At 42.1% G+C, this 242,829-nt stretch overlaps 5 protein-coding genes, 3 non-coding genes and 3 pseudogenes across 12 annotated transcripts; 2 read left to right on the top strand and 9 right to left on the bottom strand.

Moving 5' to 3' along the window:
- Positions 1–4,665: 4,665 nt before the first annotated feature.
- Positions 4,666–4,863, bottom strand: LOC114081121 (small nucleolar RNA U3; annotated as a pseudogene).
- A 9,432-nt stretch (positions 4,864–14,295) lies between these two features.
- Positions 14,296–40,813, bottom strand: LOC114080649 (oxytocin-neurophysin 1-like). Its single transcript, XM_071607427.1, has 5 exons — positions 40,694–40,813; positions 40,219–40,420; positions 15,123–15,184; positions 14,393–14,574; positions 14,296–14,311 (listed from the first exon to the last, which is right to left on the bottom strand). Exons 1-5 carry the CDS (start codon positions 40,811–40,813, stop codon positions 14,296–14,298), a joined length of 582 nt encoding a protein of 193 aa, XP_071463528.1.
- Positions 40,814–44,872: 4,059 nt separating this feature from the next.
- Positions 44,873–45,091, bottom strand: LOC114081114 (small nucleolar RNA U3). Its single transcript, XR_003580729.1, has one exon. It is a non-coding gene; the product is annotated as a small nucleolar RNA U3 (small nucleolar RNA).
- Positions 45,092–65,005: 19,914 nt separating this feature from the next.
- Positions 65,006–65,224, top strand: LOC114081145 (small nucleolar RNA U3). The gene has a single exon (XR_003580732.2). It is a non-coding gene; the product is annotated as a small nucleolar RNA U3 (small nucleolar RNA).
- Positions 65,225–78,756: 13,532 nt separating this feature from the next.
- Positions 78,757–78,976, bottom strand: LOC114081106 (small nucleolar RNA U3). The gene has a single exon (XR_003580723.2). It is a non-coding gene; the product is annotated as a small nucleolar RNA U3 (small nucleolar RNA).
- A 9,617-nt stretch (positions 78,977–88,593) lies between these two features.
- On the bottom strand, positions 88,594–89,620 carry LOC114080555 (oxytocin-neurophysin 1). Its single transcript, XM_027922171.3, has 3 exons — positions 89,454–89,620; positions 88,959–89,160; positions 88,594–88,876 (listed from the first exon to the last, which is right to left on the bottom strand). The coding sequence occupies exons 1-3, from the start codon at positions 89,571–89,573 to the stop codon at positions 88,824–88,826; spliced, it is 375 nt and encodes a 124-aa protein (XP_027777972.1). The 5' UTR covers positions 89,574–89,620; the 3' UTR covers positions 88,594–88,823.
- Positions 89,621–96,300: 6,680 nt separating this feature from the next.
- Positions 96,301–97,096, bottom strand: LOC114079903 (small ribosomal subunit protein eS4, X isoform-like; annotated as a pseudogene).
- A 6,961-nt stretch (positions 97,097–104,057) lies between these two features.
- Mrps26 (mitochondrial ribosomal protein S26) lies at positions 104,058–105,884 on the bottom strand. The gene is made up of 4 exons (XM_027955557.2): positions 105,635–105,884; positions 105,385–105,531; positions 105,188–105,311; positions 104,058–104,567 (listed from the first exon to the last, which is right to left on the bottom strand). The coding sequence occupies exons 1-4, from the start codon at positions 105,844–105,846 to the stop codon at positions 104,433–104,435; spliced, it is 618 nt and encodes a 205-aa protein (XP_027811358.1). The 5' UTR covers positions 105,847–105,884; the 3' UTR covers positions 104,058–104,432.
- Positions 105,885–106,247: 363 nt separating this feature from the next.
- On the bottom strand, positions 106,248–109,867 carry LOC114107433 (progonadoliberin-2). Its single transcript, XM_071607428.1, is given in 3 exon segments — positions 106,248–106,319; positions 106,829–106,965; positions 107,082–109,867. Coding segments are annotated over 3 exon segments (369 nt in total). The 5' UTR covers positions 107,242–109,867.
- Positions 109,868–114,256: 4,389 nt separating this feature from the next.
- Ptpra (protein tyrosine phosphatase receptor type A) lies at positions 114,257–236,305 on the bottom strand. Of its 5 annotated transcripts, XM_071608802.1 has the most exons (24): positions 236,032–236,305; positions 202,018–202,149; positions 197,865–197,938; positions 170,407–170,485; positions 169,621–169,962; positions 162,255–162,281; positions 153,292–153,376; positions 152,121–152,194; positions 151,811–151,947; positions 139,764–139,854; positions 138,567–138,643; positions 137,242–137,278; positions 133,681–133,778; positions 132,406–132,525; positions 131,528–131,694; positions 130,913–131,048; positions 129,608–129,757; positions 128,108–128,201; positions 127,744–127,820; positions 127,124–127,258; positions 118,115–118,240; positions 117,883–118,034; positions 115,253–115,388; positions 114,257–114,555 (listed from the first exon to the last, which is right to left on the bottom strand). In XM_071608802.1, exons 3-24 carry the CDS (start codon positions 197,889–197,891, stop codon positions 114,481–114,483), a joined length of 2,442 nt encoding a protein of 813 aa, XP_071464903.1. In that variant the 5' UTR covers positions 197,892–197,938; positions 202,018–202,149; positions 236,032–236,305; the 3' UTR covers positions 114,257–114,480. The 5 variants fall into 5 exon arrangements, with proteins under 5 accessions (XP_071464903.1, XP_027810248.2, XP_027810269.2 ...); XM_027954447.2 differs by lacking the exon at positions 202,018–202,149; XM_027954468.2 differs by lacking the exons at positions 197,865–197,938; positions 202,018–202,149.
- LOC139704637 (small nuclear ribonucleoprotein F pseudogene) lies at positions 210,524–211,386 on the top strand (annotated as a pseudogene).
- Positions 236,306–242,829: the final 6,524 nt, after the last annotated feature.

Below are 242,829 nucleotides of genomic sequence, written 5' to 3' on the forward strand. Positions count from 1 at the left end.
AATAGGCATCTAATAGGCAGATGACAGAGGAGGGCATACCAGTGATGTCCCAGAGTTGGAGAGAAGGTCTCCTGCAGTATCCCATGGGAGACCTGTCCCACAAGTGAAGGTGAGGATGCTGAGGGCTGTTACTGAGAACTGGTCATCTGTCGCCTGAAAATGGAAGTGTTTTGTCCATTTTGCACCCACCCTTGACCTCTCTCCAGATCCGTCTCCCCCCCAGGACCTCAGTCCCATGATTATCACTTGCACTCTGGCACCCTGAAGCCCAGCATGTACTCCTTGCACCTGCCTGGCCTGGTGCATGCCCCTACTTTTCCCACCGCCTCCCTGATCCCACTCACCTGCATCCATCCCTGCAGTACCAGAGCCACAAGATAAGGTGCTGACTGAGAATTTTAATGAACTGCCAGGAGAAGACAATGAGGTTCAGGAGGAACATGGAAATGCTGCACTGCTTCCACAAGAAACTTCCAACGTGGCCAGGCAAGCACATCCTGAAGCTGTGCTGGAAGAAGAGCAGCAACAGCCCCCCAGGCTGAGGTTGAAACGCAGGTGAGCTACTGGGGAGGGTTGGCGGGGCGGGTGCCTGCAGGGGACACAGGGGTGGAGGTTCCGGAGCTCTGCACACCCCCAGGATGCCCACGCTGTTATGGTCCTTCCCACAGATAAGTGCACCAGTGACCCCACCCTGCGTGCCGCCCCGCCTTTGACCGAAGCAGGGGAGCCCGTGACAGGAGCAATGCCACCCAGCTGGAGGAGCACACCTGCTGCAGATAGCTGGGACACTGAGGCCCGCCCAGCCCAGAAGGCCAGTCAGGGTTTGAGCTGCCTTCAGCCGCCACTCTGAACATCTCTTCCCACCCCTGTCCCAAAGAAAATAAACCTTTATAGATGCACCTCAGTGTTCCTCTCAATCTCTCGGGTAGGGAGGGGAGACCGTACCAGGTGGAGCACAGACCACCGAACACTCCAGCCAGTTCATATACCAAACGTAATGGAGGCATTTTAATATATCTCAAATGAACACAGATTCTAAAGCCAGATGGGCTCCTTGGAAGGGGTGCTGCTCAATCCCGAGAACAGGAAAGGACAGGCACTCCCAAGACTCCCCTTTCCCAAAGTGCTTGACAACCAGCAGCTAGGAATGAGGTCAGCAGGTGACCTAAGGGCACAGAGCAACCTGGCCCAGGGTCACACCCTTCCTGGGGACCACACCCAGTGGCTGGTCCATTTGGGCCCAAATGTAAGACACCTCTGCACTGAAGGAGCATTTCAGCTCCCTGTGGGGTCAGCTGAGGTCTGTAAGGCAGTGGCCCATCTGCCTATACCTCTCCCTGCCCCTCCCCATGCCCACTGCTGCAGACACTCTGTCTCTAAAGTCCCTCTCAGGCTGCTCCCTGGGGCACCCACATGCAGTAATGAGGAAGAGATAAGAGCCAGTGTCAGAGAGACCAGCCCCCTCTTCTCTTGGAGAGGAGAATGGGACAGACCTGGGCTCTCCTACCTTCCTGTCCCTCTCCTCAAGGAGGTTCTGAGGCCAACATGGTCAAGCAGGTGCCAGAGCCTTCTGTCCTGGAGTCACTGACCCTGAGTCATTAGTGTGAGCTCCAGCCCTGAGGAGCTGGCCAGGCTGACCTGGGTTGCACATGCAGGTCATTAGCCTTCCTGGCTTAGAAAGCCAAGGGCTTGAGCCCAGCAATGGCCCCAGAGAGGCCTCCCACATACCCTGTGGCCACAGTGACCTCATTCAAGCTGACCTGTGCACATAAATTACCATAGTATAATGTCCCAGTGTGACTGACCTAATTCCTCTGTTCACCACTTCCCCATCTGCTGGTACGCCCCATTACAGATGCTCAGAAACACCAGTGTCCAAAGCAGACAGAAATCCTGTCCTCAGGCTGGGGGTGCAGCTCAGTGCTGCAGTGCTTGCCTGGCATGCAGGAGTCTCTGGGCTCATGCTCCAGGAGGTGGGCCTAGGGTAGGTGGGGAGGGCCTCCTGCCTTCATGGGGCTTATATTCAGATAGAGGAGGGGAGGTGGGAACCGTGAACATGTTCCAGAGGGCTGTGCTACAGTGTAGATATTGAGTGTCCCCAAGCCCTCTGTGCTAAAGCCTTGATCCACAGAGAGGTGTGTTTAGGATGTGCTTCAATCTTGAAGAGGTGCTGCCTAGTGGGAGGACATGTGGTTGTGGAGAGCATGTCCTTGAAGGGGACAATGGTACCCTGGCCTGTCCTTGCTCTGTCTTGTGCTTCCCAGCCATGAGATATGTGGTTTTGCTCCATTCTGTGATACCCTCAGTATATGCTGCCTCTTAGTGAACCCAGAAACAACAAGGCCAATTGATGATGATCTGGAACCTCTGAAACCATTGTCAAAATCAAAGATAAACCGTAGTAGATTTTAGAGGCAAAGGCACCTTGTGTTATAGGAACTGGGGTATGTATGGCTCAGTGGTTGAACAGGTTCTCAGCATGTATAAGGCTCTGGGATGGATCCCCAGCACAGCCCCTCAAAAAGAAAAAAAGAAAATTTTTGTACATTGGTAAGTGGTATGGAGATTGGAGAAAGGGCCTGTTCTCACATTTCTAAGGGTTGTTGGTGTCAACTTCCTCCTGGCCATGACCTCAGAGTCCTGGGCAATGGTGAGGAGAGATGCCACATGCATCAAGGCAGGAGCAGTGGGTTTTTTGCAGTGCTGGGGATCCACTCCAGGGCCCCCAACCTGCTGGGCAAGGGCTCTACCATTGAACTGAATCTTCAGAACTTTCATTTTTCTTTGAGTCTGGGTCTTGCTAAGTTGCCAAGGCTGGCCTGGAAGTTGAGATCCTCCTGCCTCAGCCTTCCAGGAGCTGGGTGACAGGTAGCGCCAGGGTGCTGACTCTTTGCTTAGTCATGGTGGGATCCACCTCAGTTCCACACCTGTCTGACTCAGGACCAGCATGTTCCTCAAATGTTTCCATCGCACACGAGGTGCCCTCTTGTGCTCCTATAATTTTGGTCCCTGCTGTTTACCTCTTCACAGTTACAGACCATTCCTGTGTCTTCATGGTGGAGAGTCCTCAGGTGAGACAAATGGAAAAGGGGGAAGAGAGAAAGCTGTGCTGCTGCTAGCAGCAGAGTCCATCTGAAAATGAGGCCCAGCCCCTAGATGGTGCACATGAGAGGAGAGAAAGACACAGGAGGGTGGGGAGGGGCAGATGGTCTGCTGAAATGAGTGAACTGTTGTTACCTGTTCTCACACAACCTAGACCAAAGTGTAGGGGAGTACTTTAAAGAAAGTTAAGAGATGGGGGTTTTAATCTGGAGATTTGAAACATTTAGTTAGGAAAGCATCTTAGAAAAACTTAAACTTTTATAGCAACATTATATGATTCCCTTAAGATGTCAGTGAGCTAGGAAGAGGGTTTGCACATCCAACTAGTAACCATAGAAATAAGTGTGACTTACCCTAGGTCACACAGCAACTCCCTGGAGAGCTGAGGAAGGTACCCAGGGCTTCCCTCCCTCCCTTCCTTCTTGCCACAATGCATTGGAAATCCTCCATGTGGCAAAACCTTACCAATAGAGGGGCCACAGTACTAAACATAAGAGATAGAGACATTTATTACTTAGGGCTTTCATTTTATAGGGACACACACACACACAGAGAGAGAGAGAGAGAGAGAGAGAGAGAGAGAGAGAGAGAGAAAGAAACTAAACTGTCAGCTATAGTAAGTTCCATGTGACATAATAATGTAGATCAAGATACAAAATCAGCCGGGCAGCAGTGGAGGGGACAGTGGAGGCTGGAGCTACAGTTGAAAGCACTGCATGTTGAGAGGGAACAGAACCTTCCTCCCAAGAGAGTGTTTTTGTATATAATGTATTTTTTTCACTTTTGGGGATTCTTTTTGTATAACTTCAATAAAGATTGTAAGCAAAGGTTGAGGCTTTGATGGATTGTTTCTTAAATATTTGCTGAATCCATGCCTTGGAGCACTCTAGGTTTTCTATTATAGTGGCCAAAGGTACTTTTTCTCCCCACTTCTGTATTGATCTCTGTTGGAAGTTCTAATGCCAACTCCTGTCTGATGTGGAAGTGACAAATTGTGATTATAGGCTTTTTTCCCCCCCATCGGTGCTTTATTTTTATCAAGTTACTCAACTAAACTCAGTTGTCTTGCAGACTTTGTGGTGCTGGGGGCTGTGGATGGGGGCTACAAAAACAAGACTTGGTGAAGATCTTGCTGTTTGGTGCTGAAAATGGATGATGGACTTTGTCAATCAGTCAGGCCTTTGTTGGTACCTGTCTTCAGTTTACCTCATCTCCATCTAGGGTTATATCCTATCCTGGAAAAAGAATTATGCAGAAGACTTGGGGGAGGAAAGTGATCCCTGTGGATCTATAGAGAACGGAGTTCTCTGGAAAAGGGGCTGTGACTGATGTAATGGACATGTGGTTGGAAAAATGTGTGTGTGTGGGGGAAAGGCTGGCTGGTTTTGATATTTACTGTATAGAAAGGTTGAAAAACATCTAAAGTTGGAATTGTTACACTGTCTGCAGTTTTGAATTTTCAAAATAAAGATGCGAATAAAAAAAAAGATACAAAATCATAGGGGTGGGAGTGAGGGATGTTCTAACCTGACATCCTCCACTCTTTTTATTTTAAGTGGGAAGCCCACAGACTGCATTGCCCCCACTCACACAAATGAGGGGAGAGAAGAACAGTCATCAACTGCAAAGGCAGTTGCAAGAGCTGCCTTCACCCTCAGGAGGGAAGTCTGGGCCCCTTCCTCATGGTTTCCAGTACTCTTCAAGATCAGAGAAACTTCTCTTGGAATGAACTCTAGAAATGATCCCCTAAGGCATAGTCTCAGGACACGTACCTCTTAATAGGATCCATATGAGCCAGTCAAGTTGATCTTGAGGAGGGGTGAGGGGAGCAGAGCCTTCTGGGACAAAGAAATGGCAGATTCTGCGATCCCAAAGCAGGAGTGGGAAGAAGCAGACAGAGTTGTGATGCACGTGAGAGGTAGGACTGACAAGGGTGAGGGAAGAGAAGGAGCAGGGTGTGTAGGGTGAGAGTCAGGTGTGGGAGGAGCAGCTGGTGGGATGGTGGTTGATGGCAGAGTTGGGGAAGCTTGGGAGATGCAGGGGGCAACAGAGAATCCAGAGTCCAGTTTGACTATGTTAAGTCTCAGAGGCCCATTGGGTATCCTTAGGGAGGTGTCATTGAGCAGTTGAGTGACTGCAAGTCTGACACTAGGGGGAGAGGCCCATGATGGAGATAAGGATTTGGAAGTCCTTAGCCTATAGAAAGTGTATAAAATTACATCAAAGAAGAAAAATGAAGGGATGGAGGACTTGTTCCTGGACGCTCCAACATTTAGAAATGGGAGGCAGAAAAGGACACTGGAAGAAGTATTTCAGTGGGAGGGAAGAAAAACCAAGAAAGTGTAATGTCACTGGAGCCACACAAAGTGTGTTTTAAGAAAAGGACCAGGACACCCATGTTGAATGCTGCTCAGGGAATATAGATAATGAGGACCTACATATGCCCAACAAGTTTGGCAATACAGAGGTAGGTTTTGACTTTACTAAAAGGAGTTTCAGTGGGATGGTCTGTGTTAGAGTCTGTAAACAAGTCAAAATAACACCTGGCATTTTGCCAGGGGAATGTTAAGCGTTCATAAACAAGTCTGGATGGTGCCTGGCAAAATGCCAGAGGGAGTGGTTTGAGAAGTAACAAAAGCGAGCCATTAAGTGTGGAGATTCCTGATTGGTTGACTGATGTATCTAGTTTATGCTAATTAGATAAGCTGTGTGGAATGTATAAATACTGCTCCTGTCCTGCAATAAACAGCTCCCACTCCTGCTGTATCAACGTACACAAGTTGTTCGTAACCACCACCCCCCCCCTCCCACCCCCCCCCACCCCCCCCCGGTTATTTTGCTGCAGCTGGACTGCGGCAGGTCTGGGCAGAAGCCTGAGTGGAAGGAGTTGAAGAACTAATTAGCTTCTGGATTAGAATGGCAGATAAAACACACATGAAAAACAAAGACAATACTAACTTCAGGTAACACAAATAGCTGTTTTGAGATTAAACACTCATTGTTTAAACCTGATAGCTTATTTCAGAAGGGTGTAATATCAAACAAACTGGTAATGTTGCTGTAACCTTCATGACATTATTGTATGAAGGAGACGGTAAATGGAGGGTATATGTGATGGGGAAGGGTTAAAGAGCTAAGTCTTCCCTTCTTAAAAGATGTTTGAATCAATATCAGGAGTTGAGGCACAGGCAATATACATTTTCAGAAAGTGTGGAAAAATTATTTTGGAAGGGATAATTACAAAGGAAGTGTGGAAGGAATGTGAGTTGTCTGGGGATCCATGTGACATGTGAGGTGCTGCATTTGAAATGGAAACAGTCAACAGTAAAGAGACTTTTCTGAGCCACCAAAAGCTCTGAATAGTGGGTATTTGGAGAAGAAGGCTCTCTGGTATCTGTGCCCAGGTGGAATTTGGGGTCTTCAAAGGGGTCTGGTGTGATAGGTCAGTCTTAGAATGATGACCCTGGCAGGTGTGGCTGATAGAGACAGGGACCTAGAGCTTGTGCCCCTCAATTATTCTGGCTCCAAGTGTTTTCAGATGGTAATTGGGACTGACATTGCAAAGAGGGTAAGGTGTGGGCAATGCACATTTTCTTGGCCTGTCTTACAATGCACAGAGTCTTGGACAGTGGCTTGCAACCCAGCCTGTTTCCAGACACAGGGGGACGAAAGGGTTTTCCTTGCCTGACTCAGGCAGCTGCTCTCTCTAGAAAATTTTCTTCAGCATTTAGGATTGACATGAATAATGCAACATTACCCTTAATAAACCGCACAATGGCACCAGCATTTTCCTCCAACTTTTGCATATTAAATATTCAGTGCCCACAACAACACTGTGCAGTGGCTGCTGCTCTTCCTTACTTACACTGGAAGAAAGTGAGGCACAGAGAGGTCAGTGGCTGAACAATCAAGAAGCTCCAAGCAGTACAGTCAGGGGTACCCTGACCACTGGTCTCCAGTGTCCCTCATATGAACTGCCCATGACTTCTTTTTGAAGGTTCTTTTGTCCCTACGAGTTCATTCCTGAATGGCTCATTGTCAGATCTGTTAGCACAATTGCAGCCATCTTCCTTTTCCCCAACCCCACTTTATGAACACTGTTCTTATTCCCAAGAAATAGAAAGTAGCCCGAGATAGAAACCTACCGGCCTGGAGATGTGCTGGTCTCTCCCTGTTCTCTCACTGAGAGACAGGAGACAACTTACTGGTCCCTGAGATGGGGACGTTCTAGTTTTCCTGTTCTCTCCTTGAGAAGATAAAGGGACATGCCGGTTTCCCTGTTCCCCCTTTGACAGATAGAAAAAGTGCCTGTCTTTGTTCCCCAAAACAAACTTGCCTTCCACAAGATCTGGGGATGCTTACTATGTCAGTCAGACTAAACTCGCCCCTACACGTGGCCATGATTCTAGCCTATAAAAGGGTAACACTCAAGGGCGAGTTGCTGCTGCTGTCCCTCCTTGCTGCTGCTGTCCCTCTCTTTGTGCAGAGCAGCCTCTTCAGGCTCCTGACAATAAACCCCCTTCTTATCCCAGGTTTGTGTGCAATCAGTCCTGTGCCACTTTTCTTTTAAGGTCCTCAGCGTGGCAGTCTCCCTCCTTGTCTGCCCCATCTCTCAATGTCCTTGGTAGGGTGACTCCACCTATCCCCTGGAGTTTCCTTAAAGCGCCCTCATGCCTGGAGAGGCAGCCAAGCACCTGCAGGGTCTGGGAGAACTGGAGAGTGTGCACAGCTTGTGAAGCATGGATTCCCAGCCTGGGTCCAGGACAAGAGTGGCACTCTGGTGGCCTGGGTGAGGGAGGCTGTGACCCTTTAGACCTGCCGGCCTGAGGTCAGGAACACAGCAGCTTTCCTGGGCTGGGTCCATTCACTGGAAACTCCTCCCACCCATGGCCCAGAGATCCCATGGACCGACTCCACCCTGGCCTGACATTGCATTTGCCTGGGGTCCAGGAGGGGGTTCAGGTGGCTGTCGGGACCCATGAATCTCTCCTTGCACCTGTGAACTTACTGGCCCTGGAGTTCTTGCACCTCCCAGTATCTCTCCATCCTATGTTTCTGACTGACAGTGCTGTGATGAAGGACATGCCACAAAATTGTCCCCAAGGCCCCCAGACTCAGGGCCTAAGTCCCTGAACCCTGCCTGCCATGTAGTGGCCTGGGAGAGGTGTAAGCAACTTCAGTTTCTCCTTGAAGTCAGCCACTACCCAAGCCCCTATGCTTCTGTGAGTTTCCTTTGACTCCATGACAGTGGCTACCTTGTCCATGAGGCTACAGACAGGGATTTCTTTTCCAAAGCCTTTGAACTGGCCACTGGTTACTTGTCCTGCTACAGGGCTAACTGGATGGGACCCCACAAGCCTGGGTGTTCCCTGCATCATCACTCCTGGATGGAGTCTGACGCTGCTTGTAACACAGCAGACCCTAGAATCCCTGCCTGTTCTAGGGGCTGTGTCAGGGGAAGAATCCTTGGACTCTCAGCAGCCTCGAGACAGCCACAATGTTCAGAGATGGTCTCCAGGTGACACCCAGTCTGTCCCTCTTCCCGAATTGGAGTCACAACTACAATTTTTTGTCACGCTGTGGTCAATGACACTTTGGTCACCTGAGGCTTTCTGTTTCCATATTTGTCACAGACAGACTCATGTGTGTCCCCAGATGCCTGAAACATTGCAGATGGCTTGAAACCTGGTAGCTGTGCAAGCCTTGGAGAAAGGAGCTGGTTATGTCCCAGCCAGTTGTGCTGGGGCAGTGGATACTCAGACCCCAAGGAACACGCCCTGAGATGGAGTGTGATGCACAGGATGTTGGAAACCTCTTTCAGGAGAGGTCCCTTGGCGACAGGCAAGACTCATAGCACCTCTGTCTTTCACAGTGCATTGTCCAGCAATGGTGGCCTGGAAGACCACGGTGCTGGATTCCACACCAGGCAGGGAGAGGGGGTTATAGATTAGGTCAGAACCAGTGATGTCATAGCATACTTTGTCCCATCACAGGGACAGCATCCCAAGCAGCTTTATAAATGTCCATGAAAGCAGGCTCTATGGATAGCACTACTTTGCTTTAGTTCCTAGTGTGGGTGAGAGATGGAGAGACAGATAGAAAGAGAGAGGGAGAGAAAGAAAGAGATATCGTGAAGATAATAGATATATGGACATTCATGTCTGAGCTGCTTTTATTGTTTCATTGACTTGGCTAGGTTCTTGGGAATGGAAAAGTGTGTTTCAGGGACATGATGTTTTACTGTCATTATTATTATTATTATTATTATTTTAAAGGATGACACGGGTGGCCACCACATTGCCTCTGAAGGAACACATGGGATATAAATACACAGCCCACCAAGGCAGCAGCACCCAGCCAGCCCAGGAGCACTGTTCCCTGGCCTCACCCAGAGCTACAGGATGCCCAGCATTCTGCTCCTACCTGCTTCCTTGGCCTGCTGGCCTTCGCATCTGCATGCTTCATCCAGAACTGCCCAAAGGGTGACAAAAAGGCCATGACTGAGAATGCATGTGGCCCATCTAGGGGCTGCCTGTAGTGATCAGGGCTCGAGCACTGGCAGAGGCTAAGATGAGGGAATCCTTAGGAGAAGCCAGTCTTGAGGGGCATGAGGGGCTGTGGACACTGACCCCATCCACACAGGGGATGCAAGAAATTGAGAGATGCTTCCCCAGTAACTGGGCTTGGGTCTGGATTCAGGAGAATGCAGTGGGGAGGCCTCTGCTGGGCCTGTGGGGTCCTCTCATCTGGACTAGCTGGAGGCTCTGTCTTATCTGCAATCCCAGGCCTTCCCCATCCCACACCATCTGCTCTCAGCCACAGGTGGCTGACCCCACACATAGACTGAAACTGAAATTGATCTGAAACTTTCCTGAGCAGGAGGACCATGCAAGCATCCTGGAAGGAAGTTCTGCTGGGTATCTAGCCATATTCATTATGCTGTATGTCCAGCTCATTTCTTTTTATGTCAGCTGTGGCAGAGCTGAAGAAAATCTGATCACCATGCTCAGCTCTGTCTAGGTCACAGGTGGCTCCGTGTGAGGTTGTTGTGTGGGAGACCATCCTTGCACGTGACTGGGTTGCATTCCCCGGCTGGGTGCTGAGGCGCTCAGTCGCAGAAATGTGGCAGAGCTTTCCCCACCCTTCTTGGGTCCGAGGGTCAGTGTCTTGTGCATGGAGTGTTTTTTGCTACAGCCCCATGGGTGAAGCTATGCTCACCTGTTCCTTTGTAATATAACGCCTTGCCCTGTTTAGGATAGAATCTTCCATGGAAGTGCCTTGTGTGTGTCCCCTTCTCTTACTGTGTCCTTGGGTGTGGCCTACCCAGGTGTCAGTCAACCTGCTGACAGTGGACATCATGAAGATAGACTCAGCCCCCTGAAACCTGACCCCTTGCCTCATTTGAGTAGCTTCTCCTCAATAAAAGGGGTCAGTGCGTGCTCTCTCTCTCTCTCTTTCTGCGGACCCTTAAGGTCAGAGGAGCCGTCACAGCAACCCCAAAGAAAAAGTATTATGTCTCTTGTGTGGTTATTTCGTGCAGCCCAGTCAGCCCAGTTTAACTGGAGTGACCCCTGAGCCTTTTAGTCGTGAGAACAGAAACACGGCACTATTGAATAAATGAAACTGTGCAGGTGGACAACCCCACAGCCTCCCTACTGTGTGCTTGGGCTCCTTTGAAGTTCTGAGGCAACAGGTGTGGTGTGTCCTCCTCATGGTCTTGAAAGCCACATGGGCAGCTATAGTGGGGAGAGCAAGGGATCATGGACCCAAGTTGGCCTTCCAGGTTCATGGTAGGTCAAAAGGGCAAAGTCAGAAATGGGAGGAAGGACTTGTGTGTGCTCTGCATATGGTCCAGGGCTCCTCTGCCATGGGCCAAAGATCAAGCTGGAATAATGTGGCAGAGAGAAATTCTGGATTAGGATGGAATGGGCTGGCGACAGAAGGGGACACACCAGTAATGTCCCCTTAGTTGAAGAGGAAGATCTTTGCCTCCTGTAATCCAGGGGATACCCAGTCTGAGACTGAAGTTGAAGATGCTGAGAGATATTTTTGAGAGGTGGTTGTTGGTCACCTGGAAACCAGTTACATGGTCCATTTTGCACCTGCCCTTTATTGCTGTCCAGATCTTCTCACCCAAGGACCTCAGTCCCCTGGATGTCACCTGCACTCCTGAGCCCTGAAACCCACTCTGTGCCCCTCACACCCACCTGGTCTTGTGGGTATCCCTACTTTCCTTACCACCTCCCACTGGTGCTCACCCCCATCTAAACCAGCAGTGTGTCTCCTCCAGCTGGCAGAAGATGGGGCACTGTTTGGGGACCAATCTCAGGGAAGGTGGACTGCTCCCTGCACACAGTGGATATGCTGAATTGCCTGAAGGTTCACTCTTGGTGGGTTATCTGTACAGTGTTGGTTCTGTAACAACTGCCTTCTTTGGTGGCAACTCTGTGTTGGATTTTTGTGAGGGTTTCATGAGTCCCCCCCAAATCACACATTCTCTGGCTGTTGGGTATAATGCTTTCTGCTGAGGCTCTTCTGGAAATTGCACTCCTCCTGCCTCAGCCTCACCAGTACCTGGGATTACGAGTGTGTGTTACCAGGCCCAATGGTTTAATTAGTTTTATAAACTGAACACATCTGTTTCACCAGTTTCCAGTCCAAGAAAGGTAATGTGACCAGCAATCCAGAAGCCCCCCAACATCCCTTCGTATCACTGTGCCATCCTAGAACTTCAGCACCATACATTAGTTTTATCATTTTATATTTAATAGAGACAATCTTCAGTTCCCATCACCAAAAAATTGATTAATTTCAAAACTTATAGTATCACAATCTATTTTTTGTGTTGTCCACCCTGTGATTGAGCCTCACTCATTATTGATAGGGCTTTGGGGTTCATTCTTGATGAACTCACTCTGGTATGGGAGAAAACTACAGAAATGGGATGTTTTGTTGGATTTATATACTTACTATTTATTTACTTATACTTTATTAGTTTATTTATTTATATGCTTATTTAATTCACAGTGTTGGGGATGGACCCAGAACTTTTCACACATTAGATAATCTCTCTGTCAGTGAGTTACACTCACATAGCATATATAATTTTTAACAGACAATGAATGATCTACTCCTCTTGTTTTGGAGTAGGGTGTGAGCAGGGCCTTCTGAGGTTGTGGCTAGACTCATGGGCATGTGAATGAAGCATGTTCTGGGAAAGAGGAATGGGCTTTTGTCTGATCCCACAAAAGATCCTTGACCTGGGTGTTGTAGGGGACAGATGAGGCAGGGCACCAAAGATAGCAGGAAATACTTTTATTTGGCTGCAGCCAGGTTCAGAGGGTACAGCTTTCACTGTAATCAATTAATCCCATGAACCCCAAGTTCAGGTAGTTTCAGAACTTTATACCCAGCATGTAAGGGGAGGGTCTCAGAAGTTCACAGTCTTAAGAAGTTCATATAAAAGCAGCTTTTTCTTTCACTGTTCTGGGCAAGTTAACCCTTCAAGGACAACACGTGAAAAGGGGGAGCTTCTTCTCCCCTTTTTTTTCCTTCTCCTGCCAGCTGTTACCATGGATCCCAATTGGTAACTTCTCTTATTTTAGAAGTGTAGATATCTTTGTGAAGCTCCGTCTCAAAGCCAGAGGCTTGTTAACAGATTTGTCTTTTCTTTTTAAATCACATTTTGCATTTGCAAACACATTTTTACAAACCACTGTACTGGATAAATGTTTGTGAAAAACTAGTAAAGGGGCATTCAGCACCTGGAGTGCTGATTTCTTCCAGGCCAGTCAGTGGCCAAGTAAAATAGAGCAACAGGAAAAGAGGAAGTTTACCTACATTGAACTCTTTTGTACAGACTCTTTTGCTGATAGTCCTAAAACCAATTATGGTGAAGATTTCTGGAGAAGCTTAGTTAAGATTTTCTGTGGAGGAGGGGGTGTCACTACGTGGGGATAGGTGGGCAGTATGGATGAAAGGTCCTGTAAGTTTGCTCCTCCCCTCTGTGCTTGGTGGTCATTTCTGTGGCTGTGGGTGCTAAGGACTGCAGGTCCGCTGGGTGGTGACCATCTCTGACAAGTTCTGATACTACACAGGCAGGAGTCAGGCCACTGGGTTGAGACCCAGCTGTGGGGAGAGCAGGGGAGTGTCATGTGGGTGCCCCAGTCCAGCCTCCCCAACTCAGCACAGCAGTGGCCTCCTTGGGGTGTGACAGTCCAGCTCTTTGAAACATTGTGGTGGTCCTTCAGCTGTCCCCACAGAGCTGTCCACTTGGCCAGCTCTACCCCTTCAATCTGCAAGCAGGAGTACGTAGGTAGCCTCTCTCCAGGAGTCAGGGAGTCATTGGATCCCTACTGTCCCTTCCCCTTCCCCTGTTCCCCTCTCAGACACTGTCTCTGTGTGCAGATGACTAGATGCTGCCTTTTGGACTTCCTCTAGTGTGCCCTGCTCCAGGTCCCAGCCCCTGCTGGGAGTGGGCTGCTGGATTGTTTCCATCTCTCTGGAGCTGGCCCTGTGGGGTCCTCCCTGCTCCAGTCTCCTCAGGAGGGTGACAACTGTTTGAGACCCTTATGGTCTCAGTTGGACCAGCACAGCTGAAATGCAGTCCCAGTAGGGAGCAGTCATTCATTCCCCAATACCTCCCCTTATTTCTGACCCCCTAGACTAGAGAAAGAATAGGAAAGAAATGCTTTGGTTTATTTCGTTTTCTTTATTTTTGCAGTAAAGGGATTTAAACAGAGCTGCTCTACCTCTGAGCTACATCCTCAGCCCCATTTAATTTTCACTTTGACACAGGGTCTCACCTTGTTGTTAATAACGTCCTCAAACTTAGGCTCCTCCTGCTCAGACACCACAGTCACTGGTTATACACCAAGCATCACTGTGGTGGTTTTGCTTGATTTTCATTACATTTAGAGGTGCCTTCATGGAGCAAGGGCTGCCATGGAAATATGTCCATAGGCATCAAGGTCATCATTCAGAAAATATTTTCTTGGGTGGAGGTAGGATCCATTGGGCAGCAGTCTAGGTGCCTAGGGTAGCTGAGATTATGAGCATGTGCAACCACGCTGGGTTTTCAGGATTTTCATTCCTTCTTGGGATGGCTATGGGGAGCTGGGGTGAGGTCAGAAAGTGTCTGGAGAGGGCAGGACTCAGCACTCGGAGAAGGCGACCTGGGGGTCTTATGTGGGGTCATTGCAGCAACCATCTGCAATGAGAGTTGGTGTCAGTGGCGGATTCTCCGCATCCCACTCAGCTTGGGGCCCTGTGCTGGCCCCTCCCAGCTCACCTGAGCTGTAGCAGATGCCCACAGCCATGCACTGGCCCCTGCTCCTGCACGGCTTTTGGCTCCACTGGCAGGGTGGTGGCAGATAGTTCTTCTACTGACAGCACAGTGACTTGGGGGTGCCCATGAAGCAGCCCAGCTTGTCCCTGCAGCAGGTGCTGGGCCAGAAGCAGTGCTCTTTGTCCCTGCAGCCAAGGGGAGGCACCGTGGGACCGAAAGAGTAAGTGGGGTAGAGAGAGGCAACAGGGAAGGGGAACCCCTGGAGGTTCGCGGGGTAAATGGTTTTGGAACACTAGGACTGGAGTTCCTGGGGAGTCCAGGGATCCTCCATGCTGGCCTGATTTAAGGGGATACAAGTACTGGGGCACCAACTAGGCTCTAAGAACAGGAGTGGAAACCTGCCCAACGCCTTGGGGTCCCAGGTAAGAAAGGGATGGGATCCAGGGAAAGGAGTGGCATGGTGGTGGTCCCTGTGGGCTCATCTCGCACATGTCCAGCTCCATCAGGGCCCTCTTGCTACTCAGGAGTTAGTTTTGAATGTAGCAGGCAAGGCTGTGGCTGGCCATGGTGTTGGCACACTGGGTGGGGGATCCACAGCTGTGGCTGTCCCTCAGGCCTGGCTTTCTTATTCCCTGGCTCTGGGTCTGCCTAGCACTAAAAAGCAGGTTGCATTACTGGTCACAGCAGGTCGCTGTGTGTCAGACCGTGTGCACAGGACGAGGCCACTCATTACCAGTGCCATGCCAGGGTCAATGTCACTGTCCTGATTAATGGATGAGACTTGGAAGTTCAGTGCTGCCAAAGGAGGAAGCAGCCTGAGGTGGCCAGGGCCACACAGAAGGGAAAAGGAGAAGTGGGTGATGGGGGACAGTGAAGTGCACTTTACTAAGGGCTATTTTTCCAGACTTCCAATACTGGAAGGATGCTGTGAGGGTCGTGATGTGGATCCTGGGGCCTCTCCAGGCAGGAACAGCCTCCGGCAGACCCCCACCTGTACTCCCTGGCCCACACACATTCAGTCCTTGACCCCCTAGTAACAAGGTCTCCTCTTCCTAAGCCTAAATAACCAGAAAACCTCCCCACCCCAGCACACAGCCACAGCCACTTCCCTGCCCCCAGCACTTGCATGGATGAGATCCCAGCTTTCTCCCACCTCTAACTGCAAGTCAACTTTTCCTCTAGCTAGGAGCTGGGCTATAGTCCACCTGTATTGGAATTGACAATAACTGTGGCTATGTCACCAACACAGGTGACAGGCAACCTCCCATCATATAAAGTTACTTCAAATGTCTCTAAGGATTGTTTACAATCATTGTCATTTGGAGATCATTGCAGTCATTGGGTTGCCCCAGGAGTTGACTATCTCATGGTTTATTAAAGAATCACATTTAAGACAATATCAAAATGCATTTTGATTTTGACACTCACTTGATTTTGAATATAATTGATTCCTTTGTAACTTCTTGTCCTTTTTGTTTTGAACTGTGGATCAAAGATGGCTTTTGTTTCATGCCTTTGAAAACTTTGTGGGGCTGTTGGGGAAGATGAAATGTAATCCCAGCAGGTGAGGAAACTGGGCAGGAGTTTCTAAGTCTGGGCAACTTACTGAGACCTTATTTCAAAATAAAAAATAAAAAGTACTTGGCAACATATCTTAGTAATAAAGCACACCAGATTCCAATCTGAAGTAAAAAAAGAAAAAAGAAAAAAATAATTGTAGAAAGAAAAAAAAAAAACTACAGAAGAATCAAAAACCTCTTAGTCCAAAGATTAGTAATAGAACGTCCCTGACATGGGACAGGCTCCCCAGAACAAAACAAAACAACAACAAAAGAAGTCCAAAAATTCTAGAGACATTTTGATATATTTGAAAATGAAAACAAAATCTTATATCCAGATGGGCTCCCTGGAAGGGGTGCTGCTCAATCCTGAGAACAGGAAAGGACAGGCGCTCCCAAGACTCCCCTTTCCCAAAGTGCTTGCCAACCAGCAGCTAGGAATGAGGTCAGCAGGTGACCTAAGGACACAGATCAACCTGGCCCAGGGTCACACCCTTCCTGGTGACCACACCCAGTGGCTGGTCCATTTGGGCCCAAATGCAAGACACCTCTGCACTGAAGGAGCATTTCTGCTCCAGAGCTCCCTGTGGGGTCAGCTGAGGTCTGCAAGGCAGGGGCCCCTCTGCCTGGGCCTCTCCCTGCCCCTCCCCAGGCCCACTGCAGCAGACACCCTGTCTCTAAAGTCCCTCTCAGGCTGCTCCCTGGGGCACCCACATGCAGTAATGAGGAAGAGATAAGAGCCAGTGTCAGAGAGACCAGCCCCCTCTTCTCTTAGAGAGGTGAATGGGACAGACCTGGGCTCTCCTACTTTCCTGTCCCTCTCCTCAAGGAGGGGCTGAGGCCAACATGGTCAAGCAGGTGCCAGAGCCTTCTGTCCTGGAGTCGCTGACCCTGAGTCATTAGTGTGAGCTCCAGCCCAAGGAGCTGGCCAGGCTGACCTGGGTTGCACATGCAGGTCATTGGCCAAGGACTTGAGCCCAGCCATGGCCCCAGGGAGGCCTCCCACCGGTCTGTGTGGCCAAAATGACCTCACTCAACCTACCATAGTATAATGTCCCATTGTGACTGACCTAATTCCTCTGTTCACCCCCTCCCCATCTGCTGATGGTCCCCATTACAGATGCTCAGAAACACCAGTGTCCAAAGCAGACAGAAATCCCGTCCTCAGGCTGGGGGTGCAGCTCAGTGCTGCAGTGCTTGCCTGGCATGCAGGAGTCTCTGGGCTCATGCTCCAGGAGGTGGACCTAGGGTAGGTGGGGAGGGCCTCCTGCCTTCATGGGGCTTATATTCAAGTGGAGGAGGGGAGGTGGGAACCGTGAACATGTTCCAGAGGGCTGTGCTACAGTGTAGATATTGAGTGTCCCCAAGCCCTCTGTGCTAAAGCCTTGATCCACAGAGAGGTGTTTTTAGGATGTGCTTCAACATTGAAGAGGTGGAGCCTGGCTGGTGGACTTGTGGCTGTGGTGAGCTTATCCTTTAAGGGGACAATGGTACCCTGGCCCGTTCTTGCTCTGTCTTGTGCTTCCCAGCAATGTGGTGAGTTGTTTTGCTCCACATGTGATCCCCTCAGTATACGCTGCCTTGATGTGGACCCAGAAACAACAAGGCCAACTGGTGATGATCTGGAACCTCTGAAACCATTGTCAAAATCAACTTGAATTCTCCACAAGCTAGTTATCTCAGGTATGCTGCTGTAGAGTGGAAACCCAACAATGGGAAACAAAGATAAATCATAGTAGGTTTTAGTGGCAAAGGTACCTTGTGTTATAAAGGTGGGTGTGGCTCAGTGATGGAGCAGGTGCTGAGCTCTGGGCTCAATCCCCAGCACAGCCCCTCAAAAAAAAAAAACAAAAAACAAACAAAAAAACACACACACACACACACACATACACACACACAGAAAAACAAAACCTTTTGTAGATTAGTAAACGCTATGGAGAATGAAAGAGGGGCCTGTTTGCACATTTTTTAATGGTGGTCATTGTTAACTTCTCTTGACCTTGACTCAGAGCACTGGGCAATGGTGAGGAGAGATGCCACCATGCATCAAGGCAGGAGTGGTGGTTTTCTTTGCCTTTTTTTTTTCTTCAGTGCTGGGGATCCACTCCAGGGCCACCAACCTACAGGGCAAAGGTTTTGCCATAGAAGTGAGTCATCAGAACTTTTATTTTTCTTTGAGTCTGGGTCTTGGTAAATTGCCAAGGCTGGCCTGGAAGTTGTGATCCTCCTGCCTCAGTTTCCAGTAGTTGGATGACAGGCAGCATTGGAGCACCTTGCTCCTCACTTAGTAACAATGTGGATCCACTTCAGTTTTGTATCTGTCCGACTCAGGACCAGAATGTTCCTGAAATGTTTCCATCCCACACAAGGCATCCTCTGGGCTTCTATAATTTTGGTCCCTGCTGTTCACCTCTTCACAGTTACAGATCATTCCTGTGTCTTCATGGTGGAGAGTCCTCAGGTGAGACAAATAGAAAAATGGGGAAAGAGAGAAAGCTGTGCTGCTACTAACAACAGAGTCCATCTGAAAATGAGGCGCAGCTCCTGGGACACTGGCAAGGCCACTAGATGGTGCACATGAGAGGAGAGAAACACAGGAGGGTGGGGAGGGGCTGATGGTCTGCTGAAATGAGTGAACTGATTGATACCTGTTCTCAGATAACCTGGTCTCAGGGTAAGGGAGTACTTTAAGGAAAGTAAGAGACCTGGGGTTTAGTATTTACAACATTTAGGCAGAAAAGTATTCTAGAAAACTATGGGAACTATAGAACTGATGCTTGAAGGCATAGCCTTTTAATAGGAGCCATTTAACCTTTTATAGCAACATCATCTGATTTTATTAAGATGTCAGTGAGCTAAGAAGAGGGGTTGGTACATCCAACAAATAACCACGAAAACAAGTATGACTTGTCCTAGGTCACAACTCCCTGGAGAGCTGAAGCAGGTATCCAGCGCTCCCCTCCCTCCCTTCTTATTTGCCATAACACATTGACAATCATCCCATGTGCCAAACCGGCTACCAGGATAGGGGCCACAGTACTGAACATGAGAGATGGAGACATTTCTTCCATGGGGCTCTCATTATACGGTTAGAAACACACACACACACACACATACACACACACACAGACACGCACACACTAAACTGCAAGTTGTAGTAGGTATCGTGTGACATAATCATATGCGTAAGCAAAAATAATCCTAATGGGGACAGACCTCTCCTATCAGTGATGCTTTTTCAGCACTGGAAGGGCATATCTTCAGGGGGAAAATGGCAGCAGGCCACCATGAGGGTCTAAGTTTTATGGGGCTTTCACAGGTCATGGGGAGGAGTTAGTTACTTTTGGTGGGCTCACTTGGGGTGGGGCAGGTAAGGAAGTTCCTGGGGTCAGCTGATTCAGCCAGGAGGGTGTCAGGTGTTAGTCAGGTGGAAGTTCCTTGGTGTTCTCCCCTTCCTGCCTTCCCTCAGGCTGAGACCTGGGCTTCTAAATGACAAAAGCTCCAATTTATCATCAACATCTCCCTGCACACAGGGAGGGGGGTGGGGGAACAGCTGCAGACAGGGGAAGTGCTTATTCTCCTTGTCCTTCATTTTGACTCTGAAAGGGGTACAGTAAGTTGGGTGGAGTAAGTAATCATATCTGGCTACTTCTTGCAGAGAAGGGACAAAGTGGGGGTGGGAATCCCCTTTCAGGATCCTGAACAGATACAGAGACTCTGGCAGTTGGGGCTGACATGGTGTGTATGGAAGAGGCTTCTGAGTTGCTGCAAATAATCTTTTCCCATGATGGTTTCTGGGAATCCTTTTGTGAACACAGGAGGAGAATGGCTTTGATGTGTCCCTGGTACACAGTTTGAGCCAAAAGGATCACTTCCCTAAGAAGTTTCCTCTGTCTGAATTTAAGGATACAGAGTAGAAAGGTTATTATGAGGAAGATGAATATTCAAAGGGGATAAGTAACTAGGCAGTCCACCTGTTTAGATTCCCCCAATGAGACCATCGGGAATCAGCCAGTTCTTGCCTCTGTTGTTCCAATTAGTCCTGTAGTTATTTAACCTTATCCCTTTCCAGTCCTGACTGATTCACATGGAAGCATCATTATTCCCCAAGAAAGAGGCAGAATCAACATTCTCCCCTGAGGAAAATGTAGAAGCTACCTCATTCGGCAGTGGGGAGGTCTAGGTCCCAGCAATTTTGCAGTATGACAGATGGCAGGGAATCCAATTGATTTTGTAAAGTAACTACTGAATTGGCGACTTGTTGGATATCTTCAATAACCAGGTATAGCAGTGAGGAGGGGTTCCTAATCCTGTTGCTCCTGTGCCAATCCCAGAGGATATCTCTAGTGATAGACCCAACCTGATCTTTTCTTAAAATTGGGAGCCATCTTGCCACAAAGCCATGAAAAGATAATTTCGGCTTTACTATAAATTACTGCAAATTCTGAACCTGCTTGGAATGCCTGCCCGTGCCTTGAACTCACCCATGCCTGGCTCTCTGACCAGATAGCAGCCCTCTCTGAAACTTAGTGACACCTCATAAATATTGGCCTTCCCTGGCCAGACAATGACCCTCTCTGAGACTATAATGGTCCTCATAAATTCTGATGTTGGGGCCAGCAAAAAATGTAAACTACCATTCGTGTGATGCTTGTCAGAGTTCTGTTATCTGTAACCCCCCTTTGTGTAACTTTCTGGGCTATAAAGCTGGGCTGCAGGAAAGCTGGGGTGCTGTCTTGTTCCCACCGTTTTGGGAGGGAGAGGCAGCCCGGCCGGTCGAAATAATAAGCTTGCTTAATTTGATTTTAATTGGACTCAGTGATCTTTTCTTGCATCCTGGTCTAACACTAGCTCTATGAGTGAGGGAATAAACTGAAAGGCTCTCTTGTGTCTGGTGTGTGCCATTATCAGGAAAGACAAACTCTGTTTGTTAGGTAAAACATATATTTGAGGAGTAGGGAAGACCAAGGTATATAGATCCATCCAATTATTGGTAAGCAGGGATGAATATGAGCCTCACAAAGGAAAAAAAATGCCTAAGAATTTGGAGGGCACCAGGGCTGTGAGGCTGACACAAGTGTATGTCTTAACTTCTATCAAAAGAACTATTGCCCTTTCTTCTAAATACCCAGTATGGCTATACTTTGATTATACTTTTTTTACTATGTGTTGGAGATCAGGCTGGTCAGATTGACCTTGTTCTTATCTATTGTTAAGAGTCATGTACAACTAAGTAGAACAAATTAAAAAAGAGAGTTAGCTGAGTCCCCTCAAGGGGTCACTCTTGGGGAACTTGAGAGCAGCCTCTTAGCTCTTTCAGTGCCATCTGCTAGGATGGGTTAGGGTCTCCTTTATGTTGTAGCTTCCCTTGGAAGCATCAGGGATGTCTCCCTTCTCCAATGGTCCTCCTCTTTTGCAGCATGTGCACTGGTCAGTTATCTGTTCTCTAGGGTTCATAGATCCCCCTGATTAGGTTATGTGGCCCAGAGTTGCAAAGCCTTTTAAAAAGTCCCCTTATCCTGGGTTCAACTTATTCAGAGGGCAAGAGCCAAATATTGACTATTTTCCTTCTTGGCTCTTTTACTTCCTTAACTTTAATCTCCAAACCTTTTTCTTAAATATACAGCAAGCCAGTTTCATCAGCCTTCAAGTAAGAGTACTGGGTTTTAATTTTAATGTCTGTAACTTTACAGTCATCCATCCCTTTTATGTAATTGGAATCAGTATTAGTACTGGAAGTTAGCCTTATATCATGTCTGTCTATAGATGACGGCTTACTATCTCAAATTAACTCAGGTTGATATATTGAAAGTTGTACTTCTGTAAGGCACTAACATTTAAAGTGTATAAGGAAAATACAAAATGAAATTAACAAGAGTGAAAAACATATGGAGTTTGTATAATACCTATGAACTAAGAAACACAATCTTAAGCCTCACTTAGTGTTTTGGTCAGCTTTTTCACTGCTGTGACTAAAACAAGCACAATTGCACAGAAGGGAAAGTTTGAGGGCTTATGGTTACAGAGGTCTTAGTCCATAGAAGGCTGGCTGCATTCCTCGGAGCATCATGGAGGAAGAGTGTGGCAGAGGGAAGCAGCTCACCTGGTGATCAGGAAGCAGTGAGAGAGAGACTTCACTCTCCAGATACAAAATATATATACCATGTATATAGTAGCCAAGCCCCCAATGAGCTACTTCCTCCACCCACACCCCACCTGTCTCCAGTTATCACTCAGTTAATCCCTATCAGGGGATTAATTTACTGATTGGGTTAAGACGCTCACAACCCAATCATTTCTCCTCTGAACCTTCTTGCATTGTCTCACACATGAGCTTTTGGGGGACACCTCACATCCAAACCATAACATTTAGTTTATATTATATCTCCTGATTATTTTGAGATTACAGTAATCAAAAACTTATCCTTTGAACATAACCTTAAATGAGCTTAACTCTAACCTACTTTGAAATTATCTTAATATGGAGTAAGGTGAGAAGCAGAGTCTTAACTCAGGTGAGGTGGGGCTCTTGGCAAATGTTAGGTAAAGTTTTATTTCTGAAGCTGATCTTTTATAAAGTTTATATGGTTTCTGAGTCTATATGAATGTTAGTTAATACAATACAACATTAAATCTAAAACATGAATCAAACAACAGCTAAGAGAGCTTTTAACCCCCTTTTGTGGGAAAATGGCAAAATGTTTTTATTTTTCACAATTTTAACCTTTAAACAGATCAGGCTCTCATTATGTTTTAAAAATACAGTTAATTTCTACTCCAGTGCAAAAAAATAAAATACAATTTTACATATATATTATTGATAATAAGTTCAGTTTCAGAACATTAAATTATATCAGTAAATCCCCAATTAAATTTGCTATTTTAGAAGTCAAAAATTACCATTACAGACAACTTTAGTTTGGAGAACACCAGCTTGATAAACCTCATCTTTTAAACCTCATATTTTAAAAACTTGTATACCTGGATGCCGCAGTCTGGCTGGGCACAAATCACGAGCCACTGAAGCAGGAACAAACTTTATTTTTGAACTGCAGGAAAACACTTCACACAGCTCCTGGGGAATCCTCCTGAAGGCCACGCGGCTAGTCCAGGAACCCCCAGCCGGAAATATCTCTCCCGGAAATCCCTCCTCCTGCACTTCCCCAACCAATGGGAACTCTTGGGGAATCCCCGGAAATCCCCAGGAGAACTCCAAAATAGTGCAAGAACTCAAAAGTTGCGGCAGAGGCGGATAGTAATGCCTCGCCTGTCAATCAATACTGTTGGCAAAATGCCAGGGGCCATACAGACTCAGCCGTGGCTCTCAGCACCTGGAAGATATGAATATACTTATTATACTAAGTCATCAGTAATAGCACCACAATTATGTTGATGTTTTACATTAAACAAGTTTCACTTTTAAAGAAAAATCTAGACTCTGTAATATAGTGTAATACTCTAAAATAACAGTTGTTTAACCAGAGTTGTATAAACCCTAATTGCTTTAAAATCAGTTGCTCTAACATATATTAAACTTTGGTTTATAACAGTACATTAATATTTGACCTGAGGAAAAAGCCTTGAATAGCTTTAATTGATTATGCTAATTATATATGTAACCAATTTAGTTACACACAAACTTTCTGAAGTGTACCCTTCACAGACTTTCTGCAGCTTAATTAGATATTCTACTTTACCACACAAAATACTTTCTTATTCAGAAACATTTCTTTTTCCTTCTCCTTTTTATATTAAAATACATCTCCATACCTAGAACCTTCTTATTTCTCTTTCTTAGTTGTTGACCTGGGAGATGCAGGGGGCAGCAGAGAATCTAGAGCCCAGCTTGACTATGTTAAGTCTCAGAGGCCCATTGGATATCCACAGGGAGGTGTCATTAGGCAGTTGAGTGACTGCAAGTCTGACAGTTGGGAGAGAAGCCCAGGATGGAGGTAAGGATTTGGGAATCATCAGCTTATAGAAAGGCTGTAAAATCAACTCAAAGAAGGGAATGGAGGGGATGAAGAAATAAATTCTGAAATGTTCCAATGTTTGGAAAGAGATAGCAGAAAATGACACTGGGAAGACGTGTTCAGTGTGAGGGAAGTAAAATCAGGCAAGGGTAGTTTCACTGGAACCAAGAAATGTGTTTTAGAAATGGGCCAGGGAGGGGCTGGGGTTGTGGCTCAGAGGTAGAGTGCTCACCTTGCATGTGCGAGGTCCTGGGTTTGATCCTCAGCACCACATAAAAATAAATAAATAAAATAAATGTACTGTGTCTAACTACCACTAAAAAAGAAATATTAAAAAAAAGAAATGGGCCAGGATAACCATGTTGAACGCTTCTTGTGGAGTATGTACAATGAGGACCTATTCACGTCCAGTAAATCTGACAAGTTAATGACATTGCTAACAGGAGTTTCCGTGGGTTGGTGTGGGCGGAAACCTCAATGGAGGGAGTTGAAGAATATGTTGATTTGTGGGTTAGCATGGCAGACGGCCACAGATGAAAAACAAATCCCGTCACTAGCTCCAGGGAACACAAAATCTGTTCTGAGATAGAAGTTATCATATTAACCACATGGCTTAACCCAGAAGGGTATGATTGTGACCAAACTGGTGATGCTGCTCTAACCTTCATGACATCATTGTATGTAGGACACAGTGGGTGGAGGGTACATGTGACAGGGATGAGTTAAAGAGCTAAGTTTTCCCTTCTTAAAAGATGTATGAATCAACATCAGGAGTTGAGGCGTAGGGAATATAAGGTTGCAGAAAGAGTGGAAAAGTCGTTTTGGAAGGTGTAATTACAAGGGAAGTGTGGCAGGAATGTGGGTTGTCTGGAGGTCCATGTGACATGGAAGATGCTGTATTTGAAATGGAACCAGTCAACACAGTGAAGATACTTTTTCCAGCCACTGAAGGCTCTGAGCAGTGGATATTAGGGGGGAGGCAAGCTCTCTGATCTCCACTGAGAGGAATTTGGGATCTTAATGAGGCCTGTGTGGGAGGCAGATGTTAGAATGATGACCTTGGCAGGTGTGGCTGATGGAGACAGGATGTCCTGACCAGTCCCAACACTTAGGCCCCTCAATCAATCTGGCTTCAAGTGTTTTCAGATGGTAACTGTGACTGACAGTGCAGAGAGGGTAAGGTGTGGACAATGTACATCTGCTCTTTTTCTGTCTTGTAGTGCACATAGCTGTGGACAATGGATTGCAACCCAGCCTGTTTCCAGACAGGTGCATTAAAGGGTTTTCCTCACCTGACTCAGAAAGCTGCTACATCTGGAAAATTTTCTTCAACCTTTAGGATTGACATGAACAATACGATCTACTCTCTCAGTCAACTTGGAAATTCACCCCGAGCGGTCCCTTTTTGGGCACCACCTGCTGCCCCCGACCCTCGTGGGCAACTGAACTTAAGATCGCTTGTGTGAAGAACTCAAAAAATTAAACAATAAGAAAACAAATAACCCAATCAACAAATGGGCCAAGGACCTGAACAGACACTTCTCAGAGGAGGACATACAATCAATCAACAAGTACATGAAAAAATGCTCACCATCTCTAGCAGTCAGAGAAATGCAAATCAAAACCACCCTAAGATACCATCTCACTCCAGTAAGATTGGCAGCCATTAGGAAGTCAAACAACAACAAGTGCTGACGAGGATGTGGGGAAAAGGGTACACTTGTACATTGCTGGTGAGACTGCAAATTGGTGCGGCCAATTTGTAAAGCAGTATGGAGATTCCTGGGAAAGCTGGGAATGGAACCACCATTTGACCCAGCTATTGCCCTTCTCAGACTATTCCCTGAAGACCTTAAAAGAGCGTACTATAGGGATACTGCCGCATCGATGTTCATAGCAGCACAATTCACAATAGCTAGACTGTGGAACCAACCTAGATGCCCTTCAATAGATGAATGGATAAAAAAAAATGTGGCATTTATACACAATGAAGTATTATTCAGCACTAAAAAAATGACAAAATCATGGAATTTGCAGGGAAATGGATGGCATTAGAGCAGATTATGCTAAGTGAAGCTAGCCAATCCCTAAAAAACAAATGCCGAATGTCTTCTTTGATATAAGGAGAACAACTAAGAACAGAGCAGGGAGGAAGAGCATGAGAAAAAGATTAACATTAAACAGGGATGAGAGGTGGGAGGGAAAGGGAGAGAGAAGGAAAATTGCATGGAAATGGAAGGAGACCCTCATTGTTATACAAAAATACATATAAGAGGATGTGAGGGGAAAGGGAAAAAAAACAAGGGAGAGAAATGAATTACAGTAGATGGGGTAGAGAGAGAAGATGGGAGGGGAGGGGAGGGGGAATAGTAGAGGATAGGAAAGGCAGCAGAATACAACAGTCAGTAGTATGGCAATATGTAAAAACGTGGATGTGTAACCGATGTGATTCTGCAATCTGTATTTGGGGTAAAAATGGGAGTTCAAAACCCACTTGAATCAAACGTATGAAATATGATATGTCAAGAGCTTTGTAATGTTTTGAACAACCAATAAAAAAATAAAATAAAAAAAAGATCGCTTGTGTGAATTTTTAGGGACACCAAATAAAACATAGTTTTACCTTTAAATAAGCTTCAGGACGGCTTCTCTGCTCTCGGCCTCAGGCTCCCCAAATGGGAGAGCAAGAGAAAGTCAGGAGAGGCTGGCGAGAGAGAACAAGCACATTCAGAAATGGGCTTTTATTGGGGGTACCCTTATTCTTAGAAAGTTCCATCCAAAAAAGCCAGAAGGGACAGGGTTACAAAGGTCAGGTGAGTCTAATTCGACCCAAAGAGCCATGGGGCGACACGCCTACGTCTGAAGACGTGCCCTCAATCTTCTGGGACCAAAGCAATGTTCAAGTCACTATGAGATGTAGTGATGGTCAAAGCCTCTCTGCTCCAAGATGGAAGGCATGAATCATTCAGAGGGGCTGTCTACATCTCCCCATCCCATGTTTCTGACTGACAGTGTTGTGATGATGGACATGCCACAAAATTTTCCCAAAGACCCCCAGCCTCAGGGCCTGCGTCTCTGAATTGTGCCCTGTAGTGGCATTGGGGTGGTGGAAGCATCCTCCATTTCCCCCTGAAGTCAGCCACAACCCCCCAGTGCCAACAAGCCTCTGTGCTTCTGTGACTTTCCTGTGACTTCATGACATCGGCTACCTTGTTCATGAGGCTGCAGACACGGATTTCTTTCCCAAAGCCTTTGAACTGGCTACTCTTTCTTGGTTGTCTGTCCTGCTATAGTGCTAATTGGGTAGGACCTCACATGCCTGGCTGTCTCTTTTGTCACCACTCCTTGGTTGGAGCCAGACCCTGCTAGTAACACTGTAGACCCTAGAGCCTCTGCCTGTATTCTAGAGGCTGTGCTAAGGGAAAAGAGTCCTTTGACTCTCAGCAGCCTTGGGACAGCCAGAATGCTCAGAGATGGTCTCCAGGTGACAACTCTTTCCTAATCCTAAGTTTCAATCACAGCAGTTTTTTTTTTTAATACTGGGGAATGGACCAGGAGTACTTAACCACTGAGCCACATCCCCAGGCTGGTACCTTGGGGGTACCCTCTCCCCAGGCCTGTTTTGAATTTTATTTAGAGACAGGGTGTCACTGAGTTATTTAGGGCCTCACTAAGTTGGTGAGGCTGGCTTTGAACTTGTGATCCTCCTGCCTCAGTCTCCTGAGTTGCTGGGATTACAGCATGCACTGCCATGCCCGGTCACAGCAGTTTTTGTCATAATGTAGTCAATAATACTCTGGTTACCTGAGCCCTTCTGTTACCATATTTGTCTCAGACAGACCCATGTTTATCCCCAGACACCTGCAGATGGCTTGGGACTCCGTGGCTGTGCAAGCCCTAGGGAAAGAGGTTGGTTACGTCCCAGCCAGTTGCGCTGGGGCAGTGCATACTTTTCTGAGACCTCAAGGAATATACCCTGAGATGGACTGCAATGCACAGGTTGTTGGAATCTTTTGGGAAAGGTCCCTTGATGACAGGCAGGGCTCATAACACCTCCATTTTTCATAGTGCATTGCCCAGTGATGGCGGCCTGGAAGAGCACAGTGCTGGATTCTACACCAGGCCTTGAGGTTAAGTCAGAAGCAGTGACAGCATAGCTTACCTTGTTCTGTCATAGGGCCAGCATCCCAAGCAGCTTATTGAATGTTCAAGAAAGAAGTTTCTACAGATAGCACTAGTTTGTTATAGGAGAGAGAGAGAGAGAGAGAGAGAGAGAGAGAGAGAGAGAGAGAGAAGAGAAGAGAAGAGAAGAGAGAGAGCACGAGAAAGATTTTTTTAAGAGAATATATTTATGACGACTGGTGCTGCTTTTATTGTTTCATTGACTTGGCTATTGGGAATTATTGGGAATGGAAAAGGGTGTTCCTGGGACATGGTGTTCTACTGTCCTCCTCCTTTTTTAAAGGATCACACAGTTGGCCACCATGTTGTCTCTAAAGGAACACATGGTATATAAATAGACAGCCCACCAAGGCAGAGCACATAGCCAGCCCAGGAGCACTGTTCCCTGGCCTCAGTGGGAGCAACAAGATGCCCAACACTCTGCTACCCACCTGCTTCCCTGGCCTGCTGGCCTTCACCTCTGCATGCTTCATTCAGAACTGCCCAAAGGGTAACAAAAGGGCCATGACTGAGAGTGCAGAGGAGTCAGGTACCATTGTGGCCCATCTTGGTGCTGCTTGTAGTGATCAGTACTGCTCAACCACTGGGAGAGACTAGCAAAGAGAGAATGCTTGAGAGAAGCCAGTCTTGAGGGGCAGAAGGGACTATTGGACACTGATCCCATCCACACAGGGGATGCAAGAAATTGAGAGATGCTTCCCCAGTAACTGGGCTTGGGTCTGGATCCAGGAGAATGCAGTGGGGAGGCCTCTGCTGGGCCTGTGGGGTCCTCTCATCTGCACTAGCTAGAGGCTGTGTCTTACCTGCAATCCCAGGCCTTCCCCATCCCTCACCAGCTGCTCTCAGCCACAGGTGGCTGACCCCACACATAGAAGACTACTGATCTAAGCTTGCCTGAGCAGGATGACCATACAGGAATCCCATAAGGAAGTTCTGCTGGGTACGTAGACAATTCTCTTGTGCTGTGTGTCCAGCTGATTCCTTTTTATTTCAGCTGCGGCAGAGCTGAAGGAAATCTGATCACCATGCTCAGTTCTGTCTAGGCCACAGGTGGCTCCATGTAGAGCTGTTGAATAAGTGAGACTGTGCAGGTGGACAACCCTACTGCCTACCTACTGTGCGCTTGGGCTCCTTTAAAGTTCTGAGGCAACAAATGTGAGTGCCTCCCCAGGGACCAGGGTTCTGAAAGCCATGTGTGCGGCTATAGTAGGGTGAGCATTGGATCATGAACCCAAGTGAGGCCCACTAGGTTGGTGTTGGGTTGCAAAGGCAAGGTCAGAAATGGGAGGAAGGACCTGTGTGTGTTTTGTGTATAGTCCATGGCCTTTTGCCAGGTGCCACCCTTGTCCACCACTCTGAGCTTCTCTGCCCTCCCCTCTGGCAAGGAAAAATAAACTTTGCAAATGCACCCCAGGGTCCGTCTCAGTCTCTTAGGGAGGGGAGATGGTACTCAGTGGTGCACAGACCTCTGAAGTTCCCTGTTATGGAAAATTATGTCAATGGAAAGAGACAAATTGTACTTGGAGATGCAGAAAAGCAAGGTTTATTCAGCACCAGTGAGAGTTCAGCTGAGTCTTCTCCAAAGACTGAGCACAGCCCTTTGTTCTCACTATCTTTTATACAGTACACACTTCTGCGTCTTAAGACGTTCTCATGCAAATAGCCTTGATCCCTCCTCCTTTCTCCAAGCAGATCTGGTTTCTGCCACAGCTGCAGAGCAAGCATATTACAGAAGCAGAAACTAGCAGGTTGCAACTATTAAGAGATAAAAAGAAATATCTTAGGAAGGAGTTGCTGCTTCATTCCCACCTCTTGATTCTCAGGATGCATCTGCATCCTTCAGAGAGCATCATTTTTACCACTTGTTGGTATCCTCTCATGAGTAATAGATGAGAGAATTGTCTCTTCTTTTTTAAACAATTGTTTTTATGAAACTTCTTTTAATGCTGATTAGGAGAGGCAGGAGGCAATGAGTATGTAGGCACAGCAAATGTAGCCATAATCACCCCGATCATTGTCTTAATTCTTCCTATGAATTCTTCCCAGAACCATCCTCTGAAGAGGTTGTCTGTGTCCCATTCTTTCCAAGTCTGTACGGCACATGGGCAATTTTTACCACATGATCTGTGATCTCTTCTATAACTTTCCCTGTGTCATCTATTGGTAAACAACAGTTACTCAAATTGAATTTTCCACACTCCTCCTTCAGAGGCAAGTAAATAATCCAAGGTTAAATGATTCTAGTAAATGGCATTTTGCATCTTGGTTTGCTATTAAGCCAATATATTGGGGACCTCTGCAGATACATTTGTTATAATCTCCATAACTGCCTGTAGCCTGATAACGTGATTCAGCATACAGATAGGGTTATGATATCCCCAAGACCCATCTTCTGCCCAAGTGACAGATCCACAGTACTGAATAATACATTCTAGGGGCCACTCATCATCCTTCCAATAAGCAGTCTGCAGGGCCCTTTGGTTTCTCTGGGTGCCTCATGTTTCCTATATTGGGATACATAATTTCATTGTGAATATAACCCTCCTTAATTTCTCCTGGGTAGGAGAAATGAGTGGAATAGAGCAAGGTCCATTTAACTCCCTGGTCTGATCACCTTACTTGGATTCATGGGTCACATGAGGGGGTGGCATCTGGCAGGACTGTTGGGCACCAGATTCATAACAGCAAGCAGTAAGCACATATACTGAGAAAAGGAAGGTAGTGTATAACAGTAGGGAAATATTGGCAGAGAATAAAACTTGTTTTCACCAGGCAGTCGACTCCTCAGCCTTCAGCCATGTGTTGACTGACCAGTTTCTGGTGTGGCCAGAGCCAGGCTTTGGGGTTGTTGTCTCTTTTTTTTGTACCAGGTGACTCTCTGGATTGAGGATTGTTCTCTGTTCCCTTTGATCCTCATTTGGGCCAGCAGGTTTGGCTCTGGAGTGGTGGATCCAGGTGTCTATTCCTGTTACTTCGAAAGCAGTAGGGGTGGTTAAGATTAAATTGGTTTTGAGGGCTCCTTTTTCCAGTCTTTTATCCATACTTGGTCCCCAGGTTTGTGGGGGTGAACAGTATGCCCAAGGATATGGGCATTCTATCTGTGACCCATTTTTATATTTGTGAGATGGTGAGCCCCCCGATCCTTGTAGCTGCTTATGTAAATCTAAGTCTTCTAATTCTCTGGAGTCACCCCTGAAGCTGACCAGTAGGGGTGGTCACCAAAACAGGATTTCAAATGGTGAAAACGCTATGCTTGCCCAGGGTGAACATCTCACTTTTTTTTCATGTATTTTTATTTTTTTAATTTATTTTATTATTATTATTTTTTTTAGTATAGGCTGGTCTCCTGAAATAATGGAGCTGGTGTTTGTTTATGGCTTTGGTTCATTATCACCATCTATCCTAGCTGGCGACCTAATGCTGGGTTCACAAAATCTGACCATTCCAATGACTTAAGAAAACGGCAAAGAAAGCACTCAAACACACAGCAGTACCTTTTCAAAACCTGAGATGGCTCTCCAACCTTAGGGGTCCGTGGAAAGAGAACGAGCCACTGGAATTCTTTAATCTTATATAGAGGACATACAAGGGGAGGTGCCATGGAACATTCTATCCCCAAAAGGGCAAAGGGTAGGATTACAAAGGAACAGGTAAGTGTAATTCAACCCCTGCGGGTGACACCTACACCTGGAGCCACACCTTATTATCCGAGCTGGGGTAATGCCCAAGTTACTGAGACCTGGCACTACTGTGCCAGATTGAATGCAGTAATTGACCAGAACCCTGTGCATCAGGACTTAAAGGTGTCTGCATCCAGGGCAGCTCTTGACAGTCATATGTTCTACTTTCCCCAAGCTCTGTGGGCAATACACAGTAAGTACTTTCCACCACATTTTTAAAGGTCTTGCCACTTGTTGTACTGCCTCAGTCACAAACGCTGGTCCATTGTCTGACCCTATGGCTGGAGACACCCCATATCTGGGAATAATGTCTCTTAGGAGAGGCTTTGTTACTTTTCTTGTCTTTTCAGTTTGGGTTGGAAAGGCTTCCATCCATCCTGAGAAGGTGCAGACAAAAACTAATAAGTATTTATATCCACTGTTCAGGGTGACTTTTTTGAAGTCATTTCCCCCTTTGATGCTCAGATCCTTTCAGGGTCAAAGAGCATCATCCTGATTTAATGGTTTGTATTTTCATAACATCATGACATGAGTGGCTGTTTTCCTTTCAACTGGGGATTATTTTCCTTTATAAAAATACATCTTATAACCACGCAACAGGTAATGCAGGAGAAGGCAGAGCCCTAACATAAAAACCCCATAGTTATGAGACTATTGAATTCCCCCCAAATGTTGAAAGCCATCTTCCAAATAATTCCCTGGGTTTCCAACCCTTTCAGGTCTGGAGCTTTTTACACAACCGGTAGGTTCCTGAGATAGTTTCCTAGTAGGAGAATTGAGTATGGTAAAGTAGGGTTGTGGCAATACCTTGGCCTGATGGAGTCATGTGAATACTTGCAGCACAAGGTGAGAGGCTCAAGACCACAAACCGGAGCCAGATCAAACCCAACCGATAGTAGCAAAGCATCGTCAAAAGGAGGAAAAGACTGGAAGCTTTCAGCCCAAGTCAACTGGCTGGAGGAGCTGCTGTTAATCTTACAGTGAAAACTAAGGCTAAGACTGTGGCAACTGAGAGGGGTAAAGGATGGCAGTGCCAAACCATCACAGTACATATACCAATAGAAAATAAGAGCGGCCCATTGATCCCAGCCGGCGGGTGATTCCTTAGGCTTGTTTCTGGAGTGACTAAAGCAGGGCTGTTGTCCTTGGGCCTCTGGGAGGGGGTCTATCCAGTAGGGCTAGACCTAACCCTTAACAAAGCAATTGGCAACACCTGACCCAGTGTTGGTGGGTTTCCTGACAATGTTTGCTGAGTTGTAACTTCCAGGTGATCTTCAACCCCTTTGTCACCAATTGTACCACCTTAACAAGAACACTGGCCCATGTATGGCTGTGCCTTTGTTATAACTCTCCTGCCAAGTGTTTAAGACCAAGATGGTCAGAATTGACCTTGCTCCTGTCTACGGTTAAGAGTCAGCTGAGATTCCTCAGGGGCTTACTCTTAGGGACTAGTGAGAACCCCTCAGCTCCTTTAATTTCCTTTACTAGTTGTGTCATCTACCAGGATGTCAGTCTTGTTGTCCATGTGTAGCTTCCCTTGGAAACATTAGGGACATTTCCTTTTTTATTTGCCAATTTTTAAAAACATATAATACTCAAATAATATTATTTTATAGAAATTCCAGAAGTCAGGAGTACTTGAACTTATACTTAGCCATTGATATTTTAGTATTTTGACTTTGTAACTTAACTAAATGCCTCCTCTAACAAACACATTTATGAAAATGAATCCCACTTATGTTTAATCTAATTTACTCAGTTTTAATTGTTAAGTTTAGGTTACCCATAAAAACCAAGATATCAGACAGTACAAGCCATCTGTTCCTGCTAAAGAAAAATTCTGGAAGCAGTGGCTATTACACTTCAAACATTTTATGGAAACTAAAACTCTACTGATGGCTTGACCACCTAGAAAAATGTGTGGGTTAGTAATTGTAAAGTCATCTTTATTCTTATCTGTTTAACCAATTTAAATTGGAATTTTTCTTAAATGTTTAAGTCATGTAAACTAAAAAATATTTGGATCCTCTTATTAAATTTATGAGTACCCAATTATCTACAAGTCAGTTTTGATACCATGTACATAATAAATATATATGGACATAGCATATAATATACTGATGTACACAAATATATACAAACCATCGGGAACGAAGGTTTAAGAGCTTTTCCTGGAATAACTGACTTCTGAACAAAGACAGTAGGGAAAACAGAGAACTAAAAACTCCAGTTGGCAAAACAAGACTAATTGGACCAAAACCTGGACCAACCTGGCAGGGAGGGACTTTTGATCCCCCAGGGATTGGCACTGCCTTAATTAATTCAGGCATGCAGGACCAAATGCGAGTTTAACACAGAAACCACGCACTTCAACAAGACAGAGATTTTGAAGAAAACTTGACATGGCCATAATTACTCCCAAGCTGCTATTGTTTTTCCCTGAATCATTCCTTGTTCTTGCCCAGAAAATAAAATCTGACTATCCTTTTTGGCATTGCTCTGATTCCTTCCTTAGCTTGGATAGTGAGGGATGTAGGGCAGGGGGAGGAGTGGGGGCCACTGCCGTTGGCTCAGACCTCCCTCCCCCACTGTTGGCATCATTCCCAGAGGCAGAAGTCAGGGAGTTTGGCCTTGAGGAGGCCTCGAGCTGGAGTCGGAACACTGAAGGCTTTAGAATACCTTCCTGAGCTCAAATCAAACAACAGCATCTTACCATCTCTTGGGTTATTTTTTTCCTTTCATCCTGGGAATTAAAACATTTTTTTTTTTTACTATAAGGCTCATAGGGCCATCTGGGGGAATTTCGGTGTCTTTTCCCCTGTTGGCATCTTTCTTTAGATTAGAAGTTTTTTTTTTCCTTAATTTAATAGCTCAACCCCTTATGCCAACTGGAACAAAGAGGAAAAAAATCGCAGGAAGTAGGGCATCCCCAGATATTCCTGGGTACAGGCTGTCTATCAGGCATTTGTAGAAAATTACAGTTAACACCTGCAGCTTGAGGCAATGCTTGGATTTTCCCAGGGCAGAATGAAGCCCTCCCAAGTGTTCTTAAAAGGTCCGGGACCTGGCCCAGCTGGCTTTTCCAGATCCCCTCCATTAGTCTCTCCTGTTATTACTTTATACCCTGCTCAAACGATGGCCACATCTAAGGTCCCATCTGAGAGCCATCGGATCCCAAAAGAGGGCCACTCTAGAGTACAAAGAGTGTGCAGTTTCCCAGAGCTCAATTTTACACCAAAGAATAATCTCCAAAGAATCTTAAAGTTCTTAACCCCATGTTCCAAGACAGTGGGCTTTAAAGATGAACTGCCTGTCATGTGAGCGTTCCCCCTGGAGAGGGTGTTGCACAATGAGAAGGGAACACACACCTTCATCTACCTGGCTGCTCTCTTTACATCAATGGCAGGTCAGTATAAGCCCCTGACCTGGACCAACCCGGCAGGGAGGGACTTTTGATCCCCCAGGGATTGGCACTGCCTTAAGTCTTCTGAAGTCACCATGGAACTGCAGGTTAGGACTCACTCCGGCTCTGAGATGGTGGAGCACAGACTTCCCTTCTCTCCAGTCTCTCTCTCTCTCTCTCTGTCTTTCAAACACACACACACACACACACACATCAGAACTGACAGACTTTCCGAAGGAGCAGATCCTGTACTGAGCGACACTCCAGTCACTAGGAAGTGATCAGTTTCCCCTTCCACCGTATGGCAGGACCTGACTCAGGAGATGCCCCCCAGAGAACTTACCAGTTTGACATCCCATCCTGAAACCTGCTTTGGTTCTGCTCTTGGGAAGCAGTGAGAGTCAGGACACAGCATATAATATACTGATAAATATATACAAACCATCAGGAACAAACACTCTCATTCATGGCTTGAATGAGAGTGGAGGTCTGGCAAATGGACAGGTGGTGCTTATCCATCTGTCATCAGGCTGGTGGCCCAGGTTTCTCCTGTTTCCCAACAATGGTGGCACAAAGGCCAACTTGGTTGTCAGTTTCCTGGCCAACACATGAAAATATGTTATAGAAAAATATGGAAAATGTTGTCAATGGAAAGAAACAAATGGTACTTAGAGATGAGGAAGGACAAGGTTTATTCAGCACTGATGTGGGCTCAGCGGAGTCTCTCCAACGGCTGAGCATAGCCCTTTGTTCTCAGCATCTTGTATACAGTATACACTTTGGGGTCTCAAGACTTTCTCAGCCTCTTCAGGGACAAAGGGGCTGCCTCAAGTAGGTAATAAGAGTCAAGGAGAAGTGTGCAGGCCTCCACACCTGTGGGTTATAAATAGAAACATAAGCAACATCTCTTAAAAAAGTTTCGTGGCTGGGTGAGGTGATACTGGCTCTAATTCCAGCTACCGAGGAGGTTGAGGAAGGAGGATGGAGAGGTCCAGACCAGCCTAGACAATTTAGCAAGACACTGTGTTAAAAAGAATCCTGATGAGCCTAAAAAAGACTGTTTATTGTTTTTATGATTTTATATAAATAGCTTTTCATTTTATCAGCCTTCACTTTTTTGGTGTGTGTGGTTTTTTTTTTTTTTTTTAAACCTGTTTTGTTTTTGCAGTGCCAGGGATGGAACCCCCGGCCTCACACTGGTGAGGCCTGTGCTCTACCACTGAACTCCATCTCCAGCCCTTGTTTGTGTTTTCTGTCCTTTGTTATTTTGGGTTTCTCCTTCATGAACGTTTGGGCTTTCTCTGTTGATTGCTCACAGTTCTCAAGTTCAATGTACAGGTTATTAAGAAACAGCAGAGTCTCAAGGTGGAGCTCGGTGGGGGAGGGCCTGCATGCAAAGGCCCTGGTCCCCTCCCCAGCACGGAAGAGAACAAAGAAGCACTTCTGGCTTTCCCTTACTTACCTAAAGCTGCATGCTTTCCCCTGTGTCCTGCTTTCCTCCTTCTCCCCTGGTTCCAAGTTCTCAGTGTTTGGTGATATCCTGATGATTACTGTGCTCACCCAAGGGCTCTTTGTAGTAGGTGTTCAGAGTGCGGACACTGAGCCTTTTCTTTAGCCATCTTTTGTTGTCTTTCATTTTATGCGTTAAAGTCAAAGAGCCATCTGTACAGTGTTGGTTCTGTAACAACTGCCTTCTTTGATGGCAAGTCTGTGGTTGGATTTTAGTGTTTCATGAGTTCCCCCCAAATCACACATTCTCTGGCTGTTGGGTATAATGCTTTCTGCTGAAGCTCTAATGGAAATTCCTCCTGCCTCAGCCTCACCAGTACCTGGAATTATAGGTGTGTGTCCCCATGCCCAACAGCTTAATTAATTTTACAAACCAAACACATCTGTTTCACCAGCTTCCAGTCCAGAAACAGGATATGAGCAGCAATCCAGAAGCCCCCCAACATCCTTGTGCCATCCTAGAACTTTAGCACCATACATTAGTTTTGCCATTTTATTATTGATAGAGACAATCTTCAGTTCCCATCACCAAAAAAATCGATTAATTAATTTCAAACCTTGTAGTATCACAATATATTTTTTATGTCATCCACCCTGTGATTGAGCCTCACCCATTATTGGTGGAGCTTTGGAGTTCATTCTTTTTTTTTTAATGTTGACAGATCTCTATTTTGTTCATTTATTTATATGTGGTGCTGAGAATCGAACCCAGTGCCTTGCACATGCTAAGCAAGCACTCTACCACTGAGCCACAACCCCAGCCCTGGGGTTCATTCTTTGTGATCTCCCCACTCACTCTGGTATGGGATAAAACTACAAAAATGGGATATTTTATTCAATTTATTATTTTTTATTTATTTACTTATGGTTTATTATTTTATTTATTTGTATTTTTAATCATTTTTACAGTTTGGGGGACAAAATCCAGGGCTTCCCACACAGTAGGAACGCTCTTTCCAGTGAGCTACACTCACATAGCATGTTTATTTTTTAATTAATTTTAATTAGGTATATATAACAGCAGAATGCATTTTGATTCATTGTACAAAATTGCAGCTCAACTTTTCATTTCTCTGGATGTATATGATGTAGCATCACACCATATGTGCAGTCATACATGTACCTAGGGTAATGATGTCTGTCTCATTCCACCATCTTCCTGCTCTCATGCCCCCTCCCCATTCCTCCCTTCCCTTTGCCTCATCAAAGTTCTTCCATTTTTCCCATGCCCCCCCCCACATTATGGAACAGCATCCACTTATCAGAGAGAACATTCCACCTTTGTTTTTTTGGGGATTGGCTAACTTTGCTTAGCATGATATTCTCCAACTCTATCCATTTACCTGCAAAATGCCATAATCTTATTCTCTTTTAATGTTGAGTAATATTCCATTGTGTATGTATGTATGTGTGTACGTGTGTGTGTGTGTGTGTATGTGTGTGTGTGTGTGTGTGTGTGTGTATATATATATATATATATATATATATATATATATATATATATATATCACAGTTTCTTTATCCATTCATCTATGGAAGGGCATCCAGGTTGCTTCCACAGTTTAGCTATTGTGAATTGAGCTGCTATAAACATTGATGTGGCTGTGTTACTATAGGATGCTGATTTTAAGTCCTTTGGACTGAGGAGTGAAATAGCTGGGTCAAGCATGTCAAATAGAGCACTAATCTCCAGAATATATAAAGAACTCAAAAAACTTCACACCAAAAACAAACAAACAAACAAACCAATCCATAAATGGGCTAAGGAGCTGAACAGACACTTCTCAGAAGAAGATGTTCAACATCTCTAGTAATTTGAAAAATGCAAATCAAAACTACTCTAAGATTTCATCTCACACAGGTCAGAATGGCAGTAATCGAGAATATAGACAACAATAAATGTTGGCGAGGATGTGGGGAAAAGGCACACTCATACATTTCTGGTGGGACTGCAAACTGGTGCAACCAATCTGGAAAGCAGTATGGAGATTCCTTAGAAAACTTAGAATGGAGCCAGCATATTTAATTCTTAACAGGCAATGAATGGTCTGCTTGTTGGGAGTCTCCCTGAGAACTCCCCGGGCCTTTCAAACATGGCGGCAGGCAAATTGCCAGTGGGCGGATAACAAGTTGTTTTGAAAATTCACTAATTGGTCCTCCAGTCTTCCACGCACTTGAACAGTTCGTGATCTCCATGAATCTTATGCAGGGCGGACATGCGTGCACCATAGATAATGACCTGACCTTTACTATGATTGGCCCCAGGAGCTTCCTGGTCTAAGATAACTGACTTTCACTTTCTATATAAGCTAGCAGCAGTTTGCAATAAAGCGCTTCATCTTTGTCACTGTGTGTTTTGCTCTCCGACGATGAGCCTTGGCCTTTCACTGCTCCTCTTATTTTGGAGTAGGTTGTGAGCAGGGCCTTCTGAGGTGTGGTCAGCCTCATAGGCAGGTGAATGAGATGTGTTCTGGGGAGAGGGATGGGCTTTTATATGATCCCACTACACAGGCAGGAGTCAGGCCATTGGGTTGAGCCCCAGCTATAGGGAGAGCAGGGGAGTGTCTTGTGGGTGCCCCAGTCCAGCCTCCCCAATTCAGCACAGCAGTGGCCTCCTTGGGGTGTGACAGTCCAGCTCTTTGAAACATGGTGGTGGTCCTTCAGCTGTCCCCCCAGAGCTGTCCACTTGGCCAGCTCTACCCCTTCAATCTGCAAGCAGGAGTACGTAGGTAGCCTCTCTCCTGGAGTCAGGAAGTCATTGGATGCCCACTGTCCCTTCCCCTTCCTCTGATCCCCTCTCAGACACTGTCTCTATGTGCAGATGACTAGATCCTGTCCTTTTGGACTTCCTCTAGTGTGCCCTGATCCAGGTTCCAGCTCCCGCTGGGAGTGGGATGCTGTTTTTTTCCATCTCTGGAGCTGGCCCTGTTGGGGTCCTCCCTGCTCCAGTCTCCTCAGGAGGGTGGCAGCTGTTTGAGACCCTCATGATCTCAGTTGGATCAACACAGCTGAAATGCAGACCCAGGTAGGGAGCAGTCATTCATTCCCCAATGCCTCCCCTTATTTCTGACACTTAGACCAGAGAAGAATAGGAGAGGAAAGATCTGTTCTGTTTTATTTTGTTTTCATTATTTTTGCAGTAGAGGGGATTGAAGCCAGGGCTGCTCTGCCTCTGAGCTACATCCTCAGCCCCATTCATTTTTTACTTTGACACAGGGTCTTGCCATGTTGTGGATAATGTTCTCAAACTTGGGATCCCAAAGGCAAGCTGACAAGGAAGCATACAGGCAAGCACCACTGCGGTGGTTTTGCTCAATTTTCATTACTTTTAAGGGTGCCTTTGGGGAGCAATGGCTGCAGTGGGAATATGTCAGGAGGCATCCAAACTCATCATTCAGAAAAGGTGGTCTTGGGGTGGCAGGCAGGGTCAGTGTGGCAGCCATTTGCAAAGAGAGCTGGTGTCTGTCTCTGTCTTGCCGGTTCCCACCCTGCCCATGTCCCTGCGCTGGCCTCTCCTGCTCACCCGGGCTGCAGCAGATGCTGGCAGCCGCACATGAGCCCCCTCTCCCGCAGGGCCTCTGGCCTGAACCAGAAGGTGATGGCAGGTAGTTCTCCTCCTGGCAGCGCAGCGCCTCGGCTGTGCCCACGAAGCAGTCCAGCTCGTCCCCACAGCAGATGCTGGACCCAAAGCAGTGACCTTGGCCCCTGGGCCCACAGGGGAGGCACTGTGGGGAACCAAGAGAGTAGCTGGTAAGGGGAGGTGGTGGAGAAGGTGGAGGCTGCCTGAAGGTCCTGCAGGGTACACGGAATTGGGATGCTGGGACCGGAGCCCAGGAGTTGGGCTCCTCAGTGCTGCTAAGATGCAAGGGGCTACAGGTTCTGGAGCACCAGTATCTGGTACTAGAGTGGAAATCTACAAAACTCCTTGGTTTTCCAAATGAGGAAACAATGGGAAGTTGGTGGTGGTTCCTGCAGGGCCCTAGGGTCAGGTGGCTCACCTTGCACACCTCCAGCTCTAGGGCAGCCCTCTTGCCTCCCAGGGGACAGTTTTGGATGTAGCAGGTAGAGGTCAGGGCCAGGAGGCCCAGCAGGCTGCAGGTAAGACTGTGGCTGGCCATGGTGTTAGCCCACTGGGTCAGGGAGCCACAGCTGTGGCCATCCCTCAGGCCTGGCCTTCTTACTCCCTGGCTCTGGGTCTGCCTAGCACTAAAAAGCAGGTTGCATTACTGGGCACAGCAGGTCGCTGTGTGTCAGACCGTGTGCACAGGCCAAGGCCACTCATTACCAGTGCCATGCCAGAGTCAATGTCACTGTCTTGATTAATGGATGAGACTTGGAAGTTCACTGCTGCCAGGGGAGGAAGCAGGCTGAGGTGGCCAGGGCCACACAGAAGGGAAAAGGAGAAGTGGGTGATGGGGGACAGTGGAGTGCACTCCACCAAGGGCTATTTTTCCAGACTTCCAGGACTGGAAGGAGGCTGTGAGGGTTGTGATGGTGGACCCTGGAGCCTCTCCAGGCAGGAACAGCCTCTGTTTGGAACCCCCACCCCTACTCCCTGGCCCACACACATTCAGTCCTTGACCCCCTAGTAACAAGGTCTCCTCTTCCTAAGCCTAAATAACCAGAAAACCTCCCCACCCCAGCACACAGCCACAGCCACTTCCCTGCCCCCAGCACTTGCATGGATGAGATCCCAGCTTTTTCCCACCTCTAACTGCAAGTCAACTTTTCCTCCAGCTAGGAGCTGGGCTACAGTCCACCTGTATTGGAATTGACAATATCTGTGGCTATGTCACCAACACAGGTGACAGGCAACCTCCCATCATGTACAGTTACTGCAAATGTCTCTAAGGATTGTTTAGAATCATTGTCATTTGGAGATCATGGCAGTCATGAGATAGCCAACACAGGCGTTGGTTATCTCATGGTTTATTAAAGAATCACATTTAAGACAATATCAAAATCCATTTTTAACTTTGACACTTGAAATGCTTCTCCCATGGGAACACCCGCCTCTACTAGAGCAAACACCTTCTCTCTAAAGTTCCTCTCAGTCATTAGTGTGAGCCGTCCAGTCCTGAGGAGCTGGTCAGGCTGACCTGGGCTGCACATGCAGTCATCAGCCTTCCTGGCCTAGAAAGCCAAGGGCTTGAGCCCAGCAATGGCCCCAGGGAGGCCTCCCACACACCCTGTGGCCAAAATTACCTTACTCGATTACCATAGTATAATATCCTCGTGTGACCTGCCTAACTTCTTCTGTTCACCCCATCTGCTGATGCACCCTATTACAGATGCTCAGAAACACCAGTGTCCAAAGCAGACAGAAATCCTGTCCTCAGGCTGGGGGTGCAGCTCAGTGCTGCAGTGCTTGCCTGGCATGCAGGAGTCTCTGGGCTCATGCTCCAGGGGTTGGGCCTAGGGAAGGTGGGGAGGGCCTCCTGCCTTCATGGGGCTTATACTCAAGTGGAGGAGGGGAGGTGGGAACCGTGAACATGTGCTAAGGACTATGCTATAGTGTGGATACTGAGTGTCACCAAAGCCCCCATATTAAAGCCTTGATCCTCAGAGAGGTGTTTTTAGGATGTGCTTCAACATGAGAGGTGGCGCCTTGTGGGAAGACTTATGGTTGTGGGGAGAATGTCCTTGAAGGAGACAATGGTCCCCTGGCCCATCTTTGCTCTCTCTTTGCTTCCCAGCCATGAGGTGAGTGGTTTTGCTCCACATTGTGATCATGTCAGTATTTGCTGTCTGTCTCTCCATGAACCCAGAAGCAATAAGGCCAACTGATGATGGTCTGGAACCTCTGAAAACGTGTCAACATAAACCCAAATTCTTAAAAAGCCAGTAATCTCAGGGATATTGCTATAATGGGGAAATCAAGAAATGGGAAACAAAGATAAACCTTAGTAGATATTAGTGGCAATAACACATTATGTAGAGAAGCTTGGGTGTGGCTCAGTGGCTGAGCAGGTGCTGAAACTATGCAAGGCTCTTTGCTGGATCTCCAGAAGTCTCCCAAAGGAAAAAAACAACTTCTGTAGGTTAGTAAATGCTCTGGAGATTAAGGGAGGGATCCGTTTAATATTTATAGGAACAATCGGTATAGATTCCTTCCTGAGGATAACCTCAGAGCCCTGGACAATGTTGAGTGATGATATATTCATCCAAACATCAAAAAAGGACCCGATTTCAGTGGTGCATGCCTGCAATCCCAGCAGCTTGGAAGGCTGAGGCAGGAGGTTCAAGATTTCAAAACCAGTGTCATCATCTTTGTGAGGCCCTAAGTAACTTAGCAAGACCCTGTCTCTAAATAAAATACAAAAAAAAAAAGGGTTGGGAATGTGGCTCAGTGGTTAAATGCCTCTGAGTTCAAGCCCCAGTACAATGGCCAAGCATGGTGGCAGATGTCTGTAATCTCCAGTGACCTGGGAGGCTGAGGGACAAGTAATGCAAATTCAAGGCCAGTCTCAACAATTTAGGGAGGTCCTAAACAACTTATGGAGACTTGCCTCAAAATAAAAATAAACCAGAAGGCTTGGGATGTGACTTAGTGTTTAAGTGTTCCTGGGATCACTGATCAGAACCTCCCTCTGTCCCCCCAAAAAAGAAGCAAGAAGTTGCCAGGTGCAGTGGCGCACACCTGTAATCCCAGCAGCTCAGGAGGGTGAGGCAGGAGGATTGCGAGTTCAAAGCCAGCCTCAGCAACTGCGAGGTGCTAAGCAACTCAGCGAGACCCTGTTTCTAAATAAAACAAAAATACGGCTGGGGATGTGGCTCAGTGGTCCAGTGCCCCTGAGTTCAATCCCTGGTGCTCCCCCTGCCCCCGCCAAAAAAGAAGCAAGTAGTTGGTTTTCCATTTTTTCTTTTCTTGCAGTAGAGGGGATCAGCACGATAAGGAAGGGCTCTGCCATTGAGAGAAATCCCCAGGCCAGATCTTTTATATTTTCATTGAGTCTGAGTCTTGCTAAGTTGTCAAGGTTGGCCTAGAAGTTGCAATCCTGCTGTATCAGCAGGATCACTGATCACCAGGGCACCTAGGCTTGGTGTGGAGCCACTTCAGTTCCACATCTGACTGACTCAGGACCAGCATGTTCCTCAAATGTTTTCACCAGGTGCCCTCCTGGGATCCTGCAATTTTGGTCCCTGCTGTTCACCTCGTCACAGTTACAGACCATTCCTGTGTCTTCATGGTGGAGAGTCCTCAGGTGAGACAAATGGAAAAGGGGGAAGAGAGAAAGTGCTGCTGCTACCAGCAGAGTCCATCTGAAAATGAGGCCCAGTCCCTGGGACACTAGCAGGGCCACTAGATGGTGAGAGGAGAGAAAGACACAGGATGGGTGGGGAGGGGCAGATGATCTGTTGAAATGAATGAACTGTTACCTGTTCTCCGATAACCTGATTTAAGGGTAGGGGAATCCTTCAAATAAAGTTAAGAGATGGGGGTTTAATCTGGAGATTTGCAACATTTCATTGCGGTAACATCCTAGAAAAACTTAACCTTTTATAGCAACATCATCCAAATACCTTAAAATGTCAGTGAGCTGGGAAGAGGGTTGTTACATCCAACAAGTAACCATGGAAATAAGTGTGGCTTGCCCTAGGTCACACAACAACTCCCTGGTGAGTCTAGGGTGGGTCCCAGGCTGTCTCTAAGTCCTTTCCTTCTTGCCATAATGTATTCAAATACTCCCCCTGTTCACACACCCCTCCAGGAGAGGACTCACAGTACTGAACATGAGAGATGGAAACATTTCTTCCTTGGGGCTTTTATTTCACAAGGAGAAACACACACACACACACACACACACACACACACACTGAACTGCAAGTTGTAGTAGGTACCATGTATAGACCCAAGTTAGAAAATCATAGTGTGTGGGCTGGGGATGTGGCTCAAGCAGTAGCGCACTCGCCTGGCATGTGTGCCTCCCCGGTTCGATCCTCAGCACCACATACAAAGATGTTGTGTCCGCCAATAACTAAAAAATAAATATTAAAAAAAATTCTCTCTCTCTCACTCTCTCTTAAAAAAAAAAAAAAAAAAAAAGAAAATCATAGTGTGGAGTAGAGGTGCTCTAGGTGGTCCTGTCAGGACATATCCCTTTCTCTTTCTTTGTTTCTTTCTTCCTTTCTCTTGTTCCCTCCCTCCCTCCCTTCCTCCCTCTTTCTTAGTGGAAAGCTCTCATATACATTTCCCGCCTCTCAGCCTTCCAAAGGAGGGGAGAGAAGAACAGACAACAATAGCAAAAGGCAGTTGCAGTAAAGTATCACCAAGAGCTGCCTTCACCCTCAGGAGGGAACTCTGGGCCTCTTTCTCATGGTTTCTGGCACTCTGCAAGGTCAGAGAAATTTCTCCAAGGATGAACAATAGAAATGATCCCTGAAGTCACAGTCTTAGGTCAGGTTCCTCTCCATAAGAGCCATATAAGCAGTGAAGTGGATCCTGGCAAGGGGTGATGGGAGCAGAGCCTTCTGGGCCAAAAAAAAAAAAAAAAAAATGGCAGGTTCTGGGATCCCAAAGCAGGAGGGGCAAGAATCGGATAAAGTTGTGATGCATGTGAGAGGTAGGACTGGCAAAGGTGAGGGAAGAGAAGGAGCAGGGTGAGTAGGGAGAGTGTCAGGTGTGGGAAGAGCAGCTGGTAGGATGGTGGTTGATGGCAGAGTTGGGGAAGCTTGGGAAATGCAGGGGGCAGCAGAGAATCCAGAGCCCAGTTTGACTATGTTAAGTCTCAGAGGCCCATTGGATATCCACAGGGAGGTGTCATTGAACAGTTGAGTGACTGTAAGCCTGACACTAGGAGGAGAGGCCCAGGATTGGAGATAACGATTTGAGAATCATTAGCTATAGAAAGTGTATAAAATCACCTCAAAGAAGAGAAGGGAATGTTCTGGAACATTCTGGAATGTTCCAACATTTAGAAGGAGGAAGCAGAAAATGACATTGGGAAGAAGTGCCCAGTGTTAGAGAAGAAAAATCGAGTAAGGGGCAGTTTCACTGGAGCCCCCACCCTACCCCGCCCTGCAAAAAAAAAAAAATGTGTTTTCCAAATGGACCAGGGCAACTCTGTTGAATCCTGCTCGGGGAGTATGGACAATGAAGACCTAGTCGTGTCCGGCAAATCTAATAGCAAGTTTATGAGCTTCTTAACAGGAGTTTCACAGGTCTAGTCTGGGCTGAAACATCAATGAAAGATGAATGTAAGGTTTCAAGATCACAGAATAGAGAAGTTTTCTTTCCTGGCTCTTCCAAGGCATGAATCCAAGAAAACAGATAGGCAGCTCATTAGCAGGTGGATGAATAAGAAAAAAATGGTGGGAAACTTTGCGGGAATTCAATACTGGACATTCAAAGCAGATCAGGGACTCAAGAGGCTGGAGATAATAAAATAAGAAAGAAATACCCAGCACCACCCCTAGTGCCCCTACCAGAGGCACCAGCCAGAGTGGTCCCTCCATGAGGAAATTGAGGGATAAGAAAATTAAAGGAACATGAATTTTTAGGAGGCCTAAAAGACACTTCCCGACTAACCTGAAGGGCATGCTGCACAATATCTTTGTGCAGGAATGAAGCTGCATGTCTCCTGGCTTTGTGTGGAGGACAGAGGAAGGAAACGTTTGCAGCTGCAGTGTGGGGACTCACAGCTGGGGGAGCTGATTCCTAGCAAACTCAAGTTTGGCTCAAAATGCAGGCCTGACAAACACACTGCATGACATAGCATGTGCCTAAGTGACCAGGAGAAAATCAAACATGGAGATAGGTTTACACTGATGAATACTAACGGTGGAAACCCACCTTGCTCTCCCCCTCCTCCTCCAATCTGGCTACTTACAGGACCAGCTGGAAGAGACAAGCCTGGACAGAAATTCAAAAGGGTGGAGGTGGGAGAGATTGAGTTTGGAGACTGAACAGAAGAACGGTAAATGGGGGTTTTGCAGATGACTGACTGGAGTAAGAATTGGCTCCTCCACCACACGAGTGGAACCCAGGGGAGTTCCCTGGGGTGCAGTCTTTGAGTGTGGACTGGCAATTGCTGGGACCTATTGGTGTGCTGATTTAAAATCTCCAGACCAACTGGCATTCAGCAAAGGACCGGGAGCCTGCCTAATCCTAAATCCTGCCTCCAGGATTTCCATCTACATGATTACCTCTCACTCTAGCAACCCTACCTTGAGATGGGAGCAAGCATCACACTCTAGACCACCCAACCTAACACAGTTCAGAAGGGAAGCTGAGAATCTATTGAACTCCAATGGAAATAATGCTTTAACTTTTCATCAAGATCTTTTTTCTTTTTTTCTGTTTCATTGTGACCTTAATGGTTCCTGTGTGGAGACCAGTAATTTAATTATGGACTCTCATGGCTCTGTTGCACTGGGTTCTGCCTGTGCAAAAGTGTAGGTCAAGATGGCACAGCCAGAGGAAACTCTGTGTAAAGGCAGGAGTTATCAGTCAAGGCCTTAAGTTTGGACACCAACTCCCAGGGATAAGGATTCTGAGAAAAACAAGATGACCCTAATGACTCACAGTTCTGCATATTCAAATTATCTGCTTTACTGAAACTTTCCTCCAAATAACCTTTTGATAATGAAACTTATACAATAAAAGTGCTGAGGTATCTCTGAGTTAGTCTTCCCCTATTAGGGGTTGGTTGAACCACCGGGCCCCACCTTTTTCTCTCTATGTGTGTCTGTTTTTCTTTTCTTCATCCCCCACCACCCCTCATCCAGTCTCTAAAGTAATGGGCACAACATTCATGGACACTTATACTCATTCATATTTGTTAATTTTCTCATTTCTAGCATGTTAAAATCCAGTTATTTTTCATGGATCAGTTTTATGAGGACTATGATGTTTGATAAGTATATTTCAATTTGATTTTGCATTCTTTTATTTTTATATTTATTTTTAAATATTTTTCCTTATGTATATTTTTTCTCACTTGTCTGTTTCCCTTGATTATCTTTCACTCTTTTCTTCTGCTAACATCAAATTTCTATTGTTTTCACTTTGAATCTTCAATTAATTTTTTACTTCTATCTTTTCTCCTCCTCCTTCATAACCATCACATCCTACATGACCTCTGTTATCTCCTTGTTCACCATTTGAAATTGTAAACCATTTTGCAAACTTTCTATTTTACTTTAGATAATAATTGATCATGTCATTTCTTTTTTTTATTTTTTATTTTTTTGGAAAGGGAATATTATTTTTTTTATTGGTTGTTCAAAACATTACAAAGCTCTTGACATATCATATTTCATACATTAGATTCAAGTGGGTTATGAACTCCCATTTTTACCCCAAATACAGATTGCAGAATCACATTGGTTACACATCCACATTTTTACATAATGCCATATTAGTAACTGTTGTATTCTACTACCTTTCCTATCCTCTACTATCCCCCCTCCCCTCCCCTCCCATCTTCTCTCTCTACCCCATCTACTGTAATTCATTTCTCTCCCTTGTTTTTTTTCCATTCCCCTCATAACCTCTTATATGTAATTTTGTATAACAATGAGGGTCTCCTTCCATTTCCATGCAATTTCCCTTTTCTCTCCCTTTCCCTCCCACCTCATGTCTCTGTTTAATGTTAATCTTTTCCTCCTGCTCTTCCTCCCTGCTCTGTTCTTAGTTGCTCTCATTATATCAAAGAAGACATTTGGCATTTGTTTTTTAGGGATTGATTAGCTTCACTTAGCATAATCTGCTCTAGTGCCATCCATTTCCCTGCAAATTCCATGATTTTGTCATTTTTAGTGCTGTGTAATACTCCATTGTGTATACATGCCACATTTTTTTTATCCATTCATCTATTGAAGGGCATCTGGGTTGGTTCCACAGTCTAGCAATTGTGAATTGTGCTGCTATGAACATCGATGTGGCAGTATTCCTGTAGTATGCTCTTTTAAGGCCTTCAGGGAATAGTCCCAGAAGGGCAATAGCTGGGTCAAATGGTGGTTCCATTCCCAGCTTTCCCAGGAATCTCCATACTGCTTTCCAAATTGGCCGCACCAATTTGCAGTCCCACCAGCAATGTACAAGTGTACCCTTTCCCCACATCCTCGCCAGCACTTGTTGTTGTTTGACTTCCTAATGGCTGCCAGTCTTACTGGAGTGAGATGGTAACTTAGGGTGGTTTTGATTTGCATTTCTCTGACAGCTAGAGATGGTGAGCATTTTTTCATGTACTTGTTGATTGATTGTATGTCCTCCTCTGAGAAGTGTCTGTTCAGGTCCTTGGCCCATTTGTTGATTGGGTTATTTGTTATCTTATTGTTTAATTTTTTGAGTTCTTTGTATACTCTGGATATTAGGGTTCTATCTGAAGTGTGAGGATTAAAAATTTGTTCCCATGTTGTAGGCTCCCTATTTACCTCTCTTATTGTTTCTCTTGCTGAGAAAAAACTTTTTAGTTTAAGTAAGTCCCATTTGTTGAATCTTGTTATTAACTCTTGTGCTATGGGTGTCCTATTAAGGAATTTGGAGCCCAACCCCACAATATGAAGATCGGAGCCAACTTTTTCTTCTATCAGACGCAGAGTCTCTGATTTGATATCAAGCTCCTTGATCCATTTTGAGTTAACTTTTGTGCATGGTGAGAGGAGGGGATTCAGTTTCATTTTGTTGCATATGGATTTCCAGTTTTCCCAGCACCATTTGTTGAAGATGCTATCCTTCCTCCATTGCATGCTTTTAGCCCCTTTATCAAATATAAGATAGTTGTAACTTTGTGGATTAGTCTCTGTGTCCTCTATTCTGTACCATTGGTCCACCCGCCTGTTTTGGTACCAGTACCATGCTGTTTTTGTTACTATTGCTCTGTAATATAGTTTGAAATCTGGTATCGCTATACCGCCTGATTCACACTTCCTGCTTAGAGTTGCTTTTGCTATTCTGGGTCTTTTATTTTTCGATATGAATTTCATGATTGCTTTATCTATTTCTACAAGAAATGCTGTTGGGATTTTGATTGGCATTGCATTAAACCTATAGAGAACTTTGGGTAATATCGCCATTTTGATGATGTTAGTTCTGCCTATCCATGAACAGGGTATATTTTTCCATCTTCTAATATCTTCTTCTATTTCTCTCTTTAGGGTTCTGTAGTTTTCATTGTATAAGTCTTTCACCTCTTTTGTTAGGTTGATTCCCAAGTATTTTATTTTTTTTGAGGATATTGTGAATGGGGTGTTTTTCCTCATTTCCATTTCAGAAGTTTTGTTGCTGATATACAGAAATGCCTTTGATTTATGCGTGTTGATTTTATATCCTGCCACTTTGCTGAATTCATTTATTAGTTCTAGTAGTTTTTTTGTAGACCCTTTTGGGTCTTCTAGGTATATAATCATGTCGTCCACAAATAGTGATAATTTAAGTTCTTCTTTTCCTATTTTTATGCCTTTAATTTCTTTCGTGTGTCTAATTGCTCTGGCCAGTGTTTCGAGAACTATATTGAATAGAAGTGGTGACAGAGGGCATCCCTGTCTTGTTCCAGATTTTAGAGGGAATGCCTTCAATTTTTCTCCATTCAGAATGATGCTAGCCTGAGGCTTAGCATAGATAGCTTTTACAATGTTGAGGTAAGTTCCTCTTATCCCTAGTTTTTCTAATGTTTTGAACATAAAGGGATGCTGTACTTTGTCAAATGCTTTTTCTGCGTCTATTGAGATGATCATATGGTTCTTATCTTTAAGTCTATTGATGTGGTGAATAACATTTATTGATTTCCGTATATTGAACCAGCCCTTGCATCCCAGGGATGAATCCTACTTGATCATGGTGCACAATTTTTTTGATGTGTTTTTGTATCCGATTCACCAGAATTTTATTGAGGATTTTTGCATCTAGGTTCATTAGAGATATTGGTCTGTAGTTTTCTTTCTTTGAGGTGTCTTTGTCTGGTTTCAGAATCAGGGTGATGTTGGCCTCATAGAATGAATTTGGAAGAGCTCCCTCTTTTTCTATTTCCTGAAATAACTTGAAAAGTATTGGTATTAATTCTTCTTTAAAGGTTTTGTAAAACTCTGCTGTATACCCATCCGGTCCTGGGCTTTTCTTGGTTGGTAGTCTTTTGATTGCTTCTTCTATTTCATCCATTGATATTGGTCTGTTCAAATTGTGTGTATCCTCCTGACTCAGTCTGGGCAAATCATATGACTTAAGAAATTTATCGATGTCTTCACTATCTTCTATTTCATTGGAATATAGGTTTTCAAAATAATTCCTAATTATCTTCTGTATTTCTGTAGTATCTGTTGTGATGTTGCCTTTTTCATCCCATATGTTAGTAATTTGAGTTCTCTCTCTTCTTCTCTTCATTAGCATGGCTAAGGGTCTGTCGATCTTATTTATTTTTTCAAAGAACCAACTTTTAGTTTTGTCAATTTTTTCAATAGTTTCTTTGGTTTCCATTTCGTTGATTTCTGCTCTGATTTTAATTATTTCTTGCCTTCTGCTATATTTGCTGTTGTTTTGTTCTTCCTTTTCTAGGGCTTTGAGATGAAGTGTGAGCTCATTTATTTGTTGGTTTTTTTTTTCTTTTTTTGAGGAATGAACTCCAGGCAATGAATTTCCCTCTTAAAACTGCTTTCATTGTGTCCCATAGATTCCAATATGTTGTGTCTGTATTTTCATTTGTCTCTAAGAATTGTTTGATTTCCTCCTTTATGTCTTCTGTAACCCATTGATCATTTAGTAACATATTGTTCATTTTCCATGTGATGTGGGATTTTTCCTTCCTTCTTTTATCATTGATTTCCAGTTTCATTCCATTATGATCAGATAAAATGCATGGTATTATCTCCACCCCTTTATATTTACTGAGGGTTGCCCTATGGCTTAATATATGGTCTATTTTTCAGAAGGATCCATGTGCTGCTGAGAAAAAAGTATATCCACTTGATGGTGGTTGATATATTCTAAATATGTCAGTTAAATCTAGATTATTGATTGTGATATTGAGTTCTATAGTTTCTTTATTCAACTTTTGTTTGGAGGATCTGTCCAGTGGTGAGAGAGGTGTGTTGAAGTCACCCATAATTATTGTGTTGTGGTCTATTTGATTCTTGAACTTGAGGAGAATTTGTTTTATGAACGTCGCAACACCATTATTTGGTGCATAAATATTGATAATTGTTATGTCTTGTTGGTGAATGGTTCCTTTTAACAGTATATAATGTCCTTCCTTATCCCTTTTGATTAACTTAGTCTTGAAGTCAATTTTATTCGATATGAGGATGGCCACCCCTGCTTGCTTACGAGGACCGTGTGCGTGGTATATTTTTTCCCAACCTTTCACCTTCAGCCTGTGTATGTCTTTTCCAATCAGATGTGTCTCCTGGAGGCAGCATATTGTTGGATTTGTGTTTTTAATCCATGTTACCAGCCTATGTCGCTTTATTGGAGAGTTTAGGCCATTAACGTTTAGAGTTACTATTGATAGATGGTTTGTACTTCCAGCCATGTTTGATTATTTATCTTTTTTTTAAAATTTAGTTTGTTTCTCCATGATTAGCTTTCCCCCTGCCCTCTGTCTTTACTGAGGCACTTCCCACTGATGGTTTTGGTTATTGTTTTTCATTTCTTCCTCGTGTAGTGTTTTGCTCAAGATGCTTTGCAATGCTGGTTTTCTGGCTGCAAATTCTTTTAACTTGCATCTTTATCAGGAGATAGAGATTATTAAAAAAAATCAAACAATAATTCTAGAAATGAAGGAAATTATAAACCAAATTAAAAACTCAAATGAGAGTATCACTAACAGAGTGGAGCAAGTAGAAGCCAGAACGTCAGATATTGAAGACAAAATATATCATCTTGAAAAGAGTCTAGCCAACTCAGAAAGGCTGGTAAAAAATCACAAGAAAAACATCCAAGAGATATGGGATAACATAAAAAAACCAAACTTAAGAGTCATCGGGATAGAGGAAGGTATAGAGGTTCAAACCAAGGGAATGAGTAACCTGCTGAATGAAATAATTATAGAAAACTTTCCAGAAATAAAAAAGGAAACGGATATACAAATTGTAGATGCATACAGGACACTGAGCATACAAAATCACAGTAGACCAACGCCAAGACACATTGTTATGAAGATATCCAATATACAGAACAAAGAGAAAATATTAAAAGCTACAAGAGAAAGGAGGCAGATTACATTCAGGGGTAAACCAATAAGGTTAACAACGGATTTTTCATCACAGACGCTGAAAGCGAGAAGATCCTGGAACAACGTATTTCAAACACTGAAAGACAATGGATGCCAACCAAGAATTTTGTATCCAGCAAAATTAAGCTTCAGGTACGACAACGAAATAAAAATCTGTCATTTCTTTTTTAAAAAATATTTTTAGTTATAGATAGGCACAATACCTGTATTAAATTAATTTATTTTTATATAGTGTTGAGGATTGAACCCAATTCCTTGTGACTAGGCAAGTGCTATACCACTGAGCCCAGCCCCAGCCCTGATCATAATTTATATTTATTGTGACAATTAACACTGTAGATGTCATAGCAGTAACTATTTGATTTAATGCTATATAGTGCTTGCATTTATTATTGTTATATTTGTCTTCCCATAAACTGTGAAGGTACTGGAAATAATCAGTGTTTTCATAGAGTAGTAACTCCACAGGATAAGTCCACAGGGTAGAAACTCAACTGCCTCAGATTCATACTGTTAGATGGGTAGACACACAAACAACATAAAAAGGCAAGGGAACAAATTGCCCCAAACATACCAAGACACTTCAATAGCAGAATCCATTGATACCACGGTGTAAGAATGTCAGAAAAGGAGTTTAGAATGTACATAGTTTTGCTGATCTGTGGTAAAAGATGAATTAAGGAATAAAATCAGAGAGAAAATACAGGAAGTGAAATATCACTTCAACAAAGAGATATAGATTCTGAAAAAAATCAGGCAGAAATCCTTGAGATGAAGGAATCAATAAACCAAATTAAAAATTCAATGGAAAGCATCACCAACAGCATAAACCACTTGGAAGACACTTTCAGGCAATGTAGACAAAATATATAATCTTGAAATTTAAGATGACCATGGAGAAAAGATGTTAAGGGACCATGAACAGAACTTCCAGGAAATATAGGATAACTGAAAAGACCACACTAAAGATTTATTAGGATAGATGAAGGTTCAGAGTTACAAACCAAAGGAATGCACAATCTTTTCAATGAAATAATATCAGAAAAATATCCAAACCTAAAAATAGAAATGTGAAATCAATGCAGGATGCATATAGGACCCCAAATGACCCAACAGCAAGGCACATTATGATGAAAATACCTAACATAAAGATTGAGGATAGAATTTTAAAGGCTGCCAGAGGAAAATAAAGGTCACATTTAAAGGGAAATCAATCTGGATCTCAGCTGATTTCTCAACCCAGACCCTCAAAGCTAAAATGTCTTGAGATAATATATACCAAGCTCTGGAAAAAAATGGATGCAAGTCATGAATACATAGGTTGTTGAAATCTGTTTTCAGGTATGGTTCCTTGGTGATATGGTTCCAACATATGGTTCCAGGCTGATAGTACCTCCATGTTTCATAGTACATTACCCAGTGATGTGACCTGAAGAACACTGTGCTAGATTCTATGCCAAGTATGGCCAGCATAGGGGGGGGTTACCCATTAGGTCAGAAACAGTGACATCATTAGCTTACTTTGCCCAGTTATATGGCCAGCATCTCAAGCAGCTTAGTGAATGTCTGAGAAATCAGTTTCTCCAGAGAGCACACGTTTGCTACAGTTTTCAATGTGTGAATACTGAGAGATAGAAAAAGAAGGAGAGATAATATAAAGATGAATATATAGGTTCAGGACTGCTCTCAGTGTTGCATTGCCTTGGCAGTTTCTTGGGAATGACAGGGGCATTTCTGGGACATGGTATTTTACTGTCCTTTTTATTTTTAAGGATGACCCAGGTGGACATCAATCTCCTCTGAGGGAACATCTGGGCACATAAACAGGCAACGTGCCAAGACAGCAGCACACAGCCTGTCCAGCAGTGCTGTACCCAGGGCCCAACCAAGAGTACCTGGGTGACCAAAATAATGCTGCTTGCCTGCTTCGTTGACCTTCCCCTTACTATGTTCAGATCTGCTGACAGAGTGACTATTTTCGTCGGCTCTTTTGCTGTTGTGACTATGGGACCTGGCCAGAACAATAATAGGGGAGGAAAAGTTTATTTTGGGGGCTCATTTTTTTAGAGGTCTCAATCCATACACAGCAGCCTCTCTTCCTCAGGGCTCATGGTGAAACAGAACACCATGGTGGAAGAATGTGGCAGAGCGAAGCAGCTCAGTTGGTGATCAGAAAGCAGAAAGAGCAAGATGAATTTATTTTGACTGGATAATTTCTCTTGTCATTTCAAAACTATAAAATTCAATAATTCTGAAAAGATACAAATTATTTCTCAATGCTTCTTGACCTTCTTCCTAAATTTGAAATACTCAGCTTCAGCATCAGCATTAACCACGCATCCTAGATACCTATTTTACATACAGTTTCTGCTATCAAGATCACAACTTGAATGGGAAGGCAGTATATTTTTAAAATTTTTATAACAGTAATTCCTTAGTATCATTAGTAGTACATTCAAATTTCACCAATTGCTTAAAAATTCCTGCATTAGTCAGGGTTCTCTAGAGGAACAGAATCAACAGGAAGTATAGTTATAAAAAGGGGACTTATTGGGTTGGCTTATGCAACCAGGAGCTGGACAGTTCACAATGGCTGTCTGCAGGCTGTAGAGTTGGAAGAACCAGTAGCTGCGCAGTTCAAGAGGCTGAAGCCCCAGAACAAGAGGGATAAATGGTGCTACCCTAGTGTGAGACCTAAGCCTTCTGGAGAATCACTGTCAGAGTCTGCATTGGAAGAGTGAAAAAGCAAGAGTCCAGTATCCTCAGATAATCACAGCATCAATCAAGAACCTGTTCAAGAAGAATGGAGCTTGCATCTGCTGCTGCTTCTTTGTTCTTCCAAATTTTATTCCATCCAAGCCATCATCCTATTGGTTGGTGTTGCTCACATTTAGGAATGGTCTTCATTTCAGTTAGCCATCCCACATGCCAATCATTGCTAGACATACTCTCATTGACATACCCATGATCCTCTCAATACTTGGTATCTCTTAATCCAATCAAGTTGAAAATTCAGATTACAGCAGGAGGAGACCTGCCTCTTCGACTCCGGGGCCATCTGTAGGGCTCACTCTCTGTCTTCTGCCAACTCCATACCTAACCTAGAGCTTGCCCTTGCCCCATTAGTCCAGATTGATTCCTGATCCCTGCCAGAGAGGCCCTGAGCCATGCACAGCACACACAGGCTCCTTCTGTCGTGTCTGGCCTTGCCCTTGCAACCCACTGCCCAGCTGGTGGGCCTCCCTTGGGTTCATGACTCACTGTTCACCCAACTATAACTCCCCAGGTGTCTATAAGTCCTGAGTCCTTTAGGAGGATGGTCACATCTGGTACCTCAGACCTTCAAAGGAGCCCAGCACAGAGAAGGGAGGCTGTGGGGTAGACCATCTGCCCAGTCTTACTTATTCTACAGCTGCACATGGAGCCACCTAAGACCTGGACACAACTGAGCATGGTGATCAGATTTCCTTCAGCTCTGCCACAGCTGGAATAAAAAGGATAGCCTCAACATGCAGCACAAGAGAATTGGACTAGGTACTCAGCAGAACTTCCTTATAGGATCCTTTGATGGTCCTTCTTCTCAGGTCAGGTCACAATGGCCATCTGTGTGTGGGGTCAGCCACCTGTGTCTTGGAAAAGCTGGTTCTAGGGGAGGAAGACCTATAATTACAGGTGGGACAGAGCCTCTGATCCTTCAGCTAGTATAGATGAGAGGACCCAATAGGCACAACAGAAGCATACCCATCCATTCTCCCTGATCCAGCCTCAAGCCCAGTTACTGGAAAGGCATCTGTCATTTTACTGTATCCTCTGTCTGGATTGGTCAATGTCTAACATGTTATGTTCCTCCCACATTGCCCAGAAACTTGGTCCACACTGAGCTAACCTGGTGACCCTTCCACCCAGCCATGGCTCCATTCAGGTCTCTCCCCACAACTGACTCCTCTCAAGGTTCTGCTCTCCCCAGCCTCTGTGATTCTTTGTGGGGCACTGCCCAAGTCTGGCAGCCCCAAGATGGGCCAAGAAATACGTGGTTCCTCTTCATTCTCAGGTCTGGCCCTTTGATCACTCTCTCTACAGTTCAAGATGTAGTAAGGGAAAGGCCAAGGAAGCAGGCAGACAGCGTTGAACTGGGCATCCAGGCATTCTTGGTGGGGCCCTGGTCACAGCACTGCTGGACTGGCTGTATGCTGCTGCCTTGGCAGGATGCCTTTTACCTCAGAGGATATTGGTATCCACCTGGATCCTCCTTAAAAGGATAAAAGAAGGACAGTAAGCATCATGTCCCTGAAATTCCCCTTTCCATTCCCATGAATCTAGCCAAGGCAATGCAACACTGAGAACAGTCTCAAAGCTGAAAATCCATCCATGCATTATGTTGAAGAACACTGTCCCCCTTCCTATATTTCCCAGTATGTGCACCTTAGAAACTATAGCAAACTCATAGTATCTGCAGAAACTGCTTTCTCAGACATTTGGTAAGCTGCTTGGGATGCTGACCATATAATTGGGCAATGTAATCTAATAATGTCACTACTTATGACCTAATGAGTAAACCCCCATGTTGGCCATACTTGGCATGGAATCTAGCACAGTGCTCTTCCAGGCCAGCATCACTGGGCAATGCATGTACTATGAAAGATGGAGGTGCTATCAGCCTATCATGTCACCAATGATAGGAACCAACCCTGAAAGCAGCTTCCAATAAGCTATATATTCTGGGTTGGCATGAATTTTCTTTCGGAGTTTGATATATATTATTCCAAGACCTCCTTGCTTTGAGGGTCTGGGTTGAAAAATCAGCTGAAATCTGGTTTGGTTTCCCTCAACATGTGACCTGTCATTTTTCTCAGGCAGCTTTAAAAAATTCTTTCTTCATTTTGTATGTTAGGCATTTTCATCATCATGTGCTTTGCTGTGGGTTTGTTGTAATTTTATACATTTGGGGTCTTTCAAGATTCCTGATTTTTATTTCCCATTTCCTCTTTTAGGTTTGGAAATTTTTGTGATAGTATTTCATTAAAAAGATTGTGTATTCCTTTCGTTTGTAACTCTGAGCCTTCATCTATCCCAATAAATCTTCAATTTGATCTTTTCAGGTTATCCTATATTTACTGGAAGTTTTGTTCATGGTATCTTAACATCTTTTCTCCATGGTCAACTTTATTTCCAAAATTATATATTTTGTCTTCATTGCCTAAAACTCTGTCTTCCAAGTGGTCTAGTCTGTTGGTGATGCTTTCCATTGAATTTTCAATATGGTTTATTGATTCCTTCATTTTGAGGATTTCTGTTTGATTTTTTCTTTCAGAATCTCTCTTTATTTAAGTAATCTTTCACTTTCTATATTTTCTCTCTGATTTAATTCCTTATATCATCCTTTACCATGCAGATAAATTTAACCATGTACATTTCCAACTCCTCTGTGTTGTGTCAATGGATTGTTATTGAAGTATCTTGTGTGCTTGTGGCCATTTGTTCTCTTGCTTTTCATATTGTTTGTGTATCTCCCCATCTAACAGTATGGATCTGAAGCAGTGAGGTTTCTACCCTGTAAATTTATAACATCACTGAAAGTTTCTAGTAACTCACAGTTTAGGGGGAGACAAATAATAACAAAATCCAATGCAAACAATATACAGCATTAAACCAAATAATTCCCCCTATGACATCTACAATGTTTATTGTCACAATAAAAAAATGATGTGAACAGTTATTGCCTACAGTAAAACAGTAAGTTTGCAAAAAGGTTTACAATTTTGAAAGGTGGATAGGCACAGAATAGAAGTGATGTAGGATGTGATGATTATAAGGGAGGAGGAGAGAAGACAGAAGTAAAAAAAAAATAATGGGAGATTGAAAAGAGAATAATAGATATTGGCTGTTTGCAGAAGAAAATAGAGAAAGGTAATCATGGGGAAAAGATAAGTGAGAGAAAAAATACATTTACAACTAGATGGTCTGCACTACAGAACATTCTCAGTTAAATATCCCATGAGTAGAAAATGAGAAAAAAACAATGAAAACCAGCAAAGGGAGGAACTACGCAAAGTCTATCAAAGGAGAAACTAAGTCAAGTTATATAATAATAAATATAAATATAATAATAAATATAATAATTATTATTATTATATAATAATTATAACAATAAAGTAAAAATAAACCAGGAATACAAATCACCTTGAATCTTAATGGCCTAATCTTAGCAATTAAAAAAAAATACAGAATGGCAGATTGGATTAAAAAGAAAGACCCAACATTAGGCTGTCTTCAAGAGATTCACCTCGTATGAATAGACATCCATAGAATGAAGGTGAAAGGTTGAGAAAAAACATACCACTCACATGGACTGTATAAACAAGCAGGGGTTTCCATCCTCATATCAGATAAAGTGGATTTCAAGCCAAATTTAGTCAGAAGGGATAAAGAAGCACATTTCATACTGCTTAAGGGAATCATATATCAACAAGACAAAACAATCATAAATACTTATGCCCCAAACAATGGAGCTTCTATGTACATCAAATAAACCCTTCTCAATATCAAGAATCAAATAGACCACAACAAAATAATACTGGGTGATTTTAAAACATCTCTCTTACTGCTGGATAGATCTTCCAAACAAAAACTAAAAAAGAATCTATAGAACTAAATAATGCAATCAATAATTTAGACTTAGTGAATATATACAGAGTATTTCATTCATCAACAAGTGAATACACTTTCATCTCAGCAGCACATGGATCCTTCTCTAAAACAGACCATATTTTATGGCACAAAGCAACTCTTCGCAAATACAAAAAATAAAAATACTACCCTGAATTCTATCAGATCAAAACAGAATGAAACTAGAAATCAATGATAAAATAAAAAAATAGAAGCTACTTCAACACCTGGATACTAAATAATACACTATTGAATGATGGATGAATAGCAGAAGAAATCAGGGAGGAAATAAAAACATACTTAGAGGTACATGAGAACACGAATAAAACATACCAAAAACTCTAGGATACTATGAAGGCAGTGCTAAGCAGAAAGTTCATTGCATAGAGCTCATTCATTAAAAGAATTAAAAGTCAACAAATAAATGACCTAACATTACATCTCAAAGTCCTAGAAAAAGAAGAATGACTCAGCACCAAAAGCAGTAGAAGACAGGAAATAATTAAAATCAGAGCTGAAAACAATAAAATTGAAACAAAAGAAACAATTCAAAAAATGAAAAGTTGGTTCTTTGAAAAAATAAATAAAATTGATAAATCCTTTGCTACACTAATGAAGAGAAAGGGAGAGAAAACTCAAATTACTAAAATTCATAATGAAAAAGGAAATGTCATAATGGGCATTACCGAAATATAGAAGATAATTAGAAACTATTTTAAAAATTTATACTCTAATGAAATAGAAAATCTCAAACATATCAACAAATTTCTTTTTAAAAAAATATTTATTTTTTAGTTTTAAGTGGACACAGTACCTTTATTTATATTTATGTGGTGCTGAGGATTGAACCCAGTGCCTCATGCATGCTAGGTGAGCGCTCTACCACTGAGCCACAACCCCAGCCCCCATCAACAAATTTCTAGAGACTTATGATCTACCTAAATTGAATCAGGAGGACATAAGATATTTAAACAAATCAATTTCAAGCAATGAAATAGAAGACATCATTAAAGGCCTACCTACAAAGAAAAGCCCAGGACCAGATGTATTCTCAGCTGAGTTCTACAAGACCTTCAAAGAAGAATCAACACCAATACTCCTCAAAATTTTCTATGAAGTTGAAAAGGAGGGAACCCTTCCAAGCTCATTCTATGAAGCTAGTATTACCCCAATACCAAAACCAGACAAAGACACATCAAGGAAAGAACACTTCAGACTAATATCCCTGATGAACATAGACACAAAAATTCTCAATAAAATTCTGGCAAATTGCATACAAAAACATTTTGAAAAGATAGTGTACCATGATCAAGAAGGGGTCATCCTAGGGATGCAAGGTTGGTCCATATATGGAAATCAAAAAAGGAACTCATCATATCAATAAATTACAGACAAGAATTATATGATCATCTTAATAGATGCAGAAAAAGCATTTGACAGAATTCAGCATCTCTTCATGTTTAAAACACTAGAAAAACTAGGGATAATAGGAACATACCTCAACATTGTAAAAGCTATCTATGCTAAGCCCCAGGCCAACATCACTCTAAATGGAGAGAAATTGAAGGCACTCCCTCTAAAAACTGGAACAAGATAAGGATGCCCTCTTTCACCACTTCTATTCAACATAGTCCTTGAAACTCTAGCCAGAGCAATTAGACAGAAGAAATAAATTAAAGGACTATGAATAGGAAAAAAAGAACTCAAACTATCACTATTTGCTGATGACATTATTATATATTTAGAAGATCAAAAAAATTCCACCAGAAAACTAATAGAACTAATAAACGAATTCAGCAAAGTAGCAGGATATAAAATCAATACACATAAATCAAATGCATTTCTATACATTAGTGCTGAATCTACTGAAAGAGAAATTAGGAAACCTACCCCACTCACAATAGCCAAAAAAAAAAAACATAAAATAAAGTTTTTGGGAATCAATGTAACAAAAGCTATGAAAGATCTCTACAATGAAAACCATAGAACACTAATGAAAGAAACTGAAGAAGACCTGAGAAGATGGAAAGATCTGCCATGCTCTTAGATAGGCAGAATTAATGTTGTCAAAATGACCACACTACCAAAAGTGTTATACAGATTTAATGCAATTCCCATTAAAATCCCAAATGATGTTCTTCATAGAACTAGAAAAAGCAATCATGAAATTCATTTGGAAAAATAAGAGGCCCAGAATACCCAAAGCAATGCTTAGCAAGAAGAGTGAAGCAGGAGATATCACAATACCAGACCTTAAATTATGCTACAGAGCAATAGTAATAAAAATGGCATATATTGGTACCAAAATACACATGTAGACCAATGGCATAGAATAGAAGACACAGAGCCAAACCCATATACATACAGTTATCTCATACTAGACAGAGGTGCCAAAAACATATATTGGAGAAAAGACAGTCTCTTCAACAAATGGTGCTGGGAAAACTGGAAATCCATATGTAGCAAAATGAAATTGAATCTCTCTCTCTCACCCTGCACAAAAATCAAGTCAAAGTGGATCAAAGACTCAGGCACTAGAACAGAGACTCTGAGCCAAATAGAAGAAAAAGTAGGTCCAAATCTTTATCATGTCAGCTTAAGACCTGAATTCCTTAACAAGACTCCTAAAAACAAGAAATAATCAAGAATCAATAAATGGGATAGATTCAAATTAAAAAAACTTCTTCTCAGCAAAGGATCAATCAATAACATGAAGAGAGAGCCTACAGAATGGGAGAAAATCTTTACCACATGTACCTCAGAGCACTAATCTCCAGGATATATAAAGAACTCAAAAAAAACTTAACACCAAAAAACCAAAGAACCCAATTAATAAATGGGCAAAAAAAACTGAAGAGACACTTCACAGAAGAAGAAATATAACTGATTAACAAATATATGCAAAAATGTTCAACATCTCTAGCAATTAGAGAAATGCAAATCAAAACTACTCTAAGATTTCAGCTCATTTCAGCCAGACTGGCAATTATCAAGAATAAAAGCAATAATAACAGTTGGTGAGTATGTTGGGAAAAGGCACACTCGTTCATTGTTGGTGGGACTGCAAATTGGTGCAACCACTCAGGAAAGCAGTATGGAGATTCCTCAGAAAATCTGGATGGAACTACCATTTGACCCAGCTATCTCACTCCTCGGTTTATACCCAAAGGACTTAAAATCAGCCTACTACAGTGATGCGGCCACATCAGTGTTTATAGCAGCTCAATTCATAATAGCTAAACTATGGAACCAAACTAGATACCTTGCAACAGATGCATGAATAAAGAAAATGTGGTGTATATATACAGCCTTAAATAAAATGAAATTATGGCATTTGCAGGTAGAAGGATGGAGTTGGAAAATATCATGCTAAGCAAAACGAACCAAACCTCCCCAAACCAAAGGCTGAATGTTTTCTCTGATAAGTGAATGCTGATCCATAATAGGCGGGTTGGGGGGCTTTAGAAAAGATTGAAGGAACTTTGGATTGTACAGAGGGGAGTGAAGGGAGGGGAGGCGTGGGGATGGGATGGACGGTGGAATGAGATGGACATAATTACCATATATATATATATATATATATATATATATATATATATATATATATATAAAATTGCACAATGACTGTGACTCTGCATCATGTATAGCCAAAGGAATGAGAAGTTGTGCTCCATTTGTGTACAACATATCAAAATGCATTCTACTGTCATGTATAACCAATTAGAACAAATTTAAACAAATAAATATATTTAAAGTAAAAATTTAAGAATTAAAAATAAAAGAATACAAAACAAAACTGAAGTATACTAATTAAACATGTTAATCCTCATTAAACTGGTCCATGAAAAATAACTGGCTTCAAAAATGCTAGAAATGACCAAAAAATATGAATAAGTATAAGTGTCCCTGAACCATTTTGGTCACAATGAAACAGAGAAAAGAAGTCTCAATTGAAAAGTTTAACAATTGTTTCCACTGGAGTCCAAAAGATTCTCAGTTTGCTTCTCATCATTAGGTTGGGTGGTCTGGAGTGGGATGCTTGCTCCACCTGCAGAGTGGGGTTGCTAGAGTGAGAGAGGTAATAATGTAAGCTGTAATCCTGGAGGCAAGGTTTAGGCTTAGGCAGGCTCCAGGTTCTTTGCTGAATGCCAGTTGGGCTGGAGATTTTAAATCAGAACAGAGCACCTCTAGGTCCTAGCAATTGCTGGTCCATGCTGGAAGACTGCACCCCAAGGGATCTCTCCTGGTTCCAATCATGTGGTGGAGGAGCCAATTTCTACTCCAGTCCATCATCTGCAGACCCTAAGTTTCCGTTCTCAGGTTAGTCTCCATTACTCCCAGTCCCTCCACTTTGAATTCCTGACCAGGCATGTCCTTCCTAGAGGGTCCTACGACCAGCTGGATTGGAGGAGGAGGGGGAGAGCTGGGTGGGTTTCTTTCACCACTATTGCCCTATGTAAATGCCTCTCCATGTTTGATTTTCTCCTGGTCACTCAGGCACACTCTATGTTGTGCAGTGGGTGTTTGCCAGGCCTGTATTTTGGGCCAATCTCGAATTCACTAGGAATCAGCTCCCACAGCTGCCGGCCCTCATGCTGCAGCTGCAAAACGTTCCTTCCTCTGTGCTCCACACAGAGCCAGGAGAGAAGCAGCTTCTTTCCTGCACAAAGATATTGTGCAGCTAGCCTTTCAGATTCATCGGGCAGTGTCTTTGATCTCTAAACACTCCATGCCCAGAAACACTTTAGGTCTTCTAAAAATTTGGGCTCCTTTAATCCCCTTATCTCTACAATTTGCTCTGTAAAGGAACCATTCTGGCTGATGAATCCAATAGGGGCCGTCTGGTAGTGTTGGGTATTTCTTCCTTATTTTTATCATCTCCAACTTCCTGAGTCCCTGATTTACTTTGTCCAGTATTAAATTCTCCCTTATTTTTGTTCACCCACCTGCTAATGAGCTGCCTATCTGCTTTCTTGGATTCATGCCTTGGAGGAGCCAGGAAAGAAATCTTCTCTATTCTGTGATCTTGAAAGCTAAGTGCCCAACATTCATCCTTCATTGATGTTTCAGCCCAGACTAGACCACTGAAACTCCTGTTAAGAAGCTCCTAAACTTGCTGTCAGATTTGCAGGACATGACTAGGTCTTCATTGTCCATACTCCCCGAGCAGGATTCAACAGAGGTGGCCTGGTCCATTTGAAAACACATTTTGTTTGGCTCCAGTGAAACTACTCTTACCTGATTTTTCTTCCCTACTACTGGGCACTTCTTCCTAGTGTCCTTTTCTGCCACCTCCTTCTAAATTCCAGAATTTATCCCTCCACCCAGTCCCTTCTCATCTTTGATGTGATTTTATACACTTTATAGCTAATGATTCCCAAATCCTAATCTCCATCCTGGGCCTCTGTTCCCCTTACCCATTCCCGGGATCCACTCGACTGGCTCGTACGGTTCCTGTGGAGAGGAACATGCCCTAAGACTCTGCCTTCAGAAATTATTTCTATTATTCGTTCCTGGAGAAATTTCTCTGACCTTGTAGAGTACTGGAACCATGATGAAAGGGTCCAGAGTTCCCTCCTGAGGGTGAAGGTAGCTCTTGGTGTTGCTTTACTACAAACGTTTTTTGGCCATTTACATCATTTCTTCTCTCCTATATTTTGGGAAGGTGAGAAGAGGGAAATGCTTCTGAGATATTTCCACTCACACAAAAAAAGGACAGTATCATGACTGTCCTTTCTAGAGTATACCTCATTCCCACCAGTATGATTTTTTAAATGGGCCTATATTAATGTCACATGGCACCTACTACAAATTGCAGGGTTTTGTGTGTGTGTGTTTCTCCTTGTAAAATGAAAGCACCAAGGAAGAAATGTCTCCATCTTTCATGTTCAGTATTGTAGCCCCTCTCCTAGGAGAGTATTTGTCCAATGGGGGGGTTTTGAATGCATTAAGGCAAGAAGGCAGGGAGGGAGGGAAGCGCTGGGAACCACCGCAGCCACGCCAGGAAGTTGCTGTGTGACCTAGGACAAGCCACACTTATTTCCATGGTTACTGGTTGGATGTGTAAACACCTCTTCCTAGCTTACTGACATCTTAAGGGAATCAGATGATGTTGCTATAAAGGTTAAGGTTTTCTAGGATGTGTTCCTAACTAAATGTTGCAAATCTCCAGATTAAACCCCAAGGATCTTAACTTTCTTTAAAGGACTCCCCTGCCCGTAGACCAAGTTATCTGAGAACAGGTATCAGTTCACTCATTTCAGCAGACCATCTGCCCCTCCCCACCCTCCTGTGTCTTTCTCTCCTCTCACCATCTAGTGGCCCTGCCAGTGTCCCAGGGGCTGGGCCTCATTTTCAGATGGACTCTGTTGTTAGAAGCAACACAGCTTTCTCTCTTCCTCCATTTTCCATTTGTCTCACCTGAGGACTCTCCACCATGAAGACACAGGAATGGTCTATAACTGTGAAGAGGTGAACAGCAGGGACCAAAATTATAGGAGCCCAGAGGATGCCTTGTGTGGGATGGATACACTTGAGGAACATGCTGGTCCTGACTCGTACAGGAATGGAACTGAAGTGGCTCCATATCAGGACTAGGTGAATAGCCAGGTGCCCTGGTGCCACCTGTCATCCAGGTACTGGAAGGCTGAGGCAAGAGAATCCGACTTCCTGGCCGGCCTTGACAACTCAGAAAGACCCAGTCTCAAAGCAAATATAAAAGATCCAGCCTGGGGATTTCACTCAATGGTAGAGCCCTTGTTCATCATATTGAGTCCTTGAGTTCAATTCCCAGCACAGAAGGAAGGAAGGAAGGAAGGAAGGAAGGAAGGAAGGAAGGAAGGAAGGAAAAGTAGGTTATTCTTCCTTCTTTTTTGGGAGTACTGATCACTGAACCCAGGGGCACTTAAACACCGAGTCACAACCCAAGCCTTCCTATTTATTATTCATTTTGAGACAAGCCCCAATAAGTGGCTTAAGGCCTCACTAAATTTTTGAGGCTGGCCTTGAATTTGCATTACTCCTGCCTCAGCCTCTCAGGTCACTTGGGTTTACAGACAGCTGTCTCTACGCCTGGCTACTTTACTATGGCTTGAACCCAGGGATGCTTAACCACTGAGCCACATCCCATGCCCTTTTTAATATTTTATTTAGAGACAGGGTCTTACCATGTTACTTAAGGCCTCACAAAGTGCTGAGGCTGGCTTTGAACTCCTGATCATCCCATCTCAGCTTCCCAACCCGCTGGGATTATAGGCATGCACCATCAAACACAGCTCCTTTTTGATGTCTTGATGCACATATCATCACCTCTCAACATTGTCCAGGGCTCTGAGGTCATTCTCAGGAAGGAGTCTGTACTAATTGTTCCTATAAATATTAAACAGGTGCCTCCCCTAATCTCCACAGCATTTACTAATCTACAGAAGTTGCTTTTTCTTTTGGGAGTCTGTTCTGAGGACCTTGCACCTGCTCAGCACCTGCTCCACTGCTGAGCCACACCCCACCTCCTATAACACAACATGCCATTGACACTAAAATGTATTAGGTTTTATCTTTGTTTACCATTCCCGAGCTTCCCCATTATAGAAACATCTCTGAGATAATTAGCTCGTGGAGAATCCAGGTTGATTTTGACAATGGTTTCAGAGGTTCTAGGCCATCCTCAGTTAGCCTTGTTGCTTTGGAGTTCATGGAGAGGCAGCAAATACTGGCAGGATTACAATGTGGGAGAAAACCACTCACTTCATGGCTGGGAAGCAGAGAGAGCAAGAACAGGCCAGGGTCCCACTGACCCCTTCAAGGTCATGTTCCTAACAACCAAAGTCCTTCCACGAGGTGCCACCTCTTTAAGATTGAAGCACATCCTAAAAACACCTCTCTGAGGATCAAGGCTTTAGCACAGAGGGCTTTGGTGACACTCAGTGTCCACACTGTAGCACAGCCCTCTGGAACATGTTCACTGTTCCTACCTCCCCTCCTCCATTGGAGTATAAGCCCCAAGAAGGCAGGAGGCCCGCCCCAAGAAGGCAGGAGGCCCGCCCCACCTACCGTAGGCCCTCCTGGAGCATGAGCCCAGAGACTCCTGCATGCCAGGCAAGCACTGCAGCACTGAGCTGCACCCCCAGCCTGAGGACGGGATTTCTGTCTGCTTTGGACACTGGTGTTTCTGAGCATCTGTAATGGGGTGCATCAGCAGATGGGGAGGGGGTGAACAGAGGAATTAGGTCAGTCACACTGGGACATTATACTATGGTAATTTGTGAGCACAAGTTAGGTTGAGTGAGGTCATTTTGGTCACACAGATGGGTGGGAGGCCTCCCTGGGGCCATGGCTGGGCTCAAGTCCTTGGCCTTGTAGGCCAGGAAGGCCAATGACCTGCATGTGCAACCCAGGTCAGCCTGACCAGCTCCTCGGGCTGGAGCTCACACTAATGACTCAGGGTCAGCGACTGCAGGCCAGAAACACTCTGGGACCTGCCTTACTGTGTTGGCCTCAGAACCTATGGAGAAAAGTGACATAGAGGAAGGGGAGCCCAGGGCTGGCCCATTCTCTTCTCCAAGAGAAGAGGGGGCTGGTCTCTCTGACACTGGCTCTTATCTCTTCCTCATTACTGCATGTGGGTGCCCCAGGGAGCAGCCTGAGAGGGACTTTAGAGATAGGGTGTCTGCTGCAGTGGGCCTGGGGAGGGGCAGGGAGAGGCCCAGGCAGAGGGGCCCCTGCCTTACAGACCTCAGCTGACCCCACAGGGAGCTCTGGAGTTGAAATGCCCCTTCAGAGCAGAGGTGTCTTGTATTTGGGCCCAAATGGACCAGCCACTGGGTGTGGTCACCAGAAAGGGTGTGACCCTGGGCCAGGTTGCTCTGTGCCTCATTCCTAGCTGCTGGTTGTCAAGCACTTTGGGAAAAGGGAGTCTAGGGAGTCCCTCTCTTTTCCTGTTCTTAGGATTGAATAGCACTCTTTCCATGGAGCCTGTCTAGATATAAATTTCTCTTTCATTTTGAGAAATTTGCTTCCAGTGCATTTGGTGCATAAACTAGCAGGTGGACTCTTCTAGATGCATAGCATTGCTCCTGTCAAGGGCTCCCAAACTTCTGTGAGAAGGATCTGGGGGCCTGGGGTAGGCAGAGGTCCTGGACTTCCACCTCTGTGTCGCCTGTGGTACCTACCCTTCCAACACTCCCCTTAGCACACCTTTGTTGCAGCCACAGGCCTGGAGCACTGCAGGGGCTCCTCTTCCCCAAAGGCTTCAGGCTCTGCAGTCAGGGCAAAGTCAGAAAGTCTCATCATTTGTTGACCCAGTGCAGCAATTCCATGGCGCTGGAGTCGCAGGCCACTGTTTCCTGGAGTCAGACTATAGACCTGAGGCAGTACCTTGACTTATCTATGTACTGGGATAGGCCCTGTGGAGATGGATGCGGATGAGCATGATCAGGGAGGCGGTGGGGAAAGTGTGGGCACCCGGGAGCGGCACAGACTGGGGTTTGGACTCAGGAGTGCAGCTGATACCATGGGACTGAGGTCCTTGGGCCAGGTGGATCTGGAGAGCACTCAAGGGTAGGTGCAAAATGGACTGAACACTTCTGTTTTCAAGTGATTGAAGACCAGCTCTCAGTAACAGCCCCCAGCATCCTCACCTTCAGTTGTGGAATGGGTCTCCCTGGGCTATGACAGAGGGACACCTTCCTCTTCAACAATGAAGCCACCACTGATGTACCCTCCTCTGTCATCTGCCCACCAGACCCCTATTGCACTTCCCATTACCCCATTATTCAAACCTCTTCCCTAGGCCCTGGTAGAGGGCCCCTGACCATAGGCAGAGCACACACAAGCCTTTTCTCCCACTCTGGCCTTGACCTTGCAACCCGCCATCAACCGAGCCAACCTTACTTAGGTCCATGATCCAATACTCACTCTGCTAGGTCCCCCAAATGGGTTCCAGGGCCCAGAACCCTGGGGAGGACAGGCACCTGTGGGGCCTGAGACCATCAGAGGAGCCAGGCACACAATAGGGAGGCTGTAGGGGTTGCCACATGCCCATTCTCACATATCCCACAGCCCCACGTGGAGCCCCTGTAAACCTCAGCAGAACTGAGCTGGGGATCAGATTTCCTTCAGCTCTGCCACAGCTGGCATAAAAAGGAATTGGCTGGACACACAGTAGAAGAGAATTGGGTTAGGTACCCAGCAGAGCTTCCTTGCAGGATGCTTGGGTTGTCCTCCTGCTCAGGCCAGCTTGGATCAGTAGGCCTCTGTGTTTGGGGACAGCTACCTGTGGCTGAGAGCAGTTGATGCTGGGTGGGGAAGGCCTGGAATTGCAGATGGGACAGAACCTCCTATCCTCCAGCTAGTCCAGAGGAGAGGACCTAACAGGGCCAACACACCCTCCCTACTGCATTCTTCCTGATCCAAACCCAAGCCAGTTACTAGTGAAGTATCTTTCACTTCTCTCCATCCCCTGGTTAGATGGGGTCAGTGTCCAACAGCACCTTCTGCTCCTTAAGACTGGTTTCTCCCAAGCATTCTCTCCTCCTAGGCCCTGCCAGTACTTGGGCACTCATCACAACAGGCAGCCCCAAGATGGGCCACAGTGGTACCTGACTCCTCTGCATTCTCACTCATGGCTGTTTTGGCACACTTTGGGCAGTATGTGGGGTACTACGCAGAGGTGAAGGCCAGTAGACCAAGGAAGCAGGTGGCAACAGAATGCTGGGCATCCTGGTACTCCAAGGGAGGCCAGGGAACAGTTCTCCTGGGCGGGCTGTATGCTCTGCCTTGGTGGGCTATTTATATTTATATTCCACAAGTTCTGTATGAAGCAACATTGTGGCCATCTGTGTGGTCCTCTTAAAAAATATTAGGAAAATAGAACACCACGTCCCAGAAACACCCCTTTCCATTTCCAAGAACCTGGCCAAGTCAATGAAACAATAAAAGCAGTCCTGGACCTGAATGTCAATATATGTTTTATCTTGAAGATCTCTCTCTCTCTCTTTCTCTGTCTCTCTCTAGCTAGGAACTCTAGCAAACTACTGCTCTCTGTAGAAACTGCTTTCATGGACATTCTCGAAGTTGCTTGTGCTACTGGTCCTATTATGGGGCAAAGTAAGCTATGCCGTCACCACAACTGTCATAACCTAGAGCCCCCTCTTCCTTCCTGGTGTGGACCCCAGCCCTGTGGTTGCAAAATGCACTATGAAAGACAGGTGCTATGACCCCTGCCTGTCACTAAGGGACCTTTTCCAAAAGTAATTTCCAAATAACCTATATCAAACTCATGATATCTGGAAAACTGCTTTGTCGGACATTCACTAGGCTACTTGGGATGCTGGCCATATAATTTGGCATAGTATGCTAATGATGTTACTGCTTCTGACCTAATGGTTGCCCGCTATGCTGGCCATACTTGGTATAGAATCCAGCATGGTGCTCTTCCACACTGCCCTCGCTGGGCAATGCACTATGAAAGATGGAGGTGCTCTGAGTCTTGCCTGTCAAAAAGGAACCTTTCCTGAAAGCAGTTTCCAACAACCTGTGCATCACACTCCATCTCAGGGCGTGTTCCTGGGGTCTCAGAAAAGATCCACTATCCCAGCCCAACTGGGATGGGATATAACCAACGCCTTCCCCAAGGCTTGCACAGCCACCAGGTCCTAAACCATCTGCAGTATTTCAGGCATCTGGGGACACACTGGTCTGTCTGTGCTGGATATGTTAAAGCAAGGGCTCAGGTGGCCAGAGTGATACTGACCACAGTGTGACAGAAACTTATAAAATTATGACTCAGTATTTGGGAAAGGGACATACTGTGTGTCATCTGGAGATCATCTCTGAGCACTCTGGCTGTCTTGAGGTTACTGGGGGTCACAGGGCCCATTCCCCATGAAACTGCCCCTGGAATATGGGCAGAGGTTCTAGGGACTGCTGTGTTAGGAGCAGCATCATGCTCCAGGAATTGTGATTCAGGGGACAGCCAAGATTGTGAGGTCTCATCCAGTTAACCCTGTGGCAGGACAGGTGGCAAAGAAAGACACATCCAGTGTGGCCATTTTAAAGGCTTTGGAAAACAAATCCCTTTCTGCAGCCTCATGGGCAAGGTAGCCACTGTGTGGAGTCAGAGTAAGGTGACAGAAGAAGCACAGGGGACTGTTCCCATGGGAACAGGGTTGTGATTGACTTTAGGGAAAATCTGAGGATGCTGCCACCACTCCCATGCCACTACATGTTACAGTTCAGGGACTCAGGCCCTTAAACTGGAGACCTTGGGGTCAATTCTGTGGCATGTCCCTCATCACAACATTGTCAGTCAGAAAGATGGGCTGGGAAGACACTGTGAGGTGCAAGAACTCTAGGGCCAGTAAGTTCACAGGTGCAAGGAGATCTTCATGGGTCCCAACAGCCACCTTCCCCTGCAGTTACCCTGGACCCTAGGAAGTGACATATCAGGCCAGGGTGGAGTGGGGTCCATGTGAGCTCTGGCCTAAGGTGGGAGGAGGAGTTTCCAGTGAATGGACCCATCTCAGGAAAGCTGCCATGTTCCTGACCTCAGCCTGGCAAGTCTAAAGAGTCAGCCTCTCTCACCCAGGCCACTAGAGTACCACTCTGGTCCTGGACCCAGGCTGGGAATCCATGCTTCTCAGGCTGTGCACACTCCCCAGTTCCCCCAGCCCTTGCAGGTGCTTGGCTCCCTCTTGAGGCATGAGGCCCTTTAAGGAAACTCCAGGGGATAAGTGGATTCACCCTACCAAGTACATTAAGAGGTGGGGTAGACAAGGAGGGAGCCTGCCACACTGAGGGCCTGACACAAGCCTTTCAGGAATGACCTCCTAGGGACTAAAGAGCCTTCAAAAAGAAGTCATGGGAAGTTCATATTAAGGACACTGGAGACCAGTGGCCAGGGGCAGGACCTGTCCTGTATTGGTTGGAGTTTCCTGATTGCACAGGTCACTGATCTCAATGCCTCACTTTCCTCCAGAGTAAAGTAAGGCAGAGCAGAAGCCACTGCACAGTTGTTGTGGGCACTGAATATTGAACATGTTAAAGTTTGAGGAAACTGTGCCATTGTGCAGTTCATGAAAAGTAGTATTGCATTCTTCAGGTCAATCCTAAACGCTGAAGAAAATTTTCCAGATGTAGCAGCTTCCTGAGTCAGGTGAGGAAGAACCCTTTCATCCACCTGTGTCCGGAAACAGGCCAGGTTGCAAGCCACTGTCCACGGGCTCTGTGTGTTGTAAGACAGGCCAAGAGCAGATGTGCATTGCCCACACCTTACCCTCCCTGCACTTTCAGTCCTAGTTCCTATCTGAAAACACTTGGAACCAGACTGATTCAGGAGCACAACTGCTGGCACCAGCCAGGACATCCATGTCTCCATCAGCCACACCTGCCAGGGTCTTCATTCTAACACCTTCATTCCCACCCCAGGTCCCATTGTAGACCCCAAAGTCCACTTGGGTACAGAGCCTGCTTTCCAAAGTAGCCACCACTCAGAGCACTGAGTGATTGGGAAAAGTCTCTTTACTGTTGACTGGTTCCATTTCAAATGCAGCATCTCACATGTCACATGGACCCCCAGACAACCCACCTTCCTTCCATACTTCTCTTGTGGTTTTCCTTGTCAAAATGACTTTTTCACACTTTCTGCAATCTCACATTTCTATGCCTCAACTCCTGATGTTGATTCATACATTTTGTAGGAAAGGAAGACTAACTCTTTAACCCTTCGTCATTACATGTACCCTTCATCCACTGTCTCCTTTATACAATGATGACATGAAGGTTAGAGCAGCATGACCAGTTTGGGTACAACCACATCCTTCTGAGCTAAGCCACAAAGGAGAGAGAGAGAGAGAGAGAGAGAGAGAGAGAGAAAGATCTTCAAGATAATATATATATATATATATAGACATTCAGGTCCAGGACTGCTTTTATTGTTTCATTGACTTGGCCAGGTTCTTGGGAATGGAAAGGGGTGTTTCTGGGACATGGTGTTCTACTGTCCTCCTGTATTTTTTCTTTTTAAGGTATGACACAGGCGGTTGCCACGTTGCCTCTTGCGGAACCTGTGAAATATAAATAGACAACCCACCAAGGCACCAGCACAGAGCCAGCCCAAGAGCACTGTTCCCTGGCCTCACCCAGAGAAACAGGATGACTGGCAATCTGCTGTTCGCCTACATCATTGGCCTGCTGGTCTTCACTTCTGCATGCCACTCCACGGGCTGCAAGCATGGTGTCACACAGGGCAATTCAGAGTCAGGTACTATTGTGGACCATCTCGGGACTGCCTGTTGTGATCAGTGCTTAAGCAGGGCCTAGGAAGAGAGAATGCTTAGAAGAAGCCAGTTTTAAGGGGCATAAGGGACTGCTGGACACTGAACTCATGCACACAGGGGCTGGAGGGAAATGAGAGATGCTTCTCCAGTAACTGGGCTTTGGCCTGGATTTGAGAGAATGCACTGGGGAGGTCTGTGTTGGGCCTGTTGGGACCTTTCCTCTGGACTAGTTGGAGGATAGGAAGCTCTGTCCCATCTGCAATTCCAGGCCTTCCCCACCCAGCATCAACTGCTCTCAGCCACAGGTAGCTGTCCCCAAACACAGAGGCCTACTGATCCAAGCTGGCCTGAGCAGGAGGACAACCCAAGCATCCTGCAAGGAAGCTCTGCTGGGTACCTAACCCAATTCTCTTCTACTGTGTGTCCAGCCAATTCCTTTTTATGCCAGCTGTGGCAGAACTGAAGGAAGTCTGATCCCCAGCTCAGTTCTGCTGAGGTTTACAGGGGCTCCACGTGGGGCTGTGGGATATGTGAGAGTGGGCATGTGAGCAACCCCTACAGCCTCCCTATTGTGTGCCTGGCTCCTCTGATGGTCTCAGGCCCCACAGGTGCCTGTCCTCCCCAGGGTTCTGGGCCCTGGAACCCATTTGGGGGACCTAGCAGAGTGAGTATTGGATCATGGACCTAAGTAAGGTTGGCTCGGTTGGTGTTGGGTTGCAAGGTCAAGGCCAGAGTGGGAGAAAAGGCTTGTGTGTGCTCTGCCTATGGTCAGGGGCCCTCTACCAGGGCCTAGGGAAGAGGTTTGAATAATGGGGTAATGGGAAGTGCAATAGGGGTCTGGTGGGCAGATGACAGAGGAGGGTACATCAGTGGTGGCTTCATTGTTGAAGAGGAAGGTGTCCCTCTGTCATAGCCCAGGGAGACCCGTTCCACAACTGAAGGTGAGGATGCTGGAGGCTGTTACTGAGAGCTGGTCTTCAATCACCTGAAAACAGAAGTGTTTAGTCCATTTTGCACCTACCCTTGAGTGCTCTCCAGATCCACCTGGCCCAAGGACCTCAGTCCCATGGTATCAGCTGCACTCCTGAGTCCAAACCCCAGTCTGTGCCCACACTTTCCCCACCGCCTCCCTGATGGCGCTCACCCGCATCCATCCCAGTAGACTCTCCGGTAGGACAGAAAGCGCCTCGGGCGACTCAGAGTCTCTGTTTTCCTTAGCACACGGGCATGAAAACCGAAGGCTTTCTGGGGCTTCTGCAGGAGAAGGAGCAGGAGCAGGAGCAGGAAACGACGACGAAGGGCTCTCAGGGTCGGCCGCAGCAGCAGACAGCGTGCCCGGACTGTCTCTCACAGAGGGACTCACAGAGGGACTCACAGAGGGACTCACAGAATCAGGAAACGCCGCGGAGAACGCTCTGGCGGCCATAGCCAACAACGCCGCCGCGGCTCTGGCGTCGCTAGCAGGACAAGATAACGACGCCGCCCCCGCCACCGCCGAGCTGCTCCGGAACAATCGACAGGCAGGGGCAGGCCAGCTGCCTCTCGTGCGCCGGGCGATCTCTGCGCTGCGTGGACTGCACGAGCTGCCCGCCCCCGCCCCGGCGGCAGAGCCCGCGCACCTCCCCAGACCCAAGCTGCAACAGAGGTGAGCTACTGCGGAGGGTGGGCGGGGCGGGCGCCCACCGGGGGCACAGAGGTGGAGGTCTGGGAGCTTTGTCCACCCCAGGACGCCCACACTCTTATGGACCTTCCCACAGATAAGTGCTCCATCGATTCCGCGTGCCACCAGGACTTTGATGAGGCTTGGCAGCTAGCGACAGGAGCAATGCTCTGCAGCTAGAAGAGTCCAACTGCTGCAGCTACCTGGGGATGGAGCCAGCCCAGCCCAGAAGGCCCATCCGGGTCTGAGCTGCCTTCACCTGCCACCCCAGCTTCTTTGCCCTCCCCTTTGCAAGGAAATAAACCTTCGTAATCGCACCCCAGCCTCAGTCTCAGTCTCTCGGGGAGGGAAAGATGATACCAGCTGGGGCACAGACCCCCAAATACTCCAGCTAGTTTATGCAAAAAAGAAAAAAAAGAACTGGAGGCAAATTTCTCAAAATGAAAGAAATTTATATCTAGATGGGCTCTATGGAAGGGGTGCTGTTCAATTCAGAGAACAGGAAAGGAGAGTCACTCCCTAGACTCCCTTTTCCCATAGTGCTTGCCAATCAGCAGCTGGGAATGTGGTCAGCAAGTGGCCTAAGGGCACAAAGCAACCTGATCCAGGGTCACACCCTTCCTGGTGACCACATCCAGTGGCTGGTTCATTTGGGCCTAAATGCAAGACACCTCTGTTCTGAAGGAGCATTTCAGCTCCAGAGCTCCCTGTGGGGTCAGATGAGGTCTGCAAGACAGTGGCCCCTCTGCCTATGCCTCTCCCCATCCCTCCCCAGGCCCACTGCAGCAGACACCCTGTGTCTAAAGTCCCTCTCAGGCTGCTCCCTGGGGCACCCATATATGAAAATGAGGAAGAAATAAGAGCTGTGTCTTCAGTGGTCTCTGAGCGGCCTGCCCCCTCCACCCTTGCTGATGAGTATGGGATAGCCCTGGGCTTTTCTGTCCTCATGTCACCCTCATGTCACCCTCCTCAAGGACGTGGAGAGGCTGAGACAGTCAAGCAGTACCAGAGCCTTCTGTCCTGGAGTCGCTGACCCTGAGTCATTAGTGTGAGCTCCAGCCCTGAGGAGCCGGTCAGGCTGACCTGGGTTGCAAATGCAGGTCATTGGCCTTCCTGGCCTAGAAGGCCAAGAGCTTGAGCCCAGCAATGGCCCCAGGGAAGCCTCCTAAACACCCTGTGACCACATTGACCTCATCCAAGCCAACATGTGCAGGTAATTATCATAGTATAATGTCCCAGTGTGACTGACCTAATTCCTCTCCCCATCTGCTGATACGCCCCATTACAGATGCTCAGAAACACCAGTGTCCAAAGCAGACAGAAATCCCATCCTCAGGCTGGGGGTGCAGCTCAGTGCTGCAGTGCTTGCCTGGCATGCAGGAGTCTCTGGGCTCATGCTCTAGGAAGTGGGCCTACATTAGGTGGGGAGGGCCTCCTGCCTTCATGGGGCTTATATTCAGGTAGAGGAGGGGAGGTGGGAACCGTGAACATGTTCCAGAGGGCTGTGCTACAGTGTGGACACTCAAGGTCAACAAGCCCCCTGTGATAAAGCCTTGATCCTCAGAAAGATGTTTTTAGGATGTGCTTCAAAACTGAAGAGGTGGTGCCTAGTGGGAGGACTTTGTTGGGACCGTGTCCTTGAAGGGGTCAGTGGGACCCTGGCCTGTCCTTGTTCTCTCTGCTTCCCAGCTGCAAGGTGAACAGTTTTGCTTCACATTGTGACCCCTCAGTATACGCTGCCTTGCTGTGGACCCAGAAGCAACAAGGCCAACTGATGAAACCTCTGAAAGCATTGTCAAAATCAACTTGAATTCTCCATAAGCTAGTTATCTCAGGTATGCTGCTGTAGTGTGGAAACCCAGCAATGGGAAACAAAAGTAAACTATAGTAGATTTTGGTGCAAAGACACATTGTGTTATAGGAGGTGGGGTATGGCTCAGGTGCTGAGCATATGCAGAGTTCTGGGCTCAATCCCCAGCACAACCCCTCAAAAAGAAGAAAAAAAAACTTTTGTAATTAGAGAATGAAGGAGGGGCCTGTTTGCACATTTCTAATGGTGGTCATTGTTGACTCTTCCTGACCATGACCTCAGAGCCCAGGGAAATGGTGAGTAGAGATGCCATGTTCATGGAGGCAGGAGCAGTGGGACTTTTTGCAGTGCTGGGGATCTCCATTCCAGGGGCCCCCAGTTGCTGGGCAAAGGTTTTGCCATTGAACTGAATCTTCAGAACTTTTCTTTTTCTTTGAGTCTGTGTCTTGCTAAGTTGCCAAGGCTGGCCTGGAAGTTGCAGTCCTCCTGCCTCAGCCATCCAGGAGCTGGATGACAGGTAGCACCAGGGCACCTGGCTCTTCACCTAGTCTTGGTGTGGATCCACCTCAGTTCTGTACCTGTTCGACTCAGGACCAGCATGTTCTGCAAATGTTTCCATCCCATCCTCTGGGATCCTATAATTTTGGTCCCTGCTGTTCACTTCTTCACAGTTACAAATGATTCCCATGTCTTCATGGTGGAGAGTCCTCAGGTGAGACAAATGGAAAACGGGGGAAGAGAGAAAGCTGTGCTGCTGCTAGCGCAGAGTTCATCTAAAAATGCGGCCCTGTCCCTGGGTCACTGGCAGGGCCACTAGATGGTGCACATGAGAGGAGAGAAAGACACAGGATGGGTGGGGAGAGGCAGATGGTCTGCTGAAATGAGTGAACTGATACCTGTTCTCAGATAACCTGGTTTAAGGATAGGGGAGTCCTTTAAAGAAAGTTAAGATCCTTGGGGTTTAATCTGGAGATCTGCAACGTTTAGTTAGGAGAACATCCTAGAAAACCTAAAACTTTTATAGCAACATTATATGATTCCCTTAAGATGTCAGTAAGCTAGGAAGAGGGTTTCACATCCAACTAGTAACCATAGAAATAAGTGTGACTTGCTCTAGGTCACACAGCAACTCCTGATGAGTCTAGAGTGATGGCCAGGGCTTCCCTCCCTCCCTTCCTTCTTGCCATTATGCACTGAAAACCCCCCATGTGACAGACCCTCTAGCAGGAGAGGCCACAGTACGGAACATGGGAGATGGAGACACTTCTTCCTTAGGGCTGTCATTAGAAAAGGACACACACACACACACACACACACATTGAACTGCAAATTGCAGTAGGTGCCATGTGATCTATTAACAGAGACTCGAGTTAGATAATCATAGTGGTGGGAGTGAGGGATACTCTATAAGAGAGTCAGGACGTGCTCTTCCTTCCTTCCTTCCTTCTTTCTTTCTTTCTTTCTTTCTTTCTTTCTAGTGGAAAGCTCTCAGGCTGCATTTCCCCCTTATCACCCTCCTGAAGAAGGGGATAGAAGAATAATCATCAATGGCAAAAAGACAATTGTAGTAAAGCAACACCAAGAGCTGCTTTCACCCTCGGTAGGAAACTCTGGGCTCTTCTTCGTGGTTTCCAGAACACTTCAAGATCAGAGAAACTTCTCCAGGAACGAATTCTAGAAATGATCCCTGCAGGCATAATCTTAGAACTGGTTCCTCTCCCTAGGGCCCATATAAGCCAGTTAAGAGGATCCTGGGCAGAGACGAGGGGAACAGAGCCTTCTGGGACAAGGAAATGGTAGGATCCAAAGCAGGACTGGCAAGAAGCAGATAGAGTTGTGATGCATGTGAGAGGTAGGACTGACAAGGGTGAGGGAAGAGAAGGAGCAGGGTGAGTAGGGTGAGGGTCATGTGTGGGAGGAGCAACTGGTGGGATGGTGGTTGATGGCAGAGTTGGGGAAGCTTGGGAAATGCAGGGGGCAGCAGAGAATCCAGAATCCAGTTGACTAGGTTAAGTCTCAGAGTCCCATTGGACACCCACAGGGAGGTATCATTGGGTACTATAAGTCTGACAGTTGGGAGAGAGGCCCAGGATGGAGATAAGAATTTGGGAATTATTAGCTATAGAAAGTGTATAAAATCACCTCAAATAAGAGAAGGGAAGGGATGAAGAAATAAATTCTGGGTTGTTCTAACATTTAGAAGGAGGAAGCAGAAAATGACATTGGGAAGAAGTACCCAGTGTTAGGGAAGAAAAATCAAGTAAGGATAGTTTCACTGGAGCCAAACAAAATGTGTTTTAGAAATGGATCAGAGTAACTGTGTTGAATGCTGCATAGGAATTATAGACAGCGAGGACCTAGTCTTGTCTACCAAATCTGGTAGCAAGTGCATGACCTTGCTAAGAAAAGTTTCAGTGGGTTGGAGTGGGCAGAAACCTCAATAGATGGAGTTGAAGAATATGTTGATTTGGGATTAACATGGCAGACGGCCACAGATGAAAAACAAAGGCAATCACTAACTCGTGGGAATACAAAAAGCTGTTCTGAGATAGAAGAGTCATCCTTCATTGTTGTATGAAGGAGACAGTGAATGGAGGGTACATTGATGGAGAGGGGTAAAAGAGCTAAGCCTTCCCTTTTTAAAAGATGTATGAATCAACATCAGGATTTGAGGCATAGCAAATGTAAGGTTGCAGAGAGTCTGGAAAAGTCTTTTGGGAAGGGTAATTATAAGAGAAGTGTGGCAGGAATGTGGATTGTCTCATGGTCCATGTGACATGTGAGATGATGTATTTGAAATGGGTCCAGTCAACACAGTGAAGATACTTTTTCCGTCCACTGAAGGCTCTGTCACAGTACTTGACTAGGGTCCCAGAGCTGGTAACTGTTAGGGTAAATGGTTGTCAGTTCTCATGGACTGTCTCTGCACCTTTGAGCTTTACTGGTTCTGGAGATCTTGCTCTTTAGAATAGCTCCTCAACCCTGAGAACTGTAATAGGGGACATGTCACAACTGTTCCCTAAGGTTCCGAGTCTCAGGGCCTGAGTCCCTGAACTCATAGTGGCATGGGTGTGGTGATAGCATCCTCAACTTTCCCCTGAAGTTGGCCACAACTCTGCCCCCATGGGGACAATTTCCTGTGCTTCTGTCACTTACTCTGACTCCACGACAGTGGATACCTTGCCCATGAGGCTGCAGAAAAGGATTTCTTTCCCGAGTTTTTGAACTGGCCTTTCCTGGTCTCTTGTCCTGCTCAGGGCTAAATGGATGGGACCCCACAACCCTTGCTGTACCCTGCATCACCACTCTGGGCTGGAGCCTGACCGTATTCCTAACACAGCAGCCCTTACAACCTCCACCCCTGTCCTAGGGGCTGTGTCAGGTGGTCCTTTGACTCTCAGTAGTCTCAGCACAGCCAGAATGCTCAGAGATGGTCTCCAGGTGACACACAATCTGTCCCTCTCCCTGAATCCTGGGTCACAATTACAGAAGTTTCTGCTACACTGTGGTCAATAACACTCTGGTGACTTGAGCCCTTCCTTTACCATGTTTGGCACAGACAGATCCATATATGTACCCAGATGCCTAAAACACTGCAAATGGCTTGGAACATGGTGGCTGTGGAAAAAGGGGTTGGTAGCATCCCAGCCAGTTGTACTGGGGCAGTGGATACTTTTCTGAGAGGAACACACCTGAGATGGACTGTGATGCATTGGAAACTGCTTTCCAACTGCTTTCAGGAAAGGTCGCTTGGGATAGGTAGTGCTCACAGCACCTCTGTCTTTCATAGTGCATTGCCCAGTGTGGTGGCCTGGAAGAGCACAGTGCTGGATTCCACACCAATTACAACCAGCATGGGGGGGGGGGGGGGTTACCCGTTAGGTCAGAAGCAGTGACGTCATTAGCTTAGTTTGCCCAGTTATATGGCCAGCATCCCAAGCAGCTTAGCAAATGTCTGAGAAAGCAGTTTCTGCAGATACCATGAATTTGCTATAGTTTCTAAGGTGTGCATACTGGGAGATATAAGAAGAAGGACAGTGTTCTTCAACATAATGCATAGATGGGTATTCAGCTTTGGGACTGCTCTCAGTGTTGCACTGCCTTGGCTAGGTTCTTGGGAATGGAAAGGGGAATTTCAGGGACAGGAGGTTTTACCATCCTTCTTTTATTTTTTAAGGAGGACCCAGGTAGACACCAATCTCCTCCAAGGGAACACCTGTGCACATAGACAGGCATCCTACCAAGGCAGCAGCACACAGAAAGTCCAGCAGTGCTGTGACCAGGGCCCCACCAAGAATAAGCCTACCTGCTTCCTTGGCCTTCCCCATGCTACAACCAGAACTGCCCAAAGGGTGGCCAAAGGGCAATGCTTGAGATTGAAGAGGAGTCAGGTACTTTTATGGCCCATTGGGGCTGCCAGACTTGGGCTGTGCCCAAGGACTGGAGGGTTAGGGAAGAGGGAGTCCTTGGGAGAAGTCGGTAAGGGGAGAGAGATCTGAGTGAAGACTCCATGGCTGGATGGAAGGGTCACCAGGCTGGGTCAGAGTAGACCAAGTTGCTGGGCAAGGTGAGAGGGTCAGAAGAAGCTCTTAGACATTGACCCTGTCCAAATGGGGGGATATAGAAAAATGAGGGGTGCTTCTCCAGTAACTGGGCTTGAGGATGGATCAGGGAGAATGGGTGGGGTGCTTCTCATCTAGACTAGCTGGATAATAGGAGGCTGGGTCCCAACTGTAATTCCGGGCATTCCCCACCCAGCACATACTTCTGCCAGACACAGGTGGCTGACCCCACACACAGAGGGCCATTGTGACCTTTCCTGAGAAGACCACCAAAGGATCCTGTAAGGAAGTTCTGCTGGGTACCTAGTCCAATTCTCTTGTGCTGCACGTTGAGGCTATCCTTTTTATTCCAGCTATGGAAGAGCTGAAGGAAATTGATCACCATGCTCAGTTGTGTCCAGGTCTTAGGTGGCTCCATGGGAAGCTGTAGAATATCTGAGACTGAGAGTGGGCTACCCCACAGCCTCCCTACTCTGTGTCGGGCTCCTTTGAAGGTCTGAGGTACCAGGTGTACTTTTCCTCCCAAAGAACTCAGGACACTATTGACACCTGGGGAGCTATAGTTGGGTGAGCAGTGAATCGTGAACCCAAGGAAGGCCCACCAGCGGGGCAGTGGGTTGCAAGGCCAGACATGGGAGGAAGGGCCTGTGTGTGCTGTGCATGGCTCAGAGCCTCTTTGGCAGGGCATAGGTATTAGGTTGGAGTCATGGGGCAGGAGGACATTCTGGAATAGGTATGGGGTAGGCACACGACAAAGGGTAAACCCCAGAGATGGCCTCAGAGTTGAAGGAGAAGGTCTCTGCGTGCTGCACCCCAGGGAGACCCATCTGACAGCTGAAGGTGAAGATGCTAAGGGCTGTTCCTGAGAGGTAGTGTTCAATCACTGAAAACCAGAGTTACTTAATTCATTCCTCTCCCACCCTTGACCACTCTTCACATTCCCCTTACCCAAGGTTCTACAACCCCATGGGTATCATTGGTGCTGCCGAGCCCTGAACGCCAGTATGTGTCCCTCCCACCCACCCGACCTAGGGTGGTGGAGCACCACTTATCCACCACCTATGGATCACCTGTACCCATCCTCACAGTGCATCCCCTACAGCCCAGAGAACATGGGGCGCTGTATGGAGCCCTACATCTATGCCATGACCAGATGGGTGACATGGTGTGCTCGTGGAGACACTGTGCTGCTTGGAAAACTTTGTGACTTCACCCTGTCAGTGGGTTCTGAAGCCTTGTAGGAGCAAGGATCTGTGTGGCACCTCCAGCCTGTGCCACAAGGAAGGTGTGCACTTGGGACAGACAGGTCCCCACTGATAACAAAGAAGATGAGGTCCCAGAGCTATGCACACCCCCAGGGCATACGTGTTCTTTCCATCCAGGTGAGTGCTGGAGCAACCTGCCCACCACTATGCCCGTCACCACGGCGCGAGTCAAGCCGGTTTTACAGAGATCTAAACGTTTGTAAATGCACCCCAGTGTCGGTCTAGGTCTCTGGGAATGGGCATGGGAGAAGAAACTGGATATCCCAGCCCCCGCTGTCGCCACCTCCTGTTCTTGCCCTGGAAGTCCTGGGCATATCCACCCTAGAACCGGACACATCTTGTCCTGGAAAAGATCTTGGGTACAACAGAGAGGGAAAATCCCATAGGAGAAAGGAAGGAGGATGGAGAGTTCAAGGCCAGCCTAGGCCATTTGGCAAGACAGTGTGTTAAAAAAAAAAAAATCCTGTCGAGTCTTCACAAAGGACTGTTTTGTTTCTATATTTTTATATAAATAGTTTTTCATCTTATTAGCCTCCCCTGTTGTTTTTGTGTGTGTGGTTGCTTTTTGTGTGTTTTATCCTGTTTTGTTTTTGCAATGTCAGGGATGGAACCCAGGACTTCTTACTGGCGAGGCCTGTGCTGTACCACTGAGCTCCTTGTTTGTGTTTTCTGTCCTTTGTTATTTTCTGTTTCTCCTTCATGTATGTTTGGGCTTTTTTTGTTCTGATCTCTCACAGTTCTCAAGTTCAATATTTAGCTCATTAAGAAACAGGCAGAAGTTGGAGGTGGAGCTCAGTGGGACTTTTGGTAGAGTGCTCCAGCTCTTATAATATTCCTATATTGGGGATCCCAAAGGACCCCCAATATATGGAGATTAGTTCAGGACCTTCATATAATCCTTGAAGCAATGGTCCCTTGCATCCAGTTGTTCTACTCTCCTTACCCAGATTCCCCAGGGAACTACTTATTATACTGTCCTAGATTTTTAGGAAGTCTTTTTCTGCATTCCTTTACATCCAAAAAGCCAACCTCTATTTGCCTTTGAGGATCCTATTCTAAGGCAGGACACGTTACCTGAACAGTCCTTCCCCAGAGATTTAGAGATAGTCCCCATCTGTTTGAATGAGCACTGACACAAGAACTTATGGACTGGTCACACCCTAAAACAGTGTTCCTTCAGTATGTAGATGGCCTTCTTTTATGTGGCCCTTCAGAAAAAAATGATTTCTGAGGACACTGGCTCTCTTTTCCATTTCCTGATCACTAGGGGGTATAAGGTCTCCAGAGAGAAGGCTCAGCTGTGCTATCCCAGGTTACTTACTTGGACATGGTATTGAAAGGTGAAACTCGGAAGCTTGGCCCAGAAAGAATTCAACCCATACTCCATCCCCTTCCTCAGACGGTAAAGTGACTCAGGGGCTTTCTGGGAACAGCCCAATTGTCCCATTCCCAGCGACAAAAACACTCAGAGTCACTACTGGGGAACTGGGCTGCACAAAATAACCACACAAGAGAAAGAGGTACCTTTTTCTTTGGGGTCAGGTGACGGCTCCTCTGACCTTAAGGGTTGGGGGGAGAGAGAGAGAGAGAGAGAGAGAGAGAGAGAGAGAGAGAGAGAGAGAGAGAGAGTGCTGGCCCCTTTTATTGAGGAGAAGCCATTCAAAAGAGGCAAGGGGTCAGGTTTCAGGGGGCTGAGTCTAGTTTCATGATGTTCACTGTCAGCAGGTTAACTGACATCTAGGAAGGCCACACCCAAGGGCAGAGTAAAGAAGGGGACACACAAAGGTCATTTCCATGGAACATTCTATCCCAAACAGGGCAATGAACTGGTGAACGTAGCTCGCATGGGGCTGCAGGAAGGCACACCTACTCATGAAGACACATTTTGTGACATTTTGCGACTTCTGGGATCAGGGCAGCCATCTAGGGCCACGTTGATGTGGCCAGATCACGGGAAGTGACTGACAGAACCTCAACCAATCAGGTAAGGAAAATACTGGTCACACAGCGCAACGGCCTCCCACACTCCATATTGTGGAATTTTGATCCCTGAATATGCTGAGAAGGCAAGACCCCTCTATGAATGCCTTAAGGAAGCACAGGCAATTATTAATTGGACTCCAGAGGTGAGGAAAGCCTTCAATATGTTAAAAAGAGCTGTTACCCAGGCCCCTGCTCTGGGCTTGCCCACTCAGTTGGGGAATGGATTGGCACTATGCAATCATGAGGGGCCACTCTCCAGCCAGGGGGATACCTAAGTAAAGAATCATACAAGGTGGCCAAGGGGTGGCCTGGATGTCTTAGCACTGTGCCTGCAGTGGGACTATTGGTCCCTGAGGCACATAAACCTACTCTGGGAAGCCCCGCTAACTCTACTTACCTCCTATGGCACAGGAGGAATCCTAAATGCTAAAGGTGTTCTCTGGGTAACAGACAACCATATACTCAAATATCAGGCTCTTTTGTTGGAAGGACCTGAAATTAACTTAAAGACTTGTCATAACCTCAATCCAACCTTTCTTACTTGAGATAGAGGAAAAACCTCTCCACTCCTGTGAGGAAGTTTTAATGTAAACTTATACTGCCAGACCAGATTTATCTGAGCATCCTACAGATAATCCCGATCTCACTCTGTACACCAATGGGAGTTTATCAGTGATTGATGGGACTTGGAGATCTGGATATGCTGTTGTGACAGATTTTGAGGTTCTTGAATCAGAGCTACTCCCTACTAATACCAGTGCTCAGTGGCAGAATTAGTTGCCCTCACTAATTAAGTGAAGACTGCTTAACTGCTGTAAAGCATGCCAAGAAGTTTCTTTGTCTCCTAGAGGCAATCTTTCTGCCTGAGCTCTCAGGTAGCAGTTATCCACATTTCTGGACATCAGAAGGGAGAGGACACAATAGCTGAAGGAAATAGGGCTGCAGATGTAGCAGCCAAGGCAGCTGATTTACAGGGTTCCACAGTTGCCCCACTCCTATAGGAAAATTTTTTTTCTGTCCCCTGAATGTCCCCACTACTCGATGGAAGAGACTCAGCAAGCTATTAATCAGGGATACCAACTAGATTATAGAGGGGGGTGCGTTTCTCCTGAGGGCATCCAATCACTTCCCCAAGCATCCCAGTGGAAAGTTTTAAAGTCTATCCATCACCTCTACCATTTGGAAAGAGATAATACTCTCACCCTAATACAGAAAATGTCTTCAGGAAAACGCTTGAAGGACATCATCCAACAGATTATCCAAAGCTGTAAAATCTACCTCATGTTTTTTTTCCTTTGCTTGTGCCTCTGTCAGCCCTGTTGCTAATTCTTTGGGGTCCTTGCATTATCAATTTGCTTATTTGCTTTGTTTCCTCTTGGGTAGAGACAATAAAACTTCAGATGGTGTTACAAATGAGCCCCCTCCAGACTTCTACCATGGACCCATTGATGGACCCACTGATGTCTATCATCAGTGTTGGCCTCTGGACCTGCCTGCTGCTTCCCACTTACCCTAGACCTTCCTCGGCAGGATATCCTGGTTACTCCATTGATGCCCCTTGTAGACCTGAAATAGCTACAGTGGTCATCGCCCCAACTCCCAACAGTAGTCAGGGTATCCTCTGAGAGGGGAATTGAGGGAGATGTAAAAGGACTTAGGCAGCCACGGTAAGATGGTTAGTGAGGAAGTTGGGGGCAGGGTCAGAACAAAGGAGCGTGGAGAGGTCTTCTGATGAGGTCAACTTCCTGGTTGACAAAAGTACTCATGGATACAAGCAGAGGACCCAGTTATAGAGACACTTCCATACTTGTGCTCCTAAGCAGAGGACCAAATAGAAAAACTGAAACAGATGTGTGGATGGAGGGGGGACCAATCAATAACAGTGAGGAGAGCATAGACAGGGGAGAAGATAAGGAAAGGAGAAAATTCCAGAGACCATAAAAAGAAAACGCTGAAATTCCCCCACTGGATTCCCAGGTATGCGTCCCCTTCTCTTTGAAATCTATATCTTGCTTTTGCAAAAAACATATTACTTGCTTGCTATCTCTGTGTCCTGTTCTTCAGTTCTTTGCTGAACAGAGACGATGAACCCTCCCCTAGACAGTAAAACACCCCTCCTGCCTCAGCATAACCAGTAGCTGGGGTTACAAGTGTGCACCACCACGCCCAGAAGTTTAGTTAATCTTATAAACTAAACACTGTTTCACCAGCTTCCAGTCCAGGAAACAGGATGTGAGCAGCAATCCAGAAGTCTCTCAGCATCCCTTTGTGTCATTGTGCCATCCTAGAAATCCAGCACCATACATTAGTTTTGACTATTTTTATAATTGATATATACAATCTTCAATCCCCATCACCAAAAAAATAATTGATAAATTAATTTCAAACCTTGTATCCTCACAGAATAAATTTTTGAGTCTCTACCTTGTGATTGAGCCTCACCCATTATTGGTGGGCCATTGAGGCTCATTCTTGATGGTCTCCACTTAGTTGGATATGGGAGAAAACTCCAGAAATGAGATGTTTAATTGTTATTTACTTGTACTTTATTTATTTATATGATTATTTATTTTCACAGTGTTAGGAGCAGAACCCAGAGCTTCCCTCACATGAGGCAAGCTCTCTATCAGTGAGGTACATTCACCCGCACTTTGGAGTAGGCTGTGAGCAGGGCCTTCTGAGGTGTGGCCAGCCTCATGGGCAGGTGAATGAGGCGTGTTCTGGGAGAGAGGGATGGGCTTTTATCTGATCCCACAAAGGATCCTTGACCTGGGAATAGGTGGGCAGTATATATGGAAGGGTCCCGTCAGTTTGCTCTCCCCTCTGTGCTTGGTGGTCATTTCTGTGGCTGTGGGTGCTGAGGACTGCAGGTCCTCTGGGTGGTGCTCATCTCTGACAAGTTCTGATTCTACACAGGCAGGAGTCAGGCCACTGGGTTGAGACCCAGCTATAGGGAGAGCAGGGGAGTGTCTTGTGGGTGCCCCAGTCCAGCCTCCCCAACTCAGCACAGCAGTGGCCTCCTTGGGGTGTGACAGTCCAGCTCTTTGAAACATGATGGTGGTCCTTCAGCTGTCCCCCCAGAGCTGTCCACTTGGCCAGCTCTACCCCTTCAATCTGCAAGCAGGGGTACGTAGGTAGCCTCTCTCCAGGAGTCAGGGAGTCATTGGATCCCCACTGTCCCTTCCCCTTCCCCTGTTCCCCTCTCAGACACTGTGTGCAGATGACAAGATGCTGTCCTTTTGGACTTCCTCAGGTGTGCCCTGCTCCAGGTCCCAGCCCCTGCTGGAAGTGGGATGCTGGGTTCTTTTCACTGCTCTGGAGCTAGCCCTATTGGGGTATTTGAGACCCTCATGACCTCAGTTGGACCAGCACAGCTGAAATGCAGTCCCAGTAGGGAGCAGTCATTCATTCCCTGATCCCTCCCCTCATTTCTGACAGACGAGAGAAGAATAGGAGAGGAAAGATCTACTTTATTTCATTTCATTTTATTTATTTTTGCAGTAGAGGGGATTGAACACAGGGCTGCTCTACCACTGAGCTACATCCTCAGCCCCAATCATTTTTCACTTTAAGACAGGGGCTCCATGGCATCGAACTTGGGATCTTCCTGCCTAGACACCAGTCACTAGGTATACAGGCGAGTGCCACCGCGGTGGTTTTGTTTGATTCTCATTACTTTAGGGGTGCCTTTGGGAAGGGAGGGGTGCGGTGGGATATGTTCGAAGCACCACCCGAAGTCATCATTCAGAAAAGTTGGTCTCGGGGTCGCAAGCGGGGTCGGTGCGGCAGCCATCTGCAATGAGAGTTGTTGTCAGGGGCGGTTTTTCCGCATCCCACCGAGCCCGGGTCCCCGCGCTGGAACTCCCAGGGCTCACCTGAGCTGCAGCAGAAGCCCGCGGCCGCGCACCGGCCCCCGCTCCCGCAGGGCTTCTGGCCCGACTGGCAGGGCGACGGCAGGTAGTTCTCCTCCTGGCAGCGCAGCGCCTCGGCTGTGCCCACGAAGCAGCCCAGCTCGTCCCCGCAGCAGATGCTGGGCCCGAAGCAGCGCCCTTTGCCACCGGGGCCGCAGGGGAGGCACTGCGGGGAACGGAGAGGTTGAGTGGGAGGGAGATCGCGGGGAAGGTGGGGACCCCCTGGAGGCTCCGCCCCGCGGGGTACTCGGGATTGGGTTGCCGGGACTGAAGCTAGGATCTGGCTCCGCAATGCTGGCCAGATCCAGGGGGCTAGAGGTCCTGGGGCCCGACTGAGCTCTAAGGGCAGCAGTGGAAACCTGCCAAACTCCTTGGGTTCCCATGTGAGGAAGGGACGGGATCCAGGGGACAGAGCGGCATGGTGGTGGTCCCTGTGGGCCCTAGGGTCGGGTGGCTCACTTTGCGCACGTCCAGCTCCAGCGTGGCCCTCTTGCCGCCCAGCGGGCAGTTCTGGATGTAGCAGGCAGAGGTCAGAGCCAGGAGGCCCAGCAGGCAGCAGGCGAGGCTGTGGCTGGCCATGGTGTTGGCTACTAGGTCCCCGGGATCCGCAGCTGCTGGAGGTCTCTCAAGCCTGGCCTTTTTATGCCTGGGCGCTGGACTTGCCTAGTAGTGTCTAAGAAGGCAGTCGCATTACTAGTCACAGCAGGTCACTCGGGTCAGACCATGTCAGCCGGGTCGGTCCCTCATTACCACAACAGAGTCAGAGTCAGTGTCTTGGCTAATGGACTGATATATGGATGGTGAGTGCTCTAGAGAAGGGAGCAGGCTGGGTCACCTGGGGCATGAGTGTAGGAAAGGGAGAACTGAGTGATGGGCTTGGGGGAGGGGAGTCCAACCAAGGGATATTTTTCCAGATTTCCGAAACCTAAAGGAGGCTGTAAGGGTTGTGTTGGTGGATCCTGGGGCCTCTCCAGGCAGGAATAGCCTCTGGCTAGAATCCCCATCCATACACCCTGGTCCATACACATTCAGTCCTTGACCCCCTAGTAAAGGTCTCCTCTTCCTAAGCCTAAATAACCAGAAAACCTCCCCACCCCAACACACAGCCACAGCCACTTCCCTGCCCCCAGCACTTGCATGGACGAGATCCCAGCTTTCTCCCACCTCTAACTGCAAGTCAACCTTTCCTCCAGCTAGGAGCTGGGCTACAGTCCACCTGTATTGGAATTGGTAATATCTGTGCTTATGTCACCAACACAGGTGACAGGCAACCTCCCATCATGTACAGTTACTGCAAAAGTCTCTAAGGATTGTTTAGAATCATGGTCACCTGGAGATTAGGGCATTCTTCTGTCTGCCCCTAGAGTTTGTAATCTAATGGTTTATTAAAGAATCAGATTTAGGACAAAATCAAAATGTGTTGTGTCATATTGACACCTGAATATAAATGTAATTGGTTTCTTTTGTAACCCATCATCTTTTGTGTGTATGTGTGTGTGTGTGTGTGTGTTGATGATCAAACTCATCTTTTGTTTTATATATTTAAAAACTTCTGGGGGCTATCCAGGTGCAGTGGCACACGCCTGTAATCTCAGCAGCTCGGGAGGCTGAGGCAGGAGAATAGCGAGTTCAAAGCCAGCCTCAGCAATAGTGAGGCCCTAAGCAACTCAGTGAGATTGTGTCTCTAAATCAAATGGAATATGGTTGAGTGCCCCTGACTTCAATTCCCAGTTACCCCCCCAAAAAAAATTTTTGGAGGCTGATATGGTGGCACGCACCCATAATTCCAGTGACTTGGGAGGCAGAGGCAAGAGGACCACAAGTTTGAGGCCAGCCTCAGCAAATTAGTGAGGCCCTAAGCAACTTAGTGAGACCCTTGTGTCAAAATAAAAAATAAAAAGGGCTGGGGAGGTCATTCGATGTACATCATCCCTGGGTTCAAAATCCCCAGGACCAGAAAACAAAGAAACAAACTTTTGGGGAACTGAGAGATAGCTGAATTCTAGAAAACTTTTGCAACATGTGAGAAGCCCTGGTTTCGATTGCTAGCACCGTGGGGGAGTCATTTCCTCCTTTATAAGTTTCATTTTAGTGGAGCAGGAGAGGTGTGAAATATCCTAGTGAACAACTGCTTATAGTTGTTCCATCTAGCTGTTTCCCAAAAGGTCACATGTTAAAGGCTTGGTCCTCAGGATGCTGTTATTAGGATGTGGTTCGATCTTTATGAGATGGGACCTAGTAGGAGCACTTTTGGTGGTTGGGTGCATGTCCTTGAAGTGGCTAGTGGGACCTGGCTCCTCATGGCTCTCTCTTGCTTCTCAACCATGAGGTGAGTGGTTTTGCTCCACCACGTGCTCCTGGTGCCATATGCTGCTTCCCTATAGACCTGTAAGCAACAGGCCCAAGGGACCGTGGACTGGAACCTCTGAGAGTATAAGCCAAAATAAGCCATTTCTCTTTAATTATCCCTGGTATTTTGGAGTGGTGACGAAAACCTAGCAACACAGTTAGGAAACAAAGATCAGCCTTATTTTTCTAGCAATAAGCACATTGCATCCGAGGAACTGGAGTGTGGCTCAGGGGTAGTGTGCTTGCCTAACATGCACCAAACCCTGGGCTTGATGCCTGCACCCACCCCCTGGTAATATTTTTTTTTAGAAACAGGATTCGCTATATTGCTCAGGCTCGTCTCAGTTCTCTGGGATCAAGAAAGAGATCCTTCTTTCTCAGCCTCCTGCATAGCCAGGATTTCAGGCATGTGCCACTGCATTATTTTAGCAAATTTAAACAGAAATGCAACTCTCCCCATGATCCGGTTTTAGGATACTTCCACCCCCATAGAAACTTCCCTCATGCATCAATCTTGTTCCCATTCCCAGGCCCAGGAAACCACTGATGTACATTTACTATTTCTAGAAATTCTCCACCAATGGGACCATAAAATACATCATTGTTTATGACTTGTTTTGTTTTTTAAGAGGTGGGGATGTGATTCAATGATAGAGCACTTGCTTAGCATGTGTGAGGCCCTGAGTTAAAACCCCAGCACTGCAGTATTTAAAAAAAAAGTGAGAAAGATCACCTCCATCTATGGGGAAGTGCTGCTGCCTGGTGGTCCCTGAGCACAGACCCTCCCTCTCCAGATGCTGGAGGGAGTTAAGGCTGAGTGGATTGTGAGATGATGCACCAAAGCCTTGGTCTTTGGTCACATGTGTTCAGCCTGTTTAAGATGGATGCTGAAACTTCCTCCTGTATTTCTACACCCCACTGGCAGTGCTGCCACCAGAAATCTCAGAGCTGTGAAGAGTGACGCAGCGCTGGCTCTGGGGTTCCAACTTCACTGAGGCTATGGATACTGTTCACGTATATGTCTATGTACATCAAGTCCTCCCAGTTGCACACCCTGAATATAGATAATTTTTATTTGTCAATTATACCTCAGTAGTGTTCCAGAAAATAAACAGAAAAAAAATGTTTCTCGTTAATTCTTTTTCTCTGTTATCACCCCATTCATGTTGTTGTTGCTGGGAGAGAGACCCCATGTTGGCTGCTGGTACAGAACACAATCCCTTCCCCAGATGTCTCTGGGCCAAGAGCCATACCTGGGCTTCAACAGGCTGTCCTGCTGTTCTCCAGGGCCAGCTGCCTTTGGTGGATGGGTGCTTGGTTAGACCAGAGAATCCATTGCCCTCCTCTTTTCCTATAAGTTCCTGGATCAAAAGCAATGTGTCAGCCTGAGGCTGTAGCCCAGGGTGGAGTGCTTGCCCAGCTGTGCAAGTTCCTGGGTTCAATACCTAGCCTGGAGGCGGGGAAAAAGCATCTTTGAATGTTGGTGCTGGAAGTAGCTTGCTGGTCCCCAGGGAATAGTGCCCAACTGTGGTATCTGCTATTGGTGAAAAGTGCCAGGTTGGCTTTGATGAGAAGTGTGGTGGAGCCTATGGACAGCCTTGCCACTGTTGAACCCTCGACGCAAAGAAAAGACCACTGACTCCAATTTAAACCAAATTAAAGCAAGCTTATATTGTGTACACAAGAGGGCTGACCAGTGACCACCTCACTCAGAAGCCGGCCAGAGAACAGCCGTAGTCTAAGGGCAGAGGGGGGTTTTACAAAACAAGGTACAAAGGCAGCTTGTCTTGGGAACTTACAGCTAACAGGGTTCTGGCAAGCGTAATACAAAGGCAGATGGTAGGTGAATGATCTACATGGCTTCATATTTCAAGTAGGGAGTAAATTCAGATTCTAACATCAGAATTTATGAGGCACCACTGAGTTTTCAGGGAGGCTTGTTATCTGGTCCAGAAGAGCCAGGCACGGGTGAGTTCAGAGCATGGGCAGGAATTCCAAACAAGCTTAAACATCAGAGTATGATTAGGCCAAATACAAATCTTAGCATTTTATAGTAAAACAGAAATGAACTTTTCATGACCTTGTGACAAGATGGCTACCAATCTTAAAATGGAATTAGGCTGAGTTCATCAGCCACCATGGCCACTTTTTGTAAGGATTCCAGTTGGACAGTGTTATCAATAAGATATAAAATTTCATGTTATTTTTTACACTGGCGAACAATTTAAATATGTTTCTAAGTTAATGAGAGCCTAATCTATGTAAAGGTTGACATTGTAAAACACAAAAACGTTTTGCTACTTTTCCACAAAAGGTTAAAAGCTCCCAGCCTTTCTTTAATTCATGTTTTAAATGTAATATCATGTGTTAGCTAATATTCATGTGAACTCAACAATATATGTAAACTTTACAAAATGATATTTATGAAACAAAGATCAGCTTCAGAACTAGAACACTTCCCCTAAGATTTGTGAGGAGCTCCACCTTACCTGAGATAAGGCTCGCCTCCCACCTTACTACTTGTCAGAATGACTCCAAAGTAGGCCCCTGAGCCTATCCCACAGCACCACAACTCCAACTCCAAACCCCTACCCCACAAAATCTCAGCACCCAAACATCTCGGGGCCTCTCTCCACCCTATAGAGACGGCCTTTATTGGTCAGCTTTGACAAATAAGCCTTTGTGTGGATCTCTGCCTGGTCTCTGTCCTTCATTTCTCGCTTGCCTGTCTCTTGCTTTCTCACTTTCCTTTCAGACAGGGACAGAGAACCCCTGACAGGCAGTCATCTTGTTTACTTGATTAGTGATAGCCACTTTTGCAGTGAGTCTTTCTGCTTAGCTTCCAAGAGGGACATAAATATTCTCCAACTTTAGGTCCATTCTAATGATACCACCCGTTATCTGTGAGTTCTGCTTTCTCAAATATTGAAGTTTGAACATTAGAGAAGCACCGAAGCAAGCATATAGAGCAGGTTTTATTTACAAAATGTAACACAGAATTCTCCTGGGAGAGAGAAGGGGGCCATAGCTGGTATCCCAGTATCCCAAGAAGTGAAAGCATCCTACCCCTTTTATACATTTTAGACTTTCTTTGTTCTCCTACTCTCTTCCCCCTTATCTGTCTCCTTCCTGCATAAATGACTAGGCCCAGGAGATGGTGGTGGGATGGCTTGGGAAGAAGCAGGTGGGCTGGAAGGGCCAAGGTGGAGTGATCAGGGCAGGAAGGGAGCAGCAACCCAGGGGGCCTTAATTAGTAGCTCCCTGCCTGTTCAGGGGGTGCTTCATTACCAACCTTCTGGGAGGGGCACTATAGGCAGGTAATCTTGATAATCAAAGTGCTCTGGAGGCATTAACATTCTAATCTCCCAGGGATGGTTTCCAACTTCCCGGACCCAAACCGGCCTCCATTTTCTCCATCTGACCCGATTACCTATCTACACTGACTGCCTGTCTTTAATTCTTCTTCACTAAGAGATCCATCCAAGCACTCTTCCACAAACCTCCATGTCATCATCCGCCAATCAAATTCATACTAAGTTCCAAATCCTTTATCATCCAGCCAAATCAGTAGCTACTTGTCTGTCCCCAAGGCTTCTCTAGTTCCAAAGTGGTTGTCATATTATTTGGAGAAGTAGATTCCCTTTCCTTGTCTTTCAGAAACACCCTGAACAAGACAGCAACGCCATAACTATCTGCAATCTGCATATGAGCTATCTGAAAACTGGGTTCCATTTTTTTCTCTTTGGTCAACTGTGCCCCTGAGGTTTTAAACCTGAGTTAGGGAAGAGGACCCCTGCCTATAAGGCTCATCCACCCCTGCTTTCAGGAGCAGAGTGGTCCCACCTAACATTGTGGCCCATTGTTAGAAGACAATTCTCCACTAGTTTTCTCCATGGATTTCTCACATTTCTGCATAATTCATGCCTTCTTGAAAGTGGAGATGCCAAGCAAATGGTCTTGGGAATTAGAAGCGGTGTGGCCTCTGGAGGTGTTTAGAGACAGACATATCTTTTTGGAGACACCCTAGAATAGTAAAGATAAAGCTGCCTCCCCTCCCCTATTTTTCTCTTCCCCTTTAGGAGATTTGCTTAAATTCCAGAAAATGGATAACCTCTATTTCCAGTGGTGGAATATGTATCAAGAATGCGAGAGGCCCTGGGTTCACTTTCCAGCACTGAAAAAAAATTAAAAATTAATTTTCCATATAAGGCAGCAATTCCATCTCTGAGTATATATCCAAAACAATCAGAAGCAGGGTCCTGAAGAATCATTTGTGCCTCCATATTCATAGCATTATTCCCAATAGCCAAAAGGTGGAAGCAACCTAAGTTTACAGTAGTGGATGAACAGAGAAGCATAATGTACTCTGTACATATGATGGAATTCAGCCTGAACTAGGAAGGAAATTCTGCCACAACGTGGAGGAACATTGAGGACATCATCCTAAGTGAAATAAGCCAGTCACAAAAGGTCATGATTCCACTTACATGAAGTACATAGAATAGTCAAATTTATAGCAACAGATGTAGAATTCTGACTTCTAGTGACTCTGGGGAGGAGAAATGGAAATTCAAATGTTGGGATCAAAAGTTATTTGATTTCTTGGGTAGATAGTGGCATTCTGGTTATGTTGGAGGGTCCTTGCTCTGAAAAGATATAAGTATCATGATGTCTGCCATTTACTTTCAAACGAGAAAAAGACTGTAGATGCAGAGAGCAGCAGATTAAAGTCAGTGAGGTTTCAGAGAAGACAGAAAGAGAATAACAACTAGCTAATTTCCTTTGTGTTTTTTTTTTTTGGGGGGGGGGTGCTTATACTGGGGATTGAACCCAGGGGTGCTTTACCACTGAGTTATATCCTCAGTACTTTTTTTTTTTCAATTCATCCTGCTATATTTTCTTTAATTAAGTACAAAGACCTCTACTCTGTAGGCATATCACCTAGGGACCATTTATTTCACCCACTGCTCTGTTTGGCAGCCAGTCTCTTATCTCTCTCTTCAGCAATGGTGAGTCAGATTCCTTTTCCTCCGGAAGAGAAATCCATGGTTTGTTGCCTTTGCCAATAACAAAAATGTTGGAGAGCTGAGTGGCAAAGCTGTTGCCATTGGCATCTTTCACATGAAACATGTCAAAAGAGCCAGGATGTCTCTCTCTGTTGGTAATCTCACCAATTCTTCCCAAGTTAGCGCCTCCGGTCACCATACACAGGTTACCAGTGTCAAACTTGATGATATCAGTAACCTTGCCAGTCTCCAAATCAATCTGAATGGTATCATTCACCTTGATTAGGGGATCAGGGTATCGAATGGTTCGAGCATCATGAGTCACCAGATGAGGGATTCCTTTTGTGCCCACAAATATCTTTCTCACTTTGCACAACTTGTACTTGGCCTTCTCAGGTGTAATGCGATGAACAGCAAAACGACCCTTGGTGTCTTGTCTTAGATCAGACAGAAATTCTCTCCAGTCTTATCAATGCTGATGACATCCATAAAACTGGCGGGGTAGGTTATATCGGTTCAGACTTTGCCATCAATCTTGATGAAGCGCTGCATGCAAATCTTTTTTACTTCCTTTCCTGTCAGGGCATACTTAAGTCTGTTCCTTAGAAAAATGATGAGAGGAAGACATTCTCTCAGCTTGTGGGGACCAGTGGATGGACAAGGAGCAAACACACCAGTCAAGTTTTCCAGCATCCAATTCTTTGGAGCTGCTACCCGCTTCAGATGCTTCTTGGGACCACAAGCCATGGCTGCTGTAGGCACAGAAAGAGGCCCACCTTCTTCCCCCCAGAACTTTTTAATTATTTTATTTTGAGACAGGGTCTTGCTAAGTTGCTTAGGGCCTCACTAAATTGCTGAGGCTGACCTCTAACTTGCAATCCTCCTGCCTCAACTTCCTGAGCCACTGGAATTACAGATATGAACCACAGTACCGGGCTCCAGCTAGGTTTCTAACGCCCTTTCTTCATTATTTCGTTTGTTTAAAAAATAGGGGCTGGGGATGTGGCTCAAGCGGTAGCGTGCTCGCCTGGCATGCGTGCGGCCCAGGTTCGATCCTCAGCACCACATACAAACAAAGATGTTGTGTCCACAGAAAACTAAATATTAAAAAACTTTCTCTCTCTCTTAAAAAAAAATAATAAAGTACTTAATAACACTGGTAGTGAATTACAGGTGAGAAAGCTGAGGCACAAAGATGTGAAATTATCTCCAACTATAAAGAAAATTGTATAAACAATTGGAGATTACATTGCATTGTTTTTCACCGAATTTGGCAGCTGGAGAACAGGAAGGGCAAAATCTACTAGAAATGATTCAGGCTTGCAATACCTACATTTTTATTTATATCAACATTCATGTATAGTGCTGTGCTGACCCAGATGGTCACTAGAAAAGTGTGGGGGCTGAATGAAGTGTTGCTATGTAAATGTCACAATATGTCTACCTTGGACTCAGAAAACTTAATAGTACCAAAGGGGTTATTGTTTTTGTTTTCCAGTACAAGAGGTGTGATGGACTCAGATGGGATTGTGTTATGTATCTTCTATCCTTCTTTTTCATCCTCATCTGTGAAAAGTCCCAAAACTAAGTGTTGAAAGAACTTTAGATGTTCTCTAGTTGGTTACATGGCTCTTGGGACCTCAACTAATAATTTGATTGATAGTCAACTGGGAGAAGCAAATGAGTTTAGAAACATAAGGAATCACCTGTAGCCACTGTGCTCATGAAAGAAGTATATGGACCTTCTTCCTTCTGTAAAGACAGTCCAATTTCCCCACCTTTTGAGCATAATTCGCTGGGATTTTCCTTCAGTAATGTACATAGTTCTCCCAATGATTTGCTGGCTTCACAGATACTTTCTTTTTTATATAATATTCTTTTTAGTCATAGATGGACCTAATACCTTTATTTTATTTGTTTATTTTTATGTGGTGCCAGGGATCGAACCCAGTGCCTCACGCATGCTAGGCAAGCGCTCTACCACTGAGCCACAACTCCGGTCCCTACACTGGTACTTTCTCAGGCCAATCCATTCACATTTTATTGTTTTATTTGAAGTAAAGGTCTTTATATAATAATAATAAACATAATAAACTCAAATTTACCAACTTCACCTTCAGAATTTTAAGAACCCTGTCACTATTTTGATGAGACTGTCCTCTGCTGGAAATAAGGGGAACTGCAGGCAGAACTTGGCCTCTCAGGAATTCATTCCCAATTGAGTACATTTGGCAGATAATTCTTCTCCTTCCATGATATGAGATTGAGACCACTCTCCAAAAAAAAAAAAAAAAGAGGGGAGTGGCTAGGGGTGTAGCTCAGTGGTATAGTGTGTGAGACCCTGGGTTCAATCCCCAAAACAAGTGCATCTAATGTGTATTGAACATTTGCATCCTTGTCACCAACTTTAGAGCTTAGCTTTACATAATTTCTCATTTAATTGCCACAACAGTATTATATGTATATACCAGTATTATCCTTACCTTACTCTTGAGAAAACTGAGGCAAAGAGCAACTAAGAAATGTTCCCAAAGACACGCCAGTGATAAGTGGACAAGCTGGGATTCAAGCCCAAGGAGATGCATCAATCTTGTAATTACAAAGCTATGTAGCCCTTTCTGGTGCTTTCTCTATTTTTAATTTATTCTGTATGGATTTCCAGGTAGAAGAGGTGAGTGGGGCATCATGCAAACACTCTTCCATTTCTCTTGGAGAATTTCTTCCTTTCTTGTCTTCCCTCCTTCTCCCCTTCCTTCTTTCTTCCCTTCGTTCCTTCGTTCCTTCTTCCTTTTCTCCTCTTTCTTCTGCTTCTCTTCTTCCTCTTTTTTTTTGGCAAAGTCTTGTCAAAGCATATTGGTCTCAAATTTGATTTCACTGTGTTTTAAAAATGTCTGGGGTTATAGCAAAGCTCTGGGTTTGATTTCCAGCACTGAATAAAAAAAATTCCCTATAAAATAATTCCACTTTTCCCACTGTTAATTCTACAAATTGTGAGAAACAATTCTTCTAAAAAATTGGTCTGATGCTGGTACTTTTTCTGTAGTTCTCAGCTCCCAGGGAAACTGCAAGCCTGAAACCACATTTCCCAGATTTCTTTACTAGCTGGCTTCTCTTTAGGAGGAACAATAATCTAGGAGACACTGGAAAAATATTTTTTTTTTATAAATGACACATAATGATTTTACATGTTCATGGGGTACAATGTGTATGTGAAACTATTATATCCATCATTTTAAGCATTTATCATTTCCTTGTCGTGAGAACATGCCAAATCCTTCTTCTTTAAAACAGAGCATTATTGTTACCTTACTGTGCAAAAGTACCAGCATTTATTTATTTCTGCCATCTAACTGTAACATTGTACTGGTAGACCAACATTTCCTCTTAAAAGATTTATTTTTATTTTTATTTTTTTTTAGGGGCAGAGGAAGGCAAATCCATTTTCCCATGTCTGGGGCACCTCTGGCAGTTACAACAGATGAGGGCCTGAGTTCTGCAAGTGACTATTGTCCAACAACAGCAGCAACGAGTAGCAGCAGTAGCCCCCACAGGCTATGGCTCTGGCAGTAAAGGCAGCTGTGCCGTAGCCATGATTGACATTTAGGCCTCAAATTTCAAATTTCCCAAACACAAAATTCTACTCCTAGACCATTTCTCTTCCTTAGTAGCCAGCAATTAAAAAAAAAAAAAGGAAGAAAGAAAAAAAAGTGTGAAATACAACATAACTTTCCTAGAAGCTTTAACCATGTGTGCATTATTTTATCCCCAATAAGGGGAAATGCCCAAACACATGGGGAAGATGACTGGGTATCGGTGAGCCACAGGCCACTGTGCAGTACTGGTGAGGGTTTATGTTGCTCTGAAGCGCTGAGCTTCTGTCACTTTCCCAGTCCCTTTGATGGCACTACAGTGGGATTCTTCCTCACAAGTTCTTGACTTCAAGGGGTTATAGCCTCTGAAGTTGACCCAGGCAGTGTTTTATTCTTTGACATGGATTTTCACTTTATAATAATTCATTAAGCTTCATATTTATTGTTTATGTACTTACCTGTACTGAGAATATATTTGTTAAAGTACCCAACCAGGGAAGTGCCCACTATCATCCCTAGACTGGTCTGTCTCAGGTTTTTTGGATTGCAATATTGTCTCCCCCCATCCGCCACTGTTGGAGATCCAATCCAGGACCTCCTGAATGTTAGGCAAGCACTCTACCACGCCACAGATTCTTGGGGGATCCCCCCAGCCCTGCAATATTTCTTTGGACAGAAGTCCTGCGTTTGGGAAGGAGAAAAGAATTCCAAGCTTGACTCTTCCTGCCAGAATTGTCCTATTTCAGCAGTCAACTGGGCTTATTACCTACGTGTCGGTTTCAGCTCTGTACTTAGAGCTCTGTACTTAGAAGTTTAGGGGGAGTTTTCCCAAAGATTTCAGAGAATATTGAGCACCTGTGACTGTTTTCCATGCAGAAAATTGAGTACATTGGAAAAATATGGAGAAGTAACTTCAGTTAGACCTAGTGAGGTGTCCTTGATAGAAAAGATTAACAAGGCCCCAGTGCCTGTTAACTCGGCAAGCCCATCCTTCTCTTTTCCTGTCTGCCCGCCATATAAGCTGTTTCCCTTCGCTTGGCAGCAGTCTGGCACCCTCACTATTCAGCCTAAGAAATAACCAACTCTGCAAATTTTCAATCTTATCTTCAAGACCTTAACCACCCATCCATCCCTAGGACTTCATGAAAGTCTACCTCATTGATATCATGCTGCTTAGCTTGGAGGATTAGAAGGAGCCAGAGCCAAGTGTAGTAAAACACTTATGAATGAGTGGGGAGACAAATCCTGGGGCAGGGTGGGGGGCCCTGTACTTAGAAGTTCAGGGGGAGTTTTGGGAAAACTCCCCCTGAACTTCTAAGTACAGAGCTGAAACCGACACATAGGTAATAAGCCCAGTTAACTGCTGAAATAGGACAATTCTGGCAGGAAGAGTCACGCTTGGAATTCTTTTTTCCTTCCCAAACGCAGGATTTCTGTTTCTGGAGGAACAGAAAACCTTCCCTCCCCCGAGTGGAAATACAAATTGCACTTGTGTCCTGATCCACCCTGTTTACTCCAGATACACAAATTGACCCTCCTCAAATCTTACGAAAGCTCTCACATTTGGATGTCCTACTCCAAATGTATTCACTGGGTAGCCCTCAAATCTACCATTCATCTGTGAGACCTTGAACAAGGGAAGATTCTCTAGGTGGTCCAGGCTGCAGCAAGGATGATTCTGGCAACCCTATTCCTCACAACACAGCAGAGCATGTATTGTAAATAGGAAACCTAACCATTTGGAACTTGAGGCAAGAATCAGAAGAGACCTTGGTATCTGAGAAAGACCATGGCCATCCAGGATTCTGCTGGAAGTTAGACCATCTAAAGGGGGATCCCACAAAACTGCAGACCAGACTGGTGGGAACTGATAGCCTATCTAAGCCCCTTATAGCACTAATTCATTAGAAATAGTACAGATTGACTGGACTTGAGTTAACCTAAAGGTAACACAGGCTGCCTATATGAGGAAGATGGCTGTGGGTGGAGAAAAAAATGCTGAAGCTTGGTTGATAGGTAGACATGTATGACATACTGACCTCAGCAGAAGGTGAATGCTAAGGCGATATAGCCCCCATGCAGGATGTTAGCAGTAGTGAAGTGAAATCAGCCCAAAGAGCTTCAAGATCTGAAGACAGGGGCTGGAGTTGTAACTTGGTGGTAGAATGCTTGCCTTGCATGTGTGAGACATTGGGTTTGATTCTCAGCACCACATATAAATAAATAAAGGTCCATTAAACAACTTAACAAAAAATCTGAAGAGACAGATGGCTTGTGTCTCAATCTTGGCACAGAGAACTTGGAAAGAATGAAACTGGAAGATGGTGACAAGCAGGCTGAGAGAGGAGTACATACATAAAAATGGGTTTCCTAACACAGGCTATGTCCCATGTCAAAGTTTACCACAGGCTTCCATTGCAGGGAATCAGATGTTGTCTGAGGCTGTGGACCAACTGGTCAAATCATGGCCCACAATGTGTGCCCATCAGCTCTCATCCTGGAAGCTACCTTGGGCACCTGAAAGCAGAGATTCCACTGTGCTCTAACCAGAATCAGTGCCCCATGTTACCAGCTGAGAAGGAGGCCATGGCTCTCAGGGTTTGAGTGCCCTGGGGGGGCTGGGTACAGGGCACCACCTCTGCTTGCCTCTTCACAGCTGTTTTCCTCACCTAGAAACATGAGGGTCTGCCCATATTCCTTAGTCTCCATGAATTCTTGGGGATCCCAAAGCCTTCTAGAAGTTAAGGGTCATGGAAAGAAGCTGGGTTTGGTTCTTTTTCCTCTTAAGGTATCTAAAGTTCATGCAAATAGCAGCAAAGGGGAAGCAACTCTATCTGGGAGAAATGTGTCTTTGTCTTTATGTGACATGTAGCTTTAGGGCCTGAACTGGGCTATGGATCTACCTGCTCACCTTATTCAACTTTCTGAATCTTTTTAAAAAATTTATTCTGGTTTGTTATACTTAATGGCAGAATGCAATTCATTTCATATTACACTTATAGAGCACAATTTTTGAAGACACTGATTGTACACAAAGTATCTTATAATATTCAACTTATTGGGTTGCAAATTGTAAACTCAAAATCCTAGTTATTCCATAAGAGTCAAGTTCTGTTTACAAATCTTAATACTCTATGAACAAATCTGGCAGATTCTCTATTCACCTTAAAAGGAGATTTCCTTCTCAGTTAATTAAAATTATTTTAAATGTTTCAAATTCAATGAACTCAAACATGACATGGTTTCAAATACTTAAAATTCTAACTATATACATGTTATTTCTAAATTTTCTTGAAGTTAAAGATTTTTTTCCCCCCAAAAGGAAAACAACATGTCAAGCTAGACAGTTTTAGAACCACCTGCCCAAAGGATAATGGAGGGTTGGGAGTGGGGAGGAAAGCTGGTACTATGTTCCATCATTACTTCATTTTCAAATTGAATTAAAACCACAAATTCCTTCCCAGGTGACTATACAGCTAACTTGACTTTGCACTTTTTTGGCTCTTAAAATGATTATTTTCCATCTCATTCCAAAAAACAAAAACAAAAAAACTTTCTTCATTTTCATCCTGTTTGCTAGGAATACACAATTCTTACAAATATTAAAATGATATGATATTCAATAAATGTTATTAAATATAAAAAAAAAATCCTACAATTTTCTGAATCTTGATCACCTGTATCCCTGGCACCCATAAGGCTTGGTCCAAGGGCTTGACAAGCCACATGAACTCAAAAAGCCTTAGTCAACCAAGCCTCCCCTCCAGCACTAATTCTGAGTGGCCCAAGAATACTGGGCATGCCAGGGCAGATGTAGGTCACTCAAATCACAGGTGGAGAGCAACTAGGAGAAATGCAGTCATGGACATGCCACACCTGGCCAGCAAAGCCCAGGATTAAGCAAAAGGAGACCCATAGCTAATGGTTAATTTGTAGCTCAGGTACCAGGTGTTACCTGCTCTTAGCCAGTAGTGTCTAAAGCTCCAAATCAGGGACCAATAAACTTTTTCTGTAAAAAGTTATAATATTTTAGTTTTGCAAGTCATTCAGTATCTATTCCAACTCCTCATCTCTATCATTGTAGTAGTAACACAATAGTAGTAAAAGAATAGACAAGGTTGTGTTCCAATAACACTTTATTTACAGGCAGGAGGCCACACTTGGCTCAAGGACTGTAACTTGCCAACTACTGTCCTTGATGTTAGGAGATGGTCTGGCTGCCCAAGAGAACTGTCACCCAGTCCAACCCTCTGTGAAATGGAAAACATTCAACAGTCTGGTACAGTCCTGAGGTTGTACTTGAGGAAGAACAGGTTACTGTGGTTGAGAATTTCTGACCAAGTGGTGGGTGCAGAGGCCAGATGTGAGGGTGGTCCTGGAAAAGTCTAAAAGCCTTCCTCCTTGGAAACACAACTGCTTCATTCTAGATCAGGCCCAGCCCTCCTACCCCCATACATACTCTGTCCCTGATAGGAACTGTCCTTATTGGCCCACTAGGAGCCCCTGTGCTGAGGTCTGACCACCAGACCCTCTTTGGTGATGGCCCAGTTGTAGTCCTTTGGAGAGTCCAAAGCTTCTTCTATCCGGGCCTCCAGATTCTCTTGGGTGATGAAATTTTTAGCCTCCTCCTATTGGGAGAGAAAAGGCCAGCTGCATGGGAGCCCTGCCCATGCTGACAGCCTGGGAAGCCTGCTGGCCTTTAGCCCACCTAGGGAGAGGCTCCAAGCTCTCCCTAGGAAACCATACCTGGAGCCCAGGGCCTATTTGAGTGCCGCACTGACATTCCAGTGGAATAATGTCAGACAGCCTTGGTCATATTCCTCTTTCTTAGACAATCCTCCTGGGTCACAGCCAGAACTTCAAGCACCAGCTGTGATAACCTCTGTGTCCCAAGGGGTGGATTCAGTTCCTTGATGCTACCTGGTTATTCTCACAAATTCGGTACTTTCTGCCCTATTTAATTCAAGTCTCATCCACTGCCTCTGGATTATGCCTCACTGGTCTTACATGCCATTCTCAGCTTAGCATAGTAAATCTTTATGACTTTATCAACTGCAAGGTCAAACACACCTTCCTTGTGTGCCCGAGCTACCACCTGCCATAAGCTTGTACACTTTCCCAATTCCACTCCCATCTCCTTCACTCTTGGTGCTTCACAGGCATTCCCCTTGGGCCCCTTCTCTCAGATCCCTCTGGTAACTGAGTCTGCATGCCCAGGAGCCCCAGGGCCTCCGGAGCCGTGGCCCACCTGCAGCTGTAGCACCTCTTGCTCCTTGAGCTGCATCCAAGCCTGCTCTTCTCGGGTGCGGCGGGCCCGTTCCTCGGCCTGCCGCTGCTCCTGCTCCCGCGCCTCCAGCCGCAGTCTCGCTAACCTGCGAGGGGCAAGAGGCCGAGGCTGAGCGGGGCCCAGCTAGGCCAGGGCACCCGGCCTCGGGTCCCACTCACCGCAACTCGTGCAGCCTCTGGTTCTCCGCCTGGTTCCAGGCCATCAGCTCCCGGTGCTCGGCGGCATCCTCCTGCGCCTTGCGCTCCGCCAGGACCCCGGCTCGGGCCTCGTGCACCTTCTTCCGCACCTCCGACACGAACTCCAGCCTGAGCGGGGACGCGCTCCAAGTCGGCACCCTCTCTACCCGCCCGCTCGCCCCAACACTCCCCAGAGGGCGCCGACGGTCACCTGCCCCTCCGTCACACATACCTGAGGGCGCGCACAGTCTGGCGATACTGCCGGTAACGCTCCGCCAGCACGAAGAATTCCGCAGGATCCACCGCGGGCGGAGTCTTCACGCGCCCGACCTTAGACTTGGCGGGAGGATCGTGGCGGGTCTTGCGGCCGCGCGCGGGCAGCAGTAGCAGGGCCGGAGCCCGGCACGGGGGCAACGAGCCCAGGCCGCTCAGCGTGCGGAGCATGACCGCGTCGCTTTGTAGCCGCCCGCCGCCGCCAGGCCCGGAAGCGGCCGCAGAGCACCTCGGGACCTGCAGTCCCCGGGACCCCGCCCCTCCCCGGGGGGCGGAGCTCGCGCGCGGCTATCCCACCACTCATCCCCGCCCCCGGGCTCGGCCCGGCCCTCCCGGCAGGCGTCCAGGCGGCGGGATCCTGCCGCCCCTGCTCCATTAGGGAGTTTCTGGGGGAGTGGGATTGGGAGGGGATGAAGGAAAGAGCTCGAGGCAACAGCTTCGCAAACTTCACACTTTTATTGAAGGATGGCTGGACGGGGCGCTCGGGCTGCGTTCTGTGAAGGGAGAGGGGTGGTCATACCTCGGGCTGCTCGGTCCCCTTCCCTCCTGCCATCTGGTCATTTGACCTGCTTTCACGTTGCTCGGATGCACCCGGCTCCTTCAGGAGCCTGAGAACCCAGCTTGGGGATTTCCAGCCCGTGACCCTGTTCACCCCAAGCAAGCTTGATGTGTCAAAGCCCGAGCTAACATCACTTAAATTAGGCGATAAGGCTGTGCCTCCTAGGAATTTACCACTTCCTCCTTTAGTTAATGTGCACCCCTGGTGCACTTTACATGTGTTCTATTTGCAACTAGTAATAACTCATTTTCCTACACCTGTATTCTTCTATGGTCTTGGGGAGGTCTACAGTCACTGAGTTGTTCCGAGTCCAAGTCAGTGATCATTTGGCTCTTTGAGCACTGTGTGAGGTGCACTCCTTCCCTCTTCCCTCTGGCCAGAGGGCCTGCCCACCTTGAAACACACCAACTTGGCTGTCATGAAGTCTAGGGAACACCACAGCTACCACTCTTTTATATGGGCCTTTTTAATACCGTTGTTCTACTGGGGAAAGGGGCATCCCAGTGGTATTTCACACTCCCCAGTCCCCAGGCAGGATGGCCAAAGGGGACCCATGGATAGTCTTGACCGAAGGGGACCTCTTACCACACTCACCATTAGGGTCTACACCAGGTGCTGGTTCCTGTGGAGGGACAAGCGGGCCATGGTCCTGCCCTTCCAAGACATTGTATCCTCAGGGGGAGCCAGTGCATCATTTGGTAGGCTATCGGCAGCATGGGTTGGGTTGCCAGCTGCAGGGCACAAGACCCTTCCTCAGAAGGGAACAAAGGCACCTGCCCCCACCTCCCTAACCCCAGGAACCAGCATTGTCTTCTTCCCACTCAAGCTGGGAGGACCTATCACCAACCTGAGGACCTAAGAGCACTTGGGAGGTCCTGGAGTGAGCTGGAGGCTCGTTTTCCTCCGGGGTACCAGCCATAGGACCAGTGCTGAGCCCTCGAGGGTCCAGGGTGGACAGTCAGCAGCAGTAGGAGCAGCAGCAGAAGGCCTAATCTAGAGCTAGCCATGGCAGCACTGCTCTGTACGACAGTGGAGAGCACTCAAAAGTCTGATACTGCATCTCAGGGCAGCTTATTATTTTCCAAAGCCTTTCCCTCTGCGCCAGTCCTCCCCCAGAGCTCTGGAGCACAGGCTCCCTCCCCAGTTCTGAGGGCCCTCTTAGTTAGCCAGGCCCATCCCTCCTTCCTTTGGGAAGTTCTAGAAGTGGAAGATTAAGAGGGGAATAGACTTCAGGCCAATAGATGGGAAGATGGTTGGATGGTCAGGGGAATTCTCCATAAGTCAAGTGGCAGAGTAGGGTATTTGGAGCACCTGAGTTTCTGCTCCTTTTCTCTGTGGCCTGTTATCTCTCTTCTTTGGTAGTTGGGGATATGGAATGGATGTGTGGTGACTGGAGTAAATGTTTCCACCCCTGTCCCTCTCATGCCAGGAGTGACAAGCTCAGGAAGAGATTAATAGAATTGGGGGGAAAAGGAAAAGGGGTGGAAGGGCTTGGGAATAGGAAAGAGGGACATTGTGCCATGCACCCAAAGAGAGCTCCAGCTAGGGCGGCATTCTCACTCACCAAGGGAGAGCTGTGGAGGTTGCTCCTTCAGGCAGCTGCAGACCCTAGTCAGACAGCCCCGGTATTTATTGACCAGGAGGTGGCTTCTCTTGCTCCTGGCCCATGGATTCCAGTGACGTCTTGAAAAGGAGGTGGGGTGGAGAAGTGCTTGCCACTCAACCCCCTTCCTGCTGGCTCTAAGGCCACCAGACCAATGCTCCCTCTGCTCCCTCATCTTCCCAGGGGGCTTAAGTCAAACATAAAAATCAAAATGGCTGCAGAGTGGTCAAAAGGAGAGCAAAGATCCTTTTCCAAGTCTTGAAGTTTTACTGACAGTGGTAAATTGCCACAAGGTTTCATGTTGGGAAACCAACTTGACAAAGGGCACAAATTTCTATTATTAAATACCTTGTAAGGTTTGAAAAACACCACAATGACCAGTTTTATCTCCTGACCTGGATATTTCAATTCACCACCACCCCAAAAAATTTGCACTGGACTTCACTCGATCCTATTTCTCTCCCAAAGCTGCATGGTCCCTTTCAGAGACACCTAACCTGTTTCCCAATTTGCAAATCTATTTTGCACTTGGATAAGACTGGCTTTGCTTTTATTTTAACCTTCTTTATGATTTCTTGGTTTACAGAAGTCACAGGATTTCTGCTCTAGCTGGTCCATGTCCTGGTCGCACCTTTCCATTTCCTAGGGTGTATCAAACTCTTGCCCTGGAGCTGTATATAGCCCTTCCTGACCCCAAAAGAAAACTGTGGCCTAGAGAGGGGCAATGCATTGGGATTCCCTGACCCAGCTCAGGGCTCTGCCCAGTGGAAAAGAGGTGAATAGAGTGGGGTGCTCAGCAACCTAACTGGAGATCTGGGGGAGGCGTGACCACTCTCCCAGAGAGCTTGTTACTCACCTATAAAATGGTCTGAATGGAAGTGTTCACATTCATACACCTGGCACCAGGGTTGGGTCACTCCAGTTGTAGGTGGGTTTTTTGCTGGGGTATTACCTACCCCTGCTTGTTGCCCACTTAAACATGCCCATGTTTGGGGACCTGAAGTCTCCTTTAAGCTATCAACTGGGGATAATTTTGTCTCCCAAGGTTCAAACCCCTTTTCATCCTGTGCTTAACCCAAGACCATTTGTGAATTGGACATAGCTAGCCTGCGATCCTGGAAACCAGCCTTTGATTCCAATCCTGTGTCAGTGGCTCAGCCTTCCACTGCTAACCACTGGTCTCAAGGGGTCAGAGCTCTATTTACAGAGTTAATAGCCAATCTCCACATCTGAAATCAACAGCAAATGCCAGTGCCAGGGTCAGGCTTGGCAGCGTGGTGACCAGAATCTTTGGAGAGAGAAGATGCGTCATATCCTGTGATAAGGATGGGGAAAGGTCACGACAGACATGAGGGGCAGCCCTGGCACCTAGGCTTCAGGATGGGCCCAGATGTGACTTTCCAAATTGACTTATCAGCAGAGACCTGAAATAAATCTGGGGACTGTATGTTCAGTTAAACTGTATTGGGAAATACAGAGACTTTGTTAGCTAGGTTATTCTTAGGAAAATATTTGCTTTATGCTTTAGTAAAAATAATAACTCTTTGAATTCGATCAACTAGTCTTGTTGTCTGGTTGAGTTTCAGAATGTTCCAAAGGCCCCAATGGTGTATGCATGTATAAATGTGTAACAACAAATCCCACCATTATGTACAACTATAATGCACCAATAAAAAGTATGGAAAAGAAATAAAAAACAGTCCCTGGTGGTAGTAGGTGTGTTGATGTACACCCTGTAATCCCAGCAACTTTTGAGGCTGAGGCAGGAGGATCATGAGTCTCAGGCCAGTCTCAGCAACAGCAAGGCCCTGTCTCCAAAATTGAAACCAAACAAAACAAGTCATAAAGTTCCTGGTAGTTTGCCATCCCTCCTGGCCGGGGGGTGGCTGTGGGGATCCAACCCAGGACCCTTGCACATGCTAGGCAAATGCTCTATGACTGAGATATATCCCTGTGCCCTTGGTGTTTATTTTAAAAGAGGAAAGAGAGGCTGGGGTTGTGGCTCAGCGGTAGAGCGCTTGCCTAGCACGTGCAAGGCGCTGGGTTCAATACTCAGCACCACATAATAAAATAAAGATATTGTGTCCAACTACAACTAAAAAAATATTTAAAAAAAATAAAAGAGGAAAGGGGTGACTTTTTACATTTGTGTGTGTTTGGGGGGGGGGATTAAACCCAGGGCCTCATAAATGCTGCATGCTAGGTAAGAGATATACCTATGAATTAACTCCCCTTTTCTGTAACCCCACCCCCAACACACACCAAAAATTCCAAACCAAACTAAGCTTTTTTAAGGCAAGGTCTGGTCCCTTTCTTTCTGGCCACATGCTTAGCTTTTCAGGACTGTTTCATGTCCCTTCCAGACCACCAACCCTGGAATTCATCCTTGTATCCCTTTTGGCAGAAGAGGAAAGCCACTTATTTACTACTGAGTTCCAACTACGCCTGGTTCTGAGGGTATCAAATCACTCACTGTAGCTAGGGTCAGTTGGGAAAGCAGAGGGTGAGAGCAGAATGCTTAGGTGTTGTGGGAGACATGCACAAACCTTGGGTAGTGGCCCAGGGCCAAGAATAAAGATGCATTAGCTAGCCAGGTGCAGTGGTGCATGCCTGTAATCTAAGTAGACATGGGAGACTGAGGCAGGAGGTTCACAAGTTCAAGGCCGGCTTCAGCATCTTAGTGAGAACTTGTCTCAAAAATTAAAAATAAAAAGGCTGGGGATATAGGTTAAGTACCCCTACCCCAAAATTAAAAACATATGCTGTTTGTAAATGTTATGGTTTGGATGTGAGGTGTCCCCCAAAAGTTCACGTGAGACAATGCAAGAAGGTTCAGAGGAGAAATGATTGGGTTGTCAAGAGTCTTAACCAAATCAGTAACTGAAGTGGTAGGGTGTGGCTGGAGTAGGTGGGAATTAGGGCATGTCTTTGGTGTATATATTTGTATCTGGCAAGTGGAGACACCCTCTGCTTCCTGATGATGCAAGCTGCTTCCCTCTGCCACACTCTTCCACCATGATGTTCTGCCTCAGTTGGAAGGGTGGATCTGCTTACCATCCCCAAGGAACGCAGCTGGCCTTCTGCGGACTAAGACCTCTGAAACCATGAGCCCTTAAACTTTTCCTCTCCTAAAATTGTTCTGGTCAGGCCCTTTAGTCACAGTAGCAAAAAAAACTGACTAAAACAACAGAGTTGTGGACTCAGAATGGTATTCTGGGGTGATCTAGCAAAAGGACAAAATGAAGAAGGGCCAACAAAGGAACTGCTGGTGATCTGTGGGTTCTAGCATGGCAGGGTGGAGACTGGGTGGAACCCGAAGGATTGGGGGAAGCCTGGGGATGGGGGCCAGCGACAGGTACCTCTGGACCACTCTGGGGAAAGGAGGCAAGTGGAGGAGAGCTGAGGGTCCACATACACAGTCCAGGACCTCTAAGCTCTAAGGAAGGAGACTGGAAGCAGTTAATGAGGTCCAAAAAGAATCACTAGTACCAGCGGGGAGCTGGTGGACAAGGGGAAAGGGATCCCTGGGGTTTAGCACCTAGGCTGCCCTGGCAAGAACCAGTGAGAGTCGGGGTGAAGTGAGGAAGAAGTAGTAGTCAGAGGAGAGACTTTCTTACAAGCAAATAGGGACTTATGACAGCATTGCAGGGGAAGAACTTAGGTCTGGGGGAAATGACTTTTCCCCCCTTTTTTTTCAATGAAAGAGACTTGAGTATCTGGGGGTGGTGGTGAAAGAAAATGAAGCCCAGAAGGGAGCCGACTCAATATAAGTGAGATCTCTAATGAGTGGCAGGACCCAGAATTTGGGGTACACAGTGGGCGCTGGCTGTAACTCTTCCCTGCAGGGAAATAAACTTACCCACCCTAATTCCCTGGGGCCACAGCTGATTGGATGTGAGGTACCGGATGAAGCAGTCACCCCAGCCCTTCTCACATTGTGCTGTGAACGCCCAGGACATTGTTCTTTGAACTTACACTAGTTCCTGTTGGGTTCATGTCTCTTGCACTCTGAGTAAGAAAAGAGTTAAGGGGGAGGGATGAAGGGATAAGGGTTAGTTCTATGGAAAGGAAGCAAAGAGATGAGGTGAGGTAATTCCTGCTGGAAGATAATTGATTAGTAATCAGGTGAAATTTAAAATATTGGCCCAGCCACTGACCAAGTCAGCACAGACTCTAGCAGAAACCTCAGAAACCTGGTGAGGCCACATTGATGTGCTCTGCCCAAAGCCAACCTTGCAAATAGGAGATGAGCCACTTGCTGGGAGTGGAAAGGCAACATAGGGACAGAGCTTCACTTGCATGTTCAATGATGGCTTGCTGACCCCACCACCATACTCCTATATCTGCTAGACTTAGTCACACAGAGGGTTCAAAGGGTAGCTTGCAAGGGCCAGGGTCTTCTCTTCAAACCAGCATCCCTAATTGGAGATCTCTCAGATTCTTTGTTTATCATGCTTCTTTGGAAACTACTGAGTTTTGAGTCAACTGCCTCTTGTAGTTCCAACAGAAGGACTGAATGCCTCTAATGACTTGCACTCACCTCTTGAAGCTTCCAGAAGTAGTCTGTTGTAGTGTCCCTGCCTCCTGTAGGCCTCTGGACTTCCTTTCTCTCGTACCACTTCCTTCACCCAAACATCATGAATATGTGGTGTACACTGAGTGCCCTCTTGAAGCCCGAGTTACAGTCTCATCTGGATTTAGAGCCTCTGTAATTCAGCTCCACTTGATCTTTTTCCCTCTATATTCAACTCAATTTCCAGCATCCCTTCTTGGATCTAGTTCAAGCTGCATTGCTCCAGCAAGCCATGGAACACTGACCTGAATGTGCCTCCATGGGCCAGGCTGGAGTGCTACCTCTCACTCTTGAAGCCTTTGAGCCCAGAGCCTGCCACAATTCTTCAAGGAAGGCCAGAGGCTGCAGGCTCCCTCCCTCAGCCCTGCCCTGCCAGCCTGGGCAATCAGTTTATCTTCTGCTCCCATCATGAGCTGCTCCTGAGGCTAGGAGGAGTGATAAGCAGACCCACCCTTCCAACTGTATCCCAACTAAAGGTCACACTTCTCAATACTCCTTGTAATTAGGTACAGCCATAGGATTATGTTTTAGCTACTGGGCTATGAGAAACCAAAAATGCAACTTTTGAGCTGGGAACAGTGGTGAATGCTTGCAATCCCAGGTACTGGGAGGCTGAGGCAGGAGGACTCCAAGTTTGGGACCAGTTTCAAACTTAGTGTCTCAAATAAGACAGTGAGAACCTGCCTCAAAACGAAAAATAAAAAGGGGTGGAGATGTAGCTCAGTGGTAGAGCATCACTGACTGGGTTCGATTCCCAGTGTTGCCCGCCCCCACCTGCCACCACAAAAAAAGCAACAACTTTTGCTAAAAATGAAATTGTTTTGTGTTTACACTACATACTTTTCCCCCCTTGCCTGATTCAGATGCAGATGTGGAAGTGATTCAACTCCTGCCACAGGGATGAGAATTATATTTTGAGGACCATGAATCTGGAAGGTAGAAGGATACTGGGTCTCTGGGTAGGGCAGACTGTTATATAAGGAATACATAAACATTTATATTATTTAAGATACAAAACTTGACATGTTAAACACATCAGATTTGAGACCAAGTTGAAATCTAAGAATCCCATCATCTTGGCTTCTGGATTTGAGACTTTTCCACATTAAAGTCCTGGAAATTAGGACATATATGAAAGGATGTGGAAGCCATTTGACACAATCAATGTGGACACAAAGACTTTTCTGGATAGTGACACAATCTAAATGGCTTTGAAGCAAAGCAGCAGAGCTGGAGAGGACAGAGACCAACCTCAGGTCTAAGGCTGAGCCAGTTCCTCTTCTCCTGGTGGCCCTACCCTTTGCCATCTTCTCCAGGGTATGAGGCTGGCTGAGACCACTAAACAAAAGATGTGCTGGGAAAGAAAGGAGGGTCTTGGAGATCACATCAGAGATGGAGGAGCTGTGAATGATAGAAATGGAGAGCTGGGGAACTGAGAGACAGCAGCAATATAGAAGGGCCAGGAGCAGCCTAGCCCTGTCTGGTTGCCCCACCCCAGACAAAGGGAGAGACATTTCCTCAGGGAGTCAAAGCTTTTATTACCTGATAATCCCTAGTGTGGTGCCAGAGATACCGCCCTGGTCCCATTACTCCCCCCAGGGGGCTGCTGGGATGTGGAGGTGTGTTTGAAGGAGGTGAGCTAGAGAGAGGGATATTTACAGTGTAGGGAGGGAATGGAGACTTGCATGGGGATCCTGGGACAACCATTTCCTCAAGAGTTCTGAGAACTTTGTGCTTTTTTCTTAGCTGGTGCCAAGCTACCTGGAATGGGTTTATCTTCTTTAGGAAAAGATGTTTAAACCAAAAAACAATCCAGCCCAATTTCCAGGCTGAGGATTACACGATATCAATCAAACATCACACTATTTAATTCCCCAATAAAACATTGGAAAAAGGACTATCAGTGCTAACACATTTACATATAAAATCTCCACCTAATAGGTAATAGAAGCCTATGTACCAATTTCTAAAACAGTTATAAGATATATACACAATTTTGGGTATATTAACAAAACAGAATATTACAAAATATTAAAGGCAATTCTCCTGTCCACGGGGCCTTGTCGCCTGTTACTTGAAGTTGGCATAATCTGAGAATGCATCAATGTATTCCTGCACCACCTTGTAGCAGAACTCATACTGCTCCTGGAGAATGAAAGTGGGAAGAATGCCAAGGTTATTGAAGAGTATGTGGAACCACAGTTCCTAACAGAGCTGTTTTTAGAATGGAAATTGGAGAGGAAATGAATGTTTGTGGACTTCCACATGCACCTCGACCTGTCTGCCCAAGTTCTGATAGCTCTGCCCTCTGGATTAGCACAGTGGATGTTCTGCAAATAGAGCTGACTGGACTGGCAAGGACAAATACGAGTATGCTGGGCTGGGAAATGGTGCACCTTCACCATGGCTGCCAGACTGGCATGTGCTCTGCTCTTAATGTCTCATCTCCTGGTAAACCTCCTAAAATTTACTTTTCTTTTTCCCCTCAAACATTTCTCACTCCAGAAGTTTTAGGAAAACATTTGTGGATGTCCACACTGTTAAAAGTCAGATCTCTTAATAGGGAGCCTGAACAGAACAAAGGTAAGTAGTCCTGCTCCCCGACCCCCAACCCAGGGAGAAGCATAAACAAGCCCTGGGGGCACCCGAGTACCCCTTGTCTAACGTGTCACATTCCCACTGGTGATAGAGGGTATATTCCCACTGCAATCCTGCCTCTCAAGGCACTTGTGGGTTTGGACACCTTGGGGAAGGGTGGGACTCCTGAGGGGGACTCTGAAGGCCTTCTCCCTGATGGGGAAGGATTGCAGATGGTGGTGGCACAAAGACATGAGCAGCATACCAGTGTCTGGACCATATGTGGCCTCTGAAGCCGCAGGCTCTTGACAGTCTGGAAGACATCCAAAATCCCCTCTGCTTTCACTCGTTCCAGGACTGTGCTCAGGGCACAGAAAGTCCCTGTCCGTCCTGCCCCGGCACTGAAACAGAGCAGACAGACTTACCATGCCTGCTAAAGCTCTCCAAGCAGAGTGGGTGAGTATGAGTGATAAGGAGCAGACTGAAGCTGAGTCTGGTGCCTGGGAAGGTGCATGATCCATAGAGCTACCACAGGAGGGTATGAGTGGGGCAGGAGGCCTGTGCTCACCTCTGCCAGCCTAGAGGAACTCAGCATACCTCTGGGGAGGCAGTGACCCCTGCTGCCTCTCCTTCATGGCACAGGTTACTCCTACTGAGGGCTCACCTGTGGGACCATGCTAACAACCCTCATCTACACTCCACAAGTACTAGCTCTTGACGTTCACCTACCAACATGCCCAGGTTGACCTGACCCTACCACTGGATCAGGTTAGAGTTCTATTCCTCTCTTCCTTTTCCCTGACAAACCATTTGCAATGGTATGTACCTGCTGGTTCTTTCCTGTGTCTCTTATCTTCTTTGTAAATCCAAGGAATTCAGACTCTGACCTTGACAGTATCTACCCAGTTCAATGTCATCAGCTGATTCTCTAACTGGACATTGAGTGCCTGCTCTGTGGCAAGGACTGCGGGGCTTAGCAATCTTTCTAGAGAAAAAGACATGCAGTCAGGGAAGGAGAAAGAGGAGCAGAGTTCAGGTAGGGTGCTCAGGAAGGCTCTCTGAACGAATGCTGTGTGAGCAGACATACCAAGAAGGTGAGGGTGAAGTTCTATGGATACCTGGGAAACAGTCTCTCAGGACAAAGGCAGGAGTGTGCCAAGGGTGCTGAATCTGATGTAGGAAGGAAGGAGAGTGGTGAGGGTGAGGTCAGAGCCCTGGGAGAATGCCAGCCTAAGTTGCATCCTGCTTCCTGGCCTGACAGGGAGCCCTCAGATCATGTTGGGCCCTTGTTGTTGGGATTCTAAATAAAGGAGAGATTTATAGTTGTTTATATATATGTTTGGTGGTGATGCGCATAGAACCCAGGGCCTTGTGCATGTTGGCAAGCACTCTACCTCTGGGCTATATCCCCAGACCATGACTTACATTTGAAAGGCTCCTGAGGCAGGGCGAGAGGCAAAAATAAATAAATAAAATAAAAGGCTCTCTTAGGCTGCTGTGTTGAGAACAGATTGCAGGTGAAGGTGACAGCAGAGAGACCAGCCAGGAAGGAGGTTGGTACAATTACTGCAGAGGGAAATTGGCTTGGACAGAGAGGATCCTGGAGGAGGCAGTGAAAAATACTTGGATTGTTAGATTATATGCAGGTAGAACACAATTTGATGATGGATTAGATATGATATCTGAGAAAGAGCAGAGAACAGGTTAGTTCCAAGGCTTCTCTCTGGAGTTATCTGGGAAATGGCAAGCTACTTACTGATGTGGAACAGCAGGCCTTGACAGAAACACCAGCAGTTCTCACTTGAACCCTAAGCTAAGGATGCCCATTAGATATCCTTGTGGAAATGACAAGTAGGTAATTGGATAGATAAACTTGGTGTTTGGGGGATCACCTAGAGAACTGGTAATAAAGACTTGGGAATTGCTGTTAAAGCCAGGAGACTGAGTGAGCTCTCCTAGGGGTGTTGTCTGTTGATAGAGAAGAGGTTCAAGGACTGGGCCTTGGACCACAAATGGGGAGGAATCAACACAGGACACAGAAGAAGAGCACATGAGGATGAAAACCATAACAGAAGCCACTTGGGGAGTGTGCTGCAGAGAGATCAGTGATAAAATGTGTCCAACACTGATGAAAAGTCAAGTATGATGAGACTGAGAATGACCACTGGCTTTAGCAATCTGGAGGCCACAGGTAGCCCCAGTGGTGCAGTTGAAATGGAGTAAGTGTGTGAGTGGGTGGTATGACTGGAATGGGCTTGACAGGATAAGAGAATAAAGGAAAGGAACTAGAGAGCTAATATGGACAAATCTGTTGAGAAACTTTACTATTAAGGAAACTCAGGGTAAACATTTCTTTTTCCTAAAATGCAATCTCAAATAACATGTTCCATGTAAAATTCACCTTTTCTCTCCAAACAAGTCTCCTTATCATCTTTTTTCAGTTGCTTACATCAACTGCTACCAGTAACCTAGGCTCAAACCTGAGAAGCACCCTTGACTCTTCTGCTTTTTTGCTAAGCAGTCTTAGTCTTTTCATTTTCCCTTGACTGTTTTCAGAACATTTGCCATTTTCTTTCCCTGTGTTTAAGGAGGCCAGGCCCTCATCCTCACGTTGCCCAACTAGTCTCTCTATAGCTCTCCCATCACATCCCACATGTTCCCCTGCATAATACCTCACATTGTTCATGTTGTTAAGTTCCCTAGTATTTAATGTGCCAAATTCAAACTCCAAGACACTCTCTGAGCACTCACTCAGCTCTGTTATGACTGTCAAACTTGATTGTCACAAGTGCTCACCTACAACCTGCTCCTGCACAGCTTTCCTCACCATCTGACACATGTTCACCACTGCACCCCCGCCTCTGCCACCCATCTGAGAGCTGGGGCCAGCGATACCTGCAGTGCACAGTGATGGGGTGGTTCCCCGACTGCTGCTGCTGCTTCTGTACAGCTGCAATGATGCTGATCATGCCCTTCCCATCACTGGGGATGCCCACTTCAGGCCAGCCATGGAAGTGGAACTGTCGGATCTGCCGGCTCTTGTTCTCCTTTGGAGAAAAGAGGGTCAGGGAGGCAGGGGTAGCTCTGCTTTCCCTGAGGGAGGAGCCCCACCTACCGCAAATCTTACCCTGGTATTGGTAACCAGGAGGTCTCGGACGGTGTAGCTCTCACATTCTTCCTCCTTCTTCAGCTCCACTGTTATGTCTCCATAGGATACAAGGCCATCAGATGGCCAGTACTGGGCACACTTCTCCTGGCGAGACAAATAAGAGAGGCCAGGGGCTAGTACTAAGTGTGGCAAAGGCACCATTGCTCGTGAGCAGCCTGACCTCTCACTTTTTTTTTTTTTTTGGTACTAGGGGTTGAACTCAGGGGCACTCAACTACTGAGCCACATCCCCAGTCCTATTTTGTATTTTATTTAGAGACAGGGTCTCACTGAATTACTTAGCACCTCACTATTACTGAGGGTGGCTTTGAACTCGTGATTCTCCTGCCTCAACCTCCCTAGCCACTGAGATTACAGGCATTCTACAAGAAATAATTAGTTAATCATTTAGTGTCACTTGTTGACAATCTAGTTTACAATATGACAGAGTCTATGAAGAACTCTGCTGCTCAGTGCTATTCAACACTCAAATGGCTGTGGGGAGGATGAAGAGGGATGGATGTTTTTGTTCCACCCTTAATCCATGATTCCATACTTTATAGCTGCTTACATGTGCCACCTTGCTAATCCAGAAAAGTGGAACCCATTTACACCCTCACCCAGCCATGCTGCTTCACCATAGCCCAGTTCACAGTATCCTTTTATTCCTCTGATCTCGATCTCCTTAATCTGCAATGGTACTTTAAGGTTGCTAGTTCTAGCACTCCTGTCCTTGCAGGAGATGGTTTACTGTCTTTGCTTGCACCTAACTCAATTCCTTCTAAAGCTCCCTGCGTACAGGGGAAAGGATCTATCTCAATTCATCTTTGCATCTTGAGCACCCTGACCCAGGCCTGGCATTCTATAGGCTCTCAATAAGTTCCTGGTAAATGAATGTGTTTAATGTCTGCAGAATAAGTCAAGGCATAAATATGTAAGTAAAACGTGGTCCATTTCTTTAGAGCATTGTGTGTGTGTGTGTGTGGGGGGGGGGGTCTGAGATTTTTTAGTTTTTATTTATTTATTTTTTTTGATGGTACTAGAGATTTAACCCAGGGCTGCTCTACCTCTGAACTACATTATCCAACTGGTCTCTCTGCTGTTGGTCTCCCTTGCTGCTCTCCTGAATCCCATCACGTCCTGCATGCTCACCTGCCCAATACCTCATATTGTTCACGTTGTTAAGTTCCCCAACATTTAATGTGCCAAGTTCAAATCAGTCCTGCTTTTTATTTTATTTGAGACAAGGTCTCACTAAGTTGCTGAGGCTGGCCTCCTGCCTTAGCCTCCCAAGTTGCTAGGCTAACAGGCATGCACCACCACAACAGCCGAAACTTAAAAATTCTCAGCCATACATGTGCATTAAGATTTGAAAACATTAAGTACAAAAGAAAAATCACTGATAGTCTCACAGTACAAATAAAATTACTATTAAAATACAATTTATTGGGCTGGGGCTATAGCTCAGTGGTAGAGCACTTGCCTTGCATGTGCACATGTGAGACACTGGGTTCCATTCTCAGCACCACATAAAAATAAATAAAGATTTATTTATCTTTATTTGTTCTTCTACAACTAAAAAAATTTTTTAAAAAATCCAACTTATTTATGTGAGTCAAGGCAGGCCTTGAACTCCTGGCTCAAGTGTTCCTCCAGTGTCACCTCATCCAGATTAAAAACCCATTTTACAGACTTTTATTGCTTTTCCTAAGTGTGATCATTCAGTAACTCCTTTATAAATGACAGTGAATTCATTCTAACAGACAGGTTATTAAAGTATTGGAGCAAAGAAATGCCGTAGACCAGTGCTTTTCCACCTGTGCTCTCCAGAAATCTTGAGGATCCCTGAAGATGGGGTGCTGAACCACTCTTCAACCATAACTGTTTAAAAAAATCCTAACTAAGGTGCACCTCAACTAGTTATTAATCACTGGTCTCCAGGGCACTGGCAGGTAGAATGATTTTGCTGTCACAGTTCCCTTGAAACAATACCGCCTTCACACAATTTCTCAACCAGGACTGAAGATGGACTTCAAAGTCATTAGAATCACTAGGTTCCAGATGGGAGTGAGGTCAGCAGATTGAGATAGAGGGAAGAGAGCAGCAAGACCATATTTTACAAGAGAAAGAAATACTATGGGCCCTGCAACCAACAGCTTTTAGTACTTTAGATCTTCTTAGGTATGCATAGCAGAGAAAAAGGGCAGAAGGTGGGGAGGCCCCAGGCAGGCATAGCTGGGAATTATAGGAGAGAAGCCCTTCCTAAAGCTCGAGACAGGGGGCTTATCAACAGAGACAATAATGGGAACCCTTCCTTGGTTAGCTAATGGGGACAGTCAGTCACTTGAGGTGGTTCTGACTGACCTCAGGGGGCAGACTTGTACAGTGAGTTTCAAGGGGACACAGCTATTAGAGGGTTACAGGGAGGCAGGTAAGGTGGGCTGAAAGAAAACAAATCTGGTAAATATGTGATTAGGATTTAAGGAATGACATGGAGTAAAGAAAAGCTACATAAGACTATAGGACAGATAATGGTAGGGAATTATCTTACTTATCCTGGCGAAGGGGACAGGATTCATTTAATTTAGCCCTCCACATGGGCTCAACAACAAAATTCAACAACAAAACCAAAGGAGCAGGTTACACTCAAAAACAAAGCCAAAGGCTGGGTATGGTGGCATGTGCCTATAGTCCCAGCTACTATGGAGGCTGAGGTAGGGGGGATCACCTGAGCCCAAGGCAACTTGTTGAGTCCCCATCTCAAACCAAGTCAAATCATCTAAGAGGGAAAAGGTGGGAAACAGAGGGAAACAATCCCCAGAGGCCTCTCTCTCTCTCGTCTATGAAACGGCGGCAGTGACAGCTGTCTGGCATTAGTTCACAGGCTGTGGTAAGTTGATGGAAGGCACAGAGCAGTTTCAATCAGATATCTATTATCCTCTGGGCTAAGGGACCCCTTCCTTAGGAGGCAGGATGTAGGTTTAAAGAATCCAGAAAAAACTGTAGCAGCACTGGCTATCCTAACTGTAGCCCAGGCTAAAAATGCCAAGATTCTGCTGGGATGGAGAATTGAGAGAAGGACAATGGGAAATGCATGGCCATGAGGAATACGGGAGACCAGTCTCAAGGACAGAGGCTGTGACCCAGCATATAAACCATGCCCTACTTAGCCCATTGAGGGTAGAGGGGATAGGAGAAAATGAAAACTAGGGGATTTAAAATAAGCAAGTGAAACTAAAAGGAAGGGCCCAATTTAAGTGTGGGGACTAAATAACCAAAAAAAAAAGTTTCTAAATTTCATATGCATAGGTAGATTTTTTTCCTCAAGGTCTCTAAAAGCCCAAAGATGATTTTAAGATAAAGAGTAACATGATTACATTTGTATTTTTCAAAAGGGTGCTGTGGAGATTGTGGAAATCAAAGAAAGAAATATTCCTGGCTGCCATGTGAAGAACTGACTCAATGGGTCTAGAAGCAGGAAGACAGGTTGCCAGGAAACTCCAGGTTGACCTAGTGCTGGCATGGTTTGTGAGAGGTGTAACCACTGCCCCATGTGCATGTCCCTTAGTAGGTTAGAGATGATGGTATATTGTATGAGTGGCATTGTTAAGCTAGAGTGAAGTGGATATGCTCAGCAGGTATCAAGACTCACTGATAAACTGCATGTGGTGGTGACGAAAAGAGAGTAAGGAAGGGAAATCCTAGACTTGTAGCAGGAGCAGTGGGGTGGAAGATGGTCCTATTTATTGAGACAGTTCAGAGTGGGGTGAATTAGCATGAAGTGTGGGGAGAAAAATCAAGTTTCATTTGGGCCATATGGAGCCTTAGATTCTTTTTTGGAGAGGTACTGGGGATTGAACTCAAAGGCACTTAACCACTGAGCCACATCCCCAGTCCATTTTTTTTTTAAAGAGACAGGGTCTCACAGTTGCTTAGTGCCTTGCTTTTTGCTGAGGCTGGCCTTGAACTCACAATCCTCCTGCCTCTGCTTCCTGAGCAGTTGGGATTACAGGCATGTGCCACTGGCCTGAGATTCTTAATAATCAACCACATGAAGATATCAGGTAGGTACTGGATACATTAGTACACAATGGGAAATGCATGGCCATGAGGAATATGGGAGATCCCTATTGGAAGGGGAGTAGGTAACTGTGCTGGGGGCAAAGATTTAAGGCTTTGGTGTATGGGTTGTATTTAAGACCACAGGCTTGGCTGAGATCCTCAAGGACAGCATGTCATAAGAGAATGGGCTAATAAGGCCTGAGTATAGAATCCTCCAGAGAGTGTTTAGAGGTCATGCAGAGGAGAAGGAGGTCACAAAATAAATGACAAAGAAACTAGCAAGGCTAGTGACAGGGGTGAGATTGTGGAAATCAAAGAAAGAAATATTCCAAGAAAGAGGGAAGCACTGACTATTTCGAATGTTGGTATAAGGACAACAACAAGAACAAACAAAAGGAAAAAGAAAAAAAAGAGAGAAATGATCTTTGGATTTGGCAAGATAACAGTCAATGTCACCGTGATCTTAACTAAAGCAGTCCCACTGCAGTCAAGAATGAAAGGAACAGAGTGAGGTGAGAACCTAAAGGGGAAAGCAGATGCTTTAAAGGAACTTATCTAGAAAGAAGTACATAAAAATAGTATCTAGATGGAAGGGGATGTAGGATTAGGGGAGATAATTTTGTTTTTTAAAGACAGGAAATGTAATAGTGTGGGCTGCTAAGTAGAGAGGGGAGCTGTTGATGGAGACAAGACTAGCAAGGATCTTCCAGTGGCAAGATCCTTGAGGGAGGTGGGAATGGGACCAAGAGCACAGTGGATGGCTGCATCGAGCTATAGGATCCCTTTCCCCAGGATGGCAGGTAAGAGAACTGTTACAGATGTGAATGGGCTGCTGTTTGAGGAGGGTATTCTTGTCCAATTTCTTGAAAAATGAGGCCAAGCTATAGCTAAGATACATGGCGGGATAGGCAAGGGGATTCTGCAGATCTGAGGAAGAGAAAAAGGAACAGGGGGGCTGGGGTTGTGGCCCAGTGGTAGTGTACTTGCCTGTATTGTGAGACACTGAGTTTGATTCTCAGCACTGAATATAAATAAATAAAATAAAGGTTTATCAACAACTTAAAAAAGAAAAAAGAAGGAACAGCAATAGAATTGCTAGGTAGTGCTTTACCCACATTAGATTTGTGGTGGTGAATTCAATGGGAGAACAGTCAGCAGAGTTTTGGTTTTTTCCCAGTGATGTTTGCTATCATATGTAGATATGTAACTGGATTTAACAGAATAGAGGCCTTGCCATGAAAGAAAGTAAGAAAGTATGAGGCAATAATGGGTGTTAGAAAGGGAAGGATAATAATGACAAGCCACACAAACTTTACAAACAGAACACACAGGAAGGTGAAAATATGAACCAGGTGACTGACAATGAGAAAGTGGAGCAGTCAATGGCTCTAAGATTTGGTGAAGATAAACAATTACTGGAATAGAAGTAAGAAGTACCATGTTGTATTGGAGGTGATAAACAGGGTATAGAATGTCCTATCAAGATTCTAAAGGCATGGGGATGAAAAGATCATGGTTTGACCATGGGAACTGGTAGCTGAGGAAGCCAAGAAACAGAAAGACTAAGGGTAGATAGATCACCCTCATGGATACTGATGCCTCCAAAACCAGAGATAGAAAACCAGGCACAGGGACACATGCCTATAGTCTCAGCTGAGCTGAGGCAAGAAGATCACTTGAGCCCAGGAATTCAAGATCAGTCTGGGCAACACAGTAAGATCCCACTGCAAATCAACCAACACCCCCTCACCAAAACAAACACCAAATCGATAAAAGAACAGAAACAGGAATAAAGGCCCCAAAGGGGTGGTAAACCAGGTGAAGAAGTCATTAAGTGGGAGAAGAGAGCTTGGGAGCTGAGGTTTAATCTCAGATTTAATTTTCAGGTTATGGACTCTATACAGTGGCATCCTGATGAAGCCTAAGCCCAGCTTTTCTGTCTTTTCTCCTGTGGTCTTTGTTCACCCTCCTTGCCTTAGACAGCACTAAGTCTCTTTATGGTACAAGGCTGACAACAGTAGTAGGGACTCAACTTTGTGGGCATCGTGTTCTACTGATGCTTTAAAGAAACAGAATGAGAGTCAGATTGGACTGGCACAGTGCGGGAGCTGGTAGCACTGCCCTGCTCACACTGATGCCTGTTCCAAGCTGTGGCTACTGAAGGAACCCATGCCTTCCCAAGCATCTTGATGCATCCTTTTGGTTAAAGTGGAGAAGAACGAGAAAACTCAAGAGAAATTTTAATTCCTTTGAGATTTTTATTTATATGGTAGAAAATTTATATTTGGGGATCAGACTTTTATACTACTGACATAAGGAGTGGTGGTGTCACTTTGTATAAACATACACACCCTTCACTATGTTATTTAGGCTTACTGTGTTTATCTCTGGGAGCTACACCTGACATGAATGAGAGATGAAACAATAAGTGAAATTTTATCTTGGAGGCCAGTGAGGCCCTATGAAAAATGCGACTAATGTCCTGTTCTGATTCACTAAGAAGTTTCTAAGAGCAAAAGCTACTGGCTATTTTGATAGCCCTGGGAAGACAGAGGCTAAGGCACAGTGGCAGAAGGAAAGGGGGTCCACCCAACTGATAACAGGCTTGACCAATGGATTGGAGGACTAGGTGTGCATGGCTCTTCCCCTCACTGTTACCCAAGATAAATGCTTCCTGCCCCTCTACCCTAAACTCTCATTAAGCTCTCTTCAAGACTGAAAGAGTCTGAGGGGTAGGGATGTAGCTCAGTGGCACAGTGTTTGCTCAGCATGTGCCAAGCTGTGGGTTCATCCCCAGTACCAAAGTAAGTTTAAAAAGAAGCCTGATAATCAGACTAGACAGGGTCAGAGATATTCACTGAGCTACATTTCATTATAGGGCAGTGGACCAAGAGATGTCTCTGAGCTTCCTATTCCAGCTCTTCTGCCTATTCTTTGGGCCTTCCCATCATTCACCTGCAGACGGAATGGGGAAAAACATGTAAAGCTCTGGTCTAATCCACATATCCCCTTGTGGCTATCAGAGGGCTAGCAGACATGCACTAGGCCCTGATAACACAGCCACTTCTGTCCCAGCTGGCCTTTGTTACTCAGTGCATGTTTTCTTGAGTGCAAGGCCAAGGACTTAACCAAACCTCCCATTTCATCAATCTTGTTACTAATAATAGACAAAGATCTATGAGGGATGCCTGTCAATAATACAAGCCTGGGAAGACTAGTTACTGAGTGAAATGACTGAGCAAAAAACAAAAACCCACAAACTACAAACCTGACATAATGAAATGTTGGGGTATTGATACAGGTATGAAGCCTGTATCAAAGTTAAATAAACTGCACAAGCACAGAATGGGAACTAACTGCTTGGAACCAATGTAAAACATGCTTAATGTTTTTAATTTTTAATTGACAACAAACTCAGTGACTCCTGAGTGGGTGCTGTGCTTAACTCTTTTCCTATTGGGCCCTCCTCACCTCTCCACTCTCTCTGACCAGCTCAGCAGAGTTCAAGCCATCAATAAAACTTCCATAGTTCCCCTCTGCTTCTGGCTTGCCCATTTCTCCTCACTGTTCTCCTGGTGTTACCAAGGGATTAAAAACAGAACAAACAAAAACAAAAACAAACAAAAAAATACACCACAAACTGGATTTGTCAAAGACTCTTAAAGTGCTTTAAAAAGTCTCAATTCTTCATTATAGCTTAGGAGAAACTTTCCTACCAAGCCTTGCTAGCTTCTCCAGGATCATTTTATTGATTCTGATCCTTGTTACATAACATCCCAGGCCTAAAGAAGCACCTAATTACTTCACTGTATAACCTCAACAGAAAGAGTGTTTATAAGAATAAGTGGGCTGGGCTGGGGATGTGGCTCAAGCGGTAGCGCACTCGCCTGGCCCCGGGTTCGATCCTCAGCACCACATACAAACAAAGATGTTGTGTCCGCCGAAAAAAACTAAAAAATAAATATTAAAAAAATTAAAAAAAAAAAAAAAAAAGAATAAGTGGGCTGGGGATGTGGCTCAAGCGGTAGCACGCTGGCCTGGCATGCACAGGGTGCTGGGTTTGATCCTCAGCACCACATAAAAATAAAGATGTTGTGTCCACCGAAAACTAAAACACAAATATTAAAAAATTCTTTCTCTCTTAAAAAAAAAAAAAAAAAGAATAAGCACAGTGGAAGCACAGACTGGCTGCCAGTAATGAGAGTTAGAGGGAGAATCCCTGAGATGAGAGTGCCCCATGGAGGTGGCATGACTGAATCAGTAGTAGTGGTGAGATTTCTTCTATTCCCTGGGAGCTCTGGGGGACCTCTGAGTCCCCAGACAACACTTTTTAACTGACTTGAGGGAGTGTTTTTTTTTTTTTAAGACTTCCTTGTTAAGCCTGTGAAGCATGGCTGGTCTGGCACTGGGTCACTTTGTCCTCTGGCTTTATCCCTCTTAAATCACCTACTCAGCCAAAAAAGGGCACATGTTTCTAGGGGGAAAACTCCATTTCCTTATTAATGAAATTTAAGCTGTACATTTCTTGCTTTTGTTATTTCTCAAATTCTATTGTTTTCTTTCATTTATCCAGAAGAGGTGACCCCCTTCTTAGAGACACTCACCATGCCCTGGACTGGCTCTGTATCCCTCCTCTTGCCGGTTCTGCCCTGCCTGGGGGGGTTGGGTGCAGAGAATGTGTGCAAAGGCTAGGCTGGGGGTTGTATTCTGGAGAAAAGTGAAAGGGTGGGAACTGTTTTGCTTTCCAGTCCTGGGAGAAGCTGATGATAGCTCAGACCCTAACAGACTAGATAATAAGTCTGAAAATGGCTTTGTGGACAGTATAATCAAAGTAAAAATTAAGAACTACCTTCTAGCCTACCCCTACCCCTATACACACACTTGTTCACACTGTCTCTCTCACAGCCCAGGCCCTTTTTGAACTCACCTGGCCTCTCTCCTCCAGTTCTGTTAGCATCACGATGGAACATGATTTCCACTCCCAGATCATACGCCAGAAGTCTTCAATTGTGTGGAGAAGAGGGCCCTGGCTGGCAATGTAAGAGTCCTTCTGCCGGTAGCCCTATACAGACAGGTCAATTACAGGGACGAGGTGGTATAATCAGGGAGGGGTGAATGGAAAAGATGGGCCTTTCTGGGAGGCAATGAGACAAGACACTAGGAAAGGATAGGAGCTGCTGGAGGCAAAAACATCCCAGGCAGAGCTCCCCAGTGGCCAAAGATCAAACTCTGGGGAAAGGAAAGGGGTGCTGGAGCTAGGATGAGAAGAACAGGAATGGGAAAGGTCAGGTCAGTTTTTTTTAGCCTAGATGAGTGTGTGGTAAAGTTTCACTTTAGGTATCACACTGGAGTGCACTATGTTTTGCCCACCTTCTATTCTTTGGGGCTGGACAAACCTAGTAAGCTAGGTGGGTGGGAAGGTATCAGAATTCAGTAATTGCTGACTGATTCAAATAAGATCCTTCCAGGGAGATTTGTGAGGGAAGCACTGTTAAGTCCAGGGAATTTCTATGGGGTGCTGGGAGCTCAGGCACAGCCAACACTTACATCAATGAAGGATGCATTCACATAGTCTGTGTTCTCTTCACCTCGCTTAACTGGAATGATCACTCTGTTGAATTCATCTGCAGGAAGAACAGTGGCTGGTAGCTCACCAACATGCCCAATCTCTTTCTTTCCACTGCTCCTGCCCTTGGCCCTTAGCAGATGTAATCCCAGCTGGGCAAGGGCAAGCTTGTTTTTTGCCCAGGAGAAAGAAAGGCTTTGCCTCCTTATGATATTTTATTTACAGGGGCCATTAAAGCACTGGGAGCATCAAGAGGTAATGCCCTGATTCTTGTCTCCAAACCAATCATTAATTAGTCCCTGAGAAGTAGAAAGGGTGGAAAGAATTAGGGGATAGGGCACTTACATGGAATGATCTGTAAAACTCTGTTCTTCTTCATGTTGGCTGGAAGGTTTCCAGTCCGCATCTTGTCATTCTGGATTTTGATTGATGTTAACTTCTGAATGAGGAAGGGAAGTAGAACATTATTGACCCAAGTAACTACACCTAACAAGACTGCCTGTCACCGGGCCTGCATCTCCAGGGTCCTTGTCAGCACTCTGTTCTTCCCCTAGGGCCCTGATCTCCATTTCTACATGTTTTTGTTGGAACACTGTTTCTTTCTTTAAGCTCAGGAACAGTCAAGTCAGTGTTTAGTAAATACTGCCTTCCAGGCTCTTTTTTTTTTTTAATATTTATTTTCTAGGTGTAGATGGACACAACACCATGCCTTTATTTTTATGTGGTGCTGAGGATCGAACCTGGGTCCCGCCCATGTTAGGTGAGCGCTCTACCACTGAGAGACAACCCCTTCCAGGCTGTTGTATGAGTTCTTCTGGGATTCCTTTGGCCTAGAACTTTATGATCTGGAGCTAGGATTCCAGTATGAAGAAGGAACTAGGCCCACCCGATGCCCACCTTGCTGTTCTACCCCCAGAGGTAGTCTCAGACTTCTTAGAAAAACTTATCCAAATGTGTATCCCCTCTTCCCCTCATATTCTTCCTGATCCTTGCTACTCAAAGTGTAGCCCATACATCATCAGCATTGTTCCCATTTTGTTAGAAATGCAGAATGTCAAATGCAAAGTGTCAGGATCTAACTCAGACTTGCTGAATCAGAACCTGTATCTGTCAGGATCCCCAGCGTATACACCATAGTATGAGAAGAACTGCTTTTAAGGAAAGGTGTCATTCTCACCTGAAACTACAAATCACTTGCTTCTGGGAGCACTTTTCATTGATGAGAGCATGACTTGGGATGCTTTTGGTGGAAAGGATTAAACTCAGGATCTCATGAATACTAAGTACATGATCTACCAGTGAGCTACACAGCCCTGACACAGGCCTTATGTGTTGAGAGACATTATCTAATGGCATTCAGTAGCAGTCAGCATAGGCTAAATCCAGACTGCTGCCTATAAATAAAGTCTTATAGAAACAGCCCTACTCATTTGTTCACAATCTGTCTATGCCTGCTTTGGTGCTACAATAGCAGTAGTAAGCAGTTGGGACAGAGACTGTATGGTCTACAAACTCTAAAATATTTATTATCTGGTCCTTACAGAAAAATTTTGCCCTGGCTATATATAATCACCTGTGGGCTTTTTTTTTTTTTAAACAAAACAAAACAAAAAACATTGTTACCTGTTTTTCTTTCCCCCTAAACAAAACTGAAGTGACTCCTAACAAGGAAGATGAGTTGAGAATAACAGGAGCTGAAAGGGCCACTTCCTTAAACCACTGGCATGCCTCACCAGGGGTCTTACCATATGCGGGCAAATGCACAAGGAGTCATTTACCCAGACCCACAATTCCCAGACCAAATGGACCCTTCAATCTGGAGTTGGTCATCTAGTACCAACTCACCTTAAACTCTTCTTCCAATCCATTGTTGCTGGTCCCTGGAATTTTGTTGTAAATTTTTTGCAGGTGGGTTTCTAGAGAGGTCACTTCCAGTTCTGTATCCCCATAGAGATAATGCTCCAGAAGGGCTTGGTATATAAAAACATACTGCATCTGAAACACAGATGATGCCAAGTTCTCAGTTATAGACAACACAGTCCTAATGATACCACATCATCCCTCCCATCCCCAGACCATTTTTCTTTTCTTTTGATCCTAGCAGGGACAAAATGATTCCTCTTACTGCCCTTACTCAGAGAAGCAGGACTTGAAATGCATGAGTCCTTCTGGTGGTGGTTAGCTTGGAAGGCAGTATTCCTATCTGCCTTGGGGATGGTGGAAGCTTAGTGAGGGGGACACATGCAACACTTCTCATTCTGAGAGGGCAGATTCAAGTTTGAAAGGACTATCAGAAGTAGAGATACATAAAGTCTGTGATAATCTGTAATGCCCAGCCTCCTGACAGCTTCCCTCCTCATGCTGTGCCCTGGCCACAAAGCCCATCTCATTCCTTTTCTTGGATGTGGCTGAGCTACATCATGACTCACTTGCTTTCCTCAAGGACTGTTCCTTTTTTTTTTTGTGGTGCTGGGGATTGAACCCAGGGTCTTGTGCATGTGAGGCAAGCACTCTACAAACTAAGCTATATCCCCAGCCCATGTTCCCTTATCTTTTAAAGACCAGTGAAATGACAGCTGCCTTCCTGACATGCCCATACCCAAAGTCAAAACCTCCTCTGTGCTTGCTTGCTTTCTTTTGATACTAGGGATTGAACCCAGAGGTGAGGGGTGCTCTACAACTGAGTTATGTCCCCAATCCTTTTTTGAGACAGGGTCTTGCAAAATTACCAAACTGGTCTCATACTTGCGATCCTGCTACCTCAGCCTCCTGAATAGCTAGAATTATAGGCATAAATCACCGCACCCAGCTTGTATTCTCTTTAAGCACTTTGTTTTGGTATCAGGAATTGAACCCAGGGGTGCTTAAGCCACATTCCCAGTTCTTTTATTTTTTTGAGACAGGGCCTCACTAAATTGCTGAGGCAGTACTTGAACTCGTGATCCTCCTTGCCTCAGCTTCCCGGGCTGCTAGGATTACGGGTATGTGCCACCGAGCACGGCTGAGTAGATAATTTATAAGGGCTCTTCATCACACTGTATAATGACGATCATTTACAATAACCTGGGAGACTGAGTGAGCCCTTGAGGTAGGCAGATATTTTAGCCCCAGGAAAAAACCTACCGCCACCTTCACCCACAGATTACTCACATCTGTTTGCACCATCTGGCAGCGCTGGGCCCGGATTCGGCTCACAAAGCCATATACATCCACCTTCCGCTCTGTATGCATCATGTCCAGCATGGCATCAATGACGACAAAGGTACCAGTACGCCCTACACCTGCACTGTAGCCAGAGGGCAGAGGATGGTTACTGGGATGAACAGCATGCCTTACTGGAGGAGGCAGGGAGGACAACAAAGGCTGGGGCTCTTTTTTCTAGGCCTCTAAATTCTAATTCTGAAGGGGAGGGAGTTAGGACTCTCTTGGAATCAGAAACTCCACTCTTCCCTGACTTTCTGATCTCTAGCTATCAGCATTAAGAACTCTGAATCTGAAGCTGCAAGGATACATGGTCATCACATACTCCAGCTCCACAGCAGGGTCTCCCCACTACCAACCTTGGAGGACTGCTCTTCCTTCCCTCTTTTCTCAAGTCATATTCTCTACCAGCAGTAGAACTTGAAGAGTCTCTCTTGGTGCTCCCCCCTGGGGCCCTAGTGCTCATGTTCTCTATGCCACCTTCCTCAGCCAGGGACCCTATGCTGTTTCCTGCTCTGGCCAAGTGGGCAGAATGTGGGGAGCAAAGAGTCAGGACATACTGACCTGCAGTGGACCACAATAGCCCCTGCATACTGAGGGTTACAGGCCTTCACTTTCTTGAGGAACTTGAGCATGCCGATCGGGGTGAAAGGCACCCCAAAGTCTGGCCAGCTGGTAAAATGGAACTGAGTGATGAGGCGCTGTGGTTTTCTGTTGGTCACATCACCCACCTGTGAAATGAGGAAATCTTTTATGTTGGCCTTGATAACCAGGAATGGGCATCTCACGGGAGGGAAGGTACAACAATGATTGTCAGTTACAATGAGAAAGAGAGAGTGTATCCAGAGAAGTTCTGACCATGGCCAGAGAATCTTCCTAGTAACTCCTAGTAACTCCATGAGTTAGACAGGGCTGTTAATATTATTCTCAACCTATAGGTGTGGAAGGTAAAACTCAAGAGAACTTCAATGACCTATCAAGGCTTCAGAATGAGTAAATGGCAAGGTGAGAACCAAGGCCCTTTCCAAAGCACCACAGGCTCTTCAGCTAAAGGCAACTTTGGCTCAGGCCTCCACGGTTGCTCTGGAGTGCCAAGAATATGCCCACCTGGTCCTTGTCATCAGAAGCCTTTGAAGTAGGAAAGGTGACTCTAGTACCTGGCAGATTATGCTACCTCTCAATCCCCTACTCCATAATGCTTGGTCATATCTTGGATCAAACTCCACATCAGTTGATACTTTACTCCCAAGTCATGAAAACATTGTCCTCTTAAGATCTGAGAAGCTCTCTGAAGGTCAGATCTCTGGTTTCAGACTTAAACATATGGCACACTTAGTGATTCTTGACCATATTGGATAGGAGTGGGGACAATAGCCTGTTCCCATCCTCTCAGTGGTTAGCTGATCCTAAACAAGACTGGGAAAGGAAGCGGGAGACAGTACCTGCTGAATGCAGAACTTTCGTACTGTGTAGTCCACCAGGACAGTCACATCCTCTACAGACACACGGATATTCCCATAGGTCCAACAGCCTTGATCTGGCCAGTACTGGGCACACTTACACTGGAAAGAAATAGACACATACCCCCTCATCTCAGATTGCCCCTGGCTGATGCAAAGGGCCATAATGAAGTCCCCAGAAAGCCCTAGCACCTCTATTTTCACCTCGGGAAGCTGTGGGCTTATTCATTCTAACTTCCTTTTATCAAATTCCTCAGCTTCCATAATCTCTTCACAGAGCATCAGTCCCATACTTATCTTTCCCACACTCACCCCTTTAATTCAGGGCAAATCTGAAGTAATTTTATTTATAAAATCTGTCCTTCCACAATATCCCAGATCAGGATTTAGGGGCAAGCCTGTCTGAACTCCTGGAGCCAGCAGTCTGATATGAGAGGGCCACCAAGATGGACTATGGCAGACTATAAACCTGCTATGAGAGGTCTAAGGCCTTCTCTGTTCACCGAGTCTTCGGCAGCTTTAAAGAATCAGAGGTCTATTTGAAGGAATCTAAACTAAAGCCCAGTCCTAGCACTATCCCTCTTAGGCACTGGGGAGCTGCTGATCAACCCTTAAACACCCCAGGACGGTGAGCAAGGTGATTCAAAGGCCATCCTTGAGAAATATTGCCACAAATGGGGATTCTTCTCTGGGGTTTGATATAGAACCCAGAACTGGCACTGGCTGTGACCCACTGATGATGCTGGGTAAGGCCAGGAGTAGACGTGGCAGCCACACAAGGAAAAGGAGCAATCAGAAATCTGACTACAGGACCAGGCCCCAAGCCTCAGGTTGTTCTGCATTCCTTCAGGGTGTCAGTTCGCACAGGTCCCTCTGTCAACTTTAGGATATACCTAAAGGCCTCAGGAGATGGGATAGGAAACCAGGGGAATAAGGGACTTGAGAAACTACGGGAGAATAGCCTCTGTGGTTTTCCCTTAACTAAAGGCCTATGTCTTCCTTCCAAGTTATTTTAGAACCAGAGCAAGCTGTTTGACTACCAGATGTGGGAATCTGCCCTAGCCCCCCCAAGTTCATCTGAGGCTTCCAGGCCATAGAAGAGTCTAGTACACACATCAGCTTGTGTTTGCCTGAATGATCCATGGCACAACAGCCACAAAGAATAGATAGCCAGGCTCCAACTCAGAGCTCCAGAGAGTAGCCCTTCTGCTGGCCACATCCATATCAAGACCCCCCTTATATAATTTCTCCACTCACCTCTTTTCGCTCTTTTAGGTTGGTCACCATGACGATGGTGGCTGTGTTTTGTTCCCAGATCATCCTCCAGAAATCATTTACTGTTTCTTCTTTTGGTCCTAAAGTAGCCAACAGCAAAGATTAAACACACACACACACACACACACACACACACACACACACTAAAGAGAAGAAAGGTGCTAAGAAATTAGGAAGATCCATTTCTGGCTTTTGAAATCCTATGTCCATGTTTTCAGCTAAACATCCAACCCAGCTACCTAAAAGTTGAATGTTTCCCTTGTAACCACCATGTATGTGCCAGGCACTTGACCATGATTGGAGGCAAGAAGCTGTCAAAACATAACAGAACACGGTGTCTCTCAAGGATATTAAAGTTATGGATTAGAAATCATGACTGCTTACTGAATACCTACATTATGGTCCAGATAGTAGGCTAGATGCTTGATGTGACATTTACTCCTTCCTATCATGCTGAAGTGAACGTTTTCAGCCCCAAAGATGAGTGACTTGTCTAGGCTGGAATTCAAAATTTACAAGAAGATTCTAAACAATTATCAGGTAACAAAGAGAGAAAGAAATGGGACCTAACAGAGACTAATGAAATTCCCAGAGTGTTTGTAAAGGGAAGCTTTAGGAGACTTAGGAGGCTAGAGAGCCTCTGACAACCAATCCAACATGGAGCCAAGGAAGGCTCCAGAAGGAATTTAAATTAATTTTTTTTTTTTTAAATTAAACCTTGTGTATCTGAAAGTACTGAGAGGAAATATATATACTTCTAATAATGATTTTAGGGGATGCCTAGTGTGTGCAAGGCCCTGGGACTGATCACCAGCATTGCAAAAAAGTTTAGGGGAAAAATTAGAGGTAGGCATATTAAAAAGGTAAATGACTAAGCCTCCTTATATCAAAGAAAACATTTGGCATTTGGTTTTTTGGGATTGGCTAACTTCACTTAGCATTATCTTCTCTAACTCCATCCATTCACCGACAAATGTCATGATTTTATTCTCTTTTATTGCTGAGTAATATTCCATTGTGTGTATATGCCACATTTTTTTTAATCCACTCATCTAGTGAAGGGCAACTAGGTTGGTGCTATACTGTTGTGAATTGTGCTGCTATAAACATTGATGTGGCTGTGTCCCTGTAGTGTGCTGTTTTTAAGTCCTTTGGGTACAGACCGAGGAGAGAGATAGCTGGTTCAAATGGTGGTCCAGTCCCAATTTTCCAAGAAATTTCCATACTGCTTTCCATATTGGTTGCACCAATTTGCAGTCCCACCAGCAGTTTATGAGTATACCTTTTTTGATATAAGGAGGCTTATTCATAGTGGGAGAGGGAACATGGGAGGAATAGTCGAACTCTAGAAAAGGCAGAGGGGTTAGAGGTGAAGGGACGGGGCATGGGGTTAGAAATGATGGTGGAATGTGATGATCATTATTATCCAAAGTACATGTATGAAGTCACAAATTGGTGTGAATATACTTTGTATACAACCAGAGATATGAAAAGTTGTGCTCTATTTATGTAATAAAAATTGTAATGCATTCCGCTGTCATGTATAAATAAAAATAAAGAAAGAAAGAATGGGGGCTGGGGTTATAGCTCAGTTGGTAGAGTACTTGCCTCACATGCACAAGGCCCTGGGTTCAATCCCCAGCACCACCCTCCCCTCCAAAAAAAAAAAAAAAAAAAGAAAGGGAGGGAAGGAGGGAGAATAAATGACTATGAAAAAGTGCAATCATTAATTCCCAAAAAAGAAGGGGCAAAATGTACAAAACAACACAGTATTCCACGTTTCAGTTGTGAATATATGTATATTCATGAAAATGGAAGTAACAAATATTACCTTAACTCAAAACTGGGATCCAATTTTATTGGGAAGATGGGGAGAAGGGCACATTGTGCATGGCTGCCTGACTGAGGGAGAGGAGCTTTATAAGGGATTACAGCACCTACCAGGAGCCAACAGATTAAAAACATTGCCTCAGAGGCATTAGACCACAAAACTAAAGAAGAAAGGGGAGAGAATTGTTGTTGATTTATATTTGTTTATGAGAAAGGGCCCTGCTATGTTGTCCAGGCTAGTCTGAAACTAGTGAAGTGATTCTACCACCTCAGTCTCCCCAGTTCTGAGACTGCAAGTATGAGCATAAATTTGTTTGTTTACAAGTTTTACATTCCCTTTGACTTTCTTAAATTCTTTTTCTTTATTTCCTGAATAATCCATGGTACAAAAGCCATGGATATATTTATATATATCCAGTTTTCTTGATTCTTTTCACTTTTTAATTTTTTTCCTTCTCTGCCTTTTATTACTCCAAGTATTCCCTTTAGTAAAAATAAAAACAAATTTTATTTTTTATTTTTCACTTTTTTTGTGTGTGCTAGGGATTGAACCCAGGGCCTTGAGTGTGCTCTACCACTGAGCAACATCCCCACCCAAAATGAAATAGTCTGAACTAAGAGGTGGCTGTATACAGAGGGAGGGAAAGCAGAGCCTTGTCAGGCAATAGGTAGGCCCCAGGGGAGGCTGCTGTAACAAGGAGTTTCTGAGGCTTTCCCTGACTACCTTATTTCATTGCTACATCTGTTTTAGTTTGTATCTTTTTTATCATCTGATAGAACTTTCTGCAATTATGGAAATGTTTTATATCTGCACTAACACAGTAGCCTCTAGCAACATGTAGCTATTGAGCCTTAAAACAAAAGATCAATAAGTCTTAGTACACAATCAAGAAACAAACTTTAAATTTTATTAATTAAAATTTAATGTAATGTGGGTTTTTTTTTTTTTTTTTTTAGGTGCTGGAAATGGAACTTAGAACCTCACACAATAGGCAAGCTATATCAAACTTAAAATTTAATCTTAAATGGCCACATGTGGCTAAGTGGCCATTATAATGAACAGCATAGTCACTTATTCACATTTCTGTTAATATGTTTACTTGCCGCAAACTTTACCAACTAAATGCTCCAAAAAGGCAGAGACTTTATATTGTTTCATTCCCTCCATAGCCCCATCACTTAGGCCAGTGTCTATTATATAAGATATGGTCAATAAATAACTGAATAAGTCAGTGGACCACATTAACATCAATTACTCACTCCCCCCCCCCCCCGTTTTTTTTTTTAAACCCTTGGTACTGTGGATTGAACTTAGGGGCACTTTATCATTGAGCTACACTCCCAGTTCTTTTATTATTGTTATATTTTTAAATTTTGAAATAGGGTCTACATTGCTAAGGGTCACTAAGTTGCCCATGCTGAACTTGTGATCTTCTTGCCTCAGCCTCCCAAACTGCTGGGATTACAGGTGTGTACCACAGTGCCTGGGCAAAAGAACCTCTTTTAAAGGATCCCTGGATATCAAGTCATCAAGATGAATGAAAGCCCTTAGTTGTAACCTGTGAGGTGGGTTTCATTTCTTTTAAATAGTAATAAAACTACAGAAAAGCTACTGCATTCTCGCTAATCCATTCAGTCTTTGGAATAGGGGAAACCCCAAATCCACTGGAGATCACGGTTAAGACCAAGAATAAAATGTTGTCATTACTTTACCTTGTGCAGCAATGAATTTGTTTTTTTCCTGGTAGCCCTGGGAGGCGGGAGAATAAAGTGAGAACAAAAAGTTAATAGGAATGAAATTCTCTAGTCTAACCCTGAACCAGTTAACAAGGCCTTCCTTGTGAAAAGGTCCAGGCAATTAATGAGAATTTCCATTACAGAAATTCCCAAGAGATTAGCTTTGAGGATAAAAACAAAGATTACAAACTGCAAACAGTATAAGTAATCTTTTCAAAAAATTATTAGGGAATACTGGTATAAGGATATTAAAATAACAACTCCTAGGCTAGACTATGTTTCTGATGTTTTATCAGCAGCCCATAATGTATGTTTTAGTGTTACTGGGTAAGAACCTTCCAAGACAGAAGCATATGAGGTAATTGCAGGGATGAAGCTGGGCCTACTCTGAGAAGAACAAAGGGTTGTTTTATTTCTTTACGTAGCTATGGGGGGGTCTCACTATATTGCTCAGGTCTGAAACTCCTGGGCTCAAGTAGAAACTCTCACCTCAGCCTCCCAAGTAGCTGGGAATAGACTCATATCACCATGCCCTAGCTTATTATTACTTTTTTTGAGGATGTTTTACCCAATGCAAAACATTCTGGGAATAGCTCCAAGTGTTTTGAGAATAGGTTTCCCAAGAAAGGCAGTGGGAGACAAGAAGCAAAGGAGCCTGGAGAGGCCACTCAACAGATAAGGAACCTCTGAAAAACTAAAACTGCATTAACTTTCTTTTTTTAGTCCTTACTGTTCCAGTTACAACTTTCAACCTAATCACTTACATATGGTACTCACTTGAGAAGTCATAGGAAAGTGAAAAATCATTTTAAGGGCTGTGAATCACCCTCTTCCCCTTTTAGACAGCAATACAATGGGCAATGAAGGAGGAAGTTTCGATGGGATGCCAGGTCATACCAAGGTAATGATATGAAACACAAGTCTACAAGTCAGAGGCCAAATAGAAGAAGGGGCCTAAATCTGAGAAGCCATTTTCTATTCCAGTTTAAACAAGGGCAGCATAGATGTGCTTCTGAACACAGAAGGAGAAAGCATTATAACTCAGAGATGGACATATGCAGAGTCAGCAATAGGAAGCCTATTAAAATTTGTACTGAGAAGAATTTAAGTTTGGGCAAATGTTTCTAATCACTGGAAGATAAAAACTGAGATATATTTTTAAAATATTTGGTCTTTTAAAAAAAATCAGACTTAAGGAAAAATGGCAAATATCCCTCCTAACATACAGCTGGGAAAAAACCCAACACATGGTAGACAATGGTCTTTCAGGGAGATAAATGAGAAAAGCATGAGTTCCTTACATTGATGAATGAAGCATTGATGTAATCAGAATCCGGAACCCCTTCAACAGGTGTCAGGTGGACTCTAGAGTGGTCATCTAGGAAAAATCCAACAATTACTATTCCAGTAAATCCAATTTTATTTCTCTCTGATGCAATTGTTTAGGTCAGCTGAGACATCTGCAGTCTTATGTGTACTGAAATACTGATGTATAAAGATGTCATTCCAACATATTTTTAAGATCCCAAATTCTTAAACACAACTATCATCAGGGAATACATACTCACATATACCCACTGTATGAAATACTAACCAATTGATAAAAAGGAAATTGTTTGACAGATGAACTGATAATATATAAGGTAAAAAGAAAAAAGAAAGGGGTTTGGGGATCTAGCTCAGTGGTATAACATTTGCCTCATGTACAGGAAGCCCTGGGTTCAATCCCCAGCACCGTCCCCCTTCCACCCTCCCACCCCCCCACCCCCCCGCAAAAAGTTCAATGTGTACAATATACCAATTATATTTTTAAAATATATAGCAAATACATTTATGTATATACATATATAAGTATACAAATAAGTGGCTGTAAATGTCTAGTAGAGTGGTCTTAATTTTTTGGGTCCCATATGTAACCAATAAAAATTTGAGCATGCATCTCCAACATATGTTCATTTACTGATAAATTATGCATAAAAGCTAACATAACTATGACCCTAAAATATAAAAATTTTAGAAGGATAAATTTTTTAAAAAGCAATATAAAATCAAGTTCAAATATTTTCCTCTTATACCTGCCTGGATTATGCATGTTCCATTCTGGAGACTACTGGGCTACAAAAATATTTTTAGATTATAGATCAACTGATGAGCAAAGACTAACTCTGGGAAGGGGTATAAAAAAAACTCTGTATTGGAATTTCTTTCAATGAGCATTACAATAAAACAACACCCCAATAACCTACTTCCTGTCTGGTCCTATTAAACTTTTCTCTCTGGCCTCCTAAAACTTTAAGTCTGCAACAAAAATCTTGATGAACCAGCCCAAGTGACCCTGTGGGGTGGCAAGAGAAGCCATGTAATGGATTTTTCAGCCTGAAGTCTTGACCCTAGTCTAGCTATCACCCTCCCGTGATTCTTTCCATCCTCAGAAAATCTGGTCAGAGATTAATTTCAGGTTATAATCCCCCCCAACACCAAACCCAACAAACACTCACAAGGCAAGATGTTTACATAACGATTTTTTTCCTTGTTTTCCTCTTTGGAGGCAGCCTCACAGGTGGCCTGGATAGGACAAGCAGGGAGAGCCTGAAAAGGTAAGAGAAATTAGAGGACTTTAAAAAGGGATAAACAGCAAACGTACAGACTCTCACCAAACCTGACCTGGCAGCAAGTTCTACCTTTACTCTGGGGATGAGGCCTAGACTCAGGTGAATACTTACAGTCTAACAGAGAGAATGCTCCTCTCCTCTAAACAACTGCAAGCCCCTCAGAATTAATACCAAGAATCCCCAGGAGGTGAAGTGCCATTCCTGCTACTATAAGCATAGCATACTTTTTTTATGATACTATTTGATTAGGGCCTGTTACAATGCTGGGTCGAAATAAACCACCTTGTAATAGTAATGGGGTACATAACAGAAAAAAATGGGCCATTCATCCTCATGCATCTCAGTGAACCCAACAGGAGGGCTGATTTAGGCTCTCTTTAGGGCTCTCATAGAGGGGCATGGCACCCCATCCTATAGCATCATGAAGCAAGAAAGCAAGGACTAATCGGTGGGAGGGAGGGCATTCACATGGATGTAGCAGCTGGGAAGTAGAGTTGGGTAAAGTGACACTGTTGCAGCAGTTTTAGAGCAAATGTAATTTGGATAGCACAGGGAGGTATGTGGGCAAGCATAAAATGTTTTGACACAAGACAGCTTAGGTTGTATCAGCTTGAGTAAGCCTGTTAACCTTTCTAGGCTCAAGTTTCTTCATATGTGACCCTGCGATAATTACACCTGCCACAAGAATAAATGAGATAATATTACATGTGGCACAAAATAAGCATTCAATAAATGAGTTTTACAAGAGTGGGAAGCTAAATTTTATTCAAACAGTTCGCTTCTTATGTTCTATTTATTTAAAACTAAGAAAACAAAAAGGGAAAATAGTTTAAAATTCCAACCTAGACAATCTTTCTGAGAAGTGATTTGAAAGTATATTTTATTAGCCTTGAAAACAGTCATAATCTTTTGACCTAGTAATTTAACTTCTCAGAATTTAATCTAAGGAAATAAAAATCTCTATGTTCAAATCATTTACTTAATCATTACTCAGAATAACCCCAAACTGAGAACAACCTTAGTATTCAGCAGTAGGAGAACATAATTAGTAAATTATGGTTCATGTATTATTTTTCTTTCATTTTTTCAACAAATACATATTGTGTACCTGTTAGGCTAGGTACAGAGCAAACAGTGGTGGATCAAGCATATACACAATATAAACTTGTGGGTGAAAGACAGACATTAAACAGATAAAACAAATATATAATTACACATCATGATAAATACTATGAAAGAACAGGACACTATTAGAGATAAAGTATCAGAAAGGGCCATATTTAGATTAAGGGTAGGTGTTCATAAGGAAGGATGAGTGTGGAAGACAGTATTCCAGGCACAGCGAACAGCACTTGTGATGACCCAAAGGCAGGAGAAGGCTTGCCTGTGTGAGGAACTAAAGGTCAGTGAAGGTGTCACACACTTGGTGAGGTTGGTGGCGATAACAGTAGGAATGGGAGGAGATGGAACTTAAGGTCAGATTATTCATTTACATGTAGGTCTGTGAATAAAGTTTGGATTTCAAGTGTGAGGAAACTACTGAAGGTTTTAAAAATGTGACTCAATTTACTCACTCCAATTGCTACGTGGAAAATAACGGTGTAGAGACAAGAATTGAAGCATGAAGTGGAGGCAGGGAAAGATAGAACAGGGAGATGGAATCATTTAAGGTATACTCTAGAGTTAGAATTACTAGATTTGTTGACAGAAGGAAAATTGCCCAAGTAGAGAAAGCCAGGAATGAAAAATGACTTTTAGATTTCTGGCTTTATACAAAAAAAAAAAAAAAAAGGTAAAATAAAAAATGAAGGAAATGCCAGCCCAATGAGAACCAATTTTGCCAGATGGAAACAAGTGCTTTAAGAAGGAACAAATATAACCACCATGATAGTAGTAGAAAAAATTAAACTGAAAGACCTCAAAATAAGGGGAATCAGAGTCTCATAATCCATCTGACTTCAATTACTCAAGGGATTTTCTTTTCAGAGTTAAAATTCTGGAAGTTATGCATGTCATTTTACTAAGGGGGCAATTCCCTTTGCCCCAATTCTGTCAATACATGAAAGGGAGAAAGTTTCCTGGGCTGGACTCTTGTACATGGAACAGAGACCATACTAAAGACTGGAATTTCCTAAATCACCCATAGTTTGCCTTCTCTTCCTTCTCATAGATTTCCATCCTGGTTTAAATCAGGATGAAACACCAATTTTTTAAGCCCTCAATACCAATATGGAGCATACTCTTTCTCTAAAATTCCTGTATACCCCTTCTCTAAGTGATGTAATTTAGAAATAGTAAGAGCAAGACTCTTGAAAATAGTCTTCAGTACTGAAGGGTCAGAATAACAATAATCATCACCTCACAGTCCTATTGGAATCCCTTACTCCCCTAGTCATGATGAAGAAAAACTAGGTCTCCAGGTGGGCTAAGGCTCCTAAGAGGAAAGTTAGGAAGAACAGGAACCACTGTTTAGCAAGAGAAAAGACAGGGCTTGCCTCGGAGAACACAGTGTTAGCTGCAAGATTCAGGCTGAAGAGCCTAAGCTGGGGATGAAAATAAGGGGAATCCTACTGCTTTTAGTGTCTACTTTTAAAAACACAGCCCACATAGGTAGGGAAGGAGCAGCTGAATCACAAGCCTGCAGGATGTTATATTCTCTGAACAGTAGGTGGCATCAAGCACCATTTCATCTCTTGCTCAAGCCTTAACTATATCCAAGGCTAAATCCTCATTTTTTAAAAAAAAATGCCAGTTTTTTAAAAAATTGTTTTTCTAATTCAATTATTTTTAAAACATGTGCCTAACATTCAATTAGAAGTTCTCTTTGGATTCCTATGTCCTCTTCCTTCCCCTTGCATAGGTAAACTTGGAATTATATGTTTATCATTACACTGCTTTAATATATGTGAACCCCATATACTTTGCCTCCTTAAATAATATATTACTATTGTTCAGTCTATTTTTTATAAAAATAAAATGATAATCAAGTAAGTGACTTGCTTTTTTCCCCCCTTGGCTCAACATCATGTTAAGATTTTTCCAGGTGGTCATATGTAGCTGAAGTTCATTCCCTTTACTTTGTAGTGCTCCATTTTGTAACTATACCAAAATTTATTATTCTGTCCTACTACTGATGAATATTTGGGTTGTTAACAGTTAACAAACAGTCCTGCTCTAAGCATGAATTTCTATGTTTCTTCTACAAGCAATCAAGAATTTTTGGGCATGAGTATCTTTAACCTTAACAGATAAGACCAGACTGTTTCTTACTGTATTTATACTCCCACCAACAATATAAAGTGGTCTTGTTGATATGTATCTTCATCAATATTTGCTAAGGTCAGAAATTTATTAAACACAGTTTTATTTATGTTTCTCTGATTATTGAGGGTCATCATCCTTCCTCAGTTTATTGGTCAAAACTGATTCTCCTTCCATGAAGTACCTAGTCTAGAGTTTTTCCCAACATTCTACTGGATTATTTTCTTTACAGTTTGAAGGAGTTCTTTAAATATTCTGGATACTTATTCATCCTTTTTACCAAGTTTGTGGCTTGCCTCTCATTTTCTTCATGGTATCTATTTATGAACAGAATTTTTGAAACCTTATATAGTCAAATTCATCAAATTTTCCCTATATCAACATTTTTTTTTTTGGTAGTGTGGGGAACAAAAGCACAGTCTTGCAAATGCTAGGCATGTGCTCTACCTGAGCTATACCTCTCAACCTCCTTTATGCATATTTTAAGACTTTAGAAATTCTTTCCTACTGTGAGGTCATATTTTCCTACATTATGGTCTCTATATTTTCTAGTACTGTCCTTTAAATCTCAATGTTTACATCAACTGGGATCAGTGTTTGTGTCTAGGATGAGACAAACATTCATTTCACATACTCCCAGAGGATTGCCCAATTGTCCCAGCACTATTTCTGAAAAGTCCATCCTTTCCCCGACCAAGACAGAGGCAGCATTTCTATCATAAATAGGTTTCCATTTACACATGGATCTGCTTCTGGGCTCTCTATTTTATTCCACTGATCAATCAGATCTATCCCAGTGCCAATATAAAACTGTCTTATTAAAATTTTATAATAACTCTTTATATCTGGTAAGGCAGGTCTCCTCACCTTGTTCTTCTTCTTCGGGAATGTCTTGGCTATTCTTGGATCTTTTCTCCTCCATATAAATTTTAGAATCAGCTTGTCAAGTTCCACAAAAAACCTGTTGGGATTTTTATTGGAATTGCATTGAATCTATGCATCAGTTGGGGAGAATTGACATCTTTACAAAATTGAGCCTTCTAATCCATTGATCCTATCTCTTCACTAACTTAAGCCATTTTCCTTTAATGTCTTCAAACATTTTTATAATTTTCTCTAAAGCTTTTATAAATATTTTGTTAAATTTATGCCTAAGTACTTTACTTTTCAGATGCTATTGCAAATGGTATATTTTAAAAAGTTACTAATTTTTTCTGTTTGTAGCCTATGTATAAAAATGCCTTTTTTTCAAGCTGCTTCTATATCCAGCAACCTTGCTAAAATAACTAATTCTAATAATTTATCTAATGAATCTTTAGACTTTTCTGAAGACAATATTCTCTTGAGTGAAAAAATTCCTATTTTGTCTCTACTTTTGCAATTCTCATGCCTGACATTTTTTTCTTGCTTTGCTGGGCTGCCTAGGATTTCCAGAACATATTGACTCTCATTCACTTTTAGGTTTGAATCCCCTTTTACATACTCTCTCCTAATAGTCACCAGTGCCCAAACACTCTGGGATTTTACTAACTTTCAAGGCAGCTCTTAAAACGAAGGACACAACATCCAGATACATAATTTCTTTTGAATTTCCCCTTGTACTAACTAGTGTAAACTAAGATGTCAGCTGGTGCTTTCTCTGCCCCTTGCAAAATTGGAAGCCCCTGCTTCCTGGAACACTGAGTTCCAAAGCCCTTGTCACAGTTGCTGATAGTCCCCATGGGACTTTAGCTCTGCTTCATTTATTAGGAGACAACTTATCAAGGTAGAGGCTCTTTTGTTCCCATCTCGACTTAAATGTACCCCCTCAGTCCCATTAACAGATGACTCGCACAGGCCTTCTTCACCTAGTAACCAACAATGAAACTGTCTTATGGGTCCTGAGGAAGTCAGGCTCACCACACACAGATACTGGCTCCACCTCTTTCACTCCCTTGTCTCTCTCCTGGTCCCTTCCTATCAGGAGCTACCCATATTTTATCTTTTTTATTTTCTTCTTAAATCCTAAAGCATACTTTTTGACCTCAGTAAGTGGCTTTTCAAAGTGTTTCTATTAATCAAATCCAATGCTTCCTCCTAAGACAAATGCTGGTGAACAAAACAGTTCCAGCTTGCAACTAAGATGAAAGCCATAGCCTGGAACTTCCAACCATGGTGGGGATTCATAGAAATGCTACACAGTCTCCTTTTAGCCTGAAAACAGTTGTCATGTGGTATTCAGATTGTTCCTTTCAGCTGTTCAGCCCTGCGCTACAGTTTCTCTCCAGAACAAAAAACCATTTGATGACATGACTTTTCATAGTGACCTGACCACAAGTCTTCTGGCACAGTTCAAATGAAACAGCAATTCCTTCATTCTACATGCTATATATCCACCAATGCATATTACAGACATTTAGCTTTATTTCTTACATAAAAAAAAAAAAAAAGTGGGGTATGTGGATACAGGCTTAAAATCCCAAAGACTTAAGAGGCTGAAACAGGACAAATTCAAGGTCCACCTGGGCAAATTACCAAGACCCTGTTTCAAATTTAAAAAACAATAAAAAGGGCTGGGGATATAGCTCTGTGATTTAGTATTTGCCTAGCACATGTGATGATCTGGGTTCCATCCCAAATACTGGGGGAAATAAATAAATAAATAAATAAAGCTACCTTGTAAAAGGTAGCTCAATAATTTAGTAGAGCAAAACTTCCCTGTCACTGTCTTTCTTATCTTCCATACCCCTTGTAGGTAGCCACTGGTTAAAGTTTGCAGTTTCTTCCAGACTAAAAAAAATGCATTAATACATCTGAGCACACACAGGTGTATTCATAGAAATTCTTAAAAACAAGGGCTGGGGCTGTAGCTCAGTGGTAGAGCACCTGCCTCGAATGTGTGAAGCACTGGGTTTGATCCTCAATACCACATAAAAATAAACAAACAAACATACTGTGTCCATGTACAACTAAAAAAATATTTTTAAAAAATGGGATTACACTATCATATTTATCTGTAATGTGTTTTCTCACATAATGTCTTTCTATGACAACACATTTAATGACAGTGTAGAATTTCATAATGGATATGAAAACATTTTGCAATTTGGTTATTTGGTAAATTTTATTTTCTATTGTAAACAATTCTGTAACGAACACACTTTTACAAATATATATTTGGTTGGGCATGTGAAAGTTTTTCTGTTAGAGTCTCAGAAGCTAGATAATATAAGATTTAAATTTTGGTTGACAGTGCCAAATCAAACTCCCTTATGCTTACCAATTCAAACTGTCCCCCAACCTGTGTAGAAGAATATCTGCAATCCCCTTCTTTTGCTCATACTCGATATCAATCTCTTCAAAATTTCCAATCCGACAGGCCTAAAATACTGTTTGGCTTTAATCTCTACTTCCTTGATTACTAGATATAGTTGATCTTCTTTCTGTATGTTTATAGACTATTTGTATTTCTTCTGTGAACTGCAAATTTTCCAATAAATTATTTACCTTTTTCTCCCAGGTTGCATATGCTCTTTACATATTATAGAAAGTTCTTTGTCTACCTCTGGCAAATAGGTTCTCACAGTTGGCTACTATTTTATGACATCATTTATCATAGAGGAATTTAATATTTATTCATTTCATAGTACTATGGAATGAAACCAGAGGCACTCTACCATTGAGCTACAGTCCCAGTCCCTTTGTTTTATTGTTTTTGAGACGAGATCTCACAAAGTTGTCCAGGCTGGCCTCAAACTTCAGATCCTCCTGCCTCATCTCCCAAGTAGCTGGGATTATAGGCTTATGCAACCACAATAGGCTGAGATGCTTAACACTTTAATATATTAACTTTTGTTCTTTTCCATGCTGACACTTGAATCTGGTATTTTGCTTAGAAAGGCTTTCTCCTCTGGATAATTATAAAATATTACTATGGTAGTAGACATAAACTGGAGTGTTTGCAGCTGGGTGCTGTGGTGTATGCCTGTAATCCCAGTTACTTGGGAGGTTGAGGCAGGAAGACTGCAAGTTCTAGGCCAGTCTGGGCAACTTAGCAAGCCCCTGTCTCAAAAATGAAAAAAAAAAAATTAAAAAAGTTGCAGAGCACTTGTTTAGCATGTGTGAGACTCTAGGTTCCGTCTCCAAGGTGACATAACATATACAAGTTAGTTTATTTTCCCTGTGTGCTGTTTTTTCTCTTCCTTCCCTTGGCTGACTAGTCCAAACAGTCACATCTGACCCAATCAGATTCTCTTTCCCAGGATTTTGAAAACTGGGAAGAAGTAGGGGTTGCCTTAGGAGGGTCTCAGAGCCATCAAGATAGGGTGTACTCTGACAAAGTCTTGGTACTTAAACTCATCTTTTGATTCTGCCAGCTTCCCCAGTGTCTTTCCAGTAGACAGCTGTTTGTTTTTTGTAGTACTAGGGACTGAACCCAGGGACTATGTACTAGTCAAGTGCTCTGCTGCTTAACTAATATGCTATATCCCCAGTGCTTTTTGTTTTGAGACAGGGTCTTGTTAAGTTGCCCAGGATGGCTTTGAACTTGTAATCCTCCTGCCTCGGCCTCCCAAGCAGCTGGGATTATAGGCATGCACCACCATCCCCAGCAACTTGTGTTTTTTAAGCCAGAAAACGCTTGGCATTAAACAGAGGAGACCAGAGTGTTATATGGACTTCAATGGGCTCAACCTTTCTATTGACATCTTCACTATGTCCCTGATGGGATCTATAACACATGCCTTGCTGGAGTGTATAGACTAGTGAAGAAAGCACTGGTATCTTTCATAATAATAAAAATGGGAGGCAGAAGACCTAGCTTATTTGAGAAGATTACCAGACATACCACCATTCTAAAGAAAGGGTCCCCCTTATCCAAATCCCATGCCTAGGGCCATTTCATAGACCCAGACCCCTCAAATAAGAGGGAGAGGTCAAAAACCTATGAGAAATAACTCTGCCAGAGCATATCAACATTCATATACTATGAACCTCCCTATTCACCCTCTCCTAAGAATCTTAGTTATTTACCATGATGATAACGGTACATTGAGTAAAGGGAAATGCATACTTTGGAGTCTACTGGGTTCTGGTCTTGGGCTAACTTATTCCTGGGAACCCAGAACACCACTATGATATGATGATTAGAATGGAGCCTTAGCAGGCCAGGTGATAGGATAAATTTTAGCTTGAATTGGCCTCACATTAGGAGCTACCTATTAGACAGCAAAACACCCACAATGATCCCCTAATTCACTGAATAAAGAACATATAGAAAGAGCAAATGCCAGCTCCTAGAACAGTGATCTCTCTTTACCAAAAGGTTAAGTCTCTAGATGAAGAAGAGATAAGTGCTACAGAAGACTTAAAAGATTCAGTGGTGTGTACCTGTAGTCTAGGTACTCAGGAGCCTGGGGTGGAAGAATTTGCTTGAGCCCATGAGTTTAAAGCCAGCCTAGGCAACATAGTAAGAGCCTGTCTCAAATTAAAACAAAAACAAAAACCTGCAGGACAATGATGAGATAATCCACTACAATCCCTGAGTTTAATGATGAAATGGAGTGAATGTTCAATAATTACCATTACTGATGTTTTCTGCAAGCCACCAAACACATTTAACACAAGAGATTGATGGATGGTCTTTAAGAAACTCAACAGATTATGGTAAACTAAATCAGTTGGAGCTACAGACTTATAGTTGCTTCCTCAGATTAACATACAGCCCACAGTGCCTGGAAAATCCCTATTGATGTTCTTTCCAAGTTGCACAGACTACTTGAAGCAGTCTCCCTCTCATGAAAGGAGCTAACTCAGTGATAAATCATCCTGACCTCTCTGCTGCAATCTGGTTCATCAGGATTTTTTCTCACTGTTTCACAGGACATCACCCTGACAACCATACTGATGATATCACGCTGAAAAAACCTGAAGAACAGGAAATTATGCATCTTAGATATACATGCTAGACATAAGAAAACATTGGCTTGGTTACTCAGCTGAGTTTTCTGAAGGTCAAAGGCCTGCAGCTTGTTAGGGCTTTCTCCTCTAAAATAAAGGAAAAGTCACTATTTCTTGCTCTACCACATCTCCCCAACTAAAGCAGAGCAATGCTTTCTGGGCTACTTTGGGTTTGGAGATAGCATATACTACATTCTGATATACTGTTCTGGACTATTTATTGAGTTATCTGAAAAGAAGAGGCTCTCCAGCTAATCTAGGTCAGGGAGAAACTGACTCTGGTAGATTCTGTGGAGCTCTAAATAAAATGTCTACGGTAAGGCTGAACAATGAATCACAATGAGCCTAGTGTGGTGGCACACACCTATAATTCCAGAGACTCAGGAGGCTAAGGCAGGAGGATTGCGGGTTCAAAGTCAGCCTCAACAACAACAAGATGCTAAGCAACTCAGTGAGATCCTGTCTCTAAATAAAATACAAACAGGCTAGGGATGTGGCTCAGTGGTTGAGTGCCCTTGAGTTCAATCCCTGGTACCCATCCCGCAAAAAAGAATCACAATGAAAAAAAAGTCCGATGATATAGAAAAAAGACCATAATCCTGTTAGCAATACCATGCTCCCAGCTTAGAATTGAGGTAGAATGGAGAATGTGAGCCTGATTATGGGACACTAGGTATCCAAATGACTTCAATTTCCCATCATATACTAGGTAGTATTATATGAGCAATAAGCTACAAATCTGAACATGTCCAGAAATCCATCATAGCTGGAAGTGATGTATACAGAATACCTGCCACATAACCCATTACTTCAACAGACACTTCTGACTTCCTGTTGATGTCAATGGCTGACCAAGGAAGAAAAAGGCCAGCCTGTATATGATGACTCTGCGTGACATGCTGGTCCATGCTGGAAGTAGTCTGCTGTAGAATGATGTACTTAAGTTATAGCTCTGAATGAGTATGAAGAGAAATCCTAGGAATACCATACTCCAGGAATGTACTCCAGCAATGCTTTATTATAGGCTCTCAGGGAATATTACCTCTGAAAAGAAACTCATTTCATTTCACGGAAATGTATGGCAATATACCCCATCATCCAGGAGCAGTTGGTATTACAGATTACAACACACAGTATAATGCCTATCACAAATCCAGCTATGGTGCTACAGTGGTGTCTTGTGAAATGTGGTAAATGTTCTCAATCATTTTTCCAATAGTCAAAGAAAAGGGTTCAAGCTATTCCATTAACTCTTGCCTGGTAAATGGTCTCCAACTACAAGTCTTGCCTCCCTTTCATCTGTTTATATTGAAGCTAGTAATTTGCTCAGGATTTGACCCTAGTGATTTGACCCTTTGGTGGTAGAACACAAAGTGGTAACTCACCCACCCAATAATCATTCCTCTTTTCTTCCCTGCTACAAGTGTTCCCATTCTGTGGAGGCTGTCCACTTAGGCCCAGGAATAATCTGGACTGATCTTAGCTGCAGTAACCCTATTCTTCCCTTGCTGTGGTTTGTTTAAGAAGAAATAGGTAACAGGGAAGCCTCCAGAAGCTTCTGGGAAAATGTACCTCATTGACAAAAGGAAGAAACAGTCATTATTTTCCCACTGGACCTGATTATATCTCCATGTAACACCTAGAACTGGGGCAGCTGTTTTGACATCATGAAAAGAGCCAATCTACAAGACAAAGCTGACACATGGATCAGTGGAAAGATGTGAAGGTATGGAACTGCTCCTGTGTGTCAAGTCCATTCCTCTTCCTTAATCATTAGCACTTGAGGTCCATCATACAAGCTCTTCTGGTCTTAACAACTGCTGTAACCCCCAGCTGTATTCCCCGTAACTATTCTTATCTTACATAGGCTATTCTCCATAGAATACCATTCTTTAATTTCCTGAATATATTCTTCCCTCACTCCTGACAACTTTCTTCTGCTATTTCTAGTGCCTGAAATGTCCCCTACTCCCCTTCCTCTTATTTCTTCATCAAAAATTTTGACCTGTGATGAGAACTGGTGGGCTAGGATCCCCAACTGGTGGTTTAGACACATTCTATTTCCTTCATGGAGTTATAAAAAAATATAAGAATTTCAACACTTAAGATGAAACCTGTTCTATTGCAGTCTGCCATGGTTCCCATTTTCCACACTGATCTACTTCTATTGTCTATTCTAGAAATTTTGGCCCACAGATCTAGACTCTAAAAGATCACATCTTTTTTTTTAAAAAAAAATATCTTTATTTATTTATTTTATGTGGTGCTGAGGCTCAAACCCAGTACCTCACATGTACGAGGTAAGTGCTCTACCACTGAGCTACAGCCCAACCCTCAGGTCACCTCTTAATATGGGTTCCTACAACTATGTACCAGTCCTTCATGTCCTATTTTGTTGTTTGAATTACTCATTACTTTTGTTTGTGGAGTTTCCCTAAAGGGCAGTAAGTTCCTTAAAAAGTAGGGACTGGATCTGGTTTTGCTCCCCATGATATTTCTGGCATCCAGAATACTGCCTAACACACATGAGATGCTTGGTAAGTATTTATTAAACAGTGAAGTAACAGATGCAATAATGAATGGATGAATAGATGGATGGGTAGATGAGGGAGGCAAAGCAAATCTTTTTTCACTTCTCAACCATTAGAAACCTGTTTTTCACTCTTGACTCAAAAGGCCTGACCTTAGGTCTGCCTTCTGTCCTGCTGATACACCAGTCACAACAGAGAACTCACGTTGAATTCTTCCCTGAAGAGCTTATTGTCATCGGCCATTCTCCGGTTAATCTCCTCTTCCAGCTTGTCCACAGGCAGGGGTGGGTACTTCCTGTTGGTGCTTGGGGACCTGGCCAGAAGTGGCACACTTTGGGGCTCTGCAGGGCAGAAAAAGGGAAGGTCATTCAGGTGCTCTGAGGATTTGGCTCCCAGAACCAGAGCTGGTTTCTTCAACAGTCTTTTTTTAAAAATAGTTTTACTATTTTTTTAAAGGATGGAGAAACCCCTAATATTTTGGTTTTCTTCTCTGTAAAGGGTCCCCATGCCTTACCCACATCCTCAGTGCGGCCGTTTGATAAACGGAAAGAATTGGAGTGGCTCCCAGCTTGTTTATATTTCTTAAACCTAAGAAGAAAATGTTCTTAATGAAAAACTAAGCATAGAGGCAGGACAGGCTAATCACTGGCTTTGTACTCCTGCTCAGACTCAGTCTTTCTAACTCTCTTCTATCAAATACTCAGGCTCTTTCAGAAACAGGTTAATTCACATCCTGAGGCAGCTCCATTCTGTGGAGCACCTCAAGGTATTCGTGCTTACTCTTGGCACACTAGACTCCAATCCAAGTAACACTACCAATATATTCTGGCTTGTTTGGCTCCTCTATACAGGTCTAGTTCTAGAACGCACTACTGCACAGCCACACCAGGTAGAGATAGGGTGAGTAGAATTCAATGAGGGTAGGGGACAACAGAAGATCTTATATGCAACAAAAATCCTGGTATTTCCCTAGTACAGCTTGGGAGTTGCAGGGACGAGAGCTCCAGATTAGACTGACACAAATCTGGGCACACTTCTACAGAATAACAGAGACACAGGCCAAATTAAAGTGAGGGTAGAGGAGGCATGAGTGGATACAAAATCCCTCCCCAACTTTTTTTCTGCAGAGGAACAGAGGGAAAACAGATCAGGTTAAGCCAAAGATAAGGCAGAGTTAAACACAGGTGGTCAGGGCAACAATTTCAGCAGGAAGAGAACCAATGTACCACCCTCTTCTATCCTTTGGGTTCCTTCTCCTTTCTTCAGCTCACAGTTTGAGGAGGTAATGTCTACAGACCCTTGAAAGAAGGCCAGAAAGAGGAAGCTATTACTCCCATGGTTTATATCAGGACAAGGGGTCCCAGAGGAGTTTAGGGGCAAAGTCCCAATTAAAAACAAAGCAAGCTTTTTTTGTTTTGTAGTGCTGGGGATTGAACCCGGGCCCTGTGAATGCTAGGCAAGCATTCTACCATTGAGCTATATCCCCAGCCCTAAAATAAGCTTTTGTTATGCATGTGATTTCACTGGGGCCCTTTTAGGAGTTGCTTGAGCAGCGCTATAGCACTGTCATGAGTCATTCCCTTTCCATGCTATTCACTGTCCTTATCCTACTATCTTCTGGACTATGTGGGCTTACTGAGACTCTGCAGTATTGAAACAAACTGCAGAAACATTAGCATACTCACCTTAACATGTACAAAACTATGATAATAAAAACAATCACCAGCAGAGAGGACAGGGCCACCATCACTGCAATAATTGGAGTCTCATCTAAAACCAAGAGAAAAGAACAAGTCATTACTGTTTCCTAAGCAGCTCAAGTCAGCTGCTTAGGAAAACACCCTGATGAGGAAGAAGGGCTCATTCAATGCTTCTGTAGATGGTAGGATATGGAACAGAGAGAGAGAGAAAGAGAGCAAGGGAAAGATAGTGCATCTCCCTCTGCCACCACAGGTTACCGGGCATGGAGTAAAAGGGGGAAAACACAGGGCCCAGGGTGACATGACCACCCCATTTCAGTATGTGTTTACTCTCTGTCTCCCGGCGTTAGAATAAAAGCTCTATGAAGAAGGCAGAGATTCTTTCATTCATTGCTCTATCCTTTGAGCATAAAACAGTATTTAGCACACAGAGAGCACTCAAATATGTGGAGGCACAAACACATCCAATTGTGATGGCATTTGGGGTATGCAGGGTCAACCCTATATTCTCTTCCAGCCTCAAAAGACTCCATCTAGAGGAAGATGCCAGAGAAGAAGGAAAAAGAGATGATTTTTTTTTTCTATCACATAAACCCAAATGATTTCCCAACACAGAGAATATCATTCTTGATTAAAACAAGGAGATACATAGATAGGTCCTACTTTCTACCTCTTCCCTTATCCTGCCTTCCCCATCCACCATCTGCCAGGACTGCTCACTGAGAGGAAATATCTAGAGACTCCTGAAATAATGTCAAAAAGAGGAATCTTGCAACCCCCCAGGGCCCCAACTGTAACTTCTGGCTTGGCAAAGACAGGCAAGCCTCCTTCACGTTCCACAGGGCCTGGTTCCCCTTCCACCTAGTACCTAGCACCATTTCTCCTATAGCAACCAGGTTAGGGCTCCACTCTCTCTCCCTCCACAAACTGCACAAGTCTACATTTATAGCTATCTTTGTCATTTACATGTTTCTCCCATATAAAGGTTAACCCTGTCATTTGGGCTCTGATTTACATTTATTACTGCTACCTCAAAGATTTATCTTCTTGACCTCACTTAACTTCTGCAGATACCACCAGTCCCACGTCTGTCTTCTCAGTTAACTTCTCAAAACTGTTGTCTAATATCTTTTCTCTAATTACTTACTTCCAGGTTCTCCTTAATCAATTTGTTCCGACTTGCATCCTTAGTGCTCCATTTAAACTGTTCAGCAAGGACACTGACAAATGGCATACTATCAAATCCAACAGAAATATTCCCGACCTCATCGATTTCAACCAATTAGCATCGTTCATTCAAAAAATATTTATGGACCAGCAAATGTATGCCAGGCATTGTTTGGACAGTGGAAATAGAGAAGTGCTTAGGTGACAAGAAACAGAAAGCTTACATTCCGTGGGGAAAGTGGACACTGTTCATAAATAAGCAAACAATTTCAGACAGGGATATGAAAAACAAAACAAAAGAGTAAAAGGATAAAAAGTGATAGGGAAGCAGTGATAGAGTTGTTTGGGAAGGTCTCTCTGAGGAGATTATATCTGAGCAGAGTTCTAAATGATAAGTAGTGAACCATGCAAATTGGAGTGAAATGCTTTCTAGGCACAGGAAATAACAAGCATAACAGCCCTTATGAGCTTGGTGGGATCAAGACATAGCACAAAGGCCAGTGTGGTATAAGATGCAGCTGAAGAATGGGCAGAAGCCAGATGACTTCCATTTTGTAGGCCAGGGCAAAGGGTGTGGATTTAATTCTGAATGTGATGAGAAACATTAAGTGACTGGAAAGTTTGAACAGAGGAGAGATATAACTGTGTTTGTGTGTGTGTGTGTGTGAGAGTAAGTGTGTGTGTGTGTGTGTGTGTGTGTGTGTGTGTCTCCAGTGCTGGGGAATCAAACTCCGGTACATTTATATTCATTTAAAGATCGGTCAAACTGACTCAAATAGCAGCTGGCAGATGATTTCTAGTGGAAAGTGATTTTGGGGAAACCAAGAGTAGTTTTTCAAGGAGGGAGTAATCAACCCAATCAAATACTGCCAACAGATCAGGTAGGATGAAGACAGAGACATGAAACTATACTTTATAAGGCAGCCCTGGAGACCTTTTTGAGTGGTTTCAGTTGACTATAGGGGGGAAAAATCTAAATGGAGTGAAACGAAGATAAAGGATGGAGACAACTGCTCCTTTTATGAAGACTTTTAGGGATGCAGAGAAAAGCAGCAGCAGTTAGAGGGAGATATGGGGTAAAGTTTTTCCCCCCTAAGAGATGGGAGATATCATACTTTGCTTCTTCTTTCTTTTCTCTTTTCTTTTAGTACTGGGCATTAAACCCAGTAGTGTTTTACCCCTGAGCTACATTCCTAGTCCAGGGTCTCACTAACTTCTCCCAGCTGGCCTCAAACTTTTGATTATCCTGTCTCGGCCTCCTGAGTCACTGGGATTATAAGCATGTGCCGCCATGCCTGGACCATGCTTCTCTGTTGATGGCAATTTTCAAACATACTGTGGCTATCATCTTCAAATGAGCATTCATACTGGTTGACCACTGCCTCTTTCTTCAAGTATTTTCCTGCTTTCCATGACAGAGCACTTCCCATATTCTTTCTCTCTTGATTGCTCCCTCTGTTTCCTTTGCTAATTATTGTTCTTCTAACACCAGCTTTCTCACCATGAGAACTTCTCAGGGCCCTGTCCTCGGCACTCTTCTTTATACTCTATCTAGCTGATCTAATCAGGTAGATGGATGTAAGTACAAATGACATATTAGCAATTCCCACATCTGTATTGCTTGACCTGACTTCTCTTCTGAGCCTCAGGCTTTCAACTGCCCATCTGCCACCTCCACTGTAAATTTCATAGGCATCACAAACTTTCTGCATCTACACTTTTCCCTTCCCATTCAGTGGCTAGCACTTCCACCCTCCCTACTGTTCAAACGATACGGAAATCTCCTTGATTTCTTTCTCATGCTTACCATCTATATCCAATCCAACTGCAAGTAATGTATTTTATGGCTAGATCAATATCTCAAATCTGTCCACCTTTTTGCCATTCTCTCTTGTCACCATCCACTGTGGTCCCAACCTCCATCCTCTCTTGCCTGGCTCACCATAGTAAGTTCTGACCCCTTCCAATCCATTCTCAAAAAAAAAGAAAAAAAAAAAAAGAAAGAAAGAAAGCAAATTGAAACATGTTGCTCCCTTTCAATGACTTCCTGGGCCTAGAATAAAGTCTTGTTTCTTATTCTGGCCTATAACAACCTCCCTAACTTACCCCTACCTATTCTATCTCCTGCTACTCTTTGCTTCACTAAAACTTAGCCCCTTGCATCTGTAGAGAATGCCCAGTTTATCCACCCTTATAACTCTGACCATGTTATTCCTCTGCTTCACATGGCCCCCCTTCAATCTTTGCCTAACTTCTATTCAATCAGTTCTTATTTTAAGTGCTCCTTTCCCAGAGAGGTCTTCTCTGACTGCCTCATACTAAATTTACCATCTATAAAGTCATTCTGAAGATTAAATCAGATCATCTATATGAAGTTTTTGGCACAGTTACTAAATAGTACACATTATTAATTTGGTCAGTGTTATTGGCTTTTATTTTTATACTATTCTCATACAGCACCCTTACTTCCCTTGGTAATATCTCTCCACCTTGGTAATTACGTATCTATTTGACTGTAGCTTATCAACTGAGTGTCCCTCCTTTATGCCACAAACTTCACAAAGGCAAGGATTATATATCTGTGTTTATTCTCATTGAACAATACCTTAAAACCTACCACAGGATCTCACACCACTATAGTGGGAACTAACACTACTGGGTTATGTTGAATGAATGAATACAAGAACGAATGATTTATCACTAAATATGCCTTTGTTAAATTCCAAGCACAAAGGGCAGTATACCAAGAATTATAAAAAGGTAACCAAAAACATCTAGCTAATACGAAGGGAAAAGACTGGACTTGGCATCCTGAAGCCTGCACACTAGCAGACAGTGTCAGTCTGACTTCACAGGTTCAGGCAGGTCTTTAGAACAGCAGTCAGCAAACTACTGCCCAAATCTAGTCCACCACCTATTCTCGTGACCACAGTTTTATTGGACACAGTCATGTTCATTCATTACGTACCGTGTATGGCTGCTTTTGCACTACAGAATTAGAGATGAGTTGATGTGATGGAGAATGAATGGTTGCAAACTGAAACTATTTATTGTCTGGCTGGCACTTGATAGAAAAAGTTTGTCAAGTTTGTCAACCCCTAATCTAGAACTTTGTTAACTCCTCTCACACAGTTATAGTTTGAATATCACCTTTTCTGAGTAAATCCTTCTCTAAGTACTACCTTTGACAAAATTAATTGCCCTCTTCTTGTACTTCAGTAACACTATGTACCTATTTGGCTACAACATTTATCACATTGGATTAAGGTCATGGATTATATGTCCATTAAATAATAAACTTCTTAAGGACATGGATTCAAGACCACCTCCAGATATCACAATTTATTCTTTAGGGTTGAAGATATAGAACAGTGGGAGAGAGCCGGCCTAGCATGTGTGAGGTCCTGGGTTTGAGTCCCAGCACTGGGGGAAAAAAACTCATTCAGTAAATACTGAGTGAATAACTGTTTTAGATGAGTCCTGAGGATTCAGCAGTGAACTAATGATAGTTTTTTGCTCTTATGAAGCTTATATTCTAGTGCGAAACACAGAATAATAGATAAGTAAGGAAATGTATATTACAGGTAGTCATATATGCTATGAAGAAAAAATAAGGTAGACTAAAAGAAGGAATGAGGTGGTCAGGAAAAACCACAAATGAGTGAGTGAATGGAACAGTGGGCAGTTTCTAGTGAAAAGTGGTGTTAGGGAAACCAAGAGCAGTTTTTCAAGGAAGGAGTAATCAAGCCAATCAAATATTGCCAACAGATAATGTAGACTGGCATTCTTCCTTATCTATTGTTTATGACTACGTATGTTATCTGTCGGCAACCTATCAGGCATATTGTTTATGACTACTAAGAGAACTGACAATTACAAGCAATATGGAAATAAGGGAGGCACCTAGCTAATTTAGAAATCATTATACATATGTTGCTGGCACACAGCAGAGCTCAATCCTATATTGTAAAATTCTTACATATCATTTTTATAACCCTATTTTACAGATGAGGAAACTGAGCTGAGAAATTAAATAACTTGCTCAGGATTACACAGCTGCAAATCTAAAGCAAGAAAACAAATTTACACTATTTTCTAGACTCTTGATAAATTATAGGATCAAGAGCACTTTAATTCTCTCAAGCTTACAGGCCAGAACAGTCCACCCTCATTAAAAGTCACATTTTATTAGAATTATTCTCATGTTTCTGTTGTGATTAGAAGACAAAACAGAGAGCACAGATGTCCCCAGACTGCTTTGAGGGAAGGAGACTCAGCTCAATTAAGGGAATCAGAGAAAACTTAGTTCCCTGTGCTTGGAGATAGCCTCAGAGTCAAGTCACGCTCCTATGGTCCCTGCAAGACCAAACAGATTCATCACTTATGTTCAGGACTGTCCTGGACTTGGTAATCCAAAGAGATGGACCTGCACAATGCAGGCTGGTACAGCCAAGGTCTGTTCCATCCTGCCCAATAACTTTGTTCTCAACTCCCATTCTAACAAAGTTTCACTCTCTAGACTCAGGCCAGGGGTGCAAGCATTTCAAAACACAAACAAGGCATCGTGAGACAACAAATGTCTACTTGCTATACCTCTTTTTCAATAAAATCAAAGGGTCAAATTAATCTAACAGCTCACATGTAGATAAGTGAATTATATAAGTTCTTAAAATATACTTTGGTTAAGTACAAACAAACAGTGAAATCACACTCTTATACACCTAGTCCCTAAAGCTCATTTATTTATCTTGTGTTCACACTTTTTAGAAGTATTTATTGAGTCTCAAAGGTGTAATATTGTTTCAAGTACCATTCAGAAACCTTGATATCCATTGTTCATCTGTCTTCCCTAAGGCCTCTGGATAATCTTTCTAGAACAAAACTGATCTGGTCACTTCCTCCCTCCCTACCACCTACAGGAGATACTCTTGACCCCTGAGCTCCATGTACCACCAGGCCAATTCTGATGAGGCCACCTCTGACCACTCTTTACCTTGCGTACATCAACTCTGCAGAGTTCCTCAAACACATGATTTGCTCTTTCATGTCTCCCGCTTTTGCCCTCCCTACCTGGTATATCATTTTCCCCATTACTGTTTTAAACTGCCCAAAGCTCATCTCTGTGCCTCCTTCCCATTTCCCAGGTATAAAGAGTCTTCTGAGTTCTCTGAGTACTCTGTGCAGGACATCTAATAGCATGTAATTGAATGGACTTTGATTCCAGGAGTTCACATATTTCCTCCAAGACAGAAAGAATTTTCTTTTTCTTTGCTAGAATCCTCAGCATCCAACAGGTACTGAATGAATACTAAATGTATTATTAAAGGTGCTTAGGGAAAATCATACATGGAATTCACAAGAATAATGTTGCTTACTATGATAATCCAAGAACACATCTTTAAACAAGAATGTTAACCCCATTATGGACTCCAGCTCTTCAAAATACTGAAGGAGAAAGCCAGGGGAAGAGGATCCAGATGATATGAAGAGCTGAGAAACTTTAAGGAGTCTGTGGGTTTCAGTAGAATGCTTATCCTCACTGGTTCTGGAACTCTGTAGGTCAGGGACTCTTTTATAAAAATAAGACGGCATTATTTTCTTATTTTAAAAGGCAGCTAAGTAAATGATTACATCTAAAATAATTTTAGAGTACATTTGTAACCAGCTTTATCTTTTAAAATTTTTTAGTTGTAGATGAATATAATACCTTTATATTATTTATTTTTATGTGATGCTGAACCCAGTACCTCACGTGTGCTAGGTGAGCACTCCACCACTGAGCCACAACCCCAGCCCCAACTTTATCTTTGATATTTAACAAATACCACTTGAAAGGTCTTCACAAGACTGCCCCCTCCTCCGCAAAAGAATCAAATTACTAAAACTAAAAAGTAGGGCAAGACAGATTTAAGCAAAATTTTGTTTAAAAGATACAAGGCAAGGGCTTGGGGTTGTGGCTCAGCGGTAGAGCGCTCGCCTAGCATATGCAAGGTGCTACGTTCAATCCTCAGCACCACATAAAAATAAATAAAATAAAGGTATTGTGCCCAACTATAACTAAAAAAATATTAAACAAAAAAAAAATACAAGGCAGCAGGTTGCTGTGATACACCTGTAATTCCAACTACTTGGGAGACTGAGGTAGGAGGACTACAAAATCAAAGCCAGACTGGACAACTTAGAGAGAAGCTGTCTCAAAAAATTTAAAAGGACCGAGGTTATAGATTAATGGATATAGCTTAGCAGTACAGCACTTGCCTTGCATGTGTGAGGCCCTGGGTTCAATTCCCCGGACTGCAATCAATAGTAAAGGGCAGGGAACTGCACTTGTGGTTGTATGGTTACACAACAGGTTCCTAGTGGTTTGTGAGAATGGTTGAAATTCTCAGGTCTAATAGCAATGGTAGCAGAAAGGTGGTGGTAACATAAAGATAATAATATGACAGCTAACACTAGCTGAGCAATTGTTATGTACTGATCTCAGCACTTCATATGCAATATCTCATTTCTCACAACAACCCTGTGAAAGAGACAATGTTCCTATCCCATTTTGAAAATGGAAAAGTGAGGCACAAGGAAGTTACACATCTACTCATCCTGCTAGTAAGCAGCAGGCTTAAGACACCAACCCAGGTGGTGGTCTGACTTCAGAGCCCATGCTTTTAAGTACTGCACTACACAGTCTCCTCATATATTCTACTATTTGTGCATTCTCCAGCCTCAATACATATGTCAAAATCAATAGCATTTTCTTAGATGGGAAAATCTTTATTTGCAAGTGGCATCCCTATCTTGTTCAGACTTCACAGGAACTATAATGGATAGCAAAATCTCCTTCAAGACCAAAGAACCTATTCCCCCAGCTGCTGGGAGGGTTAGTGGCTAATAGCTCTGAGCTATGTCTATTCCCAAGAACTGTACTTGGCCTAAGAGAGCCTGGCCCAGGGGATTCCAGATCCAGAGTTTCCTATGTGATTGGCCTTAGCTCTGATCACATGATGTCTCATTTCCTTCATCTATCCAATACTTCTGCCTTCCCTCCAAGGTGCTATAAGAAGAAAATACTTTCCCAGTAAACGTGTTACATGCAAATCTCTATCCCAGTTTATAACTAATAATTGAGCTATAAAACCAGTGAAGGCCAAGTAACAATTGGAAAACATAGTCATTATGACCAATGACTTCAGTGCTAAGGAGTTACTTGGTAGACAATGCCAGACTAATTTCAATGCATTACTACATATTACATAAATTATCCAAACTGACACCAATAAAAATGCTTGAATAAAGGAAGCTAGTTCCAAAAGGACAATGTATAATGGCATTTAACTGAGGCATGTAGAATAGACAAATTCATGAAGTACAATAATGGTTTCCAGGGGCTGCAAGGAGGAGGAAAAGGAAGTTATTGTTTCATTTGGGATGATAAAGAAAAGTTCTGGAGATGCATGGTTCACAATGATAAATGTACCTAATGCCACTGTACACTTAAAAATGATTAAAAGGTCAATTTTATGTTAGATATATTTTACATAATTTTTCTTTTCTTTTTTTGGTGGTGCTAATAGTAGAAAACAGTAAAATATTCTTTTATTAAGAAAATATAATTAGAAAGTAACAAAGTAAGAAATGAACAAAGTAGATTATGAGATTAATATGAAAACAAGCGAAAGTAAACAAAAAACACAGACACAGAGGTACAAGGTTACCAGACTGAGCAGAGGAAACACTGAAGAATACACTGTGTAAAAGGGACAACAGATACAAGGTGAGCAGCTCACCTCTTCTGTCCTTCGAGTCAGAATTACCTGTGTAATAAGTGACAAATAAAAACATTCACTCAGGTTAAAGAAAAACATTACTAATCAATTTAAGGTAAAAACAAAACAAGCTCCAGGAATATAGATACTCTTTCTCCAGGTACAATGTTGGCCTAGAAGGAGGTATCCTCCAACAACTGAGAAATAAAATTGTCCAGATTCACTAAACTTTAGTCAGCAGCCTGGCCTTCTTTTTGAGTACACAAATAATGTAACATCAATATTCATAAAAAGTATAAGAATGCAAGAAGAAATACAAATTACAGAACTTTATATTTCAGGAGTTCATATCTTTTGGATCATTAAAACTCAAAAGGACAAAATGAAGGAAGGATATAAGACCTAAATGATAAGAGGTAATAAAACCTAACTGGTATATACCCAATTCTATATAATTACAGAGAAAATCTTTTCAAAGACCTGTGGAACATCTGTGAGTTCTTACAAATTCCCAAGAATAAAAAACAGTACAATATTCTTTTATCACCATACAATAGAATTAAAAATTAACAAAGTAAATTTGATTAAAAATCAAAATAAAAAACATCTAAAAATAATAATAATAAAATAGAGGTATAGCTTAGTGGTAGAGAACTTGCCTAATACATGCAAAGCCCTGGATTTGGTCCCCAGCACAGCAAAACCAAGCAAAACACAATGATGAAAACACCTCTTCTTGCCTTTGGTACAGACCTCTTATTTTTTAGCTGAGCACAAAGTTGTCCAGCTAGAGACTATATTTCTAAGAATCCTTTGTGCCAGAGTCATGTGATAAATTCCAGCTAATGGGATGTGAGCAAAAGCAATGTGGTAATTTCCAGGTCACATCTTTTGGAAAAGAAATTGTTTATCTCCATTCCCTCTGTTCTCAGAACCTAGAACTAAGGTCCAATGATGAAAGCAGATAATCAAGAAGATAAAAGCAATATTGTTGGGATGAAGAAAAAAAAAAAAAAAAACAAAGAGACTTGGACCCTGATAAGGCAAAGCACTCTGCCCACCTCTGGGGAGAGAAAGATACCGTGGTTTTTACTTCAGTCACTGGATTTTGGTGTATCTTTGCTAGAGCAGCTCATACTGAATCTTGATTAACACGACTAAGTACAGGAATACCTATGGAGTACGTATGTCTAAAACTGTGCTTGTACAAAATTCACAACATTAAATATGTTAATTAACACAAAGAATGATAATAATTAAGCATTCAAGATAGCAGTCTGCACAAAATAAATTTAAAGAAGGCAAAAAGAACAGGAATTTAAAAATATCAGTGAAATTAAAACTGAAAAATGAGAGAATAAATAGTAGGTTCTTTGGAAGAAAAAAAGCAAAGGACCATGAATTAAAACAAGAAAACAAAGAATATTAAAAAATATGCAAAGAGAACTATTCATAACTATGCAGGAAATTAAATAATTTTAAGAAACAACTTTTCCTCAAATTCATTCAAATAAACTTTGTGAGTTGAATGGCTGGTTTCCTATGTAAATTTTCAGATTCTTTTCATGAAACAAAACACTGATGAATTAAAACTTATCAAAAACCACAGATCAAGTTCATTTAGAAGTTACTTGCCAGTATCAAAGGGAAAAATCCTATATAAAATAATATCAAACAGATTGCAACAGTTTGTTACGAAAATTATACATTACCAAGGTGAGTTTTGCAGGAATGTAGACAGTTTAGAATTTTAAAAATCTATTAATATAATCTACCATAGCAACAGAACAAAAAAGAAAACAAACAGATCTTGCTGACACCAAACAAGCAACTGGCAAAATTTAATGGCTATACATAAATCTTCATTAAAACTGGAATAGCCACGGGCTGGGATCAGCGGTAGAGTGCTTGCCTGGCATGTGCGAGGCCCTGGGTTCAATCCTCAACACTACATAAAAATAAATAAAATAAAAGTATTGTGTCCAACTACAACTAAAAAATAAATATTAAAAAAAAAAAAAAACAACACCTGGAATAGCCAGGAACAGTGGTTCATGCCTGTTATCCAGCTACTAAGGAGATCATCCCCAAATAAAAAATTAAAAGGGCTTGGATAGCTGTGTTATAATGCCTCTGGTTCAATCTTTAGTAGTGAAAAAAAAAAAAAAATTCTACAGAAAACACAATGAATGTCCCCAAATACTCAAGTACATATGGGAAACTGAATATCCATATCACATATAATAAAGGTGACATTTCAAATCAATTTTTTTCAGGATGATTCTGGATTTTTAAAAATTACTTACCACTTCATAATTGGGAGCAAAAATAGATTATTCATTAAGGGGCATTGGGATAACTGATTAGCCATTTGGGGGAAAACACATCTATAGCTCACAATTAATATCAGAATAAATTCAAGCACTCATCTGCGGGCACACATATCCACTCATCCTCCCAAACTCCCCCACCTCTGCAAAGAAATAAAAGGAAACAAAGAAAGAAACCATAAAAGTCCAAAAGAAAACACGAAGTAATTTATTTTAGAATTTTGGAGTAAGGGAGGCCTTCTTAAATATGGCCCATTACCTAGAGAACATTTAGTTAAACAAACTCATATTCACATTTTAAAAATTAAAAATTCCTAATGCTATCTTCTGCAATACAGAAAAGCTAAAAGATTAAGGTATGTGTGGGTGACATGTGCCTGCAGTCCCAGGTACTTGAGAAGCTTGAAATAGGAGGATCACTTGAACCAAAGGAGTTCAAGACCAGCTTGGGCAATGTAGTGAGACCTCGCATTTAAAAAAAAACAAAACAAAAAACAAACTTCACTGTAGGCACAGAAATCATTTCCCAAATTTTTAAAGAATGCTTTTGAGTTCAAAAAAACCTGACACCCTAATAAGAAAAATGGTTGAAGAATATCAACAAAGAATGCTCAGATAAAAAAAAATACAAATGCTCTTTTACAATATGGAAAGGGGGGGTTGGGGGTGTCATTTAGTGGTAGAGTGTTTGCCTAGTATATGCAAGGTACTAGGTTTGATCCCCAGTACTATAATATTAATAACAATAATAAAAATTTTAAAAGGGGAAAGGTCCTCAATTTTATTCAGAGGAATGCAAATTAAAGTTACACTGAGAAATTAATTTTATCTACCAACTTGGCAGAAATCCAGAAGTTTGATAATTCACTGTATTGAAGAGTATAGAAAGACAGGTACTTTGATATAATACTATTAGGAAGACATTTCCTAGTAAAGAAAAGTTGGCAATATTCATCAATTTATAAAATGCACACTTAAAATAAAACTTATCCTACTAATATGCTCATACATGTTTGAAATGACAAGCTGTATTGTTGAAAAGAATGCTCTGAAAACAACCTGAATGTCTTATTCATAGGAAAACTGAATAAATATATTAAGATATAACCACATTACCAGTTCTTTACTAAAATATAGAATAAGTTGGCTGGGAGTATAGATTAGTGGTAGAGCGTATGCCTAACATGTTTTAGGCCCTGGGTTTGATCCCCTGCAATATACTGTTTAAAAAATACACATACACACACACCAAAAAAAAAATAAAAAAGTAGATAAGCTAACTGAAAAAAATCAATATGCAGAAATGAATATAATATATTGTTTTTGTTACATATGGAAGAAAAAGGGAATATATGTATGTGCCTCTGCTTTCTTTTCTTTTCCTTTTCTTTTGAGGTACTGGGGATTGAACCTGGAGGTCTTACCTGTATAAGCAAGCACTCTACTAATGAGCTACATATTTTATTTTGAGACAGGGTCTCATTAAGTTAACCCAGGTTGACTGCCAACTTGTGATCCTTCTTGCCTCAAATTCCCAAGTAGCTGGGATTACAAGCATGGGCTACTGTCCCTGGCTGCTTATTTTCAAAAGGAAAAAAAGAGACTCAAAGGAAAGGTCAATAGGAAAGAAAAATTAAAAAGATTAAGGAATGAATCCAAGAATAATCCAATATCTAAATAACAGAGGAGTTTTAGGAAAAATTCGAAGAAAGAATAAAGTTTTTAAACACAAAAAAATTTCAGAACGGAAGGACCAAGGCTTCAGAGGGCCTATAAAGTAATAAAAATATGAATGAAAAAGACCCACATCATAATACAACTTGATGAAATTTCAGGAAACTGATGATAGCACCAGCAAGAATTAGGAATTAGAACAGCAACAGAATCCTTCAAGCTTGGTAAATTAGAAGTCAGGGCAGCACTTAAAAAATGCCAGGGGAAAATTACTTTCTAAAATTCCATACACAGCCCTAAAGAAGCTTTAGACATGTCAGGTCTCGTGTAGTTTACCTCCAATGGAACCCTTTCTCAAGAAGAATGTGTTCTACCAAATGATAGATGAAAGAAAACAATATGGAAGACAGGAAGAGCAAGGGGAATTCCCAGATTGACAGAGAATAAATATTCTAGGCTGATATTTGTGTACAGCCCTAGAGATAACAAGCCTAGACTGGAATAAGACAATGGAGACCTCAGAGGGAATTGCTATAGGTTTAAAAAAAGAAAAAGAAATATCAGATTATCTAATAGGCCTGCCTTTGTAAAAACTGTACTGCAGGGCTCTGGAAAATGTGGGAATTGGCCAGCAATAACTAAAAAGAAAACTAAACAAAAAGTCATGCAATTACCAAATTCAGGAAAAAAAAGTACACAAAGAAAAATAATTAAATGGTTACTTATAGTTTGGTAATAAACAATATTTCAAGTCATAAAGACTTAAAACGTCAAATACTAATTAAGCAAATATAGTGAGTATTATGGGAATACTGGTAAGATGATGAATAGGATGTGGGGTTTAAGACCATGAAATACTCATGTACCCATACAGTTTCCTTGTTTTACTGATCTCCAATAAAAGTCACTAGTGATATGTAACTCAGTCTCCTCCGACATGAAATGTGTTAAATATACAAATGGCTGGATTCTTAGCTACAATAAAATTCAGGCCTACATCAGTGTACAAAAGATGTGGGAAAGCCCACAAAAGTGAGAAATATGCTTAATTTCCTACTTATAAGCATTGATATCTAAAGCAAATCATTTATGCTCTCTATATAATCTTAAATTAAGCATGTATCAAAAGGAGCTAATTATCCATGTCTCCTCATAAAACTGTCAAATGAAGGACATACAAAATAGAACATGAGTCATAAAATTAGTTAGGCCTGAGTACAGTCTCACCTCATCCACTTACTCCTTCAGCTCGTACAAGTTATTGTATGTTTCCTCTCTAAGCAATTACCATAACCCACAGCAAGAAATACATTTTACACTGTCATTCAGTAGACATATCTACACTGTGCTTGTGTATAACAAAAGTTTCACAAAATTATATGCATAAGATTAAAAAAAAAAAAAACAGAAATAGAATAGGACCATTCACTGAAACAAACAAACAGCAGTGGTGGACCATTAAACTGATTTCATGAATGGGTCATAAACTGCACATTAAAAAATACTCCATAGGGCTGGGGATGTGGCTCAAGCGGTAGCGCACTCACCTGGCAAAATAAAAAATAAAATAAAGATGTTGTGTCCGCCGAAAACTGAAAAATAAATATTTAAAAAAATTCTCTCTCTTTAAAAAAAAATACTCCATAAATTATAGTTTCATCATTAGAAAACTCTTTCACCTATAAAATATAAAACTCCCTTAATCAGATTATTCCATAAAACTCTTATATGTTAGGCATTGTAATAACTGATAAAGTATAATTAAAGCCCAAAGCAAATAACAGACCTTATTTGTTTGCAGCTGTCTATCTCATCAAGGATAGTGGAATGCCATTACATTCATTTATTTTATTAGTAACTATCAGAGCAATAATTGTAACATAATAAAAGCTAAAACTTCAAAAGAGTGCTTATCATGTGCAGGCACCATAATATGTAATTACCCGTATTAATCTGCTTAATCAGAATAGATTCTCTGTAAGGTAAAAACTATTACTACCATTCACACCTATTTTACAGATGAAGAAATTGAAGTACAGGATTAAGTAAATTTGCCAATGGTCACAAAAGGAGCTTCTGTCAGAGTTGGGATACAAACAGGTAAAATGGCTCTATGCTCTTAACTGCAAATGCTACACTGCCTTTATTGCAGAAAAAAATGAGATTAACATAAGCAGATATTAGGTCTGGGCTTTGAAGTCTAGATGAAAGATGTCATCTGGAATAACCAAATGAGATGTGATTTTGCAAGTACTTTCTGAATGCTCTCCCATGCACCAGACATGAGTCCACCCAGGGGAATTCATAAAACAGGGAAGAAATTTGAGCTAAAAGGATGGAATCATAGAAGAGGCAACAGTGATTTTGCTAGAAAAAGGAATGACAGTAATATGGCAATCAGAAAACAACTATTTATTCTTCACAGAAGCTCTTTCAGGGATCCTCTAATCATCTTAGACTAGGAACCTGATGTTCAAAGTCAGAAACTTGACCTATTCCACCTGGTCTCAGACACAGGGCTCTAATTCTATCTCAGGGACCACCTCTGCTTTAATCCACTGGTGCTGATTCAAGGAGAAAGGGGACTAGGCCAAGGTCCTAAATAATTGTCACTGCAATGTAACAGTTTCCCTGAGCCCCTTTCTAATTCCATGCCTTGACACTGGTCTTCCATTCTGCAGCTAATTGTTATGGGACATTCATTTTCATTTTCTTTCTCATGGTCTCCATGATTCTCTCCTTTTCAAAGCTAATCATTACTCAGTCTCTGTATCCTTTCATCTTCAGTCTCTTGCATCATCAATTAGCTCCCCTCTTTTGCTTGTATTTACAACCTTTTTCTTCCCTTTAAACACACTTAGGCCTCCCCAACCTAAGTAGGATATCACCTAGCAAAAAGATATCCTCTAGAATCTTCCTTTCACTTCTATCTATCTATCTATCTATCTGTCTGTCTGTCTATCTATTTATTGGGGCTGGGGATTGAACCCAGAGGTACTTAACCACTGTGCCATATTCCCAGCCCTTTTTTATATGTTATTTTGAGACAGGGGCTCACTAAATTGCTAAGTTGCTAAGGCTGGCTTTGAACTTGTAATCCTCCTGCCTCAGAGTCCTTGCACCACAGCAAGTACTTCCTTCCTCTTAACTCTATGCTCACCAGATATTCTTAAGAAGTTCTTACATCCAAAATAAAGAAAGAAAGAAAGAAAGAAAATAAAAAGAAGAATAAAAATAAAAAGAATTCTTTACACCTAGGTTTTATTACTTTCCTTGGGCAATTTTACTTATTTCAAGAAACTTTACAGCTAGCAAAAACAAAGATGATAAAAGGGTGAATACACTCAAAAAGTGAAAGAAGGAGCAAAAACCATCTCTGGTACCTGAAGGAGGGAAGGTTTCTGGAGTGGTTCCTGCAGTACTGGAATTCCCTTCCCAGGGTTCTGTTCTGGCATCTGTGAATTGGTGATCTGGAAGCCATGTTCCATTTGGTGAAATGGTAGTGCCTACAGAATCGGTGCTTACAGATCGTGTGGTCCCATTGTCAGAGTATGAAGAATTGACAGTGGTTATGTAGGTAGGTCCCAAAGTTATATTTGGGCTGAGTGTTGGTGCCACAGAAAGAGAAGTTACTGATGAGGTTGGATTTGAAGTTCTGTTCTGTTCTTTGACTGATTCTGCTGTTGATGCTTTAATTGATCTTGTAATTTCCAAGGAAGGTGAAACTACAAACAGCAAAACATAAGAAAACATTACACAAAGAATGCGAGACTCAAAAGTTATAATATAAGGCAGTAAACCTTAATAAACTCATCAAATATCTGGAGATCAGACAAAGGCCACACACACACACACACACACACACACATTTTTATCTTAAGTGAATCATTCCTCCAAAGGGCTACCTATGGGAGAAATAAATGAAATTCTTCACTCAGTTCAACTTTTTTTTTTTCCAGGAAAGATCATATTTCTGATATGTTTAAAATAGTAACATGTAGAACAATGCTAAGCATTCAACACAATTCAGAGATTTCCAAACGTATTTATTTTACTATCATTTTTAAAGAAAAGTTTAAAATTATATCAACTAGGTCTTCAAATCTGGGTCATTATATGTGAAAGTAAAATTCTGTTTCAAATATCAGTTTTATCAAATGACAATTTACCTGTGGTAGCATTACTGGCACTGACGTGTATCAGTCCACTGCCAAACAGAACAAGAAGAAACCAGGAATCCATGCTGACCTGAAAAATGGGAAGTCATGTCAGATGAGGCCCTATATTATTATAACTATGTCCAAATTATTCAAAATACAAGTATTTGGGGAAGCATCCTCCTAGCTGTTAAAATATGTTTACAGGGCCAATGATCTTTATGAAGTCACATTTCTTCAGGAGTTCAACTATTAATTGAATCTTTATACATATAGAAGTCGATCTAAATCAGAACACATTTTTAAAGGCAACTCGATTACACTTTAGAATCACCTGAAAAACTGTTTAAAATCCCCAAGCCAGAATGTACCTCTGTGGGTCAGAGCTAGGTAGCAGTCCTTTTCCCAAGCTGATGGCTATCTTTATAGTCCAGAGAAGTATCAAGAATGTAGTCTGAATGCATTAATGTACTACTCTTTGAAGTAGACATTATACAACTACTATCAAACTATCCTACCTCAAACCACATAAGACAGCAGCATATTCCCACCAGTAATAGTGACTCATTCATCCATTCAGATTTCTTTCCCCTAATACTGGGCTAGAAATTAGAGGAACAACAGGGAAGCAATTTGCTTATGAACTCCACTTCATAAGACGTCCAGTCTAGAAGTAATTCAATATTGTACTCACTCTTCAAGGGAAAGAGTATATGCTTTCTTAAGGGGCACCTGAAAATCTCAGGGGGGAAGGGCAGAAGTGAGAAAAGACTGAGATGTAGAAGGTTCATATACATCCTGTAAGTTTGCCATGGTTAGCATGGCAATGCCAAGCAGGGGAATGAGTTCAGACAATGGCTTTCACCAGGTGCAGCCACACAAAATTTTGACCACTTCTTCATTCTTTGTGGGTTATGATTATTAAATCAGTGATATCTGTATAACACTGAAAGATCTGGACAGCAAACAAACATTGATCTCTAACAGAAACCAGTTCAATTCCTAACCTTGCTATATTTTAAAATTGGCAATGCACATAATTTTTTCCACGAGGATCAGGAAAATTGGAAGGATGACTATTATATATCCATCAAATCTATTATTGATAAATCAACAGGAAGTTGGGAAAAATAAATATGTAGTTGAGGGGAAGGAGTTAGTGCATCACCTTATTCCACATACCAAAATAAGTTCCAGCTGGGTTAAAGAATTAAATGCTTGCCAGGTATAGTTACACATGCATATAATCCCAGCAGCTCAAGAGGCTGAAGCTCTAAGCCACTCAGACCCTGTCTCAAAAACAAAATAAAAAGGGTTGGGGATGTGGCTCAATGGTTAAGCACCCTGGGTCCAATCCCTGTTACAAACAAACAAATAAAATCAAATAGTTAAAAGTCACACTTAAAACGAAGATAAATAAATATTATGTGAGCTCAGGATGAGAAGTTTCTAAGCATAAAGACAACGCAAGAAATTGTGAAGGTAACAATGGAATAAAAAATAAGTAAAAGGGCTGGGTTGTGGCGCAGTGGCAGAGCACTTGCCTCACATGCGTAAGGCCTTGGGTTCCATTCTCAGCATCATATAAAAATAAAGAAATAAAAATAAAGGGGACCATATCTAACTTTAAAATAAATAAATAAATGCCACTAAATGTAAAAGAACTCAATCTTGAACAGATAGGAAAACTCAATAATATTAAGATATCAGTTCTTCCCAAGCTGGTCTACAGATCAATATAATCTTGATCAATATCCCAGGTAGTCTATAAATGGCCTCTAAAGTTTATATGGAGAGGCAAAAGACTCAAGAAAGACAACTCAAACTTGAAGTAGAAGAAACAGTCAAAACTGAAACTACCTGACATCAAGACTTACCTACAAAAATACAGTGATTAAGACAGTGCAATGCTGGCAAAAGAAATGCACAAATAAATCAACATAACAGAACAGGACAGACCAGAAATAAACCAACATAAATTTGAAAAAAGAGTAAAGGTAATACAATGGAGCAAAAATAATCCTTTCACCAAATGGTGCTGGAACAACTCACCTACCATCTACCTACAAAAAATTCTAGATCAAACATCACACTTTTCACAAAATGGATCACAGACCTGCATGTAAAACACTAAAGTATAAAATCCCTAGAAGATAACCTAAGAAAAAAATAACTTCATATAATTTTTCCTGTATCCTGACAATGACTTTTTAATAAAACATCAACCAAAGGCACAATTCAAAAAATAAGAAGCAAGAAAAAAAATAAGCTGGACTTCTTTAAAATAAAACTTCCACTCTGCAAAAGATGATGTCAAGAGAACTAAGCGGGCAAGCCACAGACTAGAATAAAATATTTACAAAAGGCATGATAAAATGCTATTCTCCAAAATATACAAAGAACTCTCAAAACTCAGAAAATTACATTTAAAAAACAGACAAAAGATCTGAGTAGACACTTTTCCAAAAAAGATAGATGTATAGCAAATAAGCATGTGAAAAAATGAACATTACATATTAAGAATTGAAAAATTAAAACAAGAATGATAGATCATTATACATAAATGATCAAAATCCAACACTGACAATATCAAATATTTGTGAGAATATAGAGCAACAGGAACTCTCATTCACCCCTGGTGGGAATGCAAAAGTAAAGTCACTCTGAAAAACAATTTGGCAATTTCTTATTTTTTATTTTTTATTTTTAAGTTATCGGCGGACACAACATCTTTGTTTGTATGTGGTGCTGAGGATCGAACCCGGGCCGCACGCATGCCAGGCGAGCGCGCTACCACATGAGCCACATTCCCAGCCCGGCAATTTCTTATAAAATTAAATATACCCTTATCATACGTGACCGAGCAAGTGTGTTCCCCTGGTGTTTACCCAAATGAGTTGAAAACCTTTGCCCACACAAAAACCTGAAGAGATGTTTATAGCAACTTTATTCATAATTGTCAAAACTTGGAAGTGTAATACAGCCCCTTTGAAATTAAAAGACTCAAAGTGTTTTTTCCTTCCCAACTTCCTGGTATCCGCTTTTCTGCATCTGGAGTTTGCTTGTGCTGAGTGGAAACTGAGAAGCTGCCCTCTGGCCTAGGCAGGTGCATGTGCAAACCGAAATTATAACAAGTTCCTGGTTAGCACAGCTCCCCCGGCCCCTGCATAGATTGTAGCCACTTCTATACTAGTGGAAACAGTTTGGTCAAATTGTAATTAAATTCACTTTTCCTTTTTACAATATTTGCTTATTTCTTATGAGGGAAGATGACCAAATGCAGTCAGCCAGGACCTAGGCAGGTTCTCTGGCTTGGCTGGCCAAAACAGAAGCAACCAAGATATAAACTGGTATGGAATATTATGCACTGTTATTATTGTGATGCCTTCTGCTTCACTTTTTTCGCTGAGGACTGCTTTGACTATTCTGGACCTCTTATTTTTCAAAATGAATTTCATGACTGCTTTATCTATTTCTATGAAGAACGTCATGGAATTTTAATAAAAATTGCATGAAATCTATACAGTGCTTTGGTAGTATGGCCATTTTGGCAATATTAAGGAATTAAATCTTGCAATCCTAGAACACAATATTTTCTTCATTTATTCAAGTTTTTATGTCCTTAAAATATTCTTTTTCACCCAACACATTTCTTCCTGTATTTATTCTGGAGTATTTTATACTACATTATACTATTGTCATTTATGGATTATTTTCGGCGAGGGGCTGGGGATTGAACTCAGGGACCCTCAACCCACTGATCCACATCCTCAGCCCTATTTTGTAATTGGATTTAGAGATGGGGTCTTACTGAGTTGCTTAGCACCTCATTTTTGCTGAGGCTGGTTTTGAACCTGAGATCCTCCTGTCTTAGACTCCCCAGCGGCTGGAATTACAGGCCACACCACTGCACTGGACAATTTACGGATATTTTTTAAAAATAAGAAAGTCATTTTGGTTTTTCCTCTTCCACCATTACACATTATCAACTATGGGGAAAAAAAGGTAAGGCATGTTCATTAAAAGAAGTGCAAACCAGAGGGGTGTAAAACATTCACCACCTGCTAGTCCCATTTCCCAAAAGGGATTGCTAAATACTTCTTTCTATTGCCTTCAGAAGTTTTCTGTACTACATGAGTGTATAGCCACACTTAAAATATAAACAGAATTCTATTATACATGTCTGCAACTTACATTTTTTTACTTATACAATAAATCTTAAACATATGCCATTATCAATACATAGTTATCTTTCTTGTCAATGGCTGCATAGTGTTTAATCATATGGATACACCAGTTATTTTAACTATTTGCTTTTGTTAAGTGATTTATATACAATTTCCTCTCCTGTCTTATACATCATTTTCTATTAGGCAACAATGCCCTGAGTAAAAACAGAATTTTATAGTCCAGAAAAGACACAATAATGGGAGAAACCCAAGTTTATAACTGTTCATTTTTCAAAGCACACTTTGTGAACCACAAGCTTTTGGTTAACTGAGTACAGACAACTGAACAAGGAGATTTGGGGAGATGAGTCATGAAGTCTGGGCATTTCCCTAATATACTGGACACAATGGCACACACATTGTGTTCTCCTTCCTGTTCCGCCCACTCAAAAGGCCAATATATGGTCCTTTCATTACAAAAATATTTCTTACTAACTTAAAATAATATTTCTACTGTATATACATTAGGTTGCTCAATTAGCAAAGATCAACATTCAAATAACAAATAAAAGCAAGATGCCATTAGTAACAATAATTTGAAAAATACTGAATGTCTAAGAACATTTCCTAAATATACTTAAAATTCAAATTCAGCATTGTAGATTTGAGATATTTTCTATGGATATATGTGGAAGCTCTCAACTCCCCAGTGGGCTCTTAAATCACTCCCAATCTCCCACTGGCTGTTAAATCATTCACACCTGCTCTCTCATCACAAAAGCCAAGTTTCTCTGAGCATTCTGTATGCCTCATTTCATTTAATCCTTATCAACTCTGTTACACTGATATTGGTGTTATTATGATTTACTGTGCTGTGTACCTGGAGGTGTCTCTCTTGAATTACAGAAACTTTGAATGTTTAGTCCACAGACAATTGATTAAACATGCTGACATTCATTTCAGGAATAAATTATTTGAAATATATGTCCTGTACCCAAGATGAAGGAACCATTCATGGGCATGCCCAGTGCCTGCCTCCTTGCCCAGATACACATTCCCTCCCTGGCAATGGATGCTAAGGCCCTGAGGGCAGTGCCTTCTCACAGGAGGGCAAGGAGAGGAAAAATAAAGAAAACTGAATGTTAGTATAAGGAGAATATACCCATTCCTCAAATAAGTGTGGACAGGTGATTAAACTCTCAGTCAAGGAGAGAGAAACCAAAATATGTTATGAGATCTCAATGAACAATGTGGTTTAAAAGGGAGGAATTGAGTCTTTTTCCTTTCTTCCCTTCTGTAATCTGAAATGCAGATGTGATAATGAGAACTCAGGCAGCTATTCTAGACCTTTACATCAGAACAAGAGATAAAAGACTAGGTTCTTTGATGACACTGTCAAACTGCCACACCAGCCCAGCTTACCTTCATATTTTATATACCTGAGAAAGAAATGAGTCAATTCCATTGTCTGATGTATGTGACCTACCCCAATCCTGATACAGCTGCTCACAAGGAGCTGTATTCAACTCCTCAGATTATGACCTATGATGCTCGTGTGATCAGAATTACCAGTGGGCCCTGCATATACTTACTCAAAGTTATAAAAAACATTATGAATTCCTCACTAATAAAGGAAAACTAATCTGCACATTTTCCAGAGTTTACACTTTGGTTGTGACAGCTTTCATTAAGAGTCTTGCTACTCAAAATTAAGCATTCCATATTTATTCATTATTACTGATAAAATGCGATCAAATGACATCTGTGACATTTTCTCAGATGTCATAGCAACTCTTCAAATTACATACTCTTACTTCCATTTTGCAGATAATGAATGAGAGATGGTTTCACAGTTTGTATATTGCAGACGTAGAATTCAAACCCAAGATTACCTGGCTTTTCTTTACCTATCACTACTTGATCTTTAAAGATTTAAAGACTAATGAAGAAATAGGTGAGTCTTCCCAACACCAACTAAAACTAATTGCGATTATTTCCATTTTATACCTTTCTCAACAGAGGGGCAGTGATTTTTTAAAATGTCATCTGATATCTAATATCTACATTCAAGTACTAGTTCTTGATTTTTAAATAAATTTACCTCTTTGGGGGAGATTAAACTCTTTGTGGGAAAGATACAAGCTCAACTCTTAGTCTTGCTGAAGATGCCTCCAGGGTGTGAGAGAAACAAAGCAGCAGGTGGGAGCAATAAACTCTGCCCTAGAGTTGGGCAGGTTCTCTAATTTAAGGAAAAGGTGACTAGAGGGGTTCAGTAGCTTCAGTTAAGTTGTTTGCTTAATCAGAGTTGTTTACCATTAGGAACAGAAAATATTTTTCACAACTATAATCTTTGGTTGCCTGCTGTGTGCTAGGCACTGGTTATTATACTTTTTATGTACCTTTAACCCATTTAATCCTCATAACCCCATGAACCAAGTACTATTTTTTTTTCCCATTTTGCAGATCATGAAACAAAAGAGCCCAGAGATTAAGGAATTTGTACAAGGACACATATTTAATAAACATCTACTGGTATTCAAACTCAGGGCTTTTGAAACTCCAAAGTTCATATTCTTCCCTTAATGACTGACCAAATATTGGGGGGCACACAGGTAGAGTAGTTGTGGACACTGTCACCAAGGAGTTCGCTAACTAGTAGTAGGCACAAATAAACTATTCAAATCCTGAATTTTTACCCGCATTAAAAAAAAAAAAAAAACTTGAGCCAATTAACTCTAAGGTGAGGAGGGAAAACTGTATACCAGAGAAGGAATTTTCAAGGAGAGAAGATGTTAAACATGGAAGAATATGACTAGCTAGCCAAGAGAAGGGTCATAGCCTTTCAAGCAGAGAGGAACTGGAAACTTGAAAAAACATCTCATTCCAGGAATACAAAGAGCTGGGTAAGGGCATCAAGCAAGACTTCAATAAATTTCTGTTAAATGAATATAAAAATGACAGACATGAAAGACTAATGTCCATGAGGATGCAGGCAGGAGGTTAAATGAACACCATGAGGCGAGAAGAGGAACCTTTTCTCAATCATGATGTAGACTGAACACAATAAAAAGCACTCCCCCACAAAAAAACAAACCAAAAAAATAAAACAAAGTAGGGGCTGGGGATGTGGCTCAAGCGGTAGCACGCTCGCCTGGCATGCGTGCGGCCTGGGTTCGATCCTCAGCACCACATACAAACAAAGATGTTGTGTCTGCCGAAAAAACTAAAAAATAAATATTAAAATTCTCTCTCCTCCCTCTCTCTCTCTCAAATAAATAAATAAATAAATATATAAATAAAACAAAGTAATGACTTACCACTTAACACAAAGGGGAACCACTAAAGATTTTGGGAAGTTGACTGGAACAATTTGGATTTTAAAAATAATAATTAACTGCAGAATGGAGGATTCAACTGGTAATATTTATAGTAAGGCAGGTCACTATCCAAAGCCTTCAAAATAATCTAGCCAATAAAGTAGGAGGACCTCAGAGCAAAACAGGAATTTCTACAGGAGACTTGATTATTTATGGGAGTCAAATTAAAGACTTAATGAGAAGCTGAGGTAAGGAATTCCAGTGCTATATGCTGGAGGATGACTGGTTTGGGGGCATACCATGTGGAAGATGATGAGTGTAGTTCTGAACGTGAAGAATGTGCAATACTGCAATACATGTTGTAACTGCAAGAGGTGGTGGGAGAAGGGGCAGGATAGCAGACATGCAATGACAAAGCAGCTGCCATGGAAGACAGGCAGGAAGCCAAAGTAGGGAAGAGGACAGCTGTACAACTGACAAAGGCAGCAATGAGCAAGTCAGGCAGGAGACATCTGACAAGCAGAGTAGGTGGGTGTTGATGAGTAGAAAACTGATACTTGCCACCAGGAGAGTGGGGTAGGAATAGCACAGTGAAGAGCTGTTGCTGATAAAAAAACAGCCTGAAAAAATGCTGAAGAGCTAAAGCTCCAGGACATCAGAACCCCACTCTCTTCTTAGGTCTTCTCTTGAAAAAGGCGATATAATAGAAAAGTCTAAATCAAAGGATAGAGGACCCCCTGCAGCTAGTGGCCCTGGAGAGCAGCTCCCTTCTGCAGATGAAATTCCACGGAAAATAAATCTGGACGACTAAGGAAGGCTATGAATCAAGATTCTTAAGTTCTCCTGCCTTTAGGTTACGCCTCAGGCAAAACTCAGTTTGGGGCCCTGGCAGAGAAGACCCTGGAGGTAGGAATGTCAGTCATTGTTAGGACAATGAACAAACATAAAATAGAGTCTGGTATACATTTATATTGCAAATTAATTAAAACATTGAACAATATGGAAAAGTATTTGTTTTTAAAGCATGCCATTAGATACATAAAACCACACATAGTACAGCTTATCTATATAAAACCTAAAAATGAGACAAACCAGGAAAATAAGAGAGAGGAACCTTGCTACCCAATGTTAAGGTTTACTGTGTAGCTACCATAGTTAAGATAGTGTAGTCTTAGCACAGAATAGACATAAAGAAAAATGGGATAAAATACTGAACCATGAATAGACACACACAAATATGCTCAAATATTTTTTTACAAAGGTGCAAAAGCAATTCAATGGACAGCCTTTTTAAAACATGTAGCCTGGAAAACTAGATATTCACATACAAAAAACTGAAGTCGGATCCTTGCCTTTAACTATATACACAAATTAACCCCAAATGGGTCAAAGACCTAAATGTAAGAACTAAAACTATAAAACTCTTATAATAAACATAGGGCAAAACTTTCATGACACTGAATTTGGCAATGATTTCTTATGACACCAAAAGCATAGGCAATAAAACAAGAGATAAATTTGGACTTCACTGTTTTAGTCAGTTATTTCGCCGCTGTGAATAAAAGACCCAACCAGACCAAAGTAAAGGAGGAAAGGTTTATTTAGGGGCTCACGGTTTCGTAGGTCTCAGCAGAGTGGCTGGCTCCATTCCTCAGGACTCAAGGAGAGGCAGGACATCATGGTTGAAGAGTGTGGCAGAGGGAAGCTGCTCACATGATGATCAGAAAGCAGAGAAAGACACTCTACTCTCCAGGCAAAAATACAGCCACACCCTCAATGAACCACTTCCTCCAACCACACCACACCTGCCTCCAGCTACCACTTAGTTAATCCCATCAGGGATTAAATCAGATTAGGTTAAGGCTATAACCCAAAAATTTCTTCCCTCCAAACTTTCTTGCATTGTCTCAAACGTTGAGATTTTGGGGACACCACATCTATACTATAACATTCATCAAAATTTAAAACTTTTGTGGGTGTTGATTTATAATGGGGCTGGGGTGGGGATGGGGTTGCAAGCAGAATGGAGGAACTTTGACTGGGCCAAAGGGAGGGAAAGAAGGGGCATGGGGGTAGGAAAGATGGTGAAATGAGATGAATATCATGACTCTAGTACATGTATGACTGCACATGTGGTTCAACTCTACATCATGTACAACCAGAGAAATGAAAAGTTGTGCTCTATTTGTGTACAATGAATTAAAAGCTTTCTGCTGTCATGTATAACTGATTAGAATAAAAAAAATTAAAAAAACTTCTGTGAATCAAAGAATACTATCAACAAATGAAAATGCAATACAAAGATGGAAGAAAATGTATATAAATCACGTATCTAATATGGAATTGAAACCCAGAATACATAAAGAGCTCCTACAATTCAACAACAAAAAACAATCTGATTAAAAAATAGGGAAAGGACATGAACAGACATTTTTCCAAAGAAGATATCCAAATGGCCAAAAAACACATTAAAAAATGTTCAATATCACTATTAGGGAAATGCAAATCAAAACCATAATCAGAGACCATTTCATACCCACTAGGTTGGTTACTACTAAAACAAAACAAAACAAAAACATAAAAACCAGAAAATAACAAATATTGTTGAAGAATGTAAGGAAATTGGAACCCTATGCACTGCTGATAGAAATGTAAATGTTACAACTGCTTTAGAAATCAGTATAGCAATTCCTTATAAAATTAAACCATACAAGCCAGGTGTGATGGTGTATGCCTATAATCCCAACAATTTGGGAGGCTGAGGCAGGAGGATGTGAGCTGGCCTCAGCAAAACGAGGTGCTAAGCAACTCAGTGAGACTCTGTCTCTAAATAAATACAAAATATAGCTCAGGATGTGGCTCAGTGGTTGAGTGCCCCTGAATTCAATCCCTGATATGTATGTATGTATAAATGAATGAATAAACAAACAAACAAAAGTTGTTGAGTGCCCCTAAATTCAATCTCTGATATAAACCAACCAACCATATGATCCAGAAATTTTAATTCTGGTAATATATCCAAAAGAATTGAAAGCATGGACTTGAAAAAATCATTTGCACACCAATGTTCATGTAGCTGCACTATTCACAATAGCCAAATGGAAGTAACCCAAGCATCCATCAGCAGATGATAAATAAAATGTGGTATATACATACAATGGAACATTATTCACCATTGAATAGGAAAAAAATTCTGACACATTACCACATGGATGAACCCCGAGTATATTATACTAAGTAAAATAAGACAGGGACAAAACGACAAATATTCCATGATTCCAAGAGTAGTCAAATCTAGGAGTTAGAAAATAGAATGATGGTTGCCATGGGTTACAGAGGAAAAAGGAATAGGAAGTTAGATTTGAACAGGTACTTTCTTTTGTTCAGTACTGGGGATTGAACCCAGAATTCTACCAATGAGTGGCACGACCAGTTCTTTTTATTATATATTGAGACAGGGTCTTGCTAAGTTGCTGAGGCTGCCCTCAAACTTGTGATCCTCCTGCCTCAGAGACCCAAGCTGCTGAGATTACAGGTGCACCTACACCACACCCAGCTGAGCAGATATTTTCATTGAAAAAAATACACAGAAGACAATCAAGCAGATGGAAGATGCTAGAAATTATTATTCAGGTACAGTGAGACCAACAGACCAGCGCAGAATGTCTGTGACTGAAAAGATGGTTCCTGTTTTAAGGAGGAAGGTACCTGTCATGCCATAAGGAAACTAAAGGAGGAAATACTAAAATCAGTTGGGAGGCTGAGGGAACAAGGTGAAAACACAGGCAAGAATCCTTATTGTGGTTTCAGTGGGAAGGAATGGGCAAGGAAGGGTAAGGAGGCTCAGGATTGGCTAGTTTGAATAATTTCAGTGGGTTCTGGGGGCTTGGGGCTGTCCCTAGTTTTCTGTTACCTAGTGATGAAGTAAACAGGGTAGGCACAGAGTGGTTCACAGTGTGAGAGTCCCTTGGGAGCCTGATAACTGAGGCTGATCAGTGGGCTCCGGATTGGTTGGTTTGCATTTAAAAGGCACCTCAGAGCAAGTGAATTTTTTTGATACTTGGAATTAAACCCAGAGGGGATTTACCACTGGGCCACCACATCCCCAGTCCTTTTTATTTATATTTATGTATTTTTTAAAAATTTGAGACAGGGTCTCATTAGGTTGCTTGAGGCCTCACTTAGTTGCTGAGGCTGACCTCAAACTTGTGATCCTCCTGCCTCTATCTCCCAAGTCCCTGGGTTTTTACAGGTGTGCGCCACACGCGGGGCCCATCTTTTTAAGATTTCTATGTGATGTATGCAGCAGGTCAAAGCAGAGAGCCAGGTGAAGACAGTAGGATAAAGTTTTTGTAAGTGATTAGTATAGTAATAATGCTGCAGAAAATAATAGGAGGTGCTGACTTTGGGCAGCCCAGATGAGGTAAGACCCATTTTTCTAGACTTCTTCTCTAGAAAACTGCTCTATACACTAACAATTTGGAGAACACACAGAATCAAGGTTTTGCTGGATAAATGTAATAAAACTATAAGCAAAGGGGTTGAGTACTGGCAAAAGAACGGCTGAACTGCTGAATCACTAAGCATAGTATATTGATAAGAAGGTAGATAGCAATAATGATTGATAAAATAAAGGATTTAAGAGACTAACACCCCAAAAGATGTTGGAGAATATTTTACAGTGGGAACAACTCCAGCAGGATACTGGCAGACCCAAGACTTATTTCACCAAAATTGAATGGAACCCATTATAACTGATGGGCTGTAGTCCTTCAAAAATCAAACTTATGACTAGCCCCATATAGTTGTAATTTTCTTGAGAGGTATGGATCTTAACAGAATGCAAATGCCAGTAAATGTAAACCCTTTATTACCCCTAACTATCCCTTGCTAAAAGCAAGTTGCTAAGTATTCCTTCAAAATTCCAAGTTTCCTTTTCTTCCACTCCTGTGGTCAAAACTTGAAAAATTTATTTCAATGTTAACCAGCTTCTTTAAAATTTTTAATTATGCGTACATTAACTAGATTATTTGAAGCATTTATAAACATCCTATCCAACTGAAGTGACAGAAATTTATAGATAAATTTCAGATATAAGTCACTTTAATATAAACACTACTTAAACTTTGGCCTCATAATCTGGCCAAAATAAGGTTGCAAGTCACCATACCTATTAGATACTGGCAGACACTAACTTCTGTGGCTGTAATACTAATCAATACTGAATCTCTAATTTAGAAGGAAAACTGTTCATGGATTCAGTGTTTCAAAAAGATCCTGCTGAGCTAAACATAGTCTAGTGTACAGTCTATGAAAGAGTCCATGAGACCAGCATGGGGGAGGGTGGGTAGCTTAATTCTTTCACAATGCCTGTGGAGAGTCTGGCAGTGATGAAAGCCTAGAATACTCATGAAAGGCTCTTTTATAACTAGGGTGAATGTGAAGCACAAAAGCAAAGTCAGATGACCTACTTAAAGCTTTGCTTTTACTGATGAGAATTCATTCTCATTCCAGATTAGTCTCTTTCTAGAAAAAGAAAACCCTACATAATAATTGGAGAATTAAGATACAAGAAGTATAACTACCAAGTTGCAATCTTTCCCTCCTAAATATCACCTCAAGTCCTAGGGTCCTTAACTAAAGGCAGAAAAGACTCAGAAGGCTCTGAGAGGTACGCTTGTTTACCTCAGAGTAACAAGTTCTCTGATTGCTGGGTTTTGAGGACATTTCAATTATATAATCCATGGGCCAGATCAGAAGTTTGGGCTAGTAATATCATCAGAAGAAATAGTTTCTTAATCTCTTTATGGAATGCATATAAAACAAATGGATGGTAAACTACTTGTAAGGTAATGATAGTCCAAGTTCCCTTAAAGCAGAGAAACACTCAGTGATTTGTTAATTACATTCCTTGTCTTGTGCCCTGTGTGGAGGCAAAGAATAAAATAGCTCCTGCCCTTGAGACATTTTCTCACCTCTCTTACTCAAGTTGCCCAAAACATTTCAAGTTAGTCAACAACTCTTTTCATTCTGAAAACAAAAAAATCAATGTAACTTTTCTTCATTTTCATTCGTTTACTCTTTCCTTTAAATAGAGAAATGATGGAAAATTCTTATCTTTTCTTTAGTGATAAAAAAATTATCTAATCTGTTCTCATTCTGCTAAATTAACAGGTATACTTTTAGAATGCCTACTACAAATATCAAACTGCAAACACTTGTGAGCAACACGAATTTGTCAGTCTTCATGTGCTTCCTTCCATATTTTCTATCTCACGTTCATGTTTGCCATCTTCTTCCCTTCTTTTGCTTTGTTTTGAACGAAAAGAAATTAGGTAACTAGGCCTAGATCACAAAGCTAAATCCAGAGTCCAGATTCATCAATACTTAATTCACCAGTTTTTCTGAAGGGAAATAGGAGAAAAATGGCAGCTAGGTAATGTCCCAGAGTTCATTATTATAATTCTAAGTCAATCTTACATTCCCTTCCCCACTGTCCTCTTCCCTTTTATCTCTCATATACTTTTTTGGTTGTTATCTAGTTTTCACTATGGCAACAGTTTCTGACTAGCAGTTTCTATTCCTAGTTCTTTCTCATCAGCCAGGTTACATCTTAAACAGAACTTGCCCCAGTTAGTTATAATACAACCATTCTCGTTCCCTTTCTACTCCAAATACTATCACAGCAGCCTATTGTGTAAAGTATTCACTGCTTTCACAGAACTTAACATATTAATTGTATATATATTTACCTGTCAATCATAATCATGCCTTTAATTCATGTAGACCAAAGACCAGGTCTGTTTTGCTCACAGGACTTACACAGCATCTAGCAAAGTGTTTCACACAAAATAGGTGTAATAGGCAGTAGACTGAAGTTGACCAGCCCTATAGTGATTGTGATACTGCAACCTCTGAAACTGCATTAAAATGATTTAAGGCACCTAGGAAAGACTAGAAAAAATGTAAATCCTTTCTACAAAAAGATAGTATCCTAAATCTCAACTATTTCTACAAACAATTTTTAAAACACAGTGTATTAATTCATCAAAAGACAACATGAGCATCAGTAGAAAGCAGACAAGAACAGTCTAACAAAGAATTTCAGCCAAGAATTAGTGCTATTAAAAAGAATGTTAATAGTAGACCTAAAATAAGGGTCAAATAGAAACTCAAGAATTGAAAAAAAAAATACAATAACTGAAACAAAGATTTCATTAGATGGATTTAAGAACAATAAAATACAGCTTAAGAGAGAATTAATGAAATGAAAGATAAATCAGAAAGAAGTATCTAGAATGACACACCAAAGGATAAGAAATAAGGAAATAGGATAAAAGGTAGAGAAGATACAGTGAGATAATCTAAACTTACATGTAATTTGAGCCTTAGATAGAAGGGAAGAAAGAAATGGAACAGAAGAAATATTTAGAGACCAGGGCAGAAAATTCTCCAAATCCAACAAAAGACACCAAACCACAGATTTAAGAAGTCCTAAGACCCTCAAGCAGATAAATAAAAAGGAAACCAGCGTCCCTGTGTCTAGATACACCTCAGTCAAGACTTTTGAAAACCAGAAGAACTATTAAGGAAAAAAAATCTTAAGGCAGCCAGAGGGGAAAAAAAGACATATTGGGTCAGACGTGGTTGCGCACACCTGTAATCCCAGCAGCTCAGGAAGCTAAGGCAGAAGGATCGTGGGTTCAAAGCCAGCCTCAGCAATGTAGTGAGGTCCTAAGCAATCCAGTGAGATTCTGTCTCTAATAAAATATGAAAAAGGGATGGAGATGTGGCTCAGTGGTTAAGTGCTCCTGGACTCAATCCCTGGTACCAATACTTACATACATACATGCTACATAGTGGTAGATTGTTAGCAAAGATGGATACAAAAACTCCCATCCCTGTCCACATACCTTTTACAGTGAGACACTGCCACTTTTCCTATAGAGAGTTGAAGTTTATTTTCCCATTCCTATAATTAGAGCTGGCTCCATAACTTGCTTAAACCAATAAAATGCAGAGGTGATGATGTGATTTCCATGTTGACGCCATGAAATCTTGCAGCTGTGGAAATGCTAGTGTCATAATGTGAGGAGGGAGCCTCAGCTTACCTCCTTAAATGGACAGCCCACTCCAACTGCCACACATGTGCTCAAGACAATCTCAGTCCCAGATGAACCAATAACTAACTACAGCAACAAAAATGACTCCAATCAAGACCAGCAGAAGAATCAAACAGATAACCCAGCACAGAGTGCTATTCACAGAACTGTGAGGCATTTAGATGGTTTACTTTAAACTAGTACATTTGGGGATGTTTTGTTATGCAGCAGAAAATGGATAGAGATCTTTTCTTCATGGAATATGATCAGATTAACAGTTAATCATAATATTTAAGCATTCCTAACTTCACATTATAGTGTTTAAGTTGCAGAATACCAAAGAAAAGATAAATATCATCCAAGAACTTTGCATCTGCTTCTGAGGAAAGAGAGTGGTTTACAGTTGTATGTAAGACAGCTCTATAACATGAGGTAGAAATAGGACCTTTTAATTGTCTTTAGTTAGAAATTAAGTATAATTTATGCTGAGTACGATGGCTCATGCCTGAAATCCCAGTGGCTCCAGGAGGCTGAGGCAGAAGAATTGCATGTTCAAAGCAGCCTCAGCAATTTAGCAAGACTATGAGCAACCTAGTGAGACTCTGTCTCAAAATTTTAAAAAATTGAAAAAAGGACTGGGGATGTGGCTTAGTAGTTAAGTGCTCCTATGTTCAATCTCTGGTAACAACAACAAAAAAAAGGTATAAGCAATTTATGTTGCTTCTTGGTTTTGGTACTGGAGATTGAACCCAGGGCCCTCTACTACTGAGCTACATCACCAGTTCTTCTTACTTTTTATTTTGAAAGAGAGTCTCACTAAATTGCCAAGGACGGATTCCAGTCTCCAATCCTTTTGTCTTGGCCTCGAGTCACTGGGATTACAGGCATGCATCACCACACCTAAGATTAAATATAATTTAAAGAAATGGGTACTGGTGCCAAGTTGACAACAGATGGACTTGTGATGGTTAATTTTATACCAATTTGGCTAGGCTACAGTGACTGAATTAACTGCTTAAAAACTGTCTTAGATGTTTCTGTGGGGGTGTTTTTGAATCAGGTTTACATTTAAATGGATGGACTTTGAGTGCAGTTGAATGTCCTCTAATCAGCTGAACATCTGAATAGAAGAAAAGGCTAACCTACCCCAAGCAAGAGGGAATTTTCCAGCAGAGTACTCTTGGACTCATGCTGCAACTCCTTCCTATCTGCAGACCTCCCAGATCAAGTCAATTCCTTAAAATAAATCTACATATATAAATATACACAGATGGTTCCCAAGTTATAATGGTTTGACTTATGATTTTTTTTTTTTTAACTTTTCAATGCTGGATGCTGAGAAAGCATATAATCATTGTTTTTCTCTTTCATTACAGATTGAATAGATTTTGTAAGATATGCAATACTTTATTAAAAATTAGGCTTTGTGCTGGGTGCAAAGGTACTCACCTGTAATACCAGCTATTCAACTGCAAGGTCAAGGTCAGCCTGAGAAGCTTACTTAGTAAGACCCTGCCTCAACATAAAAAAGGGATTGGAAATGTAGCTCAATGGTAGGGCAACCCTGGATTCAATTACCTTCACCACTGAAAAAGGCTTTGCGTAACATGATTTTGCCCAACCATAGGTTAATGTATATATTCTGAGCACATTTAAGGTATACATCTACGCTAAACTATGATATTTGATAGGTTAGGTACAGTGAATGCATTTTTGACTTACAATATTTTCAATTTTGGGGATGTATGCCTATTCTAAATCAAGGAGCATCTGTAAATATGTATAGTATATATTTAATGTAATATACAATATGACTAATATTTCACATAATTAGTAATATGGTATATAATTGTAAATAGTATGTATGTATACACACACACACACACACACACACACACACACATTCTTTTCATTCTGTTCTCTGATGAATCCTAACAAATACAGACAGAAGTCAGAGGCAATGGAATGATTACTTTCAAAGGTCAGGAAAGAAACTGTCAACCTATACCCAGCAAAAATATCTCTTGAGAATATAACAGTGAAATAAAAAACCCTGGACCAGGAAATCTCAACAAAATTCATTACCAGCAAAACAACACTAAGACATTACTAAAGGATGTTTTCATGAGATTATTTTCCATCTGTTTAAAAGATTAAAAGGAGTGAAAAATAAAAGTGTTAATATGTGAATAGATCTAAATGATCTATATAAACAATAATGTCTTATGAGGGTTACAACATATATGATTAAAATACAAAATAAAAATAGATTACACAAGGAAGGGATAAAATAAATCGAAGTATACCAAGATCTTTGTACTGTCTAAGATGAACCAATGCATTAAAAAAACAATTATAGGGCTAGGGTTGTGTCTTAGTGGTAGAGAGTTTGCCTAGCATGTGTGGGCACTTGGTTTGATTCTCAGCACCACATATAAATAAATAAAATAAAGGTCCATCAACAACTAAAAAAATGTTTTTTTAAATTTTAGGAAAAAAATGCATTAATGTGATAAATACTAAAAGAAGAGAGTAATCTGAAAAGAACAGTATCTATTTCCAAGATAAGAGGAGGGAAAATAACAATAGCAAAAAAGTCTATCAAATCAAAAAAGAAAAAAGAACATAGAAAAAAAAATGGGGCAAATAAAAAGCCAAGAGTAAGATCACAGATTTATATTCAACTGTATTAATTAAATAAACTAACAAAAACTCAACTACGTGCTGTTTACAGGAGATATTTTAAAACATAAAAATATAGAAATGATAAAAAATAAAGATAGTTTAATAAAATCATCCATGAAGACACTACTATGACTGATGTCAAAATCTGACAAGGCATAACAACAACAACCAAAAAAAACTAATTTTAAAATCTCCAGCAAAGAAAATGCAGCATGTTATAATCATACTACAAAATGACCAAGTAAGGTAAACTTCAGAAATTTAACCACAGTCTATTAATAGGAAAATATTAATAAAGAGTCTCACAAAAACAATTCAAAATATGCCAGGCTGAGGCAAGAGGATTGCAAGTTCAAGCCATCCTTGGCAACTTAGTGAGACCCTTTTACCAAAAGAAAGGATTGGGGATATAGCTCAGTGGTAAAGCACCTCTGGGTTCAACTGACAGTACCACTTCAAAAAAAAAAAAAACACTACACGATTACCCTAACAAATATTATAAAAATTCTTGATTTTTTTTGTGTAAAATTCATTCATGGGGGGGATACATTTACTGAGCATTTTCTATGTACTAAGCCCTGTTCTTGGTACTAGAAATGAAATAATAAATCTAACTGAATCCCTAACTTCATGTAACTTACATCCTACTAGCATTAAACAAATTACCTCACAAATGTGACAAGGAAAGAGAATTACAGGACTCTAAGAGCCTATGTAACAATTTTTTTTTTTTAACCTAGTCAGGGAGCTCAGCCAAGGCCTCCCTTAGGCACCAACCCTTGAGCTAAGATGTAAAAGATGAACAGGAGTCAGGTAGTCAGGGAACTTCTTTTTAGTCAGGGGCCACAGAGAGGGTAGAAGCCACTGAAAGAAGTCATTGTGTCTGGAGCACAAAGAGTGAACAGGAACATGGTGCCAGGCGAGGCTGGAGATGTATACAGAGCAGGACCACACAAGAATTTTTCTTCTTTTCCAAGGATTAAGAAGCCTTTGAAGAATGTAAATCCCTGTATTTTGGAATGAACACTTTAGCTAAGTAGAGAGGGCAGAGTAGCAATGTGGGCAGCACTACTAGATGATTAGGTGGATACAAGTAGGAAGATATTTATGAGATAAGCTGCAAGAACTTGATAGTGGACTTGCTCATGTGGTAGGAGAGGTAGGTGTGAGATGCTACTCTTTCTGGGTTTCTGGTTTACCAAGAAGGTGCCATTCAATGAGTAAGGGAACAGAGGAAAAGAAACAGGTTTGTGAAGGAAAGCTCTCAGGGAAAAAGCATATAGGTTAAAAAAAAAAAAAACAAAAACTAATGAAACTGAGTATAAACTTCATAATTTAAAACTGCAAAGAGGCTTTACCATTCGGGAAAGATGGATTAAGAATATTCTATTACTCCCATATACAACCAAAAACCATGAATAAAATTTATGAAACAACTCAAGGATTATGAAAGGTAGAAAAAAGAAAGGACTGGCTAGGAGCCACAGGACACAAAGACCAATGAAACAAGAAGTTCCCTATCTCTTGTTTTATTTCATTTGACTTCTAATATGTCCTAGCTTCAACTTTCGAAAAGTCCACACCTGAAAACATGAATAAGCACAAAAAAGAAAGTGGCAAGAAAAGTCTGTTTTTTCTCTAGACAAAAGACTAAGAAAGGGGCAGCACAGACGGGCAAAACCATTTTGACCACTCTTGCCCTATTTCAGACACACAGGAAAAAAAAGAGGCTCCCCACCACCACACCACCATCAGGCACTGTGGGGCAGAATTGTTGCAATCATGTAGCATCTGTGGAGAACATGGATGGAGCTGTCTTCCACCTCAAAGCTAGAAAAACAAGAGAGAACCAACTCCAGCACAACCATACTCAAGAGAGAATTATGGTGAGGAGGGAGCTAGAGAAATGAACTTTTAAAATTTGTGTACTAAATCCTCCTTCAGAGAAAGGAATGGCAGGGGTGACTAGATGGAAAATAGGGGACTTTTACTGCAGTGAAATTATTCTGTAAGATACTACAATGGTGGGTATATGTAATTATACACTAGTCCAAACTGGTAGAATGTAGAACAAAAATAATAAAATCTGACATAAACTGTGGCCTTTAGTTAGTAATCATCTATCAACACTGGATGACTAATGGAAAAAAAAAAAAAAACCTACCACATGAGCTGAGTGCAGTGGCACAGGAGACTGAGGCAGGAGAATCATAAGTTCAAAGCCAGCCTCAGCAACTTAGTGAGGCCCCAAGCAATTTAGTGACCCTGTCTCAGAATAAAAAATAAAAAAGGGCTGGGAATGTTGCTCAGTGGTTGAACCCCTCTGGGTTCAATCCCCTGTACCCACCCTCCCCCCAAAAAATCTACTACACAAATGCAAAGAGGGGATGTAGGGGTATGGAACAGAAGTGAGGTTATATATGGGAACTCTCTGTACTTTTCAATTTTTCCATACACCTAAAACTGCTTTTTTAAAAGTCTATTAATTTTCAAAAAATGGATGAAGATATAGCATTCAAACACTAATCTAAGATGAGCTGACATAGTTATATTATTATGTGACATTCTTCAGAGCAAGGAATATTATCAAGGACAAAGAAACAATACATAATGATAAAAGGGTCAATTAGGGGCTGGGGATGTGGCTCAAGCGGTAGCGCGCTCGCCTGGCGTGCGTGCGGCCCGGGTTCGATCCTCAGCACCACATACAAACAAAGATGTTGTGTCCCCCGAAAACTACAAAATATATATTAAAAAATTCTCTCCCTCTCTCTCTTTAAAAAAAAAGGGGGGGGGTCAATTCACTAAGAAGACTTAAAAATTCCAAATTTGTATGCATGAAAGTACAGAGTTACAAAACATGTAAAGCAAAACCTGACAGAATTAAAAAAAGAAACAAACCAACAATTGTGATTGGGAGTTCAATAACTCTTTTTTTAGTAATGGACAGAACCACTAGACAGAAAATCTGTAAGGATACAGGAGAAATGAACACCATCAACCAATAAGATCTAACCCACAGCAGGCTATACGTTCTTTTCAAGTGCTCATGGAACATGTACCAAACATAGACAACATACTGGCTCATAAAATAAATCTTTGTAATTTGAAAAGAAGACATTTCAGGGCTGGGCTATTGCTTAGTGATGAGGCATCTGTCTTGCATGCACAAGGCATTGTGTTCGATTCCTAGTATTGCAAAACAAAAAACCAAAAAAAAAAAAAAAAAGAAAGAAAGAAAGAAAAAGATGTATTTCAGTATTAATATCACAGGCATTAAAAGAAGAAGAGGTGGGCTGGGGATGTGGCTCAAGCGGTAACACACTCGCCTGGCATGCGTGGGGCACTGGGTTCGATCCTCAGCACCACATAAAAATAAAGATGTTGTGTCCACCGAAAACTAAAAAATAAATATTAAAAAAATTATCTCTCTCTCTCTCTCTCAAAGAGGAGGAGGAGGAGGAGATAATTTTTGTGCTGGGCATGGTGGCACAAACCTATAGATATTAAAAAAAATTCTCTCTCTCTCAAAGAAGAGGAGGAGGAGGAGGAGGAGGAGGAGGGAGGGGGAGGAGGAGGGGAGAAGAGGGGGAGGGGGAGGGGGAGGGAAGAGGAGGGGAGGGGAGGGGAGGGAAGAGGAGGGGAGGGGAGGGGAGGGGAGGGGAGGAGGAGGAGGTGATAATTTTTGTGCTAGGCATGGTGGCACAAACCTATAGGCATTAAAAAAATTCTCTCTCAAAGAAGAGGAGGAGGAGGGGGGAGGGGGAGATGATAAATAATTTTTGTGCTGGGCATGGTGGCACAAACCTATAGGCCTGGCTACTGTGGAGGCTGAAGGAGATTAAAAAGTTCAAGGCCAGCCTGGACAATTTAAAGAAATCCTGTCTCAAAAAGAAAGCTGGGGCTGGGGTTGTGGCTCAGTGGTAAGAGCTCTTGCCTAGCATGTGCAAGGCCCTGGGTTCGATCCTTAGCACCACATATAAATAAAGGTATTGGGTGCAACTACAACTAAAAAATAAATAAGGAAGGAAGGAAGGGAGGGAGGAAGGAAGGAAGGAATAGATCAGTGGTAGAGCATCCCTGGTCCAATCTCCAGCACTCTAAAAAACAACAACAAAAACAGAAACCTCTCATACAGAAATCCAACAACTTAAACAAAATAGACTAATTCTTTGAAAATCACAACTTCTAAAATCCAAAATTCCTATGAGTTTTAAAAGAAATGCTTCAACTCCTGTAAAATAAGTCATCAGGCCCAGATGGCTTTACTGGCAAATTCTGCCCAACTCTACATAATCTCTTCCAAAAAACAGAAGGGAACATTTCCCAATTATTATTTTTTTTAAAACAGTTTATTCTGATAACAAAACCAAACAGTAAACTACAGACCAATTTCCCTCTTGAAACAGACACAAAAATTCTCAGCACATTACCAAAGGAAATACTAGAATAGGTAAAAAGACAACACAGCATGCCAAGTGGGATTTATCTCAAGAATGCAAAACTGATTCAATTAAAAAAAAAAAAAAATCAAGGGGCTGAGGTTGTGGCTCAGCGGTAGAGCGCTCACCTAGCACTTGCAAGGCCCTGGGTTCAATCTTCAGCACCACATAAAAACAAATAAACAAAATAAAGGTTAAAAAAAATCTCTTTTAAAAAATCAATACAAACAAATAAAGAAAAAGCCCCATATAATCATATCAATCTATGCAAAAAGGCATTTGGTACATTGGGGCTGGGGTTGTGGCTCAGTTGTAGAGCGCTTGCCTGGCATGTGCGAGGCCCTGGGTTTGATCCTCAGCAACACATAAAAATAAATAAATAAAAAGCCTGGCTGCCCTTAAAAAAAAAGAAAAAAAAAAAAAAAAGAAAGGCATTTGGTACAAACATCCATTCACAAAAATAAAGTATTATAAAATCCCAAAATCCTCAGTAAAGTAGAAATAGAAGAAAAAATAAATCTTCTACCTGACAAAAGGCATCTACAAAAACCCCACAAATCTGAATATTTTACCCTTAAAATTGTGAACATGACCAGGATGTTCATTTTCACCACTCCTATTTGATAGAGTACCAGAAGTCCTCACCAGTACAATATGGCAAGATAAGGGAATAAAGTTTCTACAGATTACAAGTATTTTCATGTTCTAGCAATGACCAATCAAAAACAATATCATTTATAATCACTCCCCAAAATAGGAAATACATAGGTATAAATATAATAAAACATGGTAACAAATAAAATTAGACCTAAGTAAGTAGAAGGATATATTATGTTCACATTTTAACTATCTATAGATATCAGTTCTCCCCAGGATGATGTTTAGATTTAAAATACAACTGATGTTTATTCAGACACAAATTAATTCTAAAATTTATATGGAAAAACAAAGGGATTAGAATAGCTAAAATGATACTAAAAAGTAGCAAAGCTGGGGCCAGACATGGTGGTGCACACCTGAAACCCCAGCGGCTTGGAAGGTTGAGGCAGGAGAATAGGATCACGAGTTTAAAGTCAGCCTAAGGAAAAGCAAGGTGATAAGCAACTCAGTGAGACCCTGTCTCTAAATAAAATGCAAAATAGGGCTATGGGTGGTCTTTTCAATAAATGGAGCTGGAATAAGTAGACTTCCATAGACAAAGTAAGAATCTTAACAAAAGTCTTATAAATTGTATAAGAATTAACTCAAATTGACCTAAATATAAAACAGAATTATACATTTGTAAACAATATATAAAATTTTAAAAAGCTTTGAGAAAACATAAGGAAAAATCTTTGTGACCCAGGGTTAGACAGTTTTTAGACATCACAATAAACCAAGACCCACATAAACTCATAAATTTACAAATTAAACTTTTATCACTTTTAAAAATCAGGTATGTAAAAAAGATTTTAAGAGAATGAAAAGACATGACACAGACTGGAAGGAAAAATTAGCAAAACATGTTTAATGATGAACTTTTACCAATAAAGCATAAATAGGTAGTGTTGTAAATTAGTATAGCCATTATGGAAAACAGTGTGAAGTTTCTTCAAAAAACTGAAAATGCTGGCTGGGCATAGTGTAATCCCAGGGGCTCAGGAGGCTGAAGCAGGAGGATTCTGAGTTCAAAGCCAGCCTCAGCAAAGGGGAGGTGTTAAGCAACTCAGTGAGACACTGTATCTAAATAAAATATAAAACAGGGCTGGGGATGTGGCTTAGCGGTCAAGTGTTCCTCTGTTCAATCCCTGGTACCTCCCCCCCCCCATATACACACACATAAAAACTGAAAATGTAACTCACACCCAGTGTTATCCAAACAGGGTAGGAGAGAAAAAAGCTTCAGTTAGAGTCTTGGGTCTCCAGTCTGAAGATTATGGTTTCAGGTTTCTTAGATGGGGACTTCAGAGTCTGTATTTTCTATAGCACTGAACTAGTCCGGCCTTCTTCTGAGTTCCAATTCAACTAACATCCCTCCAATCCCACTCCCAGGAGTCTACCTAAAGTGTCACATTCACCCTGCTCATGGTTTCCACATTAAATAAATTATATATTTCAAAATATTTGGCCTGAAAAGGAAGCCTTTCATAATTTGGTCCCTCTTATGGGCTGAACTACATGTAGACAGCCTAAAAAAAAAGTCCAGATTGGCCTAGAACTCAGTATATGACTAGACCACACTTGAGCTACAGTGGATGGTGTGGACAAGTCTTAAAAGACTAGGTTGTATGATCGTGAACTTGGGGGAAAGTAAGATCCTAATAGACAAACAGACAAAAACAAAAGAAAATTGGAAACTCCAGGGGTAAAAATTGTATAAGAAAGTTATAGTCAAATATGAAATATATAGTATGACTAAAAGCAACTGACAGTTTCAAAAAGAGAATTCACTTTTTAATTTTCTCCTTTCAGTAGCCAAGGGTTCAAATATTAAACCTACAAACAAAGAAATATAAACCCAGAAAACACTGCTTGGCCTCACAATATTGGCTAACTACAATGTGAATACCGCTTAACAGCTTTCAATTTTGAGAGAACTTACGGACAGACCATGAAAGGTTTGTCTGTGTTCAGAGGACAGGATGAAGAGGTTAACAATTTTAACAGGGTAAGTAAGTGGAAACGTGTACGTGAAAGGTACTAATAAACAGCAGAAGAACTAAAAATTATGCAAAATCAAATGGATGGATAATGTGAGGTAAATCCTCATCTTTCATAATGGACAAAACTGTCAAAAGTTAAATCACCATCTTCCATACTGAAGAGGCAAAACTGTTAAGCTAATTTTTCAAAAAGGTTTACACACACACACACCAAAAAAAAAAAAAAAAAAAAAAAACAGCATAAACACATAATCTAGCATTACAAAGGCCATTAAAAACTAATAATACTGAGAAGAATATAAAATGCTAAGGCACTGTGGAAAACAGCACAGTGATCCCTCCCAAAACTGCTGGATCAGAGAACTGCCATATGATCCAGCAATTCCATTTCTAAATATATATTCAGAAGGACTGAAATGGAGACTTGCACAGATGTTTGTACACCCATGTTCAGAAAAGCATTAGTCACAAGAGCCAAAAGGTGGAAGCAACCCAAATGTCCATCAATAGATGAACAGATAAAGAAAATGTGATATAAGCAATATAAAAATATTCAACCTTAAAAATCAATGAAATTCTTATAGATGTTACAACATAGATGACTCTTAAAAACACTATGCTGCCAAATACAGTGGTGCACACCTGTAATCCCAGTGGCTAAGGCAGGAAAATTACAAGTTTGAGGTCAGCCTCAGCAACTTGGCAAGCCCGTCTCAAAATTTAAAAAATTAAATTAAATTTAAAAAAGAATCCGGTTGTATTTCAGTAGTTCAATCCCCAATATGAAAGAGAGAGAGAGTACAATTTTTTTTTCTGTGAAGAGAGAGAGAGCACGCATGCCATATGGTAAGCGGTATAAGCCAGACAAAAGGACAGATATTCTGTGACTACGTTTGTTGTTGTTGTTTTTTAATATTTACTTTTTTGTTGTAGTTGGATACAATATCTTTAATTAATTTATTTATTTTTATGTGGTGCTGAGGCTCGAACCCAGGGCTTCGCCCATGCTAGGCGAGCACTCTACCTCTGAGCCACAACTCCAGCCCCTGTGACTACTTTTATATGAGGTACCCAGAGTAGTCAAAACTAGGAAATAGACTAGTCGTTATCAGAGACTGGAAGACACGAGGAATCAGGAGTTGTAGTTTAATGGGTAGAGAATTTCAGTTAGGGAAATGAATGGATGGTGGTAAATGGCTTCACAACAATGTGAATGTACTTAATTCCAGTAAATAGTACACTTAAAATTTAATACTTAAAATGATAAATTTTATGATAGTATTCTGTTGCAAGAAAATAAAAAATAAATATGTAAATGTACACATTAACATAGAAAATGCTTTCAGTGCAGCAGGGGCTCCCTCATACATATCTCCTTCCACTCTGAACCTCTGGCCAGAGGAGCCATTAACCTGACTTCTATAGTTTAGTTTTACCTGATAAATGAACTACATCTATTTGTATTTGTATGTTTCTGACTTCTTTTCACTCAACATTAGGTCTATGAGATTCAAACACATTATATATTGTTAGTTTTACTCCTTTCAATTGCTAAGTAGAATTCTATTGTATAAACACATTACAATTTATGATCTATTTATGTTTTGGGACATTTATTTCCATTGTTTTCAGCTATTACAAATAAAGCTGCAGTGAATATTTATATATCTTTGTGTGGACATGTTTTCATTTCTCAAGGGCAAATACCTGGGAGTAGAATTCCTGGGTTACTGCATTCATGTATCTTACTATATTAACTTTAGTGAATATTGCCAAACAGTTCTCCAAAGCTGTAGTAATGGTTGACACGCCCAGTAAAACCTGGAGTTCAGCTGTCATCTACCCATAGAAGCTTTAGTTCAATAAGGGCAGGACAGCAGGATATTTATTTTGGTCTTTTTTTCTTTTTTAAGGTCGTGATTCTGATACATGGCCACATTGAGAACATCATCTTGAAAGATTACAATTATGCTTTTAATCATGAAAAAATAAGCTACTTTTACAGCTTGAAAACAAAACAGAGTGGGAAAGAGCCTGGTTTTAAGCCTTTTTTTGTGAGGACATTAACTTGTCTGACAAGGCCTTCCCACAGTTTTGGTTTTATTTTTCTTACCTTAGTTATTTGAACTGCATCATCCATCACCACTCATTGGAATTCCATAAATACCCTTTTTAAAGTTGTGCTACCTGCAACCAAATTGAAAAACAAACAAACAAAAACTTTAGAAATATAAAATGGCCTCTAAGCAACCTAGCAAGACCCTGTCTCCAAATAAAAATTTTAAAAAGGGCCCAGGATGTTGCTCAGTGGTTAAGTGCCTCTGGGTTCAATCCCTGGTATTGGCAGCAGGTGGGAAGGAGATATAAAATAGCCCTATTAGACACCATGGACTATTCCAGGGAAAGGTGTAAACTCTTACAAGATGTCCCACAAAAGTGTGCTTAAAATTCTAGAAGCCACAGAACAAAGCTCCATCTTGGTTCATATCACTGAAGAGTTCATGAGAATAGGCCTTTCCATGGGAATAGGATGGAACATCATTATCATTCCCTTTTCCCAAAACTTAGGACAATGTCATTACAGCATCATTTATGTACCATGTACCATTAGCTACTCCACCCCACCTCCCACCCCAACCCAGGAGGGGACTTCTGGCAATGTCTCAAGTTAGTTTTGATTGTCATAACTGAAGGCAGGGGGTTGTGCTCTGATATCTAGAGGTCTATGCTGCTAAACATCTTACAAATTACAGGACAGCCCTCTGTAACAATGAATTTTCTAGCCTCCAAATGTAAACAGGCTGAAAAACTCTGCACTGAATAAGGACCCACTTTCAGGTCTGAGCTCTGCAATTTATTTAGCTCAATGATCCAAGACATATCTATTATCCATATCCTTAGGTTTTTTATTTTCTTGAAGTTTGAATAACATGTTCTTTCCTAATTAATGAGACAGTAAAATAACCAATATTCTAATAAAACCCAATATTTGAGCATATGCAATGGGTCATAGCCCATACTAAGTGTTTTTATATGTTCTACCTCCTTTAATCCTCAAAACAGCCCTACAAGAAATAAATTATTATTACATCCAGTATTCAGTATTCAGATGAATAAGTTGATATACCAAGACTTGCCCAAGGTCACAAAGTGGCAAACGGAAGACAGGAAATTTGAATCCAATCAATCTGATTTCCAGAGCCCTCATTTATTCATTAACTTCTCCCATCATTTTGGATGCAGGATTGAGTTAAGACATCCTTCAATTCAAAGCCCACTAAACACCATATGAGACCACAGATCAGAAATGCAGATGTCATTTTCAGCTTTGAATTAGCCAAGATTAAGAAAACAAAATTCAAGGCTACTGAGGGCCTAATGCTATAGGTCATAATGCTCATATCCTGTACTAACACTGTATATAACCACCCTTTTCAACATGAAAGGTCTTAAGAATGATCTATTTTGTTTCTAAAACTGTTCTGATAAAATAATCCTAAATACCTTGTAAAAAGCCTTATATAAAGATCTCACCACTGTTATTTTTACTAATATGAAAAATTTAGCAACCTACAGAAGGTATATATATAAACCAAATACATGCTGAGATATTATAAACTTTTAAAATGCATGCACAATAACCACAGAATAATCCACATGCTAAAGAGAAAAGGACAGACACAAAATTTTATTTCATGGCAGACACAGATACAACAAACAAATCCCTCTTCAAGAAAGGACATGCTGTCCAGCTGCATGGATGTGGTTAGCTGACAGCTTCCTTCTGTTAGTTTCTGCCTCAGCTTTTAGCAGAGGTCACCCTGTCCTCAAGAATGTCCAATGACTGGGCAATGTGGTGGTACAAGCAACCATCCATTCCAGCCCAGTGGCCTTTCTCTATCAGGCAATCTGGGCAGGCAGAGACTTTGTAAGGTGTGAATTACAGTTTGATGTTTCTCTGCACCCAAACCTGCTTCCTTCCCTCCACCTCAGTGTGCTTTTCTAGGGAACTCTACTGGCACATAATTTTCTTTATTTTTTTTTGATTTAGGGTTTGAACCCCGTGGCACTTTACCACCGAGTTACATCCCCAGCCCTTTTTATTTTGAGACAGGGTCTTGTTAAATTGCTTAAGGACTCCTAATTTGCTGAGACTGGCTTCAAACTTGCACTCCTGCCTCAGCCTCCAGATTGCTGGAATTAGGCATGTGCCACCATGCCCAGCTTTAGCACATCAATTAATAATGTGTACGTGGAAGCTGGGGTTGTGGCTCAGTGGTAGAGTGCTCTCCTGGTATGCATGAGGTTCAATCCTCAGCACCACATAAAAATGAAATAAAGATATTGTATTCACCTAAAACTAATATATATACACACACACACACACATATATATATATATATTTTTTTTTTAGAAAAAAAGAACCTGCACATGGATGGAGAAACAAATACTGCCCCTGGGGAGAGAGGAACTCCCAATAAAAAAACAAAATATTACCAATTCAAGTTAGAATTCGGTACTAAGTTTTCCATAATGACCATCTTCTACTTACACATTAAAAAAAATGAAAGTAAGAGTTTAAACTAGATTTTTCACTACAGAAATGTTATAATGGCAAGCTAAATTGGTATACTTTGTATACAATGTCCACAAATTCACAGAAGAATGAATATAACCAATCTGCTGATGTTCTTCATAAAAAGCAAATGCCAGGTACTAATACAACTATGGGCTCCACAGACATTTCCTCATTTGTTTAATTAGAAGTTGTACTAGTTTAAATTAAAGGCTTTTAGAAAAGACCATGCAGCCCATTCAGTTAATGCTCCTGTTTTCAGAGATGAGACCAATGCCCCAGAGTGACTGACTGGGTCAGGAAAGAACAGTTGTCAGCTATGTTTCTCACTGCCTGGGTCCATTTCTCTTTTCAGATACACTGGTGGTCTATCCAAATGCAGAAAGAACATTAAGTATATAATTCCAAAGAGGCTATAATATTAAGATTATTCCAAAAATTAATTAAAATCTAGCTCCTTCATTCTATGAAAACTGAATGGTAGCATCAGTTATGTTCCTTGAATGCTGACTCCCTGAGCACGTAAAGTTGTATCAAACTAACAGACTTCGCTTTTGAACAAACTACACCCCTAATTCTTCTCCAGTCCAGCTATCACTTTCTCTTCCCTTCACTCTTTTCAATAGTTTACACTTAAGTGCCTTTCTACCTCCACCTCAAACTGCTGCAAAACAACCAAATGGAACTTCAAAATAAAACTTAAAATATAAATATAAATAAATAAATATATTATATATATCCTAAAATATAAAACTCCATAGATGAGTTAACCACTAGAGAAGACACAGCTGAAGAAAGAATTAATAAACTGGAAAATATGTCTAAAGAACTTATTAAAAATGCTACACAGAGAAAGAAATGTCTTGATCTAGAAAATAACTTAAGGCTAAAACATAAATACCTGAGTTCAAAATGCAAGGACACTTTGTGTTCTCTGACCCTAAATTTCAAATAATCTAAATAAACTCCTCTTAGCAAATTATGAATTATAAGATAGTTTGTTGAACTGAAAAAAAAGCCATTTATGAAAAATTTAAAGCAACATCATATTTAGTGGTGAAATATTAAATCCCACTCCTAAAATCAGAAAAAAGGTGAGAAAAAATTTTAGAAAGAGACATATAAAGCTAGAAAAAGAAGTATTAAAACTATCTTTACTAGAGAATATGATTTTGTACTCAGAAAAATGTTAAAAAATCTATAGCCTGGCAGGATGGCACATGTCTATAATCCCAACTACTCAGAAAGCTGAAGTAGAAGGACCACAAGCTCAAGGCCAGCCTAGGCAACTCAGTGAGAGCCTGCCTCTAAATAAAATAAAATAATGGCTGAAGATAATAGCTCAGTGGTCCAGTGCTTGTCTAACATGTACAAAGTCCTAGATTTAATATATTTTTTTCTTTTTATGCATAAGAAAAACTCTTCACAAGCTTGAGATAGTGTATTAATTTTATATGATTGCATAACAAATCACCTTAAGTGTAGAAGTCAGAATTCTAAGCCCAGCAGGGCTGTATTCTCTGCTTAGGGTCTCATAAGGATTAATTAAAGATGTCTGCCAGATTTCGTTCATATCACCATTTGGGAAACTCTTCTAAGTTCACATGATTGTGGTAGAATTCAGTTCCTTATAGTTGTAGGACAAAAGTCCCTATGTCTTTGCAACTTTTCAGCCAGGGGCCATTCTTACCATCTAGAGCCACCTGCAATCCTTGACAAGTGGTCTCTTAAAACTTCAAAGTCAGCAAAGAAAAATCTTCCTTTTGTCAAATTCTTCTTATGCTTCAAATTCTTTGACTTCTTCTAACTCTGACCTTTGAACCTATATTTAAAGGATTTATGTGATTAGGTCAGACCCCTCAACATAATCTTCTTTTCAATTAAATCAAAGTCAATTGTTTAGTAGATTATGTCAATGAAACTTCTTCTGTCAGGTAAAATTGCAGTAAAATTCTGTCATATTCACAGGTCCTACCAACACTTATAGAAATTATACAAGGGGCTGGCCTTGTGGTCACTTTAGCATTGTGCCTGACAAAGACAGACAAAAACTTTGAATTAAAAAACACATAATACCATCAATACATGCAATAATTTGAACTTCATCAAAATTACAAACTTCTGCCAAATGCAGAGGTGCACATGTGAGATCCTAGCTGACTCAGAAAGCTGAGGAAAAGGACCCCAGGTTCAAGGCCAGCCTGGGAAATTTAGTGAGATCCTGTTTCAAAAAAAAAAAAGAAAGAAAAGAAAAGAAAAAAGGACTGGGATAGAGCTCAGTGGTAGAGCACTTGCCTACCACATACAAGGCACTGAATTCAATCCCTAGTACCTAGGGGGGTAAAAAAAAAAAAAAAAGAACAACAGACCTTTTTCTCTTAGATACCATTAAAAAAAGAAGAAGAAAGGAACAAAGAAAAGGAGCTGGGGAAGTGGCCCAGTGGCACAGTGCTTGTCTAGCTTGTACAAAACCCTGGATTTAATCCTCAGCACAACAGCAACAACAAAAGGCTATACACAGGCTGGATTTGTAATTGTAATACATATATACGATTAATGTATTACATCCCTAATACATAAATAACCCTTAAGACTCAAGCAACAAAAACAACTTAACGGCCAGGAGTAGTGACACACACCAGCAATTTGGGAGACAGATCGCAAATTCAATGCCAGCAACTAAGTGAGGCCCTAAGTAACTCAGTGAGACCCTGTCTCAAAATAAAAAATAAAAATGGTAAGGGAGGGATAGAGCCAAAACCAAAACAAACAAACAAACAAAAACTCAACAAGAATGAGCAAACAAACAAAAACTCAACAAGAATGAGCAAATTGAAAGAGACACTCAAAAAAAGCAAACAAACAAATGCAGTGCGCAATAAACATCATTAAGAAAATGCAAATCAGGGATGGGGGTGTGGCTCAGTGGTAAAACCCTTGCCTAGCACATGCAAAGCCTTGGGTCTGCTCCCCAGTACTGGGCAAAAAAAAAAAAAAAAAAGGAAAAAAACCGAAAATTAAAACCAGAATGAGATAGCACTACACACTTTATAATAGCTAAAAACTAAAAGGCTGGCAATACCAAGTGTTGGTAAATATGTGGAAGAACTGGAACTCATGTGTGTATATGTTAATGGAGATGAATACAGGGTCCCAGCCCCAGGCATGTTAGGCAAGTGTTCTAATATCAAGCTACATTCACCTGGGAACACTTGCATGTTCCTGTTGAGAATGTAAATTACATATACACACATATCCAGGTCTGTTTCTGAACTTTCTGTTCTGTTCCAATTATTTATTTGTTTATTCTAAACAAATGTCAAATCTAACTTTCAAATATATTTTGCTATCTGGAGGATCCAGTGTTAAATATACTTCTCCCCTCTATTGCCTACGAACTATCCTTCTGTTTCAAAATTTCTCAAAATTTTCAACTGTTGGATGTATTCTTTTTTTCTGTACAAGGGACTGAAGCCAAGGGCACTTTACCACTGAGCCAAACTCCCCAGCCCCTTTTTACAGTTTATTTAGAGACAGGGGCTCACTAAGTTGCTGAAGCTGGCTTTGAACTCATGATCCTCCTTCCTCCACCACAACCCAATGCGCTGGGATTACAGGCATGTACAACCATGCCCAGCTGGATATATTCTTCTAAAGGAACTGTTCAGGCAATTTGTCAAGTTCTCAAAAACGTTCACCCCCCACCCAGGGCTTACAAATTAATGTGCATTAAATCTACAGAATGATTTGGAGAGAATTAACATCTATACAATACCTTTATAATATTTGTATTTTTAAAAATCTCTTATTAAAACTTTAGAATTTTCTTCATATATCTTACATATTTTTTATTAATTTGTGTTCTCTTCTATCTCTATTAAGTTTTTTTTTTTTTTTAATTTTTCTACTAGTGTAGCACTTAACAGAATGAATTAAGTTTTATAACAACAGGTCATCCTCTCTTCTTTGCTCTCCTTTATTCACACCTTCCAAAATAGGAAGTTTTTTTAGGGAAAAGAATGTATTTTATTCCCCTTTGTGATTTGAATACCTAGCATGTGCTAATCAATCAATCCTTACCAAATTGAAAAATTCCTTGCTAAGATATGGAAACCTAATACTGAATCTTTAAAGGGGAAACAGGATAAAAGAGAGCTTATTATTTGGTGTACAGAGTAATTCCACTTCTCATTTGTGAATGGCAGTCAACACTTGCTGAGTGCTCCCTATAAATTAGGTGTGTTTTTACATAATGCAGCTTGTACTCTGTACCACAATCCAATGCTAATATTATATCCTATTTTATAGATGAGGAAACTGGCACAGAGATGTTAAGTAACTTGCCCAAGGTTACATTCTAAACAAGTAACAGAGATGAGATTTGAACCTACGCATTCCAGCTTTAGAATCCACAAAATAATTTTATATTCCATTTCATTAGTGGATCGGCTTTAACCAACCAGTTAAAAATCTTCATTGTGTTCAATAAAAGCTCAGCACATCTATAACATGTGGCATTTAAAAAAAATAATATCCTCAAATTATAATTAGGAGTGTTTTTAAATATTAAAAAGGACTAAATATTTGTTGTTCTAATATAGATCTTCCTATTTAGACAAACAACTTTAGTTAAATCATTAAAGTCTTACCTAGCAACCTATTAACACCTGACTCATTTATATCAATTCAACAACATTCCCAACCCCCCTCTAGTATGATTTGGAATCATTTGGCAGCAACCTTCCCAAAATGTATTATTAAAGAATCTCATGCTTTTAAAAAAAGGATCAGACCATGGCTGGCAGATGCCAAGAATGAGTTTACTGCCTTGTTTCCATGACTGCATCAATCTGAGACCAGCTAAGAGAGAAGGCGTATCCTTGGAAACGAATTCATTGCTTCCCTCAACTAAGAAAGGGAGTAGAAAATAAAGAAACTTCAGAATAATTTAACTTGTATTTAATGTGCCCATTGCTTATGATAATCATGGGCAAAAGTCCTGTCCCAATCAAAGTTGTGACAAAATTGTGCTTAGTGGAAAATCTCAAATTGACTATCCTATGACTGAGAGTATCCTATGATTCATATGCACTATTTTGGTTTCTTTAAATGAATCACAATAGAAGCTGTACTAATAAGACTTTAATGAATAATGTCTAATTGGGGTAAACATTTAGTATCCCTCAATATCTTTGCTGTTCAACTGCATGCTAACAAACACCTGAATTTTTCATGTACATCCTTATTTGCTCTAAAGGGCCCTTTATTGCAGGTATTGTATACTCTGAAATTTCAAAACAAAAGAGTTTTCCAAATACAATAAGTTACCATTCATTTTAATTACTTTTCTTTTTTTTTAAAGAGAGATTGAGAGAGAGAGAGAGAGAGAGAGAGAGAGAGAGTGAGAGAGAGAGAGAGAGAGAGAGAGAGAGAGAGAGAGAAAATTTTTTAATATTTATTTTTTAGTTTTCGGAGGACACAACATCTTTTGTTTATATGTGGTACTGAGGATTGAACCCGGGCCACACGCATGCCAGGCAAGCCCGCTACCGCTTGAGCCACATCCCTAGCCCTTAATTACATTTCTAAGGCAAGAACTTACAATGAAGTGCAAATTAATTTTAATGAAATGAAGTATAACCTCTCAGGTTTTCTTAAACCAGGACTCATTCCACCCCTCCTTCCCTTCTCTGGAGATATAAATATACTTCCTGCCATCAATAGCAATGGCTGAAGCAACCCTTCTTTTCAAAAGAACTAAAAATACATTATTGTACATATCCTCCCTTCTGCTACCCACCCACCATTCCAAGAGGAACTGACACAGGGAAATGCAGAGCTATGTAAAGTTCAGCTGAGAACAGTGCAAAGACAGTAATTTTCCTTAAAAAAAAAAAAAAAAAAAAAAAGTTAGCTAATTGAACAGTGTTTAAGTAGTGTTTAAGGATGTATTAATCAGCTACCATAGGGTAAGAGTAAATTTTTAAAATTTTGGAGAAACTTCCTGATCACAAGCTATATTTTACATTTTACTAATATTGGGGACTGGTGCTATTTAATTAAAGCATGGTAATGGAAATTTCTGCATATTGGAACCATGTGAAGTGAAGACTGAATTTAAAAAAACAGCTCATGGAACTTCAGTAGTGTTCAACCAATACATTCAGTGGGATTGAGGACAAGGGGAGGGCTCTTATAGTCAGGAGACAGTTACCTACAGAGGGACAAAGTAAAAAGGATGAAAGCTAGATTTTTCAATGTCAGAAAAGGAGGTAACAAAAACAGAAAAAGACTTTTTTAAAAATCCTACAGTGTTGGAAAAATCATTGCTTTCAATATTTATAGGGATATGGATAGACGAATGTTTTACAGGTGTTAAAACAAGTCTTCTGAATAAAATATTAACATTTAAAATGTTTATAGGCAGATAAAGATATTTGTAAATGTTTATATACACATGAATGTACAGACATGCATATATACCTATAATAATACTCTTGATAGTCTGTAATTGATGATTTGGCATATTGAAAGCATGGATTAAAATAACAGCCAATGTTGGTGATGTTCAACCATTCCTATGTTTTGGAGGGTATGCTAAAATCTTATTACAAAGCCCCAACCATAGACCCCAATATCTGTGTTTGGTTTTTGCCTAATAAGGGATACATGTCACCACCTAACAATGTCCCATCACTATAGTAAAAAAAGGTTCTCACTCATATGTCTTCCTCTAGCTCCTCCTCCATTCTGAAAACTCCCTGTGATCCTGTACACATGGTATGCCTCCTGTTTCTAGGAAATTGTGAGGAATATACTTTCAATGGTACTGACTTCTCTGTGTTATCACTCAGTCACACCTATACATTAAATCCAAGGTACATTTTAAAACAATATCCTAGGAGCTGGGTTGTGGCTCAGTGGTGAAGCACTCACCTAGCATGTGTGAGGCACTGGGTTCAATCCTCAGCACCACATAAAAATGTATAAATAAAAAATAAAGATATTGTGTCCATCTACAACTAAAAACATATTAAAAAAAAATATCCTACTTCTGTCCTCAGCAGAAGAGCAATGACACACCAGTAGCAAGGAACATACCTAGTAATCAGATCTTATTTTCTAAATGCATTCTCTAACAGAAGAATCAAAAGCTCTTTGATAAAATGGTTGATTCCAGGACTGAAACAAGCTAATGTGTAAGTATAAAAAAATCTTATTGTGCCAAAAAGTATGGTGAAAGAAAGTGGTCAAATAATGATGAGGACATGAAAAAAGGACACAGGAGCCAGTTTGAAAGAGTTCCCATTGGCCAAATCTGGAACAATTTGAAACATTAAAATAAGTGAAAAGTGAACAAAATAAGAATTCATGAGCCAATGCTGGCATTTTTTTAAAGATTTAAAACAACAAGAAGAGAAAGCAGAAAGCTTTTCCTTGTAATGAAATGTCAAACAATGAATGCAAAAGGAATGATGAAATTTTTAAAAATTCACCATCTGGCAACAAGCACAGTAATAAATGATTCAGAGACAAATCATCAATGGATATGAAAACTTGTTGGTGGAAATTTGAAGACAACAGGGCTATTTACATAGTTTTAAAGTATCATCCCCACAAAATGCAAAATGTAGAGTGTTTACTTATTAATTAGTAAGCATAAAATACTTTATAGATACCTGTCAGACATCTTAACCAAGATAAAATTGAACTTAACCTGTAATGGGATAAACTGATGTGCCTCCTGATACAATACAGGGAGAACACAACATTAGGTTTGCAATATTCTAGCCAAAAATGCATAATCTAAATTTACTCATGAGGAAACATCAGACTAATTCAAATTGGGGAATATTGTGCAAAGTATTTGGCTTACTCTTCAAAAATGTCAAGATCATTGAAGAGATAGATTGAAAAAACACTCCAGATTGAAGTATACTGAAGAGACAAGATATAACTAAATGCAAGGCATAACCTTGAATAGTTCCTGAATCAGAAATAAAAGAAGTAAGTAGCTACCAGGTGTAGTGCTGCATGCCTGTAATCCCAGCAACTCTGGAGGCTGAGGCAGGAGAATCACAAGTTCAAGGCCAGCCTCAGCAATTTAATGAGGCCCCTAAGCAACTTAGGGAGACCTTGTCTAAAAATAAAAAGGAGTAGGGATGGGGGCTGGGGTTGTGGCTCAGTGGTAGAGCACTCGCCTAGCACATGCAAGGCGCTAGGTTAGATCCTCAGCACCACATAAAAATAAATAAAATAAAGGTATTATGTCCAAATAAATAAATAAATAAGGAGTAGGGATGTGGCTCAGCAGTTAAATGCCCCCGGGTTCAATCCTTTGTACCAAAAAAAAAAAAAAAAAGTAGCGAAGAGGTTTTCTCTGTTTTCTTAGGGGTTTGAGGGTGGGTGTTTTTGCTACAAAGGATATAAATGAGAAATTAGTGAGATGACTGGGGCCTGTGAATTAAATGCATTTTATCAATATTCATTTCCTGATCTTAAGGAGGGGGCAATGGTATGGATATGTAAGAGAGTACCCTTGTCTTTAAATAAATGGAGCATTATGTCTACAACTTATTTGTCGAATGATTCAGAATTGTCTTATAAATGAATAAATAAGAGAAGGTAATCGGTAAAATCTTAACAACTGTGGAATCTGGGTAAAGGGTGTAGTAAGCCAAGTAGCAGATAAAAATTAACAATTTTAAAGATCTAAATGTGCATAGGTCATATACTTTTAACCACAATGCTAATAATCTTGCCCATTACAAAACAGTAACTAGGAAAAAAAAACATATTTGAAAGTTAAAAAGACATATACATATCCATGGATTAAAACAGAAAATCACAATGAAAATTAGAAAATAGTCTGAAATATTGTTGGGGGAAAAAAAAACAACTAACCAAGACATCAATAATCTGACTCCATTAATAAGTAACATATACCATGACCAAATTGTGTTCAAGTTTAAAAACTGATTAATGAAAGGTAGTTGCCAGGGGTTAGGCCAGGGAGAAATAAGAAGTTAAGGTTTAATGGATACAGAGTTTCAGTTTGGGTGATGATGAAGTTCTGGAAATGGATGATGCTAATGTGAACATACAATGAAATGTACACTAAAAAATTAGTAAAAGGATAAATTTTATGTTTATTTCACTACAATAAAAAAGTAATGATTTTTTAAAGAAAACACCATTTTCTCATAAAAAATATTGATTGATGGTATTGCCAATTTAAAGAAAAACCATAACTACCACTAACTAAAGAAAAAAACATGGGATATAATTCAACATTTAATCAAAAAATTCTCACAGAAAGGAATGGAAGGCAACTTCCTTAATCTGATAAATGGTATCTACAATCAAACTTTCCCTAAGAATCACAGGGATGGATTCAACATAATCCTGCCAGATGGATTATATTACTTGAAATATAAACCCTTACATCCTTCTTTTAAAACTCATCAGAATTATTGGGAATGTAAAAGAAAAAGAAATTATATATCAAAATGCATTCTACTGTCATGTATGACTAAAAAAAAATAAAAAATTTAAAAAAAAGAAAAAGAAATTATCCTCTCAGTTGATATATTTTGTTTTGATACCCAAAAATAATTGTTGAAAGTTGAAGTTAATATCTAACAGTTTTCCTTAGTACTTTAAAACTCTTGTTTGCTACAGTTTTCTTTTTCAAAAGAATTGTCCTGTTGGACTTACCAGGAAATGACACTATTTGAAATTCAGCAAATCACAGGCATCTTTCATTAGCCATAAAAGTAAGTAAGTGGGTTCTTGAACTCTGATGTTTTTTCAGATTAAACTCTCTAGCATCATGCTCTATCGGTCGAAGAGAAGGATAGAGGCCTGGGTTAGTCAGTCATTTGTGGGTTGAAGCAGTCAGACTCCCCACACTCCCTTGGTTGTTTTTTTTTTTTTTTTTTTTTTTTTTGGTACTAGAGATTGAACCCAGAGGTGCTTTACCACTGAGCCATATCCCAGCCCTTTTTATTTTTTATTTTGAGATAGGGTCTCACTGAGTTGCTTAAGGCATTGCTAAATTGCTGAATCTGACCTCCAACTTGCAATCCTCCTCAGCTTCCCGAGTCACTGGGATTACAGGCATGAGTCACCACACCCAGTATTCAGGATCCTTTTTGATAACCATCTAGTCCTGCCTACAGTTGCTTTATGTAGAGATGAAATGGCCACCTATTCGAGGGTATGTTGTCTTTTGACTACTCTAATTTCCAAAGTAAGTTAAAATTGTCCTTAATCGGCAATTTTTAAAATAATTTCAAAGTTTCTTTTTCTAACTCTCAACAAAATTCAGTTATGAGAAATGATGTACACGTAGAAAACTGCCTTTCATTTGGTGCTATTCTTATTTCCCCATCCTCCTCCTCTTCATCAACAATCTATGTATTCTTCTGTAATCACAAGTTGTATGTTCATATAGTCATCTACAGATACCAGGTGGCCCTTGTACTCCATTCCCCACTCAGGTTTCACCATCACTGGTGTTCCTGTTAATCCATTGAGGAAAGGTTTGGGATTGGGGGAAATCTGCTTAGAAGATCTACAACCAGATCACTACAGCAGGGTTTTTCAAATGAGAAAGATGTAAAACCCTTTTAAAATTCTTATACACCCCCCAATACTAAAGAAAATATTTTTATAAGAAACATACGTAAACATAAAATTATCCTGTCATATAGCTACAGAACCTGTCAGTTTTTGTGCTGACTGAATTCATTCTTTTATCAGAAATCTATTCTTGCTGCATTTCTCCTGATGCTTAGCAGTTTGGGCCTGCAGTAGTAGCTGTTCCAGTCACAAGACACAGATCTCACTCAGGAGGTTATTGGTAAGTAGCCTGCAGCATTCACTGGTATTCGCAATTAGTTTATCCCTCAATTCCAAACCTTTCCTCAACGGATTAACAGGAACACCAGTGATGGTGAAACCTGAGCGGGGAATGGAGTACAAGGGCCACCTGGTATCTGTACATGACTATATAAATATGCAACTGGCTATTACAGAAGAATACATAGATTGTTGAAGAAGAGCAAGATGGGGAAATAACAGAATAGCACCTTTTTGTGGAGGAATTTTATATATACATTTCTAGACGATAAAGATTTGTTTTTGTTTTTCAGCTTATGAACTATTCATAGACATTTACATGCAGAGTTCAAATTTGAAACAACTGAAAGATGAGTAACAGAACTAATGCTTTAAAAGACACCCAACTTTCATTTAAATTGGTTTTCTTCTGTAAGCCCAATGTTTTTTTTTTTCCTATAAAGGATAATTAATTATATGCTTTGGAAATTTTTATGAAGGTGAATTTCAGCCCTTTTCTTGTTATTATATATTAACTGAGACCTTTTTTAAAGCAACTGATTCTTTTTTTTAAAGTTTTTGAGCCACTTTCAACATGTATAAAGTTAAACATTTTCTCAATTATTTTTTATTTATTTATTTAGGTACTGGGGATTGAACCAGGGTCACTTTACCACTGAGCTATATTCCCAGTCCTTTTCATTTTTTATTTTAAGACAGGGTCTCACTAAGTTGAATAGAGCCTTGAAAAATTGCTAAAGCTGGCCTTGAACTTGAAATCCTCCTGCCTCGGCCTCCCAAGTAGCAGCAACATTTTCTCAATATTAATATCTCTTATTATTTTAGTAAAATAATAGTATATAGTAAAATATATTTTATTAGAAAACAGTATATTAGTAAAATAATGTTAACTCTATATATCAACATAAGCTAAATAATATACATATTATAGCAAAAAATGAAACATCTGAGTTCAATCCCCAGTATGGGGATGGGGTAAAGGTGGGGTAGTCAACATCCCATCTCTTAATACTGTTATATAGGGCATTAAGTTTCCAGCACATCCATTTTAGGGGACAGTTCAACTACAGTAGAACTAAAACATACATATAAATTAATATAAAAATATGAAATTAATAAAACTCAATTTAACGATAATAGACTTAATGTTAAAAGTAAATCATCTCTTACAATAAGGACAGTAATTACTACCCTAACAGTTTTTTGTTTTTGCTTGGTATGCCTTAATGTTGCTACTTTCCCATTTCAAACAACTGCAAAACCTTTATTCACACAGTATGCCCAGCACTACTTAACAAACAAAGTTGGTAGAGCATGTGCTCACAAGCACTGGGTTCAATCTCTAGCACCAAAGGGGGAAAAAAGGGAAAGTGAGAGAAATATATAATCATATAACAAATGATCCTAAACAGACAAGCAAACATGAACACTGAAATTTATGGCAATAATCAGTAGTTATAAAGTGGGCAGCCATTTATATGCTTGTATATCAGACTATAAGAATTTAAAAAGGGTCCACTCAGAGAAACTTCCCTCCAAAACATAACAAAGGACCTCCATTTGACTGTAGAGTTATTGAAAATATCTTCCACAATAGCTCATAACACCTCTTTTAAGATAAAAATGGGGGCTGAGGTTGCTCAGTGGTAAAGAGTTCACCTAGCATGTGTGAGGCACTGGGTTCAATTCTCAGCACAACTTTAAAAAAAAAAAAAAAAAGGTCCATTGACAATTAAAAAAAAAAAAAGATAAAAATGCCTCAAATCTTAGTGCCAGAAAAAGCTGCTTTTCACAATTTTATCTTGTAAGTCAAGTGAATTTCTTGGCATCTCTTTCTTGGCTACTATAACTTGAGAATTCAATATACAGTCTTCTTTAAATAGCTGCATGGGGGACTGAGGATGTAGCTCTGTGGTAGAATGCCTGTGTTAGCATGCACAAAGCCATAGGTTCAATCCCCACCACCAAAATAAATAAATAGATGCATAGGATCTAATGAACTGTATTCTCTGTACTAACAGTTTTGGACTGGTTCCCACCAATACACCCTTACTTTCCCTTTACTCTAACTTTTTTTTTATGTATACATTTATATTCAGTTATGTGCCTCAATAACGTTTTGGTCAACAATGAACCACGTAAGAAATAGTGGTCCCTATATTATAAAGGAGTCAAAAAAATAACTATCATCTGGTGGCAAGTTGTAGCTAACATAATGTCACAGCACAACATACTACTCACATGTTTATGGTAATGCTAATATAAACAAACCTATTGTGCTGCCAGTCATACAAAAGTATAGCATATAAAATTATGTAGAGTATGTAACATTTGATAATGATAATAACTATTTACTGTACTTTTATTGTTATTTTAGAGTGTACGCCTTCTACTTGCAAAAAAATAAATAAATAAGCCAGGTGTGGTGTCACATACCTATAATTCCAGCAACTGGAGAGGCTGAGGCAGGAGAATCACAAGTTGGAAGCCAGCCTCAACAACTTAGCAAGGCTCTAAGCAACTCAAAATCAAACACAAATAAAAGGCCTGGGGATATGGTTCAGTAGTTAACTGTTCTTGGGAACCAAAAAAACAAAAAACAACAACAAAAAAAAAACCTGTAAAACCACCTCACACAGGGTCCTTCAGGATTTCCAGAAGAAGGCACTATTATCATAAGAGTTTACAGCTCCATGTTTGTTACTTCCCTGAAGACCTTCCAGTAGGATAACAGTGGAAGTAGAAGATACTAATATTGATGATTCTAACCCAATGTGAGCCTGGGCTAATAATATGTATGTGTTAGCTTTTAACAAAAAAGTAAAAAATAAAAATAAATTTAAGAATAGGCTATATCATCTACCCTCTGCTATATATGCAACAAGTAAATCTTGTGCCTCACTGTTGATACAAGATTATATTTAAATTGTCTTTATTGAATGGATAATCAAATACATGTTATAAAATTCAAAAAACACAAAGGAAAGTATAATAAATAAAAGATCTCTTCCCACCAGCCATCCAGGTCCCCTCCTACCAGACCTAGTAATTACTACCTATTTCTTCTTTATCTTTCTAGAATTCTTTAACACACATGCACGTGCAGGCGTGCACACACAGTATTAGATATTTTTCAATAAACTACTCAAACTCTCCTTAAAATGAGATAAGGTCATTCACTGTGTCTTAACATTTCATTTAGAAATTACAGCATTTTAGAATTAGATCATTTTAGGGACAGAACAATTTTAGATGATCAAGTCCTTTATCACTTTACAGATGAAAAATAACTGACCCAGCTAGAAGTGGTGGTGCACATCTGTAATCCCAGCTGCTTGAAGGCTGAGGCAGGAGGATTTCAGTTCCAGGCCTGTTCAGCTTAGCAAGATCCTTCCTCAAAATAAAACATAAAAAGGTCTGGGATGTAGCTCAGTGGTAGAGTACTTGCCTAACATGCATGAGGCCTTGGGTTCAATCCCCAGTAGTATAAAAAGAAGAAAAAGGAAAACAATCACCCAAAGAGATCTGTGACTATCAGTACTGCTAGAAACATCATTGCTAGAAACAAAACTGAGGTGTGCAAATTCCAAATCCCTTCTTCATTCAAGGGATACTAAAATTTCATTATATTTTCTAAAAACAGTTTTTTGTTTTGTTTTTGGCACCAGGGACTGAACTGAGGGGCGCTTGACCACTGAGGCACATACCCAGCCCTATTTTGTATTTTTTATTTAAAGACAGGGTCTCACTGATTCGCTTAGTGCCTCACTTTTGCTGAGGCTGGCTTTGAACTCACAATCCTCCTGCCTCAGCCTCCTGAGCTGCCAGGATTACAGGTATGTGCCACCATGTCCGGCTCCAGACCTTTTCTTGTATCATTAGCTATTTGTGATGAACTTGTTTGGTCATCATGTGTGCAGAGATTTGTCAAAACCAAACCCAACATGGATGTATCATCATTAACATTCTTAGTGATTCCCAAGAAACATAGGTAAAATTTAGGGGAGATACAGTTGGGCACAGTGGTGCATGCCTGTAATCCCAGCAGCTTAGGAGGCTGAGACAGGAGGACCAGGAGTTCAAAGCCAGTCTCAGCAATGACAAGGTGCTAAGCAACTCAGTGAGACTCTGTCTCTAATAAAATACAAAACTGAGCTAGGGATGTGGCTCATTGGTTGAGTGTCCGAGTTCAATCCCTGATGTCCCCCACCCCCCGCAAAAAAAAAAAATTAGTGCAGACACAGTATTCCAAATCATTATACAAATAAAAAGAAAGAAATGTTATGCTAGACTACCCTCACATTTTAGTTTTAAACAATCTCTCCCTGTTTAATGTATGCCTGCTACTTTATGCAATATTTAACACAAATGTATTGAGCTCCTACTAGAACTAATAAATATGCTCTTAGTCCTCAATAAACTACCAGAAACTAGACATGAAAATGAATAATTAAAATACATAAAGCAATCTTAAGGGGAAAAATGTACCTGGGAAAATTAAGGAGCTATTATTATGTAAATATTATTTCAGATGGGTATAAAAGAATAATAGTATAATTACTTAAATTTTTGTTTAATGATTCAGTTTCAAATAGAAACATAAACTAAATTTTATGCAATCTTTAATAGTTCTTTCACAGTTAATATGAAAGTCACAAATCCATTACATAATGTGTTAAAAATTTTAAAGAAACAAAACAACAACAACAAAAAAACTACTTTAGGTAGACTATAGAACCCCCAATGTAACACAGAACCCAACAGATCAAATTTTCTCATTCACACTTCCTGCCTGGCCTCCAAGATATATTTGAGTTACCAATGCATAACTTAAATAAGGGGGTGGGGGTGGGGAAGAAGTGAAGAGAAGAAAAAAAAAAACATCTTAAAAACATTATGAAGGATTTGGGGATAGCTCAGTGCATGCCTAGCATTTGCAAGGACCTGGGTTCAATCCCCAACACTACAAAAGAAAACAAAATTTTATGAGTTCTGAAAGTATTACAGAGACTTAAAATTTTTTGTTTAAATGTATTTTCTAGTTTAAAAACTAGAAAATACAAATTCTAAAATAGATGAACAGTGAACCAAATACTTCTATATCAATAAACCTCACAAAAATTATTCTGGTTTTCCAGGCATGGTAGTGCACACCTGTTATCCAAGCTACTCAAGAGGCTGAGGCAGGAGGATCCACCAAGGTCAACATGGACAACTTACACCCTATCTCAAAATAAAAAACAAGCAGGGCTGGGAGTGTTGCTTAGAGGTAGAATGGAAAGCCCTGAGTTCAATCCCCAGTATTGGGAGAAAAAAAATTTTTTTGCTCTTTTATTATATAATTGTCATGCTCTAATGGCAACCTACAGGTTAGATTTCATTATACCAAAAATAATTAAATTCTTTCTTTGGCCATGCTATTATCTCCACCACATTAAAAAAAAAAATTATTTAAAGGAAGTACTACTGTTATTTTTTTTAATTTTTTTGTAGTTGTAGGTAGACAGAATGCCTTTATTTATAATTTTTACATCGTGGTGAGGATCTAACCCAGTGCCGCATGCACGCTAGGCAAGCACTCTGCCACTGAACTACAGCCCCAGCCCACCACTGTTATTTTAATTACTTTCATGAAACTACTTCAAATCTTTGTTAACTTTTATCCTAATATTCAATATGTTAATATTAATTATGGTAAATATAGTATACTATTTACCTAAATAACCTCTTGTAGGAAGTACGTCTATGACAAGACATCTACAATAGAGACAAATAGGATCAAAAGCAATAATCATTGAGTTTGAAGGTCAAGAGGTAAGAAGAAAAAGGTTCTGGACTATGCTTCAAAGCAGGGTAAAAGAGTTCACAAACAAAATGCAGATTTTCATAAGCCATATGTGAGCAAGAATAAGTAGCCATTTGACAAAAAAAGAAAGAAAAGAAAAAAGTCCCCATATCATCTGGGGAACAAAAAACAGTTAAAGATTAAATATGGTTAAATGATAATTAAATATGATATAAATATTTCTAACCTGAACTGTTATTAAAATGTAAGCAATCCCTAGTTCCTCAAAATGTCCATTTAGGGCTGGGGGATGTGGCTTGGGTAATAGAGCACTTGCCTACCAAGCAGAAGGTTCTGGGTTCTATCCCCAGCATGTGGGGTTGGAGTTGGTAAATTCCCAGTTAGCGTGCACAAACTCCATCTCACAGACACACAGCACTGTTGCTGGAACCAGGTACCTGGACTATGCCTAATAATCGAGTTGTGTTTTTTAATTTATAAGAAATACCAGTTTGTTTCACAAGGTTATCAATTTGCAATCGAAAATCAGAGGGTCTTTAATATGGTTCTACTGCAAGAAATCCTTCATTCCCACTATAAAGCAGATACTACATTAGAGCTGGAGGTAAAGAAGACTATAAAACAAGTCACACAGTCCTTGTTCTCAAAGAGCAACCAGTGTAGCAGAAAAACTAACAAAATTCTGACATTCAAAAAACCACACACAAAAAAAAATTTCAAGTAAATGGGGATATCATGATTTATTTTACAAAACACAATAAAACATAATTGATGTGAGATTCCTAAATCTTGATGACTAGATAAAAAATAGAATTAATTTTTCCTTCTGAATATCACTTTTCACACTAAAAGTATTAATGATTTTTTTAGAGTTGTGGCATGCCTAAAACGGAAATATTAAAAAGAATTTGATGCTGAGTGAGGCTATCTACCTACGTTCACTGAATACTGAGGTGACCTTAGTTCTGCTGCCACTAAATTCAATGGGCAAGTAAAGTGAACACATGCCTCAGTAAATTTACATATTACTTAACATTTTGGCCATAAGGATTCGTCTAAGAGTATAAAACATTTAATCTGCACAAGTTGATGTAAAGATTATCATAGAGGGCTAGGGCTGGGGCTCAGTGGTAGAGCACTCACCTGGCAAGGGTGAGGCACTGAGTTCAAGCCTTAGCATGGTGTACTGTGTCCACCTACAATTAAAAAAAAAAAAATGTATATTTGGGGGGGGGAAAAAAGTACTTTGCCCATTTAAAAAAAAATCATACAGTATAAGCATATGGATTATACACAATCAGATAAGTGACTTGATAGAAATAAGCACAGGATCAATACTGAAGTCAGTCTTGTGGCAGTCAGTAATGAAATGCTCATTGAAGGAGATGCTTTCTAAGAAATTTTAATACTTTTTAAGAAACAGGAAGATGGGCAGTCCATCCAAAGGCAGAGAGCCTGAAAGAACACAGCAGACAACAGTCAATAGGCTCAGGAAAAGGGTTAAAAGGGGTTAAATCCCCAAAGCTTGCTCTGTTAAGAAGTTTGGATTTTATTCAAAGGATCTTAAACTGGTGAGTGCTGTGATTAGATCAGAAAATCAAAAAGATCACTGTGACAGTCACGTGATCAACAAATTTGAACAAGGAAGTAGTAATGATTAGAAAATTGAGAATATGCAACAGTTATCTACATGAGAAGCAGCCTAAACTAATGGACAGAAGAGATGGGCAAAAGTAGGCTAATTTGAGAAATACTAAAGATGGACAAGAATGTATCACCAGGCTGGAGATATGGCTCAAGCGATAGCGTGCTCGCCTGGCATGCGTGCGGCCTGGGTTCGATCCTCAGCACCACATACAAACAACGATGTTGTGTCCGCCAAAAACTACAAAATAAATATTAAAAATCTCTCTCTCTCTCTCTCTCTTTAAAAAAAAAAAAAAAAAAAGAATGTATCACCAACCAGACGAACATCATCATCCAAGCTTTCTGTGTAAGTTTCTGGGTTATGCCATTCATCAAGACAGAGATTATAAAAATAACATATTTAAAGGGAAGATGAGGTCAGATGAGGTCAGTTCTGAGCAGGTCATAGGAGACTTGGAATTAGCCAAGTGAGGAAGCAAGCAGGTTGCTGGCTATCAACCATATCTGTTCTGTAGACCAATTTCTCCTGGTTAGCAAGGAAGATGAAACACAAGGCTGAGGATGAATATCTTGGTAATTTTAAGAGTGGCCAAAGAAGGAGGGTATGAGGGAGCTGAGGAAAAGCCAGAGACAGGAAAAAATGAGGACAGTGTGTCACACAACTAAGGGGAAGATAGTTCAAAAAGTAAAGACCACACAGTTTATTGCATTTACTCAATTCTTTTCCCTTCCTATCCCCCCACCCCATGACCACATTTTCCTGGAGCTGAGGGTGATGGTGCACACCTGTAAACCCAGTAATTCTGGAGATTGAGGTAGGAGGATCACAAGTTCAAGGCCAGCCTCAACAACACAGTGAGACCCTCAACAATTTAATGAGACCCTATTTCAAAATAAAATTAAAAAGTGCTAGGGACATGGTTCAGTGGTAAAGAGCCCTGCTACCACAAAGGGAAAAAAAAGGAGGAAGGTAAAATGTTACTGTGTTAATTCAAATAGCTACATTGGATCCTGACTCAACCACAAGGAAGGAAAGACAGATATTTACCAGGTGAGGAAACTGAGACTCAGAAAGGTTAAGTATCTTGTCCAAGTTCACAAAACCTGGCATGCAAAAGATATGAACCCTAATCAATCCAACTCCCAAAATTAAAATAATAGGCCTCACAAAAAATATATGAAAGAAACACAAAATCCAAATTGATTTGGGGGGATGATTAAAGGGTTAATTTGAAAAAAAGAAAAAAATACAAAGGGTAGCAAAACAAACTCTGGATATGGATTCTGCCTTTGAGACCACATTTAGGCTTCTCCTACAAAGAAGGGTACCTCTTAAGTAGGATTATCCTAAAAACACAGAGCCTTTTCCCAGTCTTAAATCTCTTGACCAATAACTATACCATAGTCCTGTATTTTCAGTCCAAAAAACCTGTCTCTCTGACATAGTAAATCTGTCCTCCACATTTGAGTGACACTACAACTGTGAGAAGAAAATGGTGAGCAATAAAATGAAGTATGTCAAAGACATAGTACTAATACTTTGAGTTATGTTTAGGATTCTTTTTTTACAGGAGAAAGGAAGAACTAGTATTGAACCCAGGGGTGTTTTACCACTAAGCTGCATCCCCAGACCTTTTTATTTTTGAGACAGGGTCTCACTAAGTTGCTGAGGCTGACCTCAAACTTGGAATCCTCCTGCCTCAGTCTACTGAGTCACTGGGATTACTGGCGCTGAGCTAGGATAAATATTTTTTAAGTGCTGGTAATTCAGATTTAGCTAATGAAAAGCACTGATCTCAAGTTTGACCTGTCAAGGACTGACTATGTTTGACAGACTGAATGTATAAGTGTATTTTAAATGTCTCTGGAAATTTAATTAACTGAGTAAAGAGTATGAAGGAATTTAAACTATTAAATTAACATTAACTTTTTAAAAAGTGAAAACTGTTGTTCCTTATTCCAAACAAAAGTACTATGCTTACAATAACAAAACTAAAGGAAAATTAGATTTTTAACTTGCCATTTTAATAAATTAAACATTAATTTGAAAACCAAGTAATTTTAAGTAGTCCTTTCCATACACAAAAGGCCCCCCCCCCAATATTAGAAAACTCACACATAACTAAACTGCTCTACTAACCACCACTTGCTCTACACAAAAGCCCTTCTTAAAGTAGAACCTTTGAAAACTAACTTAATAAGTATGACTGATTTAAGAAACCATTTCCACTGACACTGGGAAATTGAATCAAACCTCCTTACACAATCATCCACAGGCATGTTTAGCACCTCTCTAGCATGCACAAGGTCCTAGGTTTGATCCACAGCCCCAAAAAAAAACAAACAAGAAGGAGAAGAGGAGGAGCACATCTTAATCTGCTAAAACATATCCTCCTTTATTGTTATTTGAAATATCAAACTTAAATAACTATTACATCGCATAGCCATGTAATATATCTGGAAGATTTTACAAGTACTATTCACAGTACCTATAGAAAGGGATGTCTTTGAAGAGGGAAGATGGAAGGAGACAGAATTAACTTTTACTATATATTTTTAGTATTACTGACATATTTTAACATGTATTAAGTATTAATTATTTAAAAAAACACAATTTTAAGTTAAACAATTTTAAAATATAAAAACTAAAAACATATCAAAACCATGTTTTTCTTCTTTTTTAGTAGTTATTCAACTACTAAGAATCCCTGCCTTAGAGGTTCAGAACAGCTGCAGTGGTACTACTGCTAACTGGGCATGAACTACAGGAAGGAAAAGGATTTTCCATGACCCACCAGCTAGCAGCAAGACCCTGGGCAAGGCGGAGTCTCCCTGGGCTGCTTCTGCTTCTCAGCTGTGAGGGTTAGACTTAAGAACTTGAGAGGTCCACTCTAGCTAACACACCAGACTCGGAAAGAAAGAACCAGCAGGTCACTTTGAACTCAGTAAAGGGTATGGGCTAACAAAGGCCCAGACAGGAAGAAGGGAACAATGGGGAGTTTTGCAGAGTGCAGGTAGAGGCACTGACTTAGGGATCGGCCTTACTCCCTGAAAAGTGGGAGAAGCATTCACATCACTGGAGACACAGAAAAGGCAACTAGGAGAACAGAAGCATCATAAAAGACCAGGGCCCTCAGTTTCTTTTAGAAGAACATCGGAAATCCTGGAACTATTCCACAACGTTCTGGTAACAGTGCTGCTGACACATCAATGGAAGGCATTCTCTTTATTAATGAGTAGTATCAATGCATTTACAATATTGCATTAAGCTGTCTGTCAACCAATGTTTGAAAACTAATTGTGGGTTAAGTTATTTGTCAATCAATATTTGAAAACTGCCTGCACAATTCACAGGAGCCGGATTTCAACTTCTTCCTACACACAGAAGCTCCATTTGCCAACATGTCTTCCAAAAACCCCAAAATCTGGAACCCTACTAATGCTTCTTCTTAAATCATACTTAAGTATATGTCCACATATCTCCACATCTCTCATCAGCACTCCATAACACCGTCATCACTTGTCAAATTTGCTCAAATCACCAAATAAATCTCTGTGATCTGCCCAGTTTGTTTTCCACAGTACTGACAACCAAAAGTTTTGACTGCGTACCTACTAATAAATAAGAGCAACATTCCCAACATATCTTTACCTATGGCATAGGTACTAATCTATAAGTAAATACCTCAAAAAATTAATTTTCAAATGAAACAGAATCATGATCACAATAATGGTATTGATACCACTAAAATACTGATATAAACCCATTTTTTTGTGTGATCCATGATTAAATATTTCTCATTATGTTTGACAAAAAATTTCATTTATAACACTTTGTCATAAAATAGTTTGAAAGTCTATGATTTCAAGTCAATATTTGGTTTTAATGGCTAACAGAGCCAAAACAGAAACATGGGTCCAAAAGGAACAATCACTATAGCTATGCTTATTAACTGTGATATTTATTTTTCTACCATTCAATAATACAAACACTTTCCTTTAAATCTGGCTAAAGATGTACATCTTCCTTTTTCTCTTTTCTTATGGTACTGGAGCAAACATCATATCATTTCATTCATAAATATTTCAGTACTTGTCTCTAAAAGTGTCTTCCTTTTTAAATACAATATCTCCCCCCCGCCCGCCCACAAACACACACGAAAAACAAAATAAATATAATCACAATACTATTATCATACCTAAAAAAAATAACAATCATCTGATATTCCCAATGGTCTCATAAATATCTTTGAATGCTGGTTTGGGTATACACTGTTAGAGTCTGTAAACAAGTCAGGATGGCGCCTGGCATTTTGCCAGAGGGAGTGGTTTGTGAAGTAACGCCAGCGAGCCATTAAGTGTGGAGATTCCTTATTGGTTGACTGATGTATCTAGTTTATGCTAATTAAGATAAGCTGTGTGGAATGTATAAATATCCCTCTGGTCCTACAATAAACGGCTCCTACTCCTGCTGTATCAATCTACACAAGTTGCTTGTCACCCCCCGGTTATTTTGCTGCAGCCGGACTGCGGCAATACACATTACATTTAGTTAATATGTCTTGAGTCTTTTTTAAACTGTAATAATTTTTTTTACTCTTTTTTTATGTTTATTTGCAGTAATGATTCATTTGTTCTATAGTATTTCTCACATTCTGAATTTGCTAATAGCATCCTATAAACTGTTAAATCTAGAAGCTTAATCTGAGTCAGATTTGATTTGCTTTGTGAAGAGGGGAGCAATATTTCATGAATGTTATGTTCTTCCCACTATATCACATAGAAGGAACAAAAGATGTGGTTGTCCCAATTTCAGAGATGTTATGATTCATCAGAATACTGCCAGCTTGACCCCCCCCCCCCCCGGCCCATTATAAAGCTCCATAATGTTTTGTGTTTTGGGTTTGTTTGTTTGTTTTGGTGGGGGTGCTGGGTACTAGGAATTGAACTCAGGAGCACTTGACCACTGAGCCACATGGCCACTCATAATGGTTTTAACAGCTGCTAATAATCAATGCCTAGGTTCTTTATTTCATTAGATTATCTGAAAACTTATTTTAGAAATATATTTGGAGATTTTTATCAGGTTACAAAATTATGTTTCCAAATTTTTCATGTGCAAAATTACAAGAATTTTTATAGATACAACAAATCATACTGAAATCATAAATCATTTGGGAAATCAAATATAAACCACAAGGCAAGTCCACTTCAAACCCACTTGGGATGGCTAGAGTTAAAAAGATAGACAATAACTAGTGTTCACAGGGATGTGGAGAAATGGATACTCTTATAGAATTACTGCTAGGATTGTAAAATGGAGTAGATGCTCTAGAAAGCATTTAACAATTCCTCAAAAAATTAAACACAGAACAAGGCATGGTGGTGCATGCCCCCAGGAAGCTGAGACAGGAGGATCACAAATTTGAGGCCAGCCTTAGCAATTTAGTGAGACACTCAGCAACTTAATGAGATCCCGTTCAAAACAAAAATTAAAAGGACTGAGGATGTAGCTCAGTGGTAAAGCACCCCTGAGTTCAATCCCTAGTACCAATAAATAAATAAATACACAAAGATCCCTGTGTGGTGGTGCACACCTGTAATCCCAGTGACTCTGGAGGCTGAGACAGGAGGGTTACAGGTTGGAAGTCAGCCGAGACAACTTAACAGGACTCTCTCTCAAAATAAAAATAAAAATGGCTAGGGATGTAGTTCAATAGTAGGATGAAGGCCACAGATTATATGATTCTGTTTTTATGACATACCCAGATTAGGCAAATCCACAGGGACAGAAAAATTAGTATATGCCAGGGACTAGAGAGGACAGAATGGGGAGTGAAGCTAATCAGTACATAGTTTCTTTTTGGAGTGATAAAAATGCCCTTAAATAAGATAATGGTTATGATTGTACATAAATGCACTAAAAACCACAGAATTTTATGGTATGTAAATTATATTTCAGTAAAGCTTGTTTTTTTTTTTTTTTTTAAAGTACCAAGGGGAAAGTGCTTTCCCACAGCACCTTTTTTCCTAAGAAGAAATAAGTTACTTTCATGTTCATTATTAAAATAATACCTTTACTTGGAGCCTGGGGTTGTGGCTCAGTGGTATAGCACTTACCTAGTACGTGCGAGACACTGGGTTCGATCCTCAGCACCACATAAAAAATAAAATGAAGTTATTGTGTCCAACTACAACTAAAAAAAAAAAAAAAAAAATTTAAATAACACCTTTACTTGAAGATACAGATTAAGGATTATTTTTTCAAATGGTATTTGCTATGTACCACACTTATGCTAAAAAGCTGACTTTGAGGGGGTAGTGCTGGGATCAAAACCAGGACTTCACCCATGCTAGGCAAGTGCTCTACACTGAATTACATCCCCAGTCCTAAACAGTCGTCATTTTTTAAGTTAATTAATACATGCTGTTTTGTTACTATTATGATGATGATGATGATGATGATGATGATGTGTGTGTGTGTGTGTATTTTACTTTATTGGTACTTTACCAATGAGCTACACCCCCAGCCCTTTTTTATTTTTTAACTTGACACAGGGCCTTGCTAATTGCTGAGGCTGGTTTCAAACTTGCAAACCTCCTGTTTCAGCCTCCTGAGTAACTGGGATTATAGGGGTATACCAGTGTGCCTAGCTTTATTTTTCATTTTGAGACAGTGTCTCACTAAATTGCCCAGCCTGGCCTTGAACTCATAATATTCCCTGTCAGTCTCCCAAATAGCTGGGATTATAGGTATGTATGCCACTGCACCTGGCAACAGTTGGCTTTTTTTTTTTTTTAACTGATGCATTATAATTATACATAATAATGGGATACATACATGCATATAACATAATTTGGTCAATCTCATTCCCCAGTATTTTCCCTTTCCCTCATCTCTCCCACTAATTTGCTTCCTCTACTCTACTGATCTCCCACTGTCATTAACATTATTATTTTAATGACTACATTATAATTACATATAAGTGAGATTCATTATGGTATATTTGAATGTAGACATAGCACATTTGGTAGATTTCATTCCCAGTGCCTCCCCATTGTCTCCCCTCCTCCTTCCCTCTATATCTCCTCAAGAAATAAAACCTAGAGCCAGCATAGTGGCACCTCCCTATTATCCTAGTTGCTCCAAAGGCTGAAGCAGGAGGATCTCAAGTTCAAAGACAGCCTCAGCAACTTAGCTAGGCCCTAAGCAATTTAGCAAGACCCTGTCTCAAAATAAAATGGACTGGGGATGTGGCTCAATGCGTAAGTGCCCCTGGCTTCAATCCCTGGTTCAAAAAGGAAGGAAGGAAAGAAGAAAGGGAGAGAGGGAGGGAGGGAAAGAAAACCAAAAATCATTAAGGGGGATGGCATCAAAAAGCTTCTGTACCTCAAAGGAAAAAATTAAGAATGTGAAAAGAGAAGAGACTGGGAGAAAATCTTTGCCAGCTTTGCGTCCAAGAGATGATTAGCATCTAGAATATTATAAAGAACTCAAAAAACACCTCAAAACAACCCAACCAATGAATGGTTAAATGATCTAAACAGACATTTCTCAAAAGAAGAAATATGAATGGCCAACAAATAATGTGAAAAAATGTTCAACATCCTTAGCAGTCAGGGGAAATGGATATCAAAAACTACACTGAGATTTCATCTCATACCAGTTAGAATAGAAATCAAAGAACACAAATAATAGCCAGGTGTGGTGGTACCCACCAGTAATCCCAGCAACTCTGGAGGCTAAGGCTCTAAGCAACTTAGCAAGACCCTGTCTCAAAATAAAAAATAAAAAAGGGTGGGGATGTGGCTCAGTGGTTAAGTGCCCCTGGGTTCAATCCCTGGTATCAAAGGAAAATAAAAGAATACAAATAATAATAAATATTGACAATGATGTGAGGGAAAAGGTACATGGTTGGTGGGAGTGCAAATTAGTACAACCACTTTGGAAAGCAGTATGGAGATTCTTCAAAAGTCTAAAAATGATATCACCCCATGACCCAGCTATTCCACTCCTTGGTATTTATTCAAAAGAACTAACATCAGCATACTACAATGATATATACATACCAGTGTTTGGAGCAGCACAATTCACAAAAGGCAAGTTAAAGCAACTGTGAACAGATAAATGAATAAATAAAATGTGGTATATATACACAATGGAGTTTTATTCAGCCATAAAGAAGAATGAAATTATGTCATTTGCTGGTAAGTGGATGAAACTAGAGAACATCATGAAATAAGCCAGACTCTGGAAGTCAAGAGTAGGATGTTTTCTCTCATACATGGAAGTTAGATTGAGAGAAGAAATTTTTAAAAGATGTGGAGAGGGTGTCAGGAAAATAGAAAGGAGACCAACAGCTGTTTTTTTTTTTTTTCCTTTTATTCTTTTTTCTTTTTTGCAGTACTGGGAATGGAACCTAGCTAGGGGTGCCCTATCACTGAGCTACCATTTCCAGTCCCTTTGACATTCTTTTATTTTAAGACAAGGTCTCATTAAATTGCCAAGGCTGGCCTCAAACTTGCAATCTTCCTGTGCTGGCCTCACAAGTTGCTGAGATTACAGGTATGTACCACCATACCTGGCCAGCTGGCATTTTTTAAAAAGAAAATAAGCCATCAACAACTCTAATACAACACAACTAACGAAGGACAACCTGACTCGACAGCTTGCCCATTAAAAGGCAATGAATGAATTTCTCTTTTAATCAAAGTAACTGTTTTGTCAGTAGTTTTCACTTAGACACTTATTCCAAATAACAATGTTCTTAATAAGAAAATTATTCACTATTAAGAGTATGTCTTCCAGGAGCTGGGGTTGTGGCTAAGAGGTAGAGCACTTGCCTAGTATGCATGAAGCTCTGTGTTCGATCCTCAGCACCACATAATGAAATAAAGTTTTGTCTCCACCTATAACTAAAAAATAAATATTTAAAAAGAAAAAAGAGTATGTCTTCCAGTAGCTCAGAAGTGGTTCTTTCCGAATTCAATTATCAAAAAGACTCTAGTAATACATGCTAAAAGCTGCTTAATCTTTTTTTTTTTTTTTTTCCCTTCCCCTCCCAGTGCTGGGGATCAAACCCAGGGCCTGGCACATGCTAAATAAGCACTCTACCACTGAGCTACACCTGCAGCCCTGGACTCATTGTATACCAAACTTCCCACACTGCAAAATTTGTTCAAATACTTATTTATTTAGAGATAAGGTCTTATTAGAATGAGATTCAAGCTAGTCTCAAACTCAGGATCCTCCTGCCTCAGTTTTCCACATATCTGGGATTACAGGAACATGCCACAGGAATCAAATTTATTCTAATATTATTTGTTCACAAATTCAGCAATGTTTCCTATGCATCCTCCAACGTTATTTAGTGAAAAAGGAATGCATTTTGGCTTCTTGATAAGTAATTTTCCATGTATTAAATCAATCTTGTTTGTTTAAGTGGGCCTGGGGGGTAAGAGAAGAACCTGCTAATGGTATGTGCCTTTTTGTCTTTCATAAGAACCAGAAATTCTGCAAAGCACTTGATTGAATAGCTTATAACTTTAAACATCATTTAAAAAAAAAAAAAAAGTATCCAGGCACATTGGATTATGAGCTAAGTAGTGGCCCAGGAAGCTGGGGTAGGAGGATCACAAGTTCAAAGTCAGCCTTAACAACTTAATGAGACCCTGTCTCAAAATAAAACACAAAAACAGGCTGGGGATCTGGCTCAGTGGTTAAGTGCATCTGGGTCTATTCCCTGGCACCAAAAAAAGTAGGAGCTGAGGTGTGGCTCAGTGGTATAGCACATCCTTAGCATCCTCAACACTGGGAAAAGGCGTGGGCAACTCTTTATATTCCAGATGTTAAGTTTTCAAATGCCTTGGTACTGGTGATAGCCCTCTATTTTATTAATTACCATCTCAAGGTTGTTTTGATGAAAGATTCCTATTAATAACGAAGGCTATAAATCCATATTTCATAAAAGCTTCTTATAAATCCATATTTCATAAAAGCTTCTATTCTCCATATTAATGAGTTCATTTCTTTAATGTAATTTAATAGTTAGTCAAGAGTTCATAATAGAAGACTAATATCAGCTCTGCCATCTTATTTGTTTGCTTGTGCTTGCATTATCAGTTCTTTCTTCAATCGTTGGTTTCTTTGCAGATCCATTTTGAAACCTTTGCAGGTTAGTTTAATGAAAAGTGAATAAAATAAATAACAATATGTTGCAAGTGGGTGTCATAGTATATACTTGTATCCCCAACTACTAGGGAAGCTGAGGGAGGAGGATCACAAGTTCAAAGCCAGCCTGGGGAGGTTTTACAAGATGGCGGAATAGAGGAGGTTGAGTTTCTGGCTGCTCTGTGCCATGCCATGAAACCAAGAAAGCAGATAGGCAGCTTCTCCATAAGTGAAGTACTAGAAACATTCAGGGACACTTAAGTCCACAGGGTAGAAACTTTACTGTCTCAGATCCACACTGTTAGATGGGTAGACATACAAACAACATGAAAAAGGAAACAAATTGTCCCAAACAAACCAAGATACTCCAATAACAGAATCCATTGACATCAAAGTGGAAGCAATGTCAGAGAAGGAGTTTAGAATGTACACAGTTAAATTGATCTGCAAAGTAAAGAACAGTATAGGGAATGAAATCACAGAGAAAATACAGGAAGTGAAAGATCACTTCAATAAAGAGGCAGAGATTCTGCAGGGGAAAAAAACAAGCAGAAATCCTTAAAATGAAGGAAACAATAAACCAAATTAAAAATTCAATAGAAAGCATCACCAACAGACTAAACCAATTGGAAGACAGAACCTCAGGCAATGCAGACAAAATATATAATTTTGAAAACAGAGTTGACCACAGAGAGATGATGTTAAGAAATCATGAACAGAACTTCCAAGAATTATTAGATAACATGAAAAGACCAAATTTAAGATTTATTGGGATAGATGAAGGCATATAGATATAAATTAAAGGAATGTACAATCTCTTCAAAGCCAGCATGGGCAACTTCATGAGACTCTGTCTCAAAATAAAGGACTAGAGATATAGCTCAGTGTGTGTGAGGCCCTAGGTTCAATGCCCAGTATGACAAAAATAAATAAAATAAAATGGGTTGGGGATATGGCTCAATGATTGAGTGTGTGCCTAGCATGTACAAGGCCAGGGGTCCAACAGTACTATAAAAACCAAACAAAACAAAACAAAACAAAAAACTGCAATCCACTGAATAGATGAGTATAACTCTGCTCACTGAAGAACTCCCTCTCTTCCTTCAGGACACCCAAAATTCTGTACTTGAACATTAACATTAACATTATGTAATCTACACACTCAAGAATACGCCAATGACAATCCCTAAATTAAATGTTTTATTTTATTTTTTTAGACAAAAATGAATGAAAATTCAAAATTTCTTCCAGCACCTCAGTAAACTGTCATATCCACCTCTCTGAAAACTACTGCTCTAGATTGCAGCCATAGTGAATTTTTACAATTGCAGATCGGACGGGCTCGATCTCCTGCTTAAAATCCTTCAGTGGCTTAGCTTTGCCTTCAACATAAAGTCCAAAATCTGACTTCTGCCTCTCTCCAGTCCAGTGGCTCTCAACCCTGACACATAAGAATCACCTGCAAAATTAAAATATATACACACATTCTCAGGCCCTATCTATGGCCAATTAAATAAAAACGATCAGGTTTTTTTCTTTTTTTAAATTAACCCTGGTTAATTTAAAAGCACAGTCAGGGCAGAGAATTATGGCTCCAGTGTCACAGCAAGCCACCTGCCACTTCCTGCTCACCATGATCAGTCAGTTTCAGGTGCTCACCAACCTCTCAATTAGGCCTTGCTCCACCAAGTGTGATCCACCCACCAGCAGCATCCGCCTCACCCAGGAGGTGGTTAGCAATGCAGAATCCCAAGTCCCACCCGGATCTACTGAATCAGGACTTGGCATTTTAACAAGATGCCCAGATGGTTCATGTGCACATTCAAGTAAGAGAAGCGCTGCCCTGAGCTACCAAATCCCTTCCCAGCTCAGGGCTTTTGCAAATGATGCTTAACTGTTGAACTTCTCTGGCACTCCCTAGACACCTTATTCTTCTCTTTTGATTACATCTACCACGTCTATAATTACCACAAAGTGATTAATTTCTGTCTACTGCACTAACCCTTAAGTGCCATGAGGACAGAAATCATATCCATGTTACTCTGGGGTATCTCCTCCTCCTAGCACAATGCCTGGTATATTCAACAGAACAGCATCTAGTCTTACATTTTATGCCAATATGATCCCATTCTATATTTTCCTAATATCTGTCTCATTCAGTAAATGTAAATTATATCTATAATCTCTCCCAGCTATAGGCTGAGGTAGGAGGATCATAAGTTCAAGGCCAGTCTGGCAACTTAGCAAGACCCTGTCTCAAAATCAACTTAAAAAGGGTTGAGGGGGCTGGGGCTGAGCAGAAGGGCTTATCTGGCATGTATGAGGCACTGGGTTCGATTCTCAGCACCACATATAAATAAATAAAATAAAGGTCTATCAACAACTAAATATATATATATATATTAAATAAAGGGTTGGGAATATAGCCCAGTGGTAGAACACTTGCCTAAGATGTACAAGGTCCTAGGTCTGATCTTCAGTACTGGGGGAAAAAAAAGAAAAGAAAATTAAACTTTTCTCAATCAACATTTCTTTTAAATTAATAAAATAATTAAATATTAGGTTTTTGTTTGTGATAGCACTGGCTGTGTTGTCAAGAATCAGGGCCATATAAAATTGCTGACAGTGTTGTAAAGTAGTTCAACCTTTAAAGGTAACAATTCAGCAATAAAATATTCCTCTGATACAGTGAGCATACTGGAGGGGTAAGGGTCCAAGAAAATAATCCAAAAAAAAAAAGAAGTATTTGAACAAGGGTACTCAGGTTTATAAAAGTACCAATTATAACGGTAAAAAAGGAAAAAATAAACAGACTGTACAAACTACAGCTGTTGATGCATGCAATACTATAATTTTAAAACAATAAAGATATATAAATGAGTAAATATAAAATATTTTATGCTATTCAACAATTCAAAAATTATCTGTATGTACTGACTACAACTAAAAAAATCAATGTACACGGACACAAACAGATAAATTTAGAGTAAATATAATTTTATACTTAATGGATTATCTTTTCAGTAGAAAATATATTAAAACAAATTTTAACACTGGGTTATTTGTGAGTTTCTGCTCAGCTTTATTAACTTTGTATTATATTATTGCTATTTTTGTTGCATTTATACACACACACACAAAAAAAAAAAATTTCTTCCCTTTAGCATTTGAAAACATTTACTAGTTACTATGCTGGAACTGAAAAAACAAGATTCTATATCTGGCCAACTTCCCAGCTATTAACTCAACTTCACCTGCATCTCATTTTTTTCACATAAAGAAAAATAATGCAACAATGTTTACAAATTGCTAAGTGCCTCCAGAAAGATAATGGTCATACACAAATATCAGAGCCGCAAAACATAAGCCATCACCACCCAACACTGCTTTTCCTGTACAAGTCACTCTGATCTTTCTGAGCCTCAATGTGGCCCTCAGTAAATTAAAAGAAATAGGCTAGAATAGGGAGAGGGAGCTTGGAAGGAATAGACGAACTCTAGAGAGGGCAGAGGAGTTGGAGGTAAAGGGAGGGAGCATGGGGTTAGAAATGATGGTGGAACGTGATGATCATTATTATCCAAAGTACATGTATGAAGATATGAATTGGTATGAATATACTTTGTATACAACCATGAAAAATTGTGCTCTATATGTGTATTATTGTAATGCATTACGCTGCCTTAAATAAATAAATAAAAGAAATAGGCTAGAATGACATGAGTGCCAGTGGCTGCTAAGAGAAGGGTAGGTATGTGGAAGTTGAAAAAGTATCCAGGTGATCCTGCTAGATATTCTGATGACAATCCATTGAGACACACTCACATTTTGGGGGAGAGAATAAATTGGTAGAATTACCTCAAAAAGTGGTAATTTGACCACGTTTAAAATTAAAAAATGGACACATCTTTTGACCAAGTAGTTCCACTTCTAAAAGCATTCTGTTCAGAAAATTTTATACATGAGCTCATAACAAAATATGTACTTTGTATTGCACTGCTGTAAGAGAAAAATATGGAAACAAATGTTTAACATGAAGACTACTTATAAATACATAAAGCTACATGTGCAAATACATAGTCATACATTAAAATAAGGTAATGTCAATACAAAGAATGAACAATTCTATAGGTACTGATTTGAAATAATTTCCTAAATATGCTTTGTTTTTGTTTTTTCCCGGTGCTGAGGATCAAGCCCAAGGCCTCAAGCATCTAACATTGAGCCATATCCCCAGCCCTAAATATGTTAATTTTTTAAAAGGTGTGACTGGTCTGTATCATGGTGGAATCTGTTCTATGTTGAAGCATTATAAAGGAACAGTGTCTATAGAAGGGTCACAAACTGGAAACTTCAGCCATCCCTGGAGAAGAGGTTAGGAGACAAGAGACTTGGGGCAATTTGTTTCTCTAAATACCCTTTCATACTGCTGGAATTTCTCTCTCATACTCATTAAATATCTTTTCCCAAAACTGAGCAGAATTCTCTTTATAACTTCCTTTGGGTCTAAAAGGATATGATTTTACCTGGGTAGGGTCTGGTCACTGCCTCCTAAATTGCACAGGTATCAGCATTAGCCTCAAATGTGCCCAAGTGACCTTTACAAAGCCCACTCAAAGTCCCTGACTGCCTTTAAATTCTTCCTTCAGTGACTCTTCCAGTGCTTAAACTTAAACACACTACATCTACTTCAAGCTGACCCTAATCTCATCTTCCAACCCTCTTAACTTTACCCAATCACCTGTTTAACCTCTTCCCAGTTCCCAAGGACAGTAAGTCCTTCTCCCTCCAAGCCTGCTGGTGCTGCTCTCTTTCCTATGTGTGCACGGTCCACCATGCACAAACTTCTATGCACCCTTCAGGACTAAAGGCCCATCCCAAGAAAGTTTTCCCACCTAAGGAAAGAGGGAATGTCCCCTGCACAACCTGGCAGAGGTTCTGGAACTAGACTATCAAGATTCAAATCCTGACTATAACTTTATCTGACTATACCTTCAACTGTAAGGCCTCAGTTTCCAACACTGAAAGAATTAAATGAGAGAATTCACGTCAACCCTGTCACAGGCAAGTAAAAAAACAACAGATTATTGTTACATTCTAGTAATATCTGTAATGCCATTATTTATTAACATCTCCCTGCCCTGCCCTAGAGTGAGCTCCTTCAAGGTAAGGGCATGACTTCATCACTTTCATTTTGTATCCCAAGCACTAAGCCTTGCAAATAGAAGGCCCAGGAATATAGTTAGGTAAGAGGGTTTGCTTTTCTGGTTCAGTATTTCATCCACATGCTAAATAAGTGGCTACAAGGTATACAGTGAATAGCCAATGGGGATCATTGATGGTACCCATCAATGCACATGAGTAAGATCACTTTAGGCAGACAGAGGTGAAAAATGAGTGGCTTTTGGCCTTTTAGTCAAGCAGATTGGAAGTCAGTGGGATGTGGAAAGTGCCAATTCTTGACTGACGAATACTTATGGGGTCTGGGTAGGATGGACATGAGAAGATAAGAAATCAGATGTGGTAAAAGTCCTGGGCATGCACTCCAAGCAGGCCTTCAGGAAACACAAGTGAAAAATTATCTTGGGTTTTGGGAAAGGATCTAGGAGACAACAGGAAAGAATTTTCCCAACAAGAAAAAGTGAACAAGACACAGCTCCTGCCCTTAAGAAGCTTCTCAAATGAAAAGAGCTAGCTAGGCAGGATGAAGCATGCCTGTAATTCTAGCGGTTTAGAAGGCTGAGACAGGAGGATCACAAGTTTGAGGCCAGTCTTAGCAATTTAGCAAGACCCTCAGCAACTTAGCAAGACCCTGTTTCAAAATTTAAAAGTGGGGGGCGGGGCAGGATATACATTTTTTTTAGTTGTAGATAAACACAATATCTTTATTTATTGTATGTGGTGCTGAAGATTGAACCCAGTGCCTCACACGTGAAAGGCAAGCGCTCAACCACTGAGCTACAACCCCAGCCCTCCCCGGAGTTTGAGAGAGAGTGAAAAGAGGGGGATAAGGGGGAGTGAGTGAGAGGGGAGTTTTAAAGAAACACATGGAGCTTAGCAGGGACAGGTGGAAGAGGATCAAAGAAAATAAAAATCTCCCAACATTAGAAGTGGTCAAAAAGCTCTGAATAGCCAGGGAGGGAATGAAGGAAAGGAGAACTGAGAGATTAGTCTAAAGTAAAAATGTAAGTTGAGGCAAGAGTGTCAAGGGCCTTGGTTGACCTGATAAGGTATTTTGGGCTTCATTCATCCCATGGGAAAAAGAAAGAGAAGGAGGTTTTAAGTAAACAAGTGACAGCATCAGATCTGTGTTTTTGAAAGGAGTGGCCAGGCAGGAAGATGCTCGGCCTTTCCTACTCAGTCCTCCTCTCACCCACCATCTTCTGGTTCTCTGGCTGCCTCAACAGCTAGCAGGTGGCAAGTAAAACCATCTCTGGGGAGATATGACTGGTTGAGAGCAGGAATCCCTATTCTAGGCAAAGGCTTTTGAAGACATTTACTCTGCCTAAAAGGATCTGAATATTCCTGTTTTCCTATCTCACAATATCATCACTGACAAAATACACACACACACTACACACACACACACAAAACCTCAACATTAGGTTCAATTCTGCCATTACAATTTTTATTTTCAAGAAATATATTAGAATTTTTTAAAAGAATTTTTAATTTCCCGGAAATAAAAAGGGAGGGGATGTGTATTCTCAAGTGGCTCACTATGAATTCTGAGCAGCTCTGAGTCCCTATTTTACCTTCCTAAGCATCCTCAACAGTTGGGAGTAGGCAGCAGAGAGGGGAGCCTGGGAGACGGGCGGCGGCCAGGAAGGGCACGGGGCTTTAAGGAAAAGAAAAGTTGGTCACTGCAAGAGCAAAATTTTCTCCTGTCCGGAGTTTTCCTTTCTTCCTATTAAATGAACTAGAGCAAATGCTGTTCTCGCTGTTCTAAGTTTCCTCTTACAGAATGAACTACGGCAGTGCCCTGGCCTGGCGCTAGAAGGACGCACGCAAAGTTCCAGGGCAGTCGAGAGGGGTCGGTGCCCAGTCCTGCACGTTTCCGGGGACCCCCCTCCCCCTCCCCACTGCGCAGGGATGCCGGATCCGACTGCAGAAGCCGGAGGGATTCTACCGGGAAAAGGAGAATGCGGGGACCCCTCCCACCCGCACCCGAAGCCGCCCCCGCTTCCGGAGCCCACCCGGGCTGCGGCGACTACACTCACCAAGTCGGGCGTTGGGCGGGACCACTGGGGACTAGGACGGCGCCTCCGCCTGGGTTCTGCGGCTGCGTCTCGGCCCGCCACTCGCCCTCAGGGCCGCCGCCCGGCCCGCGGCCCGGAGCCCCGCGGCGGCGGCGGCGGCCTCGCCTCCATGGCGAGGGAAACCGGCGGAGGGGGGGACTGGGTGGGCAGCGGTGATGGCGGCGTTGGCCTGGGGTCCGAGCTGGATCGCGCGCGCGTCCCTGTCAGCGCCGCACTCGCTGCAGCCTCGCTCCCGACCCGGTGTTAGCTGTAAGGCGCGTCCTCATTGGCCGTTCAGAGACGGGCGCTGGTTGGTCGACACCGAACGAGAGTCTCCTGCCCTCGTGGGCCCCGCCCTTGCGCGCTTCCGAGAGCTTGCTGGCCGCCGGGGGCGCGGAGTCGGGTATCATAATCTCAGAGGCCGGGAGAGGCTCGCCCCACCGCGGCGCAATGTTTCTCGGAAAGCTGGGTTTCAGAAGTTCCGGCTGCCAAGTGCACCTCCGTCTTCCGTTTCCTTACAGTCCCCAGACCCCTGGACGTGAGCCTTCTTCCCAGCTTACAGAGGCGGAAAAATGAGGCCAGGCACAAGTCACGCTAATACCTAGCGAAAGCCCTCTTTCCAACCCTCTTCAAAAGTGGTTCTTTCGTCGTCCTTCCCACCCCGCTCCCCACCGTCCCTAATTGCTTCAAAGCAAAGGACGAAGGATCTCACTGAAGGGAGAGAGGAACCTGCCAAGTACCTAGATCGTGCCTGGCTCCTTGGGTGCCGTCTTACATCAAGCCAATCCACGCCATTTCCACCAAGCCCCAGGGAAATCTCCCCGTTTTTCGAGATGCTCATACTGGTCCTGGTCCGCCATGGAGATGGGTGAAAACACTACACGTGGTGCTCTGCGGGGCGGGGGTTACCTCTTGCCATAGGCCTGCCGGGGATGGGGGTGGGGGGCGGGGGAGAGGATCAAAGTGCGGAGAGGACCAGGATGTGCATCACCCAGGGACGGGGTGTGGATCCCCTTCCTGGAGCCTTGGGCATCACGTCCCTCGTGTGGCGCCCGGAAGCCATCTGTCAGTGCGATGGCGGGAGCGGTTTTCCAGGCGCCGCACTGTGGGTGCTGCAGGACCAGGTAGGTCATCTGTGGCTTCAAGTTAATTTAAATCTTATCTATTAGGTGGCAAGTAGAACGTTTTGGGGTGTGGTCACCAGCGGGTTCCTCTGGACATTCGGTGGTCTGCGCCGTGCGTGTGGCTGGAAGCAGATTACACAGCAGGGCACAAGAAGAGTTATGGGGGATCCTTCAACCTAGACCGGAGTCCTGCGGTGCCCCGGGTGGGTTGCGGCAGGCCTCTCCTCCAAGCCGGCCAACCCCGAGATCCCCTCACACACAACCGACTGGTAGAGTCCCACGTTTGGAGCGCCCCAGGGAAAGCCTGTGGCCAGCCTCGACTCTTCAAGGAAGGGGAGGGTACCATAAGAACGTATTGCCCCCGGAGAAGGAGCCCACATCAGTTGCTGTTTCCAGCTTGATGCCTTTCCATCCCTAGGCCCAGCTGTTGGAGCACCAACAGTGGACTCAGTGCACCTCCCCACTCCCATTTATTTGTGGAGTAAATTAGTATGTGCTAACCCGAGCAACAGTCTGGGATTACTGGGTTGCGGTGAGCCTCTCTCAGACCATCCCCTCCCCAGCAGGGAAATCCCTCCTTGAGTTATGACTCTTGCTCCCTTTCAGCAGAGCCAGAGTACATAGTTATCAATGAGATAGATACCCAAGGCACCTCTGCCAGATAGGATAAACAACCCAGCCCCAGCCCCAGAGGCCACTGTCCTGTCTCCTAAATATCAGACCCCTGGGGCAGCCAATGAGGGCACCACCCACACATCCAACAGTCGTGTTTCCTGGAAAGTTCAAACTCTAAATGGAAAAGCACACCAAGTGGAAAAGTGCAAGGCCAGAACTTGCACTGGAACTCAAAGAGTATGAAAAAAAAAAAAAATCTTGAAAAATTCTGTAAGTGCAGGAAGTACCTGGGTAGCTAGGAGTGCAGCAACCACACCAGCATGGTTTTATCTCATCTATATCTGACACTTATTTCTTAATGTTTCTTTTATTTATTTTCATTTGAATTTATTTATATTAACATAAAAGGGGTTGGCTACTTAAATATATATTATAAATATATGTAAGCTGTTCATATTGGTTTAATCCACATCAAATATAGTTTACAAAGGGAAAGGACAAGCACTTTGTATAGAATATACAGACACAGCATCTCACCATGGACCCACAAGAGGGGCAGGGAAACAACTTATATTTATTAATTAGAATAGCTATTTCCAGGTGTGGTGGCATATGACTATAATCCCAGTGACTCAGGAGACTGAGGCAGGAGGATGGCAAGTTCAAGGCCAGCCTCAGAAACTTTTGGGGCTGGAGATTGTCTCAAAATAAAAAAAGGCTGGGGATGTAGCTCCATGTGTGAGGACCTGATTCACTCCCCAGCACTAAAGAAAAAAAAAATTTAAAAATTATTAAGTTGTCATCCTTGAGACCATATAAAGAACCCCTACCCCGTCTAGACCATATAAAGAACCCCTGTCCCATCTGACCACGCCTGGGGAAAATGTTACCGTTGTGTGTGACAGTTCGAGAACTCCTGGTTTCCAGTCTGTCCTGTTCTGGTAGCCTCCCTCTACTACTATTCCTGGAAACTCCCAGTGCTGTACTGAGAATTATAGGCACATACAGCTTGGCAAGCAACCCATTCTCAGGAAATGCAAGCGCTTCTTCCCACCCCCATGAGACAAGCACAATGTGATCAAAGCATTTGTGGTAGGTGTGCAGAGGTGACATAGAACATCAGACCAGGAGAGGCAGGGTTTTGGAGACTGTGGAAAGGAAGATTCAGTACAGGAACTGCACAAACTGTTTCCATCAGAAAAGAACAGAGTCCCATCCTCGCTGCCTACCTGTGGAGACTTGCCTAGCCCAACATCCTACCCAATTCCTGGAGTGTCCAGAAGCTACCCTCCCCCCAACCCGCTTTCCCTCAGTAGAGTTATGGGTTGTCTTGGGAAAGGATAGGAAAAGAGAAAAACAGAGAGGGAGGGGAGAGAGACAAACTTTCCAGACCCAGGCCCACCCAAATGGGAAGCTACAGCCCTCTTGCTTCCAGTTCTGCTTTAGACCCAGCCCATGGGGTACACAGAGGGGTAGGCACTTTTCAGTCACCCCATAGGTATCTCAACAATCAGGGTTCATGAGCAAAGGACTGAACTAGAAGGACAGCTGGAGATTGAAAGTATTCTTCCTCCTTTAGGCAAGTCACTTCCCCTCTTTTGGGCCTCCTTTCCCCATCTAGAAAGTAGAACAATGAGTCATTCTCTCAACAAATTCTTCTTGAGTACAGACCATGTGCTGGATGCTGCAGGGAATAAGACAGAAGAGGCCTCTGCTCTGAGGAGCTTAAATTCTGGAAACAGACAATAAACAAACGAACAAGAACATTTCCTAAGTGCTGTAATGAAAATGAAGCAAGTCAATATGATAGAAAGTTGAAGTAAATGTGAACCAAGTGCCTTTTTAGGCCCCTGTCCTAATGGTCACTTGCTAGAGTTTTATATCTAAAAGACAAGCCAGGCAGCCTCCTTGCCCTGATGTGTCTTATAAGAGCCTTTGTCCCGACTTTCATTCTACACTACCACTAATATTCCTAATCTAGGATGACAAATACTTTCAGATTCTCTGCCTCAATCCCATCCACTGAACAATTTCTCAGCCCAGGCCAACATCATAGGCACAGGCCTGCTATTCACTTGCTCACAGTAGAAGACATTTTACACTAATATCAATTGAACAATAAGATTTAGAAAAAGGGGTTGAGATGCAGCTCAGTGGTAGAGCATTTGCCTTGTGTGAGGCTCTGGTTAGGGCCTCAAAATACATAAATATACAAACAAAAATCAGAATGAGAACTTTCCATTTTTCAGATTTTTTCCCTCTCTCTTTTGCAGTATCCAGAGTCTCATGCATGCTAGGCAAGCACTCTACCATTAAGCTAAAGTCCACCCTCCAGTTCTGATTTTTAAATATCACTACAGGTGCATGCATTGGTCAAAAAATTACCAAATGTACACAATATCTGTATATTGCATTGTATAAGATTTTGCCTGAAAGACAAAAGGTACAAATAATGAACTCCAGTTAATGAAATGAATTCTGAAGTCATTAAGGAGTGGTATACTGATTCTGCAACTTACTTTGAAATGCATCAAAAATAAGATGATTAATTTAGTATAATGTGTGATTAATTGAGTATATTAAAATGTCAATGGAGAATCAAAGCAGCAGTTATGCAGGTGTTTGCTGTAAAAATTCTTTTTATTAGGTGGGCATGGTGGTGCACACTTGTAATCCCAGCAACTTGGGAGGCTGAAGCAGGAGGCAACTTAGCAGGACCCTGTCTCAAAATAAAATATTTGAAAAAGATATTTGGGATATAGCTCAGCAGAACATTTCTGGGTTCTGCTGAAAAAGAAATGTTTTTTTTAAAAAGGTGAAAGTTGGGAGCTGGGGTTGTGGCTCAGTGGTAAAACACTTGCCTAGCATGTGTGAGGCTCTGGTTCGATTTTCAGCACCACATATAAGCAAATAAATAAAATTTAAAAAGATCCATCAATAACTAATAAAATTATTTTTTAAAAAAGGTGAGAAAGTTTTTACAATAAAAAGTTGGAAAGAAAATTAGAGATTAACTTTACCAAAAAAAAGTTTAAAAACTGCCTTTGATTTTCAAACAACTCTCTCCATAGACAATTCCAATATTTCTCCACATTAACACACATTTTTAATGAGGTTGTAATCTGTATACATTTGTCATTGTTATTAAAAAGTATTTCTCACATATTTTTAAAACTTCATGACAGCCGTACAGTGTTTAATGTTTGTAGAAGAAACAGGTGGTATGTTGCTTTGGGGTTGGAGATTTTTTTATTGTGTACATTCTGAAAGAACTGGCCAAGTCTTTCCTCTGACTGGGCGATTGGGTAGCAATTCTTTCTCATTGAGAACTAGAAAAATTGGAAAACATTTTTATCTATCTATCTATCTATCTATCTATCTATCTATCTATTTTCTGCACTGGAGATGGAACTCAGGGGTATTTAACCACATCCCCAGTCCTCTTTTGCATTTTTTTTTTTTTTTTTTTTTAGAAACAGGGTCTCACTGAGTTGGTTAGGGCCTCATTAAGTTGCTGAGGCTGGCTCAAAAAATCACAATCCTCCTGCCTCAGACTCCTGAGCTGCTGATTACAGGCATGCATAGTGATGCATGGCGAGAAAAACATTTTAAAACTTATCAGGGCAGTGAGAAATTGTGGAGCCAAGACTGAGGAGGAAAACAGCCTAGAATAATCCCAGTATTGGGGAATCCTTTCTTTTCCTTGGAGGTGTCCACTAGTTTCAAAGGGAAAAATGAAAGGCTTTGCCAGACTGTGATTCCAAAAACTGGCCATATTTCCAGTACCTTGCTATTCCCCTGTCAAGAGGTGGAGGCAATTTCACCTTGAAATTGGTAAGTTTATGAGACCGCCTTGACAAACAGAATGTGGCACGTTTGACACCATGGGACTTCCAAAGCTAGGTCGGGAAAGGCAGAACGGATTCCTCTTGGCTCCTTCTTAGGATGCCTGCTTTTGGAACCCAGCTTGTCCTATGACCAACGTTGTGATGTTGTGAGGTACCCTGGGTTATATAAATGTTCTGGTTCACAACCCTAAGGTCCTAGTTAACCAGCTTCAAGCAGACACGTGGGAAAGCAAACCCCCGGGTAATTTCAGTACCCAGCTGTCAAGTTACCGCCTGCCTTTTGATGTCCAGATACTGTGGAGCAGACACAAACCATCCTGTTCAATTTTTTTTTTTTTTCCCAGTGCTCGCACATGCTGGGTGAGCATTCTAACAGAGCTGCAGACCCAGGCACTATCTGAATTCTTGACCACATATAAGTAGTGAATATAGCAAATGATTATTTTAGAATTTGAGCTATACCCCCTTGGAGGATTTTCACAAACTTACATTTGCAAATCAGATGGGGAAAAAGAAAAGGACATACCTTACTAGGTCCCAAGTCTCCCCCTCTTTTTAAAAAAATATTTTTTAGATGTATAGACCTTTATTTTTATTCATTTACTTATATATGTGGTGCTGAGAATCGAACCCAGTGCTTCACACATGCTAGGCAAGCCCTCTACCACTGAGCCACAGCCTCAGCCCCTCCCCCTCTTTTTTGAAGTGTGGTTATGCTTAGGAGTATTAAGGGCGGGGGGGGGGGGGGGGGGGTAAGGTTTGAAGCTCTAATGAGACCTGCTATCCCGCCAGGCTTTGGTTTTCCCCTTTGTCCTCCTGCTAAACAAAAGAGGGCAACACAAAGAAAATGGTATGCCCTGGGTAATTGGTGCATTGGAGTACAGACTGAAGGCTGGAGACAAAGAGCAGAGAGCCAAGAAGACTCCCTACTGATTGGAGGTGAGGTCTCCCCTGGGTGGGGGTGAGGTAAGGACAAGGAGTCTCTAGTTCACAGTTCTTAGGCAGAATTGAGATGTTCTAGCTTCCTTTCCTCTTCAACCCAGACACCACTCAAGAATTGCCACCACTATAGCAGGGCTCTCTAAGGCTTCTCCTTCAACTCCCACAACATGCCTCTCTTAAATCCTGTGGCCTCTCCTCAGGGTTCCCTGATCACAGAGGGTCTGATTCCCATTCCAGCTTGAAGTCAATCT

The sequence above is a fragment of the Marmota flaviventris genome, chromosome 2 (genome assembly GCF_047511675.1).
Source record: "Marmota flaviventris isolate mMarFla1 chromosome 2, mMarFla1.hap1, whole genome shotgun sequence".
Taxonomy (NCBI): Eukaryota; Metazoa; Chordata; class Mammalia; order Rodentia; family Sciuridae; genus Marmota; species Marmota flaviventris.

What these genes read in the sequence shown, in the direction of transcription:
- LOC114080649 (XM_071607427.1), bottom strand. Translation starts at nt 40,813, where the DNA reads ATGGCCAGCCACAGTCTTACCTGCAGCCTGCTGGGCCTCCTGGCCCTG. An exon ending in TAGAGCTGGAGGTGTGCAAG is followed by an intron (nt 40,421 to 40,693) that starts GTGAGCCACCTG and finishes GGTTCCCCACAG; the next exon opens with TGCCTCCCCTGTGGGCCCAG. An exon ending in CAGCATCTGCTGCAGCCCGG is followed by an intron (nt 15,185 to 40,218) that starts GTGAGCAGGAGA and finishes CTCCTTTGGCAG; the next exon opens with CACTGAACTTCCAAGTCTCA.
- LOC114080555 (XM_027922171.3), bottom strand. Translation starts at nt 89,573, where the DNA reads ATGGCCAGCCACAGCCTCGCCTGCTGCCTGCTGGGCCTCCTGGCTCTG. An exon ending in TGGAGCTGGACGTGCGCAAA is followed by an intron (nt 89,161 to 89,453) that starts GTGAGCCACCCG and finishes CGTTCCCCGCAG; the next exon opens with TGCCTCCCCTGCGGCCCCGG. An exon ending in GGGCTTCTGCTGCAGCTCAG is followed by an intron (nt 88,877 to 88,958) that starts GTGAGCCCTGGG and finishes CTCTCATTGCAG; the next exon opens with ATGGCTGCCGCACCGACCCC.
- Mrps26 (XM_027955557.2), bottom strand. Translation starts at nt 105,846, where the DNA reads ATGCTCCGCACGCTGAGCGGCCTGGGCTCGTTGCCCCCGTGCCGGGCT. An exon ending in CAGACTGTGCGCGCCCTCAG is followed by an intron (nt 105,532 to 105,634) that starts GTATGTGTGACG and finishes GTCCCCGCTCAG; the next exon opens with GCTGGAGTTCGTGTCGGAGG. An exon ending in AAGAGGTGCTACAGCTGCAG is followed by an intron (nt 104,568 to 105,187) that starts GTGGGCCACGGC and finishes CTCTCCCAATAG; the next exon opens with GAGGAGGCTAAAAATTTCAT.
- Ptpra (XM_027954447.2), bottom strand. Translation starts at nt 197,891, where the DNA reads ATGGATGATGCAGTTCAAATAACTAAG. An exon ending in ATGCAGTTCAAATAACTAAG is followed by an intron (nt 170,486 to 197,864) that starts GTAAGAAAAATA and finishes CCCATTTTTCAG; the next exon opens with GTCAGCATGGATTCCTGGTT. An exon ending in TGACTCGAAGGACAGAAGAG is followed by an intron (nt 153,377 to 162,254) that starts GTGAGCTGCTCA and finishes TCTTGGTTTTAG; the next exon opens with ATGAGACTCCAATTATTGCA.